At 34.3% G+C, this 244,150-nt stretch overlaps 9 protein-coding genes across 10 annotated transcripts; 7 read left to right on the top strand and 2 right to left on the bottom strand.

Annotated features, from left to right (window-relative positions):
* Positions 1 to 51,941: 51,941 nt before the first annotated feature.
* On the bottom strand, positions 51,942 to 61,535 carry LOC144854484 (putative ammonium transporter 3). Its single transcript, XM_078712441.1, has 10 exons — positions 61,376 to 61,535; positions 59,174 to 59,329; positions 58,227 to 58,337; positions 56,467 to 56,610; positions 55,877 to 56,087; positions 54,139 to 54,275; positions 53,652 to 53,864; positions 53,102 to 53,228; positions 52,486 to 52,744; positions 51,942 to 52,078 (listed from the first exon to the last, which is right to left on the bottom strand). Exons 1-10 carry the CDS (start codon positions 61,533 to 61,535, stop codon positions 52,010 to 52,012), a joined length of 1,587 nt encoding a protein of 528 aa, XP_078568567.1. The 3' UTR covers positions 51,942 to 52,009.
* Positions 61,536 to 66,801: 5,266 nt separating this feature from the next.
* LOC144854202 (putative ammonium transporter 2) lies at positions 66,802 to 75,995 on the top strand. The gene is made up of 6 exons (XM_078712116.1): positions 66,802 to 67,547; positions 70,120 to 70,191; positions 72,608 to 72,667; positions 73,989 to 74,065; positions 74,867 to 75,079; positions 75,310 to 75,995. Exons 1-6 carry the CDS (start codon positions 66,835 to 66,837, stop codon positions 75,984 to 75,986), a joined length of 1,812 nt encoding a protein of 603 aa, XP_078568242.1. The 5' UTR covers positions 66,802 to 66,834; the 3' UTR covers positions 75,987 to 75,995.
* Positions 75,996 to 81,414: 5,419 nt separating this feature from the next.
* On the top strand, positions 81,415 to 119,556 carry LOC144854199 (vacuolar protein sorting-associated protein 33B-like). Its single transcript, XM_078712114.1, has 21 exons — positions 81,415 to 81,503; positions 81,937 to 82,017; positions 82,581 to 82,642; positions 83,048 to 83,097; positions 83,525 to 83,592; positions 84,177 to 84,222; positions 84,721 to 84,815; positions 85,239 to 85,343; positions 85,966 to 86,140; positions 88,754 to 88,827; positions 88,948 to 89,034; positions 89,676 to 89,769; positions 90,162 to 90,239; positions 91,301 to 91,365; positions 96,816 to 96,870; positions 97,224 to 97,441; positions 97,930 to 98,025; positions 98,762 to 98,855; positions 100,074 to 100,184; positions 102,077 to 102,186; positions 118,177 to 119,556. The coding sequence occupies exons 1-20, from the start codon at positions 81,417 to 81,419 to the stop codon at positions 102,163 to 102,165; spliced, it is 1,830 nt and encodes a 609-aa protein (XP_078568240.1). The 5' UTR covers positions 81,415 to 81,416; the 3' UTR covers positions 102,166 to 102,186; positions 118,177 to 119,556.
* A 4,425-nt stretch (positions 119,557 to 123,981) lies between these two features.
* Positions 123,982 to 198,670, top strand: LOC144854194 (small conductance calcium-activated potassium channel protein 2-like). 2 transcript variants are annotated; one of them, XM_078712099.1, is made up of 9 exons: positions 123,982 to 124,182; positions 138,645 to 140,007; positions 165,056 to 165,151; positions 181,553 to 181,971; positions 183,374 to 183,509; positions 185,032 to 185,142; positions 188,058 to 188,185; positions 188,653 to 188,722; positions 193,635 to 198,670. In XM_078712099.1, exons 2-9 carry the CDS (start codon positions 139,210 to 139,212, stop codon positions 194,151 to 194,153), a joined length of 2,277 nt encoding a protein of 758 aa, XP_078568225.1. In that variant the 5' UTR covers positions 123,982 to 124,182; positions 138,645 to 139,209; the 3' UTR covers positions 194,154 to 198,670. The 2 variants fall into 2 exon arrangements, with proteins under 2 accessions (XP_078568225.1, XP_078568226.1); XM_078712100.1 differs by lacking the exon at positions 123,982 to 124,182 and adding an exon at positions 134,559 to 134,593.
* Positions 197,671 to 210,149, top strand: LOC144854483 (arylsulfatase J-like). The gene is made up of 9 exons (XM_078712440.1): positions 197,671 to 197,683; positions 203,451 to 203,549; positions 203,750 to 203,964; positions 204,362 to 204,548; positions 205,554 to 205,714; positions 205,879 to 206,092; positions 207,897 to 208,149; positions 209,190 to 209,341; positions 209,615 to 210,149. Exons 1-9 carry the CDS (start codon positions 197,671 to 197,673, stop codon positions 209,881 to 209,883), a joined length of 1,563 nt encoding a protein of 520 aa, XP_078568566.1. The 3' UTR covers positions 209,884 to 210,149.
* Positions 199,108 to 214,572, top strand: LOC144854221 (protein CA_C1420-like). Its single transcript, XM_078712140.1, has 5 exons — positions 199,108 to 199,283; positions 211,315 to 211,835; positions 212,596 to 212,726; positions 213,559 to 213,689; positions 213,977 to 214,572. The coding sequence occupies exons 2-5, from the start codon at positions 211,369 to 211,371 to the stop codon at positions 214,208 to 214,210; spliced, it is 963 nt and encodes a 320-aa protein (XP_078568266.1). The 5' UTR covers positions 199,108 to 199,283; positions 211,315 to 211,368; the 3' UTR covers positions 214,211 to 214,572.
* Positions 214,573 to 215,376: 804 nt separating this feature from the next.
* LOC144854209 (arylsulfatase J-like) lies at positions 215,377 to 221,324 on the top strand. Its single transcript, XM_078712126.1, is given in 8 exon segments — positions 215,377 to 215,697; positions 216,389 to 216,575; positions 217,483 to 217,643; positions 218,519 to 218,732; positions 219,297 to 219,385; positions 219,387 to 219,550; positions 220,452 to 220,606; positions 220,806 to 221,324. Coding segments are annotated over 8 exon segments (1,488 nt in total). The 5' UTR covers positions 215,377 to 215,445; the 3' UTR covers positions 221,072 to 221,324.
* Positions 221,325 to 222,065: 741 nt separating this feature from the next.
* On the top strand, positions 222,066 to 229,144 carry LOC144854207 (arylsulfatase I-like). Its single transcript, XM_078712122.1, has 7 exons — positions 222,066 to 222,508; positions 223,124 to 223,310; positions 223,462 to 223,625; positions 223,893 to 224,106; positions 225,275 to 225,530; positions 228,359 to 228,513; positions 228,690 to 229,144. Exons 1-7 carry the CDS (start codon positions 222,206 to 222,208, stop codon positions 228,950 to 228,952), a joined length of 1,542 nt encoding a protein of 513 aa, XP_078568248.1. The 5' UTR covers positions 222,066 to 222,205; the 3' UTR covers positions 228,953 to 229,144.
* An 8,250-nt stretch (positions 229,145 to 237,394) lies between these two features.
* Positions 237,395 to 243,825, bottom strand: LOC144854243 (G-protein coupled receptor 54-like). Its single transcript, XM_078712174.1, has 3 exons — positions 243,296 to 243,825; positions 239,925 to 240,060; positions 237,395 to 238,285 (listed from the first exon to the last, which is right to left on the bottom strand). The coding sequence occupies exons 1-3, from the start codon at positions 243,632 to 243,634 to the stop codon at positions 237,636 to 237,638; spliced, it is 1,125 nt and encodes a 374-aa protein (XP_078568300.1). The 5' UTR covers positions 243,635 to 243,825; the 3' UTR covers positions 237,395 to 237,635.
* Positions 243,826 to 244,150: the final 325 nt, after the last annotated feature.

Genomic DNA, 244,150 nt, shown 5'->3' with positions numbered 1-244,150 from the left:
TTTTTGTTTACATTTTTTTTTATTAGTTCTAAGTGTAAATATGTTAACTGCACACTACAAAATTCTGGGTGACAGTGTGGTGTAATGGTTGTGTATCCAGCCTCTCACAGTTGAGATCGCTGGTTCAAGTCCCACTGAGGTTTTTTTCTTTTTATTATTTTTTTATTTCTTTTTTTTTAGTTTTTTGTGGACCTTGATCTTTGACCCTGACCCATCAAAATTTAACCACAATTATATGATGTGTCATTGATCATTGTGGCTAAGTTTGGTGAGAATCGGATAAAAACTGTGGTCTCTAGGCAGTAAAATAGTTTTTTGTTAGTTGTGACCTTAACCTATGACCTTTTCCCCTCAAATTCGAACTCGTCCGAGCTTTTGGGGCATAGATCATTGTTGCCAAATTTGGTGAGAATCGGATAAAAACTGTGGCCTCCAGGCTGTTTACAGACACACACACAAACACACACAAACACACACACAAGCACACAAACATACAGGGGTGAAAACATAACCTCCTTGGCGGAGGTAATAAATAGGATCTAGTTTAGCACTCTGCGCTACCATGCCCATGTTGGTGGTACTTGAGCACAGTGATAATAAATAGGATCAAGTTTAGCACTGTGCGCTATTATACCCATTTCGGTTGCACTCGCGCACAGTGATAATACATAGGATCTAGTTTAGCACTGTGCGCTACCATACCCATTTTGGTGGTACTAGAGCACAGTGATAATAAATAGGATCTAGTTTAGCACTGTGCGCTAGTATACCCATTTTGTTGCACTCACGCACAGTGATAATACATAGGATCTAGTTTAGTATAGTGCGCTACCATACCCATTTTAGTGGTACTTGAGCACAGTGATAATAAATAGGATCTAGTTTAGCACTGTGCGCTAGTATACCCGTTTTGGTTGCACTCGAGCACAGTGATAATACATAGGATCTAGTTTAGCACTGTGCGCTACTATATCCATTTTGGTGGTACTAGAGGACAGTGATAATAAATAGGATCTAGTTTAGCACTGTGCGCTACCATACCCATTTTGGTGGTACTTGAGCACAGTGATAATTAATAGGATTTAGTTTAACACAGTGTGCTACCATACCCAGTTTGGTGGTACTTGAGCACAGTGATAATAAAACGGATTTAGTTTAGAACTGTGTGCTACTATACCCATTTTGGTTGCGCTCGCCCACAGTGTTAATAAATAGGATCTATTTTAGCACTGTGCGCTACCATACCCATTTTGGTGGTACTTGAGCACAGTGATAATATATAAGATCTAGTTGAGCACTGTGCGCTAGTATACCCATGTTGGTGGTACTTGAGCACAGTGATAATAAATAAGATCTAGTTTAGCACTGTGCGCTAGTATACCCATGTTGTTGTACTTGAGCACAGTGATAATAAATAGGATCTAGTTTAGCACTGTGCGCTATTATACCCATTTTGGTTGCACTCGCGCACAGTAATAATACATAGGATCTAGTTTAGCACTGTGCGCTACCATCTTCATTTTGGTGGTACTAGAGGACAGTGATAATAAATAAAATCTAGTTTAGGACTGTGCGCTAGTATACCCATTTTGTTGCACTCGCGCACAGTGATAATACATAGGATCTAGTTTAGCACTGTGCGCTACCATACCCATTTTGGTGGTACTTGAGCACAGTGATAATACATAGGATCTAGTTTAGTATAGTGCGCTACCATACCCATTTTAGTGGTACTTGAGCACAGTGATAATAAATAGGATCTAGTTTAGGACTGTGCGCTAGTATACCCATTTTGTTGCACTCGCGCACAGTGATAATACATAGGATCTAGTTTAGCACTGTGCGCTACCATACCCATTTTGGTGGTACTTGAGCACAGTGATAATACATAGGATCTAGTTTAGTATAGTGCGCTACCATACCCATTTTAGTGGTACTTGAGCACAGTGATAATAAATAGGATCTAGTTTAGCACTGTGCGCTAGTATACCCATTTTGGTTGCACTCGAGCACAGTGATAATACATAGGATCTAGTTTAGCACTGTGCGCTACTATATCCATTCTGGTGGTACTAGAGGACAGTGATAATAAATAGGATCTAGTTTAGCACTGTGCGCTACCATACCCATTTTGGTGGTACTTGAGCACAGTGATAATTAATAGGATTTAGTTTAACACAGTGCGCTACCATACCCAGTTTGGTGGTACTTGAGCACAGTGATAATAAAACGGATTTAGTTTAGAACTGTGTGCTACTATACCCATTTTGGTTGCGCTCGCCCACAGTGTTAATAAATAGGATTTATTTTAGCACTGTGCGCTACCATACCCATTTTGGTGGTACTTGAGCACAGTGATAATATATAAGATCTAGTTGAGCACTGTGCGCTAGTATACCCATGTTGGTGGTACTTGAGCACAGTGATAATAAATAAGATCTAGTTTAGCACTGTGCGCTAGTATACTCATGTTGTTGTACTCGCGCACAGTGATAATACATAGGATCTAGTTTAGCACTGTGCGCTAGTATACCCATTTTGGTTGCACTCGCGCACAGTGATAATACATAGGATCTAGTTTAGCACTGTGCGCTACCATACCCATTTTGGTGGTACTAGAGCACAGTGATAATAAATAAAATCTAGTTTAGGACTGTGCGCTAGTATACCCATTTTGGTTGTTCTTGAGCACATTGATAATATATAAGATCTAGTTTAGCACTGTGCGCTACCATACCCATGTTGGTGGTACTTGAGCACAGTGATAATAAATAGGATCTAGTTTAGCACTGTGCGCTAGTATACCCATTTTGTTGTACTCGCGCACAGTAATAAAACATAGGATCTAGTTTAGCACTCTGCGCTACAATGCCCATGTTGGTGGTACTTGAGCACAGTGATAATAAATAGGATCTAGCTTAGCACTGTGCGCTATTATACCCATTTTGGTTGCACTCGCGCACAGTAATAATACATAGGATCTAGTTTAGCACTCTGCGCTACCATATTCATTTTGGTGGTACTAGAGCACAGTGATAATAAATAAAATCTAGTTTAGGACTGTGCGCTAGTATACCCGTTTTGGTTGCACTAGAGCACAGTGATAATACATAGGATCTAGTTTAGTATAGTGCGCTACCATACCCATTTTGGTGGTACTAGAGCACAGTGATAATAAATCGGATTTAGTTTAGAACTGTGTGCTACTATACCCATTTTGGTTGCACTCGCCCACAGTGTTAATAAATAGGATCTATTTTAGCACTGTGCGCTACCATACCCATTTTGGTGGTACTTGAGCACAGTGATAATATTTAAGATCTAGTTGAGCACTGTGCGCTAGTATACCCATGTTGGTTGTACTTGAGGACAGTGATAATAAATAAGATCTAGTTTAGCACTGTGCGCTAGTATACCCATGTTGTTGTACTCGCGCACAGTGATAATACATAGGATCTAGTTTAGCACTGTGCGCTAGTATACCCATTTTGGTTGCACTCGCGCACAGTGATAATACATAGGATCTAGTTTAGCACTGTGCGCTACCATACCCATTTTGGTGGTACTAGAGCACAGTGATAATAAATAAAATCTAGTTTAGGACTGTGCGCTAGTATACCCATTTTGGTTGTTCTTGAGCACATTGATAATATATAAGATCTAGTTTAGCACTGTGCGCTACCATACCCATGTTGGTGGTACTTGAGCACAGTGATAATAAATAGGATCTAGTTTAGCACTGTGCGCTAGTATACCCATTTTGTTGTACTCGCGCACAGTGATAAAACATAGGATCTAGTTTAGCACTCTGCGCTACAATGCCCATGTTGGTGGTACTTGAGCACAGTGATAATAAATAGGATCTAGTTTAGCGCTGTGCGCTATTATACCCATTTTGGTTGCACTCGCGCACAGTAATAATACATAGGATCTAGTTTAGCACTCTGCGCTACCATATTCATTTTGGTGGTACTAGAGCACAGTGATAATAAATAAAATCTAGTTTAGGACTGTGCGCTAGTATACCCGTTTTGGTTGCACTAGAGCACAGTGATAATACATAGGATCTAGTTTAGTATAGTGCGCTACCATACCCATTTTGGTGGTACTAGAGCACAGTGATAATAAATAGGATCTAGTTTAGCACTGTGTGCTAGTATACCCATTTTGTTGCACTCGCGCACAGTGATAATACATAGGATCTAGTTTAGTATAGTGCGCTACCATACCCATTTTAGTGGTACTTGAGCACAGTGATAATATATAAGATCTAGTTGAGCACTGTGCGCTAGTATACCCATGTTGGTGGTACTTGAGCACAGTGATAATAAATAGGATCTAGTTTAGCACTGTGCGCTAGTATACCCATGTTGTTGTACTCGCGCACAGTGATAATACATAGGATCTAGTTAAGTACTCTGCGCTACAATGCCCATTTTAGTGGTACTTGAGCACAGTGATAATAAATAGGATCTAGTTTAGCACTCTGCGCTACAATGCCCATTTTGGTGGTACTTGAACACAGTGATAATAAATAGGATCTAGTTTAGCACTGTGCGCTAGTATACCCATGTTGTTGTACTCGCGCACAGTGATAATACATAGGATCTAGTTAAGTACTCTGCGCTACAATGCCCATTTTAGTGGTACTTGAGCACAGTGATAATAAATAGGATCTAGTTTAGCACTGTGCGCTACCATACCCATTTTGGTGGTACTAGAGCACAGTGATAATAAATAAAATCTAGTTTAGGACTGTGCGCTAGTATACCCATGTTGGTGGTACTTGAGCACAGTGATAATAAATAAAATCTAGTTTAGGACTGTGCGCTAGTATACCCATTTTGGTTGTTCTTGAGCACATTGATAATATATAAGATCTAGTTTAGCACTGTGCGCTACCATACCCATGTTGGTGGTACTTGAGCACAGTGATAATAAATAGGATCTAGTTTAGCACTGTGCGCTAGTATACCCATTTTGTTGTACTCGCGCACAGTGATAAAACATAGGATCTAGTTTAGCACTCTGCGCTACAATGCCCATGTTGGTGGTACTTGAGCACAGTGATAATAAATAGGATCTAGTTTAGCACTGTGCGCTAGTATACCCATGTTGTTGTACTCGCGCACAGTGATAATACATAGGATCTAGTTAAGTACTCTGCGCTACAATGCCCATTTTAGTGGTACTTGAGCACAGTGATAATAAATAGGATCTAGTTTAGCACTGTGCGCTACCATACCCATTTTGGTGGTACTTGAGCACAGTGATAATATATAAGATCTAGTTGAGCACTGTGCGCTAGTATACCCATGTTGGTGGTACTTGAGCACAGTGATAATAAATAGGATCTATTTTAGCACTGTGCGCTACCATACCCATTTTGGTGGTACTTGAGCACAGTGATAATATATAAGATCTAGTTGAGCACTGTGCGCTAGTATACCCATGTTGGTGGTACTTGAGCACAGTGATAATAAATAGGATCTAGTTTAGCACTCTGCGCTACCATACCCATTTTGGTGGTACTAGAGCACAGTGATAATAAATAGGATCTAGTTTAGCACTGTGCGCTAGTATACCCATTTTGTTGCACTCGCGCACAGTGATAATACATAGGATCTAGTTTAGTATAGTGCGCTACCATACCCATTTTAGTGGTACTTGAGCACAGTGATAATAAATAGGATCTAGTTTAGCACTGTGCGCTAGTATACCCGTTTTGGTTGCACTCGAGCACAGTGATAATACATAGGATCCAGTTTAGCACTGTGCGCTACTATATCCATTTTGGTGGTACTAGAGGACAGTGATAATAAATAGGATCTAGTTTAGCACTGTGCGCTACCATACCCATTTTGGTGGTACTTGAGCACAGTGATAATTAATAGGATTTAGTTTAACACAGTGCGCTACCATACCCAGTTTGGTGGTACTTGAGCACAGTGATAATAAAACGGATTTAGTTTAGAACTGTGTGCTACTATAACCATTTTGGTTGCGCTCGCCCACAGTGTTAATAAATAGGATCTATTTTAGCAATGTGCGCTACCATACCCATTTTGGTGGTACTTGAGCACAGTGATAATATATAAGATCTAGTTGAGCACTGTGCGCTAGTATACCCATGTTGGTGGTACTTGAGCACAGTGATAATAAATAAGATCTAGTTTAGCACTGTGCGCTAGTATACCCATTTTGGTGGTACTTGAGCACAGTGATAATACATAGGATCTAGTTTAGCACTCTGCGCTACAATGTCCATGTTGGTGGTACTTGAGCACAGTGATAATAAATAGGATCTAGTTTAGCACTGTGCGCTATTATACCCATTTTGGTTGCACTCGCGCACAGTAATAATACATAGGATCTAGTTTAGCACTGTGCGCTACCATCTTCATTTTGGTGGTACTAGAGGACAGTGATAATAAATAAAATCTAGTTTAGGACTGTGCGCTAGTATACCCATTTTGTTGCACTCGCGCACAGTGATAATACATAGGATCTAGTTTAGTAGTCGAACTCGTCCGAGCTTTTGGGGCATAGATCATTGTTGCCAAATTTGGTGAGAATCGGATAAAAACTGTGGCCTCCAGGCTGTTTACAGACACACACACAAACACACACACACACACAAGCACACACACATACAGGGGTGAAAACATAACCTCCTTGGCGGAGGTAATAAATAGGATCTAGTTTAGCACTCTGCGCTACCATATTCATTTTGGTGGTACTAGAGCACAGTGATAATAAATAAAATCTAGTTTAGGACTGTGCGCTAGTATACCCGTTTTGGTTGCACTAGAGCACAGTGATAATACATAGGATCTAGTTTAGTATAGTGCGCTACCTTACCCATTTTGGTGGTACTAGAGCACAGTGATAATAAATCGGATTTAGTTTAGAACTGTGTGCTACTATACCCATTTTGGTTGCACTCGCCCACAGTGTTAATAAATAGGATCTATTTTAGCACTGTGCGCTACCATACCCATTTTGGTGGTACTTGAGCACAGTGATAATATTTAAGATCTAGTTGAGCACTGTGCGCTAGTATACCCATGTTGGTGGTACTTGAGGACAGTGATAATAAATAAGATCTAGTTTAGCACTGTGCGCTAGTATACCCATGTTGTTGTACTCGCGCACAGTGATAATACATAGGATCTAGTTTAGCACTGTGCGCTAGTATACCCATTTTGGTTGCACTCGCGCACAGTGATAATACATAGGATCTAGTTTAGCACTGTGCGCTACCATACCCATTTTGGTGGTACTAGAGCACAGTGATAATAAATAAAATCTAGTTTAGGACTGTGCGCTAGTATACCCATTTTGGTTGTTCTTGAGCACATTGATAATATATAAGATCTAGTTTAGCACTGTGCGCTACCATACCCATGTTGGTGGTACTTGAGCACAGTGATAATAAATAGGATCTAGTTTAGCACTGTGCGCTAGTATACCCAATTTGTTGTACTCGCGCACAGTGATAAAACATAGGATCTAGTTTAGCACTCTGCGCTACAATGCCCATGTTGGTGGTACTTGAGCACAGTGATAATAAATAGGATCTAGTTTAGCGCTGTGCGCTATTATACCCATTTTGGTTGCACTCGCGCACAGTAATAATACATAGGATCTAGTTTAGCACTCTGCGCTACCATATTCATTTTGGTGGTACTAGAGCACAGTGATAATAAATAAAATCTAGTTTAGGACTGTGCGCTAGTATACCCGTTTTGGTTGCACTAGAGCACAGTGATAATACATAGGATCTAGTTTAGTATAGTGCGCTACCATACCCATTTTGGTGGTACTAGAGCACAGTGATAATAAATAGGATCTAGTTTAGCACTGTGTGCTAGTATACCCATTTTGTTGCACTCGCGCACAGTGATAATACATAGGATCTAGTTTAGTATAGTGCGCTACCATACCCATTTTAGTGGTACTTGAGCACAGTGATAATAAATAGGATCTAGTTTAGCACTGTGCGCTAGTATACCCGTTTTGGTTGCACTCGAGCACAGTGATAATACATAGGATCTAGTTTAGCACTGTGCGCTACTATATCCATTTTGGTGGTACTAGAGGACAGTGATAATAAATAGGATGTAGTTTAGCACTGTGCGCTACCATACCCATTTTGGTGGTACTTGAGCACAGTGATAATTAATAGGATTTAGTTTAACACAGTGCGCTACCATACCCAGTTTGGTGGTACTTGAGCACAGTGATAATAAAACGGATTTAGTTTAGAACTGTGTGCTACTATACCCATTTTGGTTGCGCTCGCCCACAGTGTTAATAAATAGGATCTTTTTTAGCACTGTGCGCTACCATACCCATTTTGGTGGTACTTGAGCACAGTGATAATATATAAGATCTAGTTGAGCACTGTGCGCTAGTATACCCATGTTGGTGGTACTTGAGCACAGTGATAATAAATAAGATCTAGTTTAGCACTGTGCGCTAGTATACCCATGTTGTTGTACTCGCGCACAGTGATAATACATAGGATCTAGTTTAGCACTGTGCGCTAGTATACCCATTTTGGTTGCACTCGCGCACAGTGATAATACATAGGATCTAGTTTAGCACTGTGCGCTACCATACCCATTTTGGTGGTACTAGAGCACAGTGATAATAAATAAAATCTAGTTTAGGACTGTGCGCTAGTATACCCATTTTGGTTGTTCTTGAGCACATTGATAATATACAAGATCTAGTTTAGTATAGTGCGCTACCATACCCATTTTGGTGGTACTAGAGCACAGTGATAATAAATAGGATCTAGTTTAGCACTGTGCGCTAGTATACCCGTTTTGTTTGCACTCGAGCACAGTGATAATACATAGGATCTAGTTTAGCACTGTGCGCTACTATATCCATTTTGGTGGTACTAGAGGACAGTGATAATAAATAGGATCTAGTTTAGAACTGTGCGCTACCATACCCAGTTTGGTGGTACTTGAGCACAGTGATAATAAAACGGATTTAGTTTAGAACTGTGTGCTACTATACCCATTTTGGTTGCGCTCGCGCACAGTGTTAATAAATAGGATCTCTTTTAGCACTGTGCGCTACCATACCCATTTTGGTGGTACTAGAGCACAGTGATAATAAATAGGATCTAGTTTAGCACTGTGCGCTAGTATACCCATGTTGTTGTACTCGCGCACAGTGATAATACATAGGATCTAGTTAAGTACTCTGCGCTACAATGCCCATTTTAGTGGTACTTGAGCACAGTAATAATACATAGGATCTAGTTTAGCACTCTGCGCTACCATATTCATTTTGGTGGTACTAGAGCACAGTGATAATAAATAAAATCTAGTTTAGGACTGTGCGCTAGTATACCCGTTTTGGTTGCACTAGAGCACAGTGATAATACATAGGATCTAGTTTAGTATAGTGCGCTACCATACCCATTTTAGTGGTACTTGAGCACAGTGATAATATATAAGATCTAGTTGAGCACTGTGCGCTAGTATACCCATGTTGGTGGTACTTGAGCACAGTGATAATATATAAGATCTAGTTGAGCACTGTGCGCTAGTATACCCATGTTGGTGGTACTTGAGCACAGTGATAATACATAGGATCTAGTTAAGTACTCTGCGCTACAATGCCCATTTTAGTGGTACTTGAGCACAGTGATAATAAATAGGATCTAGTTTAGCACTGTGCGCTAGTATACCCATGTTGTTGTACTCGCGCACAGTGATAATACATAGGATCTAGTTAAGTACTCTGCGCTACAATGCCCATTTTAGTGGTACTTGAGCACAGTGATAATAAATAGGATCTAGTTTAGCACTGTGCGCTAGTATACCCATGTTGTTGTACTCGCGCACAGTGATAATACATAGGATCTAGTTAAGTACTCTGCGCTACAATGCCCATTTTAGTGGTACTTGAGCACAGTGATAATAAATAGGATCTATTTTAGCACTGTGCGCTACCATACCCATTTTGGTGGTACTTGAGCACAGTGATAATATATAAGATCTAGTTGAGCACTGTGCGCTAGTATACCCATGTTGGTGGTACTTGAGCACAGTGATAATAAATAGGATCTAGTTTAGCACTGTGCGCTAGTATACCCATGTTGTTGTACTCGCGCACAGTGATAATACATAGGATCTAGTTAAGTACTCTGCGCTACAATGCCCATTTTAGTGGTACTTGAGCACAGTGATAATAAATAGGATCTAGTTTAGCACTCTGCGCTACCATACCCATTTTGGTGGTACTTGAACACAGTGATAATAAATAGGATCTAGTTTAGCACTGTGCGCTAGTATACCCATGTTGTTGTACTCGCGCACAGTGATAATACATAGGATCTAGTTAAGTACTCTGCGCTACAATGCCCATTTTAGTGGTACTTGAGCACAGTGATAATAAATAGGATCTAGTTTAGCACTGTGCGCTACCATACCCATTTTGGTGGTACTAGAGCACAGTGATAATAAATAAAATCTAGTTTAGGACTGTGCGCTAGTATACCCATTTTGGTTGTTCTTGAGCACATTGATAATATATAAGATCTAGTTTAGCACTGTGCGCTACCATACCCATGTTGGTGGTACTTGAGCACAGTGATAATAAATAGGATCTAGTTTAGCACTGTGCGCTAGTATACCCATTTTGTTGTACTCGCGCACAGTGATAAAACATAGGATCTAGTTTAGCACTCTGCGCTACAATGCCCATGTTGGTGGTACTTGAGCACAGTGATAATAAATAGGATCTAGTTTAGCACTGTGCGCTAGTATACCCATGTTGTTGTACTCGCGCACAGTGATAATACATAGGATCTAGTTAAGTACTCTGCGCTACAATGCCCATTTTAGTGGTACTTGAGCACAGTGATAATAAATAGGATCTATTTTAGCACTGTGCGCTACCATACCCATTTTGGTGGTACTTGAGCACAGTGATAATATATAAGATCTAGTTGAGCACTGTGCGCTAGTATACCCATGTTGGTGGTACTTGAGCACAGTGATAATAAATAGGATCTAGTTTAGCACTGTGCGCTAGTATACCCATGTTGTTGTACTCGCGCACAGTGATAATACATAGGATCTAGTTAAGTATTCTGCGCTACAATGCCCATTTTAGTGGTACTTGAGCACAGTGATAATAAATAGGATCTAGTTTAGCACTCTGCGCTACCATACCCATTTTGGTGGTACTTGAACACAGTGATAATAAATAGGATCTAGTTTAGCACTGTGCGCTAGTATACCCATTTTGTTGCACTCGCGCACAGTGATAATACATAGGATCTAGTTTAGTATAGTGCGCTACCATACCCATTTTAGTGGTACTTGAGCACAGTGATAATAAATAGGATCTAGTTTAGCACTGTGCGCTAGTATACCCGTTTTGGTTGCACTCGAGCACAGTGACAATACATAGGATCCAGTTTAGCACTGTGCGCTACTATATCCATTTTGGTGGTACTAGAGGACAGTGATAATAAATAGGATCTAGTTTAGCACTGTGCGCTACCATACCCATTTTGGTGGTACTTGAGCACAGTGATAATTAATAGGATTTAGTTTAACACAGTGCGCTACCATACCCAGTTTGGTGGTACTTGAGCACAGTGATAATAAAACGGATTTAGTTTAGAACTGTGTGCTACTATAACCATTTTGGTTGCGCTCGCCCACAGTGTTAATAAATAGGATCTATTTTAGCAATGTGCGCTACCATACCCATTTTGGTGGTACTTGAGCACAGTGATAATATATAAGATCTAGTTGAGCACTGTGCGCTAGTATACCCATGTTGGTGGTACTTGAGCACAGTGATAATAAATAAGATCTAGTTTAGCACTGTGCGCTAGTATACCCATTTTGGTGGTACTTGAGCACAGTGATAATACATAGGATCTAGTTTAGCACTCTGCGCTACAATGCCCATGTTGGTGGTACTTGAGCACAGTGATAATAAATAGGATCTAGTTTAGCACTGTGCGCTATTATACCCATTTTGGTTGCACTCGCGCACAGTAATAATACATAGGATCTAGTTTAGCACTGTGCGCTACCATCTTCATTTTGGTGGTACTAGAGGACAGTGATAATAAATAAAATCTAGTTTAGGACTGTGCGCTAGTATACCCATTTTGTTGCACTCGCGCACAGTGATAATACATAGGATCTAGTTTAGTAGTCGAACTCGTCCGAGCTTTTGGGGCATAGATCATTGTTGCCAAATTTGGTGAGAATCGGATAAAAACTGTGGCCTCCAGGCTGTTTACAGACACACACACAAACACACACACACACACAAGCACACACACATACAGGGGTGAAAACATAACCTCCTTGGCGGAGGTAATAAATAGGATCTAGTTTAGCACTCTGCGCTACCATATTCATTTTGGTGGTACTAGAGCACAGTGATAATAAATAAAATCTAGTTTAGGACTGTGCGCTAGTATACCCGTTTTGGTTGCACTAGAGCACAGTGATAATACATAGGATCTAGTTTAGTATAGTGCGCTACCTTACCCATTTTGGTGGTACTAGAGCACAGTGATAATAAATCGGATTTAGTTTAGAACTGTGTGCTACTATACCCATTTTGGTTGCACTCGCCCACAGTGTTAATAAATAGGATCTATTTTAGCACTGTGCGCTACCATACCCATTTTGGTGGTACTTGAGCACAGTGATAATATTTAAGATCTAGTTGAGCACTGTGCGCTAGTATACCCATGTTGGTGGTACTTGAGGACAGTGATAATAAATAAGATCTAGTTTAGCACTGTGCGCTAGTATACCCATGTTGTTGTACTCGCGCACAGTGATAATACATAGGATCTAGTTTAGCACTGTGCGCTAGTATACCCATTTTGGTTGCACTCGCGCACAGTGATAATACATAGGATCTAGTTTAGCACTGTGCGCTACCATACCCATTTTGGTGGTACTAGAGCACAGTGATAATAAATAAAATCTAGTTTAGGACTGTGCGCTAGTATACCCATTTTGGTTGTTCTTGAGCACATTGATAATATATAAGATCTAGTTTAGCACTGTGCGCTACCATACCCATGTTGGTGGTACTTGAGCACAGTGATAATAAATAGGATCTAGTTTAGCACTGTGCGCTAGTATACCCATTTTGTTGTACTCGCGCACAGTGATAAAACATAGGATCTAGTTTAGCACTCTGCGCTACAATGCCCATGTTGGTGGTACTTGAGCACAGTGATAATAAATAGGATCTAGTTTAGCGCTGTGCGCTATTATACCCATTTTGGTTGCACTCGCGCACAGTAATAATACATAGGATCTAGTTTAGCACTCTGCGCTACCATATTCATTTTGGTGGTACTAGAGCACAGTGATAATAAATAAAATCTAGTTTAGGACTGTGCGCTAGTATACCCGTTTTGGTTGCACTAGAGCACAGTGATAATACATAGGATCTAGTTTAGTATAGTGCGCTACCATACCCATTTTGGTGGTACTAGAGCACAGTGATAATAAATAGGATCTAGTTTAGCACTGTGTGCTAGTATACCCATTTTGTTGCACTCGCGCACAGTGATAATACATAGGATCTAGTTTAGTATAGTGCGCTACCATACCCATTTTAGTGGTACTTGAGCACAGTGATAATAAATAGGATCTAGTTTAGCACTGTGCGCTAGTATACCCGTTTTGGTTGCACTCGAGCACAGTGATAATACATAGGATCTAGTTTAGCACTGTGCGCTACTATATCCATTTTGGTGGTACTAGAGGACAGTGATAATAAATAGGATGTAGTTTAGCACTGTGCGCTACCATACCCATTTTGGTGGTACTTGAGCACAGTGATAATTAATAGGATTTAGTTTAACACAGTGCGCTACCATACCCAGTTTGGTGGTACTTGAGCACAGTGATAATAAAACGGATTTAGTTTAGAACTGTGTGCTACTATACCCATTTTGGTTGCGCTCGCCCACAGTGTTAATAAATAGGATCTTTTTTAGCACTGTGCGCTACCATACCCATTTTGGTGGTACTTGAGCACAGTGATAATATATAAGATCTAGTTGAGCACTGTGCGCTAGTATACCCATGTTGGTGGTACTTGAGCACAGTGATAATAAATAAGATCTAGTTTAGCACTGTGCGCTAGTATACCCATGTTGTTGTACTCGCGCACAGTGATAATACATAGGATCTAGATTAGCACTGTGCGCTAGTATACCCATTTTGGTTGCACTCGCGCACAGTGATAATACATAGGATCTAGTTTAGCACTGTGCGCTACCATACCCATTTTGGTGGTACTAGAGCACAGTGATAATAAATAAAATCTAGTTTAGGACTGTGCGCTAGTATACCCATTTTGGTTGTTCTTGAGCACATTGATAATATACAAGATCTAGTTTAGTATAGTGCGCTACCATACCCATTTTGGTGGTACTAGAGCACAGTGATAATAAATAGGATCTAGTTTAGCACTGTGCGCTAGTATACCCGTTTTGTTTGCACTCGAGCACAGTGATAATACATAGGATCTAGTTTAGCACTGTGCGCTACTATATCCATTTTGGTGGTACTAGAGGACAGTGATAATAAATAGGATCTAGTTTAGAACTGTGCGCTACCATACCCAGTTTGGTGGTACTTGAGCACAGTGATAATAAAACGGATTTAGTTTAGAACTGTGTGCTACTATACCCATTTTGGTTGCGCTCGCGCACAGTGTTAATAAATAGGATCTCTTTTAGCACTGTGCGCTACCATACCCATTTTGGTGGTACTAGAGCACAGTGATAATAAATAGGATCTAGTTTAGCACTGTGCGCTAGTATACCCATGTTGTTGTACTCGCGCACAGTGATAATACATAGGATCTAGTTAAGTACTCTGCGCTACAATGCCCATTTTAGTGGTACTTGAGCACAGTAATAATACATAGGATCTAGTTTAGCACTCTGCGCTACCATATTCATTTTGGTGGTACTAGAGCACAGTGATAATAAATAAAATCTAGTTTAGGACTGTGCGCTAGTATACCCGTTTTGGTTGCACTAGAGCACAGTGATAATACATAGGATCTAGTTTAGTATAGTGCGCTACCATACCCATTTTAGTGGTACTTGAGCACAGTGATAATATATAAGATCTAGTTGAGCACTGTGCGCTAGTATACCCATGTTGGTGGTACTTGAGCACAGTGATAATATATAAGATCTAGTTGAGCACTGTACGCTAGTATACCCATGTTGGTGGTACTTGAGCACAGTGATAATACATAGGATCTAGTTAAGTACTCTGCGCTACAATGCCCATTTTAGTGGTACTTGAGCACAGTGATAATAAATAGGATCTAGTTTAGCACTGTGCGCTAGTATACCCATGTTGTTGTACTCGCGCACAGTGATAATACATAGGATCTAGTTAAGTACTCTGCGCTACAATGCCCATTTTAGTGGTACTTGAGCACAGTGATAATAAATAGGATCTAGTTTAGCACTGTGCGCTAGTATACCCATGTTGTTGTACTCGCGCACAGTGATAATACATAGGATCTAGTTAAGTACTCTGCGCTACAATGCCCATTTTAGTGGTACTTGAGCACAGTGATAATAAATAGGATCTATTTTAGCACTGTGCGCTACCATACCCATTTTGGTGGTACTTGAGCACAGTGATAATATATAAGATCTAGTTGAGCACTGTGCGCTAGTATACCCATGTTGGTGGTACTTGAGCACAGTGATAATAAATAGGATCTAGTTTAGCACTGTGCGCTAGTATACCCATGTTGTTGTACTCGCGCACAGTGATAATACATAGGATCTAGTTAAGTACTCTGCGCTACAATGCCCATTTTAGTGGTACTTGAGCACAGTGATAATAAATAGGATCTAGTTTAGCACTGTGCGCTACCATACCCATTTTGGTGGTACTAGAGCACAGTGATAATAAATAAAATCTAGTTTAGGACTGTGCGCTAGTATACCCATGTTGGTGGTACTTGAGCACAGTGATAATAAATAGGATCTAGTTTAGCACTGTGCGCTAGTATACCCATTTTAGTGGTACTTGAGCACAGTGATAATAAATAGGATCTAGTTTAGCACTCTGCGCTACCATACCCATTTTGGTGGTACTTGAACACAGTGATAATAAATAGGATCTAGTTTAGCACTGTGCGCTAGTATACCCATGTTGTTGTACTCGCGCACAGTGATAATACATAGGATCTAGTTAAGTACTCTGCGCTACAATGCCCATTTTAGTGGTACTTGAGCACAGTGATAATAAATAGGATCTAGTTTAGCACTGTGCGCTACCATACCCATTTTAGTGGTACTTGAGCACAGTGATAATAAATAGGATCTAGTTTAGCACTGTGCGCTAGTATACCCGTTTTGGTTGCACTCGAGCACAGTGATAATACATAGGATCCAGTTTAGCACTGTGCGCTACTATATCCATTTTGGTGGTACTAGAGGACAGTGATAATAAATAGGATCTAGTTTAGCACTGTGCGCTACCATACCCATTTTGGTGGTACTTGAGCACAGTGATAATTAATAGGATTTAGTTTAACACAGTGCGCTACCATACCCAGTTTGGTGGTACTTGAGCACAGTGATAATAAAACGGATTTAGTTTAGAACTGTGTGCTACTATAACCATTTTGGTTGCGCTCGCCCACAGTGTTAATAAATAGGATCTATTTTAGCAATGTGCGCTACCATACCCATTTTGGTGGTACTTGAGCACAGTGATAATATATAAGATCTAGTTGAGCACTGTGCGCTAGTATACCCATGTTGGTGGTACTTGAGCACAGTGATAATAAATAAGATCTAGTTTAGCACTGTGCGCTAGTATACACATTTTGGTGGTACTTGAGCACAGTGATAATACATAGGATCTAGTTTAGCACTCTGCGCTACAATGCCCATGTTGGTGGTACTTGAGCACAGTGATAATAAATAGGATCTAGTTTAGCACTGTGCGCTATTATACCCATTTTGGTTGCACTCGCGCACAGTAATAATACATAGGATCTAGTTTAGCACTGTGCGCTACCATCTTCATTTTGGTGGTACTAGAGGACAGTGATAATAAATAAAATCTAGTTTAGGACTGTGCGCTAGTATACCCATTTTGTTGCACTCGCGCACAGTGATAATACATAGGATCAAGTTTAGTAGTCGAACTCGTCCGAGCTTTTGGGGCATAGATCATTGTTGCCAAATTTGGTGAGAATCGGATAAAAACTGTGGCCTCCAGGCTGTTTACAGACACACACACAAACACACACACACACACAAGCACACACACATACAGGGGTGAAAACATAACCTCCTTGGCGGAGGTAATAAATAGGATCTAGTTTAGCACTCTGCGCTACCATGCCCATGTTGGTGGTACTTGAGCACAGTGATAATAAATAGGATCAAGTTTAGCACTGTGCGCTATTATACCCATTTTGGTTGCACTCGCGTACAGTGATAATACATAGGATCTAGTTTAGCACTGTGCGCTACCATACCCATTTTGGTGGTACTAGAGCACAGTGATAATAAATAGGATCTAGTTTAGCACTGTGCGCTAGTATACCCATTTTGTTGCACTCGCGCACAGTGATAATACATAGGATCTAGTTTAGTATAGTGCGCTACCATACCCATTTTAGTGGTACTTGAGCACAGTGATAATAAATAGGATCTAGTTTAGCACTGTGCGCTAGTATACCCGTTTTGGTTGCACTCGAGCACAGTGATAATACATAGGATCCAGTTTAGCACTGTGCGCTACTATATCCATTTTGGTGGTACTAGAGGACAGTGATAATAAATAGGATCTAGTTTAGCACTGTGCGCTACCATACCCATTTTGGTGGTACTTGAGCACAGTGATAACTAATAGGATTTAGTTTAACACAGTGCGCTACCATACCCAGTTTGGTGGTACTTGAGCACAGTGATAATAAAACGGATTTAGTTTAGAACTGTGTGCTACTATACCCATTTTGGTTGCGCTCGCCCACAGTGTTAATAAATAGGATCTATTTTAGCACTGTGCGCTACCATACCCATTTTGGTGGTACTTGAGCACAGTGATAATATATAAGATCTAGTTGAGCACTGTGCGCTAGTATACCCATGTTGGTGGTACTTGAGCACAGTGATAATAAATAAGATCTAGTTTAGCACTGTGCGCTAGTATACCCATGTTGTTGTACTCGCGCACAGTGATAATACATAGGATCTAGTTTAGCACTGTGCGCTAGTATACCCATTTTGGTTGCACTCGCGCACAGTAATAATACATAGGATCTAGTTTAGCACTGTGCGCTACCATCTTCATTTAAGTGGTACTAGAGGACAGTGATAATAAATAAAATCTAGTTTAGGACTTTTCGCTAGTATACCCCTTTTGATTGCACTCGAGCACAGTGATAATACATAAGATCTAGTTTAGCACTGTGCACTACCATATTCATTTTGGTGGTACTAGAGCACAGTGATAATAAATAAAATCTAGTTTAGGACTGTGCGCTAGTATACCCGTTTTGGTTGCACACGAGCACAGTGATAATACATAGGATCTAGTTTAGCACTGTGCACTACAATACCCATTTTAGTGGTACTAGAGCACAGTGATAATAAAAAGGATCTAGTTTAGCACTGTGCGCTAGTATACCCATTTTGTTGCACTCGCGCACAGTGATAATACATAGGATCTAGTTTAGTATAGTGCGCTACCATACCCATTTTAGTGGTACTTGAGCACAGTGATAATAAATAGGATCTAGTTTAGCACTGTGCGCTAGTATACCCGTTTTGGTTGCATTCGAGCACAGTGATAATACATAGGATCTAGTTTAGCACTGTGCGCTACTATATCCATTTTGGTGGTACTAGAGGACAGTGATAATGAATAGGATCTAGTTTAGCACTGTACGCTACCATACCCATTTTGGTGGTACTTGAGCACAGTGATAATTAATAGGATTTAGTTTAACACAGTGCGCTACCATACCCAGTTTGGTGGTACTTGAGCACAGTGATAATAAAACGGATTTAGTTTAGAACTGTGCGCTATTATACCCATTTTGGTTGCACTCGCGCACAGTAATAATACATAGGATCTAGTTTAGCACTGTGCGCTACCATCTTCATTTTGGTGGTACTAGAGGACAGTGATAATAAATAAAATCTAGTTTAGGACTGTGCGCTAGTATACCCGTTTTGATTGCACTCGAGCACAGTGATAATACATAGGATCTAGTTTAGCACTGTGCACTACCATACCCAGTTTGGTGGTACTTGAGCACAGTGATAATAAAACGGATTTAGTTTAGCACTGTGCGCTACCATACCCATTTTAGTGGTACTTGAGCACAGTGATAATAAATAAAATCTAGTTGAGCACTGTGCGCTAGTATACCCATTTTGGTTGCACTCGCGCACAGTGATAATAGATAAGATTTAGTTTAGCAGTGTGAGCTACCATACCCATTTAGGTGGTACTTGAGCACAGTGATAATAAATAGGATTTAGTTTAGCACTGTGCGCTACCATACCCATTTTGGTGGTACTTGAGCACAGTGATAAAACATAGGATCTAGTTTAGTATAGTGCGCTACCATACCCATTTTAGTGGTACTTGAGCACAGTGATAATAAATAGGATCTAGTTTAGCACTGTGCGCTACTATATCCATTTTGGTGGTACTAGAGGACAGTGATAATAAATAGGATCTAGTTTAGCACTGTGCGCTAGTATACCCATGTTGGTGGTACTTGAGCACAGTGATAATAAATAGGATCTAGTTTAGCACTGTGCGCTACCATACCCATTTTGGTGGTACTAGAGCACAGTGATAATATATAGGATCTAGTTTAGCACTGTGCGCTAGTATACCCATTTTGTTGCACTCGCGCACAGTGATAATACATAGGATCTAGTTTAGTATAGTGCGCTACCATACCCATTTTAGTGGTACTTGAGCACAGTGATAATAAATAGGATCTAGTTTAGCACTGTGCGCTAGTATACCCGTTTTGGTTGCACTCGAGCACAGTGATAATACATAGGATCCAGTTTAGCACTGTGCGCTACTATATCCATTTTGGTGGTACTAGAGGACAGTGATAATAAATAGGATCTAGTTTAGCACTGTGCGCTACCATACCCATTTTGGTGGTACTTGAGCACAGTGATAATTAATAGGATTTAGTTTAACACAGTGCGCTACCATACCCAGTTTGGTGGTACTTGAGCACAGTGATAATAAAACGGATTTAGTTTAGAACTGTGTGCTACTATACCCATTTTGGTTGCGCTCGCCCACAGTGTTAATAAATAGGATCTATTTTAGCACTGTGCGCTACCATACCCATTTTGGTGGTACTTGAGCACAGTGATAATATATAAGATCTAGTTGAGCACTGTGCGCTAGTATACCCATGTTGGTGGTACTTGAGCACAGTGATAATAAATAAGATCTAGTTTAGCACTGTGCGCTAATATACCCATTTTGGTTGCGCTCGCCCACAGTGTTAATAAATAGGATCTATTTTAGCACTCTGCGCTACAATGCCCATGTTGGTGGTACTTGAGCACAGTGATAATACATAGGATCCAGTTTAGCACTGTGCGCTACTATATCCATTTTGGTGGTACTAGAGGACAGTGATAATAAATAGGATCTAGTTTAGGACTGTGCGCTAGTATACCCATTTTGTTGCACTCGCGCACAGTGATAATACATAGGATCTAGTTTAGTAGTCGAACTCGTCCGAGCTTTTGGGGCATAGATCATTGTTGCCAAATTTGGTGAGAATCGGATAAAAACTGTGGCCTCCAGGCTGTTTACAGACACACACACAAACACACACACAAACACACACACAAGCACACAAACATACAGGGGTGAAAACATAACCTCCTTGGCGGAGGTAATTAATAGGATCTAGTTTAGCACTCTGCGCTACCATGCCCATGTTGGTGGTACTTGAGCACAGTGATAATAAATAGGATCAAGTTTAGCACTGTGCGCTATTATACCCATTTCGGTTGCACTCGCGCACAGTGATAATACATAGGATCTAGTTTAGCACTGTGCGCTACCATACCCATTTTGGTGGTACTAGAGCACAGTGATAATAAATAGGATCTAGTTTAGCACTGTGCGCTAGTATACCCATTTTGTTGCACTCGCGAACAGTGATAATACATAGGATCTAGTTTAGTATAGTGCGCTACCATACCCATTTTAGTGGTACTTGAGCACAGTGATAATAAATAGGATCTAGTTTAGCACTGTGCGCTACTATATCCATTTTGGTGGTACTAGAGGACAGTGATAATAAATAGGATCTAGTTTAGCACTGTGCGCTACCATACCCATTTTGGTGGTACTTGAGCACAGTGATAATTAATAGGATTTAGTTTAACACAGTGCGCTACCATACCCAGTTTGGTGGTACTTGAGCACAGTGATAATAAAACGGATTTAGTTTAGAACTGTGTGCTACTATACCCATTTTGGTTGCGCTCGCCCACAGTGTTAATAAATAGGATCTATTTTAGCACTGTGCGCTACCATACCCATTTTTGATAATATATAAGATCTAGTTGAGCACTGTGCGCTAGTATACCCATGTTGGTGGTACTTGAGCACAGTGATAATAAATAAGATCTAGTTTAGCACTGTGCGCTAGTATACCCATGTTGTTGTACTCGCGCACAGTGATAATACATAGGATCTAGTTTAGCACTGTGCGCTAGTATACCCATTTTGGTTGCACTCGCGCACAGTAATAATACATAGGATCTAGTTTAGCACTGTGCGCTACCATCTTCATTTTGGTGGTACTAGAGGACAGTGATAATAAATAAAATCTAGTTTAGGACTTTTCGCTAGTATACCCGTTTTGATTGCACTTGAGCACAGTGATAATACATAGGATCTAGTTTAGCACTGTGCACTACCATATTCATTTTGGTGGTACTAGAGCACAGTGATAATAAATAAAATCTAGTTTAGGACTGTGCGCTAGTATACCCGTTTTGGTTGCACACGAGCACAGTGATAATACATAGGATCTAGTTTAGCACTGTGCACTACCATACCCATTTTAGTGGTACTAGAGCACAGTGATAATAAAAAGGATCTAGTTTAGCACTGTGCGCTAGTATACCCATTTTGTTGCACTCGCGCACAGTGATAATACATAGGATCTAGTTTAGTATAGTGCGCTACCATACCCATTTTAGTGGTACTTGAGCACAGTGATAATTAATAGGATTTAGTTTAACACAGTGCGCTACGATACCCAGTTTGGTGGTACTTGAGCACAGTGATAATAAAACGGATTTAGTTTAGAACTGTGCGCTATTATACCCATTTTGGTTGCACTCGCGCACAGTAATAATACATAGGATCTAGTTTAGCACTGTGCGCTACCATCTTCATTTTGGTGGTACTAGAGGACAGTGATAATAAATAAAATCTAGTTTAGGACTGTGCGCTAGTATACCCGTTTTGATTGCACTCGAGCACAGTGATAATACATAGGATCTAGTTTAGCACTGTGCACTACCATACCCAGTTTGGTGGTACTTGAGCACAGTGATAATAAAACGGATTTAGTTTAGCACTGTGCGCTACCATACCCATTTTGGTGGTACTTGAGCACAGTGATAATAAATAAAATCTAGTTGAGCACTGTGCGCTAGTATACCCATTTTGGTTGCACTCGCGCACAGTGATAATAGATAAGATTTAGTTTAGCACTGTGAGCTACCATACCCATTTAGGTGGTACTTGAGCACAGTGATAATAAATAGGATTTAGTTAGCACTGTGCGCTACTATACCCATTTTGGTTGCGTTCGCGCACAGTGTTGACAAATAGGATTTAGTTTAGCACTTTGCGCTACTATACCCATTTTGGTTGCACACGCGCACAGTGATAATACATAGGATCTAGTTTAGCATAGTGCGCTACCATACCCATTTTGGTGGTACTTGAGCAGTGATAATATGTAGGATTTAGTTTAGCACTGTGCGCTACTATACCTATTTTGGTGGTACTTGGGCACAGTGATAATACATAAGATCTAATTTAGCACTGTGCGCTACCATATCCATTTTGGTGGTACTTGAGCACAGTGATAATAAAAACGATTTAGTTTAGCACTGTGCGCTACCATACCCATTTTGGTGGTACTTGAACACAGTGATAATGTATAAGATCTAGTTTAGCGCTATGGACTAGTATATCCATTTTGGTTGCACTCGCGCACAGTGATAATACATAGGATCTAGTTTAGCACTGTGCGCTACCATACCCATTTTGGTGGTACTAGAGCACAGTGATAATAAATAAAATCTAGTTTAGGACTGTGCGCTAGTATACCCATTTTGGTTGTTCTTGAGCACATTGATAATATATAAGATCTAGTTTAGCACTGTGTGCTGCCATACCCATGTTGGTGGTACTTGAGCACAGTGATAATAAATAGGATCTAGTTTAACACTGTGCGCTAGTATACCCATTTTGTTGTACTCGCGCACAGTGATAAAACATAGGATCTAGTTTAGCACTCTGCGCTACAATGCCCATGTTGGTGGTACTTGAGCACAGTGATAATAAATAGGATCTAGTTTAGCACTGTGCGCTATTACACCCATTTTGGTTGCACTCGCGCACAGTAATAATACATAGGATCTAGTTTAGCACTCTGCGCTACCATATTCATTTTGGTGGTACTAGAGCACAGTGATAATAAATAAAATCTAGTTAAGGACTGTGCGCTAGTATACCCGTTTTGGTTGCACTAGAGCACAGTGATAATACATAGGATCTAGTTTAGTATAGTGCGCTACCATACCCATTTTAGTGGTACTTGAGCACAGTGATAATAAATAGGATCTAGTTTAGCACTGTGCGCTAGTATACCCGTTTTGTTTGCACTCGAGCACAGTGATAATACATAGGATCTAGTTTAGCACTGTGCGCTACTATATCCATTTTGGTGGTACTAGAGGACAGTGATAATAAATAGGATCTAGTTTAGCACTGTGCGCTACCATACCCATTTTGGTGGTACTTGAGCAGTGATAATATGTAGGATTTAGTTTAGCACTGTGCGCTACTATACCTATTTTGGTGGTACTTGGGCACAGTGATAATACATAAGATCTAATTTAGCACTGTGCGCTACCATATCCATTTTGGTGGTACTTGAGCACAGTGATAATAAAAACGATTTAGTTTAGCACTGTGCGCTACCATACCCATTTTGGTGGTACTTGAACACAGTGATAATGTATAAGATCTAGTTTAGCGCTATGGACTAGTATATCCATTTTGGTTGCACTCGCGCACAGTGATAATACATAGGATCTAGTTTAGCACTGTGCGCTACCATACCCATTTTGGTGGTACTAGAGCACAGTGATAATAAATAAAATCTAGTTTAGGACTGTGCGCTAGTATACCCATTTTGGTTGTTCTTGAGCACATTGATAATATATAAGATCTAGTTTAGCACTGTGTGCTGCCATACCCATGTTGGTGGTACTTGAGCACAGTGATAATAAATAGGATCTAGTTTAACACTGTGCGCTAGTATACCCATTTTGTTGTACTCGCGCACAGTGATAAAACATAGGATCTAGTTTAGCACTCTGCGCTACAATGCCCATGTTGGTGGTACTTGAGCACAGTGATAATAAATAGGATCTAGTTTAGCACTGTGCGCTATTACACCCATTTTGGTTGCACTCGCGCACAGTAATAATACATAGGATCTAGTTTAGCACTCTGCGCTACCATATTCATTTTGGTGGTACTAGAGCACAGTGATAATAAATAAAATCTAGTTAAGGACTGTGCGCTAGTATACCCGTTTTGGTTGCACTAGAGCACAGTGATAATACATAGGATCTAGTTTAGTATAGTGCGCTACCATACCCATTTTAGTGGTACTTGAGCACAGTGATAATAAATAGGATCTAGTTTAGCACTGTGCGCTAGTATACCCGTTTTGTTTGCACTCGAGCACAGTGATAATACATAGGATCTAGTTTAGCACTGTGCGCTACTATATCCATTTTGGTGGTACTAGAGGACAGTGATAATAAATAGGATCTAGTTTAGCACTGTGCGCTACCATACCCATTTTGGTGGTACTTGAGCACAGTGATAATTAATAGGATTTAGTTTAACACAGTGCGCTACCATACCCAGTTTGGTGGTACTTGAGCACAGTGATAATAAAACGGATTTAGTTTAGAACTGTGTGCTACTATACCCATTTTGGTTGCGCTCGCGCACAGTGTTAATAAATAGGATCTCTTTTAGCACTGTGCGCTACCATACCCATTTTGGTGGTACTTGAGCACAGTGATAATATATAAGATCTAGTTGAGCACTGTGAGCTAGTATACCCATGTTGGTGGTACTTGAGCACAGTGATAATAAATAGGATCTAGTTTAGCACTGTGCGCTAGTATACCCATTTTGGTTGCGTTCGCGCACAGTGTTGACAAATAGGATTTAGTTTAGCACTTTGCGCTACTATACCCATTTTGGTTGCACACGCGCACAGTGATAATACATAGGATCTAGTTTAGCATAGTGCGCTACCATACCCATTTTGGTGGTACTTGAGCAGTGATAATATGTAGGATTTAGTTTAGCACTGTGCGCTACTATACCTATTTTGGTGGTACTTGGGCACAGTGATAATACATAAGATCTAATTTAGCACTGTGCGCTACCATATCCATTTTGGTGGTACTTGAGCACAGTGATAATAAAAACGATTTAGTTTAGCACTGTGCGCTACCATACCCATTTTGGTGGTACTTGAACACAGTGATAATGTATAAGATCTAGTTTAGCGCTATGGACTAGTATATCCATTTTGGTTGCACTCGCGCACAGTGATAATACATAGGATCTAGTTTAGCACTGTGCGCTACCATACCCATTTTGGTGGTACTAGAGCACAGTGATAATAAATAAAATCTAGTTTAGGACTGTGCGCTAGTATACCCATTTTGGTTGTTCTTGAGTACATTGATAATATATAAGATCTAGTTTAGCACTGTGTGCTGCCATACCCATGTTGGTGGTACTTGAGCACAGTGATAATAAATAGGATCTAGTTTAACACTGTGCGCTAGTATACCCATTTTGTTGTACTCGCGCACAGTGATAAAACATAGGATCTAGTTTAGCACTCTGCGCTACAATGCCCATGTTGGTGGTACTTGAGCACAGTGATAATAAATAGGATCTAGTTTAGCACTGTGCGCTATTACACCCATTTTGGTTGCACTCGCGCACAGTAATAATACATAGGATCTAGTTTAGCACTCTGCGCTACCATATTCATTTTGGTGGTACTAGAGCACAGTGATAATAAATAAAATCTAGTTAAGGACTGTGCGCTAGTATACCCGTTTTGGTTGCACTAGAGCACAGTGATAATACATAGGATCTAGTTTAGTATAGTGCGCTACCATACCCATTTTAGTGGTACTTGAGCACAGTGATAATAAATAGGATCTAGTTTAGCACTGTGCGCTAGTATACCCGTTTTGTTTGCACTCGAGCACAGTGATAATACATAGGATCTAGTTTAGCACTGTGCGCTACTATATCCATTTTGGTGGTACTAGAGGACAGTGATAATAAATAGGATCTAGTTTAGCACTGTGCGCTACCATACCCATTTTGGTGGTACTTGAGCACAGTGATAATTAATAGGATTTAGTTTAACACAGTGCGCTACCATACCCAGTTTGGTGGTACTTGAGCACAGTGATAATAAAACGGATTTAGTTTAGAACTGTGTGCTACTATACCCATTTTGGTTGCGCTCGCGCACAGTGTTAATAAATAGGATCTCTTTTAGCACTGTGCGCTACCATACCCATTTTGGTGGTACTTGAGCACAGTGATAATATATAAGATCTAGTTGAGCACTGTGAGCTAGTATACCCATGTTGGTGGTACTTGAGCACAGTGATAATAAATAGGATCTAGTTTAGCACTGTGCGCTAGTATACCCATGTTGTTGTACTCGCGCACAGTGATAATACATAGGATCTAGTTTAGCACTGTGCGCTACCATACCCATTTTGGTGGTACTAGAGCACAGTGATAATAAATAGGATCTAGTTTAGCACTGTGCGCTAGTATACCCATTTTGTTGCACTCGCGCACAGTGATAATACATAGGATCTAGTTTAGTATCGTGCGCTACCATACCCATTTTAGTGGTACTTGAGCACAGTGATAATAAATAGGATCTAGTTTAGCACTGTGCGCTAGTATACCCGTTTTGGTTGCACTCGAGCACAGTGATAATACATAGGATCCAGTTTAGCACTGTGCGCTACTATATCCATTTTGGTGGTACTAGAGGACAGTGATAATAAATAGGATCTAGTTTAGCACTCTGCGCTACCATACCCATTTTGGTGGTACTTGAGCACAGTGATAATTAATAGGATTTAGTTTAACACAGTGCGCTACCATACCCAGTTTGGTGGTACTTGAGCACAGTGATAATGAAACGGATTTAGTTTAGAACTGTGTGCTACTATACCCATTTTGGTTGCGCTCGCCCACAGTGTTAATAAATAGGATCTATTTTAGCACTGTGCGCTACCATACCCATTTTGGTGGTACTTGAGCACAGTGATAATATATAAGATCTAGTTGAGCACTGTGCGCTAGTATACCCATGTTGGTGGTACTTGAGCACAGTGATAATAAATAAGATCTAGTTTAGCACTGTGCGCTAGTATACCCATTTTGGTGGTACTTGAGCACAGTGATAATACATAGGATCTAGTTTAGCACTCTGCGCTACAATGCCCATGTTGGTGGTACTTGAGCACAGTGATAATAAATAGGATCTAGTTTAGCACTGTGCGCTATTATACCCATTTTGGTTGCACTCGCGCACAGTAATAATACATAGGATCTAGTTTAGCACTGTGCGCTACCATCTTCATTTTGGTGGTACTAGAGGACAGTGATAATAAATAAAATCTAGTTTAGGACTGTGCGCTAGTATACCCATTTTGTTGCACTCGCGCACAGTGATAATACATAGGATCTAGTTTAGTAGTCGAACTCGTCCGAGCTTTTGGGGCATAGATCATTGTTGCCAAATTTGGTGAGAATCGGATAAAAACTGTGGCCTCCAGGCTGTTTACAGACACACACACAAACACACACACAAACACACACACAAGCACACAAACATACAGGGGTGAAAACATAACCTCCTTGGCGGAGGTAATAAATAGGATCTAGTTTAGCACTCTGCGCTACCATGCCCATGTTGGTGGTACTTGAGCACAGTGATAATAAATAGGATCAAGTTTAGCACTGTGCGCTATTATACCCATTTCGGTTGCACTCGCGCACAGTGATAATACATAGGATCTAGTTTAGCACTCTGCGCTACCATGCCCATGTTGGTGGTACTTGAGCACAGTGATAATAAATAGGATCTAGTTTAGCACTGTGTGCTAGTATACCCGTTTTGGTTGCACTCGAGCACAGTGATAATACATAGGATCCAGTTTAGCACTGTGCGCTACTATATCCATTTTGGTGGTACTAGAGGACAGTGATAATAAATAGGATCTAGTTTAGCACTGTGCGCTACCATACCCATTTTGGTGGTACTTGAGCACAGTGATAATAAAAACGATTTAGTTTAGCACTGTGCGCTACCATACCCATTTTGGTGGTACTTGAACACAGTGATAATGTATAAGAACTAGTTTAGCGCTATGGACTAGTATATCCATTTTGGTTGCACTCGCGCACAGTGATAATACATAGGATCTAGTTTAGCACTGTGCGCTACCATACCCATTTTGGTGGTACTAGAGCACAGTGATAATAAATAAAATCTAGTTTAGGACTGTGCGCTAGTATACCCATTTTGGTTGTTCTTGAGCACATTGATAATATATAAGATCTAGTTTAGCACTGTGTGCTACCATACCCATGTTGGTGGTACTTGAGCACAGTGATAATAAATAGGATCTAGTTTAGCACTGTGCGCTAGTATACCCGTTTTGTTAAGTTGTACTCGCGCACAGTGATAAAACATAGGATCTAGTTTAGCACTCTGCGCTACAATGCCCATGTTGGTGGTACTTGAGCACAGTGATAATAAATAGGATCTAGTTTAGCACTGTGCGCTATTATACCCATTTTGGTTGCACTCGCGCACAGTAATAATACATAGGATCTAGTTTAGCACTCTGCGCTACCATATTCATTTTGGTGGTACTAGAGCACAGTGATAATAAATAAAATCTAGTTAAGGACTGTGCGCTAGTATACCCGTTTTGGTTGCACTAGAGCACAGTGATAATACATTGGATCTAGTTTAGTATAGTGCGCTACCATACCCATTTTAGTGGTACTTGAGCACAGTGATAATAAATAGGATCTAGTTTAGCACTGTGCGCTAGTATACTCGTTTTGTTTGCACTCGAGCACAGTGATAATACATAGGATCTAGTTTAGCACTGTGCGCTACTATATCCATTTTGGTGGTACTAGAGGACAGTGATAATAAATAGGATCTAGTTTAGCACTGTGCGCTACCATACCCATTTTGGTGGTACTTGAGCACAGTGATAATTAATAGGATTTAGTTTAACACAGTGCGCTACCATACCCAGTTTGGTGGTACTTGAGCACAGTGATAATAAAACGGATTTAGTTTAGAACTGTGTGCTACTATACCCATTTTGGTTGCGCTCGCGCACAGTGTTAATAAATAGGATCTCTTTTAGCACTGTGCGCTAACATACCCATTTTGGTGGTACTTGAGCACAGTGATAATATATAAGATCTAGTTGAGCACTGTGAGCTAGTATACCCATGTTGGTGGTACTTGAGCACAGTGATAATAAATAGGATCTAGTTTAGCACTGTGCGCTAGTATACCCATGTTGTTGTTCTCGCGCACAGTGATAATACATAGGATCTAGTTTAGCACTGTGCGCTACCATCTTCATTTTGGTGGTACTAGAGGACAGTGATAATAAATAAAATCTAGTTTAGGACTGTGCGCTAGTATACCCATTTTGTTGCACTCGCGCACAGTGATAATACATAGGATCTAGTTTAGTAGTCGAACTCGTCCGAGCTTTTGGGATATAGATCATTGTTGCCAAATTTGATGAGAATCGGATAAAAACTGTGGCCTCCAGGCTGTTTACAGACACACACACAAACACACACACAAACACACAAACTTGAGCACAGTGATAATAAATAGGATCTAGTTTAGCACTGTGCGCTAGTATACCCGTTTTGGTTGCACTCGAGCACAGTGATAATACATAGGATCCAGTTTAGCACTGTGCGCTACTATATCCATGTTGGTGGTACTTGAGCACAGTGATAATAAATAAGATCTAGTTTAGCACTGTGCGCTAGTATACCCATGTTGTTGTACTCGCGCACAGTGATAATACATAGGATCTAGTTTAGCACTGTGCGCTAGTATACCCATTTTGGTTGCACTCGCGCACAGTAATAATACGTAGGATCTTGTTTAGCACTGTGCGCTACCATCTTCATTTTAGTGGTACTAGAGGACAGTGATAATAAATAAAATCTAGTTTAGGACTTTTCGCTAGTATACCCGTTTTGATTGCACTTGAGCACAGTGATAATACATAGGATCTAGTTTAGCACTGTGCGCTACCATACCCATTTTGGTGGTACTAGAGCACAGTGATAATAAATAAAATCTAGTTTAGGACTGTGCGCTAGTATACCCATTTTGGTTGTTCTTGAGCACATTGATAATATATAAGATCTAGTTTAGCACTGTGTGCTACCATACCCATGTTGGTGGTACTTAGGATTTAGTTTAGAACTGTGTGCTACTATACCCATTTTGGTTGCGCTCGCGCACAGTGTTAATAAATAGGATCTCTTTTAGCACTGTGCGCTACCATACCCATTTTGGTGGTACTTGAGCACAGTGATAATATATAAGATCTAGTTGAGCACTGTGAGCTGGTATACCCATGTTGGTGGTACTTGAGCACAGTGATAATAAATAGGATCTAGTTTAGCACTGTGCGCTAGTATACCCATGTTGTTGTACTCGCGCACAGTGATAATACATAGGATCTAGTTTAGCACTGTGCGCTAACATACCCATTTTGGTGGTACTAGAGCACAGTGATAATAAATAGGATCTAGTTTAGCACTGTGCGCTAGTATAACCATTTTGTTGCACTCGCGCACAGTGATAATACATAGGATCTAGTTTAGTATAGTGCGCTACCATACCCATTTTAGTGGTACTTGAGCACAGTGATAATAAATAGGATCTAGTTTAGCACTCTGCGCTACATGCCCATGTTGGTGGTACTTGAGCACAGTGATAATAAATAGGATCAAGTTTACCACTGTGCGCTATTATACCCATTTCGGTTGCACTCGCGCACAGTGATAATACATAGGATCTAGTTTAGCACTCTGCGCTACCATGCCCATGTTGGTGGTACTTGAGCACAGTGATAATAAATAGGATCTAGTTTAGCACTGTGCGCTAGTATACCCGTTTTGGTTGCACTCGAGCACAGTGATAATACATAGGATCCAGTTTAGCACTGTGCGCTACTATATCCATTTTGGTGGTACTAGAGGACAGTGATAATAAATAGGATCTAGTTTAGCACTGTGCGCTACCATACCCATTTTGGTGGTACTTGAGCACAGTGATAATAAAAACGATTTAGTTTAGCACTGTGCGCTACCATACCCATTTTGGTGGTACTTGAACACAGTGATAATGTATAAGATCTAGTTTAGCGCTATGGACTAGTATATCCATTTTGGTTGCACTCGCGCACAGTGATAATACATAGGATCTAGTTTAGCACTGTGCGCTACCATACCCATTTTGGTGGTACTAGAGCACAGTGATAATAAATAAAATCTAGTTTAGCACTGTGCGCTAGTATACCCATTTTGGTGGTACTTGAGCACAGTGATAATACATAGGATCTAGTTTAGCACTCTGCGCTACAATGCCCATGTTGGTGGTACTTGAGCACAGTGATAATAAATAGGATCTAGTTTAGCACTGTGCGCTATTATACCCATTTTGGTTGCACTCGCGCACAGTAATAATACATAGGATCTAGTTTAGCACTCTGCGCTACCATATTCATTTTGGTGGTACTAGAGCACAGTGATAATAAATAAAATCTAGTTAAGGACTGTGCGCTAGTATACCCGTTTTGGTTGCACTAGAGCACAGTGATAATACATAGGATCTAGTTTAGTATAGTGCGCTACCATACCCATTTTAGTGGTACTTGAGCACAGTGATAATAAATAGGATCTAGTTTAGCACTGTGCGCTAGTATACCCGTTTTGTTTGCACTCGAGCACAGTGATAATACATAGGATCTAGTTTAGCACTGTGCGCTACTATATCCATTTTGGTGGTACTAGAGGACAGTGATAATAAATAGGATCTAGTTTAGCACTGTGCGCTACCATACCCATTTTGGTGGTACTTGAGCACAGTGATAATTAATAGGATTTAGTTTAACACAGTGCGCTACCATACCCAGTTTGGTGGTACTTGAGCACAGTGATAATAAAACGGATTTAGTTTAGAACTGTGTGCTACTATACCCATTTTGGTTGCGCTCGCCCACAGTGTTAATAAATAGGATCTCTTTTAGCACTGTGCGCTACCATACCCATTTTGGTGGTACTTGAGCACAGTGATAATATATAAGATCTAGTTGAGCACTGTGAGCTAGTATACCCATGTTGGTGGTACTTGAGCACAGTGATAATAAATAGGATCTAGTTTAGCACTGTGCGCTAGTATACCCATGTTGTTGTACTCGCGCACAGTGATAATACATAGGATCTAGTTTAGCACTGTGCGCTACCATACCCATTTTGGTGGTACTAGAGCACAGTGATAATAAATAGGATCTAGTTTAGCACTGTGCGCTAGTATACCCATTTTGTTGCACTCGCGCACAGTGATAATACATAGGATCTAGTTTAGTATAGTGCGCTACCATACCCATTTTAGTGGTACTTGAGCACAGTGATAATAAATAGGATCTAGTTTAGCACTGTGCGCTAGTATACCCGTTTTGGTTGCACTCGAGCACAGTGATAATACATAGGATCCAGTTTAGCACTGTGCGCTACTATATCCATTTTGGTGGTACTAGAGGACAGTGATAATAAATAGGATCTAGTTTAGCACTGTGCGCTACCATACCCATTTTGGTGGTACTTGAGCACAGTGATAATTAATAGGATTTAGTTTAACACAGTGCGCTACCATACCCAGTTTGGTGGTACTTGAGCACAGTGATAATAAAACGGATTTAGTTTAGAACTGTGTGCTACTATACCCATTTTGGTTGCGCTCGCCCACAGTGTTAATAAATAGGATCTATTTTAGCACTGTGCGCTACCATACCCATTTTGGTGGTACTTGAGCACAGTGATAATATATAAGATCTAGTTGAGCACTGTGCGCTAGTATACCCATGTTGGTGGTACTTGAGCACAGTGATAATAAATAAGATCTAGTTTAGCACTGTGCGCTAGTATACCCATTTTGGTGGTACTTGAGCACAGTGATAATACATAGGATCTAGTTTAGCACTCTGCGATACAATGCCCATGTTGGTGGTACTTGAGCACAGTGATAATAAATAGGATCTAGTTTAGCACTGTGCGCTATTATACCCATTTTGGTTGCACTCGCGCACAGTAATAATACATAGGATCTAGTTTAGCACTGTGCGCTACCATCTTCATTTTGGTGGTACTAGAGGACAGTGATAATAAATAAAATCTAGTTTAGGACTGTGCGCTAGTATACCCATTTTGTTGCACTCGCGCACAGTGATAATACATAGGATCTAGTTTAGTAGTCGAACTCGTCCGAGCTTTTGGGGCATAGATCATTGTTGCCAAATTTGGTGAGAATCGGATAAAAACTGTGGCCTCCAGGCTGTTTACAGACACACACACAAACACACACACAAACACACACACAAGCACACAAACATACAGGGGTGAAAACATAACCTCCTTGGCGGAGGTAATAAATAGGATCTAGTTTAGCACTCTGCGCTACCATGCCCATGTTGGTGGTACTTGAGCACAGTGATAATAAATAGGATCAAGTTTAGCACTGTGCGCTATTATACCCATTTCGGTTGCACTCGCCCACAGTGATAATACATAGGATCTAGTTTAGCACTCTGCGCTACCATGCCCATGTTGGTGGTACTTGAGCACAGTGATAATAAATAGGATCTAGTTTAGCACTGTGCGCTAGTATACCCGTTTTGGTTGCACTCGAGCACAGTGATAATACATAGGATCCAGTTTAGCACTGTGCGCTACTATATCCATTTTGGTGGTACTAGAGGACAGTGATAATAAATAGGATCTAGTTTAGCACTGTGCGCTACCATACCCATTTTGGTGGTACTTGAGCACAGTGATAATAAAAACGATTTAGTTTAGCACTGTGCGCTACCATACCCATTTTGGTGGTACTTGAACACAGTGATAATGTATAAGATCTAGTTTAGCGCTATGGACTAGTATATCCATTTTGGTTGCACTCGCGCACAGTGATAATACATAGGATCTAGTTTAGCACTGTGCGCTACCATACCCATTTTGGTGGTACTAGAGCACAGTGATAATAAATAAAATCTAGTTTAGCACTGTGCGCTAGTATACCCATTTTGGTGGTACTTGAGCACAGTGATAATACATAGGATCTAGTTTAGCACTGTGCGCTATTATACCCATTTTGGTTGCACTCGCGCACAGTAATAATACATAGGATCTAGTTTAGCACTCTGCGCTACCATATTCATTTTGGTGGTACTAGAGCACAGTGATAATAAATAAAATCTAGTTAAGGACTGTGCGCTAGTATACCCGTTTTGGTTGCACTAGAGCACAGTGATAATACATAGGATCTGGTTTAGTATAGTGCGCTACCATACCCATTTTAGTGGTACTTGAGCACAGTGATAATAAATAGGATCTAGTTTAGCACTGTGCGCTAGTATACCCGTTTTGTTTGCACTCGAGCACAGTGATAATACATAGGATCTAGTTTAGCACTGTGCGCTACCATACCCATTTTGGTGGTACTTGAGCACAGTGATAATTAATAGGATTTAGTTTAACACAGTGCGCTACCATACCCAGTTTGGTGGTACTTGAGCACAGTGATAATAAAACGGATTTAGTTTAGAACTGTGTGCTACTATACCCATTTTGGTTGCGCTCGCGCACAGTGTTAATAAATAGGATCTCTTTTAGCACTGTGCGCTACCATACCCATTTTGGTGGTACTTGAGCACAGTGATAATATATAAGATCTAGTTGAGCACTGTGAGCTAGTATACCCATGTTGGTGGTACTTGAGCACAGTGATAATAAATAGGATCTAGTTTAGCACTGTGCGCTAGTATACCCATGTTGTTGTACTCGCGCACAGTGATAATACATAGGATCTAGTTTAGCACTGTGCGCTACCATACCCATTTTGGTGGTACTAGAGCACAGTGATAATAAATAGGATCTAGTTTAGCACTGTGCGCTAGTATACCCATTTTGTTGCACTCGCGCACAGTGATAATACATAGGATCTAGTTTAGTATAGTGCGCTACCATACCCATTTTAGTGGTACTTGAGCACAGTGATAATAAATAGGTTCTAGTTTAGCACTGTGCGCTAGTATACCCGTTTTGGTTGCACTCGAGCACAGTGATAATACATAGGATCCAGTTTAGCACTGTGCGCTACTATATCCATTTTGGTGGTACTAGAGGACAGTGATAATAAATAGGATCTAGTTTAGCACTGTGCGCTACCATACCCATTTTGGTGGTACTTGAGCACAGTGATAATTAATAGGATTTAGTTTAACACAGTGCGCTACCATACCCAGTTTGGTGGTACTTGAGCACAGTGATAATAAAACGGATTTAGTTTAGAACTGTGTGCTACTATACCCATTTTGGTTGCGCTCGCCCACAGTGTTAATAAATAGGATCTATTTTAGCACTGTGCGCTACCATACCCATTTTGGTGGTACTTGAGCACAGTGATAATATATAAGATCTAGTTGAGCACTGTGCGCTAGTATACCCATGTTGGTGGTACTTGAGCACAGTGATAATAAATAAGATCTAGTTTAGCACTGTGCGCTAGTATACCCATTTTGGTGGTACTTGAGCACAGTGATAATACATAGGATCTAGTTTAGCACTCTGCGCTACAATGCCCATGTTGGTGGTACTTGAGCACAGTGATAATAAATAGGATCTAGTTTAGCACTGTGCGCTATTATACCCATTTTGGTTGCACTCGCGCACAGTAATAATACATAGGATCTAGTTTAGCACTGTGCGCTACTATCTTCATTTTGGTGGTACTAGAGGACAGTGATAATAAATAAAATCTAGTTTAGGACTGTGCGCTAGTATACCCATTTTGTTGCACTCGCGCACAGTGATAATACATAGGATCTAGTTTAGTAGTCGAACTCGTCCGAGCTTTTGGGGCATAGATCATTGTTGCCAAATTTGGTGAGAATCGGATAAAAACTGTGGCCTCCAGGCTGTTTACAGACACACACACAAACACACACACAAACACACACACAAGCACACAAACATACAGGGGTGAAAACATAACCTCCTTGGCGGAGGTAATAAATAGGATCTAGTTTAGCACTCTGCGCTACCATGCCCATGTTGGTGGTACTTGAGCACAGTGATAATAAATAGGATCAAGTTTAGCACTGTGCGCTATTATACCCATTTCGGTTGCACTCGCCCACAGTGATAATACATAGGATCTAGTTTAGCACTCTGCGCTACCATGCCCATGTTGGTGGTACTTGAGCACAGTGATAATAAATAGGATCTAGTTTAGCACTGTGCGCTAGTATACCCGTTTTGGTTGCACTCGAGCACAGTGATAATAAATAGGATCTAGTTTAGCACTGTGCGCTACCATACCCATTTTGGTGGTACTTGAGCACAGTGATAATAAAAACGATTTAGTTTAGCACTGTGCGCTACCATACCCATTTTGGTGGTACTTGAACACAGTGATAATGTATAAGATCTAGTTTAGCGCTATGGACTAGTATATCCATTTTGGTTGCACTCGCGCACAGTGATAATACATAGGATCTAGTTTAGCACTGTGCGCTACCATACCCATTTTGGTGGTACTAGAGCACAGTGATAATAAATAAAATCTAGTTTAGCACTGTGCGCTAGTATACCCATTTTGGTGGTACTTGAGCACAGTGATAATACATAGGATCTAGTTTAGCACTCTGCGCTACAATGCCCATGTTGGTGGTACTTGAGCACAGTGATAATAAATAGGATCTAGTTTAGCACTGTGCGCTATTATACCCATTTTGGTGGCACTCGCGCACAGTGATAATACATAGGATCTAGTTTAGCACTGTGCGCTAGTATACCCGTTTTGGTTGCACTCGAGCACAGTGATAATACATAGGATCTAGTTTAGCACTGTGCGCTACTATATCAATTTTGGTGGTACTAGAGGACAGTGATAATAAATAGGATCTAGTTTAGCACTGTGCGCTACCATACCCATTTTGGTGGTACTTGAGTACAGTGATAATAAATAGGATTTAGTTTAACACACTGCGCTACCATACCCAGTTTGGTTGTACTTGAGCACAGTGATAATAAAACGGATTTAGTTTAGAACTGTGCGCTACTATACCCATTTTGGTTGCGCTCGCGCACAGTGATAATAAATAGGATCTAGTTTAGCACTGTGCGCTACCATACCTATTTTGGTGGTACTTGAGCACAGTGTTAATAAATAAAATCTAGTTGAGCACTGTGCGCTAGTATACCCATATTGTGCACTTGCGCACAGTGATAATAGATAAGATTTAGTTTAGCACTGTGAGCTACCATACCCATTTAGGTGGTACTTGAGCACAGTGATAAAAAATAGGATCTAGTTTAGCATAGTGCGCTACCATACCCATTTTGGTGGTACTTGAGCAGTGATAATAAGTAGGATTTAGTTTAGCACTATGCGCTACTATACCTATTTTGGTGGTACTTGAGTACAGTGATAATACATAAGATCTAATTTAGCACTGTGCGCTACCATACCCATTTTGGTGGTACTTGAGCACAGTGATAATAAAAACGATTTAGTTTAGCACTGTGCGCTACCATACCCATTTTGGTGGTACTTGAACACAGTGATAATGTATAAGATCTAGTTTAGCGCTGGTGACTAGTATATCCATTTTGGTTGCACTCGCGCACAGTGATAATACATAGGATCTAGTTTAGCACTGTGCGCTAGTATACCCGTTTTGGTTGCACTCGAGCACAGTGATAATACATAGGATCTAGTTTAGCACTGTGCGCTACTATATCAATTTTGGTGGTACTAGAGGACAGTGATAATAAATAGGATTTAGTTTAACACAGTGCGCTACCATACCCAGTTTGGTGGTCCTTGAGTACAGTGATAATAAAACGGATTTAGTTTAGAACTGTGCGCTACTATACCCATTTTGGTTGAGCTCGCGCACAGTGATAATAAATAGGATCTAGTTTAGCACTGTGCGCTACCATACCCATATTGGTGGTACTTGAGCACAGTGATAATAAATAAAATCTAGTTTAGCACTGTGCGCTAGTATACCAATTTTGGTTGCACTCGCGCACAGTGATAATAGATAAGATTTAGTTTAGCACTGTGAGCTACCATACCCATTTAGGTGGCACTTGAGCACAGTGATAATAAATAGGATTTAGTTAGCACTGTGCGCTACTATACCCATTTTGGTTGCGTTTGCGCACAGTGTTGACAAATAGGATTTAGCTTAGCAATTGCGCTACTATACCCATTTTGGTTGCACACGTGCACAGTGATAATACATAGGATCTAGTTTAGCATAGTGCGCTACCATACCCATTTTGGTGGTACTTGAGCAGTGATAATAAGTAGGATTTAGTTTAGCACTGTGCGCTACTATACCTATTTTGGTGGTACTTTAGCACAGTGATAATACATAAGATCTAATTTAGCACTGTGCGCTACCATACCCATTTTGGTGGTACTTGAGCACAGTGATAATAAAAACGATTTAGTTTAGCACTGTGCGCTACCATACCCATTTTGGTGGTACTTGAACACAGTGATAAAGTATAAGATCTAGTTTAGCGCTGTGGACTAGTATATCCATTTTGGTTGCACTCGCGCACAGTGATAATACATAGGATCTAGTTTGGCACTGTGCGCTACTATACCCATTTTGGTGGTACTAGAACACAGTGATAATAAATAAAATCTACTATACACATTTAATACGATACGTAAGAAAATCACCAACCAACAAAGGTAAGAATTAACCTTTCATCATTTAAATATGGGGCTGCGTCAAATTAAATGCAGATGAAACGTCTATAAATAGGCCTCGTGCATACATAGATAGCATAAATGTGAAACTACCAGGTCTGACAAGTTCAGCATAATTTATCCCTCTATTACTTTGATGCTTCGCTCGCGTACCATCTAGGTCGTGTCCACAGATGGTTCTCGAATACACAGTAATTTCAGCGTAAAAAAAAACTGGCGATTTCAAATGTACGTACCGCAGGACTATAGTACATTGTCGCTTACAGAAAACGAATAAATAGACACGATGATTTATGTAGTCAACTAAAAATAGCACCGTGGGAATTAGACCTACTTCCGAAGAAGAAACTTGTCTTATGGGAAGGAGAAACTTGTCTTATGGGAAGAACAATTTTTAAATATATTCTTTATCCCCTCAGTAACGAAATATTGTTTTAAATGTTTTAAAGGCAATTATAATCAATAATATACCACTAAATGCAGTAAAACATTTGTGATAATAACACAGTGATAATAAATAGGATCTAGTTTAACACAGTGCGCTACCATACCCAGTTTGGTGGTACTTGAGCACTGTGATAATAAAACGGATTTAGTTTAGAACTGTGCGCTACTATACCCATTTTGGTTGCGCTCGCGCACAGTGATAATAAATAGGATCTAGTTTAGCACTGTGCGCTACCATACCCATTTTGGTGGTACTTGAGCACAGTGATAATAAATAGGATCTAGTTTAGCACTGTGCGCTAGTATACCCATTTTGTTGTACTCGCGCACAGTGATAAAACATAGGATCTAGTTTAGCACTCTTCGCTACAATGCCCATGTTGGTGGTACTTGAGCACAGTGATAATAAATAGGATCTAGTTTAGCACTGTGCGCTATTATACCCATTTTGGTTGCACTCGCGCACAGTAATAATACATAGGATCTAGTTTAGCACTCTGCGCTACCATATTCATTTTGGTGGTACTAGAGCACAGTGATAATAAATAAAATCTAGTTTAGGACTGTGCGCTAGTATACCCGTTTTGTTTGCCCCCGAGCACAGTGATAATACATAGGATCTAGTTTAGCACTGTGCGTTACTATATCCATTTTGGTGGTACTAGAGGACAGTGATAATAAATAGGATCTAGTTTAGCACTGTGCGCTACCATACCCATTTTGGTGGTACTTGAGCACAGTGATAATTAATAGGATTTAGTTTAACACAGTGCGCTACCATACCCAGTTTGGTGGTACTTGAGCACAGTGATAATAAAACGGATTTAGTTTAGAACTGTGTGCTACTATACCCATTTTGGTTGCGCTCGCGCACAGTGTTAATAAATAGGATCTCTGTTAGCACTGTGCGCTACCATACCCATTTTGGTGGTACTTGAGCACAGTGATAATATATAAGATCTAGTTGAGCACTGTGCGCTAGTATACCCATGTTGGTGGTACTTGAGTACAGTGATAATAAATAGGATCTAGTTTAGCACTGTGCGCTACTATACCCAGTTGGTGGTACTTGAGCACAGTGATAATAAATAGGATCTAGTTTAGGACTGTGCGCTAGTATACCCATGTTGGTGGTACTTGAGCACAGTGATAATACATAGGATCTAGTTTAGCACTGTGCGCTAGTATACCCAGTTGGTGGTACTTGAGCACAGTGATAATAAATAGGATCTAGTTTAGCACTGTGCGCTAGTATACCCATGTTGTTGTACTCGCGCACAGTGATAATACATAGGATCTAGTTAAGTACTCTGCGCTACAATGCCCATTTAAGTGGTACTTGAGCACAGTGATAATAAATAGGATCTAGTTTAGCACTGTGCGCTACTATACCCAGTTGGTGGTACTTGAGCACAGTGATAATAAATAGGATCTAGTTTAGCACTGTGCGCTAGTATACCCATGTTGTTGTACTCGCGCACAGTGATAATACATAGGTTCTAGTTAAGTACTCTGCGCTACAATGCCCATTTTAGTGGTACTTGAGCACAGTGATAATAAATAGGATCTATTTTAGCACTGTGCGCTACCATTCCCATTTTGGTGGTACTTGAGCACAGTGATAATATATAAGATCTAGTTGAGCACTGTGCGCTAGTATACCCATGTTGGTGGTACTTGAGCACAGTGATAATAAATAGGATCTAGTTTAGCACTGTGCGCTAGTATACCCATGTTGTTGTACTCGCGCACAGTGATAATAAATAGGATCTAGTTTACACTCTGCGCTACCATACCCATTTTGGTGGTACTTGAACACAGTGATAATAAATAGGATCTAGTTTAGCACTGTGCGCTATTATACCCATTTTGGTTGCACTCGCGCACAGTAATAATACATAGGATCTAGTTTAGCACTCTGCGCTACCATACCCATTTTGGTGGTACTTGAACACAGTGATAATAAATAGGATCTAGTTTAGCACTGTGCGGTATTATACCCATTTTGGTTGCACTCGCGCACAGTAATAATACATAGGATCTAGTTTAGCACTGTGCGCTACCATCTTCATTTTGGTGGTACTAGAGGACAGTGATAATAAATAAAATCTAGTTTAGGACTGTGCGCTAGTATACCCGTTTTGATTGCACTCGAGCACAGTGATAATAGATAAGATTTAGTTTAGCACTGTGAGCTACTATACCCATTTAGGTGGTACTTGAGCACTGAGATAATAAATAGGATTTAGTTAGCACTGTGCGCTACTATACCCATTTTGGCTGCGTTCGCACACAGTGTTGACAAATAGGTTTTAGTTTAGCACTTTGCGCTACTATACCCATTTTGGTTGCCCACGCGCACAGTGATAATACATAGGATCTAGTTTAGCATAGTGCGCTACCATACCCATTTTGGTGGTACTTGAGCAGTGATAATAAGTAGGATTTAGAATAGCACTGTGCGCTACTATACCTATTTTGGTGGTACTTGAGCACAGTGATAATACATAAGATCTAATTTAGCACTGTGCGCTACCATACCCATTTTGATGGTACTTGAGCACAGTGATAATAAAAACGATTTAGTTTAGCACTGTGCGCTACCATACCCATTTTGGTGGTACTTGAACACAGTGATAATGTATAAGATCTAGCTTAGCGCTGTGGACTAGTATATCCATTTTGGTTGCACTCGCGCACAGTGATAATACATAGGATCTAGTTTAGCACTGTGCGCTACCATACCCATTTAGGTGGCACTTGAGCACATTGATAATATATAAGATCTAGTTTAGCACTGTGCGCTACCATACCCATTTTGGTGGTACTTGAGCACAGTGATAATATATAAGATCTAGTTTAGCGCTGTGGACTAGTATATCCATTTTGTTTGCACTCGCGCACAGTGATAATACATAGGATCTAGTTTAGCACTGTGCGCTACTATACCATACCCATTTTGGTTGCACTCACGCACAGTGATAATAAATAGGATTTAGTTTAGCACTGTGCCCTACCATACCCATTTTGGTTGTACTTGAGCACAGTGATAATAAATAAAATTTAGTTGAGCACTGTGCGCTAGTCTACCCATTTTGGTTGCACTCGCGCACAGTGATAATAGATAAGATTTAGTTTAGCACTGTGAGCTACTATACCCATTTAGGTGGTACTTGAGCACTGTCATAATAAATAGGATTTAGTTAGCACTGTGCGCTACTATACCCATTTTGGCTGCGTTCGCGCACAGTGTTGACAAATAGGTTTTAGTTTAGCACTTTGCGCTACTATACCCATTTTGGTTGCACACGCGCACAGTGATAAAACATAGGATCTAGTTTAGCATAGTGCGCTACCATACCCATTTTGGTGGTACTTGAGCAGTGATAATAAGTAGGATTTAGTTTAGCACTGTGCGCTACTATACCTATTTTGGTGGTACTTGAGCACAGTGATAATAAAAAAACGGCAATTTAGACTTGAATTACAGGGCTATGATTGGCAATATGTAACTAGCATTGAAAATGCGAATGAATCATATAAACGTTTCTCAGATTCTTTAAAAACAATGATAGATAAGCATTTCCCACTAAAAAGAGTTAGGTTAAAAGTAGATACAATTAAATCACCGTGGATAACATATGGAATTCAAAAATCTCTTTGTACCAAAAATAAATTATACATCAAATATAAACAGAAACCAACAGATATAAATAAATCTAAATATAAGAAATATAAAAATAAGTTAACATCAATAATAAGAGAAAGAAAAACTACTTATTACAAAAATGAATTTGAAAAGCACAAGAGTAATATAAAGAAAACATGGGGTGTCATAAACTCATTATTAGGTAGGAAGAAACATCAAGACATGCCTCAAAAAATGAAAATCAACTCCTATCAACTTAATGACCCAACATCCATAGCCAATGCGTTTAACACATACTTTATAAATATAGGTGACCAAATGACAGGTGATGATAACCGTAATAGTAACACCGAATATAAAATACAACATGACATTTTGAATTCAATGTTTTTTAGAGCTGTATCTGAGTCCGATATCATTAAATACATTAATGACTTAAATGTAAATAAGTCAAGTGGTTGTGATGACATTGGTACCATTTATATAAAAAATAACTCAGATATACTGGCTAAACCGTTATCTCATATAATCAATGTATCCCTTCAATCGGGTGTATTTCCTTGTCAACTAAAAATTGCTAAAACAATTCCTGTGTATAAAAAAGGAGCAAGGGAGAACATAGAAAATTATAGACCGATATCGATATTACCATGTATATCTAAGGTATTTGAAAGGGTCGTATATGACCAAACAATCGCTTTTTTGTGTAAATATGATATGTTACATGAATCTCAATATGGATTCAGGGCAGGTCATTCAACTAACCACGCCCTCCTACAAGTCCTTGATAAAATAACGACAGCCGTTGACAACAAGCAATTTATGATTGGCGTATTTTTGGATTTATCCAAGGCGTTCGATTCGATAGATCATGAATTATTGCTCACAAAATTGCCCCATTATGGAATAAGAGGCGTGGTTCTTGATTGGTACCGAAGCTACCTTAGAGAAAGACAACAATTCGTACAAATTGGGAAGTGTCAGTCTGTAACCAAAATAATAAAACAAGGCGTTCCACAAGGGTCAATTCTTGGACCCCTGCTGTTTTTGATTTTCATAAATGACATGTTTTCTGTAAGTAATGTCGTTGATTTAATAATGTTTGCAGATGATACGAATATGTTTTTACAACACAATGATGTCGTCACTGCCTTTACAATAATGACAAATGAACTAAATAAAATTGAGAAATGGTGTAAAACTAATAGATTAAATATTAATACAACCAAAACTACGTATATGTTATTTAGTGGAAAGAATACCAACATTGACACATCCCAATTTGTACTTTCAATAAATAGAGTTTCAATAGATAGAGTACCATATACTAAATTTCTTGGTGTCATCATTGATGAGAAACTGAACTTTAGACACCATACAAATGCAGTTTCTTGTAAAGCATCCTCAATAATTGGTGCCATGTGTCATATAAAACATTTAGTATCTACTGAAGTATTACTTACCATATACAAGACACTTATATTACCAGTGTTGACATATGGTATTATTGTATGGGGTGCGGGAAACAAAGACAATTTGGATCGCCTCCTTTTGCTTCAGAAAAGAGCTCTTAGGATTATTTGTAAGGTAGACTTTCATCATCCTTCTTCTCAGCTCTTTGTGAAAACGGGCACAATTAATATATTTGATTTGTATAAAAACAGTGTTTTAAATTTTATGTTTAAATACCAAAAAGGACAACTTCCAAAATGTTTTAATTCTTTATTCAGTTTATTTGATAATTATCATGCATATAACACTCGAAATAAAGACAATTATTGTATAAAATTAAAATCAACTAATATGGGTCAGCAAAGTATAGCATATAGAGGACCTAAGCTATGGAATCAACTTATAAGAAATATAAGAGAGAGTGAAAATATATCAATATTTAAAAAACTATTACTAAATAAATGCATTAATAGTTATAAAGAAACAATATATCTTTGCGAAAACAACATTTGTAAAATATGTCTAACTTTAACTTAATTAATTACATTTTCGTATATATTCTGAGACTGTGATGTATATATATATATATATTATATTATAGTACGTTGTATTTTCCTTCATTTATTTACTACATGAAAACATTTTTGTAATATATTTGTAAATTTATACTTTAAGTTAGGGTGCCACAGATTAAAAGCTTTGCTTTCTTGTGGTTATCCTGTTTTTCACACTTTATTGTACTTAATTTTTTATTTATATTTTTATGAATGTTGTGTGAAAAATAAAAGAATCAATCAATCAATCAATCAATAATACATAAGATCTAATTTAGCACTGTGCGCTACCATACCCATTTTGGTGGTAATTGAGCACAGTGATAATAAAAACGATTTAGTTTAGCACTGTGCGCTACCATACCCATTTTGGTGGTACTTGAACACAGTGATAATGTATAAGATCTAGTTTAGCGCTGTGGACTAGTATATCCATTTTGGTTGTACTCGCGCACAGTGATAATATATAGGATCTAGTTTAGCACTGTGCGCTACCATACCCATTTAGGTGGCACTTGAGCACAGTGATAATAAATAGGATTTAGTTAGCACTGTGCGCTATGATACCCATTTTGGTTGCGTTCGCGCACAGTGTTGACAAATAGGATTTAGTTTAGCAATTTCGCTACTATACCCATTTTGGTTGCACACGCGCGCAGTGATAATACATAGGATCTAGTTTAGCATAGTGCGCTACCATACCCATTTTGGTGGTACTTGAGCAGTGATAATAAGTAGGATTTAGTTTAGCACTGTGCGCTACTATACCTATTTTGGTGGTACTTGAGCACAGTGATAATACATAAGATCTAATTTAGCACTGTGCGCTACCATACCCATTTTGGTGGTACTTGAGCACAGTGATAATAAAAACGATTTAGTTTTGCACTGTGCGCTACCATACCCATTTTGGTGGTACTTGAACACAGTGATAAAGTATAAGATCTAGTTTAGCGCTGTGGACTAGTATATCCATTTTGGTTGCACTCGCGCACAGTGATAATACATAGGATCTAGTTTAGCACTGTGCGCTACCACACCCATTTTGGTGGTACTTTAACACAGTGATAATGTATAAGATCTAGTTTAGCGCTGTGGACTAGTATACCCATTTTGGTTGCACTCGCGCACAGTGATAATACATAGGATCTAGTTTAGCACTGTGCCCTACCATACCCATTTTGGTGGTACTTTAACACAGTGATAATGTATAAGATCTAGTTTAGCACTCTGCGCTACCATACCCATTTTGGTGGTACTTCAGCACAGTGATAATAAAAACGATTTAGTTTAGCGCTGTGCGCTACTATACCCATTTTGGTGGTACTTGAACACAGTGATAATGTATAAGATCTAGTTTAGCGCTGTGGACTAGTATATCCATTTTGGTGGTACTTTAACACAGTGATAATGTATAAGATCTAGTTTAGCGCTGTGGACTAGTATACCCATTTTGGTTGCACTCGCGCACAGTGATAATACATAGGATCTAGTTTAGCACTGTGCCCTACCATACCCATTTTGGTGGTACTTTAACACAGTGATAATGTATAAGATCTAGTTTAGCACTCTGCGCTACCATACCCATTTTGGTGGTACTTCAGCACAGTGATAATAAAAACGATTTAGTTTAGCGCTGTGCGCTACTATACCCATTTTGGTGGTACTTGAACACAGTGATAATGTATAAGATCTAGTTTAGCGCTGTGGACTAGTATATCCATTTTGGTTGCACTCGCGCACAGTGATAATACATAGGATCTAGTTTGGCACTGTGCGCTACCATACCCATTTTGGTGGTACTAGAGCACAGTGATAACAAATAAAATCTACTATACCCATTTAATACGATACGTAAGAAAATCACCAACCAACAAAGGTAAGAATTAACCTTTCATCATTTAAATATGGGGCTGCGTCAAATTAAATGCAGATGAAACGTCTATAAATAGGCCTCGTGCATACATAGGTAGCATACATGTGAAACTACCAGGTCTGACAAGTTTAGCATCATTTATCTCTCTATTACTTTGATGCTTCGCTCGCGTACCATCCAGGTCGTGTCCACAGATGGTTCTCGAATACACAGTAATTTCATCGTAAAAAAAAACTGGCGATTTCAAATGTACGTACCGCAGGACTATTAGTACATTGTCGCTTACAGAAAACGAATAAATAGACACGATGATTTATGTAGTCAACTAAAATTAGCACCGTGGGAATTAGACCTACTTCCGAAGAAGAAACTTGTCTTATGGGAAGGAGAAACTTGTCTTATGGGAAGAACAATTTTTAAATATATTCTTTATCCCCTCAGTAACGAAATATTGTTTTAAATGTTTTAAAGGCAATTATAATCAATAATATACCACTAAATGCAGTAAAACATTTGTGATAATAACACAGTGATAATAAATAGGATCTAGTTTAACACAGTGCGCTACCATGTCCATTTTGGTGGTACTTGAGCACAGTGATAATAAAACGGATTTAGTTTAGAACTGTGCGCTATTATACCCATTTTGGTTGCGCTCGCACACAGTGATAATAAATAGGATCTAGTTTAGCACTGTGCGCTACCATTCCCATGTTGGTGGTACTTGAGCACAGTGATAATATATAAGATCTAGTTGAGCACTGTGCGCTATTATACCCATTTTGGTTGCACTCGCGCACAGTGATAATACATAGGATCTAGTTTAGTACAGTGCGCTACCATACCCATTTTAGTGGTACTTGAGCACAGTGATAATAAATAGGATCTAGTTTAGCACTGTGCGCTAGCATACCCATTTTGGTTGCACTCGCGCACAGTGATAATACATAGAATCTAGTTTAGCCCTGTGCGCTACCATATTCATTTTGGTGGTACTTGAGCACAGTGATAATAAATAGGATCTAGTTTAGCACTGTGCGCTACTATACCCGTTTTGGTTCCACTCGAGCATAGTGATAATACATAGGATCTAGTTTAGCACTTTGCGCTACTATATCCATTTTGGTGGTACTAGAGGACAGTGATAATAAATAGGATTTAGTTTAGCACTGTGCGCTACCATACCCATTTTGGTGGTACTTGAGCACAGTGATAATAAATAGGATTTAGTTTAACACAGTGCGCTACCATACCCAGTTTGGTGGTAGTTGAGCACAGTGATAATAAAACGGATTTAGTTTAGAACTGTGCGGGGGTGAAAACATAACCTCCTTGGCGGAGGTAATAAATAGAATTTAGTTTACCACTGTTCGCTACTATACCCAGTTTGGTGGTACTTGAGCACGGTGATAATGAATAGGATTTAGTTTACCACTGGGCGCTACTATACCCATTTTGGTTGTACTTGAGCACGGTATAATGAATAGGATACGAATAAAATAAATTTGAATTTAGCACTGTGCGCTACTACTCATTGTACTTGTGCACATTGATAATGAATAGGATACGATTAAAATCAATAATAAGTTTAGCACTGTTCGCTACTATACCCATTTTTGTTATACTAGCGCACAGTGGTAATGAATAGGATACGAATTCTAGGTCCCCGGAAATTGCAATTATTCATTGAAATATGAAATTCAGAAATATTATAGTACTGCAGTACTTATTCAACCATAATTTGGACGGAGCTAAGAAACTTTTGAAAAATAGAGCTGCTAGGTCCTCGGAAATCACTTATACTTTGAAATATGAAAGGAAATATAAGTCTCCAGGAACAGCTCTACCATGATGAAATTAATGTGGCCCATGGCAGTAATTTAATTCAACAGAACAAAATCATAAAATACAAACGCTTAATAATTAATATTTTAATATTATTTGTAAAATTCATATATCCAAATGCGACTTTTAGTTTTAGGTGGTCTTTTCTTTACTTAAACCTCGGATGCATATGCCTAAGGCTTAGTCCGCTGGTCTAGTCCAACTTCGAATTTGGTGTATGTAGACCGGCATCTTTACAGATGTTTGTTTTTTTTGTTTTTTTGATCCATAAATTCTGACATTATAACGCGGGTTTTCTTAAAATTGTACGTGTACGTGATCCAAAGAGTTGGCGTAAGCTAGAAAAAAAAAAGATGTTATGGTCTGCCCTCCTTCCCTCATCAATGCTCTGCCACAGCCTTTAAGTCGTTTCTACCTCACCAGATGCATTAATGTTGCCGCCTCATGATGTAGTGGAAAGAGGGACTTAATTATGTGAACCCGAAACACAGTAGCTCGCATAGCTTTAACTCTATTCCACCACGGATCGTTCCGACCAACGTGAGATTCGTACCCACGTCAGTTGACTGAGCTAACCGGTCATCTTGTTTGTAGATAGGTAGCGTTGTTCCCTGAAGATTATGAATATATATATATTGAATATGCATGACGTAATATTACAATATAATAATATATACGTAAAATAACACGTGTAAATAGACAATTGTCAGCTGTTCAGTCATGTATTTTGTGTGGCGTAACGGGTTTTGAGTACTCTCAGCTCTAGCTTGGGTTCGAATCTCCACGGATTTTTATTTTAATTTCTTTTTTTATAGAAAATAAATATTGTTTTTCATTTAGTTTGAAAGAGAGATATTTAGAGGGTTCAGTTAAGGGTTAGGTGTTAGTATGCCTCGCTAGCTCGAGATTTGGCAACACTCTACAATGGTATGGGCTGAGCTAAGAACATTTAGAAAATAGAGCTGCTAGGTCCTCATAAATGTATACTTTGAAAATCTTAGGTCTGCCTTAACAAGCGGACCTTTTTTAGTGGGTGCGTCCGCAACACCCGCACCCCCAGCCTAGCCTCTGCACCTTCATGATATTCCACAGTTTTAGGATGAACTTCATGATCATTCAATATCAAAACATCAACAAAACTTGTCATAAATGATGATAAATCAGGACCTATTTTAGAGGCTGCCTGCTAGGCCAGCTCTCTATACATTATCTAGCAATCAGCTCTTTGGTCATGATATACAGTAGTTTTAAATGTTAATAATAGAGATAACTAGTTTCACAAGACCAGTAGCAGATCTTGGTTATATCATTGTACCAATATTATGAAACATGATGTCTTCAAATAGTAATAATTATATTACGCGAAGCAGTTGTGCGTCCGTCAAAGGTTGTTAAAAATATTGATGTTTTCCTTGATGAATGAATGAGCATGTATCTAAGGTTAAACAAGTCGCTAATTTATATTTAAGACATTTATATCGTATTCGTAAGTCTATTTGTAATGCCTGTACTAATGCTGTTCAGTCCTTAGTCTTAAGTCGCATAGACTATTGCAATTCGCTTTTTGGTGGGATGTCGCAAAATAATTTTAATGCCTTACAAACAATACAAAATCGCGCAGCCCGATTGGTTTTTCAGGTACATAGACGTACGAGTACTTTTCCGCTGTTACGTCAACTAAATTGGCAACGGTATAGAAGACAGAGTTAGATACAAGATCCTAGTTCAGGTGTATAACCAGTTTACTTACAAAATTTAACTGTTAGTTTTCAAGCTAGCAGACGTGGACTCAGGTCTGCCACAGACACTCAGACTTGTGGTGCCACTTACGAAAACTAAAACTGGTAGCAGTTCGTTTTCGGTCCTCGGACCTCAATATTGGAACGAACTGCCCTTTGAAATTCGTAAGTCACCCTCACATTCACTTTTTAAAAGTAAACTTAAGATCCATTTACAGTGTGGGATGATTAAGTGACTCGCCCGATGACGTCAGTATCCATGGCAGGCCTGATTATCTTTTCTTTTGTGTATCTTATATTTGTTATTTAAGATTGTTGATGTTTGTTTTGTCAGGCGCTTTCTAAAAAGCGTCATATAAATGAAAATTACATTAATGGATATATTATATCTTTTTATAAATAATATCGTAGTTTTAAATAGATCTAAAAATAGTGATATGCTTTTCTTTAATACTTTAACTTTTGACTGAATACGCTTGGTATCATGCATGAAACAAAGCTCCAGCAGTTTGAATGAAGAACATCTGCAACGTCTGCAGACTGTTCCTTTCATCATTCAAATAATAACAAATATACATCTAAGACACTTTAAAAGTATAAATTACAAAATACCTGACATAAGTTTGCATTAGTTACAAAATGTTGTTTTCAATAATTATTATTTGCTTTCTTTCCTTTTGAGATTCAGGAATTTAATTTCACTACAGATTTTAAAAGCGTTAGTATACAATATAACGTCTCCCTGCTATATTGATTACATTGTAAAGCAGGGGTTTTTCAACAACGTCTATATTATATTTAAACTTTAAACAGTACAGCTTTTACATTATTAATCCTTATCACTAGCAAACACTAATGAATTTGATAGCTTTGGCATGATAATTCACTTGCAGAATGAACGTTAAACATAGATATCAGGCAAGTCGGCATCTTCAAAGCCCTCGTTGGCATAAGACTGATGTGCTTGAACCTATGAAACGAAAAGACACATTTATTTTAAATATATCTCTTGAATTTCTTCAAATTCGCATAATACATCGCATCACACCACATAATATCGATAATTATTACCAAAATTAATATCTATCAATATTTATTGATCAAAGGTCTTAACTATGTAAGCTTTAATTTAAAAATTAAAAAATATTTTTAGAGGCCTCAAAAATAATTGTGTCATGTCCACCAATGTTTGGTTTATTTTAGAACACAAAGCAAATAAAGTATTTGTTTATTTGTCATAAGTTTTACGTTTGTCTACTCGATAACATGTATCAAAAGGCATTACACCGAGACTAGATCTAACTGACTTTCAATAGTCAGTTAAATTGTATCTAGTGACACAGTGACGCAGAATCGGGCGTACCCATTTAAACTTACGGCAGATGCGATGTCTTGGGAACCGTTCTGTAAGCCGACCACAGAAGCACTTTGTTTTCTCAATCTGTCACGTTTAACTGGTACAGTGTCAAATATTGCCTGTAAGATGGGTGGTACCCATGGGTCTTCTTTTGACAGATATTTTATCTTAAATTCTTCTAATTCTTCTTTCGTCATTTGTACGTGAAAATCAGTCAAATTTGAATGTATTCCGTGCTCAATGAAATCAGCTCCTAGTATTTCTTTCTCTTCTGAGCAACTATTGAAAATGAATAGTTTATATTAGTTACCTAGCTGATGCAACAGACAGTGTCGTGACCACATACAATCGTGCGCAAGATGATCGGTCCCATTTTTTAAAGGTCCAACCTTCTAAATAATCCCTTGCTTTTACTTAACAAATATCGTGCGGGAAATTTGATTTCCGATCGTAAATTAATCTATCTATCGATGGAGAACATAAGTTGCTCCGTGATCTATCTAATTAAGTTTGTTATATGGACCCGATTGTCTTATTTATGGTCTAATAAACATAAATCCAATAATCTTATTACAAAATATCTTATCAAAAACACGTTGATGTAATAGGATTTAAACTGATTTCGTAATGACTTACCGTAGGCCAATTGTGATGTTAAGAATATACAGAAATGTGAAGGCAATTACAACGGTCCAGACAATGATTATGACCGTCATGAGCAGTTGAACGCCGAGCAACGTAAAACCACCACCGTAGAAGAGACCTATATATTAAAAAGTTAAACAATACACGGTAACAACGATTTTAAAAATACCGTTCATCCCCCCACCCCACCTCCGATTAGAAACGAGCGGAATCATTCTCTTTCATTTTGTTCCCACCACCAACAAAAAACATTTGATTTATATTATTCTTTCATAATTTAAAATGTAAATATTGAATTAAATTCATTAATAATCGTTTAATTCTCCGATAACTTGGTCTAATAGGCCTAATAATCGTTCAAATACTTCATCATAAAAAAAACATTTTGTATTTAAATTGTACACTAATTACAGTATCACATGTGACATTAACTTTCCGTGACATTACCCTCCTTAAAATATTATACAGATAACATGTGATGAAAATGTGGTTCTGTATCACGGAACTTTCCTAAATACTGAATAAATTAACACAGTCATACCGCTTCTAACGTTAAATTCGTCTACATTATCCGGTCTACCAAATAAGCCAACGGATAACAAGCTCCACACTGAGGCAGTCCCGTGAACACCGACTACACTGATTGGATCATCAATCTCCATTTTTTCTAATATATGTCCGGTGTAAATGGCTAATAATCCGCCACCCATGCCAATGATGAAACATTCCCACGGTTTAGCAATTGCGCACAGAGCTGAAATATAACAACATTTTCAGTTATATATCAGATAAAATTTAAAAAACTGCAGTATTTGTCTTATTTTCTTCAAATTTGCAATGGCATATGTTGTACCATAAAAATTCATTAATTTTAAAAGTTCAATTTAAAGTGATCTAAATTGAAGGAAATTGCTCAATTCTTTAATTTGAGTGAGCAGCGAATGGTCAGCGGTTTTATTGCAGGGAGTCTTGAGGAGACTTGTATTAGTTGTGGCTTTTTATGGTCGTGTAAAATAATCATATCCTACCTGTACTGCCAACAAGTCCTCCCAACACACTGTTTATAAGGTAACCTATGTCAAATCTTTTATTGAGGGTTATATAGCTCAGAAGAATACCGATAAGCCCTCCGCCAACCGATGCTGTAATTGTAGTCACTGCAGCTCTGTAATTGGTAAAAAACGACATATAATTATAATACAGTACAATAGTATACTTTCATCAAACCGTACTTATAATGAAGTACGTGTTAATAAAGTAAAACTAAGACAATTTGATGTAATACCATCTAAATGGGGGCGCAATTTAAATGAAATTTTTAAATTTCATCATCATTTTGAAAGCTCTTTCTATTATGCTTGATACTGTCGATTTGCCGACCGGATTTAGTCGATTTGCCGACCGGATTTAGTCGAGTGGCCGACTGGATTTAGTCGAGTGGCCGACTGGATTTAGTCGAGTGGCCGACTGGATTTAGTCGGGTGGCCGACTGGATTTACTAGAGTGGCCGACTGGATTTAGTCGGGTGGTCGAGCGGTTTTAGTCGAGTGGCCTACTGGATTTAGTCGGGTGGTCGAGCAGTTTTAGTCTAGTGGCTGAGCGGCGGTTAAGACCGTAGCAATACAATCGGCACAGGTTGAAGGCTATTCTTGGAAGTCCTGGCTCGTGTGCACTTAAAGAACTTAGCGCATATTTTGGAAGAGGAGTTCATAATTGTAAAAAACTTCATAAAACATTGACAATAATCACCTACGATAATTATGGTAATGTTAAAATTCATATCCAGATGTGACTTCTCTACTTAAAAAACTAAGGCCTATCTCGGTGGCGGATTAGTCCAACATCGAAGTTGGTCTAGACACTAGGTAATGTTCTACATTTGTTCCTAAATTTCTGTCATTTTAACACGGGTGTTCTTAAAATTAAGGGCGCTAAACATAAAAGTTACAAGATTAAAATAGGTAGCGCCGTTTGCTTGCCTCGCTGGCTTGCATTTTGGCAACATTCTACCATGGTTGGGCCTGAGCTTCGACAATTTTGAAAATAGAGCTGCTAGAGGTGAAATGTCAGGCCTAGGCCTACACATGGATTGATGATAATATTCATTAATCCATGGCCTAAACAAGTGGGCCCGCACCCCCAGCCTACTGTATTTTTTCTTTGTCTCAATGTCAAATTCACGTTACTCATATCAATAATGAATGTTTGGCATTGTTTATTAGGCCTACATGGCAGTGTTTCCATGGTTACAGTAGTATTATAAGAAACCATAATTATCAATAAAAGTATGTAAATAAATATTTTGCATTGTAAATGCAATTATAGTGGATTTATTTAAGAGTAAAGTAAGGTTGACTGAATTGAATGTGTAATGTAATTTCCTCTTAACACGTATATATCAATTTACTCAAGGCAACTTTCAGTAAACTTCTAGAAATGTTACTCAATGGTATATGAAGTTGGAACATATTTTCTGTTATTATTATTTTTACAACCTGAATAAAAATCAGTATACTTAGTTTTTTTAGATAATTACATAATTAGTTACTGACGATTAAAACGAATTTATAAACTTGCCTCGAATATGGATGTTTTCTGTGGCCCTGAATGCTAATATACCCGCTTTGGATGCTTTTAATGCTAAGTTTGAGAGGCGGACACAATACATATACTTTTATAGGAACGGGGCAAACGATGAGCGCACGCTTTCTATAAGTTTCTTTAATTCAAACAAGACAATATTTCGTTAATTTAACAACTCTGTACCTTGCGGCTAACATCCATTTTCCATCACTAATCCCGAAGGTACTTCCACAGTTGAAGCCAAGCCAACCCCACCAAAGCATGAACATGCCCAGTAATGCATTGGTCGGGTTGTTCATATCAGGCGGACCTTTACCAGTGAATCGCTTCTTTCTAGGCTTCATCATTATGGTTGCTACAAGACCAGTTACTCCTCCAACCAGATGTACCACTCCTGTCATATATTTAATTATTAAAATCAATCATGTTTCTCGTTTTTTGTTGTTGTAGCCTATCTTTAAGATGAGGACTCTAGTTTCAGTAGTAACAGCATATTCTGTATTGGACATTTGATGCCTGAATCACAGAAGATTAGATTAATATCTTTACATGACATGACGTAATATTTTTGAATATTATTATTAGTAGTATAATGCTCATATGCACGATATACAGCACTGAGAACTTCTGGTGAAATGACACAGTAACCAATCTAAACTCTTAGGTTTTTAAGGCTTAACTTATTTGTTAACTCGAGTGTAGATTTGTAAAAGAATTCAAATGAAATATATTCTAGGCCTAGGATAACGTTATAATGAATCAACTATACATGCCTGCGCCGGCTATATCGACTGCACCTAGTTTGTACAGGAATCCGTTTGTAGCCCAGACCCAGTGTGCAGGAAAACAGTACACAAAAGTGTTAACGAACGAAAACAAGCAGTACGAATCCAGCTTAGCTCTTTCTGCCATCGCACCTGGAAGAATGATTATTTAATAAACAATAATTATTATTATTATTTTAATTATTTATATTCTCACATTTCTAAAAAGTGCGACCTACAAAAACAATCATATTTCTTTAGTTATAATAACTGTAAACAAAAATATGAATACAAATATTCAGGATGACCTAAAACAAAGCCACCCGCATATTTATTTTGGTTTATTATTTATTTTAGGCAGTTAAGACTATGTTTTATGTTGGGTACGTATTGTCTGCTTATTATGTTGTTTATTTAATCGAAGCGGTGGTGCATGCCGTACGTTGTAGGCCCTAACGTTTGATGGTTTGAAAGATTTTCCTATGTCATTTCGAACAGTTCTACAAAGATATGGATTGCGTCAGGATTAATTCAATAATTATGGTAAAAAAATCTTATCTTATTACGATAGCGTGTATTTCAATGCTTTGGAATAATGTATTTTACGTTGACTTGAATCTGATTAGTGAAGATATCGGCATTGCCTTAAATTACGCTCTTACATAATAACATTATATCGCTATACATTGCTCTTGAAAGCTATCTGTAATTATTACATCGTTTCCAAGGTAATATTGTTAATGAACAAATGATTTCCGAACCTTTAATTAAAACTATAATTGTTATCTTTTAGATTCGATAAAGTAATTTTGGTGACCTAATAGAATTCCGATTATATCGACCATATTAATTGAATTGTATTTTCAAAAGTGTCAATTAATTAAGATCAACTAATGAATTATTGAATTTCTTCAATCGACTACCTTGTTATTACATTTGAGTATCTCAAAATATTATTGACTAATGTTTAAGCTTTAAAATAAATTAAAAACAAACTAAAGATAGCACCGGTGAAGATAGATATGTTCGATTGCTATAATAGAACCACCTGTTCTGTTATCTGTTATGCCATCCATTTAATCTATCTTTAGCAAACCTTTCCACATTTCTAAGCAATCTTAATTCCACCTTTTAAAATGTTTAATTTTAAAATTTGTATTTATTTTTACGGTATGTAAATTAAATATAATTAACAAAAATGTTGTTGTTGTGAATGTGACATTTTAATGTCTTTTAATATTTAATTAATAGTTATTCACTTTGACCAAAAACTGGATCGAAAAAAAAAATTATCGAAAAAAAATACCTAAATTGTCTGTAAAAATTAACTGTTTCTTTTGTCTTTTCATAAGTGAAACAATTTTCTGTTGATTTTTGTTTCTACAGAAGTGAGTAACTTTATTAAAACTGCAAAATGGCCTATTCAAAATCTGATCTTATAAGTCTTTATTTTTCAGGTTTTTGGAGACAATACATCTTACGTTTAGCTGTTGATGATGAATGCCATTATTTTTTGTGATTGTGACAAGATCTTTGAGTGAGTTGCAGTCATTTGTTTCTCCAAGAGGCAACATGACAGTGGCAAACTCAGGGATTGCAAAAAAAAAAAAAAAAAATTTGCTTTTTAACTTTCACAAAGTTCACAAACCCGTCAGCAAATAGTTTGTCATGGACACCGGTATCAAGAAGTTAGTTTGCCGAATGTTGTCAATTAGTCTACACTCTAGCAAAGTTTGCTATTGTAGGCTAGGATTAATTTTAATTCCTACCAGATACAATGGTGGTTGCTGTGGTAGCAAATGATGCTTGGAACACAAATCGGGCATATGTCCAACCCATCTCATCGTCACCGGATGCGTCAGTTGCGAAGTGTCCAAATCCTATTACAGAAAAAAAAAAGTCAATATAATTCAAAGTTTACGTTGCAAATAATAACGATTGATACACTTATTCACCATTTATTTTGTTTAACCCAAAAGAGCATATTGTACAATAGTAATTTTAAACTCATAACATAAAAAAGCATTGAATACCAATGGTTTAAAGATCTGTTGATATTTGTGATGTATACGTGACATGAAAACAAACGATTTGTTAAACATTGTAAATGTGATAACCTTTTAACATTGTCACTTGGTAACGTGTTTGAATTTTAATAATAAACAATAATTTGGTGATAACCTTCAATAACATATTTATTTTTTTCATTATTATAAAAAGCACTCTGGTTAATAGTATTGCTTAACATTTAGTTTAATGACGTATAATTCTGAAAAACTTTCAGATAAAAATTTATCGTTACGTATACTTCTTTGCGCAAACTCGGTGGTCAAGAGATATGAACGCGGCGCTGGAGGCCGTGGCTTCTCAAACTTCTCATTTCTCACTAGATTGAAACGCATGACGTAAGCGCAACTTAAATAATTTGACCACTCACAAGCGATGGATTATCCGTACTGTCAAATCGAATTTAGAAGATCCAGTGCTGTAAATAATAACTATCTATAGCCTACACAACACTATGTACATTGAATAGGCCTATAGCGTTTATTGTACACATCAGTAAAACCTTATCCTTTAAGATGCTTTACACTTTTTAATTAGGCCTAAATACTCTTTTTTTTCGATGGCTACTCATTTCAAACCAATTCGTTGTGTTCTCGGCAACCTGTAATCAATCCTGATAACCCCTTATATTAACTTCATTTTAACTTACCGCAAAATGGATTAGACCACGGACCATCTCCATAAATGAATCCATAGCCAAACAACCAATACGACAAACCTCCAAATATGACATCAACAGCATTCTTAACCATAATGTTCACTTCATTTTTACGTGATACAGTCCCTGATTCTAAAAGTCCAAAACCTGTATAAAAGATGACAAATAAACTAAAAATTTAAATTAAAATTTTAAAAAAGTACTACAATTATTAAGTACTGTAATTGATTATAATGTAACTAGATAATTATTGATACACAATTGTTTCGCTTATGACTATTTTTCTGGTATATTGGGAGAAACTATTTTATTAAGCCACTTTACCTATAAAAATAAATACTATATAGACCTATTGCGATGCCTATTTAAGAATGTGAAAAATACTGTAAGTCAATTTTAATAATTTGGGCGACCCGCTATAAATACCAAAATGCATCGCGCGCGGATTGATATTTTCATACTGCTTATGTGACGCATGGTGTTATGTGATGCACTTTCGATCGTAAAGGAAAAACAAATAAAGAACCGTAAGTTTTCAACGAAAACCCCAGGTCTTCCCTAATTATTGTATTAACGAATTCTGCCAAAAAAGGAAAGACAATTAATTCAGAAGCGAGACAACGCCATGGCTAGGCTCAACTATAGGCCTACAAAGTAAGACTGAAGACCATCTACGAGAGAACATTCGACGCGAGCTAATTAGGTAGTGCATTGGTTTTCTTTTTATCATATTGAACCTTAGAACGTACATTTAAGACAAGGAATAACATAGTTTAATATTTTAAAAGTTAAATTGCAGGTAAAGTCTCCTTAAGGGACACTTTGTTGAGTCTTGAAGTTGTCCACTTAATAGAGGTTTTTTAAAAAACTTTTCTTTCAATTACAACATAAAATCATGTAAAGAAAAAAAAGTTTCTCTTATTTGATAAATAAAATTCAATAGAAATAGTTAATTCATATTGTTATATTTCTAATGTCTTTGTTGAAAATACGTGGAAGATCCGCATGCCTTTTTTACCTATTAAAAACAGAATAATTCGATTTATTACTTTGAAAATCATCATGATGTCACATGTTCGTAGGTCTAATATGATGTTGTTATTGGTTCAAGGTAAACTCTTCTTATTAAGTGGGATTAAATCAAGACTTTATCAGATTTGATGTTACAGTTATTGGAATGATGTAATTGTCATTGGCAAGCTACTAATCGTATTACTATATTTATTGGTATGTTGTATCGATTACATACAATTAAGTTACTTAGTTTAAATTGCGTGATGTATTTTCTCTGTAATTTCCTGTGATTTAGACATTTCGACGAACGATATTTATTAATTCGTATCTTGTACATGTACGGTTGTTTATTTCCGTGTCGTCTGCACTTTTTATTTGCAATGATTGCATCATCATAATTACGCATTGATTGCGTTACGTTAACATCATTTTTTAATTATCTTCAACTTCAAATATATCAATATATACACTGAAACATGTGCGTCTCATTTTGTAGCATGGAATTATTATTTATTTCCAGTCTTCTCTTATAAAGCATAATTACCAGAAGTGTTCATAATTTACAGAAACTTACATGAAACAGTTTTTGGACTTAGATTTTTCTTAAAAATTACAAGATTAAATTCATAACTGCTTGTTCTGCAGCAGTAAATTAAATAAACGGTTTTCTTAAAAATGCATATAATTATTTTGATATCGTCATCACCACATCTTTTTGTGATCCACTGGTACGATTCTTTATTTATTTTTATATACGATCATTTTAAGCTGTTAAGTACATCACAAATTGCATTCATTATAGCTTAATAGGGTTACATGAGAAATCATGGTAGATTGAATATATTATACCGTAATTTATACAGTAGTAAAAACAATAGCGATTGAATAATGATTATAAATAGGACACATTATTAATAAATACAAAATGATGATTAATAAAATTGGATGTAGTTCAGTACTGTAGCTTGGTGGTTAATATGCTGGCTTACCAATCCCAGTTCCTAGGTCCAAAACCTGTCGTATTCCATGTGACCAGATTTCTTTTTCATGATTTACTATTCGCTCCCCCACCCCACAGACTGACAGAAGATTCAGTTACACTCTTTGTTTTTGTATTTTACACTATTTTGATAAGAAATGAAAATGAAAAACAATAAACGAATAAGATCTTTAACGAACCTGACTGCATAGTAAAGATAATAAAAGAACTTGTTAGTATCCACGTAGCATCATCCCAGCTAGTTTCAGCCTGCTCCTCTTTAGTGCTGTTTGTTTCTAAAACAATATAATCATCGTACACGGGGGCACATGTTGCATTTGTACAGTTTACAACATCCATCTTTATGACCAGAGCCCACGCGATGAAATATAAATACTATAATCTGATAAAGTGTAGACCACCTTTTAACACGCACTCATCAGTGCAGTCATTAATAATGTTGACTAAATAACTGAGCATGCGTAATAGTTATTTTATGCTGCTGCTATTTTATGGATGAACGTCAAGTGGTTTCTCATGGTATATATAAATACATGTATGAATACCATTTAAACTAAAACAATTTCTAGTTCAAACAAATATGTTTCATCAAGTTGTGTAACTATCATTATACTCAAAATATTCCCTTTTCTTGTGTTATTTTATTTAAAAAAAATTAATTAAAGTTTCAAAATATTTCTGGATTTAATTCCTTCCTCTGCTTTTTTTATCCGTCCTCTTCTTCTCTGCCATCTTCTCTCGTCCATATTCTGTTGTCTGTCTTTTTGTTGAAATTTGTCTCGCCGTAGAATAAGGTGTAACATTCTCACCATTGCTCGTTGGGTTGTTTGTTTCACAAGCCCATAAAGTTCCAGGGAAGAGTAATTGTGATTATTTAAACTGTAGCTTTTTATTGGTCAACTCTCTTGCGCTGCGTCTACGTTCTTACGTTTCATTGCGTCTACGTGCTTACGTTGTGTTGCATCTACGTCCTTGCGTTGCGTCTCTAATTTGGCTGAATTTCCATAGAATGATGGTCGAATGCGTGATGGCGCTATATATGTCAGATCGACTCACTTTATTTTTTAGTTTACAAACTATATCGTAAAGTTATTTCAATATTAATTATTTTACAGATGATTTATATAATTTGAAATACAAATTTACCGGTTTTATTTATTTGAAACACCGTTGAGTAATGTGTTTAAAGTCATGTGCAGCCAAAACATTTTAATTGATCATACACTCTAATAGTTATCGATTATCCATAATTTCCATTTTTAATATTTTTTTAATTTTTTGGTAGGCCTACATGATTTTTTTTTTTTAAATAAGCACAGTGAGAGATAGTTCAAATTACCCAGTAAAACCACTATTCTTGTGTGCACAATGAATAGAACAATATAACTTGAAACTTACGTGTTTTTATTCAGATTTTAATTTTCCCACAAAAAATTTTTTTCAACATATCCCAATTTGTTTTCTAATCTGACAGCTTGAACTACGAAGTGTCTGGTTTTGTAGTAGAACTGACTGGTGCCAAATTCTGACAAACTCCTGTTTCTTTTGTCATAATTTCTGTTAATACATGATTTTTATTTTATGTTAGACTACTTACTTGCTATAATTGAACCGATTTTCTCAGATAAGCTATCTAACAATACACTGTTTTGGTAGCTAATGCATTTTCCATCAAAAACGGTTGATGTAGGATTGAACGGATCGTTACGTCACAGTAGTTAACAATGGTTAATTGTTATGATTCTGTTATCAACAACAAAACACGGTTTGATGGGCTAAATTATTTTCTTCTTCAGAAATTGAAAAGTGTTATTTCAAAGTAGGCTTAAGGTCTTCAATTTGTTAGTCGGAATTAAAGTAGATGTTTTAAGACATTATCTCTCGAAATCAAAATACAATCTTCTTATAATAATTGTGGCATACAATGTGAAGACTGACTAATTATGTCAGTGACCTTCGTAAAGCAAAAGATTCGTCTCTAAATAATTCAAATACTAGTTTTATATGATTTATTCATTTAATAATTCATATAGGCCTACAGTAAAGACAGATTTCGTGACAATTTGTTTTACAAAATGACTTTCTGTGAATCCAAATATCTCAATCATCCTTCATACGCTAACAAGTCCATCAAAATCCACTGCTAGTAAATTACCTAATATTTCTAATCACACCTGCTAGGCCACATATTTCCAAATTAATATCTTTATATCTATATTTTAAAATCTTCTATCTCATGGTTGTCTCCTGTTATTATCAATTTTATACAATTTTAACTATAATTTGCTGTAATAATATACTTCTAGGCCCTTTTGAAATTGATTCTAATCAATAAATGAATGAATGAACTGGACCTATAGACTGAATAGATGTATTACAAATGTTATTTAGGCCTAAAGGTTCCTAAAAGTTATGCGTGCGTGTGTTCAATGATGCAATTACATGTTTTACACAATTGGAAACAGTGGCGCCTTGTCGTAACCGTAAGGGGCGCTATCATTGTGTTTCCTACGTGATCAATTGCTGATTATTATTAAGCATATTCATTATGATTATACTCTTTATAATCTTTCCTCCATGATTATACTCACTGGTTTTAGAAGAACACTACACAATTATGTGATTATATTTACAATATAACATTGAGTATTCATTTGATGCATCTGTACAGTAAGTATTATCATATTTAAATGTTATCTATATCTTTTGGGTGGAGTGTATTTCAATATGAATTTATTGATACTGGAAATATGGTCATTAGTTTAATATACTTTAATAGAAATGTTTTAGTTTACTTTGAAGAATGTATTTATCAGTATATATTTTAGAAACAATTTAGTTAACAAAATAGGCCTAAAGCAAACAGGAATCAGTTTTGGCAAACCATGGTTAACCAAAACTATAATATCTAACACTAACTAAAAAACTATAATTTATAAAACGATGCAAACCTACGGTAAATACTATATCATAGCAGTTTGGTTTTGGTTAATAAAAAGTTCTGCGCTTCGATGTATCAAAGAAAGAAAGAAGTTATACGGAGGAACAGAAAATTGAATACTAAAAACAAAACGGTAAGATGAGGAAGACATCATACTCACCACCAATGTCGAAATAGTGAATTATATGATCATGACATTTATGTCATTTAAAACCTTTCGATGATCGATTATTTTAGTCTTTATAAACTCAACGTAATATTACATTTAATCACACAAAACTCAACTACATTACCCTGTACCGTAATATTCCTTTTCTTCATAAAACGTTACTATAATGTTTACTATAATTTAGGCCAGTAACCACCAAACAGACTGAAAATTGTCTTTTTTTGTGTCTGGAAAGAATCGTTCGTGAATTACAGTACAACACCTTATTGTGTGGCGTGTGGCGCTGATCGTTAGACCGAGGTTCGAATCCAACTCTCGCCGCATTGCTTGTATCCTTAGGCAAGATACTTTACTTACGTTTGCCTCTCTCCACCCAGGTGTATAATTGGGAACCCGGTTAGATCAAGACACAACTTTGCGCTGATTACTAGCTGCATATATGGGAGTATGTTGCCATAGGTGTTTGATCAAGAAATGACTGGGGTAATAATGTTCAGCGCATTGAGAGCTTGCTTATATGCGCTATATAAGAATGAACTATTATTATTATTGTTGTTTTACGGAAACATTCGCCAACTATTTATTTCTAGTTTAACAGTGTAAATTTAAGCTGAACAATTTTCTCCTCAAATTAATACATTAACACAATTTTTAAGGACTACAAAACATAATCATAAGCCAACGTTCGCGAATTACTGCAATATTAACCTGTATGACAGTCAGACCGTAGTATTGACAACGAATACATAAAATAGTAAATTTAAGCATAAAGTAAATTAATTGCTTTTTTTAAGCGATTAATTTGCTATCCCGCCTATAACGACAAATTAAAGTAAAAATGATAGTGATAAAGTGAAAAGGTAGACTGATACTGCTTCAGCTTCTTGTACCAGTTGCATAAAATTGTCATTTTCTAATACAGTATCAGATCGGTTTTTTGTATTACTATTTTTTTAAATATTATAGTCATTGTGTTGTTTTATTGGCTACTAAACTGAGGTAATGATATGGCAGTTGTAGGCTAATTGTATCAATATCATATTTAAATTTATGTACTGTTATCTTAATAATTTAGGCTAATTGTATCATTATCATATTTAAATTTATGTACTGTTATCTTAATAATTATCAAGCAGTAGGCAAAAATAATGATGGTATTTAAGCCTATGTATATAATTGTAATTAGTCATGGTTAATTAATGAACAAAGATTTTGTTAAGTCTTTTTTCAATTTACACACAGACAAGTGATAACAAGTGGATCAGCCTCGATCGCACTGGACTTAATTTGGTCAAATTAACCGAGTAAAACCGGCTAAACTGACAAAGAAAAGTCCAATCCAAACATTGGCAGACAGGGTTAAATTAACCAAGTCCAATATTTACTTTTACCGACCATGTGTGCCTAGTAAAACCAAACAAAAACATGGTTTCGGTAAAACTAACCACGCGGCTAAAAAGTCCAATCCGAACGTGTGACTGAAGTTGAACACGGGTAAAATTTTGGTAAAATTACGGTAAAACGAACTGCGTGAAAATATCAAAGTGCGAATGATGGTCAAATCTTTCATTGGGTAAAGCTATCGTTATGTCTAATTCTTGGTTCCCACTAGAGAGGCAACACGAGGACGTACCTCAACGTAAGTGAATTGACCAATCACAAGCGATGAATTATTCGAACTGTGACTTGTTATTGGTCAACATGCTTGCGTTGTGTTTACGTCCTTGCGTTGCGTCCAAGTGGGAACCAAGCTTTATGACCATTTTACACAAAACGCAGAGCAGACGGGTGGCTGAGCGGAAACCCGAGAAGATACGTATCTACGTGGAACAAGCTACGTACCGCTCGTCTCTATGGCCAAATTTATGATAATTATAAGTACTGATAGGTCTATAATTAGATAAAGTATCTCGATTAGTCTCAGTAATGGTAATTAAAATAGTTAATATTGAAAGAGACGGTATAGAGTTTAGGCCAAGTCAATAATAATTATGCAAATGATGATGATAATAATAACAACACATATGCCCACAACTTGACGTCATATTCCATCCTGAGTCAGCATATTGCAGACTATCGTCATCATTGGTTTACGCCTATTTGAAATTGTTTGCTGTTTTATAGTGACCTCTTTGGTAAACCTTACATAGGATTTGAAGATTTATTCATCTTTTCTGTTGATTAAAAAAAAACAGCCATTCCCCTTCCCTCCAAAAAAAGGCAAACAAACAAATAAACCACAGTCAATAAGCGTCATATGAATTTGTATCATATTATTGTTAATGTTAGAACGTCTTGTACGTGTACCACTATTCCAAAAGCGATGTTCGAATAAGGTTTGAATTTGAAAGATTCTTAAATTTAGTTAATTTCCTTTTTGGAAAAACTTCGTGTAAATCTGACTTAATTTAGTGACTACATATTGCCGGGTTAATGGCTAGATTATTCAAATGAACTTGTTCTTTCTTACCAGGAATCAACGTGTTTGGGAGTGACATATTATTACCATTTCATCACAGGCCTATATAATGGATACTAGTTCTACTGGATCGGACGACTCACTGGGTACAACTTACGGAAATACCACGACAGAAGCGCCAATATATGGTTTCCCAACTAGCACGTGGGATGACGCAACGTGGACTCTTACAAGTGCGTTCATCATATTTACAATGCAATCTGGTTTTGGTCTTTTGGAATCTGGTTCCGTTTCTCAAAAAAATGAAGTTAATATTATGGTAAAAAATGCAGTTGATGTATTATTTGGTGGAATTTCTTACTGGATGTTCGGATACGGATTATGTTTTGGTGTTTCTAAAGGAAGTAACTCGTTCGTGGGAGTTGGATATTTTTTTGTGGATGCAGATATGGACGACGAAACACTGGGACACCTTTTCGCGCACTTTTTCTTTCAAGCGTCGTTTGCAACTACGGCAACGACTATTGTTAGTGGCTCGCTTGCAGAGCGCACGAAACTGGAAGCATATATCGTGTTTTCGTTTCTTAACACATTGGTTTATTGCTTTCCTGCTCGGTGGTTCTGGGCCGAAACAGGGTGGCTGAAGTCGATGGGAGCTGTAGATATAGCTGGGGCTGGCGCAGTTCATTTGGTTGGAGGGGTGACAGGTTTAGTTTCTACACTGATGCTTAAACCGAGAATCGGTAGATTTGACGCAGACTCCAGCGATGTTAAAAACATGGGGTCCCCTACCAATGCAATTCTTGGAATGTTTATGCTATGGTGAGTTTATTATTTATAATAGAGTATATTACGCCTAATACATATGAATTTACTATAAAAGAATCATATAATTTGAAGCTTTTTTATTAATTTCTATGTAAATTAGTTTAAAACGGTATTATTTCCATAATAATGTGTCATCATATTGTTATACTTGTATCACATATAATTACTAATTTGACAGGCAAACTTCTTAATTGCACACACATTTTAACATTATACAGTTTCATAAACATGATGAATAGGATATTTGTTGCTTTTAATAAACAAATACAATATTCCTTGATCTTGTTGTTTCGTCCAGAATAGTAGGCCCTATGCCTAGTTTGATGCTCTGTCTACACTATCAAACTTTATGTGACAAAAATAAGTGATGTGCCCATGGACATGATGATGTCATATCACTACTATATTTGGGCATATCACGATACTATAGTATTTATTGTCATTTATACAACAAGGTACAAATTAAATTTGGTTGGTTGATTTACATTTGATATAAATACAACAACAAAGAAATTTGCTATTAAATACATGAATATAATTATAAACAAATGATTGTCGGCAATGTTTAGTGTTTTGATTCAGAGTGATCAGTCTACCAGTAGGGCTACCATATTTGGGCGCACATTACACTTTTTTGTTAACTTGTTTGATAGTGTAGACAGAGCTTTAAATAGATATAAACTGCCAAAACACATTTTAGATTACGAAATAAAGATTCACCAACATTTCCTCTGAAAGAAAATTTGAAAGACGTATATAGAAAGATTCAGTGTATTCATTCATTCATTTGTTCATTCTTTCCTTCATTCATTATTTCGTCAAACACACATTATGTTTTTGAAAGTAAAAGCGTTTCCAGTTAAAATAAAATACAGATAAAATACAATTAAAAACAAAAACAAGAAAACCAACTTCTAGATTAAAAGTTACGGTAGTTAAAATGATAAAAATCACCATTATTGTTCTAAGAATAATCCTTTTGCTTTCATTGATGACATTTGATTGCTATCAATATTAGATGACCTTTTCTGTTCAAAATAAGTAATCATTAAATGGATGCATTTACAAAATATAATTACTCCTAAACCCGTCCGATGATACACGGTTAATTGTTGTCATAGTGACTATTTATAACAAATTCTTATAATTCCGAAGATTAAAAGGTGTGGGAATGAAGAAGAAACAATTATGTGAATGTTCATGATGTCGCAATGACACAATGACAAGAAAATATCGATTTTATTGCCTTTTAGTTATTATAAAAACATTATTACGGCATGTTATGACTGAGCGATATATCTTTTCTGTGTTAAATATGCTATTAGCGATTGTTTTTGTTATTCTTCCATACGTTATATATATATATATTATTATTATTACTTGATAGGCCTAACCTCCTTTTTGTTCAAAGAAGTAATCTCTGATTCATGTCTCGTTTTTCATCTATTTGATTCAAGCTATTTTGTTAAAAAATACATAATTAATCCTATATTTCTTTAAAAGTGAAATATTGTATTCCACAATAATCTGATCAAGTATCAAACCAGTGATCGCAGTGAAACAGAATAAATATGCCTTCACTACTATCGAGAATCGACTGATAGGTGTATTGATCTATATTTGTTTCTATTTTAATTCTTTTCATCTAGTTTTTATCTTCTTATCCAGCAGATTCTGCAGCTGTCACTAAATAGAGCCTAGCCGACTATCGCAAGTCATCTAGAACGAGTTTACCTGTATTAGATAGTGTACTTTTAATACACGTTATCTCTTTCAGTAGGTTCACAAATTGCTCTTTAGTGACAACTGCAGATTTGGGTGCCTTATCTTCGTTTTAAATTAAGCCTACTTACTTTAGGGCAGTTAAACACATAATTCCGTTCTTTTTTCCGTAAATGTTAATTCTCATATGAATACATTTTTGACATTATTCTATTTTAATATACCTATAATAATAATTATATTATTAATAACATTATTTCAAATTTAAAGACGTTTTTAAATATTACCTTACCCTACCTCTTCGGACTTCGTGCACCATAAGGCTACAGTGGCCAGTTTGCCAGTTGGTTCTATCAGCGGCAATTGGTTTGCTTCGTTCCATGCCCTTCATCTTAAGCATTCTCTCTCTTCCACTGTCCTCCGCCATGTTATTTTGGGCCGTCCGACTCTTCTCATGCCTTCTGGTTTCCATGTCATAGACTGACGATTGGTTTCCATTCTCAATACATGGCCAATCCATTTCCATCTTTTAATCTTGGTGTCTTCGTTTATTCTTTTAATTTTGGGTTTTTTAGTAGATTTTAAATATTATTATTGTTTTATTTACTTGATCTTGACAATGTTTCCATGTTGGTTCTTACAACGTTGATCTATATTCTGTTTGTCATAAATGATGGTACTGAATGTGAAATAGTATACCCTCATTTACCATGGCCTAATTAAATTTAAAATAGAATAAATAGATATTTTTTTTTATAGAGCGCTTTTCCAATTACAATTCAGCTATAGATTCTTTATGTTATGAACATAATTAGCAGATTATAATTTTTTTTTAAATTTATAGGTGGGGTTGGCTGGGGTTTAATTGTGGCAGTACGTACGGTATAACCGACTATCGTTGGGAATTTGCCGCAAGGTGAGTGTTTTTATTGCAACTTAGCAAATTCAAATTACTTTAATAACAAATAATCAATGTCTTATTATCTTATAATGCGTTTGTCGAGGACACTTGGACAAGAAAAGCTCAGAAGCAACTATGGAAAATAAATTAACTTTTATCGTGTGTTAATTTTGTTGTAAAAACACAATCATTTTTTGATCACGTTCTTCGGATCATATAAAACAAAATGTTAAGACGTTAAGAAGTTGAGTCACATATATTAACTTGTTTATTTCTTCTTTTAATAAAAAAAAAGTCACAACTAAAAAAACGAAAAAAAATCCCACCAAAACTTGCGGAAGCTTTAAACACTTCGTTCTCAGGATCGCTACGCAATTGGACACATGTCGCGCGCTTTCAACCTCGCGTCTCGAAACTTTTTGATGATGAATCCGATTTATTCCACATTACGAAAGCATTCGTCTTCATGTCATTTCCAACAATTGATCATCATCATGACATGCGTTTATTTGAGTATTTACATTACATGTTACTATAAAAAAAACTGTTAAATAATAAAATACCCTTCTACTGCATATCCCCCAAAACATACCTATAGGTCCATGCTATAAACAGCACAACCTGCAGTGATAAATGTTTTAAATATGATTTCATATGCATATCGACCAACATTCATACTATCTAGCGATGTAAACGTGTACTACCGTGAAAAAAAACAAAAACAAAAGTGAAACACGTTGTTTCCTTTAATCGTTTATTAAACCCAAGTGAAATAAAGAATAATTTGGGTATAAAAAGAAATTGGATTAGTGAATACACTACACTTGTTGAGGCAATTCCAAAAATGTGGATAAATGTAATTAAGAAAAACAATAAACAGGTAAATAATATGGTTACAAAATGTGACGTAATCGATACAATTTTAGGAACGACCACAAAAGATGCATATTTATACTTTGTCGACAGCATTTTTATTCCTCCTCAATGTATACGTAAATGGGAGAATGTCTTTAAAATTACAATGAAATGGCCAGAAGTTTGGAAACAAAAAGTATTAAATGAAAAAAGCAAAAAATATGCACAATTTAATTATAAATTGTTGAATCGAACTATTCCTACCAATAGTCGATTATATATGTGGAATATTAAGAGTACTAGTAAATGCAATAATTGTGATGCCTTTGACGATGAAAAACACATGTTCTTTGAATGTCCAGGTAACAAGAATTTATGGAGAAATATAGATAAAATTTTTAAAAATATTGATGGTAGTAAAAGCTCTTTTAAAGAGCTCATTCTTGGCAGTGGAAATTGTACAAAAAACCAATTATATACCATCGCTACCTATTCTATTTATAAAATAAAAATATATAATGAATTAAAAATCCGTTTTGTCAAAATCCATGGGTGGTCTTTAAATCTAATGTAGTTGATATGACTGCCGTAGGTTTGATTTAAATATGTTTTATTATATTTATTTTACCATACAATGTAGCATAATTATATTGCATGAATTAATTTTAAATATATTCAGTTTATGTTACACAACAAAAGTGAAAAAAAATCTGCAATGCAAATGGTGCTAGTTTTTTATGTACATTCATATATTTACAATATATAAGATACTTTTTATTAATCATTCATGGTGTTCCCACCTCCTGATGAGATATTTTATATAGCCATTTTAGATATACCGATGTATATACTACACTGTATTGTAAACATTATTTATGCATTGTTACTTTTATTTACTATGAACTTGAGTATCCTAAATTCAAGAAAATAATGGAAAAAAAAAGAGAGTAATATGTCAATATGTATTTGTAATAATTATGATGAACGAATAAATGTGGTAGATTACACCACAAAAGAGAAAAAAAACTACCGTGTATTATAAATTTCAAAAGTAAAAAAAAATCTATAATTGTCATAAAGAAAATATTTTGTTGTTTTGTAATGAATTGTCATTTTGTATTAATTTTTTGTCATAATTCATCGTTCGAATATTTATAATCGAAATTTATGAGGTAACCTTGAATAGTTCAAACGAAATTAAAAACGCATAAAATAGTGTGTATTCACAACAGTAATAAATTGTATCAAATATATATTCCCTCGAACATAATATCATTCCCTCGGGGATGTCAAATCTTATATTTCACCTCTAAGCAGGCAATATCTGTATATTATTACACAGTTATTCGGTGACATAATGAACAAAAACGAGCGATGAATGTCGATAAAATAGGCATTTAACTCACCCTGTGTGTAAGCATAGAACATGAACCTGTAAAATAATGTCCATGCACAGATCGCTCGGTTCAAGTCAATACAAAAGAAAATTGGAACTCTTATGAGTTATGTTTGATACGATTATGCAATGCGTTTATAATCATGATAATTATAATTAACTCTAATTCTATGATTGCAGATCAGCTGTTGCTACTATTACGTCATCTGTTGCTGGTGGTACCACTGGTATATTGCTTAGGTAAATATAATGTTTATCTTTCTATTTTAAAAAACCCTCACTTTTCAATCCGAATTTATACTTTGATGGTAGCCTATAGGCCTATATAGTATAAAACTATTTTGTAGGCTTAACAGTCTCATGCAGTATCGTGTCTGCAGACAACCTCCTCCTTAGTCTTACCATGGAGGTATAAAATACCTCCATGGTCTTACCAAGTAGGCCTACTAAATTGAAGGAATAACGTGATAATGCTATGGGCTAATTATATCCAATATCTGCCAATAGAGCCTACTTTAACCTATATTCATCTAACACAATAGCTTTGAAGTCCAGTCGATTTAAACTCCTCAGTCATAATAGCTTTCAATGGAAGATTCATCAATCTTACTGACTTCCTCCATTTCTACATAACAATTAGCCTAAAGCTGCTTTTAAAGGTGAAATTCGAAACTAGAAAATCAATCTTTCGTTAAATGTTAATCGATCATCTTTTAATTCAAACACAATCATCAGGCTGCAATTATACCTTGATAAATAGAGAGATTGCGGTATTTTAATCATTATAGCACCGCTAGTTACTATAATGTTGGGCGCGCCTTGTACCAGATTACGTGTAACGTAGACAACAATGGTTAATGAGATTGCTTGCTTTGATTCCAAACCTTTTCATTTATATTCCAACAATTCAACCCTTTGAAACAACTTGCACATTGTTTTACGATACGGGAACTCCATTACGCAATGTCAGAATCAATTTATACTATAGATCAACTCGTGTTATTTCCATCGTAACATTGAAGATGCTGCAACTAGTTTTTAGGGTTAATCAACAAGGTCATACATGGCTGCAGTCGCGTGCGCAAATTTGAGTTAGTGTTTACCGACCGACCGACCAATCGACCGACATAGTGAGCTGTAGAGTCGCGGTTTCATGCGACTAAAAATGCTGCTGGTGATACCCATTTGGCCAGAAATTAATACTTTACCGAATTCAAATCCATCCAAATCTGCAAATGTATCTAGGTAGATCTTAACCGACTATTGACAGTCATCTAAATAGTGTGTCACGTCTGTTGTCAATTAAACATATTATACAATGTTAATTGCATCTCTACAGAAAACAACACATCTTGTAACGAAGGTTAAATAAAGAGTGTTTGTACCTGTGGAGTTGAAGGGGTTGTATGTATTACTATTATATCTAGATTATCAATAATTGTCGATAAAATCTTCTTGTTCATGAATGCTGATGCGTATCACACTCAAGATCATCAGATTATCACACAAATCCTTAATATAAATGTTTATTTCATTTATACTATTGTTGTTTGTATTCCAGCTATATATCTAAAAGGAGGAAGTTTGATGTGTCATACATTATCAATGGTGTATTGGGAGCCCTGGTATCCGTAACAGGTAAGACGAGTTTCTGTCTAGAGCCCGATTGTCATATCTATGCCTTAATTTACGTAACATAAGAGGGAGTCTTGATATTTGTATTTGGTAAGAAAAGTATTGATTACTTGATAGCCCCGATTGTCATTAGGCCTACGTGACATGGTTTCCGCAAGAGTCTTGCCGAGAGTCATAATTGTTGAGACGTACCGATAGTTTTTCGTTTATTGGCGAGCCTAAGACTCGGGATTCCGACAAGTTTTCGGAAAATATGCGAAATATAGAACATTGTGTTAATTTCAGAGGTTCATAATTTCCAATGTTTAAGCTCTGAAATCCTCCGCCGCACCCACTCCACTGTCTCCACTGGTGTTTTATGGATAGTAATTCATTATATTTTTCATTCCTTACGACAAAGCTACATTATAATAACGAATTCGAACAACCAATTGGTTTAAGATATCCAATTAATATCGGAATACAATAATAACCTGTATTGTGTTTGTTTTAATAAAGGAGTACGAATAACAAAGCTAATCTTCTATGTTGCTTGATTAAATCGAGACGTTAATTACCAGTCGATCTATCGTATATTACAAATGATATTATCTGTCGTTATATTGTTCGATTTTTGGGTTATTTTTAGTCATTCTCACATTAATAATTGAAGTATTAACTGTAAGATACAGGTGATATTTCATAAATTACTAATAGTATATAATTGAATAAAGTGAATAAAGGTATGATATTTGTTATGATAATTTTGTATCTTAACAACAGTGTATGAAGGTTTTAATATTTATGTTTTATATAAAATGTTAGCGTTTTGTGCATTGTGTCGGCCTTATGAGGGTATCATTATTGGAGCTGTCGGAGCACTGATTGCATGTTGTGGATCAGTTTTAATGGAAAAACTCAAAATAGATGACCCTGTTGGTGTATTTCCGGTTCATGGTATGAGCGCAATTTGGAGCATGTTAGCTGTTGGCGTGTTTGGGCGTATTGATACTGAAGGCAACCTAATAAGACACGATGGTATGTTACATTTAATATTTCTTTTTTCTTTCTCTTAATACTGTGTTTTGGTTTTAAGAAGTTAAATAAATTATTAATTGTAAAATAATAGGTCATTTAAAACACTATTCTAGATAAAAAGGAAACAACTACTATTATTCCTCTTTTTCACATGTTGTCACAATGCTTCGAGACTTTTTGCGCGTTATAAATTTAAAACCATTAACCTGTATATATTTATTGTATTGTAGGACTGTTGTCTGGTGGAGGGTTTAAACTACTTGGTATCCAGGCTCTAGGGTGTGTGGCAATATGCGCATGGAGCGCTAGCTGTTCTTTTATATTACTTAAATTTCTTGATATAACAATTGGTCTGCGCATGTCGAAACACGAGGAAATCCTTGGCGCAGATTTGACAGAGCATTCCATACGAGGCTCTTACGATAGAAGAACTGGTATATTACGAGACGAACAAGGAAATTTGGTATGTGTTGTAAACAAATTTGGCGACGATAACTATTTTAAAGAACTTAAAGAAATAGTGAAACAACTTCATTTTGGTGGTTCAGCTATTGACAACGATGTCTCAGAATATTGTTACGGGCGACGTAAATCAGCTTTAGGATTCACTCGATCGGTTTCTCTTCGACGATCATCGCGGTTGTCCCGTCAGATGTCGGGGAGTAGGCACAGACATCCAAAGAGCAAATCACACGACGATACAGCAGAAGACGTTCTCAGTCCCGAGGACGTTGTTTTAGAAAACGTTCATGCTTCAATTAAAGAAGAAATTTTTACAATTGATGGGATCTTGAGAGATAATGATCAATTGGTTACTGAGGACATAAGCATTAATCAAAATGCACTCAATAGAAATGATAGTATTGGTCGATCGAATGGCAGTAATGATTCAGGGGTCGGCATGTAACCATTTTGATAATCTGGTGGCTGGATCCTGAAAAGTACCTCTGTCACGTCTGACAACAAATATTAAATACTTGAACAAGTGCAGCGAATTTAAGAAGGCTAAAGATGTTAACAGAGGTACACATTTATTAATACAAGTTAAAGTACTGTACTTTAAAATGGCCAGACAATATCTCATAGTCATGTTTACATTATGAATAACTAAAGACAACAAATCATCATTTATCAATCAATCATTTAATTTATTTATAAGTAATTAAAATGCTGATTAGTTATACCATCAGCACCAGATGTTTTTCAAAATGTAATAGACTTACTAGTACTCAATTAGATTTTGAATTACTGTATGTCTGTCACTCTGGTTAGTTAGAAAAAGACGCTCTTTTACTTACGTTGTTAGTTCATAAAATGTCTGATTATGATTGTAACTCGGCTATGTATGGTTTTACACGTTTTTTACCTACCTTTTAAAACTTTAAATCTGTTTTGTACAGTCTATACCCAACGCGCCAATTTTAGTGACGTCATCATGGTCCCCTATTTCTTTGAATTTTGACTGATTAATTAATTAAGGGTGGAATCAATACGTGGGTTTGTTTCTTATTAAAACGAGCGTTTGTTTATCCTAATTTAAATTTTAACAAACAAGAGTTAATAATAATATTTTATCATCGTATTTTTTATTAATAATGGATCGTTTACTTCAATTAAAATTAATTGATTATATTTAGGCCTAAGCTTCTAATTAATCGATAATTTAAGCTAATCTAATTAATCGATTAACGTAAAATGATAATGAATCGATTAACTAAGCTAATCTAATAGATTGATTAACTATAAGCTAATATGATTAATCAACTTTAATCTGAATGAATAAGTAATTAATCAAAATTTAGCAAAATATATAATAATGAATCGATTAGCGCTAGCCTAATGAATCGATTAATAATGGATCGATTAGGCTTTAAGCTTATAATGGATCGATTAAGTTTATAATCAACCGATTAAGCTTTTTAATCTTATATGAACCGAATAAGCTTTAAGTTATATGATGGATCGATTAAGCTCATAGTTGATCGATTAAGCTTTGAAGATGTATTGTCCCTTTGACTAATTCCAAAAAAATAAAAAATAACAGATTTCGAAAAAAGGTGGGTCATTTTGAAGTATCATAATAGTTATTAACTATCACCAAAAATGTGTTGAAAAAAAAATCATTTAACTGAAATACAGACGTTTTTTTGTTAAAAAAATAACTTTGACTTCCAGTCAAAGTTTTCGATCAAAACATACCTCATAATGCAACGCGCTTGTTTGGCTACTCTGTATGCATAATCGTTAAACTTCCTCACGATCTGTGTGAAAATACCTTCTCAACCGTGACGAGTTGTAAACAATCCTAATTAGCATATGCATAATGCGTACTCGTGGTTTGAAATCTTTGTTTACTTTCGCTCGCGACCATTTTCCAGACGAAATGTAATCAAATCAATTTACCTGTTAATTACGTAAACTTATTGTTTTTGGCTCGAATTTTCGACTTCAAGTGAATAAATGTAATATTACTTTGATATGGCCAATTTAAATTTAGAATATTTTGACCTTCATTTTTGTGTGTTTCAAGGGACAATACATCTTTAAGCTTATATAATGGATCGATTAGGTTTTAAGCTTATATAATGGATCGATTGACTAAATAACTAACTACCTAGTTAATCTCCATTACTGAGTTAAATTGCAAACGTGTTTAATATGATTAACGTATACATAAAATATAATCAAACAATATTGTAACGCCATCAATAATAATGTTGATAATCAACGTCGATACGAGTAGGTGCTTTTAATATAAATGATTATAATAGGCCCATCAATACTTTAGCTGCTCTGTGTCGGAATACCTGAATCTATATATAAATTATGGTTAATTCTGACATAGGCGAGCACAATGCAAAAACTTCGGTACAAATCTCCTACCTTATCTATCTCAGATGTACCGCGAAACGTAGATTTGATAACATTAGTGTTCAGTTCGACGCTATTTTTCCATATTTCTATCTTAGGAAGATATTATAAAGGGTTTTATAAGAAATGTTCTGATTTCAATCGGTAAATGTTAACTCTACGCGCGGTAGAAGTAATTTCCGGGTTCACGGTAAGGTGTGTCAATCACCTTGCAAGTTCCCTGCATGGTTGGTTTCAACCAGGGAGTTGTAAAACAACTCCCTGTTTCAACTAAGTTGGCCGTTGGTGTTTGGTGGCGATAGCCATTTTGGTTTTTTGTTTGTTTTCGGACCGCGCGTGTGAAGGTATAGTAATTACATAAAGATAAAATTAAATATATTCATAAAACATAGGAGTAAATTGTGGGAAATAATTATATAAAATGACATCGAGAGAATTGATGTCATTGATGTCTTTTGTTTGAAATCGAATGAAACCCCGATAGCTGAGTTGTTGAGTAAGCTGCCAGGACTTTATGTATACTGTGCGATATCTGTGTCCCGTCAGGACCCTGTGATACTTCTGCCCATGTTGCAAGCCGTCTAAAACGTCTTCCTTCTTAGGCCAAAACGGCTCACTGTGTCGCGGAATAATGTATTAATTATACCAATTAGGATGGTATTTATTTGAATAAATGCCCGGAACACCTCCTCAATAAAACATCACTTAAAATAAGTATCGCCACTCCCCTCCCCCCCCCCCCATCCAAATACCTTCTAATAAACGCCTATCCACATTTATACACACAGTATTGTATTATATTTATAACACAATTATACTATTTTTAGTAGATTTCATCGGACTGTTATCTACAATTTACCAAGCATTTGTTATTCTTTTTTACCACTTTTTATATCTACAATAAGCACTTTACGTAAATTAATTATCTAAGACACTGTGAAACAGGTTAGTGAATAGGTTTAGTTTTACGAATATAAAAAGTATTTAAATAATGGTAAGCCTGCAGGCCAGAATGTCCATCTAAAACTTTTACCCGAGTCATTATCATTCCGAGAACCATCGTCTACACGCTCGCTCCCCCTCTAGTATATTAAATGTTCGAAACGATCGATTAGGCCTCTATGTTATAAGAAGAGTAAAATAAGATAAACATTATTGTCACGTTTACCACTAAGGTATACATGGATTTTTGACAAATAATATCATAATTAACATATAGATAAAAAGTAATATTATAAGAAAAATATAATTTAAAGTTCCCAGATTTGCTTGTGTAATATTCTGTACAGTATATAATATATTATAACTCATTTATTGCAATACTTCTTTTTACTGTTGTTAAATAAATTAATTATTATGCTTTGTAAAATTGTATAATACACATTGAATGTTGCAATATTGTAGCTTAAATTATACAACCAACATCTCTCATAACACAATGTGCATTAGTGCATAAGGAACTGATTTTCCCTTCGATTGCCAGTGTATGTTGCAAGGTGATGGCGATGATGATAGTGATGATGGTGATGATGGTGATAATGACGATTTTAATGGTGATGGTGATGATGGTGATGATGATAGTGATGATGGTGATAATGACGATTTTAATGGTGATGGTGATGATGGTGATGATGATAATGTTGATGATGATGGTGATGATGGTGGTGATGATGATGGTGGAGATGGTGATGGTGGAGATGGTGATGATGATGATAAAAGTGGTGATGGTGATGATGATGGTAATGATGATGATAAAAGTGGTGATGGTGATGATGATGATGATGGTGGTGATGGTTATGATGATGATGATAAAAGTGGTGATGGTGATGGTGATGATGGTGGTGATGATGATGGTGGTGATGGTTATGATGATGATAATGGTGATGGTAATGGTGATGGTGATGGTGATGGTGATGGTGATGGTAATGGTGATGGTAATGGTGATGCTGATGATGATGATGGTGATGGTGATGATGGTGGTGATGATGATGATGGTGATGGTAATGGTGATGGTAATGGTGATGCTGATGATGGTGATGGTGATGGTGATGATGGTGGTGATGGTGGTGGTCGTGATGGTGATGGTGGTGGTGATGATGATGACGACGACAATGATTGTGATGATGGTGATGATGATGATGACGACGATGATTGTGATGATGGTAATGATGATGATTGTTATATGGAAGAACAAATCCATAAAATATGTTGATTATTATTTTACAAACGTTACACAAGCTATACAAGTTACACCATTGTATGTGTAAGTAACATATACTATTGACTATAATGAAAGTATAACATCATCTTGGACAAATTGAGACGTGACAAAATACAGAGAATCTAAAAATAACATAAATTTTGTTACTGTAGTAATGAAATAACATAACTGGCATAAAAAATACGTTATAAATATATACAGTATATATTTAAATTTTAAAAAATGGCACTATTATTACTAAATTTAAATTTAAATTTTATTCATTTTATTCATAAAAAAAAACATAAAAATGTTAAAACATGTCAAAGATAAAAATGCATAAAAGATGAAAAGGATCAACAACAAAAAGCTAAAAGCATGTACAAGGTTGAAGACCTAAAAAAACTAAACAGCTAAAACTATAAAAGGATATATACAATATATTAATATATAAATATAAAATAACATTGACTACTAATTAGATACCAATAATCGATACTTTAGTATGTAACAAGAGGAATTGAACCACAAAATGATTTTAGAGTTTTATTCTTCATCTATATTTAGCCGATTCTCAGTACTTTATCTATACTTTTCCCAGTATCATAGGCCAAGTCTGTAATTCAGTGTCTATGTGGCGCGGCACGTATGAAGCCTGTATCATGGCCAGGATCGCTTCGATTCAAAGTCTCTCCTTTCAACGTCGCCATTTCGAGATTCCATTTTGTCCATATAACCTATTGTATTCTGAAATAATATGATGGATCCAACAAAAATTAATTATCGCTTGATCCATTGAAAGTATGGTCATTGAACTAATAGTACAATGTTCTACTAGAAAATAATTATCGACCTTCTATCATAGATCAAATTCATTACATTTCGTCGTTTTAGTTATTGTATGTAGGCCTATCACTTAGGCCGATGTAATGGAAATTTCCAACGAAGTGTGCCAAGTATCAATGACAGTTTGATTATAAAATATATACTAAAATTGAAGAAGCAAAAGCGGTGACTCCAATCTGTAGGAGGGCTTAACATTTGACCTATATGAAAAGGGCCTACTAATTATATATTACTATATGATTATTTGGTGTTTTTAAAGAGAAATGGCTATAAAGGGACTAAATACATGTAAACAAACTCTTATATTTAAGTATAAAAATGGCAAATGATTTGAAATTTTCTTCATAATTATTAAGCCAAAATATTTTTTTTTTACTGCACTAACGGCGTCCCATAGTTAAATTTAAACTAAACAAAAACATGGCGGCGATATCGTCAGAAGGAGATCTTGATTTTAATCAACTGAAAGTTTTGGCCAGAGATGAACTTATTCGCACTCTTGAATCTGTAAGTAATTCACCAAATAATGAGTTTGTTATTGTTACTATGCTATTAATTTCCAGGTGACTGTTGCAGGTACGCCTAGCTAGGCCTAGGCCCTCCCTGTTTTGTATGAATGATAGCTTGTTGCAATGCTGGAGGATTCATCCAGGACACACACATATGTACAGGTCGTTTCGCCCTGATTTATAGCCTAGGCCTAGCTGTATTGCACAACCTCCGACTTTAGGTGTCATGTTTTATAACATTTAAAAAATTAAATTTTAAATAATTATTTTAGGCCTAGGCCTATAGATAATAAATAGCAATTACGATGTCATATATGCTTATACACACTAGTAGGCCTAGTTAGTAGGCCTACTGACTATATACACTGCCTCTATCTGGCCTGTTTTATCTTTATTTTGATATTTATTATTACAACTAAATGTTTTCTTAGATGCCGGATAGTAAGGATTTGGTGATTGAACCAAAACTTATGAAGATACTTGATAGGATTGCAGGTGCTCAGCTTTTACGGGTACAATTTATATTATTTTATATGTATTTTATAGTAAAGATAGTAAGGTTTGTATAGGCCTAGTATAATAATAATTATAGTGTATATAAATCAGTGTACAGTATTGCAAATTTTACTACTTGTTTTTATTCGGCAAAAAACAAATTGTAATAATTTTTATAACTAATATTATTAGTGGCTTACTGTAGTCGAATTTGTATTTATTTTATCATTGTTTGATGTTTGACTGTGTCAAGCTCTGTCTACACTAACAAAGTTTATGTGACAAAAAAATGTGATGTACCCATATGGACACGATGTCATATCACTACCACATTTGGGCATATCACTACCATATTTGGGCACACACTTTTTTTGTCAAACTATAGTTTGATAGTGTAAACAGAGCTTTAGACTTGTAAATGGTGGATCTTGAGTTCACTGTTGGCTGAGAAAATAAATAAAAAATCAATATATAAAATATATGGACAGTTCAGTGGTCAGTTTGGAAACAAGTTTACTAGAGAGGCTAGTAACTAATGAAAATGCTTGATGAATTATGGCTACAATTTTTATCTTTGCAGAACCATGGTGCCAGCAAAATATTCAAATTAGAACTAAATTCACCAAAAACGGACTCTGGACAGTAAGTAAAATCTAAGTTAAAAGAAAAACATTTTTTTTCCTTAAAAGTTTCTGTATCAAGTCAAATGTTCTGTATATTGTATAAATGTGATTTAAACAAATATGAAATAAATTCAACATGAAAATATTACTAAAATGTTTTGTTGTGATTATTCTTCAAATGTCTTTCTTGTACCTATCGAAGTTTCAGTAGAATAGCATTTTAATAATTACAGTATATCCTCGTCCTTTCGTCCATCCTATGTCTGATTTCACAAACAGGCATATCTCCGGGTATAGTCCCAGCATTGACTTTTTAATACACTGTATTCTTTGTTCTGTTTACTTGAGTTAAGCCTGCCACTGTCTTGAATTTTTAACGTTGTTTTATGTCGTCTGATGCAATAAAAATATCCTGTTTTTGCAGAAGGATGTACATTTGTCGTCCGACAGCTGAAAATATGAAAGTGATTGCAGGTAATAAAACATTTTTTTTTTTTTAAGTGAAAATATAAATAAAAAATTATAAAAGAATTTTTCTTTTTTTATTATTCCACCAACCAATTGTAAGGTCACCACTTGAGGAAACAAACAATGCACATAAAATACATGGAAGTTATGTTAATTTACAGTATAATAGAATATAGAATTCTAAAATAACAAAAACAAAAATGTATGGATTGAATAATTATACTACATATATTTAATTAACATTGTAGTTAACATCACTTCTGGTACAATAGCTCTTTAGTGGTAAAAAAAAAATACATTTTACAATTTAAAATGTATGCCTTTTGGATTGCCTGTAAATGCTTTTGTTAGCGGCTCTCAGACTTATGTTCTTGTGGTTATTTTATCTTACCAATAATATTGCGAATATAATAATTATTCATTTTTTTCTTAGATCACATTAAATCCGATAAACAAGGTGGCAAGAAAACGTCATACACCGTAGCTCTTATTCCAAAAAAGGTATTTGTCTTATTCCAAATCAATTATAGAGTGTTCTGTGAACAACAGCATTAAATTGTTATGGACTACTAAGAGTTTCACAGAGAAAACAAACACAAGATACTTTACACAAGGTGGAGTTGAACACGCCATGAGAAAATGTCAGACAGGAATAGAACATGATCCTTGGATTATTAGACGAGAACCCAATCCACTAAGCAGCCACTCCAAAATAAAAACAACATTTTTCTATCAATGCAATTATACATAATTTGTGATAATAATAGGTTTATTTTGTCCACCCCAGTTTAAACATAAAACGTTGAGTGGGCTTACATCAATGATGTTTACACAAGAAGATCCACTGATTAATTTCAGATAAAATAATACGAGTATAAATCCAATTAAAGAGTCAGGACACACTTCGAAAATTTGGCGTTTTTATCTATTTTATCATTTTTGAGAAAATAATCTAATAGATCGAAATGTCTAATTCACAAAATTATGTTTTTGTTTAATGAAAATTTATTTATTTCAAATTGTGCATTTTATAAACAAAATGTAATTATCTTAACTGAAAAGAAAATCGTTTTATTGTTTTGTAGATGTACATATGTGAGGTGATTATGGAGGAAGAAGGCGTTTATGGAGGTGAGTGGTTATTAATGATGATTCTTCTATTGTAATTCTATGTTCTATCCATATTCAGTCAATATAAGTTGATTAATAAAAAATATAAATAAACATATTGTATTTTTTAGATTGTATTACCATTTGTAGATGCTAGTTTGCAATTTTAATTGGACAATTTTTTTTTCTGAATTAAGATATTGATTTAGAACAAAATAATGTCAGCAACTATAGACTATATACTATATAAAATTTTGACCTAAAAGTGCTTAGGCTATTTTGTGCCTCACTTACATGGATAAGCCAAAAATTGCCTATAAGAGAGAGAGAGAGAGACATAACTTGAACATTCCTATATATAAATGGTACAGTCCACAAACCACTACTGTAAAGTAGCTTTGCGTCCAGGAATTACTGAGTCTGTACCCAGATTGTTACCTATAAGCATTATTTGTGTAGAAAGCATTGGTTTAAAACATAAACACATTTTGCTGAAAAACTCTATTTATTTCATTTCAGATGTTACCTTTGAGGAATGCAAGCTGGGACTTATTCCGTTAGACAATGACATTCTATCCTTAGAACTTCCAGAATTTTTCAAATCCTTTTATCTGGTATACTCTCTCAAATTTTTTATTTATAACTATATTTCTGAAATTATTATAAAATTATTATTTCTAAGGGAAATATTTGCATGCCATCATAAAAAAAAATTTAGACAAAGAAGAAGAAAATAACAGCACATCAACAGGGTATCATTTAAAATACAGAGAGTAAATTAATACAAGTTTAAACCGGGTAATAGCCAGACGATTTAAATATTTAAACACTACTGATAGAAAGTACTTTTTTATGTTCTTTTTCTCTTTATTTATGTCTGTATATGTTATTGTAAACAACTCAAATGTATGTATACCTAGTTGTAAATGTGGCATCAGTATATCTTATCTTAATTTTCATTTTAATAAAAAGCCCATAGTGGCATTATGGTAGTAATTAAGTAGACCTAAAAATATTATAATTTGTGTTTAATACAGCATGGGGATCAGAGCTGGATAAGTCCAATTGTTAATTCATTGATTAACCTTCAAGTTATATTCCACAAAATTCCTAATATATCCAGCCAAGGACGATGTGCAAAAGTGAGTAAAACTAATTTGTCTTAATAGTTCTTCCTTTAACAGCTCTTTTATTTGCACTCATAGTAATTGTCTAACATTTTAATTTACATGATGTACAATTTACCTAGGTGAAGAACAAATGTAACTGTGTGATGACCTGTTTGTTGCATTTTTGTTAATCTATGAAAACAAAAAGTGTAAAAAAATGCTGTTGAATAGGCTATTTTAATGTTACATAATAGTTATTCACTTTGACCAAAAATTGGATGGACAAACATAAATTATACCTGATAAAAAAACTCCAATTTCTGTAATTTATAATCAAAATAATAATCAACATTTAACATAATAATGAATACATATAGACTTAAATTTTTATTTCAAAGATCTATTGAATTCTTTTATGTATAAAAGTACTGTAATATTTATTCCTTGTTAATAAGGTTATGTTTAAAATGACTGAATATGAGTCTGTCATTGACACGTAAATATTTAAAAACATTGCTTGATTTTTTATTGAATTAAAACGTATTTATGCAGGTGCTAGATGTAGTACCTGTTTTACATATGATGAAAAAAAAAAATTATATAAAAACTTGTTTTGAATGTTTGACCATTACCTCTATGGCTTGACCCATTTCAGATGGTATTGGAAATGACTAAAACTATAGAGAATTTACAAGGAGGTGTGCTTGGGGATCCTGACCACCAGATTGGTCATCTGTTTTTGATTGACAGAGAAGTAGATATGGTAACTCCGCTCTGCACGCAGACAACGTATGAGGGTCTTGTAGACGAGACGTTTGGAATCAATTGTGGTATGTTAATGGATTTAAAATAGCTAGGTTGTCTTGATAAGTTAGAGAAACAGTGTGGTGATGTGAGACTCCGTTTTCGGACTTTTTCTGTTGTCTTAATCAATGTTTCTAACTTTAACGCTCAAATGAGTGAACTCATGAACAAATGCAATAGCGAAAAGAAACAAACTTATCTCATGGGCGACTACAATGTTGACCTAAATATGTACAACTCTGTAGGTAATGTCCAAGAACATGTCGACTTTATGATCTCAGAATCATTTATACCCCTAGTAAATAAACCGACGCGCATTACTGAGGAAACGTCAACAATAATAGACAACATTTATACAAACTCTCCAAACACTCATGACATTGAAACTAATATTTTGTTTAGTGATATATCTGATCATTATCCAGTAATAAGCATTGAAAAATATACGGAAAGTAAAACAAGCACATATGTTTTTAAGCGTAACTTTTCGACTGAACAAAATCAACAGTGGGATAATGTCTTAAATTGCTCTGATGCAAATGTATCATATAATCGATTCTCAAATACAATTACAACACTAATTGATAGATGTTTCCCGTTAAAAAAGGTTAGGTTGAAAACCGATAGAATAAGGTCACCCTGGATGACTGATGGTATAGAACGGTCTCTAAATACTAAAGAGAAATTATATATCAAATATAAAAAGAATCCTTCTAGTGTTAATAAATCAAAATATAAAAAATACAATAACAAACTAACAACAATCATTAGACAAAGAAAAATAAGTTATTATAAAGAGGACTTCAAAAAACGAAAAAATGACATGAAAAAAACATGGAGTGCTATAAATGCTATTCTGGGAAGAAATAAAAAATCGAAAATCCCAGCAAAAGTGACATCTCGTTCTGAAACATTTGAAACTCCAACTGATAAAGCGGAAGTCATGAACTCTTATTTTAATAGTATTGGTGAAGAAATGGCAGAAAAGGCAAATGAAAATTACCCACATGTAAATCCAATAGACTACATGAATAATCATAGCATACAAAACTCCATGTTCTTTACTCCGTTAACAGAGTAGGACGTCAAAACATACCTATCGGACCTGAACACAAGCAAGTCACCAGGCCATGATGATAAATAAAAATGCTGATATATTAACTAAACCTGTTACGTATTTAGTCAATCTATCACTCAGCACAGGAGTCTTTCCAAATAAACTTAAATTGGCAAAAACTATACTGGTATATAAGAGTGGCGTTAGAGACGATATACGAAATTATAGGCCTATATCCATACTATCTTGTATGTCAAAGGTGTATGAACGAATTGTTCATGAACAAACATTATCATTCCTAAATAAGTACAAAATCCTTAACGACAGACAATACGGTTTTAGAAAAGGGCACTCGACAAACCACGCCCTCTTGCAGACAATTGAGAAAATATCAATGGCAATTGACAATAAGCAGTTTGTTTATGGCGTCTTTCTCTAAGGCCTTTGATTCGATAGACCACAACATACTTAACTAAAAAATTACCCTATTTTGGGATCAGAGGTATTGTACATAAATGGTTCTGCAGTTATCTAAGCGAAAGAGAACAATTCGTAACTATTGACGGAATAAATTCTGACAAAAAGTTGATAAAATACGGTGTCCCTCAAGGATCAATCTTGGGTCCGTTATTATTCTTAATGTTTGTAAATGATATGCCATCAGTGTGTACCAGTACACAACTAATAATGTTTGCCGATGACACAAGTGTTTTCTTACAACAAAACAATGTAAACGAAGCTATTGATATTATGAATAATGAATTAAGAAAATTAAATTTGTGGATTAAGGCAAACAAACTTACCATAAATACTAAAAAGACCAAATTTATGGTTTTTAGTGGTAGAAATAGTACTATTGATACATCTCATGTAAACATTTTTATTGATCAAGACGTTATTGAAAGAGTTTATCAAACAACATTTTTAAGAGTCATACTTGATGAAAAAATAAATTTCTTACAGCATATTAATGTAATCACTAGTAAAATTTCTGCCATTATTGGAGCTATGAATCTCTTAAAAACCATACTACCATATGAAATATTGCTCATTATTTATAAATCCCTTATCCTTCCCATCATTACATATGGCATTACTGTGTGGGGTACTGGTAGCATAAATAATTTAAATAGAATTCACGTTTTACAAAAAAAGGCCCTCCGAATAATTTGTAAAGTCCACTACCTACATCCATCTTCTCCATTATTCATTAAAACTAATACCTTAAACATATTCGATCTATATGAAAAAAATGTAGCAAATTTAATGTTCCTCTACAAAAATGGAAAATTACCAGAGTCATTTGATGGATTTTTCCGCCTGTGGGCGCTCATAGCCGTTACGCCACTGAATAACCTTTCATACTCATGCATTTTATGAAGTGTACATTTATTTATTTATACAACTACTAAATTCAAATTCAAATTCAAATATTCTTAATTCATCATCAATCATGAAAATATACAACAATATATGAGAACATAAAAACTCAAAAGAGCTATAGAATTTATCCGTTATTATTTATATTGTATAAATTTATATTATATCTATATATTTAATTGTTACTTTTATCGGATTTTAGGATATTGTGAGTTTGGAAAAGATGTTACAGGGACGGATAAAAATATAAAGCTTTTATTGAATTATGAAGATGACGTAAGTAGTTACAAGTTACAAATGTTTATGAGGTCACTAGTGCAATTGATTTACTTTAATTACTTTTGTACAATTGTCTTTTTTCTATTCCAACATTGATCTTCACTTTATTTCTTTCAGGTATTTGAGGAAATAAGAAATCGTCATATAACAAATGTGTTTTCATTCCTCAAGGCCCAAGCACAACATGTGCAAAGTGGTTATATGGTGAGAATTAAACCTCATTGTAGGTTAAGAGGGAGGAATGATAAAATGACAATATATATAGCACTGTTATGTTGCAATTGAGGTGTATTTTGTATGATTTATTCAATTAAATGAAAACTTGCACATAGCAGTCAAAGACTGAATAAAACACATAGTAAAAACCATAACAATTTGTATACAATAAAACTGAAACTCAAAGTGTCACAAATCCAATAGTAATACTGTAACGTCAAAGCCAATACTGTAAAGTTTAACTTCTAATTTTGATCCCTAAAATGGTCTTATATAAATTGTTGATTATTGTTTATTGTTATAATATTGTTTGTAATAAAATGACCTTTTAAAAAATAAATGTTTAGTGAATAAATAGTAGTGAAAACCAACCCATCTCATAAACCAGTCAGCAACGAATAATGCACTAGTCCACTGAGGCATCCTGGTTCCACAAATTAATTAAAGACAGGATTAAGACAAGATTGGACAATTTTTAAACTGTTTGTTACCTTTTATATAATGTCTACTGTATTTGTAACATTCATATAATAATCATCATGTTGACACCAATTAAGTCAAATTAGAATGTTGATAATAATATAATAATAATAATGTGGAATTGTCAATGTATTTTATTATATTTATAGAAAGGTAAAAATATTACTCAGATTGGTCAGATGAAGGACTTTGTGAGTAATGAACTGAAAGACTTAAAACAACAGTCTAAATCATTAACAATCCGTAAGTATTTTTTAAACATTTCTGTGTACCAGCATCTTCACTAATTGTGTCCAAAGAGTTTATATGGATTAGCTAGAGGGCAGACTGCAATTTTATCGCAGTTCAAAATGGAAAGAAAAGATGATGATTTCAATCGACCATTTGATACACTAGTTACATCAATGTAAAGTTCTGTCTACACTATCAAACTAGTTTGACAAAAAAAGTGTGATGTGTCCAAATGTGGTAGTGCTATGACACCATCATGTCCATATATGAGCACATCACATTTTTTTGTCACATAAAGTTTGATAGTGTAAACAGAGCTTACAGTAAAGAACGTATTCTAAACGATCCTTGTATTAAAAAATGATAGGTAATTTATTGAATAAATCATTTAATTATTATATCAGATATTGGAGCAAGTGAGAAGATTTTACAGCAAACAACAAACGAACCAGATTCCAAGGAACATCTGCAAACTGAACATGGTAAGATATTAAGGGGAGTTTTAATTCGATGAAATATTTTCAAGATTAAACTGCCAAAAGTACTCAAATGAGGCTTCATTAAGGTGTCCTACTGCCACCTCTTTACACACTAAGCACACCAAGTTTTCTTGTTAGCCTACCTAAAGAGGTAGTAATGAGGATTCTCTAAACGAGCACTTGGACCTTATTATTACTATTCTCATTTTATACAAATTGATGGTCATAATATGAGTTCATTCACTGTTCTCATGACAACCCTGTTCCCTACATAAACATCTTATTGCAAGAGTGGAGTTATTTTCTGTTATGAAAACAAATCATGGCATCTGATTTGAACCAGGACCTTGGAATGGGTGCCAAGCTACAATTCCACTTCCCAATCTACAAGTTTGCTTTACATTGATACTGTAGTACCATATGCTTATCATCTCTAAAGCTCTGTCTACACTATCAAACTTTATGTGACAATAAAATGTGATGTGCCCATATATGGACATGATGATGTCCTATCACTACCATGTTTGGGTATATCAATACCATATTTGGGTACATCATTTTTGTCAAACTAATTTTATAGTGTAGACAGAGCTTAACTAGGCGAATATTTGCATGAATCGAACATTAATGTGCTCTGTTTGGCATTGCAAAAAAATAGATTGAAAGATAAAATGCATGCACATAACCCAATTATTTTTGTCTGGTGGGAAACAGACTTTAGAAGGCTGGTAATCTCCAGACTTTAAAGGCCTAGATTTCTTCTTTACATTTATTTTTTATTTTTCACCATTTAAACATTGTACTCATTTCAGTGGCCCTGAAGGGATAGTATATTTGTCACTTGCCGCATATCTATTTCCTATTGCAATCTATATATTAATTGTACTGTGCATTGAGGTTTCAGGTGAATGTGATTTTCAAAGGATTGTCTTATTATTTCTTAAGTTAAGAACTGGGTAACTCTCTAGTTCAAAATGTTAATACCTGTATGCAAGAATGTTATACATAAACTATTATAATTTCAGAATAATGATTAATTTTGAATTTGATTTTTTATTCCATAGCAATCCTTGAAGGTATTGGATATAAAGACAGTTTTAGCTTTATTGAGGAGAAACTTGACCGACAGGTTAGCCACCAAATCTTAAGCTCTGTCTACACTATCAAACTAGTTTGACAAAAAAAGGCATGATGTGCCCAAATATGGTAGTGATATGCCCACAATATGGTAGTCATATGACATCATCATGTCCATATATGGACACATCAAATTGTGTTGTCACATAAAGTTTGATAGTGTAGACACAGCTTTACTTAATTTTGTTTCTTACTATTATACAGTATAATGAAAGTTATAACACATGTTATAACAGAGTCATTTGATTGAAGGATTGTTGGTCACATGTTATCAATAAAATACTCCAATGAACTCTGAATTGGTTTAGGCCTCGGCCTACCCTCTCGCTAATAGTAGGTGTGTTACAAACCGAATAAGGAATGTTTAATTATAATTATGTGCAATGGAAAAAATAATTTCATTCAAGTAATGTTAAAATTATTGGAGCAATTTATTTTCAAAATGATTTTGTGTGAGTATTAGAGTATTACATTTTGATCCCTAATTTATTTTTGTACTCCAGGGGATGGTTTCCTAGAACTGCAGTGTCTACTTTGATAATGAAATATTTACTCTCTTATTGTAATTTTAATTTTTTTACAAACACTCCAGGATGAGGCTGGTAAGGTTAGTTAAATTTTGTAATTTAAAGCATGATTGACATTATTTGGAGGTTTGTATGCGAATGCAAATGAATGTATTATTTTGATTTAGTCATTTATTATAAAACAACAAGTATCAGTGGCGGACCTAGGACTTTGAAATAGGGGACCCCGAAAACTGGTGAAATGAAGGACTGAACTGAATTTGATATCCTATCTTCTGGGGGAAGGGGATGGGCGTCTCCCCTTGAATCCGCCCCTGAATATACATATTATTTTCATCAAAGACAGTGTAAATGGTTATCCCATAGTTTTAAGATGAAAACTTCTAATTTCATTTTGTTTTCGGGAAAAAAATATATTTTGATTGGATTTTAAAAATATTATTTCCATCAAAGACAGTATGAATGGTTATCATAATATGATGAAAAATTGTCTAATTTCTTTTGTTTTTGGAAAAAAAAATGTATCTATTTATCATCGTTTCTTACCATCCAGGCATAATGGTACTTCTTTTTCAACTATAAAACATTTTGCAAACATTCTTTTAAATTTTGAATTTACTGAGCTTCACATGGTATTTCACAAACCTATTGTTCAAAACTTACAAATAGCAAATATTAGCTTATTTGATGGACATTTTCAATAAGCAATTATAATATGAAAAAATTACTGGCAAATTGCTAGTTTGCTGAGTGGATTTAAAGCCATCAGTCAAATCCTTACTTTTTACTACAAAGTACAGTATTGTGAATATAAATTTTTAATTAAGGATCTTGGATTATTATAGTAGTAGTATAGTATTATAGGATGAACATTGTTATTTTGGTGGCCATAATGATTGGCATCTCATTCTAATTCAAATCATCAAACTAATAAATTAATTACTTTATATAAGTTTTTTTCTTTTTGCCTCTCTTAGATGATGTGTAAATGATATTCTCTCACATCGCATGAATTTGATTATCTTTTAATGTATATTATAGGTACTGTAGTAGTGGTTTAGTTCCTTTACAAATGCATGTATAATTAAAATATGTTTGCATGGTGTGAATCCCGTAATGACTAGCAACAACCAAAAGGTTAAGTCGTTCTCAACTTAAGTCATTTCTTTGTTCTTGGAACCACATCAACCTAAAGCTACACTACACTAATTTGACAAAATAGTGTGATGTGCCCATATATGGTAGTGATATCATCATGTCCATATATGGGCACATCACATTTTTTTGTCACATAAAGTTTGATAGTGTAGACAGAGCTTTACTTTGGCAATAAACGTACAGTGTATGATAATTTAATAATACGGACTGGCTGGCAAGATTATTTTAAACATTTTTTAATTGATTATTTTGGGAATTTTTGTTCCAACACAAAATACCAATGGATCTTATTTGACAGAGTTTGAACTGCTAATTCGGTAATGATTAGTTGCAGTCAACACCGGATTTCTAATATGTTTAATAGAAATTGTAGTTAATGGTAAAATCAAGTAGTTAATGTTGTCAGTGGAAGCAGGTTCATCTAGATCTTGATCTTGTTCAAAGTTTCAGCATTTGTTTCATTTTTGTGATAAAAATGATAATAATTTAGTTCTGGAAATGATCATTTCATTGTTGCTATATTCATTCTTTCTTTATTTCTGGGTTAAAAATGCAGTTTTTGAAATGATAAAAAAAATACTATGAACGTAAAGCTGCATTCACACTTATTCCGTTTCGCAGACCGGAAGATGGCAGCATGAAAACATATTTGAATGATACCATCTCTGTGTGAATGCAGCTTTAATATCCTCCATCTACTATATTTTCACTGCTATTAATTGATTATTACCACACAAAGTACTGTGATCTTGTTTATGCTAACTCGATCATTGATCACTACCACTCCAAGGATCCTGGGTTCAAGTCCTGTCACAAGGACAAAATTACTCCACTCCCAAAGACTTTGTTTATGTAGAGCATCTTGTGTATATGTTTGTCTTGTGGACCTGAGGGTCCCTAATAATCAGCAATTGCTGGATGGATCACCCTCATTAAATATGGTCAACAAAAAAAATAATAATAAATTATAAAAATGTAATTTGTTTATAGTATGTCTATTATTTTTCTATACTAAAACATTATGGTACATAAATAATAAAGATGTTTATTTGAAAATTAATAAAAAATAAATCATATTGGTAATTTAAAAAAGAAATAACAACTAACATATTTTATTAAAACAAATAATTTGTACATATATTCATTCGTACAAAATCACATGAGAATTTATTTTAATAGCTTTAATATTTTGTTTATACCATGTTCCACTTTTTTAAATTCATGAATTATTTTTGAAATTATGATATTATTTAGTTTTCAAACATACAATGTTTAGGGAATAATTCCTTAATTATGCGATAAATATTATTAGAAACAAAACACAAACTGTCTGTTTCATGAGGTTGTTTAACCTTTTATGTAGAAGTGACATACATCATTATTCCAGAATAGACAACACTTGAAATAAACATTTCCAGGTGGACTATGGAGTGTCTTTTACTTCCATATTTTACCCATTACCTTTTGGTAACTGTATTGTGCCCCTCTTTCTCTCAACTGACATACACATACCCATTACCTTTTGGTAACTGTATTGTGCCCCTCTTTCTCTCAACCGACATACCCATATACCCTTTACCTTTTGGTAACTGTATTGTGCCCCTCTTTCTCTCAACCGACATACACATACCCTTTACCTTTTGGTAACTGTATTGTGCCCCTCTTTCTCTCAACCGACATACACATACCCTTTACCTTTTGGTAACTGTATTGTGCCCCTCTTTCTCTCAACCGACATACACATACCCTTTACATTTTGGTAACTGTATTGTGCCCCTCTTTCTCTCAACCGACATACACATACCCTTTACCTTTTGGTAACTGTATTGTGCCCTCTTTCCCTCAACCGACATACACATATTATACCCTTTACCTTTTGGTAATGATGTATTGTGCCCCTCTTCCCCCCAACCGGCATACCCATATTATACCCTTTACCTTTTGGTAACTGTATTGTGCCCCTCTTTACCCCAACCGGCATACCCATATTATACCCTTTACCTTTTGGTAATGATGTATTGTGCCCCTCTTCCCCCAACCGGCATACCCATATTATACCCTTTACCTTTTGGTAATGATGTATTGTGCCCCTCTTCCCCCCAACCGGCATACCCATATTATACCCTTTACCTTTTGGTAATAATGTATTGTGCCCCTCTTTACCCCAACTGACATACCCATATTATACTTTTTACCTTTTGGTATTAAATATATCAAGTCCATCTTTCTCCCAAATGAATGAACAAACTTGTATTGTGTAACTTGTATAAACTGTATTCTTAATTGCAGAAGTATGATTGAACCCAAGCTAATCATCATGCTGTACATAGGTTAAAGTGTTTCTATAGCTAAGTAGCATATGACTAATTAGCTTGCCTAAAAACAAGTGACAACAGACTATGCTACGTATTCCCAGGGTAGCGCTGTTATCGATGATAAACATGTGCACTAACATAACTGAAAGATCAACTTCTATAAACTTTATTAATTGAATAATAATTTAATTGCCAATTAATTATCTGCAACTGTACTGAATAAATACCACACATGAATAATAAATAATTGACACACTTTAATTTATAAATTTATTATGGTTTAGTTAGAGCTATTTGTCAGTATGATCAACTGAAATCGTAGATATTTAGTTTTATCCACTATGTGAATATGCTGTATTGGAATAAAATGACATTGTTTGCTATGACTTAAATACTATATACAGAGGCATCTTTTAAAATATGATAACTAAAGTACTACTAATTTAGCCCATTCGTGTCTGTGTTTACATGCGGGTCATCAATTCAACATTATGTGACCTGCATATTTAGAATTCCTGCTTCATGCTATTTAGTTGATGTACATTATTTTTACAAGCAAGTACCAGTCTAGGACGGGTTACGCCACCCCCATGCCCCAAGATATTTTGTGTATAATTAATATTAAAAGTGGTAGTTACTATGAATGACGGCAACAATTATTTCAGAATTTAGGCTAGAAAGGTGGCCACACAAATAAACTTTATTACAAAATATGTCAAAGTCCGTATTCCGTTTCAAAGTACCAGAATTTCTGTAAAACCAGTATTTTGGAAAATCTTATTTGGTTTGAGAAAGTTAATATAGTTTAATTTTAATGCATTATGTAGTTTTATAACTAACCCTTTTTTTGTGAATTGTGCCTTAGTCCTATTTGCTAGTGTTTTTATATGTAGGCCATAATAACAATTGTTGTGACCTTTTAGCTAATTTGAATGCTTATAAAACATAATTGAACATGCCTAGTTTATATTCTAGTGTTTATTGATCAATTTAAAAACTCATCGCACTATGAAACAAATCTGGATGGCATTTATAATACTTGAATGTGTGTGATCGTGATGTTTTATGTGAAAGTGTAATACTGTTAGTAAATCTTATTCACCGTTTCACCGATCCATATGGTATTCATGTTAGATTACATTTAAAATGTTTTGACCTTTATGAATGTTGATATCATGGTTGACTAGATATTTCAAAGATTCATTTTAATACTATTTCAATACTGCATGGTTTTTAGTGGTCGAGTATTTGATTGATTGGTCTACATTTTACATTCATTGATAGATACGATAAAATGCAAATAATAATAAACATCAGATGACCATTAAAATATTAAATATCTATAAAAATAATGACTTGGTTTTTTTATAATAAAAAAAATACATTGTTTGGTTTATTATTAACAGTGTAAGTTAACATTTTAATTTTGTATTTCATTTCAGGCTTCAGCTTCAAAAACTTTGAGATTGATGTGTTTACTCTCTTTAACTTCAAATGGTAATTGTAAAATATTTTGAAAATTATTATATATAGGAATGTTTAAAAAAGTCTGGAAAAAGTAAAACTTACAACAAACTAAAATCAACTCAACTGCACGTATGTCAACATATTGTGTTACTTTGAGTTGCGGTCAGTTGCTTAGAGCGCTTATGTCGACACAGTTGAGTTGCGTTGAGATCTATGTCGACATACTGTAAGTCCGCCTTTACATAGGTTATAGAACACATATTCAATAATTCATATATTTTCCGTGTTTGGGAATATTTTAGTTTTGAAGCACAATCCTCATGTAATATATTGAATAACTTTTCATTTTCCTTTTGTAATCTAACATTTTAAAATTCTACCAGGACTGCCAAGTAAAGACTTCAAAACATTGCAGTCACATTTCCTTCAAAGCTACGGCTATGAACACCTATTGACACTCAACAATCTGAGGCTATGTGGATTGTTTACTGAGCAACAGTCAACTGAAGTCTCCAAACTCTCCATGTCTGATGTGCAGAAACTGGCAGACAAAGCCCTCAAGAGAACGGCGTTTAGAGCAATTTGTAAAAAATGGAATTTGGTAGGTCTAGCCTAGTTTTCTAATATTTTATGTGACATATTTTCTGTCACAAATGTTGGTAATAGCAAAATATAGACAATGCGACATCAAAGCTTAGTTCCCACTAGGACACAAGGGTGTAAACCAAGTTGATAAACGAAAGGTGACAGTTTGAATAATTTTGATTGGTCAAATCACTTCAGTTGCGCTTACGTCCTTGCGTTGGACCCTAGTGGGAACCAAGCTTTAGATAGCAGTGCATTTTATAGACGTTATGTTATCCCTAAAGGATCATGTTATGCCACTACAGGCACTCTTTCATCAGTCCACAAAAATACAGTGGAGTCACTCTTTATCTATTTAAAGTGCAAACAATTAAATGAAGTACATTTGATGATTGATCTTACAAACCTATGCTGATGGTGACTTAATACAGAGATTCAACTGTTAATGTTGATTTTGGTAAATATACATCTCAAAACGATATTTCTCTGTCTTTTATTTTTCAGATTCCAAAAGATAATGTTCAACTTCAAAATCCATCAGATATGTCGTATGTGTTTAGTGGTGTATACACACCACTCATCTGTAAGCTGATAGAACAGGTTAGTTTTTAATGATGGAAGCTTTATATGCATGTACAAACTATATACTGTATATTCTATCATATTCATTGTGTTACCATCTTTAGCCAATTTTCGCTTTGTTATCTTTTATCTTTGCACTTCATAGTTTTTAGACATACTTCTACTATATCATGTCATACATTCCTGTTGTGGTATGTCTCAATAAACCTGTGTAGTTCAGTACACTTTTTACTTTGTAATTTTTGCCCATATATTTTTTGGTCTTCCAATGGTTATTTTTACTTTCTTGTTATCTTCCTTTAGAGCCAGTTTTGTGGGTGTAGTATTATCTGGAAGTCTTATAGATGGCTGTCGTCTTCTTTTTATCTTATGTCTGCATTTTTTTCCATGTTTTACCATTCTGTAAATTTCTTCATTTCACTTTATCCATTTATTGTTTAGTGTAAAAAACATGATGTAAAGTGTTGGTAGTATATTTTCAAAGCTGTTCTTGTAGTATTATTTCTTATATTCCCTTTTTTTTAAATGTATTTCTGAGTCAGAACTTTATCAGGAATGATGTTCACTGTTTAAAAGTCTAATTAAATAGATACGAAAACAGAAGACATTACTAAGAAAGATATTATATGGCGTCTGTTAAAAAAAAAATGTATGTTGATGGCTCCACTCTATTTCTCTAACTACAATTACGATTTATAAAAAAAAATAATACGTCCTCTACCATAACAGCTGCATTGATTTTTATTATTCGCAGACTCTCATGAAAAGTCCGTCTAGCACTTTAGAAGAAGTGGTAAAATTGTTACCAGGAGACAACTGCACATTTACAAGAACCATGTCTGCCAAAGGTAATATCTGAAAATAATCCAACTACCATGGTCCCATAAGTACTGACATTTAATTGCATTGTGGATGAATTTAAAAGCATTTTGTTAGAAGCTTAAATAATTGTTTTCATGTTTTATTTTTTAATCCCAAAAGAATACATTATGATCATATTATTATTATTTTATTTTGCTATTTATTATAATTACATTCGGCTTATATTATATTCCACCATCATACCAGTTTTTTATAAATATATATAAGTGATTTTTGTAATGTAGCCATAATTAATATACCATTCACAACTAAAGGAGTGTTTTTCCGTAGACAGGGATTTACCTCATCACTGAATGGCAATTTACAGTACTTTAAATTGAACTTTATCATCGCATTTTTATCAACATCGATATCAGGATCATCAATATAAAAAAAATGCAATTATCATTGTCATTATAATTGTCACCACCAATTAAAGTACTTTATATCAAACTTTATCATTACATTTTTATCAACATCAAAATCAGGATCTCAATATAATATCATCGTCATTATTATCATCGTCATTATTGTCACTATCATTTTTCTCATTTTGATTGCCAGTATCATCAACATCATCCTGATCACACTTTCAAAATCTCATCATTTCATAATATTTAAATTAATGAAATCTAATTTTGTGCATTCATGACAGCACATTGCTTTGGGTTTTGTAGAATGTCAATATATACTGATTAAAAAGCTAAAATTACATACTGTAGCATGGAGCATGTGGTGCATTTCTGCTATTGCCTTGTGTAATAATGTAAATTGTCTAGAGACCATTTTCGACATTTAGTACTATATAATTTGTTCTTGTAATTTAAATCTTAATGTAAACAAATAACCAGCATATAAAAATGTATTATGCATCATAATTTGTGTAATGTGTTAGGTATCGCTATATATTTTCTAGTGTTACATGGAGCCTAGTGTATTTGAAACCATAACAAATAATATTAAATTATATATTTATATTTCCTAGCAGTGTTGTAACCATTTCATATAAAATTAAAATTTACAATTCAAACCAACATAAGTAAAAAAGCTTTCCAAGAAACATTTTTTTATTAATTACACTAATAATAATAATAATAATATCATCAAAAACATTTAAATCTACTCAAAACATTTTTGTTAAATGAGAGAAAATGAAAACAAGTTTGTAATAATATGAATAATATTGTATTGATTACCCATTGCAGGTAAAGGGTCAGGAGCTGCAAAATCATCTTCTAAGGTTGTATTAGTATATTTCCTTGGTGGATGTACATTTGCTGAAATAGCTGCTCTTCGTCTTCTAGGTGCAATGAAAGGTAAGTACATTTCCATGTTTCTATAGTAGTCAATTAAAAAGGAGATTGGTGGTTAATAACAGTTTGCTTTCCAATACAATGCCAAGATTCAATCCTGACCTACTGCCAGTATTTAATGCTGACCTACTGCCAGTATTCAATCCCGACCTACTGCCATTATTCAATCCCGACCTAGTGCCAGTATTCAATCCCAACCTACTGCCAGTATTCAATCCTGACCTACTGCCAGTATTCAATCCTGACCTACTGCCAGTATTCAATCCTGACCTACTGCCAGTATTCAGTCCTGACCTACTGTACTGCCAGTATTCAATTCTGATCTACTGCCAGTATTCAATCCTGACCTACTGCCAGTATTTAATCCTGACCTACTACCAGTATTTAATCCTGACCTACTGCTAGTATTCAATCCTGACCTCTACCAGTATTCAATCCCAACCTACTGCCAGTATTCAATCCTGACCTACTGCCAGTATTTAATCCTGACCTACTGCCAGTATTTAATCCTGACCTACTACCAGTATTTAATCCTGACCTACTGCTAGTATTCAATCCTGACCTACTACCAGTATTTAATCCTGATCTACTGCCAGTATTCAATCCTGATCTACTGCCAGTATTCAATCCCGACCTACTGTCCTGCCAGTATTCAATCCCGACCTACAGTAGTGCCAGTATTCAATCCCGACCTAGTGCCAGTATTCAATCCTGACCTAGTGCCAGTATTCAATCCCAACCTACTGCCAGTATTCAATCCCGACCTACTGCCAGTATTCAATCCTGACCTACTGCCAGTATTCAATCCTGACCTACTGCCAGTATTCAATCCTGACCTACTGCCAATATTCAATCCCGACCTACTGCCAGTATTCAATCCTGACCTACTGTACTGCCAGTATTCAATTCTGATCTACTGCCAGTATTCAATCCCGACCTACTGCCAGTATTCAATCCTGACCTACTGCCAGTATTCAATCCTGACCTACTGCCAGTATTCAATCCTGACCTACTGCCAATATTCAATCCCGACCTACTGCCAGTATTCAATCCTGACCTACTGTACTGCCAGTATTCAATTCTGATCTACTGCCAGTATTCAATCCTGACCTACTACCAGTATTCAATCCCGACATACTGTACTGCCAGTATTCAATCCTGACCTAGTGCCAGTATTCAATCCTGACCTAGTGCCAGTATTCAGTCCCGACCTACTGTACTGCCAGTATTCAATCCTGACCTAGTGCCAGTATTCAATCCTGACCTAGTGCCACGGTTGTACTGTCTACTGTACTATTGTTTTTTAGTAATGTTTTCTGTTTGAGACATGATATGTTTTATTCTTCCTGTAACGTTTTCTGTTTGAGACATGATATGTTTTATTCTTTCTGTAACTTGCTGTTGGATCTGATAGATACGTGTAGTTGTTTTATATTTTTCTTCCTTTTTGGTTAAAGGTTATTTTAAATAATATGTGAATAGCTGTGTTATTAAATATTACACACACATTTTAAATTTTACATAGCACGTTAGGGACCAGTTAAAGTTTTAATAAAGTAGTCTCTAAAGTGCTATCCAAGTTTATAATAGTCAATATCTGTATGTGCAAATGTCAGAATTCAATAAACTCTTTAATCTTTGAATCAGTAAATCTTGAAACACATTATGTGTTTATCAACAGACCATTTCTGTAGTAAATTAATTTGTCATTAAATTAATAATTCATGTAGCGTCACCTTGTGTCACCTTTTTGTTTTATCACACATATTTGATAATCGACAATGTAAAGATTGAATATATTTTGTGTAAAATTACCTTGTAAAAATATGAAATATTGTTTAACCCTTGCCTGACTACTATGATATTGTTTTGTTCATTTGCTTTTTTAAATGTAGGATACAAGTTTATGTTTGCCACTACATCTATTATGAACGGTAACACTCTAATCGATTCTATGATAGATAATGGAAAAGGGAAAAGCTGAGAATAATTGGTCTTCTTTAAGGTAATCCATTTTATTTTAATTAAATTATTTATAAGATAATGACATTGATAGTAATAATTGAACATTGAATGTGTAGTAGACATTATTAGTTTATTGACTTCTCATATTTTAATATACATATAAAGCACTGCCTTTAAACATCGGCTGCTAACAGGTTTGCAGACACTATTGTGTTATGGCGCTCTGTTGCTGACGCAACCCATTGACTGCTTGTGTCTCTTCTCTTCCATCGTTCATTCCATCTCCCTTTCCTTCCCTCCCTTCCATTATCCACCCCTCCTCCCACTTTATAAAATTCCTGCAAAACCAATGAAAATTATTTTTAACATCTCCTACATTTAATACAATCATGTTTAATCATGTAGTTTACCAAAGAATCAAATCTCTAGTTGCCATTATTTCCTAAGAATATCTTGTGGTTACTTATTTCTAATTTTGTTTTAAGTAGTAAAAGTGTGGGTCATGGTAATGTTGTATGTTTAAAAGATCTGATAAACCGCTCTTCATTTTATTACCAAATAATCAATCAAATAAAAATAAACCACATACAGTAGGACATTTTAAATATCATGTAAAATTCTGTCTATATATGACTGCGTTTTTAGTGAAAGGGAGACACAAAATCCGGACTCTATAAAACATAAATATTTTTGCATTGCCAATAAATAGCATATAGGCAATTTTACTGATAATATCTATGTACAGTATTTGAATAATAACGTATTGCCAATTTCTTATATCATCAGGAACTTAACTATGTATAATTAGTTTTGAATTGTAATCTACGAATTATGGACTTAAAGTATTAAGCATATAACTCTTTAAAGTCAGATTGTCACATCTGGGAGATGTTTTTTTACATGTCCCTGGTCACATGTCATTGGCATCATCAATTTCCAAGCGTTGAATTTGTATAATGACATAATACTTCTGAAATCTGCAATTGCTTGCATAACCCTATTTGTACAGGTGTGTTTGAAAGGCCAAAGCTGTGTAATTATCAGATATTGTGCTTTGTACAGTATATGTCTTCCTAGCAAATAGAGAGGTTAGTGATGAGGTGGGCTTTGTAAGCTGTAGTGTCTGTGTTGGGTCATGCTGGTACAGTACATCTTCTGAAAAAAGGCGAAAACAATCTCCCCCCCCCCTTTTTTTTTTTTATAGAACTATTTAGTTACATTGGTTGCATTAAAACATACAGTAAAATATTATGTTTTACTTGCCTAATAGGCATGGTAATAGAATAGTAATGATCGAGGCTTTGGAATCTGTAGTGTCTGTATAGTAACTTTTGTTCAATGTTTTGTTCTATTTAGTTCGTTGAATTAAAAGATATTCCCAGTTTAAGGTCTTGTTTACATGTACTTGCATTTTTAGTATTTTAACAGTATTGTTTTAGACCATGTTTCGACATATGCTACAGACTTCTCAGCTGGATAATATTGCCATACTAATTAGTACTATTCATTTTTACATTATTTCATCATTATGAAATCACATGATATTATAACTTTGTAGAGACAATATAACTAATTTGCCTGACGTCATCAAGGTTAATTTTACATCTACGAATCGTTTAATTGATCATTAGCTTCATATCAACTAGAATCAGGTAAAAAAAAACCTGTTTTACATTGTGGTCCTGTCATAAAATAAATTGGGGAAAAACAAGTTTTAGTTTTGTAAAAATAAATGAGATAAATATCTAGCTTTAAATAAAGTAATTGTTGGAGAATACTTAATTTCAGTTGGTAAGTTATTCCATATTTTAGCGCCTACAACTTTGAACGAAGAGTTTATCTTACTAAGAGTATTGTTATATTTAGGCGTTCTTTATAGAGACAATATAACTAATTTGCCTGATGTTATCAAGGTTAATTTTACATTTATGAATCCTTTAATTGATCATTAGCTTCATATCAACCAGAATTAATCAATCAGGTAAAAATAAAACCTGTTTTACATTGTCATCTAGCTTAGATGAAGCAATTGTTTGACTATAAATACTTAATTTCATTTTTTTTTTTTTTTTTTTTTTTAAACCATATTTAATGAGGGTGATCCATCCAGCAATTGCTGATCATTAGGGACCCTCAGAGGTTCACAAGACAAACATATACACAAGATGCTCTACATAAACAACTTCTTATTACAAGTCTTTGGGAGTGTAGTTGTAATTTTGTCCTTAGAAAAAAATCCTGACATGTGACAGGACTTGAACCCAGGATCCTTGGAGTGGTAGCCAAGCATCATAACCACCAAGCCACAACTCCACTCCTAAAAGTTGATAAGTTATTCCATATTTTAGCGCCTACAACTTGTAATGAAGAGTTCATTTTAATACTAATGTTATATTTAGGTGTTCTATTCCATATGTTAAGTGGGTGTGAATATCGCCAAGCAGCTCAATTAAAGCGTGTTCAATTTGTTATGTTGCATTCACCCTTCCAATACCACATTGCTTTTTGTTATAGTTCAGTATGTGGTCATTCCACACTTAGAGTGGGAAATTTGTAATTTGTATGATTTGGATATTGTCCAACTAAGTGATTGTTAATACTTATGGTCTACTGATAAATCATGCAATTATAACATTGATGTTGTAGAGATTTTCTGTTCTACACTGGATGTAAACATTATTTAGGAAAATCTTTCACAAAATCCCATTAAATTATGATTTTCTTATGTTGCTAACAGGCCATAATCAGGCATACGGATATGGATACAGTACTACTACTATGGGCATCTTTAGGACCCAACAAAGTGTCTGTTATTAGGGCTGGCTACAGTGTTAAAACATGTATGGCTCCTCGTTCATTTTACAGACATCTGTCCCCTTATTATAGGGGTCCCATAGGAGGGGTTTGTATCTATCTTGTCTGGTTAAAATGTATGGCTATAATAGTAACTGTAGTAATATTCAACAATCAATCTTTATTTTACTTAAAAAAACAATATCAGATTAAAGAAGAATGACATACAACAAAAACAAAGCCTGATAAATGTTGTAATACCTTTACAATAACAACACACAAAACAAACATTGAAAAATAAATAGTCACAATTTGCATTCTGAAATAAACACCCACCCACTCTAGTATATGCATAGCTAAAATAAACATTACACTGAGTAACACATAATATGAAGTAATGTACTGCCATAAAGTTACAGTAAGCTTAATCAATTAAATTTGAATTTGGATGTGCTTAGAAATCTGTGTTTTAATGTTAGTCAGAAATGTAACAGAAATTGAAGTGTCTATGCCTAGTAAATAAGCCTGTATCCAGAATTATTAATATATATGGTTTTTCCGAGGCAAAAATAGTTTGGCTTATTTACCATCACTTCCAATGCTAGTCTCAGCTTAAAAATGGTTGTGGTTATGTTCTATATATCAACGGTTGGTTTGACTGCTTGTTTCTATCATGGACATGAACAAACATCAGCTCATCTTTAAAATGTTGTACAGAAAGTAAATAAGTAAAGATAGTAATTGTAATTAGAAGCACACAACACAACTGTTGTTGTCATTGTTAAACCCATTGTCCCCACCTCAATAGTAATGACATTGTGAATGAAAATAGTATTCCCTAAATCCTGATTTACTAACCACTGTTCTCTCAATAAAATATAGAAATCAAGTCCAGCAAATTAAGTGAAATACCAAATTATTGATACAATATAAGATACAACTAATCTACTAAATACAAAGAAGTCACTTTCCCTATCCAATTGACAAAATATAGCTTGATTGCTCTTGGTCTATGCTTTTAATGACTAGGCCTAACCTACCACTACTAGATAAGTGTTTATGTAATGTATAATAATAATTATAATAATAATTTTTAATACTGGTTGCAGTAAATTTAAATTGGCAAATTTTCGAGAGAACACTGCTAACATTTTAAAATTTTGAAATTGAAAACATTTAATATACTGATTTAGACTACAGTATTAAAATCAATTGAATATTAGTAATATTTATGATGCTGTATTTTTTCAACTAAAGTAGAGACAGTCTAGCTTACACATAATATCCAAAGACTTCAACGTAATGGTTTGTTTTCCAAGTATCAGTTACCAGAACGTAGCTTGTATTTGTCAGGCACACTCATGAGATAATAAAAGCAACATCTGTGTTGGCAATTATTCCTGGTACTTTGCCAGATTCTGATCCATATTTAAACGTATTTTGAACTGCATTATGAGAATGTTTTTCTATTATGATGGTACTATCGCTACAGAATAAGTACAAATGCTTGTTATTATTGCAAATTTTTTTTATCTTTTTGGAATACATTAAAGAAAATCTCATATGCTTTAGATTGCATTAATAGTCAATTTGTGTGGGTTTGCAATGTGAGTTAAATACAATAACAATAACGGATAATAGTTGTACATAAGGTATTTACTATTTTAAAATTATTATACCAGGTGAATTTTTGTTTAAAAAAAACAACATTAAAAACAGTGATTGCACAAAAGAACAGGCAAGTGTGTATACTACCAAGAAAACTTAAAAACCTAATTCCAGTTGAGTCTTAAGTCTAATTTACACAGACGAATCTATTTTATTCCTTATGACCATTTACACACAACCCAGAGCGGGCAGGCAGTTTCTGCTCAGGATAGATACAGATTATTGGGACAAGCAATTGTTTTTCCGCTTACTGTTACAGTTTAACATGCACACAATCGAAATGAAACTAATTTATACTTTAAAATGTCAACAAATTATACAAAAGCTTAAACAAATGGTATAAAAAGTTAATTTATTTTAAAATTAGCTATTGATATATTCGTCCATTGAATTTTCTGATTTTAATGAATCCCAACGAATATTTATGCAAGGCCTTGTTTATCTATGCCTAAAGCTTACAAATCAAAATATTCTTTCTCTTCGGTTTTATGCTATGTAGAATTACACGCTATCATATTGTCTGACCTCTGTAAAGTTTTAAATTACAACAAAAAGCAATAGCATTCTCATTGACGTATACTACTAATGCAGTTCTTAAAGTTTCAATATAAACAAATTTATGTTTCGATAAATTTTGCAATTTTAATTGGAAAGTTTGAAAAGTCATCTACAACTTATATAATTTATCATTGACATTATTTTCTGCAGTAATTATGTGGACGATTGTACATTGTAAATTTCCACTTTATTGCCTAGTGACTTTATCGTTAAAAATCTAAAGTGTAATCAAAATAATTCAAAACATGTGATTCTTTTTTCTATATTTTATAGATGTATTATCTCCCAAAAATATGAAAATATAAAGATTAATATCAGACTTTGAATATGGCACTTTGCAGTCTTAAGAAAGTTATTCAGTTTTGACCGAATAAATAAATTGCCTGCAGATAAATGCCATCGAGTACCTTAAATTAAAAATAGCAGATATCACATGTTAATGGAAAACACATTAAGTAGTGTTGTTTGTATAGAACAGTGTAAAGTGAAATACATTTTTTTCTTATTATGGTAGAGATATTATTAGAGGAATTTTTGTTATAATACTAGCCAGATCACCCATTATTATTAAATTTTAGAATTTAGTGATTTTTAGAGAGGTTATTATCATTATTTTAGAATATTACATAGCCTATGTAAATACGTGAACGTGATTGGTTGAAAATGCATCACATGACTACTGCTGCGAGGATCGTAAATCGTATATTTCGCATGATTATCGTGTCCCTGTCATTAAACATATAAAATCCAGTAAATTCTCGAGCATGATGATATTGACTGTAATTTTCAGGTGGCAATACTTGCGTTAAATAAACAAACGTCTCTCAATCTACTGAGACTTGAACTCGCGAAGATTAGTCCTCTTTACCTGCTGCGCCACGTAACTTGCTTGAAGAAATAAATCAACTAAACTATTTAAACTATGCATAAATAGCGCCCTCATTTATTATTCACCCTCTATAGATATGACGAAAGACCGTTTGTGATTGGTCAATACTCACGATAGTAACCTGGTATGCACAGCGCGCAGAACATCCGGTGATTCGGCTTGAAAAAGACGAATTATTATTTATTTGGCCTACCTGATAATAATATTATTATTATTAATGTAGGCTTATTGATGGAAATGCTTCTGTTATTATTTATATGACCTAGGTGAATATATAACTTAGTAATTATCTGTATATTATTCTTCACAAGGTAAGGTGAATGCAACGCCTAATTATAGTCGGGCTTATATTACATAAAGGAGGCCTAGCTACCCGACCCAGTAGATATTCAACTTGTTTTTGTGGCTATAACAGATATCGCCTTTTATATCGGTGAAATATAAGATCTGATATCCACTCGGGAATGATATTATATTTCCCTCAGCCAGCGCTTCGGGAAATATATATTCCCTCAAGCAAAACATCCTTATATTTTACCTCTAAGCAGGCAATATCTGTATATTATTAGATGGATTATTATTTTTAAAGATTATTTGAGGGATTATTATTAGGGATTATTAGAGGGATTTATTGAACTGTGGCAAAAGATTTTCCTTCACGTCTCACACATGCTTTGTCAGGTTGTTGACAGTTTGTGTATGACTAAAGTTGTTCTCACTCAAAGATGCTATGTGTGAGGATGAAGTGTCATCGTAATATGACACAGCGTCCATTTCAGGCTGACATAGCCAGCTAATGTAATCAATAACCTGTACGGTGGTGGTTTACCATCATAATAATTTGTTAGTTAGCTAGTGGCATGTCACGATTGACTTCCGATGTGATCGCCCACACTTGACAGAGAGGGAATGTGTGATATTTTGAGCTATTTTGTTTGCATTTTATTGATCCAGTCTAAAAGTTTCTGACATGAGAGATTCGTGTCATGCTGATGGTGTCAAGGAAGTGATTACTGTAAATAAGTAATTTTATAGTAAAGACAAAAGTTCCAATGCATCCATTCCTTCATAGCCCACAAAAATTAATCTACCAATATTTCTGTGTAGGGCATTACAAAGGTTTAAAATAGAATTATAGATATATACCTTAATACTTTTTTTTTTTACATTTTTATCTTACCTTATTCCTGAAAGGAACTATAGGAGAAATTCATTTGATTATAGTTTATACCATACCATTGTTTCCATATTACACATACAAAAATAAACGTCTCACTTGAATAAACTCCCCCTTCGAATAAATGCCCCCAAAAAACCTCCTGAACAATAAGTGCTTCAATTCAAATAAATTCAGTATTTTATATGTGACCCAAAGTCTTCTTCTATCTATTTTTGTTATAAAAGTCATGATAAAACTGACATAAAATGCAATTATCAAGAAACTAGGTTATGCCAACTACATGTTTCTCACTATTTTCAAAGTATTCACTTTAAAGACAACCTGTACATAAGATGTTAAATGTGGCATCTGCAAGGGAAACCAGACATAAGTCGGAATTTTCAAAATTGAGATTTCCACAAATACTGAAACTACATAATCCAAGATTTAAAATGCTGAAAAAATATCTTGATACCATGTCTACTTCCGGAGATATCTCAGTCTAAAGTTTTGGTTGTTACAGTCAGTGTTTTAAGAAAAATGCTTTTAAAGTTAAGTAACAGGAAATTACAACAACAACAAAATAAACAGGGCGTCTAAGTTTACGCCTTAGCAAAAGGGTATTCTAATTGTTTTATTTCAATGAAACTTCGCACCTTCCCTAATAACTATTGTTCTATTATTATGCAAAATTTCATTAAAATCAACTTAATGGAACACTTTCATTTTAAGCATAAAACATGATAGGTTTTATGAAAATCATACATAATTTACACCATCTTTTTAACCAACATACTACACAAAATGTTAAAATGTATCTATTTATTTGTCTCAAAATAAAAAAACACCAAGGTAATGTAAATAAATATTGTTTCAGCTATCATTTTCTGTAAAAATAAAAAAATGTAATTTTTCAGCCTTTTAGTGTTTTTGGCTGTTTCTACAAATCTACAAATGCGACTTATGTCCGATTTCGCTTGCATGTGCCACAAATGTTAGGTATCAGCCCCAGCTCATTTTTAAAATTCCCTTTGACATTTGAGGCACAGCATAATTAATATCAAACAGTGTTTCAATTCTTGCGGCAGAAATGAACAAGATAAATTATAACGATAGTGGCGTTCCATACTGGCAGCCAAATAAATGATCAGAAACATTCATGTAATTGGTGAGTTGTAACATATGCAGTACTATTGTGATATTGTGTGAATATATTTGTATGCTATTCTGAGGCTTAACACAATTTGTTGCACTATTATCTTGCTCTAAGCAACGAAACTAATGATCCATGGATCCAGTAAGGACTCTTAAGTAGGCACCCTTCTTGTCTAAGTCATTAAATCTGATTAAATTTATTGATTGTATGTATCAACTACAAGCTTTAGATGTTGTCGCAGACTACAATACAAACCTAACACAGGTTGTAATGTTCATATCTCTGATAAGAACATTGGACCATGGAGGTAAACATTTTTTAATAAATATAATAATTTTTTAAATTTTATACCTCCATGATTGGACCTTATTGGGTAGCCTGGCACTCAATAATAAAAATATATCTTTAGTTAAAATGTCCTCTTCTAAAGGATCTGTATGCATTTCAAAGTTTCAAGTTTTCTTTCATGGATTCAACCGATTATTTGCCATATTATATATATTAAAATAATCTAGTGGGTGTCTATACTTTAGTACATTCACTTTACCCTGTAATAATTTCGTAGCAATTTCTAAATAATAATAGTGAGATCACGTCACAAATAATGATTTCACAAATGATAGAAAAAAAAAGATAATGCACATTTTTACTGAACCAGACATTTTATATTTTTCTGTACAGAGCTCTGTGATCATCTGACTTACTATATAATATAATATTGATTCAGTAACACAATACTCATATCAAACCTTTGAGTTAACCGAACAATGAGATGCAGGTCTAAAAACATAAAATTACACTATTTGTACAAAAGCATGATATAAACCGAGGCTCAATTCAAAACAAATATTATGGTAATATAAAATTGCAATTTTGCCAATTATTATTATATATATCAAAATATGAAATTACCATTAATACTGCAGTATTATAATATAATTATAAGTACAATGAGGATATTATTTACATAATCCAAAAGTAGAGCTAAATATTAAGTAAGATTAATAAAAGAGATAAAATAGAATTTATTGAGAGCAAACTAAACAATAGATTAAAATAAATTAAAAATGAAATAAAATTTGTTATTGTGATTTTTACTGATTAAATCGGTATACAAATTAGCAATTTAAAAATGTATATACATAATACAACAGAATATACATTTATTTTATCAATTTTAGTAGATAAAATATATACTAGGAAGTTTATTTGTTTGAATTCATATTAATTTCTTTCTGTAAACTTTATTCTGTTAATGTTAAAAATTGGTGTAACATTTAACATTTGAATGATAAAACTAGCAAGTTTTTTTGTTAATGACATTTAGAAATATTAAGATATGGCAATCTTCTCTAGAAGAATTTCCAATAGTAATACTGTTAGTACTAGTACTGTTGGTACTAGCACTGTTGGTACTAGTACTGTTGGTCTTGTGTATGGCTGACAAACATTAATTTCTGTTAATAATAATTAAACACAACCAACAATTTCATTAATATATTATTACTATTCTATTTCACTTTATATTATTGTTTTTAACAATTTATTTCTTAATCATTTAAATTAGTTAATTCTGGGTTGCATTTTAAACATTGATTCATATCATTATTGCTATGTCAAAACAATAATCATTGCTATGTTGCAGTTTCTTTTGCTTGACCCAAAGTGACCAATACAAAAATAGAACATTTATGAGTGAGTTTTCCGTTGTTTTAGTATTTTATGAGCTATATGTCGGCCTTTATTTTCTAATTTATCATTCTGACAAGGATTGTCAAAAGTTGTGCATAATCAGGATTTATGGAGATAACTGTATATTTTTTTTTAAATTTTAGTTACTCTACTTTATGATTTTGGCTTAAATTTTATTTTCAGTTCAGTTGGTGGTATTTAAATTTACATTTTCCCATGTGGTAAATATTTGATTGCATGCTAGGCAAGTTTATCTTATCTAATATTACTAGCTGATACCATCCTACATACAGTATTCACTTGCACAAATAAATTATTACCATACCATTACCTACAGAAATAAAATTATTGAGAGTTGATACCCAAGAGTTGAGGGTTGAGATATAAAATTGTGTCTGAATTATTGAGAGCGATATCCATCCATCTTATTTGGATCAGAAATAAATGTGGCCTAGATACTTCAATTTTTATCATCAAATATTAGATTTGATATAATATATATAATCTAAGTTGTAGTAAGAAGATATCTTTCTTTGACCCATATTCGCATAAAAATATAAAAACATATTATTAATTTATTTATGCATGCCAAGCTTACCAATAGTGAATTTATTCCGTGATTTACTGTATAGAATGTTTAACTATGTCCTTTGTTTATTTTTTGGCTTTTTTCTTTTCAATTGTTATGATTATGCACTCACTAAATTATTATAACTTCACTTTCACAAAGATATAACTCTACTTTCACCAAGCTTAAACTTCACTTTTACCAAGCTACAACTTCATTCTAATCAAGCTACAACTTCATTCTTATCAAGCTACAACTTCATTCTTATCAAGCTACAACTTCATTCTAATCAAGCTACAACTTCATTCTAATCAAGCTATAACTTCATTCTAATCAAGCTACAACTCCACTTTCCCCATCCACTTTCACCAAGTTACAACTCTCTATTTTTCCAAAGTACAACTCAACTTTCCCCATCCACTTTAACCAAGTTACAATTCTCTACTACAAACTACAACTTCATTCTTATCAAGCTACAACTCCACATTCCCAAACTACAACTCCACCTTCACCAAGTTACAACTTTCCACTTCCACCATGAATTACAACTTCATTCTCATCAAGCTACAACTCCACATTCCCAAACTACAACTCTACTTTCACCAAGTTACAACTCTCCACTTCCACCATGAATTACAACTTCATTCTCATCAAGTTACAACTCTACTTTCCCCAAACTACAACTCCACTTTCTCCAAACAACAAATTCACTCTCACCAAACTACAACATTATTCTTATCAAGCTATAACTCCACTTTCACCAAGTTACAACTCCCTACTTTCTCCAAACTACAACTTGACTTTCACCTAGTTACAACTCCCTACTTTCTCCAAACAACAACTTCACTCTCACCAAACTACAACATTATTCTTATCAAGATCAAGCTATAACTCCACTTTCACCAAGTTACAACTCCCTACTTTCTTCAAACTACAACTTGACTTTCACCTAGTTACAACTCCCTACTTTCTCCAAACTACAACTTGACTTTCACCTAGTTACAACTCCCTACTTTCTCCAAACTACAACTTGACTTTCACCTAGTTACAACTCCCTACTTTCTCCAAACTACAACTTGACTTTCACCAAGTTACAACTCCCTACTTTCTCCAAACTACAACTCCATTTTCACCAAACTACAACTTCATTCTCACCGAGCTACAGCTCCACTACAAATTACAACTCCATTTTCACCATGAACTACAACTCCACTTTCACCAAGCCACTCACTATAAAACAAGCTACAATGATGTTGTACTATGTCAAGATCATTTAACAGCTGGAACTGACAGGTTTCTATCTAATGTATGTTAAAAAAATAAAATCCAATTAAACTTCATTAGCTTTAGACATTGTGAAATTATTGAAGTAAATCCATGGTGGTATTAAGCATACATTGATTGTAAAATTCAATCATTTTGTTTTTACACAATGAGACACATGTGCTGAATCGATGTTTAAATTTCAAATTGGCTATCAGGAATGGGGAATACTTTTCTTAGAAAATTGGATTACAACAGTAAAACTCTTTACGATTGCCATTGGGACTTATTGATATTTTGTGCAGCATAAAACCATGATTGAGCTAGGAAGCTTTAGTGTAAACATACTACATATTGTACTATCAGATCTGCACCACACCAAACTTTCTTAAAGAGCGTGTGGTATTGGGAGAGTTAAATGTAATTTAAAATACAGAATGTTATCACAGTATAGTTTAGTTTAGAAATTCTGTACAGTCTAAAAAAATAATAACTGCAATGTTGGTTTATATATATTAAAAATGTGCTGTTAAAAATTTCTAATATTAATATTTCAAATTAATAAATTAAATTTCAGTATATTGGCGGCTGGTTTGGAATTATATTATTATAAACACATCAGGCATAGAACATTAATTCTAAACCGCCCGGTGATATACTGAAATTTAATTAATTAATTTGAATTGATAAAGATGAGGAAATCTGTGAGAATGAGAAAAAGTCGCCTCAACCGAGACTCGAACCCGGAACCTTCTGCTTGATATGATAATTGATAACTCATTAGCAATGGAATTGTATTAAGAGTGCATTGCGAATTAATTAAATGTCCAATACTCAATGTGAGCACAGTTCTGGCAAACACTTGTACATGTCTAATGTCCCATTCTACCATCAATCATGTCTAATTGTCAACGTTGTGCCATATGAAGAACATTATTAATTATATCAGAGAAAACATACAAATGTCAGAAGATTATTAAAATAGCATTGCCATGGCTCATTCAGTTTGTTAGTATTTGATTGATTGGAGTACTAAATTTAGCTCTAGAATAATAGTCATATTTTTTATTTTTGTTTTAAACTTTGGTTATACATATTGATCACCAGTGATCTCATAAATAGATTAAAAATATATTTTTAAAAATAGTGTCAATTGATTAGGTGAAGCAGAGAAGCAATTAAAACCTTGTGGGTGAAATTATAGTTGTACAGTAATTGTTACAATATTTCAATGTTGATTTTTTATTGTGACTGAGTGTCTCGGAATGTATTTTTGTAATTTTATAGTTAGTTTTCTAAATAATAAGCCTTTTTGTATACCGATTTACACATAATCCCATATTCATTGAGGACCCCTTCTGAAATATTATCCTTAAATTCTATATATTATAACTTTTCTTTTTACTTAACGTATTGATGTACGCAGTGTTGTTTGATTTTGTCTGCTTTATTTGGGTAGCAATAATAGCCACTACAGTGGTATAGTATGTTATTAACAAGGCCAACAGCCATAAGTCGCGTGCTAAAACGCATAGTGATACCGGACCGACAGACAGACCGACATAGCAAACTATAGAGTCGCGTCCACGCAACTAAAATACAATAATAAATAATTACCATAAACTGATGCACAACAAGTTTGAACCTTATTACTTTTCAATGTCCAGTATCATAACCAAATCTGTAATACAGTGTCACACAAAAATAACATGTGAGACCTGTATCATAGACCATAGCCTTACTGTCCTCCTCCCCACTTCAGTAACCATATTTGATACATATGCATACCTTATTTACAGAATTTAACACTCAACAGATAATGCCATATGTGGAGATACAGTACAGAGAATCAAATGGTTAGGCCAGCTATTATAGTATTACAGTAATCCATCCAACACCTTTTCCCTCAAATAAATGTTAATATAAGATTATTCAATAAAAGTAGATTTTTAATTTTGGATATCAGAAATAAATGTTGACATATTTACATAATTTATGTCTGTTTTGTAGTACACTTTCATAAGATTTAACAAAATATAATTTTCTTTACACACACATTAATCATCATCTGGTCAAAATATCATTAACCATTTTTTTTAATGCAATCTTTAACGACTGTACGCTTTGTTGATGACGCATTTTGTCACTTGTTTTATCTGCCGTGATATCATGTTTCATTTCTGTCATTTTTGGTCTGTTTACTATGCAAGTTGTATCAACATTTATGGAATCAGGATCTGCAATAGATTGGTGATGTTTTCTATATAGATTATCTTTCAATTTATTTGTTTTTTAAACACTTTATACACATCTAAAAACCTTGCTAATTACAATTACAATCCTTATTCTCATTTGCGTGGTGTAGATAAATTTGTGAGTGAGTTACGACCCTGGCATTAGGTCAGGAATGAACCAGAGGTCTTGGAATTGGAAGGCAAGCATGTTAACCACTTATTACTCCATTACCATGAATTGTTTTAGTTTTTGAACATAAATTGTATGAATATTACCTTCAGAATTAATGGGGTTCACTGAGGGACTGTAGTCATGATAAAGTAAAATGTAACAAATATCTAATTTATAAATTTGAAATGATAAAGATGAAGAAATCTGTGAGAATGAGAAAAAGTTGCCTTGACCGAGATTCGAACCTGGAACCTTCTGCTTGAAATGCAGATGTCCTAACCATTAGACCATGGTATTGTTCAAATTCGATTGGATAGCGACTCTTAAAAACTCTATGTACAGTTGATTTAACATTGGTTAGTTGAATTTTAATTAGTTTTGACCACATATTATCTTAAATATCTATTTGTATTACTTTTTTTATCGATTATAATACTCATTCGTAGATTTTATGCTGTTATATATATGTTTTTCAGCCCTGTTATTTGTGACTTGTGGTTACTGTAGGGTCAAGATGAAATAATAAATTAAGTAAAATGAAATTATGCACTTATTGATTCATGTTCAAAATAATCGTAACAGCAACTGTGATGATAACTCCATTAACAATGAAACATAGCAGTGAACTAGCTTCTCTTAAAGATAAAATATAATTAGTTATTATAATTATTTTTCTCTCCATTAGTGTTTCATGCAGTAGTTTCCGTGATTGAATTAGATAGTCATTAGTAATATTCTTTACTATATGTAGGGTCATCTGTAAGTGGTAATTAAATTTAATTGTATTCAGTGCATTCATAAGAAACCTTGACCCATCCAGCCGGGAACCAACTTCTGGCTAATTAATAAAATAATTTCTAAATTATGCGGTGTCTTTGGGCCTGTAAACTAAGTTGAATTTAGTCCGTGGTTGAATTAAAGTAAACAGCAGACTGCATTTCTCTCCTGATTCTCAGACGTACTATATCTCCATATGACAATATTTATCCAGTATCATACAGGTAGTAAAATTCTGTATTACATCATCGCATGTTCTACTCCCTAAGAAAATGGAATTAAATATCGGACATTTTAACCAGTTATTTGAAATCTCTTCTGTTTCCACTACCCAAGAAAATTCAAATAATGTTATCACAGACCAATTTTTTACACAGATATTGGGGTTGGGTCGGGAGATATTTTCTACAACCTAGCTGTACATTACACATGGTTGAGTTTACTTAGTGTTTGTGAACTAAAGGATACGTCATTAACTTGTATGACTTCAATTGAATCTTATCCAGGGTCTTGCAGATTATTGCTAAAAACAAGTACTTAGTCAACTCATTAAGTCCAGTTACTTGAGTAGCAAACAAAATCCATTTATGAATTTTGAAAGTATTATAAATCTACAAGACTTACTCTTACCATGCAGATTTATCATTGAAGCATCTTAATATATTTTATATACATTGAAATCGAATGTTGTGCTTAATGGATGTTTAGTCTTAAATGTGTTTTCACTGTACATACAGTAGTGGATGCATGGATGTATACATCAGGCTAGTTGTCTAGTACCATTTTTCTGACTATTCAACATCTTTTAAAGGTTTTAGACTGGAATTTATAATTTTTGTTTTAAGAAATTGGCTAATGAATTATTAATACATATATTTGAGCCGTACAATAAAAGCAGTGGTTTAATGATGCATTTGATTCATACCAAAGTAGTGGTCTAATGGTAGGATGTCTGCATATCAAGCAGAAGATTCCTGGTTCAAATCTCGGTTGTGGCGCTCTTTCTAATTCTCACAGAATTCCTCATCCTTACTGTAGTTAATTAATTTCACCGGTTTCTGTTTGTGTAAATAAATGCTATCTATCTGTTTTCTTTTTTAGACAAAAAGTGGTCTGTAAACGCTTGATATTCCTTGATGGATGGAAGTAGAAAAAAATGAATTGAGAATGATATTTGTATTGTAGCTGTTTACTACTATTGCATGCTATAATTAATACATGTTTTCTTGCTTGCTATATTATATCAAACCTTCAGGCAATGTAACACCATTGCTGTAGAATGTTGTAATATAAATCTGTGTTAGAACAGTTTTCCTATATAAATTGTAATTTATATCTCATTTACACACTTTCAAAAAACATGTTGATCCCAAAATAGAATCATGAATGTAGATTTTAAATCAATTAGTTAAATAAAAAAAAGACAAAAAAATGAGAAGATGTTAATAATTCCAAACTTGTTTCCAATGAATTATATTTATATAAGTTATAATATATAGTAATAGTAGACCCATAGATTATATTGTGAGTTTATTATGAATTGAATATTTGAAAATAGTATACAAATAATGAATGTTTATGAATTGAATAGTAAAGGTCATTTACACTAGGATGATAACGATCGACGATTAATATACAAATATGCATTTTTCATACATAAAACAAAAGAAATATAAAAACTTTTCATTTTAGAACTATAATAACCATCTATGCTTCCTTTGATAAAATTATATTTTCACACGTCCAATCAAATGACGTCATGATTAGTAAGAGCAATAATATCGTGACAATACAACTATGTTATTGTTTTTATTTATCATGACGTCATTTGATTTCATGTTAAAAATATTTTTATCAAAGACAGCATAAATGAATATCCTTTAGTTCTAGAACGAAAACCCTTTCTAATTTCTTTTGTTTTATGTAAAAAAATGCATGCTTATATTATCGTTCTAGTGTAAATGGGCTTTAAAAATATTATAAGTTAAGATTAACAAGGCAGAGCCAAGTTAAACAAATGAAAATATTCTATCGATTCAAAAAACAAAACATAGAGACCTAGACTGCGCACATTGAAGTTTGGTTTTCAAACTTTTACCAGCCTTGCGTAAAAATTTAATTTGTTATTTTACTTACTTACTTACTTAGACTTAGTTCCTCCTGTTCTCTAAAGAGCATTGGGCAGCAATTATTATTATAATATAATATTTTACAAGAAACAAAAAGAAAAAATGCTACCGTGTAATAGAACCATTAAATAGAACGTTTACTGTGCAATAGAACTAAATGTTGAATGGCCTGTGATACGAAACTAACCAATCAAATGGCAAGGTGTGTTATAACAATGATTGAATAGATCAATAAAATATGTTGGTCAAAGGTGACCAGAACTTGGTTAAACTTGACATATAGTTTACATTCAGAAATTGATGTATTTTGTGAACCTTCTTTTCGGTTTTAAATAAATGTAAAATGTTTAAATGTCAGTGCTTTATTTGTAGCAAATTTGTTTCTCTTAAAATGCTAAAGGTTGGAAATTGTAATTAATATAGGTTATTTAAAAACATTTAATCTTGATATTATAAACAATAAGCTAATGGAATTATTGAATGTTATATTGACTGTCAATCAGAAGCTAATTTTTACGTGAATCATGAAAAAGCACTCTGTTACTATCATGTTGAACAAAATGATAAAAAAGAGTTCTACATTAAAGATATTTATAAATGTTATCAATACTATCATTAAGAAACTGTGTTAATTAAAGCGCCAGTGATAATACTCATAATTATTATTGAATGGTGTTGATATCAAACTACTATTAATTTACTTAAGCTCAGAGTTTCTGCATATAAAATAATTTAAAAAAACATAATATCAGTACAGTATTAACAATATTAAAAATATCTTGAAGAAATAATGTTTACAAAATGTTGTGGTGATTTCCATTTTAATGTAACCTAATAGTTATTCGCTTTTTATTCGCTAATAGTTATTCGCTTTTTATTCGCTAATAGTTAATGTTATAATAAAAAAAACAATTTTTATCTTATAAAATTTAGTCATCCGGAAGCTCATTGCGTGGAAGTAAAAGTTTTTTTGGGACTAAATTTAACAGTTAATCTTGTTATTACCGAAATTATTATTTTTGAACAAAAGTGAATAAGTTTATTAATACTTATAACATTATAATGTATGAAATGAATTTGTTATAGTCTGGTATACCAGATAAACTCTGAAAATACACGCTACAACTGAGTGGAATATTATTTGTAAGATCGTTTGACAATTTTAGATTCAACAAGGTAAACACTATGTGGCACATGTCGTACACATTTTGTAATTTTATTATAAAGTTGTATATGTAGATTAATGCTTTGCCAAATCATTCCGAATAATATAAAAATATATGATACAATTTCTAATCCAATAATAGTTTAAAATAATTACAATTATCTGTCTTAATTGTATAATTCCGCTTATATCTAAAGCTCTATCTACACTATCAAATTAGTTTGACAAAAATGTGAGGTGCCAAAATATAGTAGTTATATGACGTCATCATGTCCATATTATGGGCGCATCACAAAGTTTGATAGTGTAGACAGAGCTTAAGAGAGATAGTGATACGTTTAATCCTATTGCACACATCCATACACATGGGATATCAAAATTCCCGCAAATGTACTGGAAAGGGTTGGGTTATTGTACAGTATAAAAATATACGTATTAGTGACTCGATGATATTGCTAAAAGTTGCATTAACCTCTGTAAGCAATAACCTATCAACGTTGCAATACAATACAACCCTGTTTTAGCCTCGTGCTCTAGGTATGTAGCGTAATAGGATTATAATATCTATATCATAATAATTATACATTTTATACGCAGTACTTAACTAAGCCTAATTTGTTGTTTGCCAGTAAACGAATATGTTGCGGCAACACACTATAACCCTCTATTCAGATATCTCAACATTGAAAGGTTAGGAGGTAATTTGCTGACAAAATGTTCGATTTATGTTGTTCGTCTCCCGACAAGACTAATCGTTTTACATTGGATACATACGTTGAGTAAAACATAATTACATTGGTAATGCTTAAGTTAGAAACGAATTATAGTGTTTGATTAACCATTCAGTATTGAAATCCGTATTTCGGTACATACAAATGTTGGTAAATTTATTTATTTCAAATTTATTTAATTTAAAATGCGTACAGTACAGGTTTGTGAATTAGAATTCAGGTAAACCTATGGTCGCTTAATAGTTACAAAAAGTGCACTTAATGAAAAAAAACCCTTTTCAATATGGTTGAACTCATGTTGTCACATGACATTATGATATCCATGCATTATAAGCATGCTGTAATAATGTACTGTAAATTAATGTTTCTTCTGCGAAATGCAACATTACCCATAGCCTATTATATGAAGACTTAAAAGTTCATTTACAATGTAATTTAGATACAACCCGCTATTCCACCGACTACAAGCACTAACATGCTTTCAATTAATCACATACTCGAAGTTTGATTTGTACATTATATACCTTATTCATGCGTAGGCTTGTTATGATAATATTTTCCAAGAAAATTATGAATACGGCTAACTTATTCGTTTCGTTTATTGATTCACAAAAGAGAGACGTGTTGTTAATGTCAGTACATTGTTTACAGTTAAGTACAACTATGAGGTGTCTCCTAAATTGGAATTGGCCGTAGTGCTAAAACATAATATTTCCCTTCGTTCTTTTCACAGAAAATTGTAATGTAATGTAATGTTGTTTTATAAAGCGCTTATACAATCGAAAGATTGTCCCAAAGAGAAAAAACAGAAAGAAAAAATTACAAAGAAAAAAGATGGGTTTTTAGCAGTGTTTTGAAAACTATGATAGAGGATGCATTTTTTCATTCAGGATCAGGAAGATTGTTCCACAGTTTAGGAGTAGCCGATCACCATTAGGTCTTAAGGCGGCTGGGTGGAACAAAAAGTGCAGATGGATTAGTGGTTGACCTAAGAAGGATTTGTTGTGAAGAGATTTATATGTAATTAACATTAGTTTAAAAATTAATAGCGTTGTATCCTGATATGGGGTGTCTCAAAAGAGAGGTTCTACTGCATTTATGATTTTGTAAGCCATGATAACACTGACAATCCATATCCATACAATCGGTAAGGGTTCAATGCTCTTCTCGACCATGGTTCTGATAGTAGAACACGTCTTCTCGGATAAATACTTAGAGCAGGGGGTCCAGTGTACACCTCTGGCTCGTGTGCTCTTTAAAAACCCATTGCATCTTTCGGGAGAGTAGGGGGTCACCTCGGTTCATCTCGAATGAGCACAGTTTGATGGCAGCTGTACGACACGAATGGATATGTAGGGGTTAAGAAAGTTGTGTCGTCCAAATTCAGTCCAATTAGGCTGAAAGACACAGATTATTCCCCCACATTTGCATTTAAAACACGTATACTAGAGAAATCAAATCAAATTTAGTCTCAGGCAAACATTCCAGCAGTAGGCTTATATATATTACTACCAACGAAGGTCATCACTATCAAATAGTATACCCAATACAATTCAGAATGGAATACGACACCAACAGTAGAATATACCAACAAGAAATTAATTAACGACGATTAAGATGCCGGGAAAGAACAACCTCATTATTCTAATTCAAAGTTCTAAGGCATGCCTTGCCTCCACCAATAATAATCCCATCAAATTGAGAATAAGAGTTCTAAAAACAGATAGGCCTACATTCTTTACGTAGTTATACAACATTCATACATGCCTTTTCTTGTATATCAAAGTTCAGTACTCTCACTTGCATTGATGAAGGGCTAATGTTGCCCGAAAGCTCTGCTAATTTTTCTGACTGTTTTACTTTATCGTTTGATTTAGCTTTTTGCTTAATTTATTTTGTATCTCCACTGAGATCCAGCCACTGATTCCCACAGCATTGTCATATTCAGCAATTTATTTTTGGATTTATATAATATTATATTAAACACATTTTAGACACAAGACTGCAATGACCATTATAAGTCATTTGATGATCAATCTAGACGGGATTAGTACCCGGATGGCATTATCTTTTGTTTTAGCAATTCCGACCCCCAATAATCGTCAAAATTACCATTAGGCCAACTGATGTTAACGTTCGCCATTGTAATTAACTATCACTGACCTAATCTGATGCGCCGTACAAAAAAAGTTGTTGCCATAGACACAGGTTACGTCATGTTCTCATGAAATTAAGTAAGAAACGCACGTGACACGAACTGTTGACCCTCTACAAGCAGGTGTACTTGTGCCTAATTACAAAAGAAATAAGTTGAGCACTTTGTACAATGTTTTGACTGTCGGGACATCACAGCTCTTTAAAGTAAAAACTAATCAACATAGACACTGTATTAATATTGTTTAACGCTACACCAGATGTTATTTGGAAAACAGATAATACCGAAATTGACAATTATTCAAGGCAATTATGCTGTATTGTAAGCTATATGTATACAGGCACTTTTAAATCTATGACTTAATTAGTAAGAATGGTCTAATTTCGTATGATTTTCAGAGAAAAAAATGTTTTTTATAAACACGTTGAAACATTAACGGGGTCAGTTGTAATGTGAAAATAACCGTGTCACTGTCCGAACGCTAGGGCATAGCAGTACCAGTGTAAATCAACTCCTTACGACAATATTATTGCGTTTTCAATAAACTAAACTGGTTAAAACAGTGGATTATGAATTATTACTTAAGCTACCTGTCATGATCACAATGATGTCGTTACACCGTAAGATTGAGTAGCGAAGTAAAAGTCAACGCGTTGACATTAGTTATCATTGCGATGTGAACGCAATGAACGTTATTCAGTAGTAGGGAAGCATCTGTACTGAGCAGCCACTCACTTTGATTGACTATTGGACGAGTGCATACGTAATTACGACGAGTCTCTGTTTGGAGACCGGCGTACACTCATTCGAATGACTGTTGTTGATATTAATGCCATCACGGAAACAATAAATATATACATATTGTGTTCTATACTCTGATCATTATTTTTCGGAATTACAGACCGGTTTTATGGAAAGAGATACAAGGTAGGAATAAGGATCGTATGCATGCTATGCTATCCTTAGCATGTTTTAGTATTACCATGGTATTGCCAATATTTTTTTAGTTCCGGGGTAAAACAGTAAACAATTTTAATTAGGCTTATAAAAACTGTTTTTGAATAGCAAACCATGTCTATTTGTTAAAACGGATTCAAACAGCGTTACCGTTTTTATAGGATTTGATAACGTATTTGGAGTATGTGCTCAAAGTAGTCTATAAATGAAGCCTGTGGTGTAATTAGCATTTCAGCACGGTGCTTAACTATTATTATAATGATCGCCGTGGAAAATAAAATCATACATTCTCGGGGTCCTCCTAAATACCAAGACCTACCAAGAACTACCAAGACCTACCAAGAACTACCAAGACCTGTCAATTTAAAGTGTTAATTTAACGAAATATGATATATATAGACTTCTAATAGCATTTCCAACAATAAAACCTTAATTTTAGCGCGATATAGACACCAAAAATGTTAAATAATCGACAAGCTTCGTGTTCGCGAAACGAACTGAGTTGATGCATACATTGCGTCACAAATGTCCGTATTGCGTCAACTAGTATGACCTACCAAGAACTACCAAGACCTGTCAATTTAAAGTGTTATTTTAACGAAATATGATATATATAGACTTCTAATAGCATTTCCAACAATTAAACCTCAATTTCAGCGCGATATAGACACCAAAAATGTTACGAAAATGTTAAATAATCGACAAGCTTCGTGAAATGAACTGAGTTGTTGATGCATACATTGCGTCACAAATGTCCGTATTGCGTCAACTAGTATGGCTCACTGACACTCGACGCAGTTCTCCTGTCATAGGCCTACTGGGTCGTAGGCCTACATTTACCATTTTTGGTGTCTATATCGCGCTACAATTGAGGTTTTATTGTTTGAAAAGCTATTAGAAGTCTATATATATTATATTTCGTTAAAATAACACTTTAAATTGACAGGTCTTGGTAGTTCTTGGTAGGTCATACTAGTTGACGCAATACGAACATTTGTGACGCAATGTATGCATCAACTCAGTTCGTTTCGCGAACGCGAAGCTTGTCGATTATTTAACATTTTTTGTGTCTATATAGCGCTAAAATTGAGGTTTTATTGTTGGAAATGCTATTAGAAGTCTATATATATATCATATTTCGTTAAATTAACACTTTAAATTGACAGGTCTTGGTAGGTCTTGGTAGTTCTTGGTAGGTCTTGGTAGGTCTTGGTAGGTCTTGGTATTTAGGAGGACCCCATTCTCGATAGACCTATTCTTGTATGTATTATCAATGCATCCAATACAGTATTCCGCATGTATTTCTTTTTTAGCAAACTGTTTAAAAGCACCCAAAAGATGTTGAATTATATAGTTTATTTAAAAATCATACGTGGCTCGCTCACGATTGAACCTACATGCTAAAGCCTATATTCTTTGTTCGATATACTATACTAACAATAGCAATATCAATGTTTCTGGCTTATTACTATCACGGTTATTGTCCGTTGTTAATGCATATTATTGCTTTGATAATTATTAATGCATAATCCGTTTGTGTACGTTGAAATTACATTACGCTATTGAACATCTCAAAATGAAGTTTTAAGTGCTGAAAGATGATTAAGCAATAATATAAAACATATTATAAGCCCATGAAAATATACGACCACATTATCGTGATACGTCGACATAATCCGTGTAATGTCACCAAAACTTACTGGCTAAACAAGATCCTTCTTTAACAGAAGGTGAGTGGAATCTAGAAACACGACGCTGGGACAATCGGAACAATGTCAACATGAGCGAAGATGGTAAAATAAAGGTCTATCTTGTTTGTTTTGTTACCGTTTATGTTTTACGTGTAATGTTTATTTGTATGAGTTGGTATGGAACAGCCGGGATACGAAATGGCAACAGCTTCTCGAATGAGTAGAGATGTCAAATGTTAGACACAGCACACAATTTAAAAAAATAGAAATGAGGTCATTTCAAGTCAACAGAAATCGAATTTGCATTTCTTGGACACATCTTCACCCAGATCGCTACGACCTCCAATTAAATTCTGAAACTAATGCTGGTCTACGCTTTGGAATTATACAACCATTTGCATAAGTCCATTTCTGATTTGTTAGGCCTATAATTACTGTCCGAATTAAAACCACCGGGTGTGTAACATTAATCATATCTAATGCGGATAGAAACTAGGATTTGTAACCGGAATTACATCTGTTTCATCAAGCCTGTAAATCTTGTCTAATGCCGTTTTACCTAACCGATGGGCTAGGTAGTAAAACTGCATTTAAGTAATTAAGTCTGACGTCATGATGATCGTCATGTCAATAATATGAAAGAAACGTCTCCTCAATATCTACACATTTTAAAATAACAACATAATGGTAAGTTTTACATTCTAATTTTAACCATTTACTAACAATAATAGGCTATATTCCATCGCCAGCATTCATTCAATCGGTTAAATTATAGCCAGTTGTTGTTAGAATAGCCAGTCATACTACAGTATGTATCTATGTTGGTCGGGGTCGGTTTTCTGGTATATCCTTCATTAATTCGTCAACCCATTAGTCTGTCCATTACAGACTTGTAGGCCTATATAGGGAAAAATTTATCTTAATTTGTGTCTGTTTGTACGTCGGTTTGATATAATTCCTAAGAGTTAGAATTGCCTTATTGTCGTCAGTCAATGTACAATTACATCGAATATTTACATCATGATCGTCTGAACGCATATTATGCTGATTCTGTTAAATTTCTCCATTTTCGTTATTTTACATTGCATTTTCTAGCGTTACAATTATATTCCTTCTCAATAAAATGCACGCGAACTTTAAATAGCAGTATGAACACATACTATTATGCCGCTTCTGCTGCTAAATCCGATCGTGTAAAATAGATATTGACACGGAAATGTTAGTAGAAATGTTACAGCCTGAAGCGCCGAAATGCTGAGATTACTTTTATTTTTCGCATCACATTTGTTTTTTATCACAAATTGTAATAGATAGATAAACCAAATATTTTCAAAAGAATCATCCTATATTGTTACTGATTGGAAAAGGAGCATAAATTATTTTCTATTTTGTTTTTGTATATTTTGTATATTGAATTCGTATTTTAATTTGTAAATTCGAGAAATTGTTTTCTAAGTTAAAAGCTCTTCATAGAGCCTTATTTTCCCATGGCCACCCACACTCTTAATTTTCATTTGATATTGAAGTTCAATTTATTTTTTATTGATAATCAACATTTTTGTAATAAATATGTAGGCCTAATTTATATAAAAATCAAGATATAGGTAACGGAGTCGTCGTCAATCAATCAACCAATCAATCAATCAATCAATACAATTTTTTAAATTTGAGAAATTAAATTCACACGTTTATATTAATTTTGTTTCTCTAAATTTATCTTTGTAGGTTATTTCATGGAGGATATATATATATATATACTCCATATGTAAATTTCCTCCATGGTTATTTGTAGGTTATTTGAGTTTAAGACGTTTAATATTGAAATAATGACATTTTTTAGCAGGCTATTCTTTTATTTTAAAATAGGCATCTAACAACAGAAACATAACCACATATCAATAGGCTAAATAACTGTATTCTGAAAGAGGTATCTGAATAAAATATAAAAATTGTACAATTTTTACTAATACTATATTGATTGTAAGACATTATCGCTAGAATAGAAATTATTCGTTTAAGCTATTATAAGCACAATAATAGGCCTTCCATTAGGTTTCTTGATGATAAGAAGCGCGTATATCTCATTTTTTAATACCGAATATACAACTATGTAACCTATTTGGATATAATTATAAAGGATGCAAACAACCTTAAATGGCCCAACATATATCTGGTAACCACCTACATTCGTTTGTGATAGCATCATATGCAACTTATCTATAAAACGCATTGAATGATGTAATACAAATTAACCGACTGTGTGATTGGCTAGTTGTTATGCACCTTATAACCACGGAAGTGTAAACTCACTCTTCACTGATATAACGGTATACTTCAATGTCAGATTTTGGTAAAGATGCTTAGTAATATGATCGTCAGTACCTATTCATTGTGATCATGATGATGATAATGATGATCGTCATGATTAAGATGATCATGAATGATCATCATAATTAATAATAGATAATAACGAGGTGCCGGGGTCCTCAGAAAGCCGAAACTAAACTGGTTCTAACCGCAATTCATTAGTTCGAAAACTGGTTAGCGAAAGGGACGTATCCCCAGGCCTACCTTGGTTTGGTATGAACTTTCCCTTTCTTGTTTTTTCTTGATCTTTTTAACTTGTTTTTCTATCGATTCGAGACGTTTGAGTTTTTTTGCACTTCAAAACTATTAACGATTAACAAGGATGATGATTATGATCACGATATCATGATTCTCATCCATATCATCATCATTATCATCAATAGTATGGGCGTTGGCGTATTATCACTTCATCGGTGATCAAATAGATTTAAACCATTTAATACACAAATTTAGTGATGCAGAGAAAGAAAATCAACTAGAAAGATAATTAATTACTAAACACTCAATAATTGTAGGTTGATTTGAGAAAGACAACGTCCATACGTCATGAAGTGAAACCAGACTCATGGGAAATATAATCACCGCTCAAGATATTATTAAGGATTTCGCTGTTAATTAAACCTACGGGCTCTGTACCGTTTTATATTACTCAAGAGAGTCAAACATTAAACAGTTACAAGTTTTCAACGGCTAGTGGTTAATTATTTGAACGAATAATCATTTTTTTTTTGGATTTGGATTTGATCAAGATGTCGATTAATACAACATTTAAAAGAACTAAAACCATGAATCCCAACAAATGGGTATCGTAGAAATTAGAAACTTAATTTAAAACCCGTAAAAAATATTAATACACGTCTGATAACCGAAATAAAAAGCCCCTAAGGTATCCATAACACCTTGTAGTCAGTATTGGAACAGATATTTGTTTCTTTCTATTAGGAATGATAACACTAACTAAGTATTAGGCCTACATAACAAAGTTTAACAAATTAGGTATAAGAAAAACAAAACAATCCCACCACACCCGATCAGTTTGCACCCAGAAATATTTTACACTATCGGTCCTTAACATGTAGCCCCACCCACCCTCCAACCCCTGCTTAAATGGTTATACAATTTTTCTCTTTTGTAGGGATTTCACCCACTTTTATTTCAGTATAATAAAAACATGTTTTGATTATACTTTAATACAATTTAAGGAATTAAGGAGAGAACACTTTTTTATTATTCAATTTACAACAAAAAACTAGATTGGAACCAATATTTGAACGGGCATTCATTACAGCTTCCTGCCTTCTTTTCAATTTCTTTCTCGGTTTGCAAATATTCAAATTAAGATTAGGAAAGAATTATGCCTATATTATAATATACAATATAAAATGTAGATTGATCGACTCAAATGCAGATAAATAAGATTTGCCGTCTAGTCATTCTAAAAATAAAAAGTGGGTTAAATACTGTAGATCATATCTGAATCTTCCATCATTAATGCAATTCATTTAATTCGGCTTTAAATGATGTTTTGATCTTCTATTCAGGTCTTCTTTAGCTTTTAATTATCAGATTTTTTCATAAACTTTTCTGTAAAATGCTTACTGTATTATAGCTGTATCATGTTCATCGTTATCATCACAAACAGGGTTGTTCAAGGTACCTGTATTTTCAATCGAGGGAAAAAACTATTTATAAGCACACAAGAGTGAAATTTCACTCTCATATTTTATACGATAAACTTTGACAGGTCTTTAAGCTCCGGCACTGTAACTCTACTTTATAAGCACGCAAGAGTGAAATTTCACTCTTTATTTTATACGAAAAACTTTGACTTTTAAGCCCCTTGCACTGTAACTCACTCTACTTTATAAGCACGCAAGAGTGAAATTTCACTCTTTCTGTCATACGATAGCTGCTTTGACTTTTAAGCCCCTTGCACTGTAACTGACTCTACTTTATAAGCACGCAAGAGTGAAATTTCACTCTCATATTTTATACGATAAACTTTGACCTTTAAGCTCCGGCACTGTAACTCACTCAACTTTATAAGCAGTTAAGAGTGAAATTTAACTCTTTCTGTTATACGATAACTACTTCGACTTTTAAGCCCCTTGCACTGTAGCTCACTCTACTTTATATAAGCAGGTAAGAGTGAAATGTCACTCTTTCTGTTATATGATAACTCCTTTGACTTTGAAGCCCATGGCAAAATATCTCACTACGTTGTTAACTTATGCTTACTACACCTCCACATCCTATACCAACGTGTAGTAGTGGAGGAGTTGAACAGATCAATAAAGTAACTGACATGTATTACTGAGATTGATTTTATACGTATACAGTTCACCAACTGAATAAACAAGACACATTTAAGACTAGAAAATACTCTCATGAGCATTAGTATGACGTCAGAACAACCAAATCCACATTAATGCTACTATTTTCTTGCGTTTCTTGCATTTGATCTCTTATATAAAAAAGGTCAGTTAAAACTTGAAACAAAACCGAATCAACATATCTATTTCAACATAACAATACACTGTTGAATGTCCTGGCATGCTAAATGCTAAATTTGACAACATTTTTATTTGCAAATATCAAAAAACAAGTATACACTTTTAAACGCTTATGACAATGCATTTGAAAGCAAAATAATATGACGTGTAAGAAATGTATAAGAGAATAGAATTCCCATTCAATCACCACAAATTGCATTCAGTGTTGTTTTAAAATTGATTCTACATGTTTGTCTATCGCAATCGTACTTGGTTCTGATTCAAAAGCAGATTTATTTTTTTGTTATTTATAATTACTCTACCGTGTTTATTCAGTTTCTATCTCCCAGTTTACATTTCAGTAATACAAATAACATAATTGTAAACTAGTTAACTGGTGAAGTTTTTCTTTAAAAGGATAAAAGAATAGATGACAGCTGCTGAAGACGGTTATATATTGTAGGCTGTCGTAACACTAGACCTGTCCAAGCTTCTTTCACATGACGCTTCATTGCGTATGATGCGCTCTCGGGTAACGCCCGTCACGCATTCCGTTTCGGGATGCATCGCTAATAGTTGTTGAGAACTGTGTGAAAATACGATGTTTTGTCAGTATTAATGCATCCGCATGATTCCCCGAGCATTCATGCATTTTGAGTCTTAACTTACAGGTTTATATCGTGTGTCTGTTCCTTTATGCAAGTAAATATTTCTAGTTGGGTCTTATTTGTATAGTCTAGTTAACCATCAACCGTGATGAAAAATGATCAACATATAGTTTATAAACTCACAGAAATGGCAGGAATAGGCCTATGTCTTTAACTGAGTTACATAAGTCATTATCAGCAAGTGTTATGTATAGCCTGTAGCATTATTACTGAATATTTATGTGACGTAATCGTCCAGGCGATTAATTAGCTTATTATATCAGGATATGTTATGACCTGGAGAGTAACAAACAACCCTAAATATATCAACAAGCGAATTATATAGGCCTACATAGAGCAACGATATGTCTTTAAAATGAGTTGCATGTATAATATCAGCAAGAAGTTGTCGGGCAACCGCGAATTTGATTGAAATTAAATACTCAAGTTTACATAGTGAGAAGCAAACATTATCCGACATTCGATTGTTGAAAATTAATCGACTGAAACAAAGTATAGGATCGGTGGCACACAAACGGTGACTGACGTCACAAATGAAACAATACTTATACCATTACCATTAATTAGTTTTTGCTAAGATCAAAAACAAATTTAATTAAAATAGCATTGTAAATATTACTTATATGGTTAGCATATAGACCTAATTTATTGAAAGGGTATCTTGTTATCCTATTGAACTATTTCAATCTTTAATCGGATTGAAGACTCTCGATAGAAGATTGAAGAGCGACCGTAGAGTTAAGAGTGACCGTAAAAGTAGTGCTTGCGTCATGTACGTCTCTGGCTGGAGAGGTTACATTTTGATGGATATGATTTTTCTCTCCATCTTCCTCTGGTATTCTGGAGATCAAAGGTGTCAATTTTGGTGGATATGATTTTGCTGTCCATCTTCCTCTGGTATTCTGGAGATCAAAGGTGTCAATTTTGGTGGATATGATTTTGCTCTCCATCTTCCTCTAGTATTCTGGAGATCAAAGGTGTCAATTTTGGTGGATATGATTTTCTCTCCATCTTCCTCTGGTATTCTAGAGATCAAAGCTGTCAATTTTGGTGGATATGATTTTTCTCTCCATCTTCCTCTAGTATTCTGGAGATCAAAGGTGTCAATTTTGGTGGATATGATTTTCTCTCCATCTTCCTCTGGTATTCTAGAGATCAAAGGTGTCAATTTTGGTGGATATGATTTTCTCTCCATCTTCCTCTAGTATTCTGGAGATCAAAGGTGTCAATTTTGGTGGATATGATTTTCTCTCCATCTTCCTCTGGTATTCTAGAGATCAAAGCTGTCAATTTTGGTGGATATGATTTTGCTCTCCATCTTCCTCTGGTATTCTAGAGATCAAAGCTGTCAATTTTGGTGAATATGATTTTGCTCCCCATCTTCCTCTTGTATTCTGGTGATCAAAGGTGTCAATTTTGGTGGATATTATTTTGCTCTCCATCTTCCTTTTCTAGAGAATTTTTACTTTTTCTTTCAACCTTGGTGGACACGAATGTAATCTCCTTACCTTTCTCTTGAAGGCGAGTAGCTTATGTCTTGTTTTTAAAAATTTAATTAACGTAACATTTACAATGTTGTTTTTGCCTATTATCCCCACCACCTGGTGAACTATTCTGAAATCTAGACACCGGCAGGATTTACAATGGATATGTTGTTATTTATATTTATCAAGTTCATAAATCTATTTTAATTTTTAACCCGTTTTGTATGTGTTATTGTAAAAATGTCAAGTGCTTTATGAATTTTATTAAAGATGCTAACGTTCTTATAAATGTTATTGCAATGTATTTACGTTATAGCTGCCTTATGCGATATGAAAACGAAGTCCAATGTAAGCGTGCCATTTTGTATTAATATTAGTAGATTCGAGAAACTGCAATTTTAACATAAAGATGCCAAATAGATTTGTTGTTTAATTTGTATTGTATAATTGTACTTTTATTATTATCAAATGTACTTGTGTTAGGTTTACTTTGATTTTTTAGTTGCATTATAATTGCATCAAGGCCTATCGGCATGTAATTTAAACAACTGTGTCTCTTCAGAAAACATTACAAAACAAAACGTACTGTTATCTCAAATGTTTCTTAAAGTCATCTTGATTTCATAGTCAGAAATTTAAATTTATAATCATAATTGTCTTGTGTAAGAGCCGGCGTAATATAACCGTACGTGATATTAAGAACGCACTTTTATTGATAGGACATAAGTAAAGAGAGTGATGTACACTTAAATGTGAATTGTCACAATACTATTATTCAATGATATCATGATACGTGAAAAGACATTACGGCGTCTTTATGAATGGACGGGATGAGAACTGCTGCATCATGTCTGTAGACAAACGTGCTCTATGTTGCGCAAAGTTTGAGACGATATATTTCAACCACGACAACTAAAAGGTCCAATTTACACAGACGAGCGGTAACGGTAAGCGGAAAACCGCGTAGCTTGTCCCACGTAGAATCATCCTGATCGGAAACCTCCCATCCGCGCTCTGCGTTTTGTGTAAATGGTCATAATAAATAGGGTAACATAGATTCTATATTGTTTTGCCCGTTACTGCTCGTCTGTGTAAATTGGCCTTAAGATAAAGTATAAAACGGTACAGATACCTGCCTATAATTTTACAGTTTTAGATAATTTTTACCAGTTCTGTCGATAGATCTTTCCTTGATATATCTTATGCATTGTCGTGAAACCTAAGCGTTGTACATACCATGGAGGTATAACATTATATTATTTTCTGCCTTCATACATAAAAAAGGATTATATTTACAATAGCATCGTTAAAAAAAACACCAGGTATACAATAGCATCGTTTAAAAAAAAACACCAGATATCGTTTTTTCTTGAATTCAATTCGACGAAAAAGTACAGTGCATCAAACAGATTTTTGAAAAGCAATTATGCACAAAGCGCTGCCTCTAATAAAAAAAATAATTTCGATAATTAACATACATATTGAATTAGATAATTCCCTAACGTCACTGTGTGGATGTACGAGAATATGTTATCACAACAGGTCACTAAAAAGAAAATTATTGTTTTACGTTTTCAATTATAGAGGGCGTGGTTTACGTTTTGTAGGCTTAAGTTATTTTCATTTCTGTATTTAAAGATAACCGTTGTATCTATGAGGAGGTAACGTACTTACGAAAGGTGGGTATCAATATCTTCATTATAGCTAGCATGTATTACCATACACCTACGTTTGAAACGTATAGCCTCATCCGTAGAAAGTCGAATCGTTTGTAACAGCTATTTCTGTAGTATAGCCTACAGCAATCTTTGGTTTCTCACCTACAGTAGGTACAATTTTGATACAGTTCACCACGGTTGCCTTGCAGAATTTGTCACTAGAAATGATTTTTAAAGTAGGCCTACCGGATGTCTTCTTCAGATAATCTTAGGCCTAAATCACTGTCTTAAATCTCTACCACAAATGCTTTATTTAGGCCTACTCAGTATAGTTATGGACTTATCTTTTTATATATTGTTTGTTATCTCTTTGTCCTTGTTTTGTAAACAAATTTAAATGTATAGAGCTGTTGTTTGATTTTGTTTTAATATGTCAAGAGCTCATAGAATGCAATCACTTCTGTCTCAAGAATAGTAATTATTAGTTAGTGATAACAATGTAAACTAAGAAAATAAATAAATGAAATCTAATTTGTGTTAATTCCAGTTTCCAGTAAACTGGGCTATCTGTTACCAGAATCTAATCAGTTTATTTAAAGGATGTTTGAATATTATTTTCTATACACAAATATAATAAGCCTTTGCAACAACATCGATAATAAATTCCACTTATTTTCGTCAGTGGTACAGAACGAGCATCGTGAAATAAGGCCATTACAAAAATGGTGCATAACTTCTCTACCGCTGTCGAAAAATAAGTGAGGTTTTACCAATTGTTTATATTTGATAAACAATTTATACCCGGCGGAGTTACCCTTTAACCCCTAACCTACCAGTTACAGAACAGAGTTACACCATTTGAACTGTACTTTGATTTCTTTAAACTAGAACGGTTCATGTGTCTGCTCTTAAAATGTGAAAGTTAACAGATGTGCTGTTTTCAAAATGGTAAAATAATGCATAATCACAAACTCTTGGTAGCTATATTCGTATTTAGGCCAAATGCGTCGGTGGTGTTGACAGATTCAGGGTATATAGCGGTGCCGAAATAAGCATTAATTGATATTATACGGTAGACTATAATTGTTATAATGTATGCAACGGTACCACTGATGATAATGTTGAGCACATTGAGTATGATTCACCCCTACATGATTCATCGTTTGATTTAGAACTGTGGACACGCCTTGAAATAAGAACAGTAGAGTATGGTAGTGTGGTTGGAGAAAATAAATGTCGCTATTGAACTTTATGCATATATAATTTGTTTATTCTTTCATACCATCGTGTTCTTTTTTTCACAACCATCGGTTTGCTCTTTGATTGTCAGATGCAGAACTGTAGAACTCCCATCAGTCTCTCCTGAATAGGGGTTAGCTGTACTGTAGTAGTGTTAATACTTTTTTGTTGGGGAAAGTTCCCCTTTATAGAGGTACGGTAACAAAAGAGAGGTTTACTGAGTAGGCCTACCCCTTGTTTATTAAAAAAAAAGAGGGACGCGCAAAACGTCGGTGCACTCGATTTGCAGTATTCCATTTTTGTACGACACGCCTAATACAGCCGCGGTTCTTCGTCTGGATTAACGGGTACACTGTGGTACTTATTTACGAATACACTGCGGGACAGACTATTTTTGTGTGGAGGGTGGGGGGATAATAATGTACTTCCGGTACGGTAAACGATGCAAATATTATTAGATTGTTTGTTTATATGTAATTTATTATTTATCATGTCACTTTGTCGTGTCAATCCCCAACGTAGGATTTTACATTTAGTAATCGGGTATAGGCCCATCCTTCATCACGACGGCGAGCGACCGCGTAAAAATTTGAATTGTTATTTTTCCCTGATATTACGTTTTTTTTTATATGTGTGGTGTTATAATATGAATACTCGCATAATGTTCTATACTTTTGAAATATACCAATTATTTTGAATGCATTTTCCTCTCAAATTGTGATAAAAAATTATCACGCATATACAGTACGTCTGCTATAATGCGTTTCCGATTCAGGGAGAGAAACACAGACATTTTCAGAATTATGAAAACATCGAGTAATCGTAATCGTTCACCAAAAAGGCTTGTTAAATAATTGAAATAGTCGTCTATTGGGGGCGGCAAAACCATAACAGAACGTATGATGTGAAATTGAGCAGTCCTACTAAAATCTGCTTACAAATAGTTAAGTGGAAAACATCATCGGGTAATTATACATGTTGATTTATTGGTGCTAATTCACAAATACTGATTAAATTGAGTTATGTGCATATACTCCTCTATTTAATTTCTTCCATGAGTACCGTAGTAGAGTGTGTCCTTCTGGTAGTAAGCCTATATTAATAATAATTCAGTCTTCATTGACTCTTTGAGGTCGGTCCTTACTGCAAAGTATATACAGATAAAGGGGTGACTTGTGGTAGAGTGGTTCTTTAGAGGCGTAATCGGTGCCGTGTGGTAGAGACAAGTATCCCAGGAATCTTGTGAGCTGATATTCAGATAGTGTACTAACGTGGCATTATTTTGATTATTAACTGCATCATTGTGTCCATGAAATTAACTGTGAAGGGTGGTGCTTAGTCGAACGTCACCGTTTATAAATTTACCTTGAACAATTAGTTAGGATAAAACGCCTAATTTAGTTATTTTACACTTATGAACATATTCTGGTATCTATATTTCAACATTTAACATAAGCCTACAACACAATTTAAGCCAAATAAAAATCTATAGCGGCATAAGCAAAGTTGAATTTACATCAATTTAACATATTCTTTCATAATGTTTAAAACAAAAATTAATTATTTTAGCAAAACTGTAAACTATCGCGACGAGCGTGGGAGGCAAAAATAAGTGTTCGTTAGCAAGAGAAAAACAAACCTGGGTGGAAAAGCAGATTAGTGAGATAGAAGTGGGCTTTTGTATATGAATATGTAGTATGTAAACGTTGATTAATATTTATTTATAAATTTACATTTGACTTGAATGAGACACTCGTCGACACCTCGCGCAATTTGACATACGTATAAAACAGATCTGGTACATGTTGACTTACCGTATACGGTACCGTACTTATTGCTGGGGTCCTAGCTATAGACCTTATCTCACGAGGACCCCAGCAATAAGTAGGCCTACAGTTCAATTAAAGTGTACTTAAACTATTATACTGCAAAAATGAAAATCACACTGCAATAATAATTGTCTTGCATTTTCGTCATACCTAAATTTACAGATCTAGCGTTTAGTTCTCGTTGTCTTGTGAATTGTTTTGAATTCTTCGACTGTAATCGTGCGTTATGATCATAATGCTAAAATGTTAGTCTTTCTAAGTTGACGCCATAGCATATTATCATTAGCTATATTTGTTATTATGCTTATCTGTCTCTCCATGCTTTCTTCTACTTGAATCATGTCGGCATGATTAAATCAAGTATTTTCTAAGGCCTGAGACATTCATTTTCTTCTTAATGATGATATTTTGGTGTTTATTCGAAATACATATTTTTAGTTTGTTTGTTTAGTTAAGTTATAGCTTAGTTGTCGACGAGGCGTTTGGGTCAACGCCTCTATTTGATGGAAAAGAGTGAAAAAAACAACTCTTTTAGAGTGAAAATTCATTCATGGGAGTGGTCAGTGGAGGCTTATTGAGGAATGTCTTTAAGGACCACTTTTAAAATACTCAATCACTCTGTGTTAGCAATTTTTACTGATTAGAGTGAACTACTTCAAGCGATTAGATTATTTCAGACAATTTTAACCACTCTCGAAGAGTGAAAACAGCGGGTGTAATTTTCAGGAGAGTAAGGCTACAAAAAGGTGATATAATAATGAGTATTTATAATAATGATTATACGCGATCAATATGACGGCGATTACAACACAAAGAATGAATAGGATCTTGTCTTATAGGATGGTGATGATGTTTACAGTGATGTTATTCCTTTAATCGATAATTAATTTATTTTAAAAATCCACAGTTTTTAAAACGAAAAAATAACGTTGTATTTATTGCTCTTGAATATGTTATTAATCTAATAATTTATTTTTTATTTATCTAATTATTGTTTTTCACAGGTGCCTGACAAATATTTACTAGATTGAAGATACACAATACACCGGATCCAGATTTTTTAGCTTTTACTATCTACTCTCAGATGATGACGATTACAGTAAAATCGTCATGCCGATCACCTAGTAAATTGCATCAATTGCGCTCACATTGTCGGTGAGTCTTTATGTACACATTTTGCAAAACATGACCTTTCAACGAGATTTTAAATCCCCTATGATTGCCGCAAAATAAATAAGATGGCCATTGATAATGGATAGATATTGTTACTACTAAGTTAAAGATTTCATCAGTTGCAAACATCAAACATTGGATTTTCAGTAGCGTACGTCTTATCGGTTTCTGTTGATTTTATTTTAATTTAATCTTGTTTGACTTTTGAATGTACGTTGGCAGATTGATACTGGAAATTACTGTACTGGAATAATATGCGACGGAAAAGGTGACTACTGCAAACAGATCCGAAAGATACTATTTTGTCGAAATTCTGTGATGTATTTATTTGACGTGTCGGAATGAAGTGATCTATGTACACTATTTTTATAAAAGAAATGCATATAAAATAACCAAATGAAAAATCGAAACACAAAAGGAGATAAACTTCGAAGTCAGAAAATGTCTGTACTGCATGTCAGTCCTGCGCGTCAAAGTGCGAGAATTGACTCGAGAGAAAATATCCGCAGAAAAAGCGGAGACACTGCGCCCTCTACTGAAGTTAAAAACTCAATTGGAAACGCTGGTATGGAATCCAGAATGAAATTATCGTTCGAGGAGCAGCAGCAGCACAATCGTAGGCAGACGAGAGCGACGACGCACAATCTGCCAGAACCGCCGCAACAGGAGAATATTGCCCTTCTCCCCCAATGTACATGTCGGCCCTATACAACGACGGAGGCACCGCAGATAGCGGACTCTGATCCTGTTACAGTCGCCGTGGCTCCCCGATCGGGCAACGAGAGAATCGTTGGGGAAAATAGTAAACACTCACATGGAAATTCTAAGCGCCCAACATCGTCGAACGTCAATGAAAGCAGTTCAGCAAACAATAACGCCTTTATAGAAATAGCCAGGAACACGGCAGTCATCAACGGGACTTTGCCCCGATTTCGGCACCTTCGCAACCCATCGATCGCTTCTGAAATGAAGGAGAATGGTTCGAAGGATGCCAATTCTAAAAAGGACTACAGGCCGTTCGCTGCTAATCGGCAAAAGAGCCACCATAATAACTCAACTAGTTATCGTTTAGGAATCCGAAAGAGTATATTCGAAAAGCGGAAACGTCTAAGTGATTATGCATTGATTGTTGGTATGTTTGGAATAGTAGTTATGATAATTGAAACAGAGTTATCATGGTTCGTATACAGTAAGGTAAGTAATATTCATATTTTTTCCACATTTTTTTATATTACTTATTCATCAATATTCTGTTAATCATGTCACCCCTTTTCTCATATCAGTATCGATTTGCTATATGTCTTTGTGTATAATATTCGACGTATTAGCGAAATATCATGAGTCCCGTGAGAGGATTATTTCTACACTGTATCGTCGTAAATAATCTCGCAGACTATCGGAGAAATCTTACGATGTCAGACTTATAAATTATAATTAAAACCTTGTTATTTCATAATTCAAAGCAGTTATATTTTGAAATTTATTCCGTAGAATGACATTTTCACCAGGTAGTAGTAATAAGCCATTGCTTTTTATGTTGTAAACGAACAATAGCCGCCGATGGCAGTTACAATGTAATCAGCACGCTCTCGTATAATTGCTTATTATTTTGATAAGCTGGGATTCTTCTACAATGCACGACCTCAAAATATTCACAGCTAAATGGTAATAATACATCTCATACATATGTTATATTTCTGTACATAGACGCTGTTAATGTTAATATGCTGCTGCACACATTATGACGTAGTAGATATAACGAGGGGCCTTCAATTTCAAGTGTTGAACATTTCTCGCTTCTTTTTATACATGAGCTTGTGGCGTTGAAAGGCCTCCCATTATACATTCGCCTACTTTGTTGTTGACTAGCTTTTTTCTCCTCGACGAGCGGTCTTTCCGTTTTCATTATTTATGCGGCTTCATTAAGCAATGCGGAAAAAGCATATTGCGGCAATGGAATAACTAGTCTTGTAATAAATCTTTAATATCTAACCCGAGAGGTTTTATACCATCATATTTTATACAACCGTATACTATGTCTATATCTAGCTGTCAAGTGGCAACAAGTTCTCTTGATGAAAATAGAATTAAATGAGGAATTAAATATAATTTACTATAAATAATAATGATTATTTATATTAATTAGGATAAATAATAAATACTGTACTAATAATAGCAACTTTATTTACACAATACTCAAATATTGTACTTTTTATAAATTGATAAAAGGTTATTATAATAACGCGTGGAAACTAATTATAATAATAATTTGATTTTAAATTTTGAGAGGATTGCCTTACAAATGATGTACTTATGGTTTATTTGTAGAAGGTAGTGATAACTTAAATAGAGATTTGTATGAAATTTTGCTGTATGCAATTATACGAGGTCTGAAGGTTATTTACATAAAGCCCAGCTCTTTACATACGCTAATATATGCTGATTTATTGTTTCTACATCTAATTCGATTCTTGATTGGCATACAGCAACCGTATAATCGTCCATGCATCAGATCATGATAATGCATATTCGATGATAATATTATACACGGACGGTCGTTTACTATTCATATTCAGCCGTGTGTCTCTCCTCCGCCAATCTTTCGCCCGCGTTTTTTCGCCATGCTTACCGGTTGCGCTAAACGTATACTTCTCGCGTTCTGTTCTGTATCTCGCTCACTTGCTCGTTGTACATGATATACCCCGTTTGGGGGGACGGAAAGGGCTTCCCCTTCATTTCACTATTATTAGTCCCGCCACTGCCGTACGTCTCCTCTGTTGCTCCTCCTTTAAACTTTCAACTCATCCTAATCTATAGTATGGAGCTTTCAGGTTGAAACGACTTAGGGTCAGAATATTGTGAGCATATAAACCACGAAAACTGCTTCGAGAGTAATCGGGCGAGGAAATACGTTCCATTGCCCCTTATGCGCACAATGGGAACTAGTCCATGTGTCCTGGTCTTTGCAGATCGAAAGCTACATAGTGCCCCTACGCTATCGGCGTCAAACAAGGTTTTAATATCTGTTTCTGTTCTGGAAAAAGAAAGAGTAAAACATGTTTATAGCACCTAGCTTATGGAGACCCACCATACTTTCTCTGACTACCTTACTATAAATCAGTGTACTTGCCTGATGATTCGCGTGAGTGAACACTGTAACGTGATTATGAAATGTCGAATATGCATTCGCGTTTACGTATGTGACGTATGTGTCTTTTCGTTATAATAAACTACTGCGCTCTGCGTAAATGACTACCAGATTTATAATGGGAAGTTCTCATCTTACATTTTTCATCTTACCTTGTTGTTCAGATCAAATAAGGTGTTACTCTATATTCGTCCATTGCACTATTGCGTTAATAGCTTTCATTATTTCAATCTCGTATTACGTCGTTATGCCGGTCCGGATAACAAAAAGAAGATAACCAGGTATTAAGACTATCACGGTATATAATGTACAGAACTGTAGTTAACTTAACGATCAACTTTTGTTAACTACTTCGTATTGCCTGTTTAGTATTTCACCGCTGGGTATAATATTTGGCCTATAAATAACCGCTTCAAATGACAGTTTCTCATTAAATACATGTTTTATACGTAATATATTCCGCGTCGAGTCGAATGAAGGGGATGTTATATAGAAAAAAGCAGGAAAGATTATTCTATTATACTGAATCATTGAGACCAGATCATGACATCTCAGATTATCACTGACAAATAGAGATAACAGTGGCAAATCAATCATATAATCTTAAAGAAAAGAGTAGGTGCAGTATTAAATTCTACATTATATACAGCAATTTATGTTCGCCTACTGTTACCCATTGTAACTCATTTTAACGGCACAATGCCACGACTATAAGGACATTAATGTCGGATTGAAAGATATATACCGACAAACCACATTAACGGTACCGTCAATTGAAGTACCTAGATCCCGATTCATACTATAATATTGTAAAGAGTACAATACATATGTTACGTAGAGCCTGATAAATGTACTGGTTGTTGATAGAAAAAAGCTTGAACTTGTTGACAACAATGTGATGTTAATTAATGTTAGTTAATTAATACAAAAACAGCCTAGTAATTAGATTCATTAGAAATATACCAGTATAGTGATTCGATATTAAACACAATAGAAAGAAAGATATGATAATAATAATGTTGTTGACTCGTATTTTTCCGTCGAGCTTAGCACTTCTCAATAATTGTTAATGACTGCCATACAAAAGAAATATGACTATGGAACTGATGTACACATTAGTAAAATGCGTTTTTTTCTATCCAGCTGTGAGACGAGATCATGTGGATGTTATGACGGCTGAACAATATCTTTCAGCGCTATTACTGCTGCTATATAATTTGTTTCATCGTTCATTCTATTACACTAACCAGCCTCATTAACATATATTATAAGGTTTTAAAGGGCTCGAAATGAATGGTTTTAGTATGGCGTAAAAAAAGTGAAATAATATGTTTTTTTATTAAGCATGGCGATGAAAATTATAGTTACATTTGAACAAATTTTTTTTTATACGATCACCAATTTTATAATTTTATAATAATTATATAAAGTATTTACGTACATTCGGAGTTTCATTCTATATCCATGGATGCATAGGCTTCGGGGTATACCTGTACATACAACACATACACATAACTGTACAATTTGTAGTTTTAAATTGGTTGGCAATGTCGAGACGAACTGACCTTAAAGATATTGGCACCTGCTGGTGTTGATGAACTCACAGATCACGTGAGTCTCACATTCGCCGTTATTATTATGAACTTAAACATCCGGGTACTGTTTTTATAATGTTTAAGTGGCCTAGAGATGGTATAGAATATTACGTAACACCCCCTCGCCAATCAAATTGTTATACTGTACCTTTATTTTCCGATTATTTGCATTGCTTGCGTTTTTGTACTTTTATTTTCTCAATTTGCTAAGAAGTAGTAAGTGTATTTACACTTAATAATACAATAATACATGTTCTTATTCCCATAAATAGATCACATCAGATGGTGTTATATTATAGAAAATATCGATTATCAATATTACGCTGTAGGCCTATCTCATTAGAATTTTTAAAAGTACAGTGTGTAAATTTATAAATACACTTTGTTCTGATAGAAATCACAATTGCAAAATTCCTTCTACAGTAACCACAAGTTAATATTATTTAGTTTTAAAATTACTTTAGGTCTACTATTTTAAGAATACTGTAACACACAACTCGGTGTGCACTACGGTGCTCATTATGTGAAGGGCGTTAACGTAGCAATGATTACAATGCCACTGAACCGATTACAATAGTTATTCCAGGTACAGCTAAAATAAATACTAATTACAATGACTACGATAATTTTACCTTTTGCAGTATTTACTGTCTAGAATGTAAAGGCCATTTGAGTATTACTATTCATATGGCGTTTATTTTCTTTATGTCGATGTAAACGCATCAATTATTATTATCATCAGAAGTATAATTATCATCAATATTATTACAAACCAGTATATACACAATACACATGTTTATTATAAGCATTCAACATTATATTAATTTATCATGCTACTATATTATTTAAACTAACTACAATGTAAAATGGATTTAACGAATTTTCTTTCGTAGTTGACATAACAACCATTATGTATATTTTATATACTAATTTCCAATATTAGACTTTTATTGTAGATTTTTAATCGATGGATACTGTTAACACATGCATATAAACGATTATTCAACGTTATTACTGTTGTACCTGGATTTCCCGTGAGATATTATAATAATTCTGATGTAAATTGATTGAGGATCATTTAACACAAAAAACCAATGCCTGATGTTGTTATAGTCTGGTTCTATTTAAGTCAAATAAAGAGTTTAACGTAATGTATGCATATTGATTGTAAATGCAAGAAGACACCAATGAAAATTAATAAGAGACACTCACTGTGAACTACCGTAGTAATAGCTACGACAACAAAGTACCGTAGCTATAGCACGGCAGTAAAGTACAGTAGTCTATAGCTACGGATTGCATTGAATTATTTCTAATCAATGTAGTTAGTCCACATGTGATATTTTGATATGCAACCGGGTCCATTCGGATGATGGTGCGCTTAGTCCTATGGGAACCGAACTTTACAGTGCATACAATGAGCGAAATAGTAAAGAACATTATACTGTAGTAGTTTAATATTGCTACGTATGAATAGGCCTACGACTATCTCAAACTCACAAAAATATTCCATGGCTACATCCAGGGGGTCGTATCCAAGATTTGAGGGGGAGGCTGCAGAGATCTGCTGCATGCATAGAACCGAATGTGGGATGGTGAAGAGGGATGTGGGTATATAGTCGATCACTCAAAACTTTTACTCAATCCATTATTCGTATGTCACGTCGTGCACGAAAAATTCCCCAGTCACTTATCTTAAAACATCTGTTCGTGGGGTAATGTTTATAAAACCTTGAAGATATGTTGCCAACTGTTATTCTGACGATAGTCGTATTATAAGTCTAGTAGATATCATTTATTTCTTCGTTGAAATTTAAAGATCATGAACCTTTGAAGTTATTATTTATCTCTAAAATAATAAAAATACACAAAAGTATTTTGTCGTAGGCGTCATAGGCAACAGAGGCATGTTGTATTGTTTTTTTTACTAGGCTTAATAATAACTACTAGTCTACAAACTATACTAAAGGCTAGACGAAGATAATTTAAAATGCTCATGGTTCCCTGTAGTTGTGTACATTAACACTTGTTATGTAATGTCTGATTTTTGAAGCCAGTTAGCATTAACTGGTCAGTCAGTGGGTCTATGGGTTGATATTAATGACCTTAATTATTGAATTCAGCGTCAAGAAGAAGCTTATAACTGATCATGGCTATTTAATGCATAATTCAACACAAAATCATATCGATCCTTAGTTTGGTCGACTCTTTCTCTAGAGAATTGTGTATACATTCAAAATATATTTGAAGAAATGGAGTGAATATAGAAGAATATGTCATGTATGTTGCCGTCTGCCTTGTACATTATGGTTTTGCCATTAAAAAAAAATTATTATAGACCGAACATTAAATCTAAAATGTCTATGTTGTTTGTGAAATAGGACCTGAACCGTCTAAGTACCCATCATCGACTATCAGATGTTAGATCAGTAGCAGAAGGACTGACGGACGCACAGCGTCATAACGATTACTATAAGTTAGTAGGCCTATATAAACCGATACTTACGGTACGCCTCACAACACTATACACTGATGATGATTACGTTTCATGGTTCAGTATCTCCTCATGGAAGCTATATATTTCCTTCAACGTTTGAGCAATCGGACACTTCCAGGATGAATAAAAATGAAATTTTCATTTTCAATCGAAGAAATAAATTAATATTGACATGCAGAATTATTATATAGGCTAACATGACAGATGTCGTAAAGAAGTGATTGTACCAAGATGGCGTCATTAGCAGAGCATTTAGCATACTGTAAGATGATACATAAGTATATAGTATAACTAGAGAATACAATTTGCTCTTTTGGCTATCATTTTTGTCAGTGACCATTGCGTAATGCATAGAGGGAAACGGTGTCTCCTTTTTATGTGAAAGTTTGACAATGAATTAATGTAGTGTTCTGCTATTAATGGAGTGCGAAATTAATGACTTCAATTCCTAAAAGTCATCTCCAATCGGGCCTCAACAATATTACTATTGAGATGCAGGTGTGACGATATACGACAATGCTTTCAGTAAGGATCTCCCAAAACACTGCAATGTTGGTCAGATATTTGTTAGGAGGAATAATGATGAATAGAATGGTTATATATAAATTAGCAAGTATCTAGAAATGTAAAGCAACGCAGGCTTGATTCTAAATATACCGTGTATTCTATCATCTGGATTGGAACCTAGTATAGGCTATGTTGTGTAAATTATTAATAGGACAGTATTGGTTCCATCTAGTAATACTAATTACTGATGCCCGATGTTATTTTGTATCTATCTCAGCTGGTCATTATTATGGTACTAACTGTAGAAAACAAAACAATGAGAAAGTTTATGAATAAAAAAAAAACATGTAGCCCATCGCTCTTTCGTCTAGGTTCTGGACGGCGAAGATTCGGCTTAACATTGGTAACAAGATAAACATTTTGGCACACATGGCGTGTTATACATATACTTAAGCTGAATAGTTTCGGACTAAAATATCAAAACTTGACGAGGAATAAAAGACGATAAATAGAATCTACTTGTTTTGTTTATTATCCGTGACTACTCAATCATGGACGATAGGCCTAGGCCTATGTCATGTCAATTCACTCCGTTACCACGTACTGCCTTTTGTAAATCTAACTAATTACCAGCTATAACGTAATGTAATTAATGATAATTCAAGTAAAACATGTTTGCTTGGCGATATGTATGGGTTGCCAGGTCATTGGCAATAATCATCTCAATTACTTTTTTTTTTTTTTACAAAAATGTATGATGAGTCATAACGTATGAATAAACTAATATGAAGTAATATCAATAATGAAAATTGTTGATTATAATATTTTATTTCACACTGCAGTTCTGTACTTTTAACTATCTGAATATAAATATCATTACAGAGTATAGTGACGTCATGCATGAATGTTATACTATTAATAATGAGTTTATAAACATCTACAGAAAAGACATTAATAGCTAAAAAAAGGTTCCAAATATGGAATACTTCTATCAGCTCATCAATAATACATGTATATATGTATACTTTGGTGAATATAATTATTTCGAGCGTACGTGCTTTTCTTATTCAATATTTGTTTTTACCACCATTTATGCCTATCATCAATAAAAATAAAAACACATATACTTATAACATATCTGAAACTTGTGTAAATAAATTTGTTAAACATTGTTATGAATTATAAACACTTAATATTATTAAATATATAATATTATTTTACTTATTTTAATTCTTTTGATTAAAACGATAAATTGGCCTCCCATTCTGCTTGTGTGCCTGGGAAAAACTGACCTATTCGATGCCTCGATTGCAGCTAGCTATCAAACTCAATGGGTTGCGTTTACTGTTGAAATTACGTTTAATTTATGTTAGAAGCATCGCATTACGTTTGAGTTCGATCTGCCACTGTACAAACGACTTAGCTTGTCAACCCTTTATTGGTTCTCATAGTAAAGTAGATATCTTTTTCTAAACCATCCAAAGATCATGTGATTACAATTTGTTCATATATATATATTTCATAAAATATGTTAACATTTTAGTCTCACGCTTGAGACCCAATTAAGGTTTTTGTTTACTTTTTTTAAATTTACAATGCTGAGTATGAGGGAGTTTTTCAGTAACTTTTTATTTGGATTTCCATAGGCCTATATGCCTACATTTACAGGCAAAATATAAACCCCAACTTGGACAGTGATATAGGCCTCCTGAAAATTAATGAATTAATTAATTTAAAAACGGTGACTATGAGGAAATCTGTTAGATATGAGACTCAACCGAGATTCGAACCTTATATTCCACATCATGTAAACTTTGATGAAAAAAATTACTATTCTCAAAATTCAGATTGAATGTGGCAATTAGCTAAAAGCTGGTTCGACATCTCTTCGTTCGAGTTCTTGTCTTTATCGACATTTTACAATTTCACAAGTAGGTTTTGGGGTTTAAGATCTACTTATGTCGAGTATTACGTAATTCTGTTCGGGAGATTTGTTGTCATATAGCCGATTCTATAGGTACTGATACAGTACTGTATCTTTGGTGTCCGGTATCATGGGCAAATTCTGTAATACAGTATCACATTAGTGACACATGTGTCATAGGCCATAAGCCGAACCTTTATACAGGCGTCACGTGTGATACATTATTATATGGCATTTACACATATTTACGTTTCTTTGATTTTGTATTGTCTGTCCATCTTCATTTTTTTTAAACGAGGTTGTTTCTAGTTGGTTTTGTCCAATTGCACATGGCGTTTCTCAGTTTTAATGCGTTGCGCATCAATTGGTAGAAGTAAAGCAGTACCATTGTTCCAAGAAAAGTCATTTAAACAGTATCAGAAAAACCGAAATATGATCAATCACAGATGTAAATTGGAAATATCAGCAGGAATTCCGAGAAGCAAGCGATTTGGTTATTTTAACATAATTAAAACTACGGTAAATGACGGAGTTTTGTTATATACATTGTCTCTGATTATACCAATACGGAGAATTATAAAATGTCTGCAGACATGTTCAATCATAAGTGACAGAAAAATATTAATCAGTATCATGTATGACCTATGAAAAAAAAATGTTTAAATGTTAAACCGGTATACACTTTCGGCCCCCAAGGGTTTTACATTGCTTCGTATTTCCCCCAAAAAAGGAGCAAAAGTCGTCATGGCTAGAATTATAATTACTTCATTGAAATGGTAGGAGCAGGTGGGGGAGGGGGGCTGCGGAATTAATCTGAACCTGGGGAAAGATTATAATATGTATGTATATAATAAAAACTATAATTAGGCCTATTGCTTGTAGGTTTTGGTTTGGTACAATCTTTTATATAAGTGGGTCAGTCATCGATCAATCAAAACGATTGAGTTATCAGACTGTTATTGATCGATTGGTCTGTTAATGATGGTAGGCCTATGTAGGCCTATCATATATCATTTATGTAGATTTGTTGCACGACATATATAAATATATATTGCCTGCAATATAACTGCAAACGCGTGAAAACGTCATGCCGATACGTATATGTTCGCGTTGACGTTAAATCGTTGCACGGTTGATTGCGTACAACGATTCACGTACACTTTAAACCTGCGCCTCATGAATTATGATTGATTTTTATTTGTCTGCTTTCAAATTCGTCGAAAATTAGAAGCAGTTTTGTGTGAAAAATTCTGAATCGTACATTATCCTAAAGGGGACAGCAGCGACTGATAACGGGGAAAACTGACACGCTAGGCTTGTTAGCTGTTTTTACGGGAGTACACACAATCTCCAAACATTAAAACTAATAAATAATTCAGAATGATTTATCGTCGCAGCAAACGATTTTCGTCCGCTTTACCATCAATCAATGTAAATTGTCAGCAGTCCTTTATTAGCAAAAACGATAGAATTTTTGATGATCTAGTAATCTTTTTGCGAGAAATTAATGCATATAACATTTCAACGATGGATGCAAATACATTCCTGTTCCCATTAAACTGAATAAGGTTTCTGAGCGTATTTAGTCACCATGGTGACTAGTAATGAATGCTTATTTTAAATTCAAATATTCAAAAAAAGAAAAAAAAATCCGTAGACCATTTGCACTTAAGTGTGGCCAACGTAATTTTCTCCTCTTACGATAGGAATTACTCATTATTGCGTTATCGAACCATGTTTGAAACGCAGAATGCGTTAATCAAACTCATTTTCAGCATTTGGCTAAAATATTTTTATTATTGATTTAAACATTCCATACCTGCATATGTGCTGGTTATTAGATTCAATACTAACAAGAACTTCGACATGTAAGTCATAGTGTAACATTATTTCAGATTTTAGATAAGAAGCCGAACATCAAAAAATCATTACCATACCTCGATAGGATCTGAAAGTATCATTTTAATCAACCGCGTGGTTGTTGAGTAGGCCTACTTTGTATTTTGACTTTCTATCTTTACAAACATCATAATGTGGACACTTAAAATGGACATCTTGATTGATCTAAATCAATCCTGACAAAATCCCAACTGATTGCTTTTATAAAACGGAAAGTAAATACCCACCATCTAACCCAGTTGATTTTATCAGCGATTTTAAACTTGTCATTTTATATAAAGTCAAACTCCTAGTAATTTTATAAAGAGGAGAAATTGATTGCCTACTTTTTTATAGTTTCATTAATGGTTAGGTGTCTACTAAACATACAGCTGTAGTTACATGTATACTTTACCAAAAGTGCTTGATGTATTATTACTAGTGTAGAATCGTTTCCACTGATATTGTATACTTTTATATAGCACCAGTTAAGCGGAACAACTTTAAACTCGTGTTTCCATGTCTACATTCATACTTTTAGCTTGTGTTAGTAATCTTGCCGGAATAGCAGTCGATTTCACGATGCACCGTGCTAGGCCTGACATCGATAACTTTCCATTTCTGCCTGACTCGCCTTAGAGCCAATTTGACTAGATTTCGTGTTTGATTTGCAAACTACGAAACATCACCGAAACCTAAATTGTGTAAGTGCCGTATTCAATTCAAACACGTTTCAGTTAAACATAATATTAACTAGGTGGATGACTGTACCTATGACCTCCTGTTTTAAACTTAGTTTATAGCCCATACAAATGCTATTATGCATGTATATAGATATTTATTTTAGGTCCTATCCGAGACTAGAACCCGAGTTTTAACGTGGTACGGTAGAGAGAACAGATCACCCTATCTCATGTAAAGCGGGATATCCGATTAATGATTGTTTAACGTAAAGAGAAAACTAAGGAAACCGCACGGGTCGTAGACACATCCATGAGGCCTTATATCATCAGGACATTTTCTATCCCACGCAATTGTCAAAATGCAATACCATACCTCTACTGTTTTTGTTACCAGCCTTATAAAAACCTCTCTTCTTCATTTATTACTCATTAACCACATCATCATTAAATGATGTTTATCGATATATCGCTGCACATGTGTCACTCCTCCGCGTTGTAAAAATCCAACAAACATATTGCAGTAGTAGATCATATCAAAATCATTGGCGCATTAAGTATATGTATATGGTACATCTAATTATTGGTGGACATAGTGTGTTGTAACGTATAGTACTTGGTTCGAATCCGATCATCGTTCGTCCTACTTACGTTTCGATTGACCTACCTGAACACAACACTACTTTCTATTATGTAGCCAAACCTTTAAGTTAAGAACTGTATATAGTGAGTAGTGGTTTCTGCAGTGACAATTATGACATGTATAGTGTCTGCAGTGACAATTATGACCTGTATAATGTCTACAGTGACATTGGCCTGTATGTTGTGACAATAATGGTGTCTGCAGTGACAATTATGACATGTATAGTGTCTGCAGTGACAATTATGACCTGTATAGTGTCTACAGTGACATTGGCCTGTATGTTGTGACAATAATGGTGTCTGTAGTGACAATTATGACCTGTATAGTGTCAGCAGTGACAATGGCCTGTATGTTGTGACAATGATGGTGTCTGTAGTGACAATTATGACCTGTATAGTGTCTACATTGACAATGGCCTGTATGTTGTGACAATGATAGTGTCTGCAGTGACAATTATGACCTGTATAGTGTCTGCAGTGACAATTATGGCCTGTATAGTGTCTGCAGTGACAATTATGACCTGTATAGTGTCTGCAGTGACAATTATGACCTGTATAGTGTCTGCAGTGACAATGGCATGTATGTTGTGACAATGATAGTGTCTTCAGTGACAATTATGACATGTATAGTGTCTGCAGTGACAATGGCATGTATGTTGTGACAATGATGGTGTATGCAGTGACAATTATGACATGTATGGTGTCTGCAGTGACAATGGCATGTATGTTGTGACAATGATGGTGTTTGTAGTGACTGGGAAGGATCATGAATAACAGGAGGAGTATAATGAATGATGTTTATTAATGATTACAGAGGATCATAGTTCCCATTGTGTACTAACATAATATAACATTAATGAGTTCATTAATGAAATCCAAATCCATCCCGCCTGTTAAGTAATACCGTACTGCCAGAGAAGAAAACACACTTTTGAAAAGCTATTTTACAATGAAAAAAATCAAGCCTTCTTGGTATGTAGTAGTACATGTAAAAAATAATTATGTTATTTAATTGTTGTATTGCATAATTTCAATGATCATTGATCTTTCCTGACTAGCCTCTTCTTGAATAACTGGCATTGATCTTTTTCATCCAGGTCTGTCTTACTGGAAAGGTCAAAGGTGAATAGTTTTATGTGAAGCATTATTTTCTCGTATAGGAAAGATCGATATGTGCCCCGCATGCATTCAACACGGTAAGGCCAATTTACACAGACGAGCGGCGGTAACGGTAAGCGGAAAACCGCATATCCCACGTATCTATCCTCTGAGCAGAAACCGCCCGTCCGGTCCGCGTTGTGTGTAAATGGTCGTAAGGAATAACATAGATTCTATATTGTTATTACCGTTACCGCTCGTCTGTGTAAATTGGCCAGTATGTTTATGGATGTTGTATCATACGTGGTATTTAGTACAGTATAACACACTTACAAAGTGGGTTCCGATAATGGTGGTTTCGTACGTTTTATTCACTCGTCTTCGGATTCCATTTGGTAAATGATCATACGATAAAAATTAAATGCCATATGCTTTTAACAAGTCACTGTACATGTTCTTTCACGCCTACTTAACGATCATCAGACAACTAAATGCTATATAATAAATGTGTTTCCATTTTTTTAAGTGCTGCAGGTTTAATACATTGCATTTTCTTTTCTAATGCTGCATTTTTGGGACGGTGCTCATCGCCGTGTACATCCATAATAGAAGCTTCCATCATTCCAAGGCTATTAAAACTTACAGCCCAACTTTCTTTACGGTATATTTGTATGAGCGACACTATTGAACCACCGTACAAACCGGCGGGTAAAAAAACACCAAATTCCAGAGAAGTGGTCATACGTACTTGATTCGGCAGCTGTCACACAGTAGACCTTAACCGACTGTTGACAGTCATCTAGATACGAGTCTATTTCAATCCATGTTGCCCTTGTCACTAGGTTCGTACTGTATGTAGAGGTAAAACCGCAATGCCTATAGAGGGCCACTGTTTAGGGTTATTTTAACCGGTATTTCGCGCGGCGTTCTAAATCCCCTCCCCTCACTTCACTTGGATTTATTCGTATTCATCAATTATTTAAGATTATATTGGCCGTATTTTGGACTATAGAAATGTGTAGTCTTCGAAAAAAATGGTAGGCCTACCAGGGAAGAGTGAAAATTCCACTCTTTTTCCCTGATTGTAAAGTCAAAAGCTCAGTTATACAAAATGGAAGAAAGAATGAACAGACAGATCGACAGTCATATGAAGTGCACGTACTGGAAGGTTCAACTGTATGTTAATGTATTAAATGTTTATGCTTATGTTTGGCCCACCCATTTATGCCTCTCATAGTACTGGCATCGTTTTTCTACGTTTATTGGTCTCATTTTTAACATTTTGAAATCGAGTAATCAAGGTAAACGACTATAATATATAAAGCCATGTCGTTTAGGGATTTAGTTTTTATTTGATCATCCGCAGTCTATATTAGCTGGCGATTTATGTATGGGATTGTCTTCAGTCTTTTATTATACTTTCATAAACCTTCTCCTTATGTCACAAATATATTCATAATTTATTTCAGATTATTTTAGTAGAAACTACCATAGAAATAGTTACAATATAGTGAATATTTGAGGTCAATGTTGTGACCTGACAGTATTGCATTCATATGGTCAAAGTTATATAATTAAATAGATACACAAACATGGCCTTGGTTTATTTCAACATTATTATTATTATTATTATTATTATTCCTGTCAATCCTCATTTATGTAGTATGGTTTTTGTGAAAATACAACAAAGTATAGGCCTACAGGGCCTATACATTAGAACATATTGATTGTTTATGCTGGTATTTAGTCAACTCTACCAGCAAAGCCGATTATATGACATTAAATTTCAATGATATCCCGGATCTTAGATTTAAATTGTAAAAACAAAATGCAAACAAAGCACCAATAAAATATATAGCAAACGCGCTGATAGCGTCCCATAGTATCTGTGATTTGTTATACAGTTACTGTATCACGAAAGCGCAAATTTTGTAAAGTACATTCTTCCATGCCATATTTATAAACCATTAGTGCAAGACTATAACATAGTAAAAAGAGCTCTTGAGTTACTGTACTTTGAATAAGAATCGTCTTTTAGGCCTACTTTACCGGTTGTTGCCACTCTTCGGGAAGCGCGGGACTTTAAAATGAGTTAACTTCGCGGTGCTAGCCGTTGGTAAGTGCGATCGACCATGGATTAATTGTACGATGGTATGGGGAAATAATTGTGATTAAAAACAATATATTAATACTCTAATAATGTTAATTTTATATCATTTAAAATTTAAATTGAAATTCTATTATTTTTATGCGTAAGCCGTCTCTACCCATGATCCGCCTGACTGTAAACCACTTCAATAATGATAGCATTTTGATAATATTCCTCCTGGTCACAACTCCCATCACCGTGCTCACAATGGCCCAACCATTTTCACGATAGGCCTAACATTTATATTTACGTAGACCTAATCTGCAACATTTTGACGTTGTTTTCGTATTTATTGGATACACATATGGGCCTTATAATTCAAGATAACCTCATGTCATTGCAAACAATATCTAGTAATGGAATTGATAAATTGAAGAAGAACCCATAAAGACGTTAATAATGCATTGTCTGGATTGTAAAACAGCAGTATCAGTCACAATAGCACTAATGAAGTACTTACAGTGAAACAGAAATGTAGGTCTGATGTATTTGAAATTAAACCCACAGTAATGGTACGATAACAGTTGTATTCTAAATGCGCATGCGCATTTCTGCAAGATTTAATTGATTTTCGAACATAATGTATTAGAGGCTAAATACTATGACCTTTAACGCGTAGCACTTCTAGTAATACAGTACTGTAAGTAATAGTAATGTGTATAGACCAATAATGTTCATAGTTTATTATTAATATCTAAGATGTTATAACAAATAACATTTGAATGACGTGTTTATATAGTCGTACTGATTAAGTGGTTCCTCTCATAAATAACATCCCATGCTTTTCTATATTCAATGAAATTTCAAAATTACTTTCTTTATTGTTTATAATTATAATTGTTTATAATACGAAGTTGGAAGTATTTATAATTGAGAAATGCGTAACGGAAAATCAAGCGAATTACAAAGTTTGGAGCTCTTTGTTTTATAATTCGGTCCTGAGTGCATATTCCATTCTTTCAAACTACCATTTAGTGTAGCTAAAAGCAAAACAATATTTATTATGATAGATTAGTAATTTCATAACAGAATTGCTCGCCATTATCACTTTAATCCAAGATACCACAGTTTACTGACTTGCAAAGGCAAAATTAAATTTAGCTTTTCTGCAAGTTCACATTCTTTCTTAGTTGATTGTACACTTCATTGATTCCTGGTGATCTAATATTCTCGGATCAATGTTTATTAATTCAATTCTCGTTTTACTTATGATTGACAATTATCCGAAGTTACAACATTGGTACCTCATGTGAGCTATTCTATCTCTGACGTCAACTAGTTCCTACGCTGTAATCGCGTTACATTAGTGAACTTATCAGTTGGATTTACAGATCCAAGTTGTTCCGAATCAGGGCAGTTTATCAACTGAAGCCCATCAATATTATAACATTATTTTCGTCATTGTCGATCACCATGTAACCTTTCTCTTGCTCACACCATTTACTGTCATAATATTCTTCCTCGTTAAAGAAGTTCAAAGTTCATCATTATTTTTGTTATCGTTGTTATCTAATCATTATCAACGTTGTGATCAATATTAACAAGATCGTTCAACATTAACTTGTAACATTAGCAATATTCAACGTTTATACAGAAAGAGGACAGTTCATTAAAGTGAAGCAACGTATATGCTAATTCAGTATCATCATCCTCAGATTATCATGATCATGATGATAATGATCATCATCGTCATCATCATCATCATCATCATTAGTATCATCAGATTATCATCTATCATTCATCGTTCATCGTTCTCCATCATAGCCATCGCATACCATTATATAATTATCATGTATACAATCATCATCTGACATCATCATCATCTGACAACATCATCAGATTATCATCATCATCATCATCAGATTATCATCTACCATTATCTTCATCGTTCTCCATCATAGCCATCGCATACCATTATATAATTATCATTTATACAATCATCATCACCATCTTCATCATCTGACATCATCATCATCTGACATCATCTGACATCTTCATCATCATCATCATCATCATCTGACCTCATCATCATCATCCATTGTAGCCATCGCATACCATTATATAATTATCATTTATACAATCATCATCACCATCATCATCTGACATCATCATCATCATCTGACATCATCATCTGACATCATCATCATCATCATCGCATTTATCATCTGGCATCATCCACATTGCATGTAACTTCATCATCATTTATATAAATCGTCACGATCGTTCTCCATCATTATCACATGAACCATCGTTGTCATTTTGTAGTCATCGCGAACGTGTTATATCATTCAAAATCGCATGTCATTAATAATTATCGTCGTTCTCGCCAATAAATTGAGACCAGGGCTTTTATCAATCTTTTTGGTTAAGTCAAAATAGTTATGAAGAGTTAAATCTACATTTATTTATCTAACATCGAATGAGATTTATCATCTAAGATTTAGGAAAAACACTACTTGTACAAATATTTGTATCTGTCCTTTTTTGGCCTCACGTTTGATAAATCTGACCATAGGTGATCAGTATAGTTTCCTAACGTAAGAACCAAAACGTAAAGGGATATTGTTTTTTTTTTATTAATTCTCATAATGAATACTAACTATGATGAAATAATTTGATTGACAAGGGCAAGCGCGATTGAATTCAAATCAAAGTGGACATCAATTCAATTAATATCTATTGATTTGTTTCTGATGAAGCTTTTCACCGCGAGGACAAACCTCAAATCCCAAACTGCCCATCTGTTTCATAAAATTCCAATGTCATCTTATAAACTGGTGGTAAATAGTTATTGTTAAAATCTACATTGTAATATTTTGTTTAGAAAATACTCGCACTAAGGTAAAAATACAAATTATTAAGTCACTAACTCGCTGTTCTGGTCTATAAAGCGAGTTCCTGTTACCGAGGTTTGTTCATGGTTCATTGTTAGAATTAATAATTATTACATTTGTAAGATAGACAAATTATGTATAGACATACACTATTAAAGTAGATGGGAATTTTCCCCTTTTCCCCACAGGGGAGTGCCCCACCGGAGGTTGTGATGTACATAATTGTTTTTTTGTCTGGCATGTATGTACTGTACAATGGTTACCAAACTGACAAGCACCCGCTTATTTTGGTATACTATTGAATATTGTAAATGTAATTTTGAATTGTCAAAAATAATGTTTTACAAATATACATACAGTATTTTTAAACTTGAAAATATCAAGTAGGAAGACGTGAGATTAATGAATATTATTAATTATTATTATTGTTATTAAATTAATCAATTTTCCTTTGAGTACTATAACAGAAACTGCTGATAACCACAATTGCTCAAATACATTAGATTGTAACATTGCTCTTAAATATATTTTAATGCTCAATCGTGCAGACTAAATGATTAATAGTTTGTGAACTGCATTTCAGAATTCAAAATGTGGAACATTTCTATGTTTTCCATGCATTTTCAAATCTTGTTCTACCGTATGCAGTATAATGTTTAATATCAGATGTCAGCCTAGTTTATTGATTCCATCATATTGCATCGGTGTTTCTATAAATATTTCACCTCTCATGATCAAGACAGTGTATTATGTTGACATGTTTATTGGTATATTTAAGTATTGGAGTAAGTTTAAATGTTGCGGTACGTTGAGTTTCTCGGTGTGTTGATACCCGTGTCTGCCTGTCTGTCTTTGTGCGCATGTAGCTTGCGTAATATTGTTACAGATATGTGACTTATTTCCATGATGTTATGAAGAATTTCCTGAAGTTTAGGATAAAATTGTAGCCATACATTTTTGTTTGTATCGAAATGAAAAAACGAAGAAAACTATACGTTAGATAAGAGAGGAAAGAGCGTTTTAAAATCTAAGATTAAATGTAAGCCATAAAACTATTAATAAAGTGGACATGTCCCTAGCTAATAGTAATACTAATAGGCCTGCAATAAGACCAAAACAATTCATAAATCTATATAAGACGTACGTCTGTGTCTTGTTTACATACTGACTGGGAAGTTTATTTGCCACTGTGTTAGACCATGAAGAACTCCATGGTAAACACTTGTACAGTACAGCACACGTAATTATACCATACCAGCCTTGTTTATTGATGATGACAGCTAATACTTACTTCAATTTGACACCAAAATAATATGGTAGCAACTTAATGATTCAGTGAAAATATGCTGGTCTATACTTGACTGAAACGCTTAATGGCATTATACAAAACAACGTGTAATTAAATGTACTGTAAGCCCTACCTTCCTGTATCATTACTTGTATATAAACATTATTTAACTGTTTCAAATGATTACTTTCCCGATATTTACTAGGATTGTATTTAGAACTCCTAATTTGGGAAAATATGTACCCTGCAGCCAACCTCTTCTTAAGCTCTGTCTACACTATCAAAAAACGTGATGTGCCCAAATAAGGTAGTGATATGCCTAAATATGGTAGTGATATGACATCATCATGTCTATATATGGGCACATCACATTTTTTTGTCACATGAAGTTTAAAGAAGAGCTTTAGAGGTTGACTGCAGGGTTGAGGGACATTTTGTTGAGTCCTTGAATGAGTCCCCTTATTAAATAGGGGCTCTACTTCTTATGTTGGTTTTTGCCGATGGACTAAGATTATAGATTATAATATAAAAATGATTGATTGAACATACTATGATTATTATTACTTAGTTTTGCATCGAGCCACCAATATTGGGTTCTACTATTGTGATGTTGTGTACATTCTAGTTGACTCTAGTAGCTCTATGTTAAAATAGTCCGACGTTGGGGGAGTATAGAAGTAGTCAGAGTAAGTTTTTTGTCATGGAGAATTTGTAGATTTTGATAGTCATTATGTTAGATTTCTATTCGAATTTTCAATTAAAAAAAAATCATATATTTTTAGGCTAGTGTATTATTATTTGTATCCAATCATTTGCTTGTTACCTGACAACATTTGATTTAATTTGCACCTTCATTTGAATTAGAAAACAGTCAAGCAGGCCAGCTCTCCACATGTCGTAAATTTTCTTGTCATCACTATAACATCTTTATTTATGTCTCTAAATAATGACCCTCACATTCATCATACACTTAATAATTTGCATAACGTTATACGGTTTACAGTGTACACCTCTTTCGATACAAATTAATTTAAATTATTATGAAGTTTATAAAAACACAGTAGTGAATATTGTATGTTTAGTGTTATTCCCTGACATCAATGTAGTCATTGCGCATGGTCATGTTAAAATGCATTCTGGGAAGCACGAATGTTAGATATTCATAAATACTTCTACTATCTATGTTTTACACGGTACTACTGGTAACTAGCGGTCATTAATGTTATATGCAATTTTTAATTTCTCCTTTTGTGATTGTTTTCACGGCACATCAAAATGATGAATATTAATTGTACTGTATAGGCCTATACCATATTTCTATAGCATAGGCACCTGGGAAGATGAATCGTCCCTGGGCATACCAAGTCAACATTGCTTCCAGTTTGTGTCTGGTTTTGAAACGAAATATAACATGTCTACTTCTCTTACAACTATTAATTATATAACATGAAACATAGACTCATCATATTCTCAGAATATTTAAACATCACTCATCTCCGTCACGAATGTTAAACGAATGACTTGGTTGAGTGTAACCATGCTCACAACATGACATTTAACGTGGGCGGACATGGTGAAGAAGTACAACGCTGACTGCATACAAGAAGCCTTATCTAGTCTACATCGGACATCTTATTAACATAATTATTTCAGAATCTCTGAATGGGTCGATTGCATTCACGATAAGATGGCTTGTAACTTTAATATCGTATCCATACACAAATTGAAAGGACAAATTCTGAACAGCACATTGTGATGTAAAATACATAGGGCTGATAAACCTAAACCGAAAAGGTAAACAGCCAGCGAAAAATGCCGAGCCTGCATGGAACATTAATCTTCGTTCTATACCAAAGATTGTCGCCTGAACTTGGCTTATTCATTATTACAGTCGGTCCCTGCCCGTATATTAAGGGGACACCTTTGGGTCATAATAAAGTGTCCCCTGAATAGAGGGATTGGCTGAGTGTTAAATATATGTATATATTGCTGCTCATTCGTTTCAGTGGAACGTTTCTGCTCAATAGGGGTGTCACCTGAATAGAAATTTCCCAAATAAGGGGCTATACTAAGATATTTTACTAAACTTGTTCTTATTGGTATAGCAATATATGAATAGGAAAATAGAGGGGCGTCTTAATTATCATTCATCATAAATTCGGTTGACCAACACTTATTAATGCATCTATCTATTAAATTACTAAAATTATCTTAGTCCATTTAATCAACATACATTTGCATACGGTACTGTTCGCCTGTATTATATTATTATAATGATATATCTAAAGCTATTGCTATACAAATGCATGATTAAAGTGCTTATCAAGGCCATATTACTATTATGACATGAGATGTTTTTTACTGCTTAATATCCGGGTACTTTCTCGGACCTTATTGAACATTGATTATAACATTGCAACGGATTGGTGCAGGCATATCTACCTTATAAATTCACTTTTATCATAGTTATTGACCCAGAAGGGGTATACTGTACCAGTACGTTATTTCTACATAGATAAAATAATGAGAATTTGTACAACCTCGTTGAATCTATTAAACGTATTCCTCCGGTAGCCCCTAAGGGACACATTTGGGACCTAACAAAGTGTCCCCTCAATAGGGATTGGCCGTATTGTTAAAACTAGACTTGCCCCAAGTCTGTATTCATTGTCAAATTTATTTGTTTTTGAGTCGATTTCCAAGCTGAAGTAGTATACGTATGAAACGCCATATGTGCCAAAATATTTATCTTTTTACTAATTTTAAAACAAAACTTTGTCTGGAACCCAGACTATGTTAAAACATGCATTTACCCTCGTTCGTTTCAGAGGAAAGTGTCCTCTCAATAGTGGTGTTCTACTGCAATTGTAGTATAAATATGATTGTTTGTGAAACAACCATGAAGTACTCATCATGGCTATTTGTATTTCATAGATAGTACATGCTTAGAATTAATGATTGAACCCATTAATAAAACCGACGCTTGATGAGTACCGAACCTTGCACATCTCAGGGGCTCGTTTTTAATATAATGTGTCTAGCTAGATAAAACATTTAAGCTTCAAGACATTTCTAGTTGTAAATATCAGTTTACAAATTGTTGGTTTATGAGCGGATAACAACACAAATGGTTGTTTAAGTCTATCAATCTCTGTGCACGTATTCCCCGGACTATACAATACAAACGAGTATGCTATGTGCCAAGACATCTTTCTTTAAAATGACACCGGGTGGATTTACAGTTCTTCAACATCAATGTTCATTATGTCATTAGTTTTGCTGTTTTATAATTTCATGCTTTGTTCATATCTGTGTATTATGTCAAGTCTGTAACTTGTGTGTAGTACATAATGTGTAATCCCTAACGTTTCGTTTATACACTGTAATTTATATTTGTATAATTCCCTCTATATCAATAGATTAAAATATCTTGACAAACTGTAACATTTTGATTTCATTTCGCTGATTCCTTCCATCAAAGCTTCGTTGACCCCTAGATGTTTCACTTTTTTTTAGTAACGTTGATTGTTTTGACTGGAAGTGTTGCATGTTGTACCATTTTATAATTTGTCATATATTTCAATGATAGGCCTGTTATTAATGTGTCATTGTTGTTTAATATAGGATATTAATTGTGGTATTGCCTTCTAATTGGAACTGATTTCGCGATAATGCAGGTAGTTTTAGGCCTTTAAGACTACCACAAATGTCCTTGTTTTAACGACTCCGTCCATTGAATATCCGACATGTTTGTTTTTTCCTCAGACACTGTATGCCTACTAAACCAACATAAAAAAGGTGTAATGGCAGACTTATGCGATTTATTTATATTTTAAATAGTTATATATTCATAATTTTTATTATTTAGGTCTTTGTTTTCACGACGCTCTACTCGACGCAGCTTTCGAGTCGAAAATTCATTCTGCGTATTCTCAGAAACATATGAGCATGCGCGGGATGAATGTTAACTGCATAGTGGAAACTTGAACCCGTAACCTCTCCTTATGTAGGTAATTACCATGCGACTGAATTCTAGAGGGGCCTATTAGTATTGTCAAATATATATCCCCCCAGACACACACTTTCTTTATATGCCTATACGCATTATATTCATACTAAGCGATAGACAATTGTAGCTGAATGTCAACGGACATCATAAATGTAAATAATATTCAAATCACATAATATTCGAATAATGTAGCACAAGTGAACTTAGGAAAAATGTTATAAACATTGTATGAATATGATATTCTCATCTTAACAAGCATAAAAAATATATCAAATTCCTTATGATCTTATTGATGTTTTACGAGTAACAATTGCACGTCCTTCCATCCAGTTCATGCAATGATGCATGATAGTAATTTGAAATTATTATTAGTATCATCATAATCATTAACAACGTGTGCAACTTAATTAGCTAGATATAATAATGCGAATGACATGTCGTAATTCGTGTTTCACGTAGCATCACTGTCATTTGTGTGTCGTCGCATCAGTTGTCAACCCAGGCGTCAAATCCAAGCTAGGGATATTAACACGTTGTGCATATCTACCAGGCCTACTTATTTTTTAACTATACTACTCCTAATATATGTGTATTTAGTAATTTAAAATCTATCAGTGGACGTGATGATTCTAACACAGTATTGCGAGCGTTTAATTAAAGAGTGGTTCCTATTTGTACTTTAATCGGAATGCATCATTAAAAAATAATTGATCGATTATCAATCGCAAACACTTGAAAGACTACTATAGTATTATTTAGTACCCCTTGTAATCCGTATCTTTATTTTCATATATAATATCACAATTTATATCGTTGCCACCTTCCCTCAGCAATTATGAAATTATCAGAATTACAACTGTTATTAATAGTTAACCGTACTATTGTTAATAATAATAGTTATTTAAAATAATGTTATTTAAAACATATTTATACAGGATAACATAATTCAGAAATAAGGCAGTGCAACTGGTTTATGGTAATGTTTAAAATGTACACAGTATGAACGAACGGTTGATGACAATAAGGCCTCATTGAACATTTCAAGACACAACCCTAACTGGCCTTCCACATGTAATTATCGTTGACGTTGCCAGTAGTCCACGCCAAATTGCGAGGTGTCATCCTTGCATAGTTATGAAAAATGATATGACTCTTGTGAACGAACATATAGTCGTACTCATGTGCACATATAATGCACAAAATCGTTATTTTCACATGCAGCCTACTTATGTATTCTATAATTGTTCGCCTTTAGATATATATACTCTTAAATAAGAGATAAATGTATAAGAAATAGACAGGGCAGTGGTGCAGATAATAATCATAATAAATACCTACATTTCATTATTCATTGCATTGCTCGTCTACTGTATCACTCAGGTGTATTCATTAATTTGTTTCCCTGCCCACTCTGAACAATTCATTATTTTGTTTCTTCTGTTTTTCTTATTTTGTTTGTATTTTCTAATATATTGTTACATAGTTGAAAGAAATGTGTATCTCTCATATGCCATGGTGGCAAAGAAATTCGTCTTATACCTATCGTACGTGACAGTATAGTCCGATCTAGATCCACACTGGGTGCCGTCGTTAATAGTCATCACTAGAAAAACTGTTTTTGTTAATGACTTAAAGATATATTGTCCCCCTAAAAAAATATTTTTTTAAATTTTTTTGTTGAATATGTTATTTTAATGTCACATAATAGTTATTCACTCTCACAAAAAATTGGGTCTGAAAACAATTTATTTACCTGAGAAAAATGTAATTTAAAGCAAATTGTTTGGAAGACAATGAGTTTTTGGGTAATTTAACTGTTTATTTGTCTTTTTATAAGTGAAATAATTTTTTTCCCCCGTTTTTTTTCTTATGGAAGTGAACAACTTCATTAAAACTGCAAAATGGCCTATTCAAAGTCCGATTTTAAAAATCTTTATTTTTCATGATTTTGGGGGACAATACATCTTTAATGTTGTGTTTTTCTTCTTTGCAGAGTTCACCGTATTCAACAATCCTTAAGTCTTTAATAAGTTTATCAACAGTGGTGCTGTTAGTTCTTATAGTTATGTATCATTGCAGAGAAATTAAGGTAAGCAAACATTATTCACAAATGCGTTTAGAGGTTTCGTTAACACAATACAAAAGCAAATGTTTTAAATACAACATATTAGATGAACTGTGGACATTTGAATTATCATCCATCAGTGCGTTTACGAATTGCGTTTACTTAAAATGTTAACGCTAACACCATACAAATGTTTTGAATACAACACCAATGGAAATTCAATTTATCATTTATATGCGTTCGGTTTAGGGATTGCGTTTACTTAAAATGTTAACGCGATACACAACACAAATTTTAAGGCAAATACACCAACTGTGTAACTTCGTTATCATTCTTTAATGCGTTTAGGGATTGCGTTTACGTAGAATGTTAACGCAATACATAATACAAATTGTGGTAAGCGGTATTGACCACCAACGATTTGACAAACATGTGTAACAAGAGTGGAATAAATATGACTGATAAAATACGTGGATTTCCGATAGGCGACATACACTTTTGGCTCGATTATTCTAACCTTAGGCGGTGATTGTGATTGCTTCTGTTCATTGTCAATAGCAATTCATGATATAAATTGTCGTGATGAATATATCAGTGCTATTGGAGGGTTGATAATTTGTATAATGAGCGTCCGTGTATAATTGTTTAGAACAGTATTGTTTATAATTATAGATAATGTGGAAATATCATCATCATGATTATCAATCATCATCATTATTAATCATCATCATCATCATCATTATCAATCACCATCATCATTATCAATCATCATCATTATTAATCACCATTATTATCATCATCATCATTATCAATCATCATCTCATCATTATCATCATCATTATTATCAATCATCATCATTATCATCATCATTATCAATCATCATCAGTATCAATCATCACAATCATTATCAATCATCGTCATTATCAATCATCATCATTATCAATCATCATCAGTATCAATCATCACAATCATTATAAATTATCATCATTATCAATCATCGTCATTATCAATCATCATTATCAATCATCATCTCATCATTATCATCATCATTATTATTATCAATCATCATCATTATCATCATCATTATCAATCATCGTCATTATCAATCATCATCATTATCAATCATCATCAGTATCAATCATCACAATCATTATCAATTATCATCATTATCAATCATCGTCATTATCAATCATCATTATCAATCATTAACTCCATCATCAGACTAGACAGTGTGTGTGTTATGATTGTTTAATTTTTGCTGAAATTAAATCAGAAAACTAGCAGGCAGACATGTTAATTCCATGGAATATACTGATGCCTTCATACGGATGTTATGTTATACCTTTGAAACGATAAATAACATGCTTATGATTTTCAGTGAATACAATTACACGCCTGTAGATAATATTATTAATGGGGCTATGACCAAATATAATAATAGGCCTATGTAAATATAACAGAATTCCTAAGGTATACCTTACTTTACTATTACACACAATTATTTAGTTATTCCTAACGCAATGCGATTTATAAAGGTTATAATTTGAATTTTATTGTGAAACGTTGATATAGTCTATTTATAATGTAAACGACTGTCAAATTATTTCATACAATATTGGTAGTTAATCTGCGTGTGACCAATAAGCCTAGCACTGTATAACAGTGTGTATACCATGGTTTAGTAACACTGTTTGTGCGTTTTCTTTACGTGTGTTGAATACATTTCCCGCTGTTTCTTTGCAATGAGATACTCTTTGGCGTGAGGGTTGAGGCAAACCGTGGAGCTTCAGCGTGTATTCACTTACAGATGGTCTAACTGCGCAACATTCCGATCAAACAGATGCTGCTGCTTCACAGAGTGATATATAATTCCAGAATACTAAATAATAATAATAATGTAACGCTGAAACAGTCCTTACTTATTTATGTTTCAGGATATGTTTACTGCCTATGCAGACTGGATATACAGTATACGTTGTGTATATATTTTTGTCGATTTCCATAAATTATGATTTACAAAACAACCACGACCGGAAAATATATTGAAGTCGTTGACCTTTTAAACATACGCCTTCGCTACGTTCAACATAAATGTACCGTATACATAACAGAACGTCCGCCTACATTTTAGACTGTACAACATAATGTAATCTAACATTAGCATATGTTTAAACAGAAAGGTCAATTTATATTGTAGAATAATTTCTTCGTATATATATATATAAACACAACAGGAACAGAACATGAATTCTACACCGCCCGGTAATATACTGAAATTTAATTAATTAATTTAAAACGATTAAGATGAGGAAATCAGTGAGAATGAGCGTATCAATTTGATCTCTGGTGTGCTTGCGTACAATTGAAGGAGTGGTCTAATGGTTATGAAATCTGCATATTAGGCAGAAGCGTCCGGGTTCGAATCTCGGTCTCATCTTTATCGTTTCCACTTAATTATTACATTTCAGTATATCACCGGGTGGTTTAGAATTTATTCTGTGCCTGTTGTGTTTATTATACACTTTTATATTTCTAATCACGTTTTAACAAGGAAATGTGCAGTTTAATACACAGGTAGTGCACACGAAAGACGTGATGCATGGACAGGCCTCAAGCAAAGTCACTACGCTACGTTCAAGACATGATGAACAATGTACCAACAATATAATATGGACTGATGCACACGTCGTTGGAGGTATTAGGACTAACTGATAAACCACGAAGATTGTCACTTGATGCACACATTGGCGGCAATGTACTACGTACGACATAGGCACAACGCAAGTGAGTTGACCAATCACAGCCAATGATGCCCTATCACTTCGTGATTGGTCAAATTACTTGCGGCGCGCGCACTAAACATCTTTGCGTTACGTCCAAGTTGCAAGTCTTGGCAACATCTTGTTACTTCTTATTTTGGTAGGATAGGATAGACAGATACTTTTTTCACTCGAGCTCTCTCTCTGTTTCGGCGAGCACTCACAAGGGAGCTTCAAAGTGCTGTAAAACGGAGGGGTGTAAATGGTTCCTCCTCTTCTTCATTTTTTGGTTATTTTGGATATTTAATGGAATATTTTTGTCGGTAAAGCGCTTAGAAACATTGTATTATGCGCTTATATTAGACTACCATTATTATTATTATTATTATTATTATTATTATTATTATTATTATTATTAATCATCAAGTTTAAATAGGTGGTCTGCTGGTAGTAATGGAAGAAAAGAAAGAGTTATAGTCAAGAACATATAACCAAAAGAAAATGCATGGAAGTGAGTTAAAAGTGCATCGGCCAATGCTTATCAACTCCATTTGCAGTAGTCGTGTATCCACAATGTTTTTCTTTTCCATTTAATTCAAATAGAAAGCTGAGTAAAACCGCCATGGTACGATTTGCGACCTTCATGATACTAGCGATTCAATTTTATAGCATTACACTCTACGATAGTAGCATATGGCAGAATATCTACTCATCAATGTCGTTTCAGTTTTAGTGTAACTTATATTTCCTAATCGTAATTGCAGTCTACAGTCGTTCTCGTTTACCATGATAAGAGAGGGCGCTGTAATAAACGTTTGTTTAAAGGTGCCTAGACATTGTATAGGTTGGTCCATCGTGCATTTAGTGTTCATAATGATATCTTCGCCATGTATGTGTTGATTATTATCATTACTATTTATTATTATTTCATTTAGTGTTCATAATGATATCTTCGTCATGTATGTGTAGATTATCATTACTATTTATTATTATTTCATTTAGTGTTCATAATGATATCTTCGTCATGTATGTGTAGATTATCATTACTATTTACAGTATTATTATTTCATTTAGTGTTCATAATAATCTTCGCCATGTGTGTGTAGATTATGATTACTATTTATTATTACTTCATTTCCATTAGGTTTGTTTAAAACATGCAATTATCGTCACGTTCGTCAATATGAGCTTTCAGTTTGCAACTACTTATTGTGCGATTGGTTTTTTAACAATTTGGTCGTCGTCAAACCCAATTTCGTCGTCGATTAGGTCTGCATCACAAACATGTGCATTTCAAACTTGTTTGGATACGCGGTCTAAAAATCGAAATCTATTTTAGTGGACGACGACTTGAGGGACAAGTATATAATTAGTCATACAGTAGGTCGTACATGGTAGGTCGCACGTCTTATGTCGTACGTCCTAGGTCGTACGTCCTAGGTTGTACGTCCTAGGTCGTACATCACTGGGTCGTACGTCCTATGTCGTACGTCCTATTTCGTACGTCCTATGTCGTACGTCCTATGTCGTTACGTCCTATGTCGTACGTCCTAGGCCCTAGCAAATCGAGAAGATTTCTCTCTCGTAGTTACCATTGTAAATTAATTAAAATATGCTTACTATTCAGTTAAACATATTATGATGCAAATTGTATATTCCGCCCACGTCGCTTCAAAATATAAACACAACCAAAGACAATATTAGCTACTATCATTGACTTACACTAACTCCAAAGCTCTGTCTACACTATCAAACTAGACACAAAAGGTGTGATGTGCCCAAATTGGTAGTGATATGACATCATCATGCCTTTTATATGGGCACATTTTTTTTGTCACATAAAGTTTGATAGTGTAGACAGAGCTTTAGACTGAAATTACATTGTGTGGAGTTTAAGGCATAGTTTAACCTAGCAAGTAGTGTGAATGCAGGCATATAAGGAATATTAAACTAGTCATGGCTGAGCATATAAGTACCGTGCTGTAGTAAAGATATATATTATAAGCTGTGGCAGTGGCCAAGATGTTCTTAGAGCTGCAGCCTTGTGTAGGCCTACATTTTTATAAAAGAAGATGTGCAAAACACATCGTTAACTGTAGGCCTATACATACATCCTGTCTAACCACCAGAAATATAAATAATTCGTAAAACCAGCTGATGTCATTTTATCAGATCAATCCTGAAAAATAAACAGGCGACCCTCCTATACATAGTCTGTCGATATCATGACGTCATAATGTGGATCGCTGTCGTGTTTTCTGTTTTTCGTAGTATATAGCTAACCATAAGCATCATGTGCGTCTTTTTAATTATAGCTCAATTTAACTCACTGTCAGATTCTATATATAGACTTATATATAGGCCTATATAAACATGTTGAAAATATCTAAAAATAGACTTTGTATTTCATCTATATTCACTACAAGTTGCGGGGAGATGATTTATTCATTATATTCATGTAAATCAATTATTAATATTAGATATCACTGTAGCTATGTAATTTATTTATGTTGTATTATCTTGATTTGATATCCTGTGAAGATATGCAATTAGAAATGAGTGGATTTAGTTAATGACTTAATTATGATTCGGTTTATCTAAACAATTTGGGAACTATATGACTTACGTCATTTTCATCGGTTTACTAGCCTACGGTTTACAGCGCTGTTTTATCTAACTAGCCGTAGGAAAATGTGTTTTTTTATGTAGGCTAGATTATTATTTTAAAACAAATTCTTCTCTCAAACATTTGATACTCTACAGGGCATGGATACACGCTAAGTATTAACAATTATAAACGTATTCATTGATTGTATATTTATTTGTGTTTTTAATGTCTTAGGCTGTATGAATAACATATTTTCCTAGGCTAGATAAATTGCAAATACAATGTTCTCGGAAAAACACTGCAAACCGAAGGAGTTGTAACTTAACATACTGCAGTGATTTAACACTGAATCCCAATGAAACATAGGCTACAACAGTTATTATAATTTCCACACCGATGGTATAGAGTGTATATCGATTCTAGCAATTGAACGTTCGGTACCTTCGGAACCTATAGCACCTGATGATTAAAGAGTGATTTTTATCACCTTCATGAAACATTATGTATAATGTGAAAATAAAATGTTGAAATTGTTAGCTTGGGTCATGTATTAAACTTTATAAAGATTAGGGATATGAATATTAGATTATTAAATTGATATAAAAATATAAAGATTAGAGCATTTCCCATTAAATTACTTCCAGCAGCTCCATTGGTGTAATAATAAATAGAAATATGCTGTAGTTTTCGTTGATTAGCCCTTAGGCTACTTAGACTTGCCCACGAGTCTTTATTTATTGTCTTTTTTTATGTTAGTCCACCAGTCGGCGTTTCGATTTTTGTCCAGAAACTCAAGCTCAAGTAGTATACGTATGAGCGCCATATGTGCCAAAATATTTCCATAACGGAAAGGGCTGTATTTGTAGTCGTGGAAGGCTGAGTTGCATCGCATAAGGTGCCGGATTGTTAGAAAACTTACTTGTAAAAATGTTGTCGTGTTAGGATGGAAATCGGTGATGGAAAATAAGGAAAATTGTCTTCAACTTAATGTGATCGTGTTAACAGAGAGGATGCTTGATCAAAGAGGTCGAAAACCCGCCCTCTCCGTTCTCAAAAATAGAATTGTGTTCCCAACCCAATTCTTGATTATATTTTTACTAATATTAAGTCAAAACTCCATCTGGAACCCAGACTACCAATTATACTATGTGTTTCGGCATGTATGTCCGTTCCTCAATACCATGATGATATTATTGCTGTGACACTGTCACATGCCATATAGAAACAATTCGTTTCGTTTATTTCCATGAATCGTGCACATTGACGTGACTTTCGTGGGAATCAGATAATGACCCCAAGCCAGTCGTATACCTGTCAATTGACTTATTGCAGTCTGTCTGCCGTGCTTCTTTCCAAGAATCGACTGCACATTCGTGGTAATCAGATTAATATTACCCATAGCATTTTCTATTCTAAGCCGTTATATAAAACACTTAAGTATTCTATTGCATTTTAAATTTTGAAACGGAGCCTTTTCGACGACAAACCGATTTCGAAATTTAAAAATGTAGATCTGGTGATAGCACACACGTGATCACCACTGTGGTATATTTATTGATGTACTTATTTAAAATAAAAATGATCGTGCTGTCCTATTTGACGTTATATTTTTATATTTGATAATAAACTTCAAACGCGACTTCCATTATAGTATTACAACACCCGGTCATGCCCATGCTATAACAGCTTGTTACCGCAATGTATATTATCTTGAAGTGAGGACGTTGTTTGAATTTTGAAATAAAAGTATTGATTTAAGAAAATGTTTACGCTACGGTACTGTTTAAGAAGAAAAAAACGTGTATACAGTATAGTAATACAGCCTACATATCTTGTCTTTATAACCCATTAATATTACAATATAGTGTACAGGTATTTTGTAGATCATCACCAACGTGACGTTCATAGAAGTAAGTAGACGTCACACAGATGAGACAGAAAAATAGATAAATAATAATAATTGTTTGATGACGATTACAAGTAAATGACGATGTGTTTTTTTGGCCAAGATCTTGTTGTGGGTTTGTAATTTTTTACGCTTTGCTTTTAAGAATTCTTTTGTAATTTCTGCTTATGCTTATTAAAATTTCACTTGGGTGTCTACGACACATAGCTGGATGATGTCATCATGTCCATCATCCTAATAGAATCCGATATTACCTTTTATACCTAAATGACGTCACAAAATACATTACCCGTGTATATGAGTTGATCTTGATTGATATACAACGGATTACTTTCCGGTACAGGATATACATTTTATTACTATATATTTGTAATTTATTGGAAAGATAAGGTGAAAAAAACAAACCAACAAAAAACGGTAATGAATCGGACTCATACATCGAAATTATTTTCTTTTTAATTTTCTTTATTCACAATGTTACGGTTCGTCTAAAAAAGAATAATTGTCGGCAAAATAAACATAGCTACTTGATAATTTAATTAAATAACCTCTATTTGTGTATTTAATTTGTTTCAATTATCAATACGCCTATTTGTATTTTAAATAAAGTAATGCTTTGTTTTCTGAATGGAAATTGTATATTAAATATACAAATTTTGTCTATTTATGGTCGTTCGTTATCACCATAATATGAACATGGCCTTTAGTGTATGACAGGTGCTGCTGAAAATGAATAGCATTGTTAAAGATGTATTGTCCCTTTGACTAATTCCAAAAAAATAAAAAATAACAGATTTCGAAAAAAGGTGGGTCATTTTGAAGTATCATAATAGTTATTAACTATCACCAAAAATTTGTCGAAAAAAAAATCATTTAACTGAAATACAGAGGTTTTTTTGTTAAAAAAATAACTCTGACTTCCAGTCAAAGTTTTCGATCAAAACATACCCCATAATGAAACGCCCTTGTTTGGCTACTCTGTATGCATAATCATAAAACTTCCTCACGATCTGTGTGAAAATACCTTCTCAACCCGTGACGAGTTGTAAACAATCCTAATTAGCATATGCATAATGCGTACTCGTGGTTTGAAATCTTTGTTTACTTTCGCTCGCGACGATTTTCCAGACGAAATGTAATCAAACTAATTTACCTGTTAATTACGTAAATTTGTTGCTTTTGGCTCGAATTTTCGACTTAAAGTGAATAACTTTAATATTACTTTGATATGGCCAATTTAAATTTAGAATATTTTGACCTTCATTTTTTTGTGTTTCAAGGGACAATACATCTGTAACAGTTTACCAGTAACACCCTAAATTTAGAAAATGGTGATGTGTTAATTTTGTATTCTGTACTTTAAGCCCGTTCGCCTGTATTGAATATGTTTGTTACATCAAAATTCGTTATTATTCAGGATTGATAAGCCAATGAAAATTATGATTTTTATGTCAGATTTTTCATATTCTTTTGATTTATTTAGGCAACATTCATAAAATCTATAAAGTGAAAAGATTGAAAATAAATGTCTTCTACGATATAATGCCAGAGGATAATAATCCGTATAGGTTCACCAGCCTAAAGGCCAATTTACACAGACGAGCAGTAGTAGTAAGCGGAAAACCGCGTAGCTTGTCCCACGTAGACTATCTATTCTGAGCGGAAACCGCCCGCCCGCTCGCGATTTTTTTTTCCGTACGAGAGTTCCTCCATCGGTTCGTTTCGGCCTCAATCGACTCTCTTCGGTATTCGGTAAGTCAGCTCACTGATGCGTGACAACATAATACTGTAGAGTTTACAAACCGCGAGCTTACTTTCACAGGCTCTCACAACAGTAAAAAGAATCTACACTAATACGAACTTTTATTGAAATTAATTAATAAATACTAGGCCTACTTAGTAATTACATTAAGAACCCAATAGCATTTTAAAGATATTTAGGCCTAGGTCTACGACCCAATAGTAGGCCGTATCAGATATTATTTTTTGAAGTTGAACGACCTTTTGTCACAAACGAGAGGCTCTTTTCTCTTATGGTATTGTAGCTAGCCCATGGCTAGCCTAGCCAAGATTGTATAGGCCTATGCCATGTATTACTTTTGAATTTAAAATGATTATGTACAGTAGGAATTCCTATGCACAGTGTATGTTTTTTATACTTTTTATCGTTAACATTAAAAACTTAAATAGAAATTCATTATATTTATAAGAATAAAACAAATACATTAAAAATAATATAGCCTAAATCCTATTACAGTATATCATATTGATAAATCAAATTATGAATATCATTAAAATAAATTAGGTCAATTAAAATCCTAAAAATACATTACAAAAAATAACTGATACGTACTAACATCTTGTAATAATTTTATTTGAATCAAATTTCTTGTATGAGTAAACATTTCTTTCAATTAAGTACTTTTCTACGTTGAAAAAAAAAATAACAGAGAGTTTGCGAAATGTACTAATATTTTATTTGGACTTATTTATTTTTCTTATAGATCATGAAGGCCATGTATACTAAGATTAACAAATTATAAATTTATACTGTACAACAAAGTGATTAACAATAGACATACAATTAATGAAAACAGCAATGAACAAGAATTCTAAATATTATATCAAATTACGTATGTGTTTAGTGAGTACTATATTACTGTATTAACAATGCAGTATTTTAAATAAATTATAGGCCTACAACTAATATTATTGTTTATTATGTGTATTATGTAATTTGGAAAATCATAAAAAATACATGTAAAGTAAAAACATTCAATTACGGTACTGACACGACTACAAATACATTTAATAATAACAAATTTTCCAGGAAGCTTATGTGATACTATCATCTTATCATGAAGATCGGTTTTAATTCTGTATTCCATATTCTTGATTTATTTTATTGATATTTTTTACAAAATGTCAATGGTTTCTGAAATTAATTAAAAAAAAAAAAACTTGTTCATTTTAATTCAAAATTTCCACCGGCCAAGATATCAATAATTATTAAATTAACACAATATTAAACGCTTTATAAGCAAGCATGTGTTTCTATACATTACAACTTACAAGAATACATGTAATACTAGGCCTATGTAATGTATACATTTTTTTTCAAATGTTTACACTTAAAAACCTGAAGAAAATTGTAATTTTCTTGATAAAAACATCTGTTAGTGTTACTGTACGCGCGCTTACTGTACATATAATTTCTAACCTACCACTTCATTTTATTAAAATAAAAAGTAGTACTGTAGATGGAAATGTACTACATTTTGAAGCACATGTACACGTCAGGTAGGGCTATACTAGGCTAGCTAGGCCTTGCTTGTGACGACTAACAAAATAAATGCTGCTGCGTGTGTGTGTGTTTCTGTTTGTGAATCTGATGGTACATACATTGGTTTGTGGCTGCCTATACAGTATTATATTATTAAAATTCTAGGCCTATTATTACAACTACGAGGTTCAGTACTACTATTACTATTTATTATTATATTTACAGTGAGTATAGTATAGGCCTAGGCTAGTATGTATAAATCTGTCACTCGTGCAAAAAAGCTGCTCACGTTTTGTCTTGTGGTTGTTGTCACGCATCAGTGAGCATCGGTGGCTTACCGAAGAGTCGATTGAGTCCGAAACGAACCGATGGAGGAACTCTCGTACGGAAAAAAAAATCGCCGCCCGCTCAGCGTTGTGTGTAAATGGTCATAAGGAATAACATAGATTCTATAGTTTTATTACCGTTATCTCTCGTCTGTGTAAATTGGCCTTTATGCGAACTTTTTGTAATTTTTTTCACTTATATGTCACGTAAATATCGTCATTTATGTTTAACAAAACAGTTATTGTTATAATGTATGTCTGAGAGACGGACAGTGTTCTGCGGATGCCGGTCCGATCCGGACTTCTTTTCTAAATAACATCAGATTCAAACCAATACATCGTTGAAAGGATATTTTATGTACGATTATCTAGGCCTAAACTTTTCTTACAATCTCTACCTTGTGTCATATGGCCTGAATCTCCGACATAAGACCCACTGCTTTTATTCAATATACATTGTAATGAGTCAGATTATCTTGTTGGATCTGCAACAATTCCTCTTCTTAGCTTGATATTGCAGCTTTGGTATCCTTGCCTACCGTCGACACTGTGTACCAGCTGTGGGCTTTTCATTTTCTGACGTTATTAAATTAGTTGTCGATGAGTGGCTTACTACTTACGCTATTAAGTACTCTTGTACGAATCAGGTCATATTTTGTTTGAATGCAAAATGAAATTAGCTTTGAAAGATGGACGCATTATCATCATTATTATCATCATATTTATCATCATCATAATTATCATCATAAGAATCATCATCATCATCATAAGAATCTTCATCATAATCATCATCATAGGAATCTTCATCATCATCATAAAAATCATCATCATCATAATCATCATCATTATCATAAGAATCTTCACCATCGTCATCATCATCATCATAGTAATCTTTATCATCATCATCATCATCCTCATTATAAGAATCTTCATCATCAGCATCATCATCATCATAAGAATCTTCAATTTAATCAACATCATCATCATAATCTTCATCGTCATCATCATCACAAAATCATTAATATCATATTTATCAACATTTACTATTTGATTAGCATACTAGAATTTGTGAGAAAAGGAATGCCTAAATTAAATCATGGTCTTCTTAAGTATTTAGTATTTTCATGGTTTATTAATAGATTAATAGAAACGCTTATGTCCCAGTCATTGACTTTAATAGAACCATGCATATTCATAATTACAATCGATATGGTTTTGGATTTCAACATCCTGACGTCATCTCAAATTCGCGTTAATTATCTGAGTATTTAAAAGACCACAGATGTGTTGTAATTCAGGATTCAATGCCACTGTCATTTTTCGCGAGTGAGTTGTTAATTAATGCATCATAGGACAATGTTTTATCCTTGCAATTCCGTCACCTTCTTTTAGTTGACTTATTCTTTTACAAGGTTCGATTTGAAGTAACAGGGAAGCATAAGTTAAGGGTAACCTAGACTTGCCCCAATTAGTCTCTGTTTATTATTGTCTTTTTTATGTTAGTCCACCTGAAAATACGAGCTCATGTATTATACGTATGAAACGCCATATGTGCCAAAATATTAATCTTTTTACTAATTTCGGTTTTTGTCGAATTCATGTCATGCCTACTTTCTAGTGATATTAAATTAAAATGTATTAGAAAGAGTATTGGATGAGATACAAATTGTTTAATGTGTTTCAATTTATCCTACATTTAATGTTATTATTGTTTTGAATCAGAACGGATTGAAATTTACATATTTGAATGTCTCTGCTGCTTGCGTTCAAAACTTTTCCAATGATATATACTGTATAGTGATTGTGATGAATGTTTTTGGAATCGAAAGATATGAGAGTATAGTAATAACAGGTACGCGCACTAAGTGTAGTTTTCATTGCAATATTATGTTCAGTGAATAGATTGACAGGACAGTGTGATATCTCAATGCTATTTTTGTAATATCAGTTTTATGGTTGATGGACATTTTAAGTCATTACGTCACACCTCGAATAGGATGGCCTTCGCGTGTACAGATACTTTATTTTGTCTTACAATCGTCCACAGTGGAATAGTTTTTAAGTTTGTTTTTGATAAATCACTTGCGCGTGTTATTTAAATATTCATACATTAAACGTATTCGGCCTTAATCAACATATTAAAAATGAACGAGGCAAATTCTTGCGGTCTTTAGGCCTAATGGATATCGTAAGAGACATTCTTTGCAAGCAGGTTTAAAATAAAGACAGTTTTCTTCGTGTTTTTCCAATTCCGCTCGTCATATCTCCCTCCGCACCGCACAACGTGTAAATCAATATTCTATTTAGGCTCTGTCTACACTATCAAACTATGTGATAAAAAATGTGATGTGCCCATATATGGACACGATGACGTCATATCACTACCATATTTGGGGATATCACTACCATGTTTGGGTACATCACACTTGTTTGATAGTGTAGACAGAGCTTAAGATAGTATTGTACTGTAAATTGGGAAGTGACGTTATTGTGATAATGACGTTGATTCGGGAGTTGTGCTGGTCCTGGTTTTAAAACATACTGTTATTATACTATTAGGCCTATTGCATAAAATATATGGTTAAATGAGTTCAAATATGGAGTCATTCAATATTCCTACTACAACTTTGTTATGATCTTTATTTGTAGTCATCAATGTCAATTCTGAACTAACAACACAGCATACCAAACATTTCGCAGGCATTAGCAACCCTGTCATTGTACGCATGTCCACCAGCTGAAGTGCACATCTCAACATTACATTATTAACATTAGCTTTAAATCGAATTAGGGATTTTCCAAACATGTTGACAAAAAAACATTAAGTTATAAAACATGAACGCGAAGTGGAGGTCGTTGAGCGGACAACATGAATTTAAAACTCATAGTTGAGTATCAACATCGCATGGTTAAGATATTTTAAAGACGATGTATTCATTACTTTTTTAAACCACATGTATATCCGATTTGTATTACTATATATCTATAATGTATACAGTATCATAGGCAAGTTATGTAATGCAGTTCCAGTATGCTCTATCATATGTGACGCCTGTATCATAAACCATAAACCTATATTTAACCTTAGAATAATACAGACTAAACATTAAATGATACATGTGTCATTGTCATGGAATTTTGTTACAGGACTTAATGCCCCATGTGGCGATACAGTATAAGAAATCGGGTGAATTGTATATTATGCCTATTATGAATATTTATTCATACATTGCATATAATATTTACTATTCATCTTCAATAATATAAATGTTTATTTCGACAGATGGTTGTCATAGTAACTATAGTGATGGTGTATTAATAATAATGCATATTGCAATTATAATATTACTAATGAGAAGTGACAGGTCGCGTCATGCATCATTAGATCAAGTCATCATCATTTTAAAATAAAATATAAAATCAAGTTATTATGTTTTTATACTAAAATATTAATTTCTTAATTTATCATGGTCTGTTTATCATTTATCGTCTTTTCAGACGACCCATAATGGTATCCGTATGTTTTCTTTAATTTGCTTTGCGAATATAGTGAAGCTACATCAATATAGTCTGATGGACCGTGGAGAAAAAATAAATCCTCCATGGATGGACTGCGTGTTCTAGTATATTATGTTGTTGTTAGCTTTGTTGTGATTCGTAGACTGTGTAAGACATTTTATATAATTATGTTCCTATATATTTTGCTGACAAACTTAAAATCTTAGCAATAATTAGTTTGAGAACATGAGTGTAAATAATATATACAGTAACACATTTTTTTTAAACATAGGCCTACGACTGTGATATTTTTTGTGCTTACTCTGTATTATATAAGGAGGTAACTAAGGGGTTTTTAAATCATTTTTTAAACTACAGTCTATTAGGCCTACTACAAGAATATTATAATGAGTAATACAGTAGTTTAACAGGTAAATAATGACATGACCTCTGATATTTCAACGATGTTTATAGGCGGCGCTATTTGCTGTTTAGATCAATATTTAGTTGGGAGATACTTTAAATAGTATAATAACAAGATATTTACGTATACAACAATGTAAATAATTAGTAATGGATTTTGATTGAAATAGGGTTACAACATTCAATTTAGCAGTACAATTCTCAAAATTCTGAACGTGCAATTAAACCACTAAATAGAACCATTAAATATCACGATTACCGTGTAGTAGAACTAATATCTGAACGGCACGTGATATGAACTTAACCAATCAAATGTCAAGGTTACATTCAGGTTTAAATTTTATGATTTCATTTTTTAGTGATGGAACCTCGTATTTATATTTATTCTAATAAACCACAACGTTGTTAAGCACTGTGATAATTAATATTAATATAAGCAGACAATCCAATAGCACGGTTGTGCGTCATTCATTTATCATAACAGAATGTATAATATAATATAAACACAAATAATAATTAATATTAATAGAGTATAGACTTATAATTAAATTATTTTGTTTCAGTTGTTTGTTGTCGACATTGTTAATAATGAATTATGTTTTCTTTTTCACGATAATAATGGAAGCGTGAATAACAAACATTGATAGCATGGATTCCGTTGAATTTCTTTTGTTCGACATTTTCATTTAATTAATATTAATTTACTAGCTGGCGACTTAATTCCTATGTTGATTATAATCAATGAGTGTCTATTAGTTGTGTTGATTTCAAATAATATTTTCTTTAAAAAATACAGGTCAACTATATATAACCTACTCACTGTGTCATGGAATCAGTACTTTGACCATTGTTGTCATTTTGAAAATTATAATTTTAAATTTCGGTCTGCATAATCTCAAAGCCTTTGATATAAAACCACAACGATGAATGAGTATTTTTGTCATATTTTGTCGTTTACGGTGTCATTATTTATGTTGAGCATCGTAATTTTGAATGTTCTCTGAATTGCAATTATAGTTAGGCCAATTTATAACATTCTCGATAAAACCTATAAAATTCGTTTCTACTTCAATTAATGCGCTAACGTATACTTTGATACTGACATTTTCTTTTGCCATGAAAATGATGTGATTGTGGCTGATACCGATGTTCATACTGATGTTAAGATAACACAAACAGTTTCATACCTACCATTCTTACATGTATGTTGAATTCAATCAAAATTGAATTTATAGAATTAAACGTGATTTTACCTGAAATTGGCTTTTTGGTAAATGTGAGGTTTGTTTTTCGTCACTCACATGTATAAATGCCTTGTTGGCGCGCCTCCTATTTTGGGAGACGTCTGTATCACGACCGTACCTTTAATTTACTAGATTCAGGTCCAAGTAGGCCTAGTGGACATGCGTGGTTCATTATCTAAATAAGACCTTCGAAACCTGATTGTAGTTAAAATGTATGGAAACGAGACATACTTACAAATGCTGAACAAGATCCCCCATGTCATCTAATTGTAATTGTCATAAATACCTTAGTTCTGAAATTCAAACATTATATATATTTATGCTTTTCACGTATTCTTATTTAAATTAACATGAGTATTATCTTTTTATTCTCTGCAGCTTTTTCTTGTGGATAATTGTGCAGATGACTGGCGGTTAGCTATGACATTTTCCCGAATAACGCTTTTATCTAGCGAACTATTTGTATGCGCAATTCACCCAATTCCAGGGAAATATACATTTCGTTGGAAAACGGAATTTGCATTCACACATATGACTAGGGAAGCTACGGCTGACGTGGACGTTCTTCTTTCCATTCCTATGTTCCTAAGACTTTATCTAATATGCAGAGTTATGTTATTACACAGTAAACTGTTTACGGACGCCTCATCTCGAAGTATTGGCGCCCTCAATCGGATTAACTTTAATACCAGATTTGTTTTGAAAACTCTTATGACCATTTGTCCTGGTACAGTACTTCTTGTGTTCACCGTTACTTTATGGATGATTGCTAGTTGGATTTTACGAGTGTGTGAACGGTGAGTACGTAAAATTGAACGCGATTGAAAAGGTTGGATTCCACTCTGTCTGTACAGTGATATTGTATTTCACGGAGAACGGATGCTTTTAATACGATGAAGATGTTTGCAAGTAGCAACAATTATACATTTATTCATCAAATCACAACTCACATTAAAAATAATAATATGTACAATGTTTCATTTGTATACATATCACACTAGCGAAAACAATTGTATACTAAAGGCAATCGACAAAACAATTTATTCCACCAACAACGAAACATAACATCAACAGAACAAAACAACCACACAAACATACATATTTGTTATTTGTTACTATGAATTCCACTAAATCACACACTATATAAATTAACGGTAAGGTTAATAAATAGCATTAGTTTCAATGTACAGTAGAACCCCTATAAAGTGTCCCCTTAATAGAGGTGTCCCAAGTAAGGGCTGGCTGTACTGCCATTATTTTCCCTCGTTTGTTTCACGAGAAGGTACCCTTAATAGAGGTACCCTTTAATAGAGGTGTCCCCTAAATAGAGGTGTCATCAAGGAGGGGTTCTACTGTATATGTAATGCTGATCGTCAACTGTATGGTGTGTTTATTGCTGACATCATTGTGGCGTTGCTATTGCTATCGTTATGATGACTAGATCATTATTATCATTTATATTGTGATTTAGTCATTTTCATTGTCACTGAATCGTTATTGTTATCATTGTAACTTGATCATCATTATTATCATCATTGTGACTTGATCATATTATCATTGTAACTTAATCATTATTATCATCATTGTAACTTGATCATTATTATCATCATTGTGACTTGATCATTATTATCATCATTGTTACTTGATCATCATTAATATTATTGTAACTTGATCATCATTATTATCATCATTGTTTTTTTACCGTTTTTTACCATATTTAATGAGGGTGATCATTTGTGACTTGATCATTATTATCATCATTGTAACTTGATCATTATTATCATCATTGTAACTTGATCATTATTATCATCATTGTGACTTAATCATTATTATTATCATCATTGTGATTTGATCATTATTATCATCATTGTAACTTGATCATTATTATCATCATTGTAACTTGATCATTATTATCATCATTGTAACTTGATCATTATTATCATCATTGTGACTTGATCATTATTATCATCATTGTGACTTCATTATTATCATGGTGATAATGTATCATATCAGTTAGTCTAATCATCATTAGCATCATTGTATAATCATCACATCAAGATACATTGATATCGTCCTAAACATTATTATTTTTATCATCAATTGTTAACACTTACTATCGCCACTTGCAAATTGTGTCTTATTATTACTTGCAACATTATTAAATTTATTAATGATAAACCAAAATATTATTATTAACAGATACCATGACAGTAACAACGGCGAGATGTTAAATGCAATGTGGATAGTGTCTATAACATTCCTTTCAATTGGCTACGGCGACATGGTTCCGAATACATACTGCGGACGTGCAGTGTCCGTAATAACTGGAATAATGGTAAGCAATTACAATAGCAATAATAATAAAGATGTCATAGACAGGAATGCTATGAATATAATCTGTTTTAACATATTGAGAGCTGTTTCAAGAAAAAAAGAGTAATCTTAAAGATGTACTGTATGTATGCGCATAAACGTTTGAATGTATCGTGATTTATACAATTGTACAGTACGGTAAGTTGTTAAATGGATAAAAAAAACCATATGTAAATTTACATAAACTTGCAAAGGGACGAAACGAAATAAATAAAATAATTGATTTTTTATTCGTTACTTTTATCTTTAATTTTGAAGGCTAGGCGAGGGCTGGACAGAAGGCTAAAAAGGATTCTGGACGACATGATATTCACAAATATAGTCAGAATTTTAGCCGGTCGCGGATTTATTTATTTTTAAATATTTATAACACCTTCCCGTCCCGTGAATTATGTCAAATCCGAAACAAATAATTGTCTAGACCTAGCCTAAGCTAGCGATACGTAATATAGCTATAAAGGCAACTAAAACTGATCTAGGCTCTAATTCTGTTTTTTAACAATTCCATCTTGTATAGTTGATCCCATTAATTAATAAAACATCTAATTTAAGTTTTAAAAAAGAACTTTTAATGCTGAACGAAAATTAACCATTCGTTAATCAAATTGCATACTCTTTCAAATTCGATAATAAATATTATTTACAAACTTTTAAACCAACGAGAAGCCTATGATATTATGAGAGATATGATAAATGTTTTAACACATTTGAAATACTTAATCTTAATAATCGATATTAATGTATTATGTAAGCATGTGACAAGGTCACAGAAAAAAAAAGTAATTTTCTTCAATCTGAACTTTATTCAAAAGAGCATTGACCGAGAATGTATGAATGAATGCTACCTAAACGACACGTATTTGCACACTCTTATGAATACCTAATATCAACACGTAGTCAGAGGTGTTGCAAGCCGTGAAGCACAGCGTTCAGCTAGTATATAGTTTGAGTTTTATGTTCCAACCAGTTTAGTAGGCGTAATAAAATATTTGCCTCTACTACATTCGCTGAAACCTATTTCGTCTTTTTTGAGCAGGGAAAATGGCCTCTGCTAGACTTAAACAATTTGAAATTTGTTTCTAATATGAAGTCAACGCATGGTGATATAAAATTAGTCTCTATGATCAACGTGCCTATGAGTTAAACACACGTTTTATTTATTGTATAAGTTAAGTAATTTAGACTAATTTATAACATTTAAATGTTTTCTTAATGTTCTTTAAGACACGATAAATTACCTTGTTATGTTCCTTTAAATGCCAGAAAAAGTCTACTATATTTACTCTGTCTCAACAGTTTATATAATGGGCTAAATAGTGTAGGCCTACCATAAATTTTACCCAAAGTATCGGGAAATAATATTACAGTACTGTGCAATTAAATAGCGCCACCATTACTGAAGGTAATATGGAACGCCAGTGTATGGCACGTCGGAGTAATTCATTAACTTAAAAAAAAATAACTTGTCATGTTTTTTCCCTCAGGGTGCTATGTGTACAGCGCTCGTTGTAGCAGTACTCGCAACTAAATTGGAACTATCAAGAGCTGAAAAACATGTCCACAACTTTATGATGGACAATCAATTGACAAAAAGAGTGAGTAGACGTGACCTTACCCAAAAGCTCTGATTGATTTCGTATATAAAATAACCTGTTATAATCTCTCGGTTTACGGGTACCCCTTATTAAGAGGACACTTTGAAATGAGCGAGCACAATGTGTTAAGACTACGCCCACCCTATTCATACATCACTTTACATTGCACATTGTCACAGAAATGAAACTACTCATAAACCATCAACATGATAATTAACGACTCTGAAATGTTTCGTCCGCGAGTAAACATAAGCATGTCGTTTATATACAGGCCTATATTATCGATGGATATTATTATACTGGCCCAAGAAGAGAGTTAAGGCCCATTTACACTAGGGCGATAACGATCGACGATAAATAGATAAATATGCATTTGTCATATCTGAAACAAAGGAAATGTTAAAAGTTTTCATCCTAGAACTATAGGATAACCATCTATGCTGTCTTTGATGAAAATTATATTTTTACACGTCCATTCAAATGACGTCATGATTAGTAAGAGTAATAATATCGTGACAATACAACGATTTATTGTTTTTATTGATCATGACGTCATTTGATCGGATTAAAAAAAATTATTTTATCAAAGACAGCATAAATGATTATCCTATAGTTCTAGAACAAAAACTTTTCTAATTTTTTTTGTTTTATGCAAGAAAATGTATGTTTATCTATTTATCGTCGATCGTTATCATTCTAGTGTAAATGGGCCTTTATTAGAAGATGATACTGTCCAAAACGGTATCATGGGTTTTGACTTTTTGCTACCTGAAAAATGACTTAAATATCAAACTCAAATTCCATTTACTTTGATTCAAAGTACCTTTAATTTATTTCCATTATTATTATTATTCAATTAAAACTAAAGCATTTGAACTAAGATTCGTTACTTTTCATCTTTTTGAAACTACTATGGGGCAACTATGAGTTACTATATATAAGTTTAAAATGGCAGTGGGTTGTGACGACTGAAAACCACTCTTTCCGAAAGATGCATTGGGTTCTGTTCACACGAGATGTGTGTACACTGGATCTCCTTACGTCCGTATATTTTTTCTACTACAAGAACTATGCTAGAGGATTGCCTTGAACCTGTGCCGATATTGTCGGTGCAGTGACATAATTCTTTCCTGTTGCAATTTGTATATAAATCTGGATCACCGCAATCTTCGTTCACACAATTTTAACATTGAATAATTTTGGCCGGAAATTAGTATGACTGCTATTTTGTTACCATTTCAGCAAATTCAGCATGTTTAATTTAGCAAATTATACTTAATGCAAAGAAGGACGTGATCACGCTTCGTGTTGAGTAGAATTTAAATATTTAAATCTCATTTCCAAGTCAATTTCTGCATATGAAGTTTATTATATTTGTGGATTATATTTTATTCTTTAAATTATCAGCTGGAGATACCTTACAAGCACATTCATCTTATCATCAGACGTCTTGTATTTAGGCCTATGCATTAACAACAATATCCATTACATTCGGCTCTCGGTATTCTATCTAAATTTCTCCAGTATCATAGGCATATTCCGTGATACAGGCGTCACATGTGAGACACGTGAAATGATTTTTCCCTCCAAAAACGAGCAAGAAGGCATGGTTTTAAACAAGCATGTAAAACATAGCTTATAATAAGCCAATTACAAGGAATATTTCTGTTAGGAAATGAAAATCATATTTGGCCGAAACCAATCAATGAAGTAACATGCAATTACTGATAATCACACATTAATGCGGGGAATAAAGGCAAGTTATGACGTAGGCTAATCTTGCAATTTTCCGAGACGCTTTTCAATACTGTTTATAATAATATTATTTTTATTTGAAAATGTCGATATAATCGATACACCATGGTGTTTATTAGAAGGATATTTCAGCTTTGCAGACAAAATGAACATCGGTTGAGATGTAAACTACGTTTGCTTATTGGGGCATATCTTGGGATATTCAGGGTTTCAGGTCCCTATACTTATAATTCAATCTTCGCTCTATGTAGCACCACAGTACTTCTACTCGCAACGTAAAAATAGCAGTAGAGTAGGCCTACATACCATACACTGTGCAAATAAAGATGGATTGTTATGTCAATAAAAGCATCATAGACAAATACGTTTCAGAATGATGTGTTAACCGCGTACTAAAACATAAAATACAATTAAAGACGTTCAAGATTTGATTTTATACAGTACCATCCAGAATACATCTATTAATTAACGAACTTACACGAAAATTAGTTGTGAGTTGTACTTGTAAGTTAAAAAGGTGACAATAAAATATTGATTTTACCATCATAACCGACCAAACATGTAAATCATACACTATGCTATTACATCATCATCAATATAAGATGTATCATAGAAAATATGATTTAAATAATAAATGTAAAGATACAAATGACGTAATAAAGAGCGAGAAGAGTTTTGCACAATTTAGGTACCTAATTCGATATGTGATTTCAGATGGATAAATGAAAGAAATTTTCTGATACCAAAAGATGATTTTGATGATAGGCCTAGCTTTTCATCAAGTTCATTCAAGGCCAACTTACAATTTCTCATCAATTTCAGACCTACCAATTAACTTTTACGTCTGTTTTCATGCATATATATGTCTTTTGCTTGCAATCTGATTCGTCATTCCCCGTGTTCAATCAGCTGGTTATTGTCTTTGGTTTAACATCGACGCTATCCCATACATTATGCACTGACAACACATTAGTTTTATAAATTTCATCAGTCATATTTTAATGTGTAACATTCAACACTGTACATGATGTTGTAGTATAAGAATCATCATTATTCAGTAATTAATTAAACACGAGGGTGCCCAATATAACATTCTCTTTCTGCAATATCATTAATGAGATAATTTTAACGATTTTTTCCAAATTCTTCTAAATTTTCAGATGAAAAATGCAGCAGCTAATGTACTGAGAGAGACGTGGTTAATATATAAATACACTAAACTTGTAAAGAGGGTACATCCGTCTCGTGTAAGGAAACATCAACGAAAATTTCTAAAAGCCATACAAAAGTGAGTACAGTACATGTAAATACGTATGTTTATTATAGTTTCTATGGTAATGTATACCCTTTTCAATAAGAACTATATCGTGTCATATTTTCATGATTTTATAAATAATCTTTTGTTAAATGGCTACCGTATACATCATCACCATTACCATCATCATCATCATCACCATCACCAATCACCATCATAATAATCATCATAATAATCATTATCATCACCATCATTATCATCGTCATTATCATCATTATCATCATTATCACCATCATCATCATCATCATCATCATCACCACCACCACCATCGTCACCGTCACCGTCACCGTCACCATCACCACCACCATCATCATTATCTTCATGATCATTATCTCAGCCATTGTTAGCCTATTGCCTTTCCAAGCTGAACCCATAATGTTCTGTCCTGTGAGAAAAAAAAGAAATAGTTGTATTTAAATTTATAATTTTTCTAAAAATAGATTAAGAAAAACAAAACTTGATCAAAGGAAATTAACAGATGAAGCAAGTACAGTCGTGGACATGGCTAAGGTTAGTCGTCTATTATGTGTTTTAGTTTTATTTATTTTTACAATTACGAATAATTGTATTTTCATCCCTGATGCAGATTTCCAGTATATTAATATAGACGAATAAAATAAAATAAAATAATACATTGTTATACATTAAAACGCTTTAAACATTGACGTACAACTAAATAAATTAAAATAAGCATTAACTTTAATTTAAAGGGTGGGTAGGTTTTAAATTCTATCTTTGGTATGTTAATGTTATATTGGAAATCAAAGTCAAATAAAACAAAGAATAATTTAGCACATTATTAGCACAAAATAACATAATATACAGTAGTAATCTTAATTAATTATAAAATTACTAAAAAAAATAATTAAATATTGGCCTAATATTATTTATTATGGTTTGACAATAAACGTGAACCAGAACAAGAACTAAATGCATAATTCTTAAACTTTCAGAGTTTATTCAAAATGTCAAACATATTAAACTAAAGATTTAAAATTGTTTGCAATAATTAAGTTATTATAAAGGGGCTCAAAGCTCTGTCTACCTATCAAACTAGTTTGACAAAAAAAGTGTGATGTGCCCAAATATGGTAGTGATATGTCCAAATATGATAGCTATATGATGTGACATCATCATGTCCGTATTATGGGCACATCACATTTTTTGTCGTATAAAGTTTGATAGTGTAGACAGAGCTTAAAACATCAATGTAAATTTAATTTCTGATAAAACTAGAACAATAAAAAATACAGTGTAACGATTTTATTAGCAGAAAATCGTAAATAGCGAGTTTATCTTATTGCTTTTACAAACCAACTTATTACTTAGACCGTCACTTTGTCTGTGTATTAATGATTGTCTTCTGTCTGTAGTCATCTGTTAAATTTGTTGTATAATTTTTCTTTCAAATTATCTTATAATGTTTTTTTCTTGTTTTCAAAGCTCTTGTTTCAAACGAACGTTAGGTGAAACATTGAAAAAAAAAACCTTTCAAAAAAAATGTTTTTAGGAAATTTGAAATATTTGATTAATTATTTAAACGTTTTACGCTCAGGTGTAATAACATCATCCCCTTTTACTTTTAAACGCGCCTCGATCAACTTTATTGTGAACTAAAATTTATATTTGCAGATGTTAATTATAGTATGATTTTTAGAAATTCTTGACATAATTATATGCCTGAATAAAAATCAACAATGTTGAGTAAGTAGTCATGGAAGGCTGTAGAAGGAACAATGTATATGGTATAATCTTAGAGAAGGCATACGGATATAATAATCGTTTTTCAACAACATAGTTTTAAAATGAAGGGGCCATACAGAACCGTTTCATTCGTTTTATGGAAATTTGTACCAGCTGTATATTGTTTGGTTAAAAATGATACTTCAATTGTCTTTTGTTCTAAACCTCATTTACTGTTCTTATATCCAAACTAACTGATTGTAGTGACATAATACTATATCAAATACATTCAAAATCTTTTATGTATGTGTTACCTCCTGTATCCTATTCCTCCGTCTTTCACTTTGATTTTGAATTTGGAATATCATTTAAAAACATCCTTAAACTATACTGACATCAGAAAACTACATTTATTGAATATTTTCTAAGGATAACCCAACAAGGAGGTAATTTCCATTGGGATGTAGTAGTCGTAATACTTTTGCAAGATTTACCTACAAAATTAGTTCATGTAACATCAACTGATATCCTTTACATACCCTGAACACTTTCCCATCTTTTTCATTTCTTCCTGACCTTTATTTCATCATTCCATGAGGAGGGAAACAAATTATTTTCCATAGATTAAGATAAACATCTCAAGCTACCAGAGTAATTGATGCACGTATTTTGCCTTTCATTTTGTATAGCTTTCCGTTAATTTTGCTGGTTTACTTTCCATAACACTAAACTGAGCTGCATGACTTGAAACATAGGCGTGGCACCCCCGTTTGTGATCACATCCTTCGTGTTATATTTCTTTTGTTTCGATTTTTATATGGAAATAGATAATGTCCATGTAATTCTGTTAATTATGCACCATTCTGCTAAAGCCAGGCACATTTTACCTACACGTTAAAGGAAAAGCACCAGCAGAGCATCGCTTTGCAACGATGATTAATGTTTCAGTCAAACGCTCAGTCAAATTACTGAGCTAAACAAAATGTAGGCTATAAGGTTTTCAAAACAAGTCAATACCTTTTTCCTGGCCTAATGACAGAACAGGAACAAAATTAAATAACAAAATGAAGTATTTATGCTTTTCCAGAAATTGAAGTTTAAAATTTACTATTATTAATGCTACGCCTGTGTTTACAACGATGTGTATGGCCACTTCAAAAACAGATTATGTTTGATTTCCGAATATGCCTTTTTCTTTTATGTTTACGCATAAACAAATGCATGAAATTATCAGGAAGATTTTAGCCAAAAAATTATGAAAATGTTTAAAATGTCAAGCACGCTGAGAAGTTCGCTTGTATAAAGGTGTTTCGTGAATTAGTAAAGTAAATCCATTTGTTTACAATGAGATACGCAAACACAACAAACAAAATTAAATATGGTTATTTTTCTACTGTGGTGAATTAAAGTGTATATATATTTTTCCCTTTTTATTAACTACCACAGCCATTACTTGCCCGCGTTTCTAGAGCTGAAATGGCCATGTACACATCAAAACCACCGGCGCTTTACCGAAGTGTAGGTAAAACTGTATCCATCCGCCATGCATGAGTTTGTACTGCACACTTAGCATTGCTCATTTGGCATGTTTGAGTAATTCATCACCAAACACAATGTTATCAGAGCATTTAATTCCCCTCATAATTTATGCTCATAGAATATAATATGCGCATGTTCAATGTCACGTGATTGTATTATTTTTCTACCCCTTTAGATTTAGATACTATTAGATAAGATTCATTCCTATATTTCCTCTTGCATGTTTAATGTCGTTTAGTAGTTAGTTACGTTTGAATCCTTTGCCTTTTTAACTTCACAGTTTTTGCAACTTGCTTGCGATATATTTTGAATTAAGATAGCTAATTTTATTTATATCAACCTTTTAGAAAGCCTGCCCTCACGCTCCTTTAACACGAATTTGCGTTCTTAATCGCCCTGTTCGCATACTTAAACCTACTCCTTACAAACTATTCGTTCCCAAGCCGGTATAAATCAATTTATTTAACATCATTTCATGTCTTTGGCTCTCACAATGTGACTTAGTTCAACCCTGTGCTATGATATATTCTTCATCTCTTGGGGAACGTGTGTTGACAGTGTGTCTCATTAATAAAACGTTGCAGAGGGGTGCAATGGTGCATACACCCATGGACTTTCAATTTGCAATATCTGAGGCGTTCCTTTGCAAATTTCCTTCACGGAACGATAATCAAATCACAAATCAGCAATTTCAGGTTGCAGTATATATTGTGAAATCATGTACAGTGTTCAATTAAACAATATTTCATTATTATATTATTCTCATACGTTTGTCAAAAGAAAATATTTATGTGAATTATCAGCGTCAAACTATTTGTTTATTTTGTATTTATATATTGTTTTGTTTGCTGCTTTAAAGTAAAATAGGACTAACATATGTATGGTCAACGTCATTATCATGTATGTATCATGTAATATAGAGATGAAATACTATATGTATATTCACATGTACTTTGAATATACCAGAATACATTGTGTGTGAAGTTACATAGTTCTCATCTATAATGTTATCACGTTTACTGGTATAGGCCTAACGTACGGTAATAATATGATTCAAATGTTGGTAATAGAACAGACATTAGATTTTCATCGTAGACAGCTAATATACTGTTTAACGTTTAGTACAATACAAAAAATGTCTTTATATGTATGTACCTGTTTGTTTATGACGTCATCCGTCTTTAATGTTATAGCTGTTGTACGATGATGAGTGTTTCCGCATTGTTGTGTGTAGCGCAAACTCTCTCGTAATCCCGACCTAGTTGGCATGTGTATTTGTCTGTGTAAAAAAAATATCAACATAGAAATTGTTGTCGGTATAGATGTAAACACACGTGTGTCCAGGATCAGCCTACATCATTCTATTCTCCACTTTTGATCACATTTTAACTGATTACTATCTATATGAAATCAGTTAATGATATAGTATTCGCATAATAAAAGTTCACATCTTCTTCCTGCCAAATAATAGTATGTCCTATCACTATCTTCATGATTTTATAATCCACTAAAAGTTTTCATTTTTCAATTTTTAGAATTAATATGCATTTCCCATCTTTCATCAGATTATCAAGAAATCATCAGCATGAGATTGCTACTAAAATACGCTTCTTTTTCATCATTATTGCTTATAATTTGTATTTACATTATACCTTATATGATTGAAATGCGAAATAATGACAAATAACGTAATCATTAGCATCGAATAACTGTACTTGTATTCGATGTTTTTATTTGGTAGACCTATAATCTAATTGTGAGTGGTGGTTTCAAATGTATCCAATATTCTACCAAAGATATAGTTTCTATCTGCTGAATGCCAATTGTACATAACAAAATAAAATTGTAAAACATTATGTAATTTATGTAAATTAATGATATTGTTTTGAAACCGTCACATCCTCTAAATGAAAATTCCACCACCAAAGCATGCTAGATTTTGAAACTAAGATTAGCCTAAATTTTAATTAAACTAAATTCATCTACATCTAATTTCATTTCCTTAAAACGTCGAAGACTCTTACATTAGACGGATGCTCGCATAATTTTATAGTGCATAAAACAAAATACCTAATTTACTAATTCAATTAAAAGTGTAATTAGATGACTTTTTTGTTTTTAAATGTAAAAAAAACTTCTCTATAATTATAATACTAAAAACCAGCACTTTTAGTGTTTTCTAATGGTTCTACTCTTTCAGACTCAAAATATGATATTTGAAATGGTGGCCGATATGCATAGTTGTCGGAAGGATCTTGAGACAAGGGTAGCGAAGGTTGAAGATAAACTTGAACATATACAATCCACATTTGACACTGTAGCGTCATATGTGCGACTTGTCCAACAGCGTACGGATTTATTCAAAGTAGAACAACAACCCGAAGACGCTTCACCCGAGAGTCGCCAATCCTATCAAGATTTGCCTGATAGAACTAATCTGCAAGTGAACTCATCCCCGTCTCAAGAGAGAGTCACCGAAAACATGAATCCTTGGTTGCCACAAGATTTGGCTAGATCAGGAAGTGTAAGTGATAACGGTCATACTAGTAGTGGGCTAACGTCCAGAAGGACATCGTTGAGTCGCTCTAGACCGTCCATTACAATTCCAAGACTGCCAAGATCCATGTCACATCCACGGAATTCAAGGCCTGGAAGTGAGTCTTTAGAAGGCATGGACGGATCTGTTCCAAACCCGAATGTTACCTGCGCACCTCTATGATTATATTATTCCTTTCTATGCTAATTAAATCAAATCAATTGTTACACTAATGCAATAGTATAAATAATTGATATTGGTGAACCAACAAGGTATATAAGAAAACAACCTAATGAGATTACCCTTAATATAATTGAAAATAAAATTATTATTATTATATATGTTGCAGGCTAAATTGAGTGTTAATATATGTTTTCCTAGAGGAGACATTTACTTTTAGAAAATGTTGATAGAATAAACCATCTTAACCCAAAGATCAGTATAATATAAACATTTTTTATATCTCAATCACTATAAAAATAGTAATAATAATGATGATGAAAGTTTAGATTTAATATTTAAAATATTAATTGTTTATGTTTCTCATATAGTATTTATACGCTATGTTTTAATAATGTGATTTATTATTTCACGTTAATTATTAAACATGTACGGTATACCATATACATTTCCACCATCAATTGCCCTATAGGTACGCTAGTTGTAGTATGATAATTAACATGTGGTGAATTTACAATGTTTTTAACTACCTAATACCCGATTCAAACGTTCGCAAACCTTACAAAAATGGTTACATTCGTACGAACGTGTGAAAGCGTGTTACACCGATGTAATATGTGCAGACCTCAGCGAGTGTGAATCGGGTATAAGACATACACTAGCTGTATCAGTCTCACTTGAAAATCTAATACTGAAAAACAGTTAATTATTATGCCAAATGGTGTCAATTACTATATACAAATATTTAGTTCATTTGCTTATTTTGATATTGTTTTGTATATTGCAATATCTTTATACTTTTAAAACTGTTCTTTTGATGACAATGTCAAAAAGTGGCTTTAGATTCAAGTATTATATTATTTTTACCGAATTTATTTTATTATTGAAAATGAATGAATTTAATAAATAGTATCTATTGTAATACATTTTTTTCTCTATCAATATTAGTAATAGTATAATTATGTAACCTATGCACAAACTGTTCTTAATAATATTGTATAACTCGGTGTAATTATAGGAAGATATTATTCAATATTATTATTATACACAATAACTACAAAATATGAATATGGCATATTTATACAATAGGCCTCGTAATATTTCTGATCAAAGGAGCATTCGTTCGTACACATCCAATAATGTTGTGTATGATATCAAGTTATTTGTAATTAGAGATATACTTGACTGTTTCATTTTAGTGTGTTTTATATTTATATCCCTTGTGTCTTTTACTCATACATTAAGATTGCAATAATTTCCATGTTGTAGTTGGTAATAAGGTGTGTACTATTGAGGTCTTATCTCATTTGATTATCTTCAGTTTCATTCCAGTCTCCTTTTAAAACAAACTCTTAATCGGAATTATTGCGTTTCTAAGATTATAAACCGTTTGTAACGCATGCATTGCGTTCATTTAATGTCAGAAATAATTTATGCGCTTCTGATTAACACAATTCATGCCTATCTACATACAATTTTTATAATCTCATGTTTTAGTTTATGTGTAAATATGTTAAATATTTATTATTTTCATGATTATCTTCTTCAATTTGGTAATAACGAATTTTGATCTCTAAAATATTTCGTTGAATGGTAATAATAATAATAATTATTAATAATATAAAAAATAATTTAAACGCAATGCTTCCCTTAAACTATAAGGTAATAACTTCTTTCATTTAAAACATATATTTGTTTAGACATGGTATTTAGCTGTGCCTTACAGAAGCAATCATAGAATAGATAGGCCAGTTGAATTACTCATTTTTATTCAGTATTGGTTGTGAATGCTGGCAAAGATAAATCGTCATTCACAATACTTAGACTCAAGTTAAACTATTTAATATCAGCACCAAATTAGTTACAAATACAGCATACGATTCCGGTACGTGTAAATATATTATATGTTCCGGATATAATACTAATACTAAGTGTAAACTGTACATACATATTTATACTCTGTTTGTAAAAAGGTAGATAAACAAATTAAACACACATTATTGTATATAATTATTTACAAATTCAATCTTCTCAAATAAAGTCAACGACGTTCAAAATCCTGATTCACACCGTCACATCGTAACTAGTTAATTATAATATATAGATTACTATAAATGCATTGTTAAATTTACATAAAACAAATATGGCGATTTATTACTACAGTATAACACAATGGGAAGTGTAGTTTTTTTGCTTTTCCATGGTTTAAAATTACCGATACCGTTACCTCCAAAAGCCGAGACTCTAACGCGTTCTAAACTACACTCTTTTTCCGTTTCACGGAACGGAAGACGGCACAGGGTTTAATGATGCCGTCTTCCGTTCCATGGCACAGACAAATTGTGAATGTAGCTTTATGTACAGTATTCTTATTTAGTTTAATACAATTTGAATATTTTAGAAGTAGTGGTAAAGTTTTTTCTAACAAATTGTATATTAATTTTCAACGTGCCTCACTACTACTACTCAAGTGTCTTATTTCCCAACTGTCTCAATTCACGATATACATGGAATTTACCTTTAGTAATATAGAAACACTGAATTCATATGAAATGTTATTACATCTTATACAAAAGTACATAATAATATCCATTCAATACCAAACAATCGTGCAGCAAATAAGTAAGTTGTAAGTACGTAGTTATAATATAAAACACATTTAAAACATTAATGAGATCCAAAGTATCAGCCACTTTGTGTTCATTGAGATATTTTATTAGAGGAAAATGTCGTGTTTTCAAAAGGCACTAAACATATTAATTGTCTGTACTGCTAACACGTTTCTAAAGTACTGTCTATTTGTTCGTAATTTGCGCATACATACATATAGGCCTATTCGACAATTTTAAAAGTAGTTATACAGAATATACGTTGTATTGCACATATGATACCAGGGCCTTTCCTTTTAACGCTTAAAACAACCAAAATTTAACCAACAACATACAGTAGTCCTTTTTGATGTTTGGATGTTACATAAGTAATACATTTTTTTAAACAAAGCATCATAATTAAACTTTATTAAAATTACAATATTACGCGTTTCATATTTGCTCTATAGTATGTTCGTACACATAATACTGCTATATATTTAAATTTCTTGTTGGTATCATCTAATTAATAATAACAATACATTGTATTTTAACAGTTTTTAATTCTATTCAACTTTTATTCGCAGATACATTTATAATAATAAACAATGTGTATAATTTCACCTTTCTCAATCATTATTACAAACTTGTATTATTCTTTATTTCATGAGAATATGGTGGTTATGATTCCTGATCATATAGATTGGTATATCATAAAGGTACAAATACATAGGCCATACCGTATATTTATGTTTGAATAATAATATGTCTTTGTTTAATGCTGATAGAAATGGTTGTTCAATGAAACATTAATTGTTGAAGATATGGAACAGGAAATAAGATTAATCGGAGAAGAGTGAAATTTCACTCTTCCTTGGATTAACATTGTAATTTAGGTTCGTCAGATTGCGATATACATTGAAACATTTAGAATGGCTTCAACAGGTAATAGGAAGGTTTAAAAGGAATCGAAGCCAGTAGGCAAAAAAAGCAGTTTTGAATAATGAAATTTGAAAAAAAGAGAGATAGTGTTAGACCTATAAAAAACTGTTTATGTCGCAGCGTCGTTAATTGGTGTTATATTAATAGGGTTACCTGGCAATTGAGTGAGGTAGGCCACTTCATTGAAACGTTTAACCTATGCATCTAATAATAATATACTCAATATTTTTTTTTCTTCGTGAGGTTTGAATATAATTATGTTGTGCAAGTTATTCCTGTAAGACAAACACAAATCAATATATAAAAAAGTATCTTATTCTATAATTTAGAAAATGAAAAAAAAACAGATTTGTCTGAAAGTCTCCCAGATATGAATTACATTCGATAGTTCATATCCCATATCGAACAATATAACGTGTTTATTGTACGTTGATAATATAATAATTTACATTTTGTACCTAACGTTTAATTACCATTGCCATTAGGTGACCACCTATTTAAAATTAGCACATTAACACATTATTGTAGTTTTGTTTTGGGTCATTTGTGTCTAATATATTTACGAGACAGTGGAAAATAGACTGCTCCTACTTAGCAATGTATACACAGTATATTCACACCAGTTACGGAGACTTATTACGTTGAAAGCTAGTTCATAACAAAATACAATTTGGGGTTAACAGTTACAAAATCATACAGAAAGTTATTGAGTATTTGTATTATTTTTATTAACCTTTTTTCTGTAACGTGAAGTTGTCTTTATTATATTTGATTTATTTGAGTGATTATGTATATATATATATATATATAAATTATGTATATACATATTATGTTTATTCATTATTGTTCCTTTTGTAGATATTACAGGCCGTGTTACGGTGCTCTGAATAACATTATATTTGCAATGCAACTGTTGTTAATACATACGTATGTAAAGTGCTTGGCTTGCATGCCTTTTAATACATAAGACTATTTTTGGATACATAAACATGAAAATGTTTGTCTATTGTATTTGTTTTTGTCGTCTCAAAATATGAAAGAAAATGACCGATTATGACAAAGTGTTGACGAAACTGCTAATGACATTTTTATTTATAGTTATACCTGTTATCTTTATGACAGACTCGTCATTACATGACGGCTAAGTTATACAAAGAGGACAGTTAGTTTGGTTAGTTACAAGCCTGTGGTTGTTTGCTTTGCTTATAGTATAGCCAGGCAATCCAGTCTCTAAAATTACAATGCATACCATTACTTTTCCAATAACTGCATGTTGTTTCTTATAACTCCAAGTTGCCTATTGTAATAGTCACTGAACTGGTATCACCAGATGCTATTATGCAAAGTGTTATGCAAATAGGACTCTTGCTTGAGCAGTGCTTGGTGTGTTGCTTGTTGTGTAAGGACACAACTACGAGCGCTTACTTACCGGGACCTAGCTGAGTGTGGTTTACTAATTTCCCGTTTGGGCTTAGTTATTTACCCGGGTGGCTTCATGGACCAATTATCGCTAACTTTTGTGGTAAATAACATGCATAAACGGAGCAGAATGATCCGTAGAAACCCGTGATGTAACTGCATTAGAAGGATACACACATAACTGGTAAGCACTTTTTTGTGTTTTATTTTATATATATAATTATACTATGTATCAAGAGAGTCCAGATCTTTACTGAAAAAGCGCTGCATGCGATATGGTGTTGCAAGGCTTGTTACATACCATAAACAAACCCGTATTCATAATCAACACAGATTATAACTTATTCATATACTGTATATATGATAAACATAATGAAGTCAGGGGCAGGGTGCGAGAACTGTAAAATGTGGAACTACAGTAGGCCTACCAGTCTCCAGTACGCCTACCAGTCTCCAGTACCTCAGCCCCATGCAACAAGCTAAGACAATTTTTAAATATAAAGCTACTCCGGAAATTACACTTAGGCCTATTCATCGGAATGAGTAAGTTTTTCAAATGTAATTCATGCGATCCATGAAGGTAATTCAACAGAACAACATTTTAAAATACAAACAATGCGAGCCATATTCAGATGCGACTTCAAAGTTTTAGGTGGGTTTGCGATTCCTACCATCATAAATGATATTTCTCTTTGGATGAATACAATTAATGAAATGAATATTCAACTGTCATGATACATATAAATAATCAATATTTTACAGTAATCGCTATCTAATATAGTAGCATTTTGCTATCCACGGCCTGTTGCCTTGTCACATCAAAAGTGCACAAATTAACCTCAAATTGGTTTTGGGTTCATTTCAGCCCATTAGGGCTGAGGTGGTGAAGACTTAGTTGCAACGTCTTCTTTTAGATTAATATTTTGATCTTTTAATACAGTTAAACGTGGTTGGTACATCAAAGGCTCCACTTTATCCAAATTCGAATCCCCCCATAAAAATCCTGGCTACGGACCTGATATTATTGAGCTACCGTGGTTCTCTTATGGCTTTCGATAGATTATCTATTATCTCTTTGTCCAGAAAATGTGTTAAAGGACAACTTTACCGAGAACCATATTTTAACAACGTATTAGGGATGTACATATGATTTCAGAACAATCGCGAGATTTACGATATCCCCGCACGCGCTCGCCGCACAGCCGTCCCCGTAAATTGCTGTGACGTCACGAGTGCATGGCAAAATCTACCTCATGAGTTTTCACTGTTGTTAACATACAAGAGATAGGTACCGTCACTTCAATTGCTAATTTGACCTATATTAGGCTTAAATTTGCCAAAATGTTTAGTCTGGTATTTTGAAGAAACACTTCATTATCCAGATAGGATAGAAACTATCGCGCTTTGCCAGACTTGTCTATAGTTCTAGGCCTACTTTACGTAACAATATTGGTGGCGTGTAGCATGATGGGATACAACTTGCTTGTATACAAGCACAGATGTCTGTCTGTCTGTCAACGCACTGTGAGTCGAGTGGCCATTGCCAAGCAGTTATGACAGGGGCGCCAAAACCCGTAGCTGCTACAATCAGCACGAGTTCATCACTAGCCTACTCGACCATTGTAAGTATTCTCGGATAAGAACTTAAAAATGGAGGTCCAGTGTACACATCTAGTGGGTGCACTCAAAAGAACCCAGTTCATCTTTGGGTGTGTAGAAAGCGACGACCTCGAATTGGACGACCCCAACGACCCGGGCGACCTCGAATTGGACGACCTAGAATTGGACGACCCATTAACACGAAACCGACGACCCCTATAGCCTAGCCTAGGCCTAAGTGTGGTATAACATCCCGAAGCCGAACATAGCCAAAGATCTTTAAACCATCTTATATAATTAATACTCGCAAGCAAGCAATTGATTGAAAAAATACAGAAATATCGCCATTTGATACTGAATGTATCGACACGAACAAACGAACAGATATGGAACGCCAAGAGTGCATCATTAAAACTGCATTCGACATAAATATAAATTAAAAAGAAATAAATATTATACATTACATGGTTAAACCATGGACGTATAATTACATCTCGTCTTCTTATAACGAACACTATAGGCCTACCAAGCAGCGTGTTGCGAACATGTGCATGGGGAGGGCCATAAGAAAGCTTTACAATACATTTCACATATGCATTGTATACGGTCAAAACTTACCCGCCGCTGAAAAAGGTTTACCATGTTTATGATATTTCGTGTGCTAATCGAGTCGAATGCAGTTTTAATGATGCACTCCTGGCGTTCCATATCTGTTCGTTTGTTCGTGTAGACACATTCAGTATCAAATGGCGATATTTCTGTTTTGATTTTTCTTTTTTCAATCAATTGCAATTGCTTGCGAGTATTATATAAGGTATGGTTTACAGATCGGCGCTAATGCAGTTTCGTACCCACCCCTTAAAATTACTCAAAATTGTTTCAATACTTCATCTAACCTACTCACGAGTTGTCTACAGCATTCTGCAAGCATAAAATTGTAAAATATCGATAACTTTTTATTTATAAATATTTTTAATCAATTGATAATTGAGCACCCTTCAGAAATCAATCGCAAGCTTAGCTTCGCGAAAATCATCGCTAGGCCTGCCGATAAAAGTACGGAGGCCTCATAGGGCATCGATCTATAGAGGACGCTGTTATGGTCATATTATATGTCTTTAAAAAATATTCCTCGTGAAACGAACTTTTAAGTTTTTTCATAAAGAAATATTTTGTGTTTAATTATGTTGTTAATTTTTACAAATCATAATGTAAAATAAACTAAAACAGAGGAAAATTGGTCTGTAGTACTTAAATCTTCAAGTCAGCAGTCCCATACAATTTATCTTCTTATTATTATTGTATTCATCATTGTGGGTATCATCATATGTTATGTTTTTAATTTGTTTTTCATTTTTTAATAGTAGAATTTCACACAGGAAAGAAGATAAATTGTATGGGACTGCTGACTTGAAGATTTAAGTACTACAGACCAATTTTCCTCTGTTTTAGTTTATTTTACATTATGATTTGTAAAAATTAACAACATAATTAAACACAAAATATTTCTTTATGAAAAAACTTAAAAGTTCGTTTCACGAGGAATATTTTTTAAAGACATATAATATGACCATAACAGCGTCCTCTATAGATCGATGCCCTATGAGGCCTCCGTACTTTTATCGGCAGGCCTAGCGATGATTTTCGCGAAGCTAAGCTTGCGATTGATTTCTGAAGGGTGCTCAATTATCAATTGATTAAAAATATTTATAAATAAAAAGTTATCGATATTTTACAATTTTATGCTTGCAGAATGCTGTAGACAACTCGTGAGTAGGTTAGATGAAGTATTGAAACAATTTTGAGTAATTTTAAGGGGTGGGTACGAAACTGCATTAGCGCCGATCTGTAAACCATACCTTATATAATACTCGCAAGCAATTGCAATTGATTGAAAAAAGAAAAATCAAAACAGAAATATCGCCATTTGATACTGAATGTGTCTACACGAACAAACGAACAGATATGGAACGCCAGGAGTGCATCATTAAAACTGCATTCGACTCGATTAGCACACGAAATATCATAAACATGGTAAACCTTTTTCAGCGGCGGGTAAGTTTTGACCGTATACAATGCATATGTGAAATGTATTGTAAAGCTTTCTTATGGCCCTCCCCATGCACATGTTCGCAACACGCTGCTTGGTAGGCCTATAGTGTTCGTTATAAGAAGACGAGATGTAATTATACGTCCATGGTTTAACCATGTAATGTATAATATTTATTTCTTTTTAATTTATATTTATGTCGAATGCAGTTTTAATGATGCACTCTTGGCGTTCCATATCTGTTCGTTTGTTCGTGTCGATACATTCAGTATCAAATGGCGATATTTCTGTATTTTTTCAATCAATTGCTTGCTTGCGAGTATTAATTATATAAGATGGTTTAAAGATCTTTGGCTATGTTCGGCTTCGGGATGTTATACCACACTTAGGCCTAGGCTAGGCTAGGCTATAGGGGTCGTCGGTTTCGTGTTAATGGGTCGTCCAATTCTAGGTCGTCCAATTCGAGGTCGCCCGGGTCGTTGGGGTCGTCCAATTCGAGGTCGTCGCTTTCTACACACCCGTTCATCTTTCGGAAAAGTAGGGGCGGGTAACCCAGGTTTACTTGTACATTCAGTCCTGTCTTTGTTGTGGACGTGGACAGACGAACGAGCGTCGAATGGCAGCACGCGACACGAAGATGGACGTACCTTTGGGGAGAAGAATTAATTTTGTGTGTGCCGTCCACACCTGTGTGCAATTCAGCCCATTTAGGCTACAAGTCACTGGTTATTCCTTCACATTCACATTTATTTCCTCGAAAATCGGTATCAAAAGATTATTCTTTTGTTGATGTAGCAAGTAGTAAGTATAGTAGAGAGCACTCTATAAATCACGTGCTTGCAATATCACATGATCGCAATCACGTGATGTTTTTGTACCATACCATAACATACCAGTTCATCTTACGATATAACGAATACATTCACATACATTTCGTAGAACGGTTAAACTTTTAATCATGGTTAATGCGATTTTACCATTGTGTGCTCTTGCTTCGTTAGTAATACTTTCTCGACAAATTGAAGCTACTGATAGACCGAACATTGTGTTGATTGTAGCAGACGATTATGGTTTTCATGACATAGGTTATCACGGTTCAAAAATCAAAACACCGACTTTAGACAAATTGGCAGGAGAAGGTGTTAAGCTTGAAAAATATTATGTTCAGCCGATATGTACTCCAACAAGAAGTCAGCTGATGACCGGTAGATACCAGGTTAGTAGTTTAGGCGTAGCCTATATTAGTATTTCTTGTATTCCGTTGTCGTAGTCATAATGAGGGTAGGCATATTGTTATTCATTGACCGATACGAACTAGTGTGACCGTGTGAACTAGTGTTGTTCGTTCGCACAGCCGCGGTTTGAAATCAAACTTTGAACACTATTTCTGATTCAGTTTTTTTTAGTGTGAAACTTCCTTGGTGGGGCCGGGGGTGGGGAAGCGAATTTACGATAATTACGATTGGTTGGATTCTTGAAGGAAATAAAAAATATTTGATCTGATGAATGATAGGAGCACGTTTGAAGTTAATTATTCTTCATTTTTATAAAAATTGCTATACGTAATGTGTCAATGTAATTGTTTTATAGGTATATAATAATTCCTTTATCAGATTCACACAGGTTTACAGCACGGTGTGATTCAGCCAGCTGTTCCAAACTGTCTACCTCTCGATGAAGTTACTTTACCACAGAAACTAAAAGAATGTGGTTATGCAACGCATATGGTTGGTAAATGGCATCTTGGATTTTACACGGAGGCGTGTGTTCCAAATAAGCGGGGCTTTGATTCATTTTTTGGTTAGTAGCTAGTTTAGCTCTTGACGGACGACGAATGAGCGCAATTTGGTGGTAGCTTGATACGAGTAAAAGCGACTTTCCACTAGGCGAAATTGTTCGCGCGTATCGAAAGCGTCAGCTTATACGCATGTGTATGAAAAATCTGCTTAATAGAGGAGATGAAAGTTGTTGTAGTGTGACATACGCTACTGCGACTGCAGTGTGTTACGAATACGAATCTAGATATATAGTCCTAAAAAAATAAATATTTCAATTTTTATGCAATTTCAATTAATATGCCATTGTATTATCACATAATAGTTATTGTGTATGTGTATTATTATTTTTCATGAACGTAAAAATACTATATGTGCATTTATTGTAAATAATTAACGTTTATTGATTTTTAAATCTTTGAATCAAAAGACAATAATTGATTGTAATTGACGTAATTATGAATAATCAGCTTAGCTGGCGAACCACGGTAATAATGTAACAACAATTAAATAATCAATCATATTATTATGCACCTTTAATAAATGGTTTAATTGCTTTCCATGATTTATAAGTGGGCAGTTTAGAGTTTCTCTATGCCTGTAATAAATTATAGTGTAGGTTCTGACTCGACTTAATAATTGGTAGAAAGATAAACATATTTGCACATATGGCGTGTCATACTTATATTTGAGCTACGTTTACAAATCAGAAAGTCGACTATTAGTGGCACGCACTCATATAGTAAAGGGATACTAACAGCAAGGCCGTAGCGAGAGGTTAAAAACAGACGAGGCAGAAATGCTTGAAATATAATTATTAACATAAAATATGACGATCTGTGCTGGGGAATTGGGGTGGGTGGTGTAAATTGAAAATTACAACTATGCTGATTACGGCCCTGATCAGGCAAAAAATGGGTAAAAACTAGACACTTGGAGCAAGTATAAATGTAACCGTTTATAAATTAAATTAAATGTTTAGCCTATTATACACCACCTAATTATTGATATTATTTCTTGTAAACATTAGGTTACTATGTTGGAGCCGAGAACTACTTCACTCATATCAGACAAAACGGGTTAGATTTACGGAATAACTTTAATGTAGCGACAGAATACAACAATACTTACTCTACCGTTTTATTTGCTGAGAAAGCTAATGCGGTTATCAATGCTCATAACAAAAGTCAGGTATTATACCTCTATTTTAATTATTTTCTAACCAATCCATGTACCACAAAATCAGCGTTCAATGTGTAGTTCGATTTAAAAAAAAATAAAAATGATGCTGACAGTGGAGTTAAAGTATTAACATCGAAACTATACAGTTAATGATGTACTTTTATGTTTTTCAGTCACTGTTTCTGTATGTACCTTTCCAAGCAGTACATGGCCCTCTAGAGGTTCCTGCCAGTTACGCAGAGCCATACAAATCGATTTATCCTAATGATAAATCGCGACAGACATACGCCGGCATGGTGACGTGTATGGACGAGGCAATTGGTAACATTACGAACACTCTAAAAACAACAGGACTGTATAACAATACTGTTATTATATTTTCAACAGGTAATGTGCACTGATTATTATAACTATCAGTAACCCGTGCTCTGTGGTATAATTTCGATGTTTTGCTTTAAGCGGTGATACTTACACATTTCGCGGATTCGAACTCGAATGTACTAAGCATTGATATCAGTGGCCACGGCGTTTTACTCACTGAGCCAAACCGTGATTTACGAAATACACTATGCGATCGTTTGACCGGCTGCCGAGACCAACTGTTTTAATTTGTCGGCCGGCTCGGAATGGGTATTTGTAGATCCAGCCTTTGCGGTGCACAGAAGAAGTTGCGTAGTTGATACGTGGCGTTCCAATTCGCGAAACATAGCCGCTAAAATTGTGTTAGTGTTCATCCTTAAAATTCAAGTGATATAGCATATCCTGTGCGGCTCATCAAGAAACATCAGTGTGCCAAATGTGAGAACGTACCATTCAGTGGTTTCGGAGGAGATACGTAAAATTACGCGACCAATTTATTAGTATCAATAATGTATAGATAATGATTATTTACATCAATGCAATTTCAATTGATACACAAAGTGTATCCTATGATTATAGTCGATAACGATACCGATGACGCTAACGATAGTGAGAAATAATTAGATCGACGATGTGACACAATAAACGATACAGCAAAACAGTTTAAAAGCAGGAAAATATTATTATTTCGTTAATTACATTTTGTTATTAACTAAAGATACCCCGACAATAGAGGTAGGTCTATTAACCTATAAGAGAACAAAACAACAAGTGTATAACGAGTTCACTCATGTAGTTTAGTGTTCGAATTAATACCTGTACAATACAAAAAAAGTCAGCTCCATGAATTTCAATTTCGAAGTCAATATTTCTGTTTTTAGTCGCGTGCAATGCGACTCTACAGCTCACTATGTCGGTCGGTTGGTCGGTCGGTAAACACTAACTTGTATATGGCCTTGTCTTGATATCGGTTTCATCTAGCCATGGAGAAATAACTTATTTCTCCATGATCTAGCTAAGTCAAGTTTTCAGAGTATATTCCTTATGGCCAGGACTCGATGTGGTTATGTTTTTCACGGTGGGAAATCAAAAATTACGCGGTCTACGCAGGATTTAACGAAATTACGTTTGTAATCATATCTTCACAAGCATGAATCACAATTAAATAAAATTTGGTACTCATAAATTTCAGGTCATATTTCATCATATGGCAATACAATTACGTGCGTAGCGCATATAACGCATGTGTACGCGCGCTTAAAATTTTCAAAATTGTCAAATTTATTTTCGATGAAATTAGAGTACGTTTCAGGCAATTTTAAACGTTTAAAAAATTGCAATGAGTGCGCAGATTTTTTGCACCCGCACTGCACGTTAATACGCACTCTTTTTGCCCGATTTCTGTTTTACAACATTTCTTTAATAATGTCATCATATTTGATTCACTTTCCAACTCGAAATTATGTTATACGAGCACGTCAAAAGTGACAGGCTACGCACGTGTAAATTAAAAAAATATAAATGTTTTTAAACATTTTCAACATTTTTAAACATGTTCAGCAATTTCGGTCGGTTGGTCAGTCGGTCGGTCGGTTGGTCGGTCGGTCGGTAAACACTAAGTTGAGAACGCGACTGCAGTCATGGATATGGCCTTTTTTGTATAGTAGTCGTGGACCTTCATTGTCCACAAGGCAATGATTGAAGTGGAAATAGAATTATATTTTAGAACAGTAGTAGAAAGTGACAGGTATTGTATAAGCCTGGGTACCGTACCAGTCAACAGCACCGATAGAAAAGTGTACCGTAAGTGTTATTTTATTTCTATTTCTAGACAATGGTGGAGCGGTTACACGAGGGGCAAATAATTGGCCATTACGCGGATGGAAAAACACACTGTGGGAAGGGGGTGTCCGTGCGGTGGGCTTTGTTCACAGTCCCCTTCTTCCAATGCAAGTTCAAGGAACTATCAACAATGAACTAATACACGTCAGTGATTGGTTCCCAACCATTGTAGAGGGATTGGCTCAAGGTGATACTAAAGGTACTAAGCCTCTTGATGGATACAATGTATGGCCGTGCATTAGGTAAAGTAAAATGCTTGTTTTGTTCTAGAATACACCAATAGACTATTGTAAATATCCAGTTTTTTAGGCACTTTATAGTGTATCCAGTATCCAGTATTCCAGTATAGCTCTGTCTACACTCTCTATCAAACTTTTGTGACAAAAAATGTGATGTGCCCATATACGGACATGATGATGTCATATCACTACCATATTTGGGCACACCACATTTTTAGTCGCATGAACGCGACTCTATAGTTCACTATGTCGGTCGGTATCACTATGCGTTTTATCGCTTTTCTGTACTTTTTGAACTGTTTTGATGTACAGAAAAGTTTTAAAGTACATTACTTTTTGAAAGTTCATTTTTTTCTGAGAGCACGCGACTTATGGCTGTTGGCCTTGTTTTTTGTCAAACTAGTTTGATAATGTAGACAGCTTAACAAACCAGTTTTGTTCAATATTGCTTTGCATAAATTAGCATGGCTACTTCCAAAATATTCCGTATTTGACATCGTTCTATATGCATGTAGTCCTGCCTCGTTTATAAATCGTTACCAAGAGTAACTATAGGCCCGTTATAGCTTAGTTATTTACCCTGGTAAATTGGTGGCATACCCACCAAAGTTAGCAGATAACTGTTCCTAAACGTGCCCACGTAAATAACTAAACTTGAGAGGTCTATTTTCTAGGAAAATGATTACTTCCGTGTATTCTCTGTTTGCGTACGAGTTTGTTCTGGCAACATCTCCAACCATTAGATGTTGTATATGCAGTAGCTCTTAATGATAACCAGCGGAAGTACTGGTTTCACAGTATTCTGTCATCCTCCAATGATGTGAAATTATTTTTCCAAAAAATCCCGAATTTTATGAAATACATTTAACTTTTTTGATAACCATGTCCATTCTTTTACAACTTAATACATTAATATTTTGAAAAATCGGTAGATAACAGGCCATAAATTATGTTTTCATTAATATATGACTTAAACTGAAATTACATAACCTTGCGTATTTCAAACGTGTGTATTAAAAATTTTAAACCTTTTTTGTGTTTAGTAAAAACGACGCTTCTCCACGTAAGGAAATTCTTCACAATATAGATCCACTAATTATCATTCCTGGTACACAATGGAAAAACAGCTCCTTTGATGTTCAAATAAATGCCGCTCTTAGGTCAGGTGATTGGAAGATTCTTACTGGTGTTCAAGGTAACTACCAACCTTAATTAATTTTAAACTTAGCTATATTAGTTAAGTCTGAACAAGGGTGTCACAAAGGAGAGGTTCTACTCACTGTAATTGAAAAAAAGAAGAAAAACGGGAAGACTGTTTAGATACCACATGTATACATTTTTTTTATTTCCCTCTCAAAACGTGCTATACACGGTTAAATGTACACTAATGACAGTGATCTACTATGTACCGGCACCCTTTCAATTACTGTTAATACATTTTTACGTGTTGATACGCTTTTTTTAATAGGAAGTGTTGATTGGGTAGTGCCACCAGATTCTGGTATTACGCCTATTCAACCTGTTGTTGTGAAAAATCAAGTATTATTCTTGTTCAACGTAACTGCTGATCCAAGTGAACATACCGATCTTTCTGGGAAGTATCCAAAAGTTGTCGATATGATGCTAGAAAAGTTAGCGAATTACAATAAAACCGCAGTACCATGTCAGTTTCCGGCGCCGGATCAGAGTTCCGCCAACCCTAAACTTCACGGTGGAGCCTGGGGTCCGTGGCAATAGGACACGCGTTAAATGCGCGCTATTTTTATACATACAATAATGACATTCAGTAATTGTAGTTTTTTAGTTTAATAATTGAATAGGTTTTCTTTTTAGCTTCATAAATTTAACATATTATTGTAGCTACTACAGTACTTAACTGAGGGACCTCGTTGAAAAAGTTGTGCTTTTAAGGCGCCTCTATGATGAATATTTAAAATAAATGTTACATGATGTAATTAAATTATATTAAAATAAGAAAATGTTAATAAATGACGTGTTGGTTAGGGTTGTTCAAATTCCATTAGGTTTAGTGAACATCAGTCCAAAATACGCAGATTTTTTTTTCAAAATACGTCAACTTGAGGGCGCTCAACTAATCTAAATTACGCAATTTTTTCCAAAATACGGAAAAAACTTTAGGGCATTCTCAATGTCAGAGCTCTTTTTTTTTAAATACGCGATTACACAACACTTTAAATATGACTATTTTACCTGCAACGTTTTTGTAACTGTATTAGACTTAATTTGATAGTTAAACTAGCTACGTCTGGTATTGTACTATCATACATTACATATACTTGATTACATTAATAATGTATAAGCCGTGATGGATTACAAACCCTAATACGAAGTCTATGCTTCATTTTAAATTTACAAATTTATTTCGTTTAAAACTAAAATGCTTGTTTTACTTGAAGAATATATATATATATATCCTATTAGGATACTATTGAGTTCTGACCATAAAGGCAACATAAATAAAGTATTTTTGACAGACTCGCGTATTTTGAATTTGCTTAGCGCGCCCTCAAGTATTTTAGAAAACTTCAGAATTCTGGAAAATTATTATCGCCTTCAATATTTAATGTATTTTGAATAGCATTTTTTTTAAATAGGGTTTTTCAACTTGACGTATTTCGAAATATGTTGTACAATAGTATAGATGACGAATTGAAAAAGAGTCTGAAAACGATGTTCACATGCTCACAAAGATTATACGACACCTTAAAGTGGGTTTTGCTCAAATAAGTTTACGAATAATGTGACCGGAATTAAGGTTGATGTACCTGTTTATTATATATAATATATATAAAAACTGTTTTAATGTCTGCTTTAAATCATAATTTACTGACACTGGCGATTTGCAAATCATTTTTGATACAATCTTTATTTTTTCCAAGGAAGAGTGAACTCTTTTTGCGGTTGGTTCACAATAAATAAATGAAAATGTAACGTAGGCCTATATTTCAGCAATTGTCATAGGCCTACTTATTTGAATTAGATTTTGACTCGAAAATGTGTTAAAAAGCACTTCACTTTTTGGAAAGACATTGACTTCCTTTTCTGAAGTGAAAAGAATCAAATCAAACTTTTTTTATTAATATTTTGTATTTTTAACTAATGTTTGTGTCAGCGCTGTTGCTACTGTATTTTGCTTTTGTTTTCTAGATAATAAAAATTGTTCGAAACTACTTATAACAATATTGGTGGCGTGTAGCATGAATGATGGGATACAACATGTCTGCATTCGTTTCTGTTTGTATTTATGCGTTTTGCTTTGCTTGTATACAAGCACAGATGCTAGGTGTATTTGTTTTGCCACATGGTGGAATTGCTGCCTATCCGGACAATTTCAACACTACAAACTCTACAGCTAAATCAGAGGCTTATAAATTGCACAACGCAGCCAAATATGTAGGCCGAACGGTCACTGAGCTGAAGCCTGATTTTATATTTCTTAGTACGCCTCACGGCGTATCCGACTCGAAAGACTTCCTGTTGTACTACAATACGGTTGCATCCGGAAATGGACAGACTGATAATTGTCCGCAACCTTGTGTAAATGTATCTATTGGTCTAGATACTAACGTTACAAAGAATTTACTTGAACAACTAGAACCGAATGCAAATATAAGTGGAGCTACTGCGTTTGGGCCTCCTGGAGAATCGACGGAACCGTTCCCGTTGAGGTGAGGCTTATACAGAGTCTTCAATCACAATTTCATTTATAGTTTTATTTTTATTAGCTCAGCTATTAAACTGTATGTGGTGGATATCCGATACACGACATTTTTCTTAAGAGAAAGCTCATGTCTCGGTTAATATTAAATAGATGGTATTTCATTTAAAGATGTATTGTCCCTTGAAACACAACAAATGAAAGTCAAAATATTCTAAATTTAAATTGGCCATATCAAAGTAATATAAAAGTTATTCGCTTTAACAACAAGTTTACGTCATTAACAGGTAAATTAATTTGATTACATTTCGTCTGGAAATCGTCTTGAGCGAAAGTAAACAAAGATTTCAAACCACGAGTATGCATTATGCATGATGCTAATTAGGATTGTTAACAACTCGTCACGGTTGAGAATGTGTTTTCACACAGATCGCGAGGAAGTTTTATGATTATGCATACAGAGTAGCCAAACAAGCGCGTTGCATTATGAGATATGTTTTGATCGAAAACTTTGACTGGAAGTCAAAGTTATTTTTTGAACAAAAAAACGTCTGTATTTTCAGTTAAATGATTTTTTTTACGACTTATTTTTGGAGAAACTATTTTGATACTTCAAAATGACCCACTTTTTTTCGAAATCTTTATTATTTCGAAGGGACAATACATCTTTAAGTAAGGCTAATGTTTATTTTTGGTGATCTCTATCAACTCGTTGCGTTGAGTGCGGGTTTCTCGATCTCTGTTTTCGAGGTCTTTCATTTTTTTTTCAGATGGGGTGAAGTAATTCCGTTGTCATTTATAGATAAAGGCACACTCAACTATACAAAGGTTGTCATTTTATCTCAGCCAAGTAGACGTTATAAAGAAGACGTGCCAATGGTGCCAGAACTGATAAAACTGGGTTTGTACATTTATTAATACAGTAGAACCTCTCCCTCATCAGCAGACACACTATTAAGGGATTCTACTATAAGAATGTGCTTGTATTATATTTCCTTCCCCACTGGAAAGAATAAACTTTTTTTTTCTCAGCTGGGGCGTGTAATAATATAACAGGGCGACTTTTTCTTATTCTCATAGATTTCCTAATCTTTTTCGTTTCAAATTAATTAATTAAATTTCAATATATCACCGGGCGGTTTAGAATTTATTCTGTGCCTGTAATGTTTATATATATTTTTATCCATTTACATTTTATTTATTTCAATGGTGATACTTATTATTTACACATTTCGCGGATTCGAACTCGAATGTACTAGCATTGATATCAATGGCCACGGCGTTTTACTCACTGAGATAGCTGTGATTTACGAAATACATTAAGTTCCAAGAATAGGTGGAATTCAATAAAACGATGAAATCAGTCGATAATGTTGACCGGCTGTCTAGATACTATTTTAATTTGGCGGCTCAGCATGGTATTTGTAGATTCGGCCATTGCGGTACAGCAGAAGATGTTGCGTAGTTGATAATTACATGACGTAAGAACTCCCGAAACATGGCCGCTGAGACGTCAAATTACTGTTATTCTTTGCTTTTTTTAGTGTTTATCCTTAAAGTTCAGGAAAGTGATATAGCCTATCGTGTGTGGCCCATCAAAAACATCAGTGTGCCAATGTGAGCACGTACCGTTCAGTGGTTTCGGAATAGATTTAGTTTTAATTTAGTAGCTTTAATATGTAGATTTATAAGATTATATTTCAAAATACATGGTTAATTTTTTTTAATTTCAGGTGAATCCATTTTCGATATACTTGAAACAACTGGGAAGACCTACGTTGTAGTGATTAGTTGCGATCTTGCGCATACTCACGATAAGAACGGTCCGTATGGGTTTTCAACTGCCGCTGCTCCTTTTGATGAGGTAGGCCTACTTATAGTCAACCCATAGATGGTCATAGAGGAGACGGGCTTTAAAGTGATCCCCAACGTATGTTAAATAAAAGATGTGGTATTAGTAGGAGGGTTCAAACGGCTGCGTTATCGAATTTTGTAAGGGATTTTTATTTTTGCCCTCAACCATGTGAATTTGTGGCCCGAGCCACTGAAGCGTTATTAAGTAGGTCAAAAAAAAAACCCCTTTTTACTGTGATATTAAAAAATGTGCTGGGTTTCGTGGAAATTGGTAATCGTATTTTCTTTGTGTTCCAGGCCTGTGGAAATTGGGCTAAAACACTGGATGGTACTTACCTAAATATAAAAGCTGCTGCTTACGTGGATAAAGCACTATCGTGTGGATACACAGGTCTGGTGATGGCTAATGCCATGTTGGAAAGGTCAGCCAACAAGTGGACACCGTCCTTGCTGGCCAACTATCACCCAAGTTATTATGGAATGATGGTTGCTTCGTTTGTAGATGCTAGATATAAAGATAGCACGATCTGAAAATTATATATTGATTTATACAGAGAAAGAGTTAGTATTTATCTGTTTTGAACGGAGCCACAGTTTGCGTTTTTAGCAGGCCCACTGAGTGTCACACAAACTCTGTCTGAGAAACTTAGATTGGCCTATTTGCTACTTTAGGATATTGAAAACTAACTCAATCGTGTTGATTGAAAAGAAACGTTAAAGATGTATTGTCCCTTTGTCAAATTCCAAAAAAATAAAAATAAAAAGATTTCGAAAAAAAGTGGGTCATTTTGAAGTATCATAATAGTTATTAACTTTCACCAAAAATTAGTCGAAAAAAAAATCATTTAACTGAAATACAGACGTTTTTTGGTTCAAAAAATAACTTTGACTTCCAGTCAAAGTTTTCGATCAAAACATATCTTATAATGCAATGCGCTTATTTGGCTACTCTGTATGCATAATCATAAAACTTCCTCGCGATCTGTGTGAAAACACCTTCTCAACCGTGACGAGTTGTAAACAATCCTAATTAGCATCATGCATAATGTATACTCATGGTTTAAAATCTTTGTTTACTTTTAATCGCGACTATTTTCCAGATGAAATGTAATCAAATTAATTTAGCTGTTAATTACGTAAAATTGTTGTTTTTGGCACGAATTTTCGACTTAAAGTGAATAACTTTAATATTACTTTGATATGGCCAATAAACATTTAGTATATTTTGACTTTCATTTTTTTGTGTTTCAAGGGACAATACATCTTTAACATCAAATAAATATTTTATTCCACGAACATCAAAAAATGCAAAAATAATATAATGCAGAGTCTCATTAATTTAATTTAATTATTTTTTTGAATAAAAGTAAACATGTAATCAATTGTTGAATTGTGCACAATGGAACACGAGTAATATTGTAGTACGGTCGGATATGTAAGTATAATTTTGAAAATCAAAATGGCGGCTGAAGGGTTGGTCGAAAAAATGGCACCTAACTTTTTTGGATTCACCATCTCAAGAATAACAAACTTAGCTAAACAAATCCATTTTGGCACAATCGAGCTGGAAACCACCACACTCAAAATGAATCGTATCCAGTTGTTGTAGTAAGTAAACGCTAGTTGAGAGCGCTCTATAGATTACGTCCTTGGAATACCACATGATCGATCAGGTGGTGTTTGTGTTTACGTACCAGTTCCTATTTCCTTACAATACCAGTGAACAATATATTCACATGCATATCGTGGTTTCGAACGGTTAAACAATGGTTAATACTATTTTACCATTGTTAGCTTTGCTAGTAGTACTTTCTCGGCAGATTGAAGCTACTGATAGACCGAACATTGTGTTGATTGTAGCAGACGATTATGGTTTTCATGACATAGGTTACCACGGTTCAAAAATCAAAACACCGACTTTAGACAAATTGGCAGGAGAAGGTGTTAAGCTTGAAAAATATTATGTTCAGCCGATATGTACTCCAACAAGAAGTCAGCTGATGACCGGTAGATATCAGGTTAGTAGTTTCATACTCCATGGTAGTTTATAGTAGTTAGGCCTATAGCTAATTAGCCTATATTCTTATCTGCTATATTGGCCGCGCCAATACACGTTGTACACATGTATTTGTATATCTGTATTTTTGCTGCAACTTTTGTCCCTATCTTTTATGGGTTTCTCACATCTTTATTTATCAATTTACTGTATAGCACATAAAACCATGCTTTCATAAGTAATGTGACCATATAGATGTTATAGCATTTATGGAAAAAACATATGCAGTAAAATGATATTTACAGTCATACATCATGTGTGTGTGAGTGAATAAACACATGTCCACCTGTTATGTAAATTATCAATATGTCTATGGTTATAATGCTATAAATAATTTCCAAAATAAATTGATGTTAAACCAAATGTTTGCTTTGTACTGTAAGTTAATTTAAATGTCAATGTCAAAGCTAAAGAGGTCATTTAACTTGGTCTTCCTCAATGCCACAATCAGAAAAAAGCGGAACTTACAGTTCTACGTTGTTTATGCGAGCTATTTACATTGCTAATACATATATTGATATAAACACATACTGTTTTACATTGATAGCTTCAAATGCCTTTAAACAAACCAAATCATACATTATTGCTGTAAAAAATGTATTTATATTGTAGTAACTGCAGTAAAATAATGTTTAATAATCCATTATTATCAGATTCACACAGGTTTACAGCATGGTGTAATACGACCAGATGTTCCAAACGGTCTACCTCTCGATGAAGTTACTCTACCACAGAAACTAAAAGAATATGGTTATGCAACGCATATGGTTGGTAAATGGCATCTTGGATTTTACAAGGAGGCATGTGTTCCAAATAAACGAGGCTTTGATTCATTTTTTGGTTAGTAAATTTGTTTAGCCCTTTGCGGACGACGAATGCGCACCGTTTAATGTTAATTCGACAAATAGAAATATAGAGGAAGTGAGACTGTGTTACAAATAATTTGTAATTTTGTTTTTAGTAGGCCTATGCCATTTCACCTAAGCCTATACTAGTTAGTTATAGAAAAAAATAGTTAAAATGTCTTGTCAGATTGTAACTAAAATTATGGTTTATTATTATTTTTCGTGAGCTCAAATGCATTTAAAATGGTAACTTTCATTATTAACGTTTATTGATTATTTAATCTTTGAATCAAAGGATATTAATATATATTGATTGTAAATACGTAATTATGAATAATCAGCTTAATGTGGGTGGCAAACTACGGTAGGCTAATAATGTAAGGACAATAATAATAATACATGTCTTCACTGTTTACAAATGATTTAATCAATTTCCATTATACAACAGTTTAGAGTTTGTCTATGCCTGTAATAAATTAGTCTAGCTTTTAAATGGCGATTCTACTTCTTAATAATTAGTAAAAAGATAAATATTTTGGCACACATGGCGTTTCAAACGTATAAACTTTAGTTTACTAATAGAATAATAACATAAAAAAAAAAGAGACTTAGAGCAAATCTAGTAATACATGTATATACTGTATACAATTTATAAATAATTATTATAAAAATGTCAAATTATGTAAATTAACATATTTAATTTGTTTGTAACTATAGTGGAGTAGCTATGCGTCAGGGTGTTTGCCCTGCTCTGACGTAATTTATACTTTATACTAAGTACATTTGAGGATAATTCGAGTATTCTCAATGTAATTATTATAAAGTACAAATTACGTCAGAGTAGGGCAAAAATCTGACCAATTATATACAATACCTAATTATTGATGCTATTTCTTGAAAAGGTTACTATATTGGAGCCGAGGACTACTACACTCATATCAGAGAGGACGGATATGATTTACGGGATAACTATAAAGTAGCGACAGAATACAACAATACTTACTCTACCGTTGTATTTGCTGAGAAAGCTAAATCAGTTATCAATGCTCATAACAAAAGTCAGGTATGATACTTGTATTTTAATTGTTTTGTCTTTAGTGACTCTGCGTGGTCACTATGCGTTTTCAACGCGTCACAAATCCACGCCGGACCACAAAATGATCGTGCAATGTTGTGTAGTTCGTGTTTCATATTTTTCAGAAAATTGATGGCTTAAGCGCACAGTGGGATTTGCATCGTCAAAAGTATTGTCTAATCTAAACAAGGCCATATACATGGCTGCAGTCGGGTGCTCAAGTTAGTGTTTACCGACGACCAACTGACCGACCAACCAACTGACCGACATAGTGAGCTGTAGAGTCGCGTTGCACGCGACTAAAAATACCCCTGTTTTATTCGTGTTGAAAACATTTCTAAATAAATAAAAAAACTTGTAAAGGCTAAAACAAAGTATCACGCCTATAGTAAACAATAAGCACTTTCCAATAGTGACGTAATGTCGATGTCCTTTTTGCGCCATCAACACGTACGCACTGTTTGCGCAATCAATACGTACGCACTGTTTGCGCCATCAATACGTACGCACTGTTTGCACCATCAACACGTACGCACTGTTTGCACCATCAACACGTACGCACTGTTTGCGCAATCAACACGTACGCACTGTTTCGCCATCAACACGTACGCACTGTTTGCACTATCAACACGTACGCACTGTTTGCGCCTTACTCTTTCTAAGCCTAAACTACGAATCAATGGTGAATTTGGTATACTTTATTGGACAACAACAGAAAGTGTTATATTATTGATAATTGTCATTAATTTAATCATAAATACAACTTAAATGTACAGTATATTTTTAAAATTAAGCATGGTTGCTAAATTATTTGTGTTTTTAAAACATCGAAACTATACAGTTAATGATGTACTTTTTTTCAGTCACTGTTTCTGTATGTACCTTTCCAAGCAGTGCATGCGCCTCTTGAGGTTCCTGCCAGTTACGCAGAGCCATACAAATCGATTTATCCTAATGATAAATCGCGACAGACATACGCCGGCATGGTGACTTGTATGGACGAAGCAATTGGTAACATTACCGCCACTTTAAAAACAAAAGGACTGTATGATAATACTGTTATTATATTTTCAACAGGTAATGTGCACTAAAATATATTATTAATAATTATTTAAATTCATGTAAATACAAATCTCGCACTCGATACGTACACGAGCGGCCGCGGTATCATACGGTCCATAACAATGATGATAACGATAGGGAGAAATATTTATTAACACATTATTAGAAAATCTATTCTGATATAATATATAATTAAAATTTACCAAAAGAATATTTTATTAAAGCTAAAGTTGTTTCGGTCCAGTAAACGTTTGACTAAATAAACCCGATATACACATATAGATCAGTGCACGTAAACAGTCCATTATCTTTCTCGATTAAATTTAACAACATTGGGAAACAACATGATTTGATATACAATACAATATTTAGTAAAGCGGTCTGTAATAAATGCAATGATGGTATATGTAGTTAGTTAGATGATAGTGGCATTTAGTGCAGTGTAAATGGATTTGGTACAGCAGAGATAGCGACTTATTTTAAGCTGGGGTAAGGCGATTGTTACCTCTTGATCTTGGTTGGTATTATGTGATACAGCAATAATAAAATCCGATAGAAAAATATACTTTTTCTTTCCAGACAATGGTGGACAGGTTAGAGCTGGGGCAAATAACTGGCCATTACGCGGTTGGAAAGGTACACTGTGGGAAGGGGGTGTCCGTGCGGTGGGGCTTTGTTCACAGTCCCCTCCTTCCAATGCAAGTTCAAGGAACTATCAACAATGAACTGATACACGTCAGTGATTGGTTCCCAACCATTGTAGAGGGATTGGCTCAAGGTGATACTAAAGGTACTAAACCTCTTGATGGATACAATGTATGGCCGTGCATTAGGTGAGTGAAAGGCTAGGTTATGAACTACAGTACAACAATAAACTATTGTAAATAACTAGGTAGAAGAATTAGTATCCAGATTAAAATAGTAGTGTTCTCTTATCGAGTTACCTACAGCAGCATTGCTACTTTCAAAACATGCCGTCTGGAAACCTTATTTCCGTTTTTGACATTCGTTCTGTATGAGTCCTACCTCCGTTTTTCTACCTCTGTGAATACTACCTACGTTTACTAAGAATGAATGTTTAGTTATAATTTACCCCAGGTAAATTGGTGACATATCCACCAAAGCAGCGATAACTGTGCCCTTGAAACCGACCTAAATCATAAACCGTAAATAAATAAGCCTAACATTCAATTTTCTATGGTCGAGTTTATGCTGCTACCATCTTAAAACAGCAGTAGCTCTAAAGCGTGGTTCCCACTTGCGACACAACGTAACGCATCCTACGCAACGTAAGAAAATGCCCTTCCAATAATTGTGTTTGCACCAACCTGTGTGAAATCAAACCTGCGATGTTTGCAGCACTGTTGCGGCGTCGGTTCTCACTTGTGATTGCGCAATACAGCTCTGTGCGTCAATACGTCGTTGCGTTCTAGTGAGAACCACGCTTAACCAACCAGCGGTGGTCTCCGTTACTTCAAGTTATACTAGTTGCACAACAAACCTCATCTCTCATCCTCATTTTACCAGAACCAAACTTTTGATGTAAAATTATGTTTTATAAATGATACTTGAAAAATCGGTACATAACTGGCCATTGATTTGCACGTATTCATACTGAATGTTTTTATTTTTTATACGATGGTACGGACATTATGTTTTCATATGACTGAAACTGAAATAACAATTGTACACAAACGTGTGTATTTAAAATTAGAAACCTTTTGTTGTGTTTAGTAAAAACGACGCTTCTCCACGTAAGGAAATTCTTCACAATATAGATCCACTTACTATCATTCATGAGGGTAAACAGTGGCAAAACAGCTCCTTTGATGTTCGAATAAATGCCGCTCTTAGGTCAGGTGATTGGAAGATTCTTACTGGTATTCAAGGTAAATTTTACCTCTTATTAATGTTACTGAACTATATTAATCTCTGTCTACCTATCAAACTAGTTTGTGCCCATTTTTTGGTCATGATATGCTCAAATATGGCAGTGATATAGCATCATGTCCATATATGGGCATTTACACTAAATGTGTTCAATCTTTTATACATGATGTTTTAATACGTTATTCGATATACTTTTAGGAAGTAATGATTGGGTAGTGCCACCGGATTCTGGTATTACGCCAATTCAACCTGTTATTGTGAAAAACCAAGTACTGTTTTTGTTCAACGTAACTGCTGATCCAAGTGAATATAACGATCTATCTGAGAAGTATCCAAAAGTTGTCGACATGATGCTAGAAAAGTTAGCGAGTTACAATAAAACCGCAGTACCATGTAATTTTCCGTTGCCGGATCCTTCCTCGGACCCTAAACTTCACGGTGGAGTCTGGGGTCCGTGGCGGTAGGACGCGTGTTACATTCGTTTATATACAGTACTTACCATTTTTTATTTTCATAAATTAAATATTTATCCTTCTGTTCAAAGTGGCTTATATAATAACATGTCATTATACTATATTTGAACAGAGCCACCTCGTTGCAAAAGCTGTGATTTTGTAAGGAGCCTCCTATTAAATATTATAGAAACAGCAAAAATGTTATTAAATTTGTATAATAATGACTTCCTAGTTTCCGATTAAAATCATTCAGTGAACTTTTCTCAAGTGGTTGCAAGTCGTTGATTAATTCGATAACTCAGTTACTTATTAATATTTATTCTGCTCCATACCATGTTGGCCTTTTTTTGTTCCATACTAAAGCGTGGATCCCACTAGCGACGCAACGTAACGCAGCGCAACGACGTATTGACGCAAAGTGCTGTATTGCGTAATCACAAGTGGGAACCGACGATGCACTGCAAACATCGCAGGTTTGATTTTACGCAGGCGGGGGCAAACACAATTATTGGAAGGGCATTTTCTTACGTAGGTTACGTTGCGTTCTAGTGGGAACCAAGCTTTAGAGAGCTTTCGACACCATAGCTCATGGGTCTTCGCAAATTGAAAGCTTCTTGTTATTCGTAATTTGACAATTAAGATGTCGGGCTAAATAAAAGTTCGATACTTGCTTAGGCGTGTTACTTTTTCTACGCTGTTCATAGCAGGTACTCGAGTAAAATTTACACCCTGGTTCAGAGCAGCTAATGGGTACGACGACTCATTCCATTGTCAATATTAATTATGTCAATGAAATGGCCTGACTAAACGAAATATATACAATTGGGAATAACAACAACAATTAATAGAGAAGTCACAAGTGAAATGATGACGAGTCTCGCGTCACAATATAGAATTAACAATCGTTGGCGGCGCACGTCTTCATTTTGTTACAAACTGCTAATATAATCTTTAAATGGATGTGAAGTTTTGGATACAGTCACTCAACAGAGGTGTAATAGTTACTCGCTTTTTGACATGTGATTACATTATTAAAGTTGACTCTCTAGCGATTAATATCTTTGGTTTACCAGCAGTTTGCACTACCAACAACCCTACTTAATTCCGTTTATGGTGAATGAATAAATTCACATTCGTTAAATTATGGTTAACAGGGTACTTGTGCCATTGCTTGCTCTTTCTCTGCTGCTAGTAGTAGGCCTATTTTTTCGACAGATTGAAGTTACAGGTACTAGGCGGAATGTTGAAGTCGTTCCTGTTGTTAAGCCGAACATCGTGTTGATTGTAGCAGACGATTATGGTTTTCATGACATAGGTTACCACGGTTCAAAAATCAAAACACCGACTTTAGACAAATTGGCTGGAGAAGGTGTTAAGCTTGAAAAATATTATGTTCAGCCGATATGTACCCCAACAAGAAGTCAGCTGATGACCGGTAGATACCAGGTTAGTAATCAACCCCTAAGTTTCCACTTAATAGATGTCCCTCTTCGATTTGTTTTGTGTAAAATGTTGTTGTAAAAGATATGTGACAGTAGGCCTAAATTATATTTTCCCCAATTAATTTCACTACTGTATGTAGAAGATTTTGAATATTTTACACGATCGTGTTAAAATAGTACGGATTATTGCACGTCATGTGACCCACAATCGTCCAATCAAATGACAGGAATTTATTTAGGTGTTATATAAAGCCTATATAACTACTATTTGTTTTTAATTCATGTATTTATTATTCATCATCATTGTGTATAAGTGAAAAACAAAAGGAAACAACTATATTTAGTACACACAACTGACAAAATAAAACAAATAAAAATAGGATAGCGTCTAATAATCTTATTGATATTTTGACACATTAACTTTACTACTCCAAAGTTAGACTATTAAATATTCATTCCTTACTTTTTGCCACGTTATAATCTATACAGTATTTTATTTATTTAAAGAGTTCAAATAGATGACAGTATGAACGAAAGGTAAAGACAAACAAGAGAGGTAATTATTGGTTCAAACTTGATTGAACATTTAGTTTTTAAATAATTATTATTTAATTATCAGATTCACACAGGTTTACAGCACAGTACAATAGAGGCAGACGTCCCGAACTGTCTACCTCTCGATGAAGTTACTCTACCACAGAAACTAAAAGAATATGGTTATGCAACGCATATGGTTGGTAAATGGCATCTTGGATTTTACAAGGAGGCGTGTGTTCCAAATAAGCGAGGCTTCGATTCATTTTTTGGTTAGTAGATTTTTTAAGGGTCTATCACTTGTTCTGGCACGGTGCCGGTCCGGTGCCGGTCAATCAATATGTCATCGGTCATTGCCTAGACCATCAAACTTGTGTCGAGGCTATAATTTATTTATAATTAATATTATTGTTTCTTGTAAAGGTCACTATGTTGGACATGAGGACTACTACACTCATATCAAAGAGGAAGGATATGATTTCCGAGATAACTATAAAGTAGCGACAGAATACAATAACACTTACTCTACCGTTTTATTTGCTAAGAAAGCCAATGCAGTTATCAATGCTCATAAAAAAAGTCATAAGGTAGTAACTTTTATTTTAATAATCGAGCAATCGAGCCCGCGAGATTGACATTCCATTTGTTGGTGTTCTGTAGTGTGGGTCCGGATTTTAAAAATAGTTTATCCTTCGGCCTAACTGGAGTTCGTTTATAGTTTGATTTAAGATTAGAACTGCATCATCATCTGTTCTTATATTTTACTTGAGATAAATAAATGAATTGTAATATTGGAAACTAAAAACGTACGCAAGAAAGAAATGAATTAAATAAATGCCATTTGTGTTTTTTAGTCACTATTTCTGTATATACCTTTCCAAGCAGTGCATTCGCCTCTAGAGGTTCCTGCCAGTTACGTAGAGCCATACAAATCGATTTATCCTAATGATAAATCGCGACAGGCATACGCCGGCATGGTGACATGTATGGACGAGGCAATCGGTAACATTACCGACACTCTAAAAACAACAGGACTGTATAATAATACTGTTATTATATTTTCGACAGGTAATGTATACTAAAAGATGCAACTACATCTCTGATTACGACAACGATGATTATTATAGACAGTATTAGATATTCTTTCAAGCTTTCTTTTAAATTTTTTGTTTGTTTTTGTATAATAAAAACTTCAAGCAAATTTGTTTAAAATTAATATATCGGCATTTCTAAAATATATTAAACAGAAATTTGCTGTTTACATCTCATTATTGCATTTACTACGATTCCTTTATGAGTTTAGGTGGTTTCTAATTAGAATCACACAGGATATTTATTTATTTATTCTTTGATTTTGTCCATAAGAAGACTTTTTTTGTGAATATTTCTTCAAGTTTCTTATCGAATTAAATTTAAAGAAATATTAGTAGGCCTAATCATTTTTTTAGACCACGCTTAAAGCATTTGGTTTTATATGTTTCTCCCTATCACTATTTACGAGAACGATTTACTTTGATAATTGTATATTATTACTGTTGTGTGGATAAACAAACATGAAACTTGAACATTGTCTCTAAATCATTCTATCGAATAATCGTCATAAATGAATACACATACCGCATTAGCCACAGACCACGAAACATATTTACATAAGTACAGCACTTAAATCCATTTTACCATTGGATAATTAAGATTGTTGTTGTTATAAGTTGATGAAAGTATGTTTACGCCATCGTTTTTACACTACCCAAACTTTCTTTGTAAACAATTCTTTTTAAATTCAAATATGACACGACTGAAAGACTACCATGCTTCGTTAAACTAGAAGGTATCTTACGTTGTTATTTTTGTATATCATTTTTCAATCCATTATTGTAATCACGCAATTTACTTTACAATATTTCAATATTAAAGTATTTTCGATTTAATAATTGAAAATTATATTATACAGCGAGGAGTAGGCTAGTCTGGGCTCCAGATGGAGTTTTGTCCTAATATTAGTAAAAATATAAATATTTTGGCACATATGGCGTTTCATACGTGTATTACTAGAGTTTTGATGTATTTTCAGACAAAAATCAAAACGACGACGTGTGGAATAACATAAAAAAGACAATAAATACAGACTTGGAGCAAGTCTAGGAGTAGGCCTACATGCACTGATGTTATATGTTAAAAATAAATTACAGCGTCAAAAAAAGTATGATTGAATGTTAAATTGTTTTTTTCTTTCTAGACAATGGTGGACAGGTTAGAGCTGGGGCAAATAATTGGCCATTACGTGGATGGAAAAACACACTGTGGGAAGGGGGTGTCCGTGCGGTGGGCTTTGTTCACAGTCCCCTTCTTCCAAAACAAGTTCAAGGAACTATCAACAATCAACTAATACACGTCAGTGATTGGTTCCCAACCATTGTAGAGGGATTGGCTCAAGGTGATACTGAAGGTACTAAGCCTCTTGATGGATACAATGTATGGCCGTGCATTATTAGGTAAGTTAAAGGCTAAATTAATTGATGTATTTATAACATTAAACAGAAGGTGATATTAAATGCATTTCAGTTAACGTATTTATTTTTTATTAGAAATAAGGTTCTTTTCGTGCGTATAGTTGTGCGTAGGCCTATTTAGTTGTCCGGAATAATTATAATCATCTTCTCCAATCCTTAAATGAAATCCCTCTATCAAGAATATAGTAACATTATAAAAAAAAACACATGAACTATATTTTTTATATATATATTGTCTCTTTTTTATTTTATTTTTATGCAATTTTCACATAAATAGTTTAATTTAACTAAAGATTGGAAAAATTAATTGAAAAAAATATATCAACTGGTAGAATATTTTCTGCCGGACAATGGGGTTTTTTAAAGTATATTTCGTTTTTTTATAATTGAAATAATTCCCACATTTTTCTACGGAAGTGGATAACTTTTATTTATATTAAACTGGGTCATTCAAAGTCTGATTTTATTAATCATCATTTTTCATGTTTTTCGGGGCCCAATGCGTATGCCTACACATCAAAATTATTAATAATACGTACACATCATGATATTAAAGCACCAGAAAATAGAAACTTATTTATTCTTTGTGTTTAGTAAAAACGACGTCTCTCCACGTAAGGAAATTCTTCATAATATAGATCCACTGACTATCATTCAGGGTAAACAATGGAAAAACAGCCCCTTTGATGTTCGAATAAATGCCGCTCTTAGGTCAGGTGACTGGAAGATTATTACAGGAACCGAAGGTACATTTTACTACTTAAAAAAAAAATTAAAGGCACTATTATTCTTATTCTACTCTGCTGATGAGATATGCAAATCACTGACGCAGGTCCTGGGCGCATATTTTTTTTTCCTATTCAAGTAAGGCAGAAATCATGAATAATTCATTACCTTAATTATTTTCTATTATATAGAATTGCAAGATAGCTGATCTACTTCCTCTATAATGTCTCATATTATGTCATAATTATTCTAATGAATTATTCATAATTAATTGGATAGGAAAACAATAATGCGTCCTGGGCACCGTTGGTGTGTACTCTCCAACATTTTAAAGGGGTTTTAGTTTCCCCACTTTTCGATACAGAAAAGTGTTTAGATATCCTTTGTGGGTTTTACTCCTTATTACAACACACATTTCAAAATAGGTCACGCGCGGTAATTGATGCTAATACATTTACACACAATTTTCAAACTTTTATACATGACGTGTTAATACGTTATTCGATATGCTTTTAGGAAGTGACGATTGGGTAGTTCCACCAGATTCTGGTATTACGCCTATTCAACCTGTTGTTGTGAAAAACCAAGTACTGTTTTTGTTCAACGTAACTGCTGATCCAAGTGAATATAACGATCTATCTGAGAAGTATCCAAAAGTTGTCGACATGATGCTAGAAAAGTTAGCGAGTTACAATAAAACCGCAGTACCATGTATATTTCCGGCGCCGGATCCTTCCGCGGACCCTAAACTTCACGGCGGAGTCTGGGGTCCGTGGTGGTACAGTAGGAGGGACGCGTTTTTGCATTCGCTTTATCAAAAACAATCAACATAGTATAAAATACATATGTATAATAGAAAAAAGCAAATTATGAATTGAAAAACAAACTGTATTGTAGATGGAGAAGTATTCTACATTTAAGCTTTGCGAGTTTGTTTTTCTTTTTATTTTTGTGAGTTTTTAGATTTTTGATATGGATAAAATCTTTCTGAAATAAAAAAAATGAATTGTTACAAGACGTTCATGTGCTTGGATATCTGTCACTAGTAATACTATTTTTATTTTCTGCTACATAATTTAGGTGATTTCGACGTCATATCCGGGATATTGCTTCACAGCAATAAAAGTCAAAGTCGAAGACGCGGCTATAATTATAATAAGTAACCCATAAGTGTATCTCGCATACGACTAATTTCCTGACCACAATAAAACATTTATATTTAGTGAAATACCTGTAATAAATTCTAGTAGTACTGACTCTACGTTAAATAATGCCACATTTTGTTGATTAATTATCGGTTAATTTTCGGCCGAAAGTGTTAAGTGTTATTTTATTTCTATTTCTCGACAATGGTGGAGATGTTAAACGAGCCTAGGGGCAAATAATTGGCCATTACGTGGATGGAAAAACACACTGTGGGAAGGGGGTGTCCGTGCGGTGGGCTTTGTTCACAGTCCCCTTCTTCCTAAACAAGTTCAAGGAACTATCAACAATGAACTAATACACGTCAGTGATTGGTTCCCAACCATTGTAGAGGGATTGGCTCAAGGTGATACTAAAGGTACTAAACCTCTTGATGGATACAATGTATGGCCGTGCATTAGGTAAGTTAAAGACTAAATTGTGTACAGTATTATGCTGTACTACAACAAAAACTATTAAATACAGGTACAGGTGTATCTCCCATTTTGTTCTTAACAATTGAGTTACCGAAGTAGTATTCCTATATTGACAAATGTGTTGCTCAAGAGTCTTTGCTTTTTTACATTGATACGTAAAGGCTCTACCACAGTTTTCACAAAATAAATACTTATTTGGATATAAATGCTATTAGGCCCTTCATTGCATTCCTATAATAGGATCTTTGTCTTTTCTTGTTCACACTAGTAGGCCTACATATCTCATCCAAGAACTTATTTTTCAACATTTTCTGATCTTGTTCTAATACAACCTGGTGATATAGAAATGAGGGTGATATAGAAATGAGGGAGATATCTTTCTGGCGAGGCTTATTTGTGTTCCCATATAATATCAATTGTAAGTTTCTTATGATCAGTTTTTTAAGAATATATTTTTTTATGTAGTGAAAACGAAACCTCTCCACGTAAGGAAATTCTTCACAATATAGATCCATTAACTGTCATCCATAATGGCACACAGTGGGAAAACAACTCGTTTGATGTTCGAATAAATGCCGCTCTTAGGTCAGGTGATTGGAAGATTCTTACTGGTGTTGAAGGTACTTTTTTTTCTATATTTCCGAGTCTTAAATATTCTTTGATCTGATTAGAGAAATGGCTCAGATCACGATTCAACACCGTATCCACACAAACTTGATGATAAACAGCCTATTCAATGGCAGGACTTACTTTATCCATGACGTTTTATTATTATTTATATTACGTTTTTCCATAGGAAGTGTTGGTTGGGTCGTGCCACCAGGTTTTGATATCCCTACTAAACCTGTTGTTGTGGAAAATCAAGTATTATTTTTGTTCAACGTAACTGCTGATCCAAGTGAACATAACGATATGTCTGGAAAGTATCCAGAAGTTGTCGATATGATGCTAGAGAAGTTAGCGAGTTACAATGACACTGCAGTTCCATGTACATATCCATCGCCGGAACGTTCCGCGGACCCCGACCTTCACGATAGAGTATGGGGTCCGTGGCGGTAGAACGGCTTATTACATTCGTTCTATTTCACACATTTAAGGACATTCAGTATTTTTCATGTGTACCTTTAGTCACATACAATCGAACTGGCGAGTGTCTTGCATTAACAGCATGTATACTTTGGTTTTTTGACTCGGATTGTGTCTTGATATGAACTGAAAACTGGATGGCGCCGCCATCTGCATATTGCGTCCATTGAGCCAAAATTGTCAGAAACAACACTAGGCCCCTTGACAAGCGATCAAAAGGAAAATACCAGTTACAGTGTATATAATATTCTACTAGAAAGTCAGTGGGATAACATTTTACAATGTCCTTAAATTGCCGGAACCTTTCACGTATAACACGGTGGAGTCTGAAGGCCTACTAACAACTATTATCAGCAACATAAATATTATTCTGTCTGTATGTTTTTAGGCCTACTTTTGATACCCATGAAACCTCTTGTGCTACATTTCGGCGAGTAGTCGAGCGTTTAGGACAGTGGAACCGTAATCCATAACATCGGCAAGTGATCGAGGCGCACTCGCTCTTGCTGTTTTTACGATGTATATTTTATTTGAGGTACTGATGGTTATGATGGTGGTCAGATGAATCTACACGAGAACTTCCTTGCGTGAGATAATGCCTAGTATATGGACACATCAATTCCTTCATCATTCTAATTCTAAACAAAATTAACTTGAAAGATCTTGTTAAACAAAACATTTATTATTGATACACTAGTTTAATACAAGCACCAAAATAATTCCCTCCACTCCCACCTACACCCACACCCACACAGAAGGGGTTTAGACACTTTAGCAATTTAATCAGTACGGTATCTTATCTACGGTGCTTAGACTCAAAACGCTTCTTCGATTATTTATGATAGCCAGACATTATAGTTTTCAAGAAATAATTTATTATCGAAAATGTTTCTTGCAAACTAATACGTTTAATTTCCTAAAATGTTTTCATTAATATAGGCCTATTATGAAATAGGTTAAACTTGTTCTCAATATACCGATGATTGGACATTAAAAATCTGTTTCAAAACAAATGTTCACTTACAGTACCAATAGAAAATATTTTACGCTGTTTTGTTTATTATCGATGTACATTACGCCGATATTTTACGATGAAAAATTATTATATTCTTGTTTTGTATTACAGCCAGTTCGGAAAGAAGTCAATAATATTTCCTTTGAGTGAGAAATTAGAAAAAATAATTTGTTTTCATGTTTCCTTTAAGCCTAACATTTAATGTTTGAATTGTCTAATATGGTTGTTTAATTCATGTTCATGAATACGTTATCTATTACTGCTGCTACCGTGAGTTGAGGAATTTTCTATAATGTATATTTAGCCCTACAGTTTTATACTATTCAATACAAAGGCAATTCTTGCGTAGTTGATGACATTTTGACATAATGTCAATAACAGGCAAAATAGGGAATGAATGAGAAACTGTAATGTCAGCAAATTAATGCCTTATTTCGTTAAAATTTAAATTACTTCATAGTAAGCCAATACACTTTATATGGACCATTACGGACAACAAAGCACCAATTTCAAACACCTTCGCTGCGTCTTATTTAGCCTAATATGAAAGAAATTAAAATTTCGAACTATTGTAGATTGAAGTATTTTTGAATGATGTGCCTGAAGGTTCGTTGGTACTCGTCGTCGGCCCGACAATTAATTGTATCGCAGATTGATTTCAAAACTCCGATTATAAAACTTAACAGGGTGGTGCAAATGTTTGCTTTACTTGAAATTACACAATGTTCTTAAGGTCACACATTATAACATCACTACAGATTAAAAGGAATTTACACATTTAATATTCAATCGAATGATGGGGCAGAAAATAGTATGTACACAAACAGGCTGGTAGAAACTTTATTTAAAATCAGTAAATAAAAATTATACAAGTTTGGTGTTGTACAATTATGGACCGAAAAGAAGTAAATACTATGATAACAGATATATTTTCAACAATAAGTTAGTAGTTACCGTACCAGATCTGGAAGATTAACAACACTTACAGTTAAAACAATTAGACATAAATGTTCATTCTTCCTAGCGCTATTAGACTACACAACAACGAGTTCCAAAGATAGGTCCTTTTGTATTTTATATTTCATGAATGTAAATATTATGTATGTATTGTTTTGTTTGTGTTTTTCTGCCAAGAAAACAATTATCATTGTACTTTATGTATGAATGACTTCGAATAAATCGAATCTGAATCAGATTATCCAAATTGGTAGTACAAATATGAGAATGTGTAAAGAAAATCACGAATTTAAATAAATAGCAAACAGGAATTGTTTTTATTCCAATATAATAATAGATAAATAACAATAATATAATAAACTATAGAATGTATCATCATCATTGCTGCGTCCACTTAACATGCCGATCATGGTTCAGTTCACATTAAGTTAATGCTTAAATAATTATTGATATAATTTCATTTATCGATTTTTAATTTTAAATACTATACCACCTGCTAGGTTTAAATAATTTGTACTTCAATTATAAATCATTTATCAATCCCCCAGGGTTATTTCAAATAGGCACAAACAAAGATAAAACATAACGTGTTCTAATTGGATGATGGCTTTATCATTGAATATGAAACAACGTCACTCCTCGTATATTCATTATAGAGCGTATATTTACGCTACACCATGTTAATTAATGGTTGCACTGATGAGTTAGTATAACGAGATAAAACGTTACACGTCAAATTGAACTATTCACCTGTTATTAAATGAATCATAGGTAAATTCATAATATTAAATCCATAAGCCCCAATTCGACGGTATGATCTATGTGATCCGTTTTAACAATCTGGTGGTTTAGGCATAATCATGCAGCTAGGCCTATCATGTTTAAGTTTAGTTCCCATTTGGACTCAACGCGACGACGTAGGTACTACGAAAGTGAGCTAACCAATCACAAACGACAGTTCGGATTATCCACGCATTGTGATTGGTCAAAAGTGTTTGTGTTGCGTTAGACATGATACCATCACTCGTATATTGTAGTGGGTGAAAGTTGAGATCACTAACAATGTGAACCAAATACTGATCAAAGTAGACCTTATGATACTAAGTTTGATAAATTAAGATAAGCTTTTAGAATACATTCAATATTGTGTTAAAATATACAATGCCGTAACAGAGGAGGCAACGATGCTTTAAATATAATTATTTATATAAAATATGACGTGTGCTAGGGGAATTCGAGTGGGTGGTGAACATTAATAATTTCAGACTAGGCGATCGCCTCGTCTGCCTCATGCTAAGCCCTGATATATATGTATAAAATGTCAAGCTCACTTGTATTGTATGAATGAAAATGGACAAGAAAACTAGTTGTATTATTAATTTCCGTTTTTTTAAATTTTAAAATTATTCTGATATGATATTTACTGGCGTGTTCCTTTGGTTTGTGTTTGACAATTCGTAGAATGAAATAAAGAAAAAACACAGTTGATAAACTAGGCTATTAATATTCCCAGCTGAATGCTCCCACTCGCCTTAAACACCTTATGTATGACCTCGGTGAATATTTCACATTAATATAGGATGTAAAATGTATGATTTAGTATCAGAAACAGCAATTTAACTTTCAAAATTGATTTATCATTGATCATTTTCAAAATGTCTAATATATCCCTAAACAAGAATACAACAGATACGTGTGGGGGTATTGGAGATGCGTAGGTACTAATTTTTTGTTTTGTTAATGCGCCTTGAGCACTCTTGAGTGGTATGTACGCTATAAAAATCCTGTTATTATTATTATTACCGGATGTGTATAAATAATAACTAATAAACTATTCTGATATGATATTTACTGGCGTGTTCCTTTGGTTTGTATTTCACAATTAATAACAATTAATAGCAATAGGTCAGAATTGATGTTTTGTGTATAATGTGGTCATGGTGTAGAATAAAACGAATTCTGGAGGAGCTGTGTGGGATGCGCCCCTCTAGTGCCGCTCTTACAATGCAATAATACTTTACACTTTCCTGTAGTTAATACAATACGGTAGTAGTTTTTAACATAATGAACAACATATATACTCACAAGGAATGTTTGACAAATTCAGATCATTATGATGTTATTTTCTGTAAAGCAAAAAAAGTGTGATGTGCCCATATATAGTAGTGATATGCCCAAATATGGTAGTGATATGGCATCATCATGTCCATAATGGGCACATCACATTTTTTTTGTCACATAAAGTTTGATAGTGTAGACAAAGCTTTACACGATTTTAGTGGTGGCGGTGTGCTGATTTAAACACGTTTTTGTAAACAATTTGCCCATTGTTTGATTAGCATGATAATGATAGGAACGTCGTATTAGCATAAGGGTCTGTTTTTTTCAATGTGACGTATGTAGCCAGAATGGTCAGTTAACCCAGTTCTGTCTTGAGAAATAGCTTATATAGCTTGGGCTTGAACAAGATACAGGTTAACCATAATGGTCACTTTGACTTACATGTTTTGGAAATAATTATACTTATAAAATGAGGTAGTTTAGCCTCAATACGTTATTGCAACTTGATCAGAGATAGAGGATATAACAGTGAGCTACCGTCAAGTTGATCCCCTAAGAAAATTGGCCCAGATCGTATCTCGGTATCATCTTTATTGAGTGAGTACCGTACAAGGAATATTAACCATTTTCTAAAAGGATATTTTTGAGTAAGTACGTTTTTATATATTATTTACCTTGAATACGATACTGGAAATAAAAATATATTATTTATGTCAACGCAAAACAATTCCACTTTATTTACAGCTTCGTATTGTGGAATTCGTTATTGGCAATCCTTGCAGTAGAACTATAACATGTAATTCAATTCAATTCAATTCACATTTATTTTACTCATCCTTTATAATATAGTTTATAGCATAAATATGGACACATATATAAATTGGGGGAGGTGGGGAGATGTAGAAATTGGTCTTTTCCATGGACGGCATTCAAACTTAAGACCATTTGTAAACTTATACGCGATAAATAAATAAATAATAAATAAATATTGCATTCAATGTCTCATTGTCATGGATATGGATGGTCACTTTCTGATATAGGCCTCATTATCTTGCTGTTAAATGGATATAAAGCGCAGTAAGCGTTATCTCTGAAGTTCCATTTCCAATGATTCGTTTGTTTTTGATTGGTCAATTTAATTCGTTACGGTACCATTGTGTTAGATCATGTGTAGGTACTGCCCCCTGTATGGTTAGATTTGCGCACCGACGCTACTGCATTAACAAACACCCGAGGAGTTTAACTTTTCAGACTTTAAGGCATCTGATTAAATGAGTTTTTTTTATTATCGAACTCTGAATCTAACTATAACAGACAGCTTGTTACAATCTCAGATATTTCAATGACAATGGTAAAAGCAATTATTTTAGTATTACATTACCATTATATATATCTGAATATTTTAAAGTGATTTATAAATCGTGTGCTGCTGACAATTGACAATTATGTACATGCCCTAAGGAAGTAATGTAAAAGACAATGCTTAGAACGTTCTCTTAATTTGCATTCTAACATCCACAGCATCGACTGATTTAGCAAAGGTCGTAGTTACGTGATCTGAGATGTTGCCAATGGATGATTGGCACATCATTTTCGCTTTAACGTCATATGAAATTAACGATAGCAGTTATTATATTAAGATTCTCGTTTAGGAATGACCCATTAGTGTTAAATCAAGTAAGAACTATTTAATTCACAGCGATAATATTATCATCTTTACATTATAATCGACTGGCGACTAACTGCCGTAAAACAATTGAGAAAACTAGCTAATTCGCTTTAGTAATTGATTCTTCACGAACGTTAACCTATCTTGTTGTGATAACACTAGTTGATTTATTATTATTTGTGTTTTTTTCCCTTTTTTCTGAATTTAAATGCTTCTGCTAAGACAAATAATTACATTGTTATTGATGTTGTGCCTAGCTTAACTGGATAAACCCACGTGCAGTGCCGTATGGGCGAGTCCGGAGCGCATCATGAATATTCATGATATATGCACGCCCTCTATATTTCTGCCTTAACCTAATAGGAAAAAATGATGCGTCCGGGGCCTGGACCATGCTTACTGTACTTTACCATTTATTTTCGAGACGTCCGTTAAAACATTTTTTGGAAAGCGAGAGAGAGATTGATGATGTTGTGTAATCGTTATTTAAAAGTATTTTAGCAGTCAATATTAATAGATAGTCTGTAAAAAGTTGTGAAATTCGTTTATAGTCTTGTGGTTTCTTATTAAATTGTATATTGTCATTGTTATATTTTTATCTTTTTTTTTGTTTTACGATCATTCATAATTATCTATATAGACAGTAAATATAAATCAGTATCATTTTGATGTAAGATGTCCACTATTATATTGTATTGTTTGTGGAACAATGTTGGTGTAGTTTATCTTCTTTTTAAAAACTTGAACATGTTTTTGTAACTTCTGTAAGAATAAACACAAACACTCATAATGTCTTATTTATTGGTGATTTATTTTACAATAAAGAAGTACAACTAAGCATTCAATTACATTTTGTAGTATTAGGCTAATATCCATTTTTATTCCCAGTATCATTTTTGTGGTCGTTACAAAACAGATAACACAGTATACGATATTTATGTTTTGTTTTACTATACTATTATTATTTGTATTTAACTGAATGACAGAGAAGAGTTAAATTAGGAAAGTAAATTTCACTCTTCCCATAACCAATTTTCATAAACTCATTTTGTCCAGTGCGAGAAATAAATAAAATATGGGCATAGATTTGAATACAAGAATTCTCAGTTCATGTATTTTATATGATCTATTGTATAGTCTGGTCATCGTCCATTTGTCAGTAATGTCAGTAACACAATAAGCGTAATTGTCAAGAAAATCACAGTAACGTCGTGTCTCTCGTGTCTCTCCATCTAATGTTATGGCTTGCCTTACACCGCCTACTCATCTTTTAAGAGCTTTACAAAACCCATAATAAACGTTAAACAATTTCATGAAATATCATTTTTAAATAACCAAACACCAAAGTGAAGATGACGCAGAGAAAACGTGCATTGTATGGTTTATATAAAATGTGTTGCCTTTAAAGAACTTAGTTTAAATTACACACTGTATCTTCTTCTATGTCGGCTACTTTAAATAAACATTCGTATGATCGATGGAGGTTCCGATATATATAGAGGGTAAATAAGAATAATATCGCATTCTTAAAATTCAAAAGCTTTTACTAATAAATTAGTAAAATAAATAATAATGATATGTGGGCCTTTTATAAATTACCTTAATTACGATTTCTTATTTATTAGATATTGAAATAGTGAATCACTGAAGTAGTCTGGGGAAATCCTAATTAATCTAAGTCTAATCAGTCGAAGCTAATCAACAAAACATGTAGCCTACTATATCAAAGAAACATTCACATTTAAATTCACATTTAAAAACGTAAGATGTTCAGGAAAAATTGGTTAATTCTGTTTGTGTTTACGGCTAAATTACAAACTACTTCACAACAGCAACAATATGAAACGAATTTTGTCTCATACTTGATCGTATTCGTCTTTTACAGTAGGCCTACATAAATTAAAATTGTGTGTATAATGTTGTGTCTGTCTAAATCTAGTAGTTATTATAATATTTCTACATTATATCTGTTTAAGTAAAGAAGCCGTATACATTATATTTACAGCCCTGAGCGAAAAACGGATCTCATTCTAAAAGACCTACAATTATGATAGATGAAAAGGGTCTTTCACACCTGTTCCGGTCCGGCGCCGGCAAATCAAATCTAACGTCAATGTTTCGTTTTCACGCGGCGACGTGCATGTCAGCGTATATCCGCGTGGAGCGTCGTGAAAACGAAACATTAACGTTACATTTTATTTGCCGTTGCCGGACCGGAACCGTGCCATGGAGAACAGGTGTGAAATAACCTTAAACATGTTCTTTGAAATTGAAACAAATGGTGTTCTTTTTCGCTCTGAATGACCTAAAATACTAAACTAAGTACAACATTTTATCAAATTTCTAATAATTACTTCCCTATAAATAGTTATTATATGAATATTATACACCGTACATCACTCAATGAACTTAGAGGAGAGCGTATCATGCGTGTATGTCAACATTAGTAGTGAACATTAGAATTAAGATTTATATATAGATATCCCTCATTTGGGCGTTTTATCGTGAATTGTGAAATTGTAATAGTTTCTTCAAACATAGTAGAACAATCTATACAAGAGGTATACGATTTATCGACAGATTAATTTTTATATAATTTTCATTAATTAACATCTGCACCTGCGTGAACTTATTCCTTAAAAATATCATGATGATATATTCTTATAAGCTTTAATTTATATATGTATATATATATATATAATATCTTTTAAATTGAATACCAAAATAATATTTAAACACGCAGGACATTATTATTATCGTCTATTTTTCAAAGTGAGAACTTTTATTTGCTCATTATGATTAGATGACAGTGTTAGAATACAAACGTTGCGGTTAGGTTTCAACATTGATGAGCATTATTTGTTCCACATAATACGCAATTATGTGACTACAATAAACCTAAATACTCGTCAAGGGGCGGTTATCTTGCCGTCTGAAATCTCTGATTATGTTATTCATATCAGAGTACTTGCGGTAGGCGAATCAGGTCGGCGTTTTGAAGTCTTATGATACACTGTGCTGTAAGTTCTTGCCAGGCGTATGCGAGCTTTTTTACCGAATGTGACGCACTTACATATAGTTCGTCTACCAAACAAAAGTTCTTTGAAACATTGGCGAAAGCTGGCTCCTACTAACGCGTAGATAACTGGATTAAAGAAAGCGTGCGCATAAATAAGGCAACTGCAAAATACTCGAATATGCGCCTTAATTGCGCTAGAAGTCTGATCAAATATCATCCACAGATTAAAAATATGAATTGGGGCCCAACAGACACCAAACAAGAGCACAACCGTTAATACCATACGAGTTGCGCGCCATTTTTGTGCAACAGTGCTTGCTGTCTGAGACTGTCCATCTGATAACGCCTCGTCCTCCGGTTTGAACTGCCTTAAACCCCATAGCAACTTCAAAATCAATACATAGCATACAGTAATAACAACCAAGGGAATGACATACGTCATTATTATGGAGTAGATAGTGTATCCTTTGTCAAATTCTTCACTAGGAAAGCTTGGCTGACAGCTTTTAGTATCTGCTTGGTAGTGCCACCTAAGAATTTCCACTTTGTAGTACATTGCTGGTGGTATGTGCAACAACAATGAAACTATAGATAAATAAAAAAAGTTGGTTAATTTGTTACACTCTTTTGCCCGCTCGCGTCTCAAAATTAAATACAACACATTTTCTACTGTTATAAAACATAGGAAATTCACCGAATTTGACTCATTTGTGTAAATCTATTAACATTAAGGAAAAGTCCTTTTTAAGGAGAAGTTATAAGTAAAATACGATACACGACTTTTTATTTTAAAGAAGAACGTATTTACTTGCTTTGCGCTTGTTTGCTTTACAGCTGACGACAAAATACTTAGGAATAATGTTGTTGCAAAGGTTTATATTTTATAATAAACAATGGAAATTTTAAACCCGGAGCTACCCTTTAAACTAAACAAATAGAGTAACTTATGATAGACTGCAATATTCTACAGATGCCGATAATAGAAAATGTTTAGTTCAATGTTCAACTAAATCTATTTTGACATCTTATCTGGGTCTAGATAGATAGCGAACGCCTGATTTATTTCTAGAAAATAGTACGTGTACTGAAGATTAATAACAATGCTAATAACCCAGTACATTTTTTTCTTGTTCAAGTAGCAGCGTTAGTAGTAAAGACAAACAACAACATGCCAAATGTCTAGGATTAAATTATTAAAGGGGCTTATATGATAATTCATAAGATTGTCTGCATTGCTCCATCAGGAGTTTTAAAGTTCAATTAAGCTAAGAAATAAATAGACATTTATGGATATATACTGAAAATATTATTTTTTATTTTGAACTATTAACCTCCATAAAAAGAGAACCGTTGTATTTTGTACACAATCAATTTATGGTAGCGTAGGTGAAATTCCAAATGCAAATTGTACAAACACACGTGATTAATGATTCCTAATTAGATGAAATGTCTAACATTTTGCAACGACAATAGCGAACTAATGTATCTTGTATATTAATCGTTTTACTATAGTAATTCGACAGAATTGTTTACCAAGCCATTATTGGATCAGTTTAAATCCGTCTGCGACTTTACCATTTCAACTTTTTTTTTCTTAGGGTTCAATGCAGTTTACAATGGCGGTTTCTTTACGTATTTGCGCTGGTTGATTTGATATGTGGAAAACTTCTTAGCAGTAATCTTTCATTTATCTCATCGCTGTTTTTTATTGTTATTAGCATTTTTATGTTTATGACTTTACGACTGTATTATCCTTACCGTAGTTCATAACATTTTAATTTTTACGCTATGAAGTATAAGAATTATTATTATAGCCGATTCCATCTGAAAGCTTAAAAACGTGTTTATAGTCGTCATTGTTATCATCATCCGTAATTCCTCTGACCGTTTTACGATGTGATATACTTTTCTTTCACTATAAGCTTTGAATTGCGGTACTAATTCAACTAAGATGCTTAGCTATATAGACTTATCAGTGGATCAGTATAAAGTACCGGTCTCGGCAGTTACTCTATGGTACCAAATTTCGCATAGGAGCTGTGTCGTAATAGTTTCTACATCTACGCCAAATTCGAAAATCTCTGGCACTTTCAGTCATATCAGCACGCTGATTTATTGATAACGGAATTATTGGGCACGTATGAAGTCGCCAAATAATAATACTAATAATAATTGCGAAGGTGCCACAGACCGATGATTATTGTAATATAGGTATACAACTTACCAATCCAAATCATAGCTACGACCATCGACACTCTCCCCGTCGTTCGTTTGAAACGTGATGTTAGCGGACATTGAATGACGTAAAGTCGGTCAAGCGTCATCATTGTTAATGTTGTACATGATGCTTGGACACTTACCTGTAATATATAAAAAAAATGAATAATCTTTTGTGGCGATTATTATACTGTCCTACTACAACTATAGCATTATTCAGAAATTATATTATCGTTTATATCTCTGTTATCATCCTTTATTTCAAATATAAAAAAAAAGAACCGGGTAACAGCTTGGGGGACCAAGCATATGCAGGCAAAACAAGACAACAGATATAAAACCCTTAAAATAAGAAGGCAAAAGTAGAAGAAAACACATCAGGCATAAAAATCAGATTACAAAATGTCAGCTAAAAATTACATTATTAGGGAACAATTTTCCCACGTCGGTTAAAGTTATTTTCTCTTTTAAATAGATATAAAATTGAGGGATAGTGTAGTGAAATGGATGCAATTTCGATGCAGTCGCGACAGCCGTGATAAAGCATGTTACACATAAAATCACAGAGATAATGATATTGATCAAACTGAATTTGAGAATGCTTCGTTGTATATTATTTATATGGTTGCGTTGGTATCTTGCATTACGTAGATATTTACACAGCAACGTAAACTTACCGCGTACCCCTGATCGTCACTCTGTATAAGTTTCAACGTCACTCTTGCTATGTACCAGTTAAGCTGGGTTCCCACTAGGACGTAACGTAAGGAAATAAACGCAACGCAAGTAATTTGACCAATCACAGGCGATGGATTATTCGAACCGTCTATTGTTATTGGAAAATAACTCGCTTGCATTGCGTTTACGTCCTTGCGTTGCGTCCTGTTTAATCAAACGTTAAGCTGGGTTCGTAAAGCGTGGTTCCCACTAGCGACGCAACGCAAGGACGTAACGCAACGCAAGTGAATTAACCAATCACAAGCGATGGCTTATTCGCTTTTGATTGCTAACTGTCTATAACTTCGCTTGTCATTGGTTAAAACGCTTGCGTTGCGTTTACGTCCTTGCGTTACGTTCTAGTGGGAACCAAGCTTTAGGACCTAAGCCCACCGGAATATTAGAGTAGCACTAGAAACATAACGCACCTCCGTAATTTGACGAATCATGCGCAAGCGAGGGAGTATTCCAATTGTCGCTTGTCATTGGTCAACTAGCTTGCGTTGCGCTTATACGTCGTTCCAAGTGGAACCAAGCTTTAGTTTCACCATTACGAAACTTTGCCTCTTTCTAGTTTTTGCAATTTGACTTTGAGTAATAAAACCTTCGTTTAAAACTAATTAATATAATGAAACGGAAATGTCACGAGGAGATTCTTCATTGTTTAAAATCAAATTGTCTTATCATTTCACTTGCCGTTAGCATCAATATTTATATTAACCTCAATTTAGAAATATCTGGAACATAGTAATCAGAAATAGTTTACAGAAATACAGCATCATCAGGACTTATAATTATTATGACCTAACTATTGGTCCATGATGTGGTCGTAAAAGCGGTAGCCGACCAAAGGATTCTGGATCATGGAATCGCCTTCAAAAAATGTAAGAGATCATTGATATATCATGGCCTTTACTAACGTAATAAACTCCATGATTAGGCGTGGTTACCATAAAGCGTGGTTCCCACTAGAACGCAACGTATCGCAGCGACGTATCGACGCAAAGTGTTGTATTGCGTAATTACAAGAAGTGGGAACAGACGACGTAACAGTGCTGCAAACATCGCTACGAGAGTTTGCGTCGATACGTCACTGCGTTACATTGCGTTACATTGCGTTCTAGTGGGTTGGGTGCTAGTTGTTAAAGTATATTCACGTTTGCATGGTTTACGGATTGTTACGTATTATACAGATATTGACTGCTTAGAGGTTAAATATAAGATTTGACATCCCCGAGGGAATGATATTATGTTCGAGGGAATATATATTTCCCGAAGCGCCAGCTGAGGGAAATATATATTCCCCGAGAACATAATATCATTCCCAAGGGGATGTCAAATCTTATATTTAACCGATATAAAAGGCAATATCTGTTATATTATATAGCCAAGAACAAGTCTGCTGGTGAAGCTAGGCTAGGCCTCCTATTCTATATAGGCCCTAGTATTTGTATTGTATGTAAACAAGCCTCCTGCCTAGACACCTTACCTTGCGAAGAATAATATACAGATAATTACTAATTAATGATTCCTTGGCAATAAAATATTCACTTAGGCCTAGGTCGTTTAAATTAACAGGAGAATTTCCATCAATAAGCCTATTAATAATAATATTATAATCAGGTAGGCCGAATAAACAATTCATCGTCTTCTCTTCGAGGTGAGCTAGCCGAATCACCGGATGTTCAGCGCGTAGTTACTAGGTTACTACCGTGAGTATTGACCAATCACAAACGGTGTTTCATCACATTTAGGGAGGACTAATAACAAATGAGGGCGCTATGTATGCATAGTTTAAATAGTTTAGATGAATAATTTCTTCAAGCAAGCTGCGTGGCGCAACGGTGGAAGCGTTGTCTTGCATAGTGCGATGGTGGAGTGACAATTCCACCCGAGTTCAAATCCAGTAGATGACTTTTGTTTATTTATCGGCAAACGCGAGTGTTGCCACACGAAAATTACACAGTCAATATCATCGAACTCGAGAATGTATATGTTTAATGACAGAGGACACGATAATTACGCGAAAATTAATCGGTCAATATCATCGTTCTCGAGGATATATACGATTTACGATCCTCGCAGCGGTAGTCATGTGACGCAGTTTCAACCAATCACGTTCACGTATTTACATAGGCTATGTAATATAATAAAATATGGTTCAAAATTGTCGTTACGTTAGTGGTATAATTATTGTTGCATTCATGGCTAATGGATTGTTGTTTTTTTACAGTAGTAATACAATTTGTTACGTTAGGGTTACTGGGTTATTACGTTGGTTGTTAAATTATGTTTGTTACGTATAGGTGTTACATTTCTATTACCTTAGTGTATATATTGTTTTGTTCGCGATTCACACTTGTACGCAACGTACTGACGTAGATAACGCAGGTGAATTGGCCAATCACAAGTGACAGTTTAGATGATCCACGCGTCATGATTGGTCAAATTATTTACGGTTCGCTAACGTTTTGCGTTGCGCTTACGGTTTGCGTTGCATCCTAGTGGGAACCAAACTTTACTAGGTAATAAAGTTAAATTGTCGTTACTACCTTGTTAGTTTATGATATGAATCATAATACAGTACGTAATTGACGATGCTGATGATTTCATGATAATAATACTTATAATAAAGATTGCATAATCAAGCAAATTACTTACGTGTTGAACATATGCGTTAAGTTTGCACATAAACTCTCCCATAATCCAATCTGGCAGCGCGTATATCACCGAGATAGAAGGCGCACAAACTATAATGAAAAGCAGATCACATACAGCTAAGTTTAAAATATAAAAATTGGTTACAGTGTGCATTGATCGAAAGCTTACAACTATGTAGATGACAATACAATTAGCAGAGAGAGCAAGGAACGAGATAACTGCAATGACGATTGTAATAGCTATACTGTTTGTTTGTACGGGATATTCGTATGCTGGCAACGTAGAATTCTCGTCCAAATAAACCCAATAGTAAGACACGGACTCATAATCTTCAGCCATGTTTATGAACTAGAATTTCTGCTAGTATAATTGATTTCGTATCAGCTTCATTAAAACAATATGCCACGTCGGATGTTTTCTTTCTGGTTGACGTAGACAGTCTTAGGTGTTCATATTGATAATGTTCAGCAAAAAACTGCAAGTCCAGCGTCCCGGTAATGTTTTGCTCTTCGTCTGCCGTGTAGGTGCAATTGTTCCAATCAGCTGGAATAAAGTGAAAATCACTGCGAAGACCGTAGAGTATCATCCAGGAAAGTAATGCTGTGCTCGTAGCTCATTGGCTAAATATCTATCGATGTAGTCAGATTAGTTTTAGCAGCCTACTCACATGGTTCAGGATGTTATGCTCAGTAAGTGTAATTCGTTTTTAACTGAAGTGAAAATAAGCCATCGATTGTTAATCCAAATCGTATGCACGATTATGTTGCGCGCTGTTTAGGCACGTAACAACGCGAACCATTACTCAAATTCGTACCCAACAAATTAGTGTCTATCCAGCTTATATTATACGGTAAT

The sequence above is a fragment of the Antedon bifida genome, chromosome 10, assembly GCF_963402885.1.
Source record: "Antedon bifida chromosome 10, ecAntBifi1.1, whole genome shotgun sequence".
NCBI lineage: Eukaryota > Metazoa > Echinodermata > Crinoidea > Comatulida > Antedonidae > Antedon > Antedon bifida.
Note: the sequence above shows the minus strand (reverse complement) of the source record. Positions and strands in the feature narration are given on the sequence as shown.

Bases quoted from the DNA above. Each gene is read 5' to 3' on its own strand.
- LOC144854484 (XM_078712441.1), bottom strand. From the start codon at position 61,535: ATGGATGTTGTAAACTGTACAAATGCAACATGTGCCCCCGTGTACGAT. The intron at 59,330-61,375 runs GTTCGTTAAAGA...TCTTTTATACAG, and splicing joins TATCTTTACTATGCAGTCAG to GTTTTGGACTTTTAGAATCA. The intron at 52,079-52,485 runs GTAAGTTTAAAT...TTCGTTTCATAG, and splicing joins CCCAAGACATCGCATCTGCC to GTTCAAGCACATCAGTCTTA.
- LOC144854202 (XM_078712116.1), top strand. From the start codon at position 66,835: ATGGATACTAGTTCTACTGGATCGGACGACTCACTGGGTACAACTTAC. The intron at 70,192-72,607 runs GTGAGTGTTTTT...CTATGATTGCAG, and splicing joins CGTTGGGAATTTGCCGCAAG to ATCAGCTGTTGCTACTATTA. The intron at 74,066-74,866 runs GTAAGACGAGTT...ATAAAATGTTAG, and splicing joins AGCCCTGGTATCCGTAACAG to CGTTTTGTGCATTGTGTCGG.
- LOC144854199 (XM_078712114.1), top strand. From the start codon at position 81,417: ATGGCGGCGATATCGTCAGAAGGAGATCTTGATTTTAATCAACTGAAA. The intron at 84,816-85,238 runs GTATACTCTCTC...TGTTTAATACAG, and splicing joins TTTTCAAATCCTTTTATCTG to CATGGGGATCAGAGCTGGAT. The intron at 98,856-100,073 runs GTAATATCTGAA...TACCCATTGCAG, and splicing joins AAGAACCATGTCTGCCAAAG to GTAAAGGGTCAGGAGCTGCA.
- LOC144854194 (XM_078712099.1), top strand. From the start codon at position 139,210: ATGAAAAATCGAAACACAAAAGGAGATAAACTTCGAAGTCAGAAAATG. The intron at 140,008-165,055 runs GTAAGTAATATT...TCTTCTTTGCAG, and splicing joins CATGGTTCGTATACAGTAAG to AGTTCACCGTATTCAACAAT. The intron at 188,186-188,652 runs GTGAGTACAGTA...TTCTAAAAATAG, and splicing joins TTTCTAAAAGCCATACAAAA to ATTAAGAAAAACAAAACTTG.
- LOC144854483 (XM_078712440.1), top strand. The intron at 205,715-205,878 runs GTATTATACCTC...TATGTTTTTCAG, and splicing joins ATGCTCATAACAAAAGTCAG to TCACTGTTTCTGTATGTACC. The intron at 208,150-209,189 runs GTAAAGTAAAAT...TTTTGTGTTTAG, and splicing joins AATGTATGGCCGTGCATTAG to TAAAAACGACGCTTCTCCAC.
- LOC144854221 (XM_078712140.1), top strand. From the start codon at position 211,369: ATGATGGGATACAACATGTCTGCATTCGTTTCTGTTTGTATTTATGCG. The intron at 212,727-213,558 runs GTTTGTACATTT...TTTTAATTTCAG, and splicing joins GCCAGAACTGATAAAACTGG to GTGAATCCATTTTCGATATA. The intron at 213,690-213,976 runs GTAGGCCTACTT...TTTGTGTTCCAG, and splicing joins CCGCTGCTCCTTTTGATGAG to GCCTGTGGAAATTGGGCTAA.
- LOC144854207 (XM_078712122.1), top strand. From the start codon at position 222,206: ATGGTTAACAGGGTACTTGTGCCATTGCTTGCTCTTTCTCTGCTGCTA. The intron at 223,311-223,461 runs GTTAGTAGATTT...TTTCTTGTAAAG, and splicing joins AGGCTTCGATTCATTTTTTG to GTCACTATGTTGGACATGAG. The intron at 225,531-228,358 runs GTAAGTTAAAGG...TTTTTTATGTAG, and splicing joins GTATGGCCGTGCATTATTAG to TGAAAACGAAACCTCTCCAC.
- LOC144854243 (XM_078712174.1), bottom strand. From the start codon at position 243,634: ATGGCTGAAGATTATGAGTCCGTGTCTTACTATTGGGTTTATTTGGAC. The intron at 240,061-243,295 runs GTAAGTAATTTG...TATATATTACAG, and splicing joins TTAACGCATATGTTCAACAC to GTAAGTGTCCAAGCATCATG. The intron at 238,286-239,924 runs GTAAGTTGTATA...ATTTATCTATAG, and splicing joins CGTAGCTATGATTTGGATTG to TTTCATTGTTGTTGCACATA.